The sequence below is a fragment of the Arvicola amphibius genome, chromosome 1 (assembly GCF_903992535.2).
Source record: "Arvicola amphibius chromosome 1, mArvAmp1.2, whole genome shotgun sequence".
NCBI classification, from domain to species: Eukaryota; Metazoa; Chordata; class Mammalia; order Rodentia; family Cricetidae; genus Arvicola; species Arvicola amphibius.
In genome coordinates this window covers 150,332,769-150,620,430 of record NC_052047.1, presented here as the reverse complement: position 1 = coordinate 150,620,430, position 287,662 = coordinate 150,332,769, and the positions used below count along the sequence as shown (strand labels likewise).

Below are 287,662 nucleotides of genomic sequence, written 5' to 3'. Positions count from 1 at the left end.
CCTAAGTATCCTGCAGTCTCTGGAAACAGCACTGCGAGCTGGGGACCAAGTATCCAAATCTAGTTCTGTAGGGGATGTTTCAGATTCAAACCCCACAGAGAGCAGCCCAGACCCTTCTCCAAGCTCCACAGTTGCCATGGAGATGCCCTGTGCTATGCCCTGTGATCTCTTGGAATCCTTGGAATTAGGGTCCAACCTTGCTTTGGCATCATGACTGGTCCAGCGCCTTCCATGGTGTCTGTGAGTCATGGGCTCTGGGACCTCCTTCCTTGGAGGACCTGGGAGCTCTGTCTGTCTCTAGTTCTGAGATCATTTCCTCCCCTCTGCTCTCAGGGTTATCCTCACCCTTCCATACCTTTCTGGACAAGCTCTCTATGATATACATTTGGGTTTTTATAGACAGGAGTTCTGAGGAGACTTAGCTTTGGACCTATGATTGTGGCCCCTGAGAGATAGGAAGGTTGACACCTGGGGAAACCAGACGGGCAGCTTCACCTGGCTTCATTTGGTGACTCCAGAGAGTGTATAGAGCATCCCTCACGGGACACCTAGAAACTCCAACGTTGACCTCAGCCCCAAGGTCAGGCCTGGGGACTTGGGTCATGTATTCTTTCCTGCCACTCCTGACCTGGTATTTCTCTTGATGGGTGACAGTGTTACTCTTGTGGGTGTCTTAGGGCTCCTACCACCCTGATGAAACACCATGACCGAAAGCAACTTGAGGAGAAAAGGGTTTATTTGCTAACACATCTGGAGTCCCCATCCATGGAGGGAAGTCAAGGCAGGAACTCAACCAGGCGGGAACCTGAGGTGGGAGCTGATGTGGAAGCCGTGCAGGGGTGCTGCTTACTGGCTTGCTCCTCATGGCTTGCTCAGCCTGCTTTCTTATAGACCCAGGACCACCAGTCCAGGAGCAGGCCAACCCACAAGGACTGGGTCTCTCCCAGCAGTGAGTAATGAAGAAAATGTCCTACAGGCCTGGCTACCGACGGATCTTATGGAGGCCTTTTCTCCACTGGGGTTCTGTCCTTCTAGATGACCCTAGCTTATGTGACGTTGGCATAAAACTATCCAGTACAGCGGGTTTGTTGGTTTGTTTTGTTTTGTTTCTTTCTCTCTCTCTCTTTTTTCTTTTCTTTTTTTGAGACAGGGTTTCTCTGTGTAGTCCTGGCTGTCCTGGAACTCTCTCTGTAGACCAGGCTGGCCTCAAATTCAGAGATCTGCCTGCCTCTGCCTCCCAAGTGCTGGGATTAAAGGTGTGTGCCGCCACCACCCAGCTAGCACAGTGGGTTTCTGGAGCAGCCACAGCCACCTTTGTTGGGGCCCCCACCTGCTCCGTGCCGCCTAGTGAAGTGTCTCAGATGTGCCTTTCCCTTACCCCTGGGCTCCTCCTGCCAGCAGGAGCCACTGACCTCTGCTGGCTGACCTTTCTGCTAGGTTTAACTCTACCCCTAGTAAACTAGCATCAAAGGGGTCTTGTGACCTCATTTCATAGACACAAAAGACAGTACTCTGCTCCTGCACTCTGCCAAGTCCTTCCTTCTTTACAGGGTTCTCCTGTATCCTGTTTTGGCCTTGAATTTGCCACAGAGTTGAGAATGACCTTGAATTCCTGATTCTCCTGTCTCTAGCTCCCAAGTGCTGGGATTACAATGTCTGTTACCATGCCTGGTTCATATGGCACTGGGAATTGACCCCAGGGCCTCATACACGCCAGGCAAACACTCTACCAATTGAAACACATTGCAACTCCCAGCTGGTGGTTTCTGAACTTGAAGCAAGATCAAAGCCTGGTCTTGAAATTTCTCATCCTCTTCCCAGCTGCTGTGGAACCCTGACCCTGACCTTGGCTGACTGTTAAAGATTTTTGTATTTTGATCTTGAAGGGAACACCTGCTTAGACTCGGAGTCTCTGTCTCCCCCGTGCCGTATGTTCTCAGCAGTTCTGGCAAGAAACATCTTGGGGCACCACACCCACAATGTCTGAGCTAGTTTTGGGGGGAGATAAAAAGCTTGCCTTTCCAAACTTTCTGTATGCAGCTGCTGGTCTGAAAACCCCAAACCCTCCATTTAGGCTCTGTTGACATTGGTGCAAGGTGATTGTGTTGTGTGGGGATGAGCTGGGCATTGGAGGGTGTTCACAAGCACCTCTGGCTTATCCCCATGTCCTCCTGAGAAGTGACAAGCAGTCCAAATACTGACACACAGCACATTTATTGGTTTATTGATTGATTGTGTGTGTGTGTGTGTGGTGTGCCATAGTGGATGTGTGGAAGCCTCTCCTGTCACGTGGGTCTCGGCTCTAACTCTGGTGGTCAGGCTTGGCAGCTGGCACCTTTTCCTAATGAATCATCGCACCAGCTCCAGCCTGGTACCTTTTTCTGTCACGTTTGTTTACATTCTCACAGAGATATGCTCCCATAGTCACACACAGCTGACATTTTTCTTAAGAATAGTTTTACACTATGAAGTGAGCATTTCTTCTATTTCCCCCATTTTTATAATTGGTGTGTGTGTGTGTGTGTGTGTGTGTGCGTGTGCATGTGTGTGTTCTTGCTACAATGCATGTGGAGGTCAGAGGACAATGTGTGAGAGTTGTTTTTTTTTTCCTTTCACTAGGTGAGTTCTAGGAATCGAACTTGGGTCAACAGGCTTGGAGGCAAGTGCTTGTATGTGAGAGCCAAAGTTATGTTTTAAGTTTTAATTGCCATGCCTAAGAGATCCATTAAACAAAAATGTAACCCTTGCCCAAGGACAGAAAGCTCCTGAAATGCTGGAGGCTGTTGTTCAAATAAGATAACAAGCCACGTGTTTTCACTCCCCTAAACAAGGTAGTTTGACTCAACTGCACCAGATGTCTGTGATCACGTGTGGGCAGGAGACACAGGGGCAGAGAGTATGTCAGGATATATTCCTGTCCCTGATTGGACCTGGTGGGAAATACAATTGCCTTATGGAATTGCCTTTTTAAGCCCCTGCAAAATGTGATTTGTCATCATTTTTTAGGAACCTGGGAACAGCCCTGGCCAGAGTCCCTCATCTTGGCCAGTATTTGATTAAAGCTTGCTTCACGTTTGGCTCAAAGACTGTGGCAGTGGTCTTACTCTTGACGGTGGCATGAACATTTGCCCGCTGAGCCATCTTCTCGGGACTTGTTTTTATTTATTTTTAGAAGATTTATTTATTTTTATATGCATGAGTGTTTTGCCTGCATGTTTGTTTGTTTGTTTGTTTATTTTTGTGCACCACTTGTGTGACTAGTGCCCACAGAGGCCAGAGAGAATATCAGATCTCATAGGACTGGAGTTACAGATTGTTTGAGCAACCACATAAATGCTGGGAATTGAACCTTGGTCTTTTGAAAGAGCAGTGTTCTTAACCACTGAGCCACCTCTCTAGCTCCTTGATTTTTATTTATTTTTTGGGGGGTGGAGACAGGATAACAGGTAGCTGAGGCTGTTCTTGAACTCCTGACCCTCTTACCTCCATCTCCTGAGCATTGGGATTCCTGGCATGTGACACCACCCAGCTATAAATACAGTTTCATAGCTACTCTTTTTCACCTGATGACACACCGCTAATTAGCTCAGCAATGAACTCTGCTGGCAGAGGGGAGAAGCAGGTTTTCTTCGCAGACTGTGGGAAGTGATGCCTGGAGTCACTGGGTGGCTCCAGTCCAGGCACAATCCTCAGCACAAGCAGGTGTGTCAAGGACCAGGGCGCTCTCAGTCTTGCTTCTCAGCACCCTGACTCAGCTGGAAGGGAGATAAGCCCACTGCCCATGTGATTTGAGCTTTGGGGAGCTGGTCAGGGATGCAAATGCTCCCTGGACCCTATCCTTTCATCTTTCTGCCACAGGCTCTGGGGTTCACTCAAGAGACCCACAGCTTGAACAAAGGGCTAGAAGGTGACGCTCCAGTCTTGTCCAGGACTGTCATCTCCTGCTTCTGTCAACAGCTTCTTCCCAGGCAGCAACGACGAAGCTAGTTCCCTAGTGCCTTTGGGAGATGTGGGCTTCTGCCGCCCCCATTTTCCCCGAAGCGCTCCTCTCTCCCTCATGGCTTGTCACCTGAGCCAGGAATCAGCCACTGTCTCCCACTTCTCTGAGTGGGACCTATTTTGGGAGGTGGAGAATGTCTCTGGAAGTTGTAAGGATGGCCAGGAAGGTCTCTACAGTAGCCCCCCTCAACATCCTCCCCTCCCTCCTCCTGCCTTGGCTACTCAACCACCAAAGGGTCTAGGTGGGACTCACTGGCTTCAGAGAGGCTTGGGTTGACCTAGAGCAGTGGTTCTCAATCTGTGGGTTGTGACACCTTTTGTGGGGAGAATGACCCTTCCATCACCAGAAAACACAGATTTTTTTTTAAAATTATGATTTATAGCAAAATTGCAGTTATGAAGTAGTAATGAAAATAATTTTATGGTTGGGGATCACCACAACATGAGAAACTAAAGGGTTGTAGCATTAGGAAGGTGAGGACCACTGACCTAGGCCCAGTGTGGTTTCTGTTTTCCGTCCTGCAGAATATTTAGCGCAGACGTGTGTCTCTACTGCTGTGTGCTGGAGTAGGTGGGATCAGCCCCTGGGGACCCTTGCAAAAAAGCTTTCTCCAAGGTGTCGTGCTGGGAGCTGGAAATCAGCCATTTGGTCGCATTCAAACTACACGTGCCATGCACACCTCAAGCGACCGTATCAGAGCTACCTTCCCTCCAGAGAATAGCCAGAACACTGGCTCAGCCCTCGTCCCTCCCAATGACTGAGTGGGAGGGTCCAGGAGAGTTGGTGGCTACCCTATGTCCAGAGTGGTCTGAGGATTCAATGAGCTGATGCCTTAGGAGACAGAGGGGACGGATGGAAAGAGTGTGGGTGGCACTGGTGTGGTGGCTCACACTTGTAATCCCAGAGCTCTAGAGTTGGAGGCAGGAGGATTTTAAGGCTGTTCTCAATTATATAGCAAAACTGAGGCCAGTTTGGGGTTATGTGAAACTGTGTGTGTGTGTGGTGTCTTTTTGTTTGTTTGCAAGCCTGTTTGTTTTTGAGGCTCTTAGGCTTGTGCCAGTTCTCCTGCCTCAGCCTCATGATGCTGGAATGAGTAGCTAAGAGCTAAGAGTGTAGCCTTGGTCACGGTGACCACTTTTGCCTCACCTCCCTGTGTTTGGTTGTACATCCCATTTTCTCGAGAGCATCCTAGATGATACAGGCCGGCAGCCGGCGTGGGATATCAGAAGCTGGCATGGTACACAGTTCAGGTCGGGACCTTCCATCCCCTGCCTGTGATCGTGGAATCATGGGAGCTTTATCACTGAGAGAAGTTCTCAAGTTTGTGAGTGTTGCTGGTAGTCCTTCCTTCCCCACCCCTTCCTTCCATGGTACCAGCTTGCAAGGAAGCTGCTATTTCTGGCTCAATCAGGAAGCTGAGGGCTCAGCCACCACCACCCCAGATGCTGGCCCAGACACTAACCGTGCTGCATGCAGGTGTCATTGCAGCCACTTTCCCATGTGCTCTACAGCTGTACTGCACCGACCCACTCCTGCAGATGCTCAATGCTGCAGCTTAACCTTGTTTAAACTTGCAATTCTTTCTTGCCAGGATGAATATATTAAAATGTTACTATATCCAGAATGGATATATTGAAACAGACTTGTATTTATTTTGCATAGGCAGGTGAATATGCACCACGGCATGTGTGTGGAGGTCAGGAGAGCCCTTTGGGGAGTCAGTTCTCTCCTGTTATGGTGGTCTTGAGGATCGAACTCAGGTCGTCAGGCTTGGTTGCAGGAGCCTTTACCCACTAAGCCATGTTGCTGGTCCCAGAATAAATATTAAGCATACTCAACTCCTGATGTATTCCTCAGCCCTTCTGCCTGCCCACACCACCCCAAGAGGAAAAACTTGGGGACAGTTTCACTTCCCCTTTCTTGTCCCCTTGCCACTCAGCATCCACTCCCGGAATCCTGCAGTGTAACCATGCACCAACCTCATCCCTGCACTGTGGCTGGGTCTTGCCCTCCCCGCCTTAAGCTCTTTTCTGTCTTCTGTTTGGGTCTGATCTTGAACTTGTAAATGTTTTCTGCTCTGTTTCCTTTCGGAATCTGCTGCTCTCTAACTCGTTACCCCCACCTCCACCCCGCCACCCCTCCCCCACGGCTTCCTTCCAAGGATGAAAATGAGCAGAGGAGATGCAGCCCCTCCAGGGCCAGGCGCTTTGCTCCCAAGCTCTGCAGACTAGTCTCACCCAGGCCTTGCTGCCCAGCCAGCCCAAGGCTACGTGTGTTCTCTCTTTGTACTCTTCCTTCCCTGCCTGGGGCTTGTAAGATCCCCAGACTCTCGCTGTTCTTCTGAGCCAGTATTTCTTTTGTGTGCGCACTCCAGGGGTTGCAGGGTGAGTAAAGACACTCTCTGCTTTTTATGTGAGTACTAGGGATTCGAACTCATGCTTGTGCAGCAAGCACTTTACCCACAGATCCATCTTCCCAACCTCCACTCTAGAGATTCTTAAGTTCTCCCTCATACTGTCTGTTCTCCCTCGTTCATCTCTCCCTTTAGATGCTGAGGGCAGACCCAGCCTTGAGTCTCTGCTGAAGTTCCCCCTTGTCTCAGGTCTTGTTCTCTATTTCCCCTTCTAAGTGCAGTTTTTTTTTAGAGTAGGCTCCATCTCTTCACTTCCTCTGTAGAACTTAGAATTCTGGAATGTGTGTTTGAGTTCCCCAAAGCCTTTCTGTGGACTGTGTGTGTCCCCCATCAGAGAAGCCTCTGTCCTCACACTAAGAGCAGGGGGCCCTGGTCTCCTGGATTGTGGCCTTTCTTTGTCTGAGCAGTGACGAGAATCCCATGGTTAGTTTAGTCTATAGCCGGAAGAAGACAAGGGCTGGTGGCATCCTGCCTGGCCAGACTGGGGACCCTTCACAGAGACAACCTGGGAGGCTACTTTGCACGCTTAGATGTGACAGAGGGAGCAGCAGATAGCTTCAGGACAAAGCTTCACAAACTCCAGAGAGGGCCTGACAGCCCCCACCTCCCCTCACACTCCCCTTACCCCAGTAGTACTTTCTCTTTGAGACCACCAGCTTCCAAATAAATAGCACGGAGACTGCTTATTCATTGTGAAAGCTTGGCCTTTAGCTTAGTCTTGCCCCACAGCTCTTATACCTTAAATTAACCCATTTATATTCATCTACATTCTGCCATGTGGCATTACCTCTCTACCACCTTGTACCTCCTGTTTCTTTTCCATGTCTCCTGGCGGCTCCCTCTCAAGCTTAGATTCATCCACCTCTTCTTTTCTGTCCTCAAATCTTGCCTGTACCTCCTGCCTAGCTATTGACCATTCACCTCTTTATTAAACCAATCACAGCGATATATCTTCACAGAGTGTACAAATACCCACAACATATTTTTTCCCACAACAAGATATATTGCTGTGCTTGGTTTAATAGAGAGCTGAACAGCCACTAGCTAGGCAGGAGGTATAGGCGGTGCTTGGGGCAAAGGGAGGAAGAAGAAGGAGACAATCGAGGCACAGAGGAGTCACCAAACTGAGACATGGGGTCTGACATACAGAATGAAAGAAAGGTTAAAAGCCACATGATAAAGCATAGCTTAATAAAATTAATAAAAAGCAGGTTAATTTAAGTTATGAACTAGTGGAACAAGCCTAAGCTAAGGCCAGGCCTTCATAATTAGTAACAAGCCCCCATGTCATTATATGTGAGCTGACGGCCCAAAGAAAAATCCGACTACACCCCCCAATGCCCATGTCAAATGTGGACACATTGGTACAAAAAATGCTTTGATGACAGCCATGAAAGTCCTTACTCTCAGAGAGTGAGAATCAAATGACTCCTCTGTGTGGGAGGAAGAGACTGGATGGGACCTAGTGGCCAGGCAGGCTCAGCACTCGCTTAATTAGACTCATTTTCTTCCCTATGCCATGGCTAAATGACATTTCCCAACTTCCCCTGCAGCTGTGCGGGTTATGTGATCACAGGACCTGATCTGACCAATCAGATATGAGCAGAAACAGGTGCCGCTCCCACAGCTTTCCCAGGGTGGTGGAGCTCCAAGATGGAAGGAGCTGGGCCTGCCGGGCCTGAGATGGAACGTCTCAGGCAGTATAATAAGCAGGACACCTATGTTGGACTTGCATGAGCCAGGGACAACCTTGGGTTAAGCTATAGAGATCTGGGTGTGTTCGTTTTAGCACAGACCCACTCTTCCTGGAGTGCCCTCCCCCACCTCACCTTTCTCCTCTTCCTCTCCCCTCCCTTCCCAAACCCTCACTGTTACTCCCCCACCCCCAGGTCACTGGCCGGATTGCAGTCTGGGCCAAGGCCTGTGCAAAGGGTTGATATCTAAACAGTGTCAGGGTTCTCTGCTGGCAAGGAAGAAGGTGGGAGTTGATTTGGGACAGCATCCACCAACAGCTGCTATGTTAGTGTTGCTACCTCCACAGACTTTGACTGATGCATCTTGCTGGCCCTGATCTTAGATTCTTATGTGGCAAATGGAGTGCCATTTCATTGTTCTGTCTGCTCAGATATGTTTAGAAAGAACTTCCACGTACAAGATTATAAGAATAATCACAGGCCAGCAAGACGGCTTATTCGGTAAAGACACCAGCCTCCATGCCCAGTGACCGGACTCTGGTCCCTGGGACCCACATAGTAGGAGGGCACAGATTCCTAAGTGTTTTCTGGTTTCCACGTGTACTGAGGAAGGCATTGGGATCCCTGGAGCTGGAGTTACAGGCAGCTACTGAACTCAGGTCTTCTGAAAGAGCAGTATGTGCTCTTAACTGCTGAGCTATCTCTACAGCCCCAGGTTAGTCTGATATTCAATATGGAGTCCAGGCTGACCTTGATGTCCTGGCAATCCTGTTTCAGACTTCTGTGAGTGGTAGGATTGCAGGCGTGTGCCACCACATTTGCCTTCCACTTACCTTAAAAAAATTAAAGTTATTGTTCAGCTTAAATATTTCTCCTTAAATAATTTACTTACTTTTAAAAAAATATAAACAGGGTCTCACTACTTAGCCCTGGCCTGGGAACTTACATTTACAGAGATCTGCCTGCCTCAGGCTCAGAGTGCTGGGATTGAGGAAGTGCTCCTTACACTCAGCTCCTTGAGTAACTTCAACTCTCCTTCAGTATCTGCGGAGGATCGCCCTCCTCACAAAAGAGACCAGAATCTGCAGATGCTTATTTGCATAAAATGGCATGATATTTGCATATAACCTAGGTGCATCCTCTCTTATCGTTTAAATTGGCACTAGATTTCTGCTAAGACCCAAGACAATGCAAATGCTATGTAAATAGGGAATAATGGCCCAAAGAAGTCTGTTCGTATTTAGTACAGATGCCATATTCTTTAAAAAATAGTTTAGATGAAACGTTTGCTGAATCCATGGGTTTGGGGCTCACAGATACAAAGGGTTGATTGACTTGCAACTGATGTGCTTCTTCTTCTGCTGCTGCTGTACTGCTGCTGTGCTGTGCTGTGCTGCTGCTGTGCTGTGCTGTGCTGCTGTGCTGTGCTGCTGTGCTGTGCTGTGCTGCTGTGCTGTGCTATGCTGTGCTGTGCTATGCTGTGCTGTGCTGCTGCTGTGCTCTGCTGTGCTATGCTATGCTATGCTGTGCTGTGCTGTTGTGCTGCTGTGCTGCTGTGCTGTGCTGCTGTGCTGTGCTGCTGTGCTGTGCTGCTGTGCTGTGCTGCTGTGCTGTGCTATGCTGTGCTATGCTGTGCTATGCTATGCTGTGCTGTGCTATGCTGTGCTGTGCTGTGCTGTTGTGCTGTGTTGCTGTGCTGTGCTGTGCTGCTGTGCTGTGCTGTGCTGTACTGTGCTATGCTGTGCTGTGCTGTGCTGTGCTATGCTGTGCTATGCTATGCTGTGCTGTGCTATGCTGTGCTGTGCTGCTGTACTGTACTGTGCTATGCTGTGTTGCTGTGCTGTGCTATGCTGTGCTGTGCTGTGCTGCTGCTGTGCTGGCCGACACCTGTAAGTCCAGCATGTGAGAGGTGAAGGGAGGAGGATGAAGAACTTGGGGCTGGCCTTGGCTATCTGAGACCTTGGCTGAAAACAAATAAAACCCCCAAACAAAGACTTTAAACATGACTCCCAAAGTTAAGATAAAAATAATTTAGTGTTCTGGCTCCTTTCGATTTTAAACCATCCCCCCACCCCCAAGATGGAATCTACATAACCCATCCTCGCCTTGAACCAACTCACTTCCTCGCTAAGGATGACCTTGAACTTCCTTTGTTATTGTTGTTTTTCAAGACAGGGTTTCTTTGTAGGTAGCCTTGACCATCCTGGAACTTACACTGTAGACCAGGCTGGCCTCGAACTTACAGTTCCGCCTGCTTCTGCTTCTGGAGTGCTGGAATTAAGGTGAGTGAATACCGCCCCCCCCCCCCGCCTACCTTGAACTTCTGATCCTCTACCTTCCTCTCCCAAAGGCTGAGATCACAGACCAGTGTCACCGTGCCCAATTCACCTTCAGTTTGTTTATTCATTTATTTATTTGTTTTTAAAAAATATTTATTTATTTATTATGTATACAATACTCTGTCTGTGTGTATGTCTACAGGCCAGAAGCGGGCACCAGACCTCATTACAGATGGCTGTGAGCCACCATGTGGTTGCCGGGAATTGAACTCAGGACCTTTGGAAGAGCAGGCAATGTTCTTAACCACTGAGCCATCTCTCCAGCCCCTATTTATTTGTTTTTGAGATGGTTTTATTATATAGACCAGGCTGGCCTTGAACTCCAGATACTAGGATTAAAAGGTGTGCACGACCCTGCCAAGTTTTGTGTGTGTGTGTGTGTGTGTATGTGTGCGCACGCTTGTGTACATGCATGTGCACATGTGGAGGTCAGAGTTCATTTTGGAGGAGCTGATTCTCTACTTCTACCATAGGGGTCCCGAGGGTCAAAACTCAGGTCATCAAGCTCTGAGCCTGAGACCCCCCACCATGTTTTCAGCTTTTTAATAGCCATTCCCCCCTTTTTATCTTTTAAGCCTCTATTCGTCAATTTGGGGGTTCTTGCTATCTATTCTGGTGTCCAGTTTAGCTGGGTCTCCTCCCCTGCCGCCCTGGGGAAGGAGGGAGATTTCCATCACCATGTGGCTGGCGGTGCTCTTGGAACTTGTAGGTACCTCCATGTCCATCCATGGCTGTTGTCACAAAGCATGTGTGGAAGAACCAGTGGCTTCTATTTCCCTGAGTCTGGGTTCCACTGGCTGTGACCTGGGTGTTGCTGACCTCAATTCTCTGTTTCTCATTGTTCTTGTAACTTGTAAAACATCACCAACTTTTTCTTTTCTTTGATATTTTTTATGTTTATTTTGTGTGTGTGTGTTTGTGTGGTGCACACCACAGCACATGCCTGGTGTGCAGAGGGCCACCTGTACAATCGCTCTCTGCTTCTGCCACGTGCATCCCTGGAATCAAACTTGGGTCATTGGGCTTCGAGGCAGGTGCTGAGCCATCTTGCTGGCTCAGTGACCAACTTTTTCTCTGAAGGGCTAGACAGAAACTATTTAAGGGTTTGTCAGTTATGACGGTCTCTGTAGTAGTTGCTCAGCTGAGCTATGGAAGTGAGAAAGCCACCGAAGAGAGGGCATCAGGGGATCAGGGGAGCCCTTGCAGGCTGTTTACAGACCCTGAGTGCAGGCTTGATGGGGCTCCCTTGTCACAGGGGATAAGGTGGTCTTCTGTTCCAAGGTGCTCAGTGCCCCAAGTTCCCAACTGCATTTTAACTTGAAGAATACAAAAAAGAGATGAAACCCCAAAGCCTAGCTAGTTCGGACACCATCATGCTTTTGGGGAAGTGTAGATATCGAGAAGTGAAAGTCTTGGTGTTCACTTTTCTGTCCCCTTAACAAGCCTCCCTGAGCAGATGGTGCAGCTTCCTCCCACCTTCCCAGAAGCCGAGGGTAAGAGCCCTGGGAAATGGCATCCCCAGCCAGGCAGCGCCTCCATCCTGCTCTGCAGGGGTGTCTGCACAGGGGAAGGTCAGAGCTCTGATGTCTGTTCCTCCACTAGTTGACTCAGCAGCCTCTGGGATCCCTGAATGGCTGAGAGGGTAGATAGACACGCCATAGGTCAGTGCGGTCCAAAAAGGGTGTTGTTGATGGTAACATCGAAGACAGCCATGAGACAGCCATGACTCTTTTCTGCAAACCTCCTTACTGTTTTTCTTGTAATAAGGCAGACAGCACCAAATGGATTTTAAAAACATTTTTATTTATCTGGCGTGAGTATGTGTGTACATGTGACTGCCCATGCTACAGCATGTATGGTGGTCTGTGTGTCTGTACACGTGTCTGCCCATGCTACAGCATGTATGGTGGTCTGAAGACAGCTTGCAGAGCCCCCAGGATTGAATTCACTGGTTGTCAGTCTCTGTGGCACTTTGAGCCATCTTATGGGTCCCCAGCTGGGTTTTACATGACTCCTAGTAGTGATCCCAGCACTTAGAAGGTGGAGGCAGGAGGACCAAGAGGCGTTCAAGGCCAGCCATGGCTAAGTGAGACCCTGCCTCAAAATAAGTCAACCAATCAACCAAGCAAAACCAGATTTAAATGCTCCTGAAGAGAGAGAAGGGGGCAGAGACTGACCATAGTGCCCTGGATGACGTGCCTGTCCCTCTCATGGTAGGCAGAGGCATACAAGGCAGGGCTCCAGGCACCCCCAAGGGAGCTCCTTTGGTTCCTCTTCATTTGATTCCTCTCCTCGGCAGTCCAGCACCTTGCCCATCCTCTGGGACGTGTAGGGCGGGCTGGGGGTGCGGGAGCCACAATCTTGGCTCTCCCATCCCTTCTAGTGACTTGCCCTTTCACCCACTAGATGGCGCTCTCGGCCACTTGGTTCCTGGCTCTGGGCTCCCAGTGCATTTCTGACTGGGGTGGGAGCAGGAGCAGTGCTTAGTGGAGGATAAATGTGGGCAGGAGGGATAGCTGGGCTCAGATGCAGCTATGCCGGGGTCGCAGGGGAAACTCACGCTTGCTTCTGTCTGGTGTAAGCTTTAAGGAAACACTGTGGCCTCAAACCCATTGGCCCATGACCTCCTCATAAGGGTGGCCTGTGACCGGTAAAGGTTTTGTTTTTTGTTTTCCCCAGGAAGGCAGAAGGGTATCAACACTAAGAGGCATCTCTCAAAACTTGATTTGTGCCTCCTGTTACTTGGGGACATGTTGGATGGGTGACTGACACGCACCAGAGACGGTGGAATGGTGATTGATCAGTGGAGAAGCCTGAGGCAGCAGAGGAGACAGCTGTGCTCTGGGACATACGTGCTCTGTCTGGCAGTTTCTAATGGCATCCCGACCAGATCTCCCTTCTGTGGAGAAGGGCCCTCCACTGAGGGAGCCGCCATGTCTGGCAGGCTCTCGACATAGCACCACATTCCTTCTGTCTTGGTCTTTTTCTCTCGCGGATAACACGATTCTACAGGCTGTGTAAGCTATCAAGAAAAGAGGTTAATTTTGGCTCATGGTGCTGGACCAAGGTCAAGAGGCCGCATCTATGATGTTCTTGTTGGCAGAGTCCCGAGGAAGCACAGGGCATCGCATGGCAAGAGGCAGGGTGCTCCTGAGATCTGGCCAGCTGGCTTTCATAACAGAGCCACTTTGGATATAACCCATTAACTCGTCAGCCCATTAATCACGGTGGATTAATCCACTTGGGAGGGCAGAGCCCTGCATCTCGTAATCTCTCATCACGGGGATTAAACTTTAACACTGTTCTTGAAAGCGATAATCTGTAGGGTTCACTGAGCCCCTCCCTTCCCTGTCCTTTGTCCTCGCCCTCTGGGGACTTTTTCGGACCAGCCATCCTCTAGCAAACCTGATCCCAGGCTCTGCTCCCACGCCAACAAAGGTAAGGGTAAACGGAATCCGTTGTGTGGCACTTGCTGTGCAGCCCCGGATAGAGGGACATCTGTTCACATGGGACCCTTCTCAGCTGCTGGGTCCTGGGAAGGGACCTGACTGTAGGAGGACACTTCCTGGTGACAAGTGACGAGGGGTTCATGGCTGGCGGTCCCTGGCATAGGATGGCAGAACAGCTGCTCAAACTACCACTTGTAGTTTGTAGACAAAATTCAGGTGACCAGAGATATCATAACTTTAAGGCAGTTTCCTGCTGTTTGAGAGCTACAGGGAAGAGGATGGGGGTTTACAGAGGTACAGCGTAGAGAGGGAGGGTTGAGCATCACCGACAGGGTCTGAAGGGTGTGTGGGGGGGTTACAGAGGTGCAGCATAGAGAGGGAGGGTTGAGCATCACCAACAGGGCCTAAAGGGTAGGGGTGTTACAGAGGTGCAGCATTGAGAGGGAGAGTTGAGCATCACCGACAGGGTCTGAAGGGTAGGGGGGGTTACAGAGGTGCAGCGTAGAGAGGGAGGGTTGAGCATCACCGACAGGGTCTGAAGGGTTCTTGGCACAGCTGAAGCAAACTCTCCTTGTTCACAGCAGAGGGCAGGTGGTGTGCATGGTGCAGGACCTCAGGATGGAAGAGAAGCTGAATGCCCAGCCTACAGCGGTCTCCTGTATCAGTCCGCCTGCAGCTTTGGTGATGGAATACCCGAGGAGGGCTAACATTTATCAGGAGGAGTCCCAAAGGCTGAGAGCCCAGAGATCATAGTGCAGGCACAGGTGAGGGCCCCCCTTGGCCATACCACCTCAAGGAAGGCAGCAGACAGATATAGTCAGGGCTGAGTGATCGCATCCCCAACAGAGCCAAGTGCCAGCTTTTACAGTTCTCTCAAGAATTACCAGTGGATTTCAGGCAGTTATCTTCATCCTAACTGCACCTCCCCAGAGGTCTAAGGATCTTCCACTAGGTTGTGCGTGCGTGCGTGTGTGTGTGTGTGTTTGTGTGTGTCTTGCATGCGCATGTGGAGCTCGGGCTAGAGGTGAGTTTAATCCCTGGCACCACAGAATGGAAGGAGAGAACTGACTTCCACAAGCTCTCCTCTGACCTCCATAAGAGGCTCTAGCACCAATGCTTACACATGTGCGTGTGCATGCGCACACACATACACACAATTTAAAATGAGAAAGAAAGGAAGGAAGAAAGGGATAAGTTGAAGGCTCATCAGGTGCCCTGCAAAGGAAAGCAATAGCTCCTTGCCCAGCTTTCAAACCTGAACTTGCTCTTCCTCTCAGAGCCCATCAGCTGAGAAGGGTCCCACGAGGATGGGTGTCCCTCCGTGCACAGCACAGACGGGCTGCGCATCTAGTACCACACACAGTGGAGCTTGAACAGAGATGAACTGGCTCCTGGTTCTCTGGCAAGTCTAAAGTTGGGTGTTCCCAGGGAGGGTTACTTTTGAGCACTGTGAGGGAGAGTCTTCTCTGGGGCTCTCTTCTCTCTGCTGGTAGTTCCCTGGCTATCTTCTGTATCCCTTGAATGGTCAATGCATTGCTGTGATCTCCACCTTCATTCTCCCATGATGATCTCTGTGCACCCGTCTGTCTCTGTCCAAATGTTGGCTTTGCATCAGGCATAGTTGTGTTGGATTAGAGACAGCCTCATTCTACATGGTCAGCTCCCAAGACTCTTTGAGAATCAAATCCCAGTCACAGATCCCGGGAGTCAGCCCTTCAACATCTCGGGGAGACACATTCACCCCGAGGAACAGCATCTCATGGCTTCTAGCAAGCACGCGGTGGGAAAAGCCCGATCAGTTCAGATGCTGTGCGGAGGTGGAATAGGAGGGCAAGGGGTCACATCTGTGAGTGGTAAAGGGGAGACAGAGCAGGAGTGGGCTGGGGACACTTTCAGGTGCAAGAGGATATGAAAGGAAGATGGGAGAAGCCTCCCCCTGCAGCGCTGACGTAGGCTCCGGATGCCCAGCAGGGGGCGCTAGAGCAAAGACTCTGTGTCTTGGTTACTTTTGATCATGATACCATGATCAGAGCAACCTACAGAAGAAAACATTTAGTGTAAGGAGTTCCAGATTAGAGTCCATGACCACTATGACAGTGAACATGACTGCAGACAGTCATGACGTTGAAGCAGTAGCCAAGAGTTTGCATTCTGGTCCACAACAAGCACAGGGCAGAGAGAGCTCTAACTGGGAAAGCTGTGGGCTTTTCTGATCATTTGTTTTTTCAAGCAGAGTTTCTCTGTGTAACAGTCCTGGCTGTCATGGAACACTCTTTGTAGACCAGGCTGGCCTCGAACTCACTGAGATCTGCCTGTCTCTGCCTCCCAAGTGCTGGGATTAAAGACGTGTGGGCTTTTTGAACCTCAATATGTACCCCGGACCTGGGGACCAAGCATTCAGACACAGGAGCCTATGAGGGCCATTTCATTCAAACTATCACACTGTTTTCAAAGTTCCATCTAAGATGAAAATGCCAGCCCCCTTGTTACACTGTGAGTTATCTTTCTCTGTGGAGGGCGTGGCCTTGGCCCAGAGGCTGCCACCTCACCATGGAGATTGCCAGCTCACTGCCTCTGCCTCCCAGTGCTGGGATTAAAGGCATGAACCACCACCATCTGGCTAATTAACTTTTGAGATAGAGGCTCAATGTGTAGCCCTGGCTCTCCGGGAATGTGCTATTTAAATCAGGCTGGCCTTGAACTCACACAGATCTTCCTGCCTCTGCTTCCCAAGTGCTGATATTAAGGGCTTTTGGCACCACACCTAAGCCTGTCATTTGTTTTGACAATTTATGATTTTTCTTATGCGGGGCTGGGGATGGAACTCAGGGTCCCCCAAGTTCCACTTGCAGCCCTTGCAGCATCTTGTGCTAAATGTAGGCACATTTATTGATATTTCTTCCCTGACTGCACACTTTTCACCTGCTCTCCTAATTTGCTTTTTGTTGCTGTGACTAAACACAGACCAAAAACAAAGTGAGGAGAAAAGGGTTTATTTGGCTTGCAGGTTATATAGTCTGCTATCAAGGGAAGCCAAGGCAGGAAGTGGAGGCAGGAACTGAAGCAGGACCCATGGAGGCCTGCTACTTACTGGCTTGCTCCCTTTGGCTTATCTGGTTAATTTTCCTATCAGACCCACCTGGCCAGCATTAATCATCAATCAAAGCAATGCCCCATAGGCCAATCTGATTGAGGCAATTCCTCAACTGAGATTCCTTCTTCCTAGGTATGGCTAGGTTTGTGTACTAACCAGCACCCATGTAAGAAGCTCTTTTGTACAGAATACGACCAAGTTCTCCTCTGTTTCCTGCTGGTCTTTAGAAGTTGGCTTTTTTTCTTTGAAACTTCCACACATTGTGTGTGTGTGTACATGTGTGTGCTGTGCCAGTGTGTGTCCACTCGTGTTGTTGTCTTTGGTGTGGTTTTCCAGGAGCAGCTCCCAAGGCTGGATTTAGGTGTTAGCAGTAAGAGGGTCAGAGGAGGAAGTCATAGGAAGGGCAGGTTGATGGGCTGGTCCTGAGGTGGATAACTGGGACTCAGCTAGAGGGCTCCACAAGAACGGTGTAGGATACATTTCACAGTCCTTCCTCCAGAGGGGCCTGGCCATGTTAATCTTACCCATCACTTCCTGGACATCCTTCTGGGACACTAACCCCCTGGTTCTTGGAGCTGCTGTTTCCTGGGGATGAGTGGAGTCCTTAGGCCTCAAGAGTGTCCAGGAGAAACCAGTGGGTGGATACACTGTACATGCAGGGTCTGGGATCGGAAACAGAGTGGTCTGGGCTCCCCTGTGTTACAACCACATAAAGCTGAAACCTAGATGGGACCAGCCTAGATGTTCTTCAGTGGATGAACGGATAATGAAAATGAGGTGCACAGACACAAAATAGATTATTCAGCTGTGAAGAAAAATGAAACCATGGAATTTACAGAAAAATAGACTCACCTGGAAAGTACAATGTTAAATGAGATGATCCAAATTTAGGAAGATGAAACCACATGTTCTCCTTCAAATATGGGTCCTGGCCTGTAATGTCTGTCTGTCTGTCTGTCTGTCTGTAAACAGGTATAACTAGAGGCAAACCCTTCTGAACCTTAAAATCCTGAAAAGAGAACAAAAGGGGATATTCGGTGATGAGGTGGGATGGGAGGTGGGATAAAGGATGCATGGGACATGAAAGATGGAAAGAGCCTGGGGTGAGGAGGGAGCAATGGAGGAAAGGAGGGTAGCAAGAAGGGAGGGTAGATGGCAGAAGGAGAATCACAAACACACATGGTTTGAAAATGCCATAATAGCATCTAGCACTTTACATGCTGATGAAGAAAAAAGGAAGGAAATGAGAAAGCTCACTGGGTGGTGGTGCACACCTTTAAATCCAGCAGAAGCAGGTGGATCTCTGTGAGTTTGAGACCAGCCTGGTCTACATAACGATTTTCAGGCCAGCCAAGACTGTATAGTGAGACCCTGTTTTCAAAAAAGAGAACATTTTATTTGTTTGTTTGTTTTATTTTGTCCCAAATGAGCACTCTGATGACCCAGCAAAATTATTTTATCTGCTCATTTTATTTTCGATTTTATTTAATTAAGTGGCTGGATTTAGTATTCTGGGTCTACTTGTCTCTCTTTGCAATGCTGTCCGTTTTTCTGCCAGCAAGAGGCTTGCAAAATTCCTGGTTGGGAAGCTCTGCCTCCCTTGACTTGTTCTTTGAGATGGCCTTGGCTTCTCTTAGCCTTGATTTTTCCATTTGCATCTTAGGATTCTTTTCTCCAGGCCCCAGTTGGAACTTGACTGCAATTGCATTAACTTTATGGGTTAATTTAGAAACGATTGATGTGTTTATGGCATTGAGCCTTTCAAGCCATGAGCTGCTATATATCTCTGTTTATTCACGATGTCTGTGTTCTGCAGTTGTATTTTGTAATGTTCTTCCTAAAGGTCTTACACAGCTAGTTTTTACTGCTACTATGGTATTTGCTTTGTTTGTGTTTCCTAATTGGTTATTGCCAGGCACGGGAACATTATGAACTATTTCCTGTGTACGTTTGTCTTGGATCCAGGAGTCCTACTGAACTTTTATTAGTTTTCAAGGTTTCTTGAAACTCACGGACTTTCTATGCCAACAATCATAACATCAGCAAGGAATCACAGTGTGTTGGCCCCCCACCCATTGTTATGCTACTTTTTTTCTTGTCTTATTGAATTGGCAATGACCTCAAGCTGAATGCTGAATAATGGACCAAGACCTGGCTCTTCTTTTCCCTGAACTGTAATGACAATAATTTAAATATCTTAACATTGACTATAATATCTGAAGGCCCAAGGGATGGTTCAGTGGGTAAACACGTGTGTTGGTCTCACAGAGGACTCACATGTTAGCTCCCAACTGTCTGTGACTCCAGCTCCAGGGCATCCAAAGCCCTGGTCTGGACTCTGAGGACACTTGCACTCACACCTGCACAGCATATATACATAACCAGAGGTAAACAGTTCTCAGGTTATTTTACCTGCTATGAGGGTTTCTGTGTACCCTCCGGTGATGGGCACTGGCCTCACAGCCTATGTAAGCCTCTACGACCATCTACTGTTAGAGCCTGTGGCGAGTGTTTAATAGATACTTTTAGAAATTCAAGTAGTTCTGCTTTCAGTTTTTGTCGTAAATAAACATTACATTAAATTTTTAAAATTATTTTTATTTTATATAGTGTACCACATGCATACCTGGTGCCCTCAGAGGCCAGAAGATGGCATCTCATCTCTAGGAACTGGAGTTACAGACAGTTGTGAGCTGCCATGTTGGTCCTGGGAACTTAACCCAGGTCCTCTGGAAGAGCAGCCAGTGCTTTTAACTGCTGAGCCACCTCTCCAGCCCCCACACACATTACTACACATTGCAAGTTTTCCTCACCTACGGAGACAGATATTTTCTGCCTCCCCACCTCTCTCCCAGTCCCACGATGCATCTCAGGCTGGCCTCAAACTCACGATCCTCCTGCCTCAGTCTCCCAAGTGCATCTCTAACTCTTCTGAAACGCCTTTCTAAGATCTGTGCTTTCGGGCCTGGGCTAATCTCAGCCTGGCTCTGCTGTACATGTCTTAAAAGCTCATCATACTGAATTTATTTTGCTCATATTTTACTTAAGATCCCGAATCTATGTTTAAAAGTAGAATTGTTTGTAATTTTATTTTCGTGTGCCGTCTCCATCCAGCTGGCAAACTAGTCATGCCTCCCTCCTAAAATAAGTGAAATCTGTCTTTTATGTTATTTTAAAATGCGTGCAGTTCTAGGGTTTAGCATTCCTCACCATAAGCTCCTACACAGTCTTGTCTAATGGCTTTCACATGTCCATAGGCCCACTCCTCTGTTCCCACTGCTTATGTCTTTGTTTCTGCTTTGGTTGGACTTGCTGGAAGTTTCTTTATTTTATTTAGTCTTTAAGGAATAGGCATTTGATCATTTGGTTGTTGGGGTTTCAGGGAGCCCAATACATGCTATTTTTTTAATTACAGGATTTGTATATGATTTGAGCATTAAGACAATAGGATCAGTGAGGTGACTCAGCAGCTGTGTTAACCAGGGTGCTCTAGAGGAACAGAACTTACAGAATGAACACACACACAGACACACACACACACACACACACACACAAACACACACACACAAACATATGATGACACGCTGTGGTCCATCTGGTCCAAAAATGGCTGTCTACCAAGGGAAGGGTCAAGAATACAGGAGTTGTTCTATCTACAAAGTTGTTTATCTCAGCTGGTCTTCAGTGTATGTCAGAATCCTGAAGAAGTAGGCTCTAATGCCAGCGAAGGGATGGGCTTGACAGCGAGAATGAACGCAAGCTGGCAAAGAGAGCAAGCTTCCTTCTTCCATGTCCTCTCTATAGACTGCCAGCAGCAGGCATGGTCCAGGTTAAAGGTGGGTCTTCCTGCCTCAAAAGTTCTGCATCAAAAGTGGGTCTTCCTTGTCCCTGCTCCTCATCAGCTGCAGCACTCAGGAAAGTGGCCCCTACAACTCACCCGGGCAGTGCTGGAGAGCTCACCCTGGTGGTGAAGACGGGGAGGGCTGGCGGGCTGACCAACCCTGCAGCTGCCCAAGCCCAGAACCAGGCTTAATGTGCAGGCCCACCTCAACATCCACCCTGTCTGTGATAGGCTGGAGCACAGGGTGGGGGGGGGTGATTGGGGTTTTGCAGACTCAGGGCTGCAGGAAGGATCTCCGTGATGCAGGACAGCAACGAGATGTCAAGGAAGAGTCCCAGTGAGGGCCCAGTGTCAATGGTGTGACAGAGACCAGAGACCTTGAACCAGACCTATGATTTTTGGCGATGAATACCTGCATATAAAAATGTATGGATACAGGGGTTACTGTGTGACTCACTGTGGCATACTGCAGCTTCCATGATGAGATCCCCCCTTTTCTCTCTTAAATTTTATTTTATTTTTTTATTGTGTGTGTGGGGGGGGGGGAGGGTAGATGGGTGGACTCAGGAGGTATGATGTGAAAGACACAAAGAATAAATAAAGTTTAAGAAAGTGTGTCTTCCCACTTCAATGATTTAATTAAGAAAAGGAAATCCTTCACAGACATACTAAACTAGTTGGATTTTAGTTAATTCCAGATGTAGTCAAGTTGACAACCAAGAATAGCCATCACAGAGGTAAAGGCACATGCTACTCCTCCTGACAACTTAAGTTTGGAACCCACACGCTGAAAGGAGTGACTTCTACAAGTTGACCTCTGACCTCCACACATGCACCAGAGCAGGGCAACTGTCACTCACTCCTGTCCTTTGGAGACCATGCTATCATGTGTGGTTTACTTTGTAGTGGAGAGTGACAGGGGACATGTTCTTGGGTGGGGTCAGGGAAGGGAACAGGCAGCCAGCAGGACTGCAAACTTGGTTCCTCTGTCCAATGAGAGATCCACTCCTGCCCCTTCAGATCCTTGGTGGCCTGATGTGGAAGAGAATCCTGGCGAAAACAGCCCATCCAACACTAAATACCTCTGTACTTTAAAACCCTCGTTTAATTAATAATTATTCTAAAAGGTATTTATTTATTTTTAGGTGTGTGTGTGTGTGTGTGTGTGTGTGTGTAACATGTGTGCAGCTGTCTGCAGGGGCCAGAAGAGGTCAATGGATCCCCTGGAGCTGGAGTTATGCTGGTCATGAGCCCCCCCAACATGGGTGCCTTGAAATCAAACTCTGTTCCTCTGTAAGTGCAGCCAGCACTCTTAACCACAGAGCCATCTCTCCTATTGTTAGTTCTTCTTGTTAAAAGGACTTCCTTTAATATTATTTCTTCATCTTTATTTTTTTCCAGGTTTTTGGTTCAACGCTACAGTCTGTTTCTAGCCCCCTTTTCTTAATATAATCGAGTTAAGGGTGTGAATTTAGAACTCTGTCCCCAAGCACTGGAACTGCATCCCACCGGTTTTGAAAGTGGTATTTAGGAAGATGTGTAGTTCTAAATATTTTGTCATTTATTTGCAGGTTCCTTTATGATCACTCGCTATTTAAGGCAGATTTCTCTGCTCTAAATGAGTGGGGTTAAAATTAAGATAAAAGCCGCTGTGGCTTTCTAGTCTCGCTGTCACGCTGCACCCCCGTTTGCTCCAAGGTGGGTCCCTCCATGCTTCTGGGTATTTTCCTGGTCATCCAAATGGTCAGTTCGTCCATCTCCACAAGTGCTTGAAAACAGCATGCACTGTCTGTGCATCGGCCAAGAGTTCCGCCCAGTCTAACTCAAGCTTGCGAACTGTCGTCCAGATGGATGCAGATCTTCTTATAGCTCGGAACTTGACCCTGGAAACCAGGTGTGCACAGTAGTCTGGTCATTCCAGTTCTGGGGAAACTGAGGCAGGAGGATTGAGAGTCTGAGGTCAGCTTGGACTGTGCAGGTAGAGCTTTTCTCTACCCCCACTCTAGGCTGAGTGGGAAAGAACCTGCCTAGCATTCTTGAGGTCCCATGTTCAATCCTTAAGGGAGAAATCTGTAGATATGTGTATCTCTCTATAGGTATATGTATATACTCATACAACTTTTACATATATACACACATACACACATTTGCATATATGATTGCACACACACAAATTTATAATATGTATATATCCACATACTTACATATATATGTACATATATGCAAAATACACACAAGTATTTCTATATGCCAGTCTGTGAATATATATATGCATGCTGCTTGCTAGACACAGGCAGATCTAGCATGATGTGAGAACAGTACACACTGTTGTCTTGTCTATTTGTCGGGCTGAACACTTTCTGCCGTAGGTTCTCATTTCTGTATCACCGGACCAGACTTGGGCTGGTGTTTAGTAGTGTGTCAGGCATGGGGCTGCATCCAGGATTCATTCTTTTTTCTTAGTAGCAGACCCCAAGCGAGCGTATTCTCAGTGAAAACACCTAGCTAAAGACCACCTTCAACAGCCTCCCTGTGGCAGGGTGTGTCCCATGACTGTCGCTACTCTCTGGTTGGCGAAGAAGGGGTTGGGGTGGTGGATTGAGTGGAGGGGCAGGGGCGTTTTCTCTCTTTTCCCCTTTGTTACCTAGAATGTAGATTTGGTGGCTGGAACTTCAACAGACATCGTGGGGGCATGATTGCCTTGAGGAAGCTACAGAGTTCTGGGATAAAACTGTCTTGACTTCCTGGATGACCATCACCCGCCATGGCCCTCATCCACATGTCTTATGCGGGACAACTCTGAGCTCCTGCCTTGGCCTCCCAAGGGCTGGATTGACAGTAGGCATCACCACACCTGCTTTGCCCTAAGCTTAGCAGACATCTCCCTGTGATCTGTCTGAATAAACACATGTAGGGACCTGCCTGGGGTTCTCTGTGTAATGTGAAGTGGGCATTAATAGCTGGTCGTGGATGTCACTGTGAACTCAGGAAGAAATGACCAGGGCTGGCAAGCACACCTGGGTGTGGAGAGGCAAAGTGCCTGGATGGAGAAACAGGCATAAAGATGGCAGGGGCCGAAGTCTTCAGTCTTGCTGACATCCCCTGCCATTGCGTGAGACCCGCTCTTCCAGCCCTGACATCCTCTGCCATTGCAGTGAGACCCGCTCCTCCAGCCCTGACATCCCCTGCCATTGCAGTGAGACCCGCTCCTCCAGCCCTGACATCCCCTGCCATTGCGTGAGACCCGCTCCTCCAGCCCTGACATCCCCTGCCATTGCGTGAGACCAGCTCCTCCAGCCCTTGGTCAGAACCCTAGTGAGTCACTGTCCAGCATCGCACTGAGATGGCTGAGGTGACTGGCTGACTAGATTGGGAACCTGATCCTCTAGCTCTCTGTGAGCATGCTGACGGCACTTCTGAGCTCCCTGGACCCTACAGGGTAAGCCAGTCAATACATCTGGTCCCTCTAAAGAACCCTGCCTACCACAGTGTCCGTTTCCTTCCAAAGGAACTGCACCCCTTTTCATGTTATTTTTTTAATTGCATTTATTTATTCATCTCTCTGTGTGTATGCACATTGTTAGAAATAAGATAATAACAAATTTAAGAGACTAGAGGAAGCACAGTATTTTTAAGATTTTATTTGATTATTTTACTATATATATCTATATCTATATCTATCTATCTATCTATATATATATATATATATATATATGGATATTTTGCCTGCAAACATCTGTGTACCACAGACATGCAGTGTCCGCAGAAGCCAGAAGAGGGCATCAGATTCCCTGGAGCTGGAGTTACTGAAGGCTGTGAACCACCTTGTGGGTACTGGACACAGAACCTGGGTCTTCTAGAGAGCAAGTGCTCTCAGCGGCTGAGCCATCACACAGCCCTTCAACATACAATTCTGCAGACAGGGACACCAGCACAGAAAAAAGGCGGATGTGGTTGACTGGTGTGGCTTCACACAGCCCCAGATCATGAGAAATTCCCGCCCTCTTCTCACCCAAAGCCTGGCGCTTGCCCCCTCCCAAATCCCCAGCTCATTGGTTTAAGACCCAAAGCCTTTTCTAACAAATGCTCTGGGCGTAGGCTACCTCCTTCCTTCCTGATCATGAGCTCTGTTGCACAGCAGAATGGCGTCCTGTACTTTTCGCCTTCAGAGTTCTGAGACAAGCAGGTGCTGGGGGCAGGGCCCAGAGCCTCCTGCTCACCTGCACTCTGATGGGCTCTTAGAACACCTCGCACTGACAATGCTCCACAACCATCCACTCCTTCCCACATGAGGTGAGAGGACAGTTTGTGGAGTCCGTTCTCTCCTACCGTGTGGGGCCTGGGGATCAAACTCAGGTGGGCAGCTTTGGTGGCGAGCACCCTGACCCGCTGAGCCCTCTCGCTGTCCCACTCTGAGCGCCAAGGTCAAGAAGCTGTCTGCGGTCCTCAGCACTGGCCGCGGCACACCGCCAGTTCCCTGGGGCCCTGACGCTTGGCCTCACGGTGACAGCTGTGTGGGAGGCGGTTGCTGGGTCAGGAGTCTGTGCTGCCTTCCTTTCTGCCCTGCGGTCCTCAGCCCTGTGCTTCCCGCTGACACTTGCCAGGAACAGCCTCTGTGATGGGTGAACATCCCTCTACTGCAGCCGTCCTTTGGATGATGGGCTCAAGGACCCCATGGGTACCAGAAGCTGCAGATGCTCAAGTCCATTATAGAGAATGGAGTAATATTTGATTCAGGGGAGTTTTTAGTTGATAGATTTTTGTGAGTTCTATCCCCGTGACTCATTCATGAGCTTCCATGAAGAGGCATGGAGGGGAGGAAGCATTCATCTGAGAGCCCAGAGCTATCTGAAAGTCGGATTTCTCCCTACGTGCACACATGAGTCTATCTGTAAAAACAAAGATGGCTCCAGTTGTCTGGAAATGCTCTCTCTGGGCTGTGTGAACAAAAGACATACGGGCTCAGAGGGGAGATTGCCTGCCTAGTATTTCTGGGTCTGAGGTTGTATCCCCATCACCATATACATGCACACACACTTGTGCACGCGCGCACACACATAGCACACAACACATACACCACACACACATCACACTCACTACATACTATCCCACACAATCCAACAAACACTCACCACATATACACACGTGACACCACACACACTACACACCACACACACAAACCACACACACACTCAGAACACACGCATACACACCACACACACGCACATTCCACACCCTCCCACATGGAGTCCCTATGAACTTTCATAATAAAAACAAAACAAGAACTAGACATTGATTCTGAGTCATAGATCTCACTAAAGGAAGCAGTCGATACACATTGTAAAAGGAAAATCGGAACCTCTAATTTGACTGGGAAATTCGAATCCGTTTTTGTTTGCTCTGGGCACTAATAATTTGATTGAAAGACAGACTTCAGACCTGGAGTTTGGGTCCAACCCAGAGCCCAGCTGTTGCTAGGGCTCTAATGAGCAGGCTGCCTGTGATGTCTGCTTGTGGCAGGGCTGGCTTCAGTGGTTCTAGGGGAGACCTTGGCACAGAGATGCAGTTGCAAGAGCCTCCCAACGGGCTGATTGCCTCAGGTGGAGGAGACCTAGCGCTCGGACACGTGACTCCACAGCACCGCTGAAGGGGAAAAAGCTGAAGCTCATTGACCATTGAGTCCGGGGAGGAGGGCTCAGGCTTAGGAATGCTGAGGGGGACATCTCCCAGGGGGACACCAGCTTTGTGGCTGGCAAGATTTTAATTAGATTCCAAGGGCTCTGGTTTAAGCCTGGAGATCTTAGGTTTGAACAATCAATGAGCTCAATCCAAGCATGGAGAGGACGGGATGGCCTGACAGCCCTGGGTCACCATCCTGCACACATTCATTTGGTTTGAGCCTGGGGCACCAGTCTGTGTGGAGGACCTGAGGGGCTGGCTCTACATTCGGCGTGTCATGCCAGACCTAAGCTGAGCAGCCGCAGACAAACCAGGTTCTCTCTCCAGGGTGGGGACAGCAGCCCCCGGGTGACTGGAAAGGAAAGCCCAGCAAGCCAGCGGGGGGCATCAGAAAGTGTCCCTTTGCAGCTCCCGTGCATTTGTTCATTTATTTTTGGTATTAGCAGTGACTTTTTTTTTACTTTAAAGAATTTTTGAGATTATATTAGAATATAACGTCTTCTTCTTTCCTTTCCACCTCACCCCCACCCTGCTCTCTTTCAGATTCACGTCCTCTTTTCTTTATCAATTGTTATTGCAGGCATGTATGTATATACATATATATTTCTGACTATAGCCTGCTTGGTGTGTGTGTGTGTGTGTGTGTGTGTGTGTGTGTGTGTTCAGGGCTGATTATCTGGTATTGGATAACCAATGCGCTCTTCTTAGGACCCTCAGCTGCCTACTTTGCCTAGGCTGGGGTCCTCACAGGCTTTCTTCTGTCCAGTTTGGCAGGTCTGCTGGTGTCGGCATTGTTCAGCTCACGTTTGGGAAGCATGCTGGTGAGACTCTATGGCTGTGTCTTCTGACTTTATTAGGAGACACAATCTCACAACAAACTCCCTGACTCTGGCTTTTAAATGTCCCAGCCCCTCTTCCATAATGTCCCCTGAGCCTTAGGTGCCTGAGGCTTTTGTCAATGTATCTGTTGGGGCTGGGCTCTAGAACTCTGCGCTGTGTTTAGTTGATGCGTTCAATCCAGGGCAGCTTGAATATGTTCTCTGTCTCAGAGGCCAGAAGAGTGAAACAAATTTAAGCGTCAGCAGGACCCTGCCAGCTTTGTCACTGCATGGGATCTTTGGTTCCTTGGTTTGGATCTTTGGTTCCTTCTATCTCTGCTGCTCCATCACAAGATTTGAATCCTGTCTGCGTCTTCCCTCCATGCACACCTGTGCTCAAATGTCCCTTCATTCTCTTACTCTCCTCCTCTCCCCCTCCTCCTCTTCCCCTCCTCCTCTCCCCCTCCTCCTCTTCCCCTCCTCCTCTCGCCCTCCTCCCCTCCTCCTCTCTCCCTCCTCCCCTCCTCCTCTCCCCCTCCTCCTCTTCCCCTCCTCCTCTCGCCCTCCTCCCCTCCTCCTCTCTCCCTCCTCCCCTCCTCCTCTCCCCTCCTCCTCTTCCCCTCTTCCTCTTCCCCTCTTCCTCTCCCCCTCTTCCTCTCCCCCTCTTCCTCTTCCCCTCCTCCTCTCTCCCTCTTCCCCTCCTCCTCTCTCCCTCCTCCCCTCCTCCTCTCCCCCTCTTCCTCTCCCCTCTTCCTCTCCCCCTCTTCCTCTCCCCCTCCTCCTCTCCCCTCCTCCTCTCGCCCTCCTCTTCTCCTCCTCTCCCCCTCCTCTTTCCCTCCTCCCTTTTCTTTTGTTTGCACGTGGATATATAACTGCCTCAGTACTTCATCTGATAGACTCTTCTTTCCTTATTGAATTATTTCTGTACCTTCGCACAGCAACAGCTGAGCCTATGCACAGATCTATTTCTGGATTCTCTCTTGTGCTCCAGGGACATGCCTAAAGCCTTATGTTTGTTTCACCTGTTGGTCACTACTATGTAAAGTAAGCTTCATCAAAATGTAGGGGTGTAGAAAACTTAAATGACAGACATTTTCCAAATTCATTCTTTTTCTTTAAAAAAAAGATTTATTATGTATACAGTATTCTGCCTGCATGTCTGCCTGCATGCCAGAAGGCGGCACCAGATCTCATTACAGATGCTGGTGAGCCACCATGTGGTTGCCGGGAATTGAACTCAGGACCTCTGGAAGAACAGTCAGCGCTCCTAACTATTGAGCCATCTCTCCAGCCCAAATTTATTCTTTTTCAACATTGGTTTTTGTTAATTCTTTGATCTTTGTATTTCTATAAAACGTTAAAAGATATTTATTTTCTTTTTATTTATGAGCATATGTGTGTGCAGGAGCACAGAGGAGCCAGAAGAGGGCGCTAGATCCCCTGGTGATGCAGCTAACAGGTGGTTGTGAACTGCAACACTGGGTGTCAGGTACCAAACTTGGGTTCTTTGCAAGAACAGTGCATGCTCTTAATCTCGCAGCCGTCTCTCTAGCCGCCTCCAGAAAACTGAGAATGAGTTTGTACATTTTTACACAAAAGCCTACCAGGCTTTTAACTGAGATTTATACTAAACCGAATCTCAATTTTAGTAGAATAATTAGGTATCTTAAGGAGACTGTCTATGAACATGGCACATTGTTGCAGTGTACAAATCCGGCTATCATGGTGAAAACAGCACCTATTGATAAGACGTAGTGGAATGAGCAACTACGTATGTGTCGTGAAGGACAAAATCGAGGGAAGAGCTAGAAGGCACGATGCCCGTGAGTCCCCCTGCTGTGAACAAGATGGATCCCAGGGCTCAGAGTCTTGCAGGGGTCATTTGATATTACCTCCCTGTAGAGTTGCTAATCAGCTGAACACTTCTACTCTGGCTGGGATTGCGATGATTATAGTGGCTGATGTGAAGTAAGCTCGTGCGTCCACATTTAACCCTACCGTGAACATGTGAGGAGCCCGTACAGTAAAGCCTAGAAAGCCGGCTGACTTCATGGCTCACACCATGCCGATATAACCAAATGGCTCTTTTTTACCTGAGCAGTAGGTGACAACGTGTGAAGCCAGGGAAATAAGGATATACACTTCTGGGTGGCCAAAGAATCAGAACAGACGTTGATAAAGGATTGGGTCGCCACCACCAGCTGGGTAAAGAAGGTGGTGTCTAAGTTTCGGTCTGTGAGGAGCATAGTGACACCTGCAGCTAACAGTGGAAGGGACAGAAGGAGGACGGCAGGAATTAGGACGGATCAAACAAATGGGGGAGTTTTGATATTTAATATTTGATATCATGCTAGGGCTGGTGGTTTCATATTGATAATTGTTGTGATGAAGTTAACTGCCTCTAAGATAGAAATACACCTAGGTGTGAGAAAATAGGTCTAGTGATACTCCCCTGTGTGCTGGATTACCGGCCTTCAACCTGCCCCTGCTCAAGCTTCTACTATCGATGATGCTGGCAAGAGAAGAAATGGAGATAGGAGTAGAAGCTTACGTTATTTATTCATGGGAATGCTGTATCAGGGGCTCCAATTACCAGTGGAACTAATCAGTTTCCGAAACCACCAATTATCATTGGCATTGCTATGAAGATTGTGACGAATGTGTGGGCTGTTAGAACCACACTATGGATTTGACCGTTGCCTAGTAGGGCTCCAGGGTGTCTCCAGGTTACATTTTCTTTAATTTTTTTCTGGAGGTGCTTTCAGTTTTCTGGTCACTTTGATAGATTTTGTTAACTTTATCCCTAAGAACTTCACGTTCATTTTAAGAAATATTTTTATTTTGCCAGGCATGGTGCCACATGCCTTTAATCCCAGAACACGGGAGGCAGAGGCAGGCAGATCTCTTTGAGTTCAAGGTCAGCCTACTCTACACAGCAAACTCCAGGACAGCCAAGGCTACACAAAGAAATCCTGTCTTGAAAAATAAAACCAGCCAACCAAGTAAACAAACAAAACCAGAAAATGTATTTTATTCTTAGTCGTGTGTGTGTGTGTGTGTGTGTGTGTGTGTGTGTGCACTTGGATGCAGAGCCAACAGAGGCCAGAAGAGGGTGTCAGATCTCCTGGAGCTGGAGTTACAGGGTTTGGCGTATGTTTGAAAGAACAGTCTATAAAGTCAGCTCTGGATTCTGTCTTAGGAAGCAGGGTGCCCAGGCTGGGGCTCCGTGACCACCCACTGCACGGGGCAGGAGATTGTGAGCACAGGGGTGAGGCTGCGTCCCTGAGGCCTGTTGGAATCCCAGCTCCCCTACCTGCCAATTGGGAGCTTTAGGGTGAACCCAACTCCTTGTGGCTGTTTTCTCAGCTGTGCAATGCAGATAGAACCAACGCAGCAGCCCCAAGGTGGCAACAGCAGCACAAGAAACGACAGAACCTGTTGCAACCTTAAGGTTATTTCTGTCCCTTGGCTTGGATTTCTTCAGCCTCCCAACTGTGTGTGAGCACCTTTGTGTATTCTGAGGTATATGCACGTGTTCTGATGTCCACACGTGTGTGTGTGTGTGTGTGCGCGCGCGCGCGCCTTGCAGGCTAGAAACCCACCTTGGGTGTTGTTCCTTCAGAGCCCTCCACCCGGGGTTTTGAGACAGGGTCTCTCCCTGGCCTTTGGGTCAACAAACAGGCTAAGCAGGATTACCAGCTATGCCCAGGAGTGTGAATGTCTCTGGCATTGGCATTAAAGCGCTTCCCACCATACCCATGTGTTTATAGTGTGCTGGGGGCTTGGGGGGGGAGCTGTCTGTCTCAGGTCCCTGACATTGCAAGACAAGCATCTATTGAGTCATCTCCTCAGCCCCATAGCTCTGGTTATTTCCATAATATACTCTTCAGAGGAAACAGAATACAGAAGCAAGAAGAAAAATTCACTCAAAATCCCCTCATCCAAAGGATCCTATTAGCATGACTTAGGGTCACTCATCAGTTGTGCCCTCCCTGGAAGCCACACACACATTTGGGTATAGCGCCTGCACTATGAGACAAGTACGCGAGCCGGGAACTAGGCTGGAGATTTAAAAATACACACACACACAGACAGGCACGGGGACACGGGTCATTCTTGACACAAGAATGCCAACTTTATTGTGCTCCAGGGAAGCTTATATAGGGATCTTTAACTGATAGCCACGCCCCAGCTCCTGGGATTTCCAGCTGTAAAACCCACCAGAATTCACTCCTCTGCCATCAGGAACTCATGAGGCCCTCGTGCTTAGAGCAGCTGCAGGCACAGGAAAACAAGTTGTTTCACTCCAGCAGGCAAAGGGTCTGAGGCAGGCAAAGAAAGCCAAGGGGCCAGGGGTCTGCAGTCCCCAACAACTCCCCCTCTTCTATATAATTAGACCAGGCCTGTCTTGGTTGCAGAAGCACAAATTCACCATCTTACCCGTCATAAAGAACACTTGCCTCAGCATGCAAGGCCTCTGTCTTAGGAGCCTGTCACAATCAACCTGTCTTACCCGTCTCTGGCTCACTGGTCTTTCTGTAGCCTGCTAACCCATACTGCTGCTCTCGGAGGAAGCCCACTTTCTTGGGCAAATAGCGATTTACATCACTGCTGCCTCTGATGCCTGTTGTAGAGGCAGAGCAACAGAAACCCTCCAGCTACAGGAGTTCCTAGGGCCAGCTGTTCAGCAAGCCTGGGCCGTATGGGAGTGGCTGGATTGGCATGTGCATGGCACAAATATAATGAAAGGAAAGGGAGCAGCCAACCGCATATTCGACTGTTCTTATAAAAGGAGGGCTATAGGTCACACTGAAAAATGCCCTGGCGAAAATTAGATAGGGCATTCTGGATCTCTAAGGCAGTGGTCATCTGTCTGGCTGGTGGCAATTCCGCTTGTCTCGGAGGCTGCAGCGGTGATAAGGTAACAGTAGCAGCCACCACAGCCGTGGCGATCTCCAAGTCTCGGCTGGGACTGCTCAGCACCAGTTGACTCCCTGGAACAGGCACCAAGCCCGGAACCCGGGCCACTGTGGCAGTCATCTCAGTAGCCCAATAGCTGTTCAAACGACAACACTTGAGAACAGTTAAGGGCAGAATCATTCAAGGTATGATTAGCCGCAGACAGCCGCATGAGAAGCCCTATTTTGGTTCTGGTTTTCCATCTTGCTGTGCTATTAAACAAGGTAGAATCCTGCACAAGTCAAGGGCCCAAAATTTAAACAGGCATGAAGTCCACAGAGATACCTCTGTGAAGGTAGACACTACACCACATTGGGCTGGATTCTGGAAACGAAATTCCTGAGAATCCTTGTTAACATTCCTGCAAAGCGATTGCGGTCCCCATCACCATAATGAACAATGTGCTCTGGTCACACATCACGGTACCGGGCCAACACGCAACACGAGAAGAAAAATTCACCAAAAATAAAACACAAACTGCCAGGTAGCTTCCACATACCAAAAACATTATTGTGTCTCCAGTCAATGGGAATGGCTGGCTGTTCCGGAGCCCAGAAGTAGAAGCAAAGCACAGACTATCCAGGCCCTACCGGCATCACCACCGGCGGCTTCCTGACGTTCCTCCTCCACAAAACTCTCAGTAGATCCCACAGATTCTTCATCCTGAATTTCCGCAAAAGTTTTGGCTAAATTGTTTAACTGCTCCTTCACCTTCCCATTGTCGCTGAGAAGTGCATCTCTGACTAAACGCCAAAGCGAAAATATTTCCACAGGAAGTTCTGGCCCTCGCTCTTTCAAAGCTTTGAAGTTCAGCTTTTACCTGCCCCAAGTCAGGAATATTAAAACCCCCTGCCTGTGAAAACCAGGGACTAAATTCTAAAACTGCCTTAATAAACTCTTGTGCCATCTCAGTTGTAATTCCGGAGCCCTGTTTCTCTAAAAGAACCATCAACTGACCGGTCATTACCTGAACGGAACCTACCGGCACCCATCTTCAGTCCACCCTCACCATCAATCTCTTACTCGCTTGCTGGCCAGCCTTCTGAGGCCGATCTCTCAGCGTCTCCCCAGTTCCTGCTCTCGCTGGGCGTCTCCACCTGTAAGGCACAGCATTTGCGCTATGCGCTATGGTACTAGGTTGGAGATTTAAAGACACACGCACACAGACGAAGACACGGGTCTTTCCTGACACAAGAATGCCAACTTTATTGTGCTCCAGAGAAACTTATATAGGGATTCTTAACTGATAGCCACGGATTTCCAGCTGTAAAACCCACCAGAGTTCACTCTCCTGCCATCAGGAACTCATGAGGGTCTCGTGCTCAGAGCACCTGCAGGCACAGGAAAACAAGTTGTTTACTCCAGCAGGCAAAGGGTTTGAGGCAGGCAAAGAAAGTCAAGGGGCAAGGGTTCTGCAGCTCCCAGCATTTGGGTCTTTTGTTTGTTTGTTTATTTGTTTGTTTTTTAAGGACAGGTTTCTCTGTATAACAGCTATGGCTGTCCTGGAACTCACTCTGTAATCCAGGCTGGCCTCGAACTCACAGAGATCCACCTACTACTGCCTTCTGAGCGCTGGGATTAAAGGTGTGCACCGGGTTTACATTTGGGTCTTAAAGCATAGCTACTCACGCAATTGAAGGATTCCATTTACAGAAACCGCAATCCAGTTCCTCGTGCAAATGAAGGATTGCGACCTGCACGACTCACAAGCCTTCAGCAGGGCCATCAGATGAACGGTTCCTTCATGCTGCGTGAAATGGCAGGGTCAGTTAGAGTTCACAGAGGCTTGTCTGGCTTCGGGAACTGTTTTCCAAGGCCAGGACAAGCCAGCTGGAGTGTGCTTTGAGCTGCAGGTGTAGCAGTTTTCTACAGCTGCTGGAGTGGCCTCAGAGTAAGGGTAGTGTCCAAAACAGCCCAGCAGCATGGGACTGTCTGCCAGTTATCAATGTAAGGGCTTCTTGGCTGACAGTTCCCACCTCAGGGCTACCAGGCATCAGTCAGGGAAGGGTCTGTCACATAGGACACTCTCTAGAGTATTACTGAGACCCATATAGAATTAGCAATTTTCAGGCTTCAGAGTAATTCAGACAGAGGAGAAGAGCACTGGCTGCTTTTCTGGAGCACCCAGCTTCAATTCCCAGCATCCATATGAAGGCTCACAACCATCTGTAACTCCAGTTTCCAGGAATGACCTCTTCTGGCCTCCATGGGCACTACGTGTTTATGGTGCACAGACGTACAAAGAGACAGAACATCCATACATAGGAAATGATAAAGAATTAACAGTATTTTATAGTCTTTTTAAAAAAATTATTTATGTATGTGCATTCTGCATGCCAGAGAGGGCATCAGATCCTATTATAGATGGTTGTATCCACTATGTGGGTGCTGGGAATTGAACTCAGGACCTCTGGAAGAGCAGCAGTGCTCTCAACCAGTGAGCCACCTTTCCAGCCCCTATTTTATAGTCTTTTACAGCACTTGGTGGTGTTTAACTTCTATTCCCTTCTGTGTTAGCAGTACTGGATGCTGGCTTGTTGTTATTGCTTTATTTCAACTAAAAACAAATTTCAAATTACTTTAAAATATTTTTATTACGTGTGTGTCTGTGTGCGCCACACCATGCATGTGGCTGTCAGGATTGTTTTCAGGAGTTGATTTTCTCCTTCCTCCTTGCTGACATAGGTTCTTGTACTGGGTGGTTTTGTGTGTCAACTTGACACAAACTACAGAGTCATACAGGAAGGAGCCTCAGCTGAGAAAATGCCTCCCTGAGATCCAGCTGTAAAGCATTTTCTCATTTAGTGATTAATGGGGAAGGGCCCAGCCCATGGTGGGTGGTGTCATTCCCTGGCTGCTCTAAAAGAAGGCTGAGCAAGCCATGGGAAGCAAGGCAGTAAACAAACCCATGGCCTGTGCATCAGCTCCTGCCTCTGTGGTCCTGTTGGAGTTCCTGCCCTGACTCCCTTCTGTGATAACAGCAATGCTGAAGTATAAGTTAAACTCTTTTCTCCCCAACTTGCTTTGGTCATGGTGTTTTCGTTACAGCAATAGAAACCCTAAGAAGTTCTGTTGTTTCTGCAAGGCTGCTACACTAGGCTACTGCCTGCACCAGGAAGCTCCTATCTCCTGTCTCCATCCCCTCGCCTCTCCTCTGGAGACCAGGAGTATGAATGCAAACCCCTGCCACAGGCTCTGTATGGGGATTGAATTCTTGTCAGGCTTATGTGGAAACAATGACACCTGTGGATTTATCTCACTGGCTCCTTATAAATTATTTAAATTTAACGTGTGTGTGTCTCTGTGTGTGTGACCCACTGAGTTTAATTGCATGAACATAGATGGGAGGTTTCTTAGGGGAGTATGGTTAGCCCCCTTGTGGCTAAAACACTGGAGGGAATGATCCCTCCTCTCTGCAGCAACCATTAACCACTAATTGTTGGGGGAATATTACTTTAAGGCGTCTTACACATGTTTATGCTCTGGAACATTTGTTTAACAATGTGAAGATTTGTTGCTTTTGTTTATGCTGCGTTTGCTTAACTCTGAGAAGCTGTGATCCTTTGCCTGTCCGGAACACCTGATGGTCTAATAAAGAGCTGAATAGCCAATAACGAGGCAGGAGAAAGGATAGGCAGGGCTGGCAGAGAGAATAAATAGAAGGAGAAATCTGGGAGGAGAGAACAAGGAGAGGAAAAGGTCAGGGGCCAGGCACCCAACCACCCAGCCCCCCAGCCCCCCGCCAGCCACCGAGTAAGAGTGAAAGTAAGCTATACAGAAGTAAGAAAAGGGAAAAGCCCAGAGGCAAAAGATAGTTGGGATAATTTAAGTTAAGAAAAGCTGGCTAGAAACAAGCCAAGCTAAGGCCGGGCATTCCTAACAAAGAATAAGCCTCCTTGTGTGATTTGGGAGCTGGGTGGTGGCCCCTGAAAAAGTCAAGAGAGTAAAACTTTGCAGCAACTACTAATGGGTCTTCTGAGCTGCTGTTTGGGTTTGGTTTTCATCTAGCCATAACAGAGAACATTCTAGTTACCAAAACTCTCCACAGTAGTTCTTCATCAGAACGAGAACATGAAGGACTGAGGCCAGGATTCCAGGGACTCTGTGGGCAAACAGGGAGGGCTTCTCGAGTCAGGGCTCACAAAAAACAGAGTACTTTGGAGACGGGGCCACGGATCTGATATGTTTCATATTGGCCTTGCTTTGAGGAATTAGAGCAGATTCCCAGGAGGAAGGAAACGAGAGCCACGTGGACAAAGAAAGCCCTGTCGCATTCACCCTCCACCCCAACAGCAGTGAAGGTGGAATGAGAACCCAGCTGGTGGGCCCTCTCTGCACTGAACTAGGGAGTGGTGACCCCGGAGTGACTGGGAACCCACGCCCATGCTTTGCTCTTGAGCGGGGATGAGCACAGGTGCCAGGGTGAACTTTTCTTTTCTTTTTTATTGCTTTTCTCATCAGAGAAAATCAAAGCATGAGACCTGGGATCGAAGGTCACCTTTATGAAGAAAAGCTTAGCCCAAAGGGAAGGGGAATTGAGGAGTGAGTACTGTCTCAGTCAGCCTTTGCCCAGCCTGTGGTGTGCCTGCGGCAACCTGCTCGTACTTCCTACTCCTGAGCGAGTGAGGTCCAGGGCATGTGTGTGTGTGTGTGTGTGTGTGTGTGTGTGTGTGTGTGTATATATATATATATAGTGTGTGCGTGTGTGCGCGCGTGTGTGTGTTAAGTGGATACATGCATGTGTGTGAAGCTAGCCTTCCTCAAGCACTCTTCACCTTATATCTTGAGGCTGGGTTCTCACTGAGCGCTGAGCTCACCAGTTCAAGCTAGTCTAGCTAACCAGCCTGCTCCGGGGATCCCCTGTCTCTGCCTGGGATTGCAGGTGGCTGCTGGCAACTCATGTGGATTATTTTGGGGATCCAAATTCCAGTTTTTTCAAAGCAAGTGCCTTGCCCACAGTGCTGTCTCAGTAACCCCCCCATAGGTGTGTGTACAATGCTGTCTCAGTACCCCCCTGTAGGTGTGTGTGTATGAGAGAGGGAGGGAGGGAGGGAGGGAAAGGGAGAGAGAGAGAGAGAGAGAGAGAGAGAGAGAGAGAGAGAGAGAGAGAGAGAGAGAGAGAGAGAGACTTGGTGACCTTATTGTTCACACCTTTAATCCCAGCACTCAGCACTCAGGAGGCAGAGACAGGCAGAACTCTGTGAGTTAGGAGCCAACCTGATCTACAGAGCAACTTCCAGTATAGCCAAGGCAGTTACACAGGGAAAACCCATCTCTTAACAAACAAAAAGACAATATTTTCCCACGTTTTCTTCAGCATGTAAAAATAACACTGCACCAAGTCACTAGTTGAATGGCCTCTCTATGGCAACTAGCAGTCTACTCAGATGCTAGCATCCCTCCCGGTAGGGGTGGGTGGGTCCTGTGATCCCAGGGTCCAACAAAGCAAAGGGGATCCACACACTTACCAGGGGAACAGACTTGGGCATGCAAATCAAGACGCACTGCAGGGGCCAGAGAGATGGCTCAGTAGTTAAGGATAACGGCTGCTCTTCCAGAGGACCAGGGTTCAGTTTCTAACACCCACATGACAGGTTGCAGCTGTCTGGGACTCTAGTTCATGCAGGCAAAACACCAAAGCACATTTTAAAAAAAAGACTCACTGTAGGTGAAGTATTTGCCACACCAATATGGCTTGGTTCCCAGAACCTACTCTAAAAAGCTGCAGGGTTTATAATTCCAGCACTGGGGCGACGAGGCAGGAGGATCCTGTGCAAGTGTTACAGCTCAGGAGGGAAAGGTATCCTGACTCCGGAAGTGAAACCTAATGCCTGGGTGTGGTGGGGAATTAGCAATCCTGCTGCTTTCTGAGAAAGCTGTTACTGCTGAGCTCTGCTCTGTTCCCAAGGGAACGTCCTAGCAGAGCTATCTATTTCTTCTTCTCAGCTCCAGCCCAAGATGTTACTTCTGCTTTAATCTGCTAAAGGGGAAACCCCTGCAGAAACGTAGCAATCTCCTCTGGCTCCAGCAAAGTTACTTTTCCTGCTCCACTCCCAAGGGAGTTTCCCAGCAGATGTAACTGTTTCTTCTGCTCAGCCCTACTAAGCAAGCGTCTCAGCAAAGGTTCTGCTCTGCCCCAGCAAAAGATCTTCGCTCAAAACTTTTTTAAAAAAGAGATTTATTTGGGAAGAAGGAGTCCAGGAGAGTGACTACCTCTGCCAGAGTTGGAAAGGACAGCCAACAACGGAACAGGCTGAAGGCTTCTTAGGGGCAGAGTTTTCCCAGGGAGAAGACTTTCTGCTCAGGGATTGGTTAGTTTTCCCGCTCAGGGATTGGTTGATTTAGTTGGTCAGGGGCAGAGTTGGCTCTGGTTTCAGGGCCAGGGTGGGTTTCTTTGGCTGACCCTTTCCATACACTGGCCAGCCAGCAAGGCTTCTTGGGGGAGCCTTAGGTCCCAGTGTGAGGCCCTGTCTCCAAAAGGTGAACTGTCCTTGAGAAGGGCATCTGTTGTTGACCTCTGACCTTTGACTCACATGTACACCTATAAGCATACTCACACAAAAATCTTCAAGGCAACAATGGTAGCACATGTAGTGAGAGCTGCGGGCAGGGCTGCTTTTCATCCTGCCCGGCTCCCAGCCACCGGCTAGCTTATGCCCCGAAATAACAACACACAAACTGTATTCTTTTAAATACTGCCTGGCTCATTAGTTTCAGCCTCTTTCTCATATCTTGACTAACCCATATCTAATAATCTTTGTAACACCACGAGTAGTGTCTTACCGGGAAAGATTCAGCACATCTGACCTGGTGGCTGGCTTCATGGCATCTGGCATCTCTCTGAGGAGAGGCACGGCGGTCTGACTAACTTAGGAGAGGCGTGGCATCTGACTGATCCTTCTACCTCAAGCACAAGCTTGTAATCCGTCACAAGGGAGGCTAAGGCAGGGGCGGGTACCTCAAGTCTGTGGCCAGTGACATATGTTACTGGTCTGCTTTGTAGTCAAGAATGGGAACGAGTTCTGTGAATACACAAGGGCTTCTTCTATTCTAGGTTTGCTGGGGAGCGGGGTCAGGTGAAGAAGTCCTTGTCACCCAACTGTGAGAAGTGGAGCTCAGACACCCCAGCCCCACCCCAGGTCAGAGCAGAGCAACGGTGGTGGCCACCTACGATCCTAGCACTCAGGAGGCGGGGACAGGCTCCTCAGAGCATGCTTGGGATCTAGACGACTTGAATCAGTAGCTCTGGGTTCAGTAGAGCTCTTGTCTCCATATGAAGGTACAGCATGATGATGGAGGACACCTGACATCAACGTGGGCCCCCACAGTGGGCACACACATGTGCATGCATACCTACACACACATGTTTGCTCTCACCTGTGTGAACATGTACACACACAGCACGTGTCGTAGGCTTATTGTTGCTGTTATGAAACACTGTGACCAAAGAAACTTAGGGAGGAAAGGGCTTATTTTGGTTACACTTCCATAGGACAGTTCATCACTGGAGGAAGTCAGCACAGGAATCCAAACAGGGCAGGATCCTGGAGGCAGGAGCTGATGCAGAGGCCACAAAGGGGTGTTGCTTACTGGGTTGTTTTCATGGCTTTGTTCAGTCCGCTTACTTAGAGAACTGAGGACCCAGTAACCTAGGGCTGGTGCCACCCACCAAGGGCTGGGTCCTCCCCCATCAATCACTAATTAAGAAAATGCCTTACAGCTGGATCTTACGGAGCCATGTCTTAGTGTGTCTGTCGCTGTGAAGAGACACCACAACCACAGCAGCCCTTATAAAGGAAACATTTAACTGGGTTGACTCACTTACAGTTCAGAGGTTCAGTGCGTTATCATCATGACAGGGAGCATGGTGGCATGCAGACAGACATGGTGCTGGAGAAGTAGCTGCTCTATGTTGATCTGCAGACAACAGGAAGTAGACTGTGACACGGGGAGTAGCTTGAGCATAGGAGACCTCAAAGCCCTCCCCAACAGTGACACACTGCCTCCAACAAGGCCACGCCTCTTAATAGTGCTACCTCCTTTGAGAGTGATTTTCTTTCAAACCACCACAAGGCATTTTCTCAATTGAGGGTCCCTCCTTTCAGATAGCTTTGATGTGTCAGGTTGACATAAGACCAGCCAGCACAACATGTACACATGCAGAAAATAAAGTCTAGATTTATTCTATTGAATATAAAGATTTAAATTGCATTTTGTTGTACATATCAGAAATGCTTAGACCAGAGTGGTTTTTGACTTGGCAGATATTTGTATGTAACAATGAGGTATTTTGGGAATGTGCAGAATCCTTCTAAATGGGGAATTTATGTGTGTTATAATTTATATGTGTATCATACATATACAAACTGAAGGTAATTTTCTAGAATACTCCATACAGTTTTTAATTTTTTATTTCTTCTTTGACAATTTTGTGCATGTATATAATATATCTTGGTTTTATCCATCCCCCAAGTACTCTGCCCTGGGTCAGTGCTGCCCGCTAGAATGCTGACTTACCTTGCTGATCACGTGAAGGTCCTGGGCAGGCGAATTCATGAGTTCAAGGGCTGAGTCACATCCAGAAGACAGCATTTTACAGCACCCCCATCCTCCACCCACTGGAGTGCTCTTTGGGGGTGAGATCGCTACAGCTGTCTTAATTTAGGACTGAGTCCTCAACATGTATTCTCAGTTGTTGACCAGTTGTCTCACACTAACAGCCGCCCACTATAAAGAGAAGCGTTCCTGACCAAGCCTGAGAGCAGCACTAAACACAGATATTGGAAAGACAGTTTGACATGCACTTAGCAGAACTGGAGCAGACTCTTCACAAGCATCTGTGACCTCCTGAGCCGTGGGCTTTTGACCAAGTTTGCAGTACCAGGCTCAACTTCCCTCCTGTAGAGAAGGCTTCAGATTGAGCCAGCAAGCTCCTCTCACCTTCACTCCACCATGGCTCTGGCGGACCCTTCTTTCCTGGCAGTATTGCAGCACGCAGATCCAGGGTTAAGGAATACTATGGATGGTTTTCCTTCCCAGTAGTCCAAATAATTTTTTGCATGGAATAGTTTCATGATGTGGAAGTTTCTACTTATGAAAACTTCTGTGCTGAAGGTTTTGGAATTTTGAGTGTTTTGGGTTTCAGATTAGGAGTGGCCAAGCTGTGCTGGCTTTTCTCCTATACTTGCTTTACATGTATATGAGTATGTGTATATGAATGATTAATGTATATAAGTACACACTCATATATGCATGGTCTGTTTGAGGCATGGTCTCACCATTTAGCCCCAGCTGGCCTGGAACTCATTATGTGGACCAGGTTAGTCTCAAACTCACAGAGATCCACCTGCCTCTACTTTTTGCATGCCAGAATATAAAGGTTGCACCCCCACCTGATCTTTGTATTTATTTTGCAGCTAGCAAGGCCTAAGTTTCACTCGTTGCAACAACTAGGGGCCTTGGGATGCTTAATCTGCAGCTGAGCCATCTAACAACGTGTGCTGTTGTCTGGTCCTTGTTGTGTATCTTTGCTTTTCCCTTCAGTGCTCTGAGGATGGGCTTAGATCGTGTTAGACACATGCTCTGCCACTCAGCTATACCCCAATGGCCTATCATGCTTGACCCTTAAAATTAAATATTAATAGAGGTTTTGGGGAGGATAAAGTGTGAGTCCTTGAGTCTGGATCCCTAACACCCAGGTCACACATCTGAAGTGTTAGTGTGTGCCCGTAACCCCAGGTCTCACATCTGAAATGTTAGCGTGTGCTTGTAACCTCGGGTCACACATCTGAGGTGTTAGTGTGTGCCTGTAACCCCAGGTCACACATCTGAAGTGTTAGTATGTACCTGTAACCCCAGTTTTGGGTGTGGGAAGAAGAGATAGGACAATCCAAGGGTTTTGCTAGCTAGTCATGCTAGTTGAAATGGTGGTGAAGTTCAGACAGAGAGCCAGTCTTAAAAAGTAAAGATGGAGAGTAACAGGAGAAGATATCCAGCTGTCAACTGCTGGCCTCCACTTGCTCCCATACAGGTGAGTGTGCCAGTATGCGTGCACGCGTACACGGACACACACATACACACGTCACATATGCCCTATATACACACACATCACACATATACCACCCCTCTCCACATCACACACACACCACATATGTTGTGGAATATTTCTTTGTACCGTGTGAAGATATGTCACTGTGACTGGTTTAATAAGCTGAACGGCCAATAACTAGGCAGGATTTCCAGGGCAGAGAGGATTCTGGGAAGGAGAAGGGCAGAGATGCAGAGTTACCAGCCAGAAAGCAGGATGAGAAGTACAGAGTAAAGATAACTGAGCACATAAAAGAGCATAGACTAAAAGGTAGGGATTAATTTAAGTTGTAAGAGCTAGTTAGGAACAAGCCTAAGCTAAAACCGAGCTTTTACAATTAATACATCTCTGTGTTGTTTTTTGTGAGCTGGTGGCCCAAAGGAAAATCCATTTATATGCACACACACACACACACACACACACAGACATCACACATACACCACATATCACATATAATACACACATCGCAATACACCACACACATACACCACACACACATATACCACATACCACACATACACTACACACACATACACCACACACATACACACATCACACATAGCAACACACACCACACATATACATCACAAATGATACCACACTCATCACACATACACCATACACAAACACACATCACAGACACCACACACACACGTGTACATACATGCACAGATGCATTATTATCAAGGTATTGTAGTTACTTGTCTCACTGCTCTGATAAACACGTGACAGAAACAACCTAAGGAAGGAAGGTTTTCTTTGACTCAGGGTCTCAGGGAACAATGTCCTTCATGATGGGGAGGCACGTGGGAGAGGCAGCCAGCTGGTCACGTGACATCCACAGTCAGGAAGCAGAGAGACAAATGCTGGTGCTCAGCTCAGCCTGGAATGCTGCTTCCCTCATTTAGAGTGGGCCTCCCCTCCCCCGTTACCTGACTCTAGGAGTCGCTCCCCCCCACCGCCCTGCCATGCACAGACACGCCTGGGTTTGTTTCTACGGTGCTTCTAAATCCCATCGAGGTGACAGTCAAGAGTAGCCTTCACCTGGGCACAGTGATGTGCTCCTGTCTTCCCGGCTTGTGGAAGCTAGAGGTGGAAGGATTGGTTCAGACTATCCTGTCAGCCTGGGCTAAAGACCCTGTCTCAAAACCAAACTAGCAAACAGTCACAGATTAGAAATGATTGCTGTTTCACAGGCAATCTTTAGACTTGCCAACATTTTTACTAACTTGTCTCCTCGTGGTTTCTCTTAAACTCACCCTCTTAAGTGCCATGTTTTTAGCTGCGCACCACTGTGCTTAGCTTTCTTTTGACTTCCTTACTGCTAAAGTTAGTTCTGAAACGATTTCACTATCAAAATTCTAAGACAAATATAAGCAGATTTTTTTTTCTTGTGAAAAGCCTTTGGGAAAACATTTCTGGTTGAACGACTCATTATCTCAGATAATTTAGAGCTTATTTCCCACCAACAAGACACCCTGCTACAGATGCAAGGTAACTCTGGAATCAGGAACTCCCAGCCTGTCTCGCACACGCTGCTACAGCATCATCACAGAATCCACTCAGGCTTGGGTATTTCCCAGTAGCATCCTTTAAAAAGGTTTTATTTGTTTGTTTGAGACAGGTACGTGCCACCCTCCATGTCTGGTTTGGGGTGCTAGGGGTCAAACCTAGGACTCTCTCCATGCCAGGCAAGCGCTCCACCAAGTACACTATATTCCCATCCTCCTCCTTTTTGAGACAAAGTCTTATGTAGCCCAGGGTATCCCCCAGCTCTTTATGTATCTGAGGATGGCTTTGAACTCCTGATCCTGCAGCCTCCACCAAGAACTAGAATCACAGTCATATATCACCTACATGATTTTCAATAATGTCACTCAAAGTGACAGACTCCAGCTGAGGGAGTCACACACATCTGTCCTGTCTTTTTCGGCTCCTCCTGCCTCTGACAGTTTGTCTGTCTTTCCTTGACTTTCATGACTTGAGACTTTCCCAGTGTAGTGAATGGTTTTGTGCTGTCTGTTTCCTTCAGGAAGGCTGAGGTGCTGTGTAGGGCAGGAACATCCCAGCAGCTCTGCTGGATGCCCTTTGACAGGGACACTGTGGGGCTTGCTGTGTGCCTGGCACTGTGACACAGTGCTTTGACTAGGACCTTGCTGGCTGCCTCGGGTGGCACTGTCAGGCTTCTTGCTAAGTTCCTCTTCTTTGTTGTGATTGTTGAGTGTTTGGAGAGGCCACGCGAGCAGCCTTCCCTGTTGCAGGATCTGCTGGTGTCTGGGCTCACTTTACAATAACCGATGGTTGACAATTTCATTTTGTTTTGCTTTGAGATAGGAGTTCAATATGTAGACCAGGCTGGCCTTGAAGCATAGAGATCCACCTGCCTCTGCCTCTTGAGTGCTGGGGTTAAAGTTGTGTGCCACCATGTCTGACTGAGATGATAATATTCTTTTCTTTTTACATATTTGCTTATTTTTATCTCGTGCGTGTGGGTGTTTTGCCTGCATGCAATGTCCAAAGATGCCAGAGAGGGTGCCAGGTCTCTCTGGAAATGGAAGCACAGTGCACAGACAAGAAGTTCCTAGCATACCATGGGAGTACTAGGAACCGAACCTGGGTCCTTCTCAAGAGCATTGGGGGCTGTAACCACCGAGCCATCTCTGCAGCTCCATCAAATGCTATTTTTTCTAATTCCATGATTTCTCCCTGTATTTTACTTTCAAAACCTTTTCTTCTCGTTCATTCATTCATTTATATCTCTGGACTTCCCCCTCCTCCATGTGTGTACTGATGATTAGACTAGGCTAGCTGGTCAGTAGTCTCCAGGGATGCCCCTGTCTCTACCTCCCTGATGTGGGGCAGCAAGCTTGTATCACAATACTTAGCTTCTCATTCTGAGCCTCCTACCAGTGTGGCAGGGACCTCACTGACTAAGTCAACCCAGTCTTATTTATTTATTTATTTATTTTGTTTTTAATGAGACCAGGCTAGCCTAAAGCTCTCCAAGTAGCCCAGGCTGGCCTTGAACTCCTGGCCATCTTCCTGCCTCAACCTCCACCGTGCTAGAATAACAGGTGTGAGTTCTGAGATATATTTTTAAATCTCACTATAACTACCTATCAGTAATAAAGACTTTCTTTCTTCCTTTCCCTTCTCCTTCCTTCCTTTCTTTCTCTCTCTCTCTTTTTTTCTTTCTTTCTTTCTTGCTTCCTCTCTGTCCTTCTCTCTTTCTCTCTTTTGGAAAGTGTAGAGGTGCTGAGGACCCAGCACAGGACCTTATACATGCTTCACGATTTTCCAACTGGGTTACCAGATCTCAGTAAAAATCAGAGCAAACTATAATCCATCATCCACAAATAAATAATTTAAAATAAACTGATGCTATGTTTTAGGTGCTTTGTGGCTATAAACAGGACCTTATAATAAGATTTATTTTGGAATTATTAGACTTGAACTTTTTTTCTCTTTTGAGATAAAGCCTTGCTGGCCTAGAATTTGCTATGTAGACCAGGCTGGATTTACGCTTGTGGCAATTCTCCTGCCTCTTCCTCCTGGGTAGCTGGTACCACCGTGCTTGGCTGGATTTTAACATTTTAAATATTTAAAATCTAATGATTTTGATTGTATTTATTTATTATGTGTATGCGTGTGGTGGGGCACCGTGTACCACAATGTGCAAATACATACCAGAGGACAATTCTGGGGTGCCAGCTCTCTCCTTCCACCGTGTGAGTCCCAGAGAATCAAACTCAGGCCCTCAGGGTGAGCAGCAAGCGTCTCTACCCACTGAGCCATCTTGCCCACCCTATGATGATTTTAAATTCTGCTGTTGAGCTGGGATTGGTGGTTTCTAGCTGTAATCCCACTACTTGGCAGACTGAGGCAGGAGAATTACTTTGACTTCCAAGCCAACTTGGGCTATAGAGTGAGACCATGCTACAGAACCCCTAAAATGATAAATGGATAGACAGACCAACTGCCGTGTGGCTTCTCCCTGGGGAGACATGAACAAGTGTCTGTTCTTCTCAGACAGGGAAATGGTGACAGACTGGAGTGATTGCATCCATATCTAGTTTAGTGAATACGTGAGTTTATTGGGCTTTACCAGCAGTGACGTCCATGAGGAATTACTTATGTGAGCATGGCTGACTCAGAAGCAGCTGTATCACCAAAAAGCCCACCCTAGCCTACGCAACGACTCCTGGAAAAAATACATCCCTCAAGTTCGGCTCATTGCAGGACTCCCACTAGCCCCACGGCAAAGCCCCCTCCCCGGAAGCTGCTGCTTGCTCTATGCTCTCAGGAAGGTATCTCCAGGGTCTTGTGCGTTTCCACGCTTTGTGAGCTCAGTCTCACCCTCCCTCCAGGAGGGAGCAGCGTTTCAGCCTTCCTACAGCATCAGCAAGCTGCATTAGAGGCTCCTGGGTTGTGTGGGGCCACCCTAACCAGTGTGAAATGCCAGTCACATGTCCCCATCCACTCTGAGGACACAAGCCCATGAAGTGGGTGAACTTGTCCCTGGCATAGGCTCTGGGCTGATCTGCCATGGTGAAGGCTGCTGGCCTTGCTATCTGTGGGTTTTTTTCTTCTTTTTTACAAAGTCACTGCTCCATGCAAAGGAGGTCACTGCCTTGAACTAAATGCCTTCATTGGCTTTTTCCTCAAAGGAAACATTAGCAATGGCTCCCGCAGGGCCCCGAGTCTCCAGCTTACTGCAGAGGAGAGTGCAGAGAAAGCCAAGAAGGTCCTGAAGACAGGCAGGAGGGGCCACCGCCCCACTTTCCCTGGATGGTAGATCAGGACATACTTTTTAAACTTTTTTTCTCTTTCTTTCTTTTTTTCTTAAGAACAATTTTATTAGACTTTATAAGAAACACAGGAGAAACTCAGGGCAAGCTGTAATCTTGACAGCTGTCCACAAGACAGCTTTGATCCCTTGTTCACAGCACGTTCCAGAAATGGGCCTGAATGTCCCATAAAGGTCAGCTGACACAGTATGGTCCTCTGAGGATGTAGACCCTGGGAATGAGGGTGTGTGTGGGGGGGGCAAGGGGGGAGACAGGGAACAAGGACCAAAATAGACACATCTATGAACAATGACAGGGAAGAACAGGTGCATGCTAGGAGGGTATGTGACCATTAGAACTGCTAAAGGGAGCTTGGAGGCACCTGGGCAGTTCCTGCTCCCTTCAGCATGGGGTCTCAGGAACACAGGGTGAGGGCATTGGGATCCTGGCTGTCTTTGCCACACGTTGGCACTACACAAACCCCCAGAGGGCAGACTAGAGCTCCAGGCTCAGAAAGAGGAAAACTTGGGATCACAGTTGGAAGTAGGCTGGAGCTCAGCGGGTGGGGTGCTGGCCTGACGGGAGAGAAGCCTGGGTTCAGCACCACACACACCGGGGTTGTGTTGTGTGCTAGGGATCCCAGCACCCAAGAGGCAGAGGCTGGAGCATCAGGAATGCACGCGCAGTACCATACTGCCTGCGGTTTCAGGGCTGCATGGACCATCCTCCTGCATCAGTGCCAATGGAAACTGTGTAGTGACGCAGGGGTGTGTGTGATTAGGGGTTCACATGATTGTGGAGGCCAAGAAGTGCTACAACCCACCTTTTGCAAGTCACAGAACTGGAAAAGCTGGCTGCCTGGTCGAGTTCAAGTTTAAAGGCCTCAGAACCGGATTGCATCAGGCGTCAGTCTGGAGGGGAGGGATTGGCTGGTACAAGCCCCAAAGAATCTGGGATTCTGATGCCTTTTGTTCTGTCTGTCCCTCAGCCAGCTGGATGGTGCTACCCAGATTGTATGAAGGCATATTTTCCCCGCTGTTGCTCAGAGGTGAGGGCTGAGCCCACCTGGGAACACCGTCATGGACATAGCAAGAAATAGTGCTGCATCGACCCTCTGCCTGTCCCTCAGTCCAGCCACAGTGACACCTACAATCAACCACTACCGCATGCACATCTGCCTAGTATCCTGCCTACCTGTCATCTCTGTTTTCCATCTATCAATCACCTATGTATCTATTATCAAATCATCTGTAAGTTTCCTTCTATTAATTATGATCTGTCAATCAATTAATCAATCATATATCTATCTTCCAACCACTCATCTATCTTATCTATTTTATGTCTCCAAAAGTAATTTATAACTGTTTATCTAATTTATCTTCTATATATTTACCTATCCGTCTATGATAGGTCTGTCATCTGCCAACCAATCATCTACTTATTTATTATTTTTATTTTATATTCTTTGACAGTTTCTGTTTAGCTGTCATCTCTTAACCATATACATTTATCATCTATCTATCTATCTATCTATCTATCTATCTATCTATCTATCTATCATGTTTACCTACTTATTATCTCTATTTGTCTATATAAAGAGATGATATCTTAAGGATAAGGTATTGTCTCATGTCATTAGGGAACCTTAGTCATTTCTGTGTCCACTGAGGATTCGGGGAAGCCAGTGGGATGTGTCCAAGCCGGCTGGCTGGAGTTGGCAGGCTGCGGTAATCTAACTTGGATTAAGGCTGCAGTGATGTTCTCACACATCTGTGCAGTTGGTGATTGGGAAGCCCTTCAGGTCTTTCTGACTGTTCAGGAGGACTTAGTAAAGTGGTTCCTGGAGCCCAAAAGAGCAGCAGAGGTTACACACCAGCCATCGATTATCACCGTCCATCCCTGAGGTGGGCAAACCCCTGAAGAGTGCAAGGCTGGTCCTGTTTAGTAGAAGACTCCTGCAGTAAGAAGCTGCTAGGCTGCTTATTTGTCCCGGCCTCCCAAAACCAAAATAACCACACAGAAACTGTTAATTAAATCACTGCTTGGCCCATTAGCTCTAACTTAAAGGGAAAATGGTGTGGGAGGTCCTTGCTACTACCTTGTTATAACTACCTCGTTACTACCTTATTACTACCTTGTTATGACCACCTTGTTACTACCTTGCTAGAATATCTTGTTATGACCACCTTGTTACTACCTTGCTAGAATATCTTGTTATGACCACCTTGTTACTACCTTGCTAGAATATCTTGTTATAACCACCTTGTTACTACCTTGCTAGAATATCTTGTTATGACCACCTTGTTACTACCTTGCTAGAATATCTTGTTATGACCACCTTGTTACTACCTTGCTAGAATATCTTGTTATGACCACCTTGTTACTACCTTGCTAGAATATCTCGTTATGACCACCTTGTTACTACCTTGCTAGAATATCTTGTTATGACCACCTTGTTACTAGCCATGTCTTTGTTCCATGAGGTTGTTATGACCAACTTGTTATGTTTATATTCTCCTTGCCTCTTTGCTTGCCATATCTCCCACTTGGAAACCCCCTACTCCTGAGCTATAAAAATCTATCTTCCCTGTGGCCAATACTGATCTCTTAAATCCTGCCATTAGGGAAAGACAGCCTGTGTATACAAAAACAAACAAACAAACAAACAAAACAACAAAAAACCTGGCTTTAATTAATTGCTCACTTTAATTAATTTGGCCATGACTCGGATCCATGATCTTTCTCCTCACATCTGTGGGATTAAAATGATAATTATTATTGATCAGGACATTGGTGTCACCTAGGATCGGACTCTGGGTAAATCTGTGAGGGATTTCCTAGATTCAGTTAATGGAGGTGGGAGGACCCACCCTGACTGTGGGTGGCACCATCCCACAGGCTGGGGTCCCAAACAATAAAGAGGAGAAGGAGGGCTGAGCACCAGCGTTCCTCTGTCTCCTGACTGCAGATGTGATGTGAGAGTCACCCCACTTTCTCTGCCAGAGTGCCCTTCCTCCCTCCCTCCTCTGCTTCCTCCTCTTACCACCTTGGTCAGGCATTGTTCACACTGAGAAAGCTAACACAGGCTACAACTCTCCTCCACTCTTGTTATGCCCCACATTCCCGTGGCTCCCAGAATTCCCCAGGCTCCGACCTGCCCTAAGACCTTGTCTTGGGAACACTCTACCTCGGTCCTCGGTAGCTCAGGCACCACTTCCTGTAGGCAGCTTCCGTCTCCCTGACACCTCAAGGCCCACATCTAGCTGCCTTTGTGCTTCTGGTGGCAATGGCCACAGTCACCAGTTTAGACCAAAGCAGGTGATTTTGTTCCCAGAGCCCCAATCTCATGCCTCTGGAGGGGGGGGGTCTGGCAGAAAATGGAGCTCTGTTGGTGTCTGACCCTGTCTTGCATTGCCACACCCTTGGCCTAGGCTGGCCTCAGCCTCCCCCACCCTCAGTAGAACTCAGTCACTCCAGCGCTCTTGCCCTTTCTTTCCCCTTCTCCGTCCTTCTCTGTCTCACCGTGTTTCCATCCCAAGTCAGCACAGAAGCCGCGTGCGTGACTCAGGCAGGCTGTCCTGAGTGCCCAGTGCTGACCGCCATCCTCTGTCCTCGCCATCCCCATCCTTCCCCACATGTCTGCTCTCCCCCTCCAGGGTCTCTACTCTTTGGGTAGACCACTGCTCTGTGTGGATGCTACCTGCCCAGGCTGCATCTGCCCTTTGAGATGCTCTCTGGCCAATCTGCCTTGTGCTTCTGATTCCCTGAGGCAGCAGCTGAGGTCAGTCCCCTCTTACTGCTCAAAGTGGTGCAGCCCTCTCCGAGTGTGTGTGTGTGTGTGTGTGTGTGTGTGTGAGCGCACATGCACGTGACTGTCTGTCTGTCTGTCTGTCTGATTGATTACCCCAGAGTAGGAACAGCACTTATTGCCTGGGGCCTGAACTCAGAGTCAGGAACAAATATAAAATCCTCCATCCAGCTCTTCTGGGTCAACTCGACCTGAACAGTAGCTCCTGGAAGCCTCTGGGGCGTGGTGTGTGTGTGTGTGTGGGTGTGGGTGTGTGAGTGTGTGTGTATTGTTATTTTTTTTATCAGCGTTTTATCTAATATATTCTGAAGTTTTTAATAATTCTAGAAATGTTCAGTACATGTAAAGGAGTCAATTAAAACAGCCAAAACTCACCCACATTTGTACCTTTCAAAGTTCAGGGTTTTGTTTTGAGGCTGCAGTGATGTAACACTGAACAGACGGGAGAGCCATGTTAAATCTCAGCATTAGCGTATCCACACAGCTGCACTGCCACCGCCACCATCCTGGTGTTCCGCCATCCCCTGTGGGACAGTCCTTGCTAGATAGCAACAGCGCCACCTTCCCTTCAGTCCCTAGAAAATGCTGCCTCCCTCCCTCCTCCCTCCTTCCCTTCCTCCACCTTCCCTCCTTCCCTCCCTCCACCCTTCTTCTTTCCCTCCTTCCACCCTCCCTCCTTCCTCCTTCCCTCCCTCCTTCCTCCTTCCCTTCCTCCACCCTTTCTCCACCCTCCCTCCTTCCCTCCCTCCACCCTCCCTCCTTCCCTTCCTCCACCCTTTCTCCACCCTCCCTCCACCCTCCCTCCTTCCCTCCCTCTGCCCTCTCTCCTTCCTCCTTCCCTTTCTTTCATCTCTTTTTAGAAAATCATTTCCTTATTGGTTGACAATTGGTCCTGTCCATAACGCACTGCGGTCACTCTTGCCCCCATGACCCCCTCACTCCTCCCATCCCTCTGAGCCTCATTCCCACCAAGCCCCCATGTGTTGTTTTCTTGGTTTAGTGACTCACTAAATTCAACTGGAGCTGCTGGCATGGGTACAGGCAGGGGTAACTTACTGGCCATGCTGCCGGAGAGGATGACTCCTGTCTGCTGTTGTGTGTTGACAAGCATCTGCTACCGTGTCTGGTGTTTTATGTGGGTTCTGGGAATTGAACTCAGGCTCTTGTGCTTGTGGGGCAAGCACTTTACCCACTGAGCTATCTCCCAGCCCCAGGGTGTTGCTTTTTAATGAAATATTTTCTTTCAAATTTTTTCTATTAGCTGGGTCTGGTGGCGCACACCTTTAATCCCAGCACTAGGGAGGCAGAGGCAGGTGGATCTCTGTGAGTTTGAAGCCAGTATAGTCTACAGAGCAAATTCCAGGACAGCCAAGACTGTTAGCAAAGAGAAACCCTGTCTCAAAAAAAAAAACAGACAAAAAATCTTTCTAGTATAATTTTATTTTATGTGTATGCATCTTTTGCTTGCATGCATGACTGTGCATCATGTGCATTTAGTGCACATGAAAGCCAGAAGACGGTGTTGCATTCCCTGGAACTGGAGCCACCATTTGGGTGCTGAGAACTGAACCCAGGTCATCTGAAAAGGTAGCAAGTTCTTGTAACACACGGGCCATCTCCCCCAACCCTCCTCTTTCTAGGGTTTCTCTGTGCAGCCCTGGCTGACCTGGAACTTGCTTATATAGACCAGGCTGACCTTGAACTCATTGAGATCCACTTGCTGCTGCCTCCCTAGTGCTGGGATTAAAGCCATGTACAGCCATACCCAACAAATTAAAAAAATATTTTCAGCATGAAAAAGGTAGTATCAATCACAATGAATCCAATCACAATCTGTGCTGCTGTCCTAGAATGTTAAAGAGATCTCAATGTTTGATGTATTCAGTCGTGGGGTGTGTGTGTGTGTAAACAGTCTCACTGTGCGACCCAGGCTGTTCTGGAACTGCTGATCCTTCTGCCTCAGCCTCTCCAGGGCCGGAATTACAAATGTGTCACCATACTCAACAGCAATATGCGTTTTCCGCCTTGTTCTTGAGAACAACTGACATTCATCCAGAGGCTGATGTCCTCATGCTCTCCTCTCAGGAAGTCACAGGTGGCCTTGGCACTCAGAGGAGTGTGACCTCCTGCGAGAGTGTTTTGGCTGCTGCGTGGGTTTCTGGTCCTCAGTTCTGTTGCAGAGAGCCCAGGGGTGCATTAGGCTGCAGAGAAGAGCCAAGCTACGTGTCATAGCCATCTGCTTTCCTGAAGTCCTCGGACCTGGGCGGCGGCGGGGGTGGGGGAGGTTCTAAGGGATTCATTGCTTTATGTCACTGTAATCACAAACCTGGTAGGAACACTCAGGGAGGAACGGTTGCTTGGACTCCTGACTGTAGGACTTTTAGTGCATGTGTCTGAGAAGGTACAGAGATGGTCACAACAGTGGGACCACGAGGCAGCAGCTGTTAGCATCATGTGGATCAGGAAAGCAGAGAGAATGTCCTGGAACCCGGAGTCAGGCTCTTACCTTCAAAGGCTCTCCTGCTAGCCCCTCTGTCTAGAGGTTCCACAGCCCCCAAATGCCATGAAGTATCCAAATGTAAGGCTTGTTGAGGGGGGAGGATTTCACCTTCCTATCAAAACACCCTGGCTGTCCGTAAAGCATAGGATCATCTCCCATCCCTGAGACGTGGGGCCCCGCTAAGCTATTTCCCCGTTGCCCACTCAGAGCTAGAGTTTTGGCTTCCTGCTCCTGCCAGCCTAGACTGTCCCATCCATTTGCTAATATTGGACTCTGCAGAATTATATGCATCAAACTGGAAAAAAATATTTGCCTAATAGCATGAAGTGTTTTCTTGCCTGTGTGCTCTGACAGCACGAAGTGTTTCAGAGAAGACGAGGCGAATTTCTTTGAAATTAGGATATTCAAAGTAACTACTCATCTCAGGCCTTTTGATAATGCTTTAAGGAATCTGTTTTGCCCATAAAATCCCATTCCGGCTGCACACACTATTCTGTTGACATTTATTCCTGTCTTTAGATGGCGGCTTCATTCCCTTTACCTTCTGCAATTCAGACATCAAAATGTTTAAGTCCCTGGGAAATTGTTCTTGTAATAATGTAAAGTGAAAGTCCTTGCTAACGCGTGCTTTTTAGAGCAAGAGTAAATTTTCAATTTTGCATGAAAGCAGCCTTTTCCCTGAGATTCTTGTCTGTACGGTAAACCACAGGGTCCTCATAACCCCCGTTCCCCACCCCATCTCTACCCCCACCTTGAGTGTCTGAGCCGGTCTCAGTTGCCCTGTGTGTTTCCATGATGGAGAACGGCTGTCCCCAGGGCCTCAGCTGGATTGTGACAAAGCTCTTCTCCAGGCTGTCTCCAACTGTGGGACCCCTCTTTAGAAGACACAGAGTTGCTGACTGCAGCCCATTCCCCCACCAGGAGTCATACAGAAAATGTTGACCATCCAACTTCCCCTATCAGTTGAATAATACTTCAAAAAGCCTCTGCAGTTAGCGAAGGGACAGCAGATGTCTGAAGGACGTAACCAGGGGGGCTGTTGCTATCCCCCTTAGATACTCATAGGCTATCAGGAGCTAACAGCTGAGCTTTGCCTCACCTTTAGCCAATTATGATATAGGATAAGTAATTTTGTACTTTGAAACTGTAATCTTGTGACTGTTCTGTGGTTTTTGTCTTTATAAATCCCTTACTATAGTAGATGGGGTCCTTCTCCCTCCATCTGCTGTGTCAGACTGTGAGGCAGAGGACCCGTGCTAGCCCGTACTTAATCAATGAAACCTTGCTTTTGCATTCGGAGATGAAACCTTGCTTTTGCATTTGGAAGTGTGTCTCCGCGGTGGTCTTCTTGGGGGTTCTAGGACTCAGGCACAACATGTATCAGTCACGTCTCCTGTTGCTGAGACAAAACACTGAACAGAAGCAGTTTAAGGAAGGAAGGATGTTTGTACACAGTTCACTGTGGTGGGGAGGGCATGCAGCAGCTGGTTATACTGAGTCTGTGGTCAGGAGGGGGGTAGGGAGGGAGGGGGGCTGGTGCTCAGCTCCCCTGCCCTCATTCAGAGTTTTCTCGCTTGCTAAACCTCTCCTAGATGATTCTTAACCCAGCCAAGCTGAGAGGGAAAACGGCCTCCATGCAACAGCATCCTACCGCACGGCTGAACGGCAGCTGAACAACCAGGTCCCTTGTGCTGGATACTTCACTGTTTATAGTTTTTAAAATTTACAAACAATGTATTATGAAACACTTCCTTGTGTGTAATTCTACATCCCGGCAAGCGCAGCAGACCGGGGGCTACAGAGTTAAGTGTGTGGGCCTGGATTTTCACAGCCACCCGGAGTCTTCTGATGTGGGAAATTTGTACAGTGTGTGAAGATGTGTCTCTGTGATTGGTTTAACAACGAGCTGAATGGCCAATAGCTGGGCAGAAAGAGGTTAGGCGGGACTTCCAGGGACAGAGAGGACTCCAGGAAGAAGGCAGAGTCACTAGTCAGATGGAGAGGAAGCAGGATGGGGAGAAAGGTTACTGAGCCACGTGAAAGGATGTAGATGAAAGAAATGGGTTAATTTCAGATATAAGAACAGGTTAGGAGCTGGGCGATGGTGGCGCACGCCTTTAATCCCAGCACTCGGGAGGCAGAGGCAGGCGGATCTCTGTGAGTTTGAGACCAGCTTGGTCTACAAGAGCTAGTTCCCGGACAGGCTCCAAAGCCACAGAGAAACCCTGTCTCGGAAAAAAAAAAAAAAAAAAAAAAGAACAGGTTAGGAACAAGCCTAAGCTAATTAGGGCCGAGCTTTCATAACTAGCAAGTCTCCATGCCATTATTTGAGAGCTGGCCTGTGGGACAGAGAAAGACCCGTCACAACAGTCCATTCAGGCTGTCCCAACTGAAACTTCCCACAACATGGAGGGAGATGGCCCCGTTCTGGTGGAAGCTCCACCCGTCTCTGGCACCCATAGACCCAAAGAGTCTGGAATGATTAGGCAGAAGCCCCACCTCTCTCTCTCCCCAGACCCTTCCCCCTCAGAAAGTCTGCCAAGAGTTAGCCCCACCCCAGGGCTGCTCAAGACCATGCCTACTGGCTATTAAAGACCAGTCCATAGATCTGCCCTGTGTGCCCTCCTGTTCTGTCCCCTGCCTTCTTGAGGACCACATAGGGGTGCTCTACTTTGCATTGCCCTGTTTATTAAATATAGATTTATTAATTCAATCTGGCTAAGCTTATTGCATCAGCAGCAAAGGAATCCAGCTAGTGGGGATCCATACTTAACAGGTCCACTGCTCAGTACTCAGGAAGGTTTGGTTTTCAGTTGACCTAGCCAGGAATAATTGGGTAATTTCTATTATTGTGAGTAGAATTTTATATGTGTGTGAAAAAATATATATATATAGATATAGATATATAGTTATTTATACAGCGATTGGGGTATTTTTTAAAAGAAATTTATTTTATTTTTATTTTATTTTCAATTTACATGTATATGTTTGGATATGTACCCATATATCCAAACAAATACATGTAACTTCTAGTGCAAGTGCTGGAAGAGGCCAGAAGAGGGCGCTGGATCCCCTGGAGCTGGCAAGCCACCCAGCATGGGTGCTGGGCACTGAACTCAGGTCCTCTACAAGAGCAGTACATAATCTTAACCACTGAGCCATCTCTCCAACTGTCAGATTTGAGTTTTTCAGTGTTATTCAGCAACAAAAGGACACAGTGTTCCTTAGAGAAGTGGAGGGTCTGGGTCCAGGGCAGGAAAAGATGAGCCTAGAGCTTCTCATAGCATCAGAAGTAAGGACAAAACAAGCTCACAGTAGACCAAAGTCACAGGTCACAGGACCAACAGGAGCGCTTCCCATGGCCTGAAGTAGGACATTCTGGACAGGAAAATAAATAATGTAGTGCTGGATTACAGCCCAAAGGATAAAATACATATACATGAGTTTACAGGGGTGTAAATAAATCATTGCACAGATGAATAAATGGGGCAGAGGGACTTCTGCCCATAGAAGAATTCAAAAAGTCTATGCAAGTGTTTTGCCTTCTGCAAGGGAAAACACTTGCATAGACTTTTTGAATTCCTTGCTGGTCTCAAACTCACAGAGAGCTGCCTCTGCCTCCCAAGGGCTGGGATGAAAATCTTGCGCCACCATGCCTGACAAAGATTTATTTCAAATTGTGTGTATGTGTGTGATGTGTGCATGTGTGTGGTGTGGAAAATCCTTCAGTATATGTCTTGATTTTATTGGTTAATGAATAAAGAAACTGCCTTGGCCTGTGATGGACAGAGTAGAGCAAGGTGGGGAAAACTAAACTGAATGCTGGGAGAAAGAAGGCAGAGTCAGGAGATGCCATGGAGCCACCAGAGGGGAAAGATGTGAGCTGCCAGCTGGAACCTTGCTGGTAGGCCACGAGCCTCATGGTAAAATATAAAATAATGGAAATGGGTTAATTCTAGATGGAAGAGCTAGCTAACAATATGCTTAAGCTATTGGCCAAGCAGTGGTTTAAATAATATAGTTTCTGAATGGTTATTTTGAATCTGAGCAGCCAAGAATGAACAAGTGGCCTCCTACAACATGTGTGTGTGATGTGTGTGTATGTGTGCATGTGTGTGATATGTGTATGCATGTGTGTATGTGTGTGCGATGTGTGCACGGTGTGTGCATGTATGTGTGTGCACATGTGTGTGTTGTGTGCATGGTGTGTGCATGTACATGTGTGCATGTGTGTTATATGTGCATGTATGTGATGTATGCATGAATGCATTGTGTGTATGTGTGTGTGTGCGCATGCATGTGTGTGTGTAAAGTACAGAAGTTGGTTCTTTTCTCACTTCCCTGCAGGCCCAGGTAGTGAACTCAGGGCATCATGCTCGGCGTCTAGCACCTTTACTTGCGGACTCATTTCACAGGCCCCTACACAGAGTCTTAGATAATGCTCTTGTTTTCATTTGGGGGAATTTTATGAAATCTTATCTAGGCGTGTTTGTGTCTATGTATGTGGTACATGAGTGTTCTTATAGGCGTGTGTATGTACACGTGTGTGAGCTAGCATGTGGAGGTCAGACATTGATACCAGCTGTCTTCCTCAGCTGCCTCCCTCCTTGGTTCTTCAGGAGTCTCACTGAGCCTGCGGCTCACCCACCCACCAGGCCGGCTTGCTGGGCCTTCTGCCTGAGTGCTGAGGTTCTGAGTCCAGGTCTCCTTGCTTGTGTGGCAGGCTCTAAAGAGCCATCTCTCCAGCCTGTTATAGGATTTTTTTAAAAAGCTTTTTTGGTTATGTTTGAAGTCTGTTTCTTGCTCATTGATCTAATTTCCCCTTTGTTCTTTAAGCAGCATGAATGGTTCGTTTAAAATGCTACACACATAGGACTCAGCAGAGGGGCAGGGGCGGCTCAAGATCCCCTGCCAGGGTGTGGAATACTGCGTCCTAGGGAGATGCCCCTCATCCACAAATGGCTCCCGTTAGATTCAATCCTCTGCTTCTCAGCCTGGCCCAGCAGCACACAGAAAACACTTCATGACTAGTGTGCCCAGTTGCTGTTGGCATCAATGAACCAACAACCAGATCCTCTATGTGGAGTACCTCTCCTCGAGGCACAAAAGCAGGCTTCCAGTTGGCTGTGCTGAGACTTGGTCAGTCTGTGATCTCTGTCAGAGTTTGAATGTAAAATGCCTGCCCCCAGCTCAGGTTTGAGCTCTTGGTCCTCAGCTAGTGACGCCATCTTGAGAGGTTGGGAAACCTTTGAATGTGTGACCCTGGCTGGTCTTAGGCCTGTAGAGATGGGGCTAGAGGACTCCCTGCTGCCAGGCTGGGTCTCTTGGGTTCAAGTATGCAACGTACCTGACCATCTCAAGATGCCACGTCAGGGAAGTGATCTGCTCCCAAAGCCATGTCCTCTGTGCCACCTCTGCAGCCCTCACCAGCTGAAAACACTGAGCCCAACCAAATCCTTCCCACCGAGATTTTCTACAAGGGAAGAGCTCTGGGAGGCAGAGGCCTTGACCCCACTCCCCACAAGCTTTGTTTCCATTTCTACTGTGGCTCTTTGTCCAAATGATGGGGTTTTGATTCCACAGCCCCCCTGTGCTCATTGTTCCCACTCAGACTTCGGCTTCGGTTTTGTTTTTTCCTGACACTTCTTTCTTACAAGCCTCCTGTCCCTTGCTCAAGATTTTTTTTTTTTTTTTTTTTTTTTTTTTTTTGTTCCCCCTTTGGGACAGAAGTCTCTCTGTGCATCAAGACCAGACTGGCCTCGAACTCACAGAGATCGCTTGCCTCTGTCTTCTGAGTGCTGGGATGCCTAGCTCTGCTGGCGGTAGCTTTTCTAAAATGTTTACTGTTTGGGGAAGCTTTTGTTTGAGTTGTTACTATATTCAGGATGTAGAGTTCTCCACTGAGCTGGCCCCAGAAATCTTCTTGCTTTCTTTGGTTCTAATTTCTCTCAGGAAAGAACCTACTTTTGCAGAACTGTGGGCTAGCCTGCGTCCAACAGCTCAGTGTCTCTCACCTCTCCTAGCCCTAAGGGCTTTGGAGGTTTCGTATCTTGGGGGAGGATGTGAATCCATTCAGGTCATGGGGTTGTGTTCCCCTGGTACGGTGGAATCCATCCTGGTTGGGCAGGAGGGCTGCTGTGCCAACCCTCAGTCTGCTTTGGATTGTGCTTTCATTTATTTCTTCAGTTTATAAATATTTAGCTCTCCTCTAGTTTTTTGCTATTTTTCTCCCTTAATACATTTTTAATAGATATCCCCTTTAATATAATTTCTCCTTTATGTCATGTGTGGTATGAGGCAGGGCTCTAAACTTCCTCTTCATGTTGCCAGTGAATTGTCCTGGCATGCCTGCCCTTGCTCCACGGTCTGTGATGTGCCCATTAGTTCTGTGTGTGTGATTCCATTCCTTCTACCTGCTGTCTGTGAATGGCATCAGGTGCGTGTTCTGCTGCAAGGCGCAGGAAAGACCCAGCTGGTAATGCTTTAGGCAGACGAGGCCTTCTGTGTCATGCGGATATAAGCCCATGCAGACCACTTCCAACATGGGCTCTGTTACCTCAGGAGGTCTGATGTGAAATGTGCCCCATAGGCTCAGGTGTTTGAATGCTTGGTCCCCAGCTGGTGGTGCTGTTTGGGAGTTAGGAAACCTTTGGGAGGTGGAGCCTTGCAGGAGGACATGAGTCACTGGGGCTGAGCTTTGAGGTTTCCTGATTGTGGGTGCAATGTGATCAACTGGCCTACTGCTCCTGCCTCCATGCCTTCCCTGCCTGCTGCCACATCTTCCCGCCATGATGGATTGTATCCCTCTGGAAACATCAGCCAGAAGAAGCCCTTTTCCCCTTAAGTTGATGCTGTCAGCATATTTTATCACAGCCAAGAGAAAGCACTAAGACACTTGGCATTGACACCAGGGTCCACCCACTGTCTTTGTCATGTCTGTCACTCCTTGGGTACATAGGACCAGTACAGAATCAGGCTTCATCTCCATCCTTGGACTGGGAAGATGGGGTTGCTGGAGGTGGCTAGCTATGTCTGCCCGTGGCTATGCAGAAGCCCCTGGTGGCTTGAGAATGGTACCGTTGCAGTCTTATGAGGATATTTTCAGGGACACAGGAAAGGAGAAGCAGACATAACTAGACCTCCTCCAGGGACCCACTGTCTTAGTGTGGCGCTAACGCCTAGCCTTCTCCAGCAGGGTTGAATGATGTGTCTAAGCCAGTCCTCTCACCCAGTCCCACAGAGGGATGCAGCTAGGCAGGCGGATGTGGCGGTGACTTAGGCTGCAGAGCCCTTGCTAGCTGCTGGTGAGCAGCTGCCTCTGCCATTGGCGTGTTTGCCCTCTATTACTGCGATCACAAATGACCATAAATGTGGCCAAAACGCAGCACAAATGTGTTCAGCGGCTCTCTCTGGAGTGGGTCCCACCGAATGAAAGTCAAGGTGGCACCTCTGGCTCTTCCTGGAGGTGGCCAGAGAGTGTGCTTCTTACTGCTCTGGCTTCTGGAGAGTCCCCCTCATCTACAGAGTCAACCGGACGGCACCTTAGAGCTCTTTGTCTGTAGGTAGTATTTTTCTTATAAGATCACTGTAATGATATCAACCCCTAAAAGCCAAGCTCATCTCCTAGGGCAAGACCTTGATTTTATGCCACAAAGTGCAAAGGAAGATCCCATGTATCCTCCACGTCTTTATGTGTGTGTAAGTGTTCAAAGGAAGACCCCATGTATCCTCCACGTCTTTGTGTGTGTGTGTGTGTGTGTGTGTCCATGTAGCACAGGTGCATGTGCATGTGGAGGTCAGAGACAACCTCAGGTGTCATCCTCAGGAGCTGTCCACCTTATTTGTCGAAGCATGGTCTCTCAGTGAGCTGGAGTTCACCAACTAAGCAAGGTAGACTATCAAGCCCCGGGATCCCAGGATCTGCCTGTCTCTGACTCCCTGGTGCTAGGGTGACAAGCGTCTGCCACCATGCCTGGCTTTCTACGTGGGTTCTGGGGCTCACACTCAGCTCTTTGTGCTTGCTTAGCAAGCACTTGCAAACACCCACCCGCCCTGCCCCTCTGAAAAGTCCTTCTGCACCAAGGTCACATGCACAGGTATTTCTCTTTGACCCTAGTTGGGGGCAGTAGCTGCTCCTTTTCTTAGATTTATTTGTTTTGCCTGTGTATGTCTATGCACACCATGTATGTGCCTGGTGCTCTCAGAGACCAAAGAGGCCATCAACTCCTCTGAAGCTGGAGTTACAGACGGTCGTGAGCCGCCATGTGGGTGCTAGGGACTGAACACTGGTTCTCTGTAAGAACAAAAAGCACTTTAAACCACAGCGCCATCTCTCCGGCTTCCAGCAGCTGGATCGTTAGAAGGGAGGAAGGGTTATGGGGACAGAACTGAGAGCCTTTTAGAAAGACCAGAGTCCTTGGGAGCAGGGACAGCTGCGTGTTAACTCTGCTGCAGACTATACCTGGGGCTCAAGTAAGCTCCTGTCTGAAATCTACCCAGGCCACTGTGAGGATACAGCTGCTCTCGCCTCCCTGCTGCTCCCCTGGGTTCTGACAGGGCTGTCCTCAGTTCCCAGGGCCTCCTCTCTCCTCCTCCCTACACTAAGCAGTAGACTCTACTGTGCCAGGACGATCCAGATCTAAGAACACAGGCCGACAGCACCAGATCTACGAAACACAGAAGGTACAGAACTGACCTGGGAGAGAGGAATCCAAAGGGGGCGTTCCTCTGTGAGGAAAGCTGGGGGACCCCCAAGGTGCTGCTCAGTCTTCTGACCTCAGTCTGAGGGTGCAAACGTATAGAAACTCAAGCATCAAACCCCCACCGTTTGAACACTTTGTACATTGTCATAGAAAAGAGAGAGGAGTGGGGGAGAGGAACCCCACAGTCTATGCTTCCTAGAGCACATTTCTCACGCAGCAGGAAAACTTAAACATTTTGCTCACTCCTCCCCCATGCGTGTCTCCTGTCCCTCGTCCCTCGTCAAACAGAAGCTGGGATGGGACACCTGCCTGTGATTGCCGTGGGCGTAGACGGGGCAGAGGCCATGAGGCTAGGGATGGGGTCTGTGGAGGATGGAAGGAGAGATGCACAGAGTTGGGAGGGACTTGAGGAACAGGGAGAACACTGCCTCAACCCAGCAGCTTCAGACAGGAGGGCGGCAAGGTGGACCCTGGAGACCCACCCACGAGCCCTGCTCTGGCCAGTGTCTGGAAAGGAGGGTTAGATAGATCCTAGTGGCCAGGGGTGAGGGAGGGTCACCCAGCTGTCCTACTTTAGATGTCCAGGCTGGAGGCGAAGCGTCTGCCAAGAGCCAGGGGCACCATTGACTGGACCTCAGATTACAGTTACTTGGCCAAGTACCAACCACTCACCGCTTGCAAGCCAATTGCAAGAAGAGAGTTGGTGGGAAGGAATTTATTTACATAGTCTCTTGGAGGGCTCAGGAAACAAAGGGTGTGTGTGCGTGTGTGTGTGTGTGTGTGTGTGTGTGTGTGCATGTGCCATAGCATGTATGTGGACAACTTTCAGGAGTTTGGTCTCTTGTTCCACCATGTGGATCTGTTAATAAACTTGAAAGCAATAGCCTGTGTCCCAAGTCAGGTTTGGTCACTTAAATAATAAGCCAATTAAAATAATCAGATTCACCAGCTGGTGGTGGTGCAGGCTTTAAACCCCAGCACTCAGAAGGCAGAAGCAGTTGGATCTTTGTGAGTTCGAGGCCAGCCTGGTCTAGAGTTAGTTCCAGGACAGCCAGGACTACACAGAGAAACTCTGTCTCAAAAAACTAAACTTAAAAAGAGAAAAGAAAAATCAGATTAATAGTGGAAAGACGAAAAAGATTTATTCAATGTGGCCACTTTGGGAAGAGGGACAGAAATTAGTGAGTGCCCCATGCCCATTGGGGTTCTGAAATGAGGTTACAGATCAAAGTGAGGGCACTGCCCACTGGCTCATCATATCCTGGCCTCCGCTCTCATCCTGTAAGGGGAACTGAGGAACTGTCAGAACTGGAGGAGATCTCTTTCAGGAGACAGGTTCCCCCTTCCTGGCTGGTGCGCTGTGGTTCTCCCAGTCTGAGACTCCTGGGGAAATCCCTGCTTCCCTGGGGTCCCACTGTTTCAACAGTCTGATAGCTTGGGCTTCTCTGAAGAGTGTCTTCTTATCCTCCAGGCCGGTCGCAGGTCCCAGGACAGAACCTGAGCCGTGAGACTTGGCAACAAGAGCTTTTGCCAGCTGAGCCATCTTGCCACCCCACCAAGGGCTTTTACAGGGAAAGAGAAGCCACAGTGCAGATGGCTGCACTGGGTAGGGTGCTCAAAGTCGGGGCGTGCTTCTCCTCGTTCCTTCTTTTCTCAAGCATCACAATAGATCCCCACCTCCTGGGCCTGGCTCCTGGAGCTCTTTTTAGACAGGCGGGTTATTTTTCTTGAAGTTAGAAGTCACAGCAATTTTCCTGCTTTGTGATAGAAGATACACAAGACTCAGACCAAGGAGGGGCGCTCCAAGGCTCCTCAGCAGCTCTCCGTTCTGATGTGGCAGCTTACATTTCAACCATTTAGGAAGCCTTCTCTTTGGACGCCAGGCCAGATGTAAAGAGGATACAAATGGGTGGGGAAGGGGACCACAGCCTTCAGGAAGGATAAAGGGAGCTACACTGTAAAGCCTGGTCACCATGACACTGACCCGGGGTTAGATACAGCCTGGAGACAGCGTGGCCAAGCTGCAGGAAGACTGCTCGGTGGCCCAGTTCCAAAGGTTGGCAGAGCCCAGGGGAGACCATGTTAGTGTCATTGAGGTAGATGGGAGTCCAGAGGCACCTGCTGCAATTTCTCAGTTCTTGTGCCCAGAATGAAGCACTGGCCTGGGAACATATGAACAATGATCGAAACAGAGGAGCTTTATCAAGAACGAGACAGAACGAGACAGACACTCCTGAGCACAGAAGCCAGCGAGAACTGGAAAGGTGGAAGTGCAAAGGCCCTGGGCTCTTGAGATAATTCAAGGTGAGCAACAGGCCCCAAGACCAATGTGATGAAAGGCGGGGCTTTGAGACCTCTGGAGCGGGGAGAGGCTAAGGGCTGAGTTCAGTCATCTGGCCCAAGTACCAATCCAATCAATCAGGTATGCATCGTGGAACCACCACAGGCACTGTGAACACCTGAGCTCAGGGAAGCTCACTGGGTGGAGAATACTGGAGTATTCTGGGAAGGTGAGGTGTTCTCTTGTTGTTTGAGTTGTTGGGGTGAGAGCCTGGGCCCTGGCAGCCCTAACAAGCTCGTTTGACAACCATACTCAATGGGTCAGTTGAAGAGACAAGTCATAGTGAAACGCTGGGAAAGATGTCCTCAGTGTGACCCACTGGGAAGAACGAGAAATTAAGAGGCATGGTGGCTGTCACCCTAGGCATCTTCAGGGTCCTTTACAATGAGACTCTCATTGTAAATACAGCACCACGAACGTTGTTGGGGTTACTCGTGTCTAACTTAGCTTCATTAAGTCAGAGAGTCACTAAGGTGAGGTCCTCAGACAACCTCTGTATAGAGCACAGCCTGGCTGAAGCCCTGAAGACCTGCAGATAGAAATGCTTCTAAGCCGGGCGGTGGTGGCGCACGCCTTTAATCCCAGCACTCGGGAGGCAGAGGCAGGCGGATCTCTGTGAGTTCGAGACCAGCCTGGTCTACAAGAGCTAGTTCCAGGACAGGCTCCAAAGCTACAGAGAAACCCTGTCTCGAAAAACCAAAAAAAAAAAAAAAGAAATGCTTCTAGAAGGATGCCACTCGGCTCCTGCCTGTCTGACCCTTATGGTAGGCAAGAACGGCTGCTTCAGAATGACTTATGTCTTCTTTCCCCTATAGACGTATTTCTTTAACTGTGTGTGCGTATGTATGAAAGTGCCACCAAAGACCAGAGGCATTGGATTCCCTGGATCTGGAGTCACATGCAGTTGTTAGCTGCCTGATGTCAGTGCTGGGTGCTGAACTTGGGTCCTCTGCAAAAGCAGCAAGTGCTCTTAACTTCTGAGCCATCTCTCCAGACCCTTTTTATATTTAAAAAAGTTGTCTTTGGGCTTAGGAGGTGACTTGGGAAGTGAGGCACTTGTTGCACAAGCATAAATATCTGGGTTCTTTTCCCAGCACCATGTAAAAAGGTGGACATAGCAATGTATGCCTGTAACCCCAGTGCTGGAGAGATGGAGAGAGGGGCTGTCACCGGAGTTTATTGACAAACTAGCTATTGAAAAACTAGCAAGCTACAAGTTCAATGAGAGGCCCTGTCTTAAAAAAAGTAAGGGGGAGCAACTGAATAAAACACCATTGTTATTCTCTCTCCCCAAGCCACATGTGCATTGCACACACGCACACACACTCACATGCACATACTTGAACATACACACATTTGTACACACACACACTCACACACAAAAATCATCTTTTCTTTCTCTGAAGATGCAAAACATCCCCATTACCTACATGTTCATTACTCACGTCTGTTACACACATGGCCTAGCTTGTGTTCACTTGTTATTTTCCCATGTCAATAATATAGATTAAAGGATTTCCCTGAGCTGAGTGTGAGCTGGACAAGTGCATTGTGGAAGCTGAGAGGTCAGAGGACTCACCCAAATTCACAGCTTGTTATAAGTGAGGTGGTTAGGGATGCTCTGACCTTGCAGCTGGCACTGGTAGTCACGGCAACCTGTTGAGAACTGTATTATTTTGGCACTGCTGGGGCCAGGTACCTGACAAGAAGCAGTTTAAGGGAGAAATGATTGTCTGGGCCCCAGGTTTGGAAGGATGCCATCCATCATGGTGAGAAAGGCACAAAGGCGGAAGCCATTGCTTCCATGGTGGCAAGAGCACCCCGTGGCTTGCTCATGTCTGGGTGGATCAGAAAACAGAGACCTCAGACCACACTGAGGCTGGGCTACACCCGTAATGCCTGTCCACTCAGAAAGACCTCCAGTGAGACCTTCTTCCTGAAAGCAGCGTCAGTAAATAGGGACCAAACGCCTGAACCTGTAGAGACTCCCATGGCATCTGATGCTCACCCCAGGGTGCTTGTGACTAACTGGACACATACCACGTGGTGTTGAAGCACAGTTTTCAGAAATCCCTTTCAAACGGACAGAAAAAAGCATTTGAGAACGAAACCTGAAGGCCAGAGAAATGGTTCTTCAGGAAAAGGGACTTGGCTGCCAAGCCTGATGACTAAGATCAGTTCCCCAGGGATCACACAGTAGGGGGAGAAAACTGATCCCAGAAAGGTAAACTCTCACCTCCACATGCTTGCTGTGGCATCTGTAAAGTGCACATGCACACACACACACACACACACACACACACACACACACTAAATAAATGATTCATAAAAAGAAAGAAATCTTGGGGATGGAGAAACGACTCAGTAATGAAGAACACCTGCAGAGGCCCAGAGTTCAGTTCCCAGCACCTATGTTGGGCAGCTCACAACTGCCTATAACCCCAGCTCCAGGGGATCCAACGCCCTCTTCTGGACTCTGCTGGCAACTGCACCCACACATGCACACACCTCCTTCACACATACACACATACTTTTAAAAAAATCTTTTAAAACTAAATAAAATGAAGAGATCTCAGATTTAATTTGGGAGCAATTTTAATTGCAGGGAAATTTAGAACTGAGCCCAGAGTGATGCAGCAGATCAAAATCGACAATGTCTGCTTTCATGCCGTGTTCAGAAGCACAGGTCTCTGGTTTCGAAAGCTCGGGTCTCTGGTTTCAGAAGCTTGGGTCTCTGGTAAACTGGAGAACTTTCAGAGGCTCTGGGAGCTTAGTGTATGTGAGTTTACACCACACTCATGCTCTGTTTTAAATAAGCCCTTGAGTCATTGATTTCTATCTGTGATTGCGAGTTGAAATCTTACTAAGTTGGTAAACAGCTTTTGAATATTTAAAAATCATCATAATTGTACATTTAATGTATCTGAATTATCAGAATCAGGTAAGGACCAAGGAAAACTCGTTAGTCAGATAATTGAAAAACTTAGAAAATGGAATATAATAAATTTTGATTGCAGCTTAAAATGTTTAAAGGAGTTTAATTAACTAAGTAACTAAATGGCACAAACATTAATCAAAGCTCGCCTTAAACAAGATGGTTAAAGTTGGCTGCATCTATTCATAGATCAGGATTTTGAAGTTGCCTCTGAAAGCTCAGATGACGGGAAGGGGATGAGGTGCGGTAGTTAATGGGAATAAAGTTTCCATTACACAGAAACTGAGGGCTGGAGATTTACTGCTCAGAAATCAGACCTAGAGAATAAAACTGTAGTGTACAGGGTGGGGGTGTGGCTCTGCAAGGCTGTGGCCCAGCATCAGGAAACCAAGAAAGAGAGAAAGCAACTGTTTGCTAAGAGGAAAGCTCTTCCGCTAAGAGGGCAGAGCGTGTGTGAACAGTTCTCAAAATAATAAGTAGGAGAAAAAATTTCAAGGAGAGCCAAATCTTTAAAAGCAATTTTAAAAAATCCCCAATGTTTTCTGGAAAGCCTTTCTTCTCCTTGAAAGCTGTCCTCCAGCATCAAGAGTCTGCCAAGCACCCTCGAAGCTGGGCCCGAAGGAGGCTGGGCACAGGCACATTCTCCTGCATCTCCCTCATGCTTCAGGTTTCTTCCGCAGAGGCTGAGCGGGTACCTAGATTTCCTTGAGACCTCCAGGGACTCGCCCCAGGCTGAGCTCTCAGTTAGGTTCATAGGGAGACTAGCCTGTAGCCAGTACCTGAGAGGGAAGCATCCTTTGTCCCTTGTCCCAAGTGTGGGAGTGTCACATGGGTCTGCTGGGCTTTGTTCTCTGGTGACTACCTCAGCTGCATCCCTGGGGCAGGGGCGGAGACTACTGGCATGAGCCTCTGAGTGGCAGAGACAGGACAGTCTTTTCCTTTGCCCTCCTCTCCCATCATTGACACCCTGGTAGGCTCCCTTGCAGCCTGGGCCAGGCCGGCATGACTATTGTCACCTGTCACTCCTGGTTGGCTTCATAGTGGTACTGCCGCTTGCCGCTCCCTCTCGGACTGTGCCCTTGGCATGGCGGGGAATTGCCGTGTAGCTCTGTGATGTCTTAGGTGAGCTAGGCGAGGGAGGCAGACATTTTATAAGCCGCAGACATGCCATGTGTGTTAGTTACTTTTACTGTGGCAGTAAGAAGTGACTGAGAGAGGAAGGATTTCTTTGGTTTAGGTTAAAGAGACACGGCCCATCACGGCAGGGAAAGCATGGTAGCTGGTACAGATCCAGGCCCTGGCAGCAGGAGCTTGCTCCCATGTAGCTGGGTCAGGAAGCAGAAAGTCCGGCTGTAACCCTGAAGGCCAAGTTAGTCTCCCTGGGACCCACTTCCTCCAGCTAAGCCCCACCCCCGAAGGATCCACACTGACCAGAACAGCATCACTATCTGGCAAACCAAGAGTTTAAACAAGCGAGCCTGTGACTGGACCATTCACATTCAGAGTGCAACACCAGAGACACGGCTGAGGTTTGCCACCAACCTGCATATCTGCAGACCGCTTTCCACTGAGAGGTCTCCCAGAATGCAGTGGGAAACAATCCGTAGGAGCTTTTGAAACGGGATCAGGGCTGGGCATTTATGTATTTTTAAGATCATTCTTTTAGTCTTCCATTTCTTCCTTTGTATGTTCGTGGGGTGCGTGGCATGACTACAGATAGGCTCACATGTAGAGCTCAGAGGGGACACTGGGTCTTTCTCTGTTATTCTCCACTTTAATGCCTTGAGACAGGGTCTTTTGCTGGCCTGTATGCTCACCATTTTGGATAAGTTGGTGGGCTCCCAGGATCCTCCTGGCTCTGTCTTCCATTGCTGTGGTTACAGGCAAGTGCAGGTGCAGCCATATGGGGTCATTACATGGTAATGGAGACCCATGAGCCATCCCGCTAATCCTGTGATCCTTGAATATTTAAGGGCTTAGTTCCAAGACACCCCTACATACCCAAATCCCTGGCTGGCCCAGGACCTGTGTACAGGCATGGTCTTTGCAAGTAACCCAGCTGTGACCTCCAATACTGTGTTATGCTGCTTCCATAGTGGTCAGCTTAAGAAACCAGATGGAAGCTGGGGAGGTGACTCAGTGGTTAAAAGTGCATACAGCTATAGCAAAGACCCGAGTTCAGTTCCCAGCACCCACACCACTGGTTCACCTTGGCCTGCAATGGGGTTCACTGGCACTGCACTCAAAAGCACAAACCCACCCTCCCCCACAACACACATATATACATAATTAAAGTTTCTTTAAGTGATAAGAAAAGTAGTCTGTATGTGTTCAATACAAACACATGTTTTTCTTCTGGATATTAGGAACCTGTGGGCACTGAGAGCTGACCGCGCTTGATGCCGTAGAATAGGAATCGGGGCTTATATAAACAATAAACAGTATGATTGGGAGGCTTTGAAATCTTTACATATAAAGACATTGGGTAAAGAGGGTTTCACACCATTGACTATCTGCCATATGCACAGGCAATGGTAGATGTTTTGGGAATTGAAAGAGTACACAGCGTACACTGGACTAAGAGGTCAGAAGTGGCCGCTTTGAGCGACAGCAGAAAGAAGACTTGTAACTCATAGCACAGCCGTATACAGAGCTCAGTAAGCAAACAGCCTGCAGCTGAGAGAGACAGGCAGAAGCAGGCACAAATGGGAGCCAAAAAAGACTGCTAAGCATGAAGGCAGATGCTACCCATGACAAGGGCTGCATGGTCACAGCACACAGAGATCCAGCCTTCAGCACGAGGTTGGCCCAAGTTAGGAGCTCTGTCGATGAGGGCGGGGGCCAGCAAGAGACATCAGCTCACACCCTCCGAGGAGGCACTCACCTTCTGAACTAACTGTAAGTGCATTCCTCTGTGGAAAAGTGCAGTGAGTGGCTGGAAGGGACCAGCAGGTCCAATCATCCGACCTCCAGTAGCCCTGGGATATACTGTGGGGAGAAATGGCCAAAGGCCGTTCCATTGATGTAAGAAAAGAGGGGAGCTGGGCATGTGGGTCAGTTGGTAGAGTGCTTGTCTAGCGTGCTTGAAGCCCTGGGGTCTGTCTCCAGCACCAAATAAACCAGGCTTGGCGGCCAACACCTATGATCCCAGCACTGAAGCAGCTGGGTCAGAAGTTCGAGTTCATCATCAGCCACGTAGCCTTAGCTACATGAGATCAAGCCAAAACACCCACTCCCACCAGCTCTCTGCATCTGATCTGCCATGAATCCTGGGAAATACTGTTAGCAGAAACGGGCAGGGGTTGGCAAGATGGCTCGATGGGTAAAGGCACCTACTGTCAAGCTTCATGACCTGAGTTCAATCTCCAGAACTCACACGGTGGAAATATAGGGCCAATTCCCTCAGGTTGCCCCCTAGCCTCTACATGGGCGCTGTGGTACATGCTCACAAACAAATGTAATTAAATGAATTATACAATAATAAATTATACATAATAATATAGACTGCTCCAGAAATAATTTTAAAATCCAAGAAATGATCAGGGGCTAATGGTGATTTAAGATAAGAAAGTGGGCTGAGGCATAACTCAGTGGCGCGGCACTTACCCAGCAGGCGTGGCTGGGTCCCAGCTGCAGTGGGAGGAAGGAGGAGGAAATAGCACATAGAAATGTAGATGGAATTCTAGCTGCTCTTAATAATAAAAACCCAGAGTCAGATTTAGGGGTTAATGGTGAAGATCAGAGAAGCAGGGCAGCCAGCCACTACAGAGGTCTGCATCCTCAGCTTTGTCCTCCGACTGCAGGGGTGGTCCTGTCCTCAGACTGCATCCTCAGACTCCATCCTCTGACCTCAGGGGTGATCCTCAGACTGCAACTGTCTCCAGCAAACCTCAGACTGCTCTGTGCTCTTGTCACCTCCCACCTTAGATTCCTCTCTCCGCCCAGCCACATCACTCCTGTCTCTGCTTCCCTAGTGCTGGGACTGAAGGTGTATGAGTCTCGAATACTGGGATTAAAGGTGTGAGCCGCCACTGCCTGGTCTCTGGTGACTTAGCTCTGCACTCTGATCTTCAGATAAGCTTTATTTGTTAAAATACAAACAAAATATCATTAAATTTTCTCTTTTGGTCTAAAATAAAAAAGAAGGTTATAACTAATGTAAGAAAAACTATATGCAATAAGTAAAATAACTATATATAATATCTAGACAGTAAATACACTGACAATGTCTAGTCCATTTTTATCTGACAAATTCAGAGAAAATACTCTATTATCTATCCCATCTTGGTGAGTTCAAAGACTTGTACCCAATTCACTTTCTATTCTAACTTGCATTACCAATTCAAAATTATCTTTTTATGTCTCTCAACTTTATATACTTTACATTTCTTCAGTGAATATCTTTTAAGAGTCTGGTAAACAAAGAAAACTATAACTATCTAGTCCTCAACTCCTTCAGAGACCAGAGAAGGAAATAACATTAACTGAGTAAGCAGGAAATGTGAGCAAGTAACTTCCAAAAAATGTGAGAAATGACAGAAATAAGCTGGCTGCCTGGACAACCACCCAAGGTTCTTCTGCAACACTGAGGCATCCATCTTCAGCCTAAAGGCCTAGAGGCTTTGCAGTCACTCTCTTTTGTGCCCTCTTGTCCAATTAGGACAGCATGCTGTCAGCAGTCAAGGCAAGGGCACTTCCTTGCCCAGTGGCTTACTTTTGCCACAAAGAAAGTAAACTCCGGCGGAGTTTCTTTGATGCCCATCATCTTCTCTGAAGTAGATTGGTGCTGCCAGGAGCAGACATGTCTCATTGTCATTTAAAAAAAAGAGCCTATGTTATTAAAACATCTTAAATGTCATATTCTATAGATCTCGGAAGTGTTTGAAGATGACCTGTCTATCTAAAATATATCTCTGTTTGACCTTGAAAACATACCTAATGTGACTACAAATTCGATTGTAATAGCTGATTAACTACTAACCTGTGGCGGCCGCACTTACATTCGCCATTACAAGATGGCGCCGAGGGCTAAAGTAAACAAGTATGTGGCGCGAACTTTTCGCGCCACATCTGCCTGGCAACAGGTTTCCACCAATCCTTTTCTGCCACGTCACCTAATCAGTAGACACGCCCCGTCCTCCTCTATATAAGCCGCCACCCAGCCCGGCTCGGGGCCCCCTGCTTCCAGCTCTCCCTCAACCAAGCAGCGCTTCATTAAAGTGTGATCAGAGAAGAATCCTGTGTCGGTGGTGATCTTTCCCTGCTGGTCAGGGTTCGCTCGCCGCAGCTGGTGCCGAAACCCGGGAACTTCGGCGGACACACGCGGGGGGTCGAAGAGGATTCAGAACTCTACACACGAAGCGGTCGGCGCCGGTAAGTATCCTCAGGTATGCTTCTTGGAGGAATTAGTCCTTTGTGGTTTGCACTAGCAGTGGTTGTTTTTGCTGTAGTGGTTTATGCCTTTTGCATTTTTATCCGTTGTCATAGACCAGGAGAGGAGTGTCTCTGCTGTAACATCTAAAGTGAAAGTAAATCCGTAGCAGATAAGGCGATTTTTCTGCCCTTTTGTAAGCCTCTTGTAGAAAAGTGAGCAAAGATGGGCAACGATCAGTCTGTCTCCAGTGTATGCGATTTCGTAGATCCCATACAGCGGTTACTACAGGAGAGAGGATTGAAAATCTCGAAATCCACCATAAAGGTGATTGTCGGGGATATTGATCGCTCGGCTCCGTGGTTTGCGGTGTCTGGGGATCTAAATCTGCATTGCTGGAGAAAGCTAGGCAAAGATTTGGAGGCAGCAAAGGAACAGGGGCAATTAAAGAAGGGGACTTATCCTTTTTGGAGATTAGTACACTCCTGTTTAAAAGACGGAAAAAATGTAGAGGAGTTAAGAGAAGGAAGGAAAATGTTGGCAAGACACCAGGACAGCCTTTCAGAAGCAGGTTCAAAGACAGAGGAGGATACAGAAGAAAAGTGCACGGTAATAAGGAACAAAAAAGGAGAAAAGAAAGATATAAAAGAAAAAGAGGATCCTAAGATAAATAAACCTTCAGCACCTCCCCTATATCCGGTGCTGGATGAATTCGCAGCCTTGCGGCTGGCTGAAGAGGAGCTGGTAGAGGCAGAGGAGGAGAGCTTAGAGGAGGAAGATGCACGTTATGAGGAGGAGAGATATGGGCCAGCTCTAAAAGTGCCCACTAGAGAGTTTCCCCCTCCTTACGTGCAGCCCAGGAGTAGCTGCCATTTCATCGACAGGGGCACTCTTGCGCAGTTAGCTGTGCATTATCCACCTTCAGTGGTGGTATTTCCTGTTTTTGAGGATCAAAATCAACAAAGATATCATGAGCCAGTCCCTTATAAAGAGTTAAAAGATTTAGTGGAAGCGGCAAAGACTTATGGAGCTAATGCGCAGTATACCCGCACATTACTGACTCGGTTGACCACCAGAGCTATGACACCAACAGATTGGTGGGAAATTGCTAGAGCATGCCTTTCTACAGGTCAATATCTAGATTATAGATCTATAGTGGTAGAAGCTGCTCACACTCAGGCTCGAGTAAATGCGCAAACGCCAAATCGAGCTCCCTGGAATGCAGACATGTTATTAGGGCAAGGGCAATGGACGGCTAATCAAACAGCCTATCCAGTGGAGGTTTATCAACAGATTAATGAAATTTACACAAGAGCATGGAAAATGATACCAAAAAGAGGTGAAGTGACGGGCAACCTTACTAAAATTATTCAAGGCCCTACTGAACCTTTTTCGGAGTTTGTGGCTCGCATGATGGAAGCTGCAGGAAAAGTTTTCGGTGAGGCGGAAGAAGCTATGCCTCTGGTTCAGCAGTTAGTGTTTGAACAGGCTACTAAAGAATGTAAGAGAGCCATCATGCCGTGGAAAAATAAAGGACTGGATGCTTGGCTTAAGGCCTGCCGAGAGATAGGCGGCCCTCTAACTAATGCTGGCCTAGCGGCTGCTATGCTAGCAGTCTCCAGGGGGCAGGGAAGATCAGGTACCTGCTTTAATTGCGGGAAGCCGGGGCATGTACGAAAAAATTGCCCCCAAGGCACACATAAAAAGAGCCAAGGTCAGAGACAGCCGGGCACATGCCCGCGGTGCAAAAAGGGAAAACACTGGGCAAATGAGTGTCGATCCGTAAAGGATATCAATGGACAGCCCATACCTAATGCAACATCAGCCATGTCAAAAAACGGGCAGAAGGGCCCACTACCCCAGGGCCCGAGAATTTATGGGGCAATTCAGGAGCCAAACATGAGACCACCCCAGTCATCAGAAGGGCCACCACAGGCTCCGCAGGGTTGGACCTCCGTGCCACCACCGGATTGGTACTGACTCAGAGTATGGGTGTTCAAGCTATAGACACAGATATGTCAGGACCTCTAGAGGAAGGAACAGTGGGATTAGTTTTAGGAAGATCCTCTAGTACTCTTAGAGGGTTATTAGTGCTACCTGGAGTGATCGACCCTGACTACAAAGGCATTATTAAGGTAATGTGTCATTCTCCGTTTGGCATCATTTCGATTGCACCCGGAGATCGTATTGCACAATTGTTAATTCTTCGATCAGACCATGAAAAATTTCCCTCTTATGAGAAAGAGAGGGGCAAGCGAGGGTTCGGCTCCTCTGGGGTTGAACTAGCATGCTTGTCTATAGGACTTGATGATCGCCCCATGTGTACCCTAGAAATAGAAGGAAAGCTCTTTACGGGCCTATTGGATACCGGAGCGGACAGAAGTGTGATGCGTAAACAGGATTGGCCGAAGAGGTGGCCGTTACAGACGGCTGCACAAACCTTACAGGGTCTAGGATACAAAAATACTCCAGATATGAGTGCTAAGCAATTGCATTGGAGGATGGAACACAGTCAAGGCACTTTTCAGCCTTTTGTCATAGACCTTCCTTTAAATTTATGGGGAAGGGATGTACAACAACAATTAAAATTGATAATTACCAATGATTATTCTCAAGTGAGTAAAGATGTCATGAAGGCACAAGGCTTTGTACCAGGAAAAGGGCTGGGGGCTCGCCTTCAAGGACGAAGTGATCCCGTGTTGCCCACTCCCAAATCTGATCGGAAGGGCTTGGGTTTTTCCTAGGGGCCACTGATGATGCGTTACGCATCCCCTGGGGCACAGATACACCCGTTTGGGTGCCTCAGTGGCCCCTGTCTATAGAAAAGCTCCAGGCCGCACACATATTAGTTAAAGAACAACTTCAGCTTGGTCATATTGAACCTTCTGTGTCTCCTTGGAATTCTCCTATTTTCATCATAAAAAAGAAGTCAGGAAAATGGAGGCTGCTGCATGACCTTAGAGCAGTTAATGCACAAATGCAACTCATGGGATCTGTCCAAAGAGGGTTGCCTCTTTTAAGTGCTTTACCAAGAGATTGGCCTGTTTTTGCCATAGATGTTAAGGATTGCTTCTTTTCTATACCCTTGCATGTTTTAGATAAACATCGTTTTGCATTTACTGTTCCCTCTATAAATCACGAACAGCCTGATGAACGCTATCAATGGAAGGTCTTACCACAGGGTATGGCCAACAGTCCCACCATGTGCCAGCTATACGTGGATCAGGCGTTACAACCAGTGAGACGTAGTTTTCCAAAAGTTAGGCTGATCCATTACATGGATGATATCCTATTGGCAGCAAAACAAGAGCATATGCTAGAACGGGCATTAGTTGCCCTGGAGGCATCCTTAAAACAAAAGGGGCTGATTATTGCCGCCGATAAGATTCAAAAGACAAGTATTATAGAGTTTTTAGGAGCCCGTGTTACCCCAAAACAGATTTTTCCACAAAAAATTTGCATTCGCACATCACATTTACGCACTTTAAATGATTTTCAAAAATTGCTCGGAGATATAAATTGGCTGAGAGGATATCTCCCCATTACCCGTGAAGCTTTGCAGCCGTTGTTCTCAATATTAGAAGGAAATCCTGATGTAACGTCACCTAGAGAGCTTACACCCAAGGGAAAAGAAGCATTAAAGATAGTGGAAAAGGCCATAGAACAAGCGCAGGTTCTTCGGTTTGATCCAGAACAACCATTATTGCTTTGCATTCTGCGCACTGTTGGTCATCCTACTGGAGTATTGTGGCAGACAGGCCCGATTTGGTGGATACATGGTCATACACTTGGTTCGCGCACGTTAAGCTATTATCCTGATTTAGTGGCACAACAGGCATTATTGGGAGTGAGGTTCAGCTTGACCTCCTTTGGCAAAATGCCAGAGAAGTTAATATTGCCCTATACCAAAGATCAAATTGAGGTTTTGACAGGGACTACGGATGATTGGGCCGTATTGATTTCCTCATATTCAGGCGTTATTGATAATCATTATCCGTCTGATAAATTGCTGTCCTTTATGGCACAGAATGTTGTATATTTTCCAAAGATTACCAGTGCTTCTCCTTTGAATAATGGCTTGACTATTTTTACTGATGGGTCCAAAACTGGAATTGGAGCCTATATGGTATATGGCTCCCCGCCTGTTACTCTGAAATTTCGCTCTGGAGCACCCCAAGTCGTGGAGTGTCAAGTAGTGTTGGAGGTCTTTAAGGCCTTTCCCCATCAGCCTTTTAATTTGTATTCTGATTCATGCTATGTAGTTAATGCTGTAAAACATCTGGAAGTGGCTGCATATGTTAAACCTAGTAGCATGGTTGCATCTTTGTTATTACAAATTCAGAATTGTATAATTCAACGTGCTAAACCATTTTTTATCGGTCATATTAGAGCTCATTCCGGTCTTCCTGGACCTATGACTGAAGCTAATGATATGGTTGATAGGGCTACCAGGGAAATGGCTTTAGTTGCCCTGGATCCTATGCAATCGGCTGAACAATTTCATAGAAAGTTTCATGTGCCTGCAAATACCCTTCGCCTTAAGTTTAATATTACTCGCGACCAAGCGCGTGAGATAGTTAAACAATGTTCCTCCTGTGTGATCTTTCATCATCCGCCTCATATTGGGGTTAATCCACGTGGGTTAAAGCCACTTACCCTTTGGCAGATGGATGTTACTCATGTTTCAGAATTTGGTAAACAAAAATATTTGCATGTTTCCGTGGACACTTGTTCAGGTGTTATACATGCCACCCCGTTATGTGGTGAAAAGGTCCTTAACGTAAGGACCCATTGCCTAGAAGCCTGGGCTGCTTGGGGCAAGCCTTATTCTTTAAAAACTGATAATGGCCCGGCATATGCCTCTAAAAGTTTTCAACAGTTCTGCTCTATTTTCGAAATTAATCATACTACTGGTTTGCCCTATAATCCACAAGGACAAGGCATCGTGGAAAGGGCTAACCGCACCATTAAGGAATTGCTTCAAAAACAAAAAGGGGGAATAGCCGAGGGCGCATCCCCGCGAGATAGAATATCTCTCGCTCTCTTTACATTTAATTTTTTGACCTTGGATTCCAATGGCTGTTCAGCCGCGGAAAGACATATGGACCACAGACACAGAAATACAGAATTAGTAAAATGGAAGGATGTAATTGATAACAAATGGTATGGACCGGACCCTGTGATACAGAGGTCCAGGGGAGCTGTTTGTGTCTTTCCTCAGAATCGGCCAGATCCGGTGTGGATCCCTACCAGACTGACAAGGATCGTGACAACACTGGAACAGCCTGACGAAGAGCAAGGAGATGTTGCTGCTCCTGATCCTGTTGGTGAACCTGCCGGTTCCAGTTGAATCTGAAGAATCTTATTTCTGGGCTGTGGCCCGTACATGGCCCATTCCAATTCCTGTTCACAATGAGTCCACAATATTGCCACAATTTTTTGTTGATAGTTGCCAATTGAACTTAGTTTGCAAAAAGGTGGATGCTCAGGAACAGAAATTTAATCAAACTGTAGTGCCCCTAGCAGGAACTTTATGTTTTACCACAAATCAGAGCACTTCTATCTCAGACTGCATCTTGCTAGATGCTATGAATCTTACTGTAGCTAGAGATCCATTTTTAGAAGATACCCCTAATTTTTTGAGAAAGGCCATTAGCGTAGCCCTGCCTCAGGTCAGATCTGGAGCTAAATCTGGATCTGGCTCCTATTTCGGTTCCAATGATACTGTTAATGTTACCACTTATGGGATCAGTTGCAACCTTACAACGCCCAATTGGGTACAGGTTAGCAAGGTTAATAATAGTGATTCACAGGTTGGCAATAGTAATCATACTAGTAATAATATTTTTTCTTGGTCTGTCCCTAGATGCTCTGGTAATGATTTGAGCTATCCCCCTGAATTTGTGGATTGCAGAGGACGATATGATAAGTTTTACAATAATTCTGGATGGGTTCTTAGGAATCTTAACCATTTTAAGGTTAAAAGAAAACTTATGATAAAGGTTGGATCACCCTTTACACCATGGATACTTATGAATTCCAGAGGAGCTATAACTGAGTTGTCTCCATTTGCTACATTTGTTCGCTCTGGAATAATTATGTTAAATAATTATACAGGGATTATGAATCACACTTCTAAAGAAATTAATATAACTAGTGTAGAGAAAAAACATAATACTACTCTACGGCAAACCAGAGTTTGCCTGGATCCTCCCTTTGTCTGGCTTTTGTTTAATACTACAGGGAGTTCAAATAATACTGCAGTTGATTGCAAGAAGGATAATTGCTCTCTGTCACAATGTTGGAATTTCTACCATTCAGGTGCGATTGTTATGCGCATCCCTACCTTTGTGTTTTTGCCTGTAAAAGCCAATCCTAAGAACTTCCCATTAGCCACCCTGGTTCGCCGGAAAAGGGATTTTGGCATTACAGCAACTATTGTGACGGCTATTGCAGTGTCTGCTGCTGCAGCTGTTACTGCAGGAGTAGCTATGGCCAATCAAGTTCAGACAGTTACTTTTATCAATTCCGTGGTTCAAAAAACCTCGGACGCTATGTATATACAAGAAAAGATTAACCATCAATTAATGTCAGGTATTTTATTGTTAAATAAGAGAGTTGATTTGGTGGAAAGAAATATGTTAAAAATGTTTGATATAGTTACCTTTGGTTGTGTAGATCGTACTAAGCATTTGTGTGTTACCCCCTATACTGCTACCCTTAATGAATCCCGAGCGATTTCTCAATATCTAAATGGCAATTGGACAAGGGAATTGGAACAATTGCAAGCAAATTTTAGTTTGAAGATTTTGGCTTTGAATCAAACCCAGGCGACTATGGTTTCGCTGGGGGAATTTACAGATTGGCTGGTAGATACCTTTTCATATATTAAGGAATGGGCAGGGGTTGGCGTGCTAGGATTAATATTAACTTCGGGAGTGATATTGGCGTTGTTTCTGATTCTAAGGCTGATTCGGGTAAGGAAACGGGAAAAGGTGGCCATTGCTCGTGCCCTCGCAGCCTTGGAGGCCGGTAACTCCCCCCAAGCTTGGATCAGCATCTTACAGGACTCCTGACCCTAATCCCTGCTTTTGCACCCGAAGGCCATTGAGCCATTGCACTCGGAAAGAGGGATCGATGAGGTTCCCCTGAATCTGGGGATGTGTTGTCCTGGACAGGAGGTTTTGCACCTAAGAGTGCACTGAGTAGATCCACTCAGGAGATCATGACCTTATGCATATGGGTAGTCCCGCTTATTTTTCCCATCCCTGAGAAAAACGGGACATGTCTACATTTTCAGGGTAAGGTCCTCTGACCTCAGCCTTGACTGTCTTTTAAATTTCATAAAATTAAAAGGGGGGAACTGTGGCGGCCGCACTTACATTCGCCATTACAAGATGGCGCCGAGGGCTAAAGTAAACAAGTATGTGGCGCGAACTTTTCGCGCCACATCTGCCTGGCAACAGGTTTCCACCAATCCTTTTCTGCCACGTCACCTAATCAGTAGACACGCCCCGTCCTCCTCTATATAAGCCGCCACCCAGCCCGGCTCGGGGCCCCCTGCTTCCAGCTCTCCCTCAACCAAGCAGCGCTTCATTAAAGTGTGATCAGAGAAGAATCCTGTGTCGGTGGTGATCTTTCCCTGCTGGTCAGGGTTCGCTCGCCGCACTAACCTGCATTTTCTTATTATCCTAAATAATTTTTAAATAATAACTTTTGTATCACAAGTAATAAAAACACAGAGACAGATTTTGGGGTTCAACCTGAAGATCAGAAAAGCAAAGCATCCAGTCCCTGGCTCTTACCTCTACCTCAGTCTGAAATGGTGATTCTGCTTCCAGAAATTCTCAGGATGAGACTGAGCTGAGAGCTGTCTCCTCCCATCTTATATTCCTCTCTGGTGCTGGGATTAAAGGCCTGCATCACCTCTGCCCAGCCTCTGTGACTAACTAATGTGGCTACTGGGATTAAAGGTGCCTGTCTCTATGACTGACCAGTGTGGCTGTTTTGCTCTCTGATCTTCAGACAAGCTTTATTTATTAAAACACAAATAATATACCACTATAAATTTTCAAGGACTAGAAATTTGCATTACATTTTAAATGAGCTGTATAGGTACAATACCTTGAACAAGAGTAGAAATGTATGTACAGTATGTTCTAACAAAATTATCCTCAAATTTGTATTAATATACAAAATTTGTATACAATATAGGCACATTTATCTTTTTGCTCCATTTTGGGTTTTGAGACAAGGTCTCATTATGTATCTCTAGTTGGTCTGGGCTTCCCTATGTAGACCAGGCTGGCCTCAAACTCATAGAGACCATCCTGCCAAGTGCTGGGATTAAAGGTGTGTGCCACCATGCCCAGCTTCATATGCACCTTTAGACAAGTCTTTGTAAAGCAGGGTGCAGGCAGGGACAGTCTCCTCTTGGGACAGCATCCTGGCAGAGGATCTAGGAGAAGCCCCACAAAGACCCTGAGAGCCTGTCTCAGTGAGCCCTCTAAGCTCTCCAGACTCAATTTCTTTGTTGAGAACAAACGTCACTGTTTCCATAAGGACAGAGGTTGCTGGATGCCAGGTTAATTAAGTCAATCCCCACTCACCACTTACTGTTCCTTCTTGGGGTCTTGGGGGTCCAGGCTCCTTTCTCTGAGCCTCATACATGTCCTCTGCAGGAACCCCCCAGAACCCAGGGAAGGGCTCCCTTTCTGTACTTCAGTTCTCAATGCTGACGATGACAAGAGAGTTTTGACTCGGGCTGTTCCCTGCCGCGGCTCTGCCGTATGCTGCTTTATTCAAAGGGTGAAATCAGTGCAGCAGGGTCTCAAGCCTCGAGCCTACCTCAGGGATCCCCAAAGCATGGGCTTCCTCAGGAGCTGCTGCCTTTGTGTTCTCCGCCCCAGTGGGGGAACTGCTGGCTGCCCTTCATCTGTCCTCCTGGCCCAGGAGGCTCTGCAGGAATTCAGGCCTCAGCATGGAGCTGGACAGGGCTGGCAAGGTGGTTCTTGCCCCTGAGGGGAGTACAGATCTGAATGCAGCTTCAGAAGAGACTTCCTTGGTTCTCCCTGAATTGCCCCCATAGAAGAGCAAGCCACACACAGTTCCCCACAATCGCAGACACTCATGTCTCCGGTTGCCCCCTCCACAGAGAGCCTGGAACCTGACAAGGCAGCAACAGAGAGCTCAGCCTGCCATCACAAGTTAACTCCCACTTAATGGTTTCTCTTCTCAGTGGAGCCTCCGGCAGGCAGGACTTCTGGTTTCTTTGCCCCAGAGGGAGAAAGGCTGAGGGAGGATGGGAAGGTAGGTCCAGGAAGGAAGGAGGCCAAGGGAGGGAGGTCCAGGGAAGTCCTGGGATGGAAGCCCCCCACCCCACCCCACCTCAGTCCCCCAGGAGATTGAGGAAAGGGGGCTGGAGTTTTAACTGCCCTCTAGGCGGCAGGCAGGAGGGAGACTGGTTCATAAACAGATCAATCAGCAGTAGAGACAGCCCCATGCAGAGCCTTGGGGGACAGGCTTTGAATCTCAGCTGGACACCATTACTCCCAAGGGCTCTCCAGCAGAGGTAGAGCTGTTGGAGACCCCGGACAAAGGCTGAAGTTTGAAATGCACTTGCTCTCTGCTGGTGTCTAAGCCATCTCTCCTGTGTCACTTCAGAGCAAGGGTGGTAGTGGGCTCTGGGAGATGCCAGAGCTTGGGAAGGAAACTTCAAAGAGGCTGTGAGTGGGGCTGGCTCTGGGTTACTGGGAAGAGCACGCTGCTGTGTTTGTATCTCTATCACTTATCTTTCCAGCGACTCACTCAATCACCCATTCATTCATTCATACTCACTCACTCATTCATTCATTCATACTCACTCATTCATTCATTCATACTCACTCATTCATTCATTCATACTCACTCATTCACAAATGCTTGTTAATTCCTTACGAAGATGTATCTGGTACACTCGGCCTAATAAAAAGGCTGATAACCATCTCCTGCTCTAACCATCTCCAGCTTCAACACACACACACATGTACATATGCACATACATAACACACATGCATACACACACAAACTGTAGACAGAAGTTTCTGTCCCCTCTGGTCCTGCAGCTATTCAGTCCCAAATAAACACACAGAGGCTTATATTAATTACAAACTGTTTGGCTTATTATTAACTACCTCTTACAACTTAAATTAACCCATAATTCTTTTCTATGTTTAGCCACATGGATTAGTACCTTTTCTTAGTAAGGCATTCTCATCTTGCTTCCCCCGTGTCTGGCTTACAAATGACCCTCCGCCTTTCCTCTTCCCAGAATTCTCCTAGTCGGGTTATTCTACTTATACTTCCTGCCTAGCTACTGGGAAATCAACATTTTATTAAACCAATACGAATGACAAATCCTTGCAGTGTACAAGAGCATTCTTTCACAGGAATAAACAGGCACACATGTATACATATATGTGCAAACATACACATATGTGTACATGCCCATATACACAACTACACATGCACACATACATGTACACGTTGGCATGTGTGTACACGCATGCATATACATACACATACAAATAAGCACACACATGTACAGTATGTATGCATATATACATATACACATATGCATATGTACCTATGCATACACACAGCATGAACATGCACAAAAAAGGAATACACACATAAACATACATGCATGAACACATATACAAACATGCACACATATGCATCCAAACAAGAACACATAAATATGAACAAATATATACATTTGTGCATATGCATACACATATGTATATGCATACACACAAACAAGCACATATGCATGCACAAGGCAACTATAGATATGGGCACATATATATACCCATGCACACATGACACATATACATATATACTGCATACACATGGACAAATTCACATCCTTGTAATGTACATACACATGCACAGCTTACTCAAGCCCACAGATAGGCAGAGAAAATTATTTTGCTTAAACTAACCAAAATAACAAAATAGACTTAAAACATAAAAAGCTAAAGAAAAATATGAAAATATAGTCCAAGGGTGTCTGTGCACAAGCAGCGCAGCCAATGTTTTATAACTTTTGAAAAATTAACCTTTCCTAAGTTCCGCTTTTTCAGCAGCTGTTTTGAGCACTCTGCTGAACAGGGCTGAGACTGCTGTCTGTGTTGTCTGGGATTGCAAGGCTGGGACAGACAGACAGACCATGGGTCAGAGGTCTGTGTGCTGGTTCATGAGCGCTTGAGACTGAGACTCGCCAGGAAGCAAGGGACACCAGGTGGACAGGGAGCAGCCCAGCTCAGTGTGAACCCCTAGCCCCATGGCAGTGCCCGGGGGCCCTTGGGTCGACAGCAGGGGCTGTGCTGTGAGACATCAGCCTAGGGAAGGACACTGGGGAAGGAAGGACACTGCTGCCTCAGGACCTGGCATCTGTTCCCTCCTCAGCCAGAAGCTGAATGAATGAATGAATGAATGAATGAATGAATGAAGAGTGAGTGAGAAGGACAGGCTTCAGGAAGGACAGGCTTCAGCGCAAGCACTCTGTTCGCTTCCAGGGAAGAGGACGGTGGAGGACTTCATGTACCAAGATGGCTGCTACTCCAGGCTAGCACCCAGAGCCCCCAAATCCTGGTTGCAGCAGAGGTGGGTGGAGTGATCTCACTGAGTGTCTTTCCCTTTCTGAGCCCAGGTGTAGGAGACGGGGTGAGCCTGATCCTGCAGACAGAGGGCTCCTCGTGTCAAGAAGCCCCAGCAGAGATTAGCTTTATCCAAAACCCTTATACCACACACAGGGAGTTTGTTGACATTTTCACTATTGAGAAAACAAGCAAAGACCAAGCAGATGGGAGCTAGTTGGGTCTGTTTATTCATAATCTGTTACAGCCACAGAGTGGCCTCCCTGGAGCATGCACACTGGGCAGAGACTCAAAGGCAGGAGGGGCAGAGGGATCTCTGCGGTGGGAAGGGAATGCCGGGGACAGCACCGTGGGGGCTGCTGGTCTGGATGGGTAGTGGACATGTGTGTTTGATCAGAGGAGATATGCTTAGTCTAGCACAGAGATTCTCAACCTGTGGGTTGTGGCCACACCTCTGTCTCCAAAAATATTTAGATTACGATTCCTAACAGTAGCAAAATTACAGTTATGAAGTAGCAACAAAAGTAATTTTATGGTTGGGGGTCACCACAACATGAGGAACTGTAATAAAGGATTGCGGCATTAGGAAGGCTGAGGATCATTAGCCTATCTGGTCCAAAATTAGGGAGGAGAGGAGTTAGGTCAACGCAGTCACCAGCCTGATCCTGACAGGGTGGGGCTGGTGGAGGCAGAGGCTCTTGTTTGTCCCCCAGGCTTGCTGGCCTCAGGCTCTTCCAAGTCCCCTGGTCCTGTCCAGTCTGGCCTTTGTGTGTATTTTTGCAGTCACCATCCAGCCTGCCCTGGGCTTGCCATGTGTGTGCATGCAGCTCTTCTCTCTCTCCTCAGGTGGGTGGCTCTGGAAGTGTCTCCCAGGCAGGTCCCCAGCCTTCCAGCTGTGCCTCTGTTGGCCTCCTGCTTCTCCTGTTGCTACGACCTGCTGCTGTTTGGACTTTGATGGCAGATTTCACAGAGGCCTGGCACTGGACCTGCTGCCTCTGTAACATGGAGGACAGAGCCACCAAGCCAGTGCCATCACCTTGTCAGACCCCCACACTTCCCACCATGACAACCATTTGCCACTGTCAGCTGATGGACCGTGTTGGAGTCTGATCCTAGCTGGGTTATTAAAAAAAAGAAAAAAGTTTTTTTTTTTTTTCGAGACAGGGTTTCTCTGCAGCTTTAGAGCCTGTCCTGGAGCTAGCTCTTGTAGACCAGGCTGGTCTTGAACTCACAGAGATCCGCCTGCCTCTGCCTCCCGAGTGCTGGGATTAAAGGCGTGCGCCACCACCGCCCGGCAAAAACGATTTTTAATATGTGTGTGTGTGTGTATCATTTCTTTGTGTGTCTGTGTACATTGTGCAGTGCCACAGAGGCCGGAGGGGTCAGACCTTCTGGAGCTGGAGTAACAGGCAGTTGTGAGCCACTGGATGTGGGTGCTGATAACTGAATTTGGGTCCTCTGCAAGGGCAGCATCATCTCTCCAGCCTGTGTGTGTGCACGCCTGCGCAGACCCGTGCCTGGGCTTCTTTGCAGGCAGCTGCCGTGCTCTGGGGTGCAGTGAGGCTCTCCTGCCGGGAGGGGGGGGGCTGGACAAGGAGTGAGGCCAGTGGGCTACGCCAGTGAGGGACTCTGAGATGCCAATTGGTCTCAGATTGTGCTATGGGTCCCATCAGAACCCTGATCCCTTGGTCCATCTGTGCCTGTGGTGACCAGGCCTTCATCTGCCTACTGCGGTCACCTGGGGAATCTTAGGACTTTGTCCTCTGGTGTCCCAGGGACACTGTGGGGGGCACACCATCGTGGAGGGGGGCACACCATTATGGAGAGCCCTGGATGCCTGGGAACAAGATAAACTCACAGCTCTGATGCCTGAAATCCTGTCCTCAGACCAGGGGAGCTAGTCCTTGGCTGGTGTCAAGGATCCAGGGGGAGCTGGCAGCATGAAATGTGGCTGTCACTGTCCTCCCAAGCCGAGTTAGGGGAGTTCTGGTCACTGATGCAGGAAACAGGCACAGCCAAGCTCCTCTCCAGGATGGGGCCCTCTAGAATTTTTTTATTTTCTTTTTGGAACAGTAGTAGGGGAGTAAGGCAGACACAGATGCTTGGGGCAAGGTCGGAGCACCAGAGGGATCTGGAGCAATTCCTCCAGCACTGCCATCAGGGTGCCTCCTCCCTCCTCCTGGATTCCAGCACCTTCCTCTGCACCCCCTTGAACACAGAGGACAAGGACAGACAGACATGGCCCCAGATGGAGAAAGGGATACTGAGAGGAACCATAAGGACACAGTTCTTGTGTCAAGCCTAGGGGAAGGGATCCCCGATGGGCACAGGGAAAGCCTGGAAGCACTGAGGACACTTGGGAGTCCTGGTGCCAGTTTCCAGAGAGCTCTGGCCAGCCCAGACCCTAGGCTGCAGGTCCAAGCTCTAGGGAGGAGTGTGTGCTTTCTCTGTCTGTCCTTCCAGAAGAGGACTGTGGACATGCTACAAGAGCAGAATGTCATCAAATGAACCCGGTGTTTGTCTTCTTTGGGACCCAATAGAGCCCAAATTTCAAATCCCACCCGCAGAAGCTGGGATGATGGCAGCACTTCCTGTGAAAGACCAAGGGCCTGAGTTTGATCCGCAGAATCCACATCCGGGCCAAGCTATGGCTGGTGGCCCACACTTACGTTAGAGTAAGGGAAGAGGGGACAAGAGGGTCCTTGGTGTTCGCTGGCCAGCTGACCTCATCTACTGGAGAGCCCAGGTCCCAGTAAGAGATTCTGTTTTGTTTTTGTTTTCTAATGATGAGATTGGAGAGATGAGAAAGGTGGGTAAAGTGTTTGCACAGAAGCACCAGAAAATGAGCTTGAACCCCAGGACCTGCGTAAACCTGTGTGTGGTGACATCTGTAACCCAGGGTCACATAGAGCCGTGTGTGGTGGTGACATCTGTAACCCAGGGTCACATAGAGCTGTGTGTGTGGTGACACCTGTAACCCAGGGTCACATAGAGCCATGTGTGGTGGTGACATCTGTAACCCAGGGTCACATAGAGCCATGTGTGGTGGTGACATCTGTAACCCATGGTCTCCTATGCTGACATGGAAGGCAGAGACAGGACGACCTCCAGAAGCTCATGACCTGGTTTGGCTTACACAGCAGTGACCACAAAGAGACCAATCTCAAACAAGGCATCTGACTTGTTATCTTCTGACCTACTCTTGCATGCTGTGGCACACACATGCCCCCCATTCATTCACATAGCACACGCACACACACACGCACACACGTGCATGCGCACACGCATACGTACATGCACACACACACACACACACACACCACAGCAAGGGACAGTGAGATGCCTCAGTGGGTAAAGGGGTTCGCCGACAAACCTAACAGCCTGAGTTCAATCCCCAGGACTCACAGAATGGAAGGAGAGAAATGGCTTCACAAACTGTCATTTGACAGCCCCCGCCCCACATATATGTTATGACATGCACACACGCATCCTCTCATGTACACACAAGACAGAACAAAAGCTAAAGTGGACAGTGACTGAAGAAGGACACTTGAGGTTGACTTCTGGCTGACACATACATGTGCACACACTGGCATGTTTCATCATGAGAATATATACCCACATAAATACACATACATACACTTATGTACACAGACAAATCCTGCCCTAAGGCCCCTTGGACCATGCATCTCTAAAAACAGTCCTGAAGGAGAGTCAATGGCCTGAGCTTTCAGCTTCTCTCTCTGGCCACCTCCTGTCTCTGCCAGCAGCTGCGTCCCCAGCCTGTGCCTTTCGTAGCTGGGTCCTTCTGCCTACACATTGGCCCTGGCCCTAGGCCTTAGGGGCCAAGGAAACGTGATGTGCTGCTAAATCAATCAGGTTAGGGATGAGCGAGGCTGTCTAAAAACATGAACTATCTAGTGTGTCAGGAAGCTTCCTGCAGGCCCTGATGACAGAGTGGGCCTCGTCAGTGTCACCCAGACAGGGTGTGACAGGGCCTGAGGCAGCAGCCAGATGCACCTCAGCGACGGAAGGAACACGGAGGCGCAGCAGCGCTGGCCCCATCCCGTGTCAGTCCTCATCTGAAGACTTCTGCCCCTGGTGCTCAGGTCTGCAGACCCCAGAGTCACGCTGACACTGCCTGCCCTCCCTTCACTGCTGTCTTCTTGGATTCGTCCAGCTTCTCAAGAGCACAGGTCATTGTGTTTCTCACGCTCCGTGCTCGCCCTTTTCTATTTTAAGCGGATGTAGTGGTTGGCGGTCACCCTGTACCAAGCCGGTCTGTGGGCACGCTGCCAGTTCCCCAACAGCTCAGATGGCCATTTGCGTTTCTTCGCCACAAATGATTTTAAATTACAGTATATATAGTCTTATTTCTTGAGATGGGGTCTAGACCAAGCTGGCCTCGAACTCACTACGTAGTTGGGGGCAACAGTAAAGAAAGCTCGCCAGGGCGCAGGCAGCATGGGTGCATTCACTTGGCCTGGCTTTTGTCTGAGGCTGTGATGTGACCAGCTGCTCAGGCTGCCATCTCCACAACAGTGGGTGTAACCTGAATTGTGAGACAAAAGCAACTCTTCTTCCCCTAAGTTACTTCTTGTCAGAGTATATTTGTCACAGGAAAACAAATAAAACAGGGACAGAGGCCAGCTTGACTGTATAGACCCCATCTCAGTATGCACACACACACACACACACATGCATGCAACCATACACACATAAATACACTTATACATATATACATACATGCACACATACATGCACAATGCATACATTCATATGCTCACAATACACACAATACATTCATACATGCATACTGTCACGAGTGCACACGCTTGCACACATGCATTGCTCCATCCTCAGGTGCCGTCCCACTCTTTGCTGTACATACTGCCTGACCACTCAGGGTACATCATGGATTTGGCTGCAGACTGTGTCTCTCCGACACAAAGTCCCCTCCTCCCAGCTGGGGAGGCAGCTCAGGGCACAATCGGGCTCAGGTGGCTCGAGGTTAGGAGAATTTATCCCTCTCCAAGAAAGTTATTGTTTTGTTTTTCTTTATGAATTTTCTTTCAGTGCTGGAAATCAAAACAAACCTGGGGCCTCAGGCATTCAGAAGGTATTTCAGAGTAGACAGAGGTGAGGGACAGCTGTGACCCTGCAGAAGGTTCTAGGTCAGTGCTTCTCATAATTCCCTGGGCATGGAGACATCTCAGGGTCTTGGTAAGGACAGATGCTGCTCAGGCAAGGTTGGGTGGGGCCTGAGACTCTTTCTTCGGGTGATAGCACCTGGATTGTCTTAGACCAACAGTGGCCCACTCCATCCTGATGGGGCCCAGAAGAGCAAGCTGTCCTGGAGACCTTGTCCTAACTCTAGGTCCATAGGTGGTTTGCAGACCAGTCTAGCTTGCAGGCTCCTCGTGACCAGGGCTGAAGACCCATGCAGGGAAGAGGCCTGCTGTGGCTTTGCCTAGACAGGACACCACATATCAGCATGTGACTTGACAGGAAAAAAATTCTCTAGAAATTCAGGCTGGCTCTGCTCCCACATGGCTACTGAGCTGGATGAGGTTCTGGTGTGATGTACACAAGTATCCCCCTCCGCTGGGCAGAGTTTTTCTTTCCTTTCTTTTTACTCCCCCTGCCGTGTGTGTGTGTGTGTGTGTGTGTGTGTGTGTGTGCATACACAATATGGTGTTGTGTGTGTCTGTCAGTGTGTGTGCATGTGGAGGCCAGAGGTAGCTACTCAGTGTCATCCTAGATTGCTCTCTGCCTTAGTCTTTGAGGCAGGATCTCTCACTGAACTTGGGACGTTCCCATTTAGTTGATTTGGTGGAGCAGCGAGCCCCAGGGCTCCATCTACCTGTGCTTCCTCAGCATTTGGGCTGCAGAGGCCCCAGCCTTGCTTAGCTTTTCCGTCTGTGCTGGGCCCAGGCTTGCACAGCAAGCACGTCACACACACTGAGCCACTTCTCCAGTACACGCCCCAGATTTTGAAGTCTATGGTGGGTTCCTCATAAGCCCCAAGTGAGACTCTTAAGTGGAGTACAGAGGCGTGGCCAGGAACCCATAGCTCTTTCCTAGGACTGGATGAGTCAGCAGTGTTGGAGGGTTACTCCCACAGGGTCATTCTGGGTCAATGCAAAAACTCCTCCACTCCACTGCCCCGTCACACGTGGCTGCCCATGATGTTGGCGAGGGGCTGAGGCTGGTGTGGATATCCACTAACCTGAGTATCCTAACCTGCAAGTTTCCCTGTTGAGAGCCAGCAGGTGCTAACTCGTGCACTTACTGGTTAACCCAGCGTGTAACCAGGGCGCACTTGCCCCGCATTGCTGGAGGCCAGGGGAACAAGAGAGGTGCTGGAGTTCTGGCTGGACACTATGAAACCTATCCTGGAGTCTTTGACGAGGTCTGGTGTTCCTGTCCCTTTGTCTCATTATCACATCTCAGCTTTGCCCCGTTAACGATTTTCAATGTCCGTGCCCAGTTCAGGCTCAATACTGGACCTGCCCAAGTCTCTAACTGGTTTTCGTCTTTCTTATGTAAACCCATCCCCACTGCCCTTCATCCACTAGTGCTCAGACCCTCTTCCCCGTCTCGCCATCCCAGCCTCAGGACCATTGCGCACACTCTCGTCGTCATCCTGGAATAAGCATCCTCCGTTCCTTTCTGCCCTGCGCCTTCAGCTCTGTTCTTCACGGTCTGCACAGCACGCCGGGTTCCGCTAACACTGTGGGATCAGAGTACACTGTAACAACTTTTACAGACTTTCCGTACAGGGTGGACCTCAGTGCTGATTCCCTTCAGGTCCTCAGCACCCCACATGGCGCCTGACACCTGGGAGATGGCTAACATACCACGCCGAAATGAAAATGAACCACAGCCTTCAGGACCGAGTCTCAAGACGTGGTGAGATATTTACTAGAAAATAACTTTAAGGAAAAAAAACTGGAACAAGAGTGTGAGATGAGGCCAGGTGTGGTACAATATTTGTCCAGAAAAATCTTCATGAATTTTCAAACATACACATAAACTTCAAAAGTTATTGAACATGGATGGGTGTGGTGACGCACACCTTTAATTCCAGCACTTGAGAGGCAGAGGCAGGTGAATCTCTGAGTTCGAGGCCAGCCTGGTCTACAAAATGAGTTCCAGGCTAATCAGGGCAACACAGTGAGACTCTGTCTTAAAAAAAATTGATAAAGGGACAGTAAGTTCACACGTCCAAGACCAGAAAATCTAACTATACAGTAAGAAGGGTCTCTCCTGTCCCACCCCCTTCCAAGCCGTTCCCACCTACACACCCACAGGAAACGGTTTCTGTTTCTTCTGTATCTCTCCAGATTTCTTCTAAAATGCAAGCCAGGTTAAACACACATCCTTATCTTATTCCCTTGGCCTTGCCTTTCCACACTGACAGGAGACTATGCCATAGAAGTCTACTGGATGGGTTGACTCAGCTGGTCTCCACTTCCAGACTCAGGGGTGTGTCCAACTCTGATATTGCTTCTGCCCGAGACAAGCCGTTCTGCATGTGTCCTATCTGGAGTGTGTGCTGCCACCTGAGTCAGGTGATGGCCAGAAGGGTGCTTGCTCCATGGAAGGTACCTGAGCAAGATGAGACCACATCTCTCCCCAGGGCTATGTTGCAGTGAGCTGTTGTCTCACTTGTGGACTGCCCCGTGTCACGGTGAGGCCATGGCACTTTTATTTTGCATTTCTTCGGAGTGAGACTGAGCAGCTAATGCCAAAGACGAGCTGCGTCTTTTCTGCGACTCTCCTGTTCTGTTTTCTGCTAGGACAGACCCGGCTTCTCACACCTATGCGCGCTTTGTAAACTAGGAAAGTGGCCTCTGTCTATGATATGGGTCACAAATACAGGTTTTCCCCAATTTGTCTTTTGATTTTTACATCAAGCTCTTCCTGATGTTTATTTTTAACATGTAGAATTATTTCATAATTTGAATTTCTCAGTTGTATTCTTTGTTGGCTTTGAGATTTATGAATTATAATTAAAAAGAAGAGAAAGGAATTCTCTGACGGCTTTTCTCAAGCCAGTGGTGGTTGGGTGTAGCTCATGCCTGCTCAGTTCTGCAGGGTGACAGTGTAGCTATCCTTCTGGGGCAGGGCCATATTCTGAGGTGGATGGGAGCAAACATCCATCTGATCACTGCAGACAGGGACCCAAAGCAGACCAAAGCAGATACCACCAAATCCCGATTGGTGAGCCAATGGGTTTAATTTGGGGTCACTTACAGAAATGTGGGAGAGGGGTCACCTACAGGAGCAGAAATGACTCAAAGACAGCTGCATCACTAAAGCCCACCCCAGCATGGGTGACTGTAGGTGGTTTTTTTTTTTTTTTTTTTTTTTTACTCTTTGGGGGCCCACCACACAGCTCTCAGACAAATACACGGAAACTTAGTCTTACTTATGAATGCCCGGCCTTATCTTGACTTGTTTCTAGCCAGCTTTTCTAACTTAAATTATCCCATTTCTCCAAAGAAGGCCCAAAGAGAGATGCATGGATTCCCTGGAAAGGGGAAACAGAAGAGATGTCCTGAGTAAACTGGGGGCAGGATGGGAAAATGGGAGGATGGGGACTTGAGGGAGCAGGTAGGGCGGGGTGGGGCAGGCTGGGCTGGGGAGGTGGGTTAAGGGTGGGATAGAGAGGGAGAGTAATGAAAGAGACATCTTGATGGGGCGGGAAGCATTTCAGGGTTAGGAGGAAACCTGGTGCCAGGGAAACTCCCAGGAATCCACAAGGATGACACAGCTAAGACTCCTAGCGATAGTGGAGAGGGGGCCTGAACTGGCTTCCCTGTAATCAGATTGGTGACTGCTCTAATTGTCGTCAGAGGGCCTTTATCCACTAACTGATGGAAGCAGATGCAGAGATCCACAGCCACACACAGGGCCAAGCTCCGGGAGTCCTCCTAAAGGAAGGGAGAAGGGATTGTATGAGTGGGGGTGGGGGTCAAGGCCATGAAGGGGGAACCCACAGAGACTGTTGACCTGAGCTCATGGGAGCACATGGACTCTGTACCAACAGTTAGGGAGCCTGCATGAAACCGACCCAGGCCCTCTGTGTGTATGTGACAGTTGTGTAGCATGTTCTGTTTGTAAGGCTCCTAGCAGTGAGATCAGGACCTGTCCCTGGCACTCAGCTGGCTTTGGGGAACCTGTTCCCAAGGCTGGATTACCTTGCCCAGCCTTGATGCAGGAGGAGCTCGGTCCTACCTCAACTTGATGTGCCAGGCTTTGTTCAAGCTCATGGGAAGCCCGGTCCTTTCTGAATGGAGTCAGAGGAGGAGAGCATGGGGGGGCAGGTTAAGGGGAGTGTGTGGGGGGGAATGGGAGGAGGAAAGGGAAACTGCATTTGGCATGTAAAATAAATAAAAATGTTAATAAAATAAAATTTAAAAAATTATCCCATTTCTCTTTAACTACGTTTTGTCTCTGGGCTTTTTGTCTTTCTTTATTCTATATGCCTTTCTTTCCTTCTTACTCGATGGCTGACTGACTGTGTGACTGGCCCCTGGCATCCTCCTCTTCTGTTCTTGCTCCTTACTTTCCTCCCTAGATCTCTCCTCCTGTTTATCCTCTCTGCCTGGCAGCCCCTCCCACCCTCTCTCCTGCCTTGCTATTGGTTGTTCACATTTTATCAGACCAATCAGGTGTTTAAGACAGACAAAGTAACACAATGTTACAAAGTTAACCAAATGCAACATAGCTTTGCATCATTTAACAAATATTCCACAGCAGAAAAGAATGTAACCCATTTTAAAACTAATATTCCACAATAGGGGACAGTTCATGGAAGCTGGGAACCTGCAGCTCCCCGCACAATTCACAGGCAGCACCAGCGTTTGGAGAATGCTTGTCTAGACAGCTCAGCTACTCTCCCAGAGTTGTCTGGTTTCCATTTCTTCCAGGTAGCTTGAGTGTTCTGTCTCTCAGCAGTCTATATGCTCTCAGGGAGAGAGGGGTCTAGTGAATCTGGTCAGTTTCAGGGACTTCCTGAAGCCTGTTAATTGCTTACTTCCTGAACGTAATGCATTTCTCTCCAAAACGGAAGTTATCTCGGAGGTGCTTACTGAGGTTTAACACAGAGGTACCTGTGAATGTGCTGAGATGTGTAGTGGGTTTTTCAATGGCAGGTCAAGCTCCCATGGGGGACCTGATATCCATCTCCTAGTGGGTTTGCTCCTGCATGCCTGTTTCATGTGGAAGGTTCCTGCCATCTAAGCTGGGTTGCTGTTTGTGTCTTTCTTTCTAGACAGTCTTTGTCAGGTTTGTTATAAAAATTATGATCATGTCATGAGAAAAAAAATCTTACACTCTGCCTCAGTTTACCCAAGGGAGGGCTTACTTTCCTTCTGCCTGCCTGTACCTAGATCATATAGCCTCTGGGCTTGGATCTAGCCAGTCTTGTCCTTGATGCTGAAGTGGGCTGAGAAACAAGGCTGCCAATGGTTGGGGACCAGTGTGGAGAGGGTAGGAGAGGGCATGAGCTGACTCCGCCATTCCAGTGGTCAGCTTCCAGCCAGAGTCCCCTCCAGAACTTGATCCCTTCAGACGGACACAGCTATGATGGTTGGTTCCAGTTGTTCTTTGTCCTGTGTGTCCCTTTGAGCTCTGGCAGGTGGATGAATCATAACATCTGGCCATAATAGATTGGGCTCTCCCATTGGCCCATCACAGGGTCAGCTGGCCCTTCTCAGAGGAACAGACAAGGCTTAGTTTAGGCATCTTAGTTTCGATTGCTACAATGAAACACTATGACCAAAAAGCAAAGGGAGGGGAGGGGAAGGAAAGGGTCTGTTAGGCTTATGCTTCCACCTAAGGAAGTCAAGGCTCAAACAGGACAGGAACCTGGAGGCAGGAGATGATGCAGAGGCCATGGAGGGTGCTGTTCACTGGCTTGCTCCACATGGTTTGCTCAGCCTGCTTTCTTACAGAACCCAGGACCACAAGCCCAGGAATGGTGCCACTCACAATGGGCTGGGCCCTCTCCCATCAATGGATAATTGAAAAACTGCTCTACAACTGACTCTTAGGGAGGCATTTTCTCAATTGAGGGTCCTTCCTCTCAGTTAACTCTAGCTTGTATCGAGTTGACACAAAACTGTCCAGCACAGCAGGTTTCTCTTCAGCACATCTGGCTGGCTGACTTACATCCACAGCCCAGGTCTTCAACACATCTGGCTGGCTGACTTACATCCACAGTCCAGGTCTTCAGCACATCTGGCTGGCTGACTTACATGCACAGCCCAGGTCTTCAGCACATCTGGCTGGCTGACTTACATCCACAGCCCAGGTCTTCAGCACATCTGGCTGGCTGACTTACATCCACAGCCCAGGTCTTCAGCACATCTGGCTGGCTGACTTACATCCACAGCCCAGGTCTTCAGCACATCTGGTTGGCTGACTTACATTCACAGCCCAGGTCTTAGTGTCACAGAGTTTGCTGCCGCCAATCCCTCATCTGTGACTCTTAGGTCACTTTGGGAATAACAAATTGCATTCAAGTCTCTCACACGGGCTGGGATGGGGTCCTGACTCAAGCCAGGTTGTCCTGTACTCTGTGATGTGTGACAGCTGGTTCAAGACAGCCTCATGCTGACCCTAGATGATCAGGGCCAGATCCCGCCCAAGCTGACATCTAGGTGGGTAACCCATGGAACAGCAGGGCTCAGAGCAATTCAGTATCTTGTCAATCTCAACAGCTGATGCCATGGGGAGGCGACCAACCTGACCGCAGGACAACCCCCACTTCCTCCAGACCACACTCTCACCCACCCACCCCCCTCACCTAGCATCTACCGTCTGCTGGCTGGCTCCTTTTGTGTGGCCACAGACAAACGGAAAAGACCCCAGGCCGAAAGCTGGATATGGCAGGGCTCTGAAATGTGTTCTTGTCTTTTGTCTTGCTCCTGAAGCAAGAACCTGAGCTTCACACCCAGAAAACACGGAAAACGTCAAGTGTGGTACAGCACATGTGTGATCCTAGCACCAGGGAGGCAGAGACAGGAGCATTCTGGGACTCGCTGGCTGCCAGGATGGTTCCAGGTCCAGAGAGAGACTCTTTCTCAAGGGAAAAAGGTGGAGAATGATGAAGCACAACACTCAACATCCCAGTCTGGCCCCTGTGCACATGTGCACACACACATGCACACAGGCACGCACACACACAGGAACACATGCACACAGGCATGCACACACACAGGCATGCACACATACATGCACGCACACACACACATGCACACAGGCATGCACACACACACAGGCATGCACACACACATGCACGGAAGGATAGAGCTACTCTAGGGTATGGCTCAATGGTAGAGCACTTGCCCAGTGTACATGAGGTACAGTCTTTCATCCTTTACACCCCCCCCCCCAAAAAAGCAAAAGGATTGAGTATTGAGTAAGGAATGTCCTTCTTCCATTTTTCCTTAAAAATAAATAAAGGACAAATATGTGAGTTCTGGGAGGTTGAAAAAGATGAGATGTAAGACACAAAAGATACAGCCACCTGCTGCTGGCCATGAGCTGGAGAGGATGCGAGGAGCACATCCAGGAGGACTCCTGTGTTCCAGGGGTCTCTGGAGCGATGCTTTCAAGGAGGAAGGTGAGAAAGGAAGAACCAAGGCCTGCCCTTACTGGAGCCTATCAGTGCCTCTGCCCAGGGGTCTGGGGCTGCGAAGATAAAGACACTTGTAGACACTGTCCCTGTGACTTCCTGCCAGGTGTCTTCACAAGGGTGCCATGGGAAACAAAGCAAAGTAGAAGGCCAACATGTGAGATCCTGCAGAGTCCCGAGCCTACTTCCGAGGAGCCCAGCTTCTGACAGACTGCAGGGGTAAGGCAAGCAAGGGTCCCCATAACTCCAGATGGGTTTGACTTGCAATTACAGCTTCAGCTGGCAAAGACCAAGGAAGATCAGGCAGAAAGACACATGGTGGTGTCTGCAGTGGTGCTGATGAGGATCACAGCCATGAATGCGGCAGTGATGGTGACAATAATGAAGGTGGTGGCGGCGATGATAGTGATAGTGATTGTGATGGGGTCATGGCGACGGTGATGATGAAGACGATGACTGTGTTGGTGACGGTGATGATGAAGACGGTGACTGTGTTGGTAATGGTGACGGTGATGATGAAGACAGTGACTGTGCTGGTGATGGTGATGATGAAGACGGTGACTGTGTTGGTGACGGTGATGATGAAGACGGTGACTGTGCTGGTAATGGTGACGGTGATGATGAAGACGGTGACTGTGTTGGTAATGGTGATAGTGGTAACAGTGATGGTGGTGGAGATGATGGCGGAGATGGTGATGGCAGTGAGGGCGGTGGAAGCAAATGTTTGTCCATTATCTCCTGTAATCTTACCACTTTAAGTGGAAGACCACATCTTGGAGCCAAGAAAGGAATTGGTAAGGTCATCTGGCAGCCAGACTAGCCTTTGGTTTCCTTCATGGGAACCCTTGACCGGGATACTGAACCCAACAGCAATCCTGGTTCTGTGAGGAACAGGTGTTCACTTCATCCAAAGGAGTTTAGTGAGGCTCCCAAGACAGCGGCCATCATCTAAGACTGCCTGCCTTTCTTCCCAAGGGCCTTCTTCTCACTGACCTATTCATCCTTGCTGAGTGAGCCTGGGGTCATAAGGCACCAAACAGGGCAAGATCAGCCTGGTGCTTGGAAGTGCTGCAGTTCTAGGTATGACCACTAGGTGGCAGAGCAGCCGCTCCAGGCCCTGCCCCCAGCAGACCTAGAAAAGCAGAAAATACAAATTAAAAATTCCTTGGCCAGGACATGGAAATCAGCTGGAGATTCCGAGAGCCTTCTGGTAAATCCGGGAGGTTTGACCTTCTGCTAGCAAATCCTGAAGGAGTCCGTGACAGGCAAAGGGCAGGGAAGAGTTGGAAGGGAAATAAATCCCCTCCCCCGTGCTTTGGCTTTCTGCCTCCTGGAACCCAGAGACTCTCCGCACAGCAGAATCCCCAGAGGCAGGGGCAGGCAGGGCAGGCGAGAGTCCAGCCCGTGGTCTTTGATGTGTGCTCAGTTGGCAGACACTGCTGTTTCACAGATAAAAATCAGAGGGACAGGGCGGAGGCCATGTCTCAATGTTAAGGCCAGGGTACCACACCTGTGTTGGGCGGGGCCTATCACTCTCCCACCACCTCCCATGGGTTCCTCTGGCCTGGTTACCCCATCTCTCTGGATCTGCTATTGCAGACAGTACAATGAGTTCCCATGCTGAGGCAGAGTAAGGGCTACATAGCTCCCCAAGCCCTCTAAGGAGGTTCCTGGAAACTCAGGATCCTTACCCATGCACGATTCTCTGTAAAACCCACTCAGTTCACTCTGGCACCCAGATGAGTGATTTGGGGCTGACTGAGATTCTGACCCATATCCCTTATTCCGGACCAGCTAGGGGCCACTCAGGCACTGCCCATGGGGCATCGCGGAGACTAGGTTTTGATGTGTGGTTTGAATTTGAGCCTGGCTGCCTGACTTTGGTCAAGTTGCCTGCCCTCACTGAGCCGTGTTCTCTTGTTAGAAAGAGTTCACACCCATTTCTGTCTCGGGCCTGTGAGATGTGGATGAGGGCACAAGGAGGTGAACCTGGGGGCAGAGGACAGCTGTCACCCTCAGCTGAGAAGCCCCACTAGCTTCAGGCTGCCTTCATCCTGATGGGGAACTTTGGGTGACCAAAGAGGTGGTGAAGTTCCACACATGTACAACACTTAGGCTCTTGAGTGACTTCAGAGAGACTCTGAGAAATGGCAGCTGTGGGCTCCACCCTGAAGGTTCCAGGCTGGTAAGGAGCCTCAGAACAGAAGAGCTCTGAACAGTGGCTAGGTGAGGGAAGGCTCTAGACCAAGGGCCTGAGTGTAATCCCTGGGGCTCACATGACAGAGAGGAGAAACAACCCAGAAGGTTGTCCTCTGACCTACTAACACTTTTGCACACACATGCACATGCCCCCAGATAAATAAGTAAATAACCAGCAACTGCCAGCATCAGTTACTGAACTGTCTGGGTTTGAGTAAGGTCAATGGTTTTCTGATCGGACATCCCTATGCCAAGAATTTGAAAGGCTCTAAAGTCCTGAGTGAGAAGAGTGGAGCCCAGGCTGAGGTTGTACATTGACTGCCCCCAGGTAAGCAGTGGCAGCAGCCTGTCCTTCCGTGACTGTAACTCAGTAACAGCTTTGCCCTGGAGGTTGGAAAAATCTGTTTGACTTTTTCCTCTTGATTCCAGAGAGGGCTCAGGCCTCCCTGTCCTGACCATCCAGGCAGCTTGGCCCAGTGAGTCCTCTACCTGATGTCCCCTCTACAGTGCTGGGACATCCCAGTGACCACTCCTGGAAACAGGACAAGGAGACATTTATCCTCCCACCCTACCCCCGACTCCACCAACAGAGCAAGGAGGAGCTTGGGAGCACTTGGCATCCGTGAGGACTAGCGAGGACTAGCAGGTCTCAGCACTCCCCAACGGTTAGGATCAGCTCCAGCCATGGCATTCGAGGAGCTTCTGGTCAGGGCTGGGGGTGCGGGCCTCTTCCAGGTCCTGCAGATATGCACCTTGCTCCTCTCCGCCGTCTTGATACCTTTTCACATGATTCTGGAGAATTTCTCGGCTGCTGTCCCTGACCACCGCTGCTGGACCCCTGTGCTGGACAACAGCTCTGAGGTGCCCGCCAACCTGACCCGCGAGGCCCTCCTGGCCATCTCCATCCCACCCGGCCCCGACCTGCAGCCTCACCGGTGCCGCCGCTTCCGCCACCCACAGTGGCAGTTCCTGGACCCCAATGCCACAGCTGCCAACGGGAGTGAGGCTGCCACAGAGCCATGTGTGGACGGTTGGGTCTATGACCACAGCACCTTCACAGCCACAGTTGTGACCAGGGTAAGGATCCCCAGTGCTGGCCTGCACAACTTGCCTCCTCCCAAGCTTTGCACAAAAAAACAAAATGTTGAAATGCTATACAGGGCTGGGGAGGTGGCTAAGCTGGTGAAGTGCTTGCTGAAGACCCAAGTTCAAACCCCCAGAACCCGTATAGAAAGGGGTGGGCATGGGCAGTGCTGAGGAAGAGACAGGAAGATGCCTGGGGCTTACTGGCTAGCTTGTCCAGCTGAATCGGTGAACTCCTGCTTCTGTAAGAGACCCTGTCTCAAACTATAAAGGGAAGAGTGATTGAGAAAGATGCCTAGTGTCAACTTCAACAGCACACCACACGCATGCACACACCAACACAGAAAACCATTATCCAGTTATCCAATATGGGAAGGCAGATTTGACCTCTCCACAGGTAGAAAAACCATCGGTCTTGCTGTGGGGGAAAGAGATGGGTCCCTACTCAAGATAAAGGGGCAGTCAAGCTGGAGCCTGGGAGGGTCCGAGGGCAGAAAATGGCAGTCATGGAAGAGGCTGTCTAAACCAACCTAACAGGATTCTCACTGAGCTGGAGTGGGATGTTCTTGCTGAGCAGTCTCAGCAGAGATCTTTAACAAAATTGGAGTGTACAAGAACACAGATGGATCTAGGAATAGTTTGCTCAAGTGGAGAATGTGTGTGTGTACATATGTGTCCATGATTAGGTATACATATATATGCATGTATGTGTGTATGGAAGCTGGAGGTCAACCTTGGAACATTCTTTAGAAGCCATGCAGTGTGTGTGCGTGTGTGTGTGTGTGTGTGTGTGTGTGTGTATGTGTGTGTGTAGGTGTGTAGGTATCTATACACTCCTGCAAAGTCCAAAGGTGTCAGGTGTCTCCTGTCACTCTGTCTACCCCTTTGAGGCAGGGTCTCTCTCTGAACCTGGTCTCACATTTTCTCAGCTACGCCAGAAGTGAGCAAACCCTGGAATCCTCCTGCCTCTGTTTCCCTCAGAGCTGGGTTTACAGGCACGAGGCAGATGCCTGGCTTAGAACATGGTTGAGTATCTGAACTCTGGTCCTCACGAATGCACACAAGGGGCTCTTATCTGAGCCACTTCTCCAGTCTCCAACTTGTTTTGTGAGATAGGATCTCCCTGTCTTGGGATAGCAGGCTCCCAGACTTGCCTGGCCAGAGAGTCCTCCTGTCTTCCCCCACCCAGTGTCGGGGTTACAAGCGGGCACCACCATGCCCAGTTGTTTATGTGGGTTCTGGAGACTGAGGGCACATACACCTCTATGCTTCTGAGGCAAGCATTCTCTTACAGAACTCTCTCTCCAGACTCCTTCCCTCAAGCGGAGAATTTTATCCTCTGGCAGTACTGCTAATGGCTTATGGTGACCCAGGTTCAGATGCAGGCTTGGGTTTCAGGGCAGACAGGAGCTCGGGTCTGACCCATTCACACCATCAGCATTTAGAATAGCGAGGCTGGCTCAGCAGACTCTCTCCTGTCTTGTCACCTTTTGGTGACATGCACTGTTCCACAGGCTGGCCTTCTAGACATGTCCTCACATAGTCCTGCATGCTGGGTCCTGTCCCTATCCCTATGGAACAAATGAAGCTATCAGAGGCAAGGCAGGTTGTGTTCAATAACTCAGCTTCCAGTGCCGGGGTCCTTGTGGGGAATAGGCCTCGAGGCTGTAGGCTGACTAGACAGAAGGCCCTCAACTCAGCCCTCCACCAGTCACCCCTTCCGCGTACCACGGAAACTGTCAGGCTTCTCTCTCTCTCTCTTTTTTTTTGGGGGGGGGGGGTTTCGAGACAGGGTTTCTCTGTGGCTTTGGAGCCTGTCCTGGAACTAGCTCTTGTAGACCAGGCTGGTCTCGAACTCACAGAGATCCTCCTGCCTCTGCCTCCCGAGTGCTGGGATTAAAGGCATGCGCCACCACCACCCGGCTAGGCTTCTCTCTCTTCCAGTGGGACCTGGTGTGCAGCTCCCAGAGCCTGAAGCCCCTGGGCCAGTCCATCTTCATGGCTGGGATCCTGGCAGGAGCCTTTGTCTGGGGCTTTCTCTCCTACAGGTGAGTAGATCCTCTCCTCCTAGCTCCCCCAGGAAGGAATAACTCCCTGGGAGCAGAAGGCATGAAGGCATTAGGCAAACTTCAGTGTTCCCAACCAGAGGAGTTTCCTCCCAGGTCACCCATGTGTTGTCTCTGAAGCACAGAAGACTCAGACCTGGGTGCCTGATGCCAAAGCCGTACTCTTGACTACAAGTTTGCACTGACCCTGAGCAAGATACTGCCACTTCAATAACAAAGCCTTCCATGTTTCCAGAAGTTTCTAGAAGCTCTGAGCTTCTAGAAGCTTCTAGAACTCAAGAGCTAGCCACACATGGCTCCCTTTGTCAGACCTTGAACAGGCATCACCTGCCCCGTGTAGAGTCCCCAGGGACATCCCTGTGTGTTCATCTTCACAGGCTGGGGCGGAAGCCAATGCTGAGCTGGTGCTACCTGCAAGTGGCTGTGGCTGGTACTGGCGCCATCTTGGCTCCCAGCTTCTTCATCTACTGTGGCCTTCGGTTCCTGAGTGCCTTTGGGCTGGCTGGCACTCTACTGGCCCAGTCTACACTGAGTAGGTACCCTGGAGTCCTTTGCTCTTTCTCCTGCCCTGGAGCAGGAGGGGCCTGAACCTCACTCCGTGTCTCTGCATCACCTTTCAGTGGCTGAGTGGACCACAACCCGCAGGAGGGCTGTTACCATGGCGATCTTGGGCTGCAGTTACAGCACAGGCCAGATGGCCTTGGCAGGCCTGGCCTATGCCTTGCGGGACTGGCGAAACCTCCAGCTGGCTGTGTCCGTCCCCTTCTTGGCCACATTCCTGCTGTCCTGGTCAGTACATTCGGGTCTCTTTTCATGGGGGCCCTGTTGGGGGAGTGAGTCTCTCTGTCTCACCATCTAACTGGCCACATCCTGCTGGGAACCACAGGAAGACAATGGCACTCACCATTTGGGGTCCCTGGGTAACTGCTTTGGCCATAAGTCTCTTTCCTGCCAAGTGGGGACCACACAGCATTAACATGAGAGAGGACATTACCAACACTTAAAACCAGGAGATTCTTTTTTTAATTGTTTTTATTGAGCTATATATTTTTCTCTGCCCCCTCTCTTCCACTCCTTTCCCCTTCTACCCTCTCTCATGGTCCCCATGCTCCCAATTTACTCAGGAGATCTTGTCTTCTTCTACTTCCCATGTACATTAGATCCATGTCTCTCTTAGGGTCCTCTTTGTTCTCTAGGTTTTCTGGGATTGTGGTTTGTAGACTGTTTTTTTGTTTTGTTTGTTTTGCTTTATGTCTAAAAGCCACTTATGAGTGAGTACATATGATATTTGTTTTTCTGGGTCTGGGTTACCTCATTCGATATGATGTTTTCTAGCTCCATCCATTTGCTTGCAAATTTCAAGATGTCATTATTTTTTTCTGCTGTGTAGTACTCCATTGTATAAATGTACCACATTTTCCTTATCTATTCTTTGGTTGAGGGGCATTTAGGTTGTTTTCAAGTTCTGGCTATGACAAATAATGCTGCTATAGTTGAGCACATGTCTTTGTGGCACGTTTGATCATCCTTTGGGTATATATCCAAAAGTAGTATTGCTGGGTCTTAAGGTAGGTTGTTTCCTAATTTTCTGAGAAATCGCCATACTGAAATCCAAAGCAGCTGTACCAGTTTGCACTCCCACCAGCAATGGAGGAGTGTTCCCTTTTCCCCATATTCTCTCCAGCATAAGTTGTCATCAGTGTTTTTGATCTTGGCCATTCTTACAGGTATAAGATGTTAAAACCAGGAGATTCTTAAAAACAGACACAAGTCATGCTGCTGTCTTTTCTTGGAAAAAGAGAAGATCCTGGGTCCCACAGGCAGGGATGGAGCAGTAGCCTCTGTCCTCTGGGCTGAGGCTGATCCCATACTCCTTACATGCCAGCCTGACCCTCACAGGGCACTTGGCATCCAAGTCTGCAAGGGCCAATGTTGGAGATGAGCCTGCCAGTGTCACTGTTACTTTTAGAGCCCTGCAAACATCAGGAAATCCTTGCTTGGGTGGGGGCCATGGGGACGGACAGGAAAACCAATAATGAATGTCACCATAGTTCTCTGGAGCCTGCATGCTGGAACCAGTCAGCCCAGGCCCCAGTCAGACCACTGTATGGCTTAGTCCATGCCTCAGGCCAGATGTGGTTCCAGGCAAGGAAGACAAACCAGTAACCAAACCAGACATAGCCATCCACAGCACAATGCTTCCAATCTGCAACTAGCCCTGATAGACCAAGAGGAAGACTGTGGCATGGTTATGATACATAGTTACAGGAGCCTGGTCCCTACCAAGTGTGGTCAGTGACACTAGAGGCGTGGTCACACATTTACAGATAAACTGCCTCAAACCAGCCAAACCCAGTGTCTTTGACCAGACAGCAGCCCTTAAGGTTGGGGACAAGCGACTAGCTTTATAGACTCATTTAGCTCTGCCTTAAGGGTATTAACAGTATTATAAAAAAAAAGCAAGCAAACAAACAAAAGATCAAAGAAGACAGAATAAAACAGCACCAAGTGGCTGTGTATATGTGAGTCAAGCTTCCTTCCTTCCTTCCTTCCTTCCTTCCTTTCTTCCTTCCTTTTTTTTTTTTTTTTGTTTTTCGAGACAGGGTTTCTTTGTAGCTTTGGAGCCTGTCCTGGAACTAGCTCTTATAGACCAGGTTGACCTCGAACTCACAGAGATCCACCTGCCTCTGCCTCCCAAGTGCTGGGATTAAAGGCATGCGCCACCACCGTCCAGCCAAGCTTTCTTTTAGATTTATTTATTTACTTCCTTGGGGAGGGGATGCATGTAGGTCACTGTGTGTGTGGTCTGGGAACAACTTGCCAACATTAGTTCTCTCCTCTCATTGTGTGACTCCCAGAAACTCAACCAGGTTGCCGGGCTTGGCAGCAAGTACCTTTACCCAGCATCCCACCATCCCAGGTGGCCTTTCTAGCACAGAGATAACCTCAGAATTGCTGGAGAGGCAGCTTCTGTATCCACGTAACCTGTCCATAGACTGATGTCAAGAAAGGCCAGGTGGGGGTGGCCTAGACTAGAAGAGGGAGGAGTCTGGGGGCGCAGCTAAATTCCAAACTGTCCAGTTCAGCTTAACAGGACAGCTATGAAGTACCTTCCTGCTCCCCTGCTACATCATGCTGAGGGCTCCGCTGCCTACCATCCCCTCCCACACAACTCAGGAGTACCCATGGTGCTCCAGGACAGCAAAGTCCTAGCCAAATATCTGCTTCTGTGATAGGTGGCTGCCAGAATCTGCCCGATGGCTGATTACTACAGGCCAACCAGAGAAAGCACTTGGGGAACTCCAGAAGGTAGCCCGGATAAATGGCCACAAGGAAGCCAAGGAGACACTGACCATAGAGGTGAGAGGCTGTTACTTCTCACTCAGGAAAATACGTCCACTAGGGTGTCACTCCCAGCTGCCATTGACCACTGCACCACCATCTCCATCAAGTTTACCAAGAACATCGCACAACCCCCTCAGCACACACCACTCCACGAATATTGCCGCTGTCGTGGATGAAAACAGGATCACTATCAACACCTTCAGCAGCAGCATTAGAACCACCACAGCCCATCTCTACAACCACCTCCTCTACCACAGTGGAGCGCCTCTTCACCACAACCAACACTATCCCTAATATTACCATCAGTATCGCTACAAAACAGTATCAACATACCATCCACACTTCCGCTGTCTTTATCACCACTGCCACCATCAGCAGCACCATCAGCACCATCATCTCTACCATCCCCACCATGCTCACCATCTCGGTCATCCCCACCCTCCCCACCCTCCCCACCCTCCCCATCCTCCCCATCATCATCCCCATCCTCACCATCTCTACCATCCCCACTGTGTCCATCAGCCCCACCATCATCACATCCCCAACATCACTACCATCATTGCTATTTCCGCCATCATGGCCATGCCCACCAAGCCCTCTGTCCCCACGACTCTGACTCTTACCGTCGGCACCATCACCAGCCATACCCCCACCACCACTGCCAATAATAACAATACCACCATTATCATCTCTCTCTCACCCGTGACCTAAACCTGTGTCTCACACACCTGCCTCATGGAACTGTGATGTATCCAGGGAAGTAAGGTTGTTATTTGAAGCTAGCTATTTTTAGGAAGTATGTGGAGGATATTCTGCAGAGGATAGAGGACACAGAGCTCTGTGGGGATACCAAGGTACAAGAGGACTGAATGAGCCCTCTGGGAACAGTGAGGGGCCAGTTTGGCCAGGGTCGGCATGCCATGGTGCCAGTCATTAGGGCTGTAGAGCATGACAAGCCACACGTGACTATTCCTCTACCCAGGTCAGTAAGCCAGGCCTGCAGAAGAAGCCACAGAGGCCAGAGGGGACCTCTGCGGCCCTGCCCACTCCCAGGTCCAGAGGCCTAAGCTAGGCTAAGTCCTTGCTCTTGTCCAGTTGAGCACTACTACCCGGCACAGCACAGGTCCATCACTCCAACACCCACTCCTGCTTTCTCCCCTTTCTGAGGTGCTGAAATCCTGCATGGCTGGGGAGGTAACCGAGACTCGGGGATCTGTGCTGGACCTGTTCCGTGTGCCTATGCTCGCCCAAAGAACCTGTGTCATGGTGGTGGTGAAGTATGACCTACTGGGTACCTCTCTCCGAGGCATAGCTGGGGCATGAGGGTGGTGTCCAGGAAACCCAGCCCCCTCAGGTCTCTCAGCGGCATCTAAGAGACTAGAGTCCTAGCAGGCTGGATTGAGACAGGAGAGAAGCTGGTCTGGGCATGGGTGTAGTGGAAGCCAGCTGAGAGGCACAGCCGGAATGGCAGTCCCTGCAGGAGACCAGGGCCAGGCTCCCCTGGAGATGGACCATAGTGGAAGAGGATGCTGTTTTCCATCCTTAGCAGACCCCAGAGGGCGACAAGTGCTGTGTCCCCTTACAGCTCCCATTTCACAGATGGGACAAGGAGGTCCCAGATGGCTGCATAGTTGCTTGTGGGAGACTGCACTTGAACCCTAATCAAGCAGCTTCCTGTTCCCACTATCACCCACCACGCCTTGCACATAGAGGCTCTGCCTTGAGCAGCACTAGGGGTCAGCAAGTGTCCCCTGTAAGCAAATTTAGGTGGCACGACATCCAAAGAGCACCTGAAAAAGGAAGGTCGCCCTTGATTGGAATTTGGTCTCCAATAAAACTAAAGTTGAAGCTGGGAGTGAGTCTTGGCGGGTGCAGCGCCTGTCCGTCAAGCAGGAAGCCCTAGGGTTGATTCCCAGCGCCACACAAAAACCGGATGTGACAGGTTAGCCCATCTCAAACCCTAATGAGGAAGATGTTTGTTTTACACTATAGTTAGCCACATACAGGTGATAACTATAGATAATAAATCTCCGGACAAAGAATGCAATCAAATGCTTTTTTGATAATCTTTCATTTTTAGGGTTTTGTTTTGTTGTCTCCCCCCCCCCCCACTTCTTGATAAATTAGAAGGAAGCCAACATTCAGACCTCACCCCCTTCCCCACTCTAAAAAAACCTTTCAAGTCTTCCTGGCTCTCCAGAGGCCACTGAGCATCTTTTGTTATTCAAATCAGAGGCTTTGAAATGCTAACCCCATCGTTACCCACAACTCCCCGCGGTTCCTGTGGAAGGCTCTAGGTCAGTCAGCGCCCACACAAGCCTGAAAAGCTGGACCCTCAGCCACACCAAGCTTTGCCTCTGCAGCTGTATCCTTCCCCATTCTCCACCCTCCTACACACACACCGCTGTCAGCATCTACTGGGCAAAGCCACTGGGGGCTTTGATGGGGCTTACGTGGTGAGGAACAGTTTCACCTTGTAGCCACTGCTAAACTCAAGTTCTTTGGGAGGTCCTCTCCCTGTAGATCTGCCCTGGGATCTATCCCCAGCTGAGGGGCGTGCTCCCTGAAACAGGGCCATAAAACTTTCTGAGGGTCCCTCTGCTGGGACCATTGCTGTCACCTTTGGGGGGACGAAGCCAGTGAGAGAGGATGCTGCAGGCTGGGGTCACTCCTTGGTACATGCTCCTGACTCTGGCTCTGCCCGCAGCTTCTCCCTAATGTTGTCCTACTATGGCCTGGTCCTGGACCTGCAAAGCCTGGGCAGGAACATCTTCCTCTTGCAGACCCTCTTTGGCGCTGTGGACTTCCTGGGCCGCGCCACAACCGTCCTATTGCTCAGATTCCTGGGCCGCCGTGTGACGCTGGTGGGCTTCCTGGCCCTGGCGGGGTCCTGCATATTAGGCAATGTGCTGGTGCCACAAGGTGAGACAAGAGGCTGAGCAGGGAGGCGTGTCACCCAGCCACACCACTCCCTTCTGACTCCTCTCCTTTCCCTCCGCCTGAGCCACAGCCACAGCACCTCAGTTCTGCCTGGGCTGTGACCGTCACAAAGCCCCTGACCATTTCTCTGAGGAGGAAACTGGGGTTCAGAGAAGCAGTAGCCTGAATTAGTGACAGTCAGGGCTTGGACCTGAGCGGGCAGGAAGGGCGCATGTGCATGTGTGTGTGTGTGTGTGCATGCGTGTGTGTGTGTGTGTTTTCAGACATGCTTTTGTGCGGGTGTTTCTTCTTGTCACTTGTTCTGGCTTCAGTTGTTTTGAGACAGGATTTCAAGTAGGTGAGGCTTGCCTCAGACTCCCCACGTGTTGGCAATTCCAGCATCACCTACCCAGCCCCGGGGTCCTATGGCAGCACATGCATTGTCAGTATCCAGGCAAATACCTAGCTAGTCCCAGGGTCCTACGGCCCAGTCGTACACGAAGATGTAATCCATGCGCATGCGCTGCGTGGTTGCTTAAATCTACACGCTGCACTAAGGCTCCTTTAAAAACGAACTCCACCCGTTCCTCCCGCTCTCAACACCACTTGTCTTTCTGAGGGACGTCTCCACGACCCCCCCTTTCAGTCCTTATCTATAAACTTCCAAGTGGGTTTGTTGCACATTGTGGTTTGTTCTCCTGCTGCTAAACTACAACACCCTGTAGCCTTGGGTGGTCCTCCTGTCCTACCTCCCTGCCACTGCGAGCACAGGCGGTGACAGGCACTGTATCTAACTGAGCCCGCTCCACGGCCTCTAGAAGACCTTTTCCTGTCTCAGAGGCAGGTGTGTTGAGACAACCACAAGACTTTTTCTTTTTTCTCCCTGGGACTGAGGATGGCCAGGGAAGTGACGGGCCACCGAGGCTTACCTCCGGCCCCTGTAAGACTGGGTAGACAGTACAGGAAGACAAAGCCCAAGGCAGACTCACAGGGAGTAAGCCGGCCTTGGCTTCCAGCTAGGGGTGATAAGAAGGTTGTAGGCACCTGGGCACCCCAAGGCCCTGCGCAGGCAATACTGTGTATCTGCCCCAGGCTTGGCCACCTCAGCACACCTGTCTTCCTGCCCTGGCCCATGGCCAGGTCCCTCATCCCGCACTGTGTCCTCACCTGGTGCTTGGTAGCCCGGCACTGCATTGGCTCTGCCGAGGACTGCCTGCCTCGACCTCACGGTCCCGTTGCACCTGCAGACCTGCAGACCCTGCGTGTGGCCCTGGCTGTCCTGGGGAAAGGGTGTTTTGGGATCTGCTTGACTTCTCTGGCTGTGTACACGACAGAGCTCTTCCCGACACCGCTGAGGTAAGGTGCTGCTTGGGATCTCAGGTGTGGGTGTGGTCAGAGAGCCAGGGAAGGACCCCCCCAGAGGTTCAATAAGGAGGGCTGGCAGGACCCCTTAAAGCCTCAAGGATACCCAGGCTGGAGGTTTGGTTTGGTGTTTCGAGACCAACTCTCACTATGTAGGCCAAGCTGGCCTCAGATTCATAGAAATTCTCCTGTCTCAGCTTTCTGACCGCCGGGATTACAGGCATACAACACTAATGCATTTTGACAGTGTCTGTTGGCTCTCCTCCTGTAATATGGAGACTCAGAGCGGGGATCTGAGTGGCCTAGCAGACGCTGAGGCTGCCCCCACATGCCCAGAGATACAGAGGATGCTAAGGGCCCTAGAGAGTTACCTTGAAGACCCATGGGGGAAACCAAGGTGGGTTTCATGGAGGAGGTGGTTGTTTCCGGAGCTGAGACAGTGACTCCTGTATCCAGCTGTCCCACTCCTGGATGCCTGGGCCCAGCCGTACCACCCTCCAGCCCAGCGGCAGCTGCAGCTGTATCTGAGCCTTCTCTCCTCCACAGAATGACAGCAGATGGCTTCCTGCAGTCTGTGGGCCGCCTAGGGGCTATAGCAGGCCCCTTGATTAAGATGACCGGCCAGGTCCTGCCCCTGATGCCACCACTCACCTATGGAGCTTTGCCCATTGCCTCTAGCCTGGTCCTCCTGCTCTCCCTCCCAGAGACCAAGGGAATTCCACTCCCAGACACGATCCGGGACTTGGAGGGCAGGTGAGTGTCACCTGGGCTAGGTCAGGTTTTCCTTGGGCTGGGGAGAAAGTCAGATGGAAGCTGTTTCCAGGGCTTGTGCTCCTGAAACCCCTGAAGATCTGTCACTGCCTTGTGACGGTGGTGATCATTCCCATCTACAGAATGAGTAAGACTCAGAGAAACAAGGGTACAGGCCCAAGGTCCCCTAGGGAGGTGGTGACTATAGCTGAGGCAGGAAATGGTGTGGACGAGGGCACAGACTGAATTCCCGCCTGTGTGGAGACGATGCATAGCCTCTCTTGCCAAAACTGGCACAGGAAGACATCGACAGCCTCTGATGTCCTAGCTCCACATTCCCTTCAATTCCTGGCTCAAAGGGGGGAGAACTTTCTTTGGTAGAACTCCAGGCACCCGTCCTGACATCTGACATGACACTATGGAGCAGGGAAGGGGGTGAGAATTCCCAACTGCTTCATAACCAGCGCCTCCGTCACTTCTGCTTCCTCGGATGTAGAATGGGGGCAAGAGGGAAAACAGAACAAGGCCTGGGGAGACAACTCAATGGGTGGAGTGCTTACCTTGTAAGCCTGAAGACCTAAAGGTGTGGGAGGAAGAAAAGAGATGTGGTGAGATACCCTTCTAGTCCCAGCACCAGGAGGTGGACATGAGCACATCCTGAGACTCCCTGCCAGCAGGACAATGAGAGGCCCTGAGCACATCAACACCGTGACACACGCCTTTAGTCCAGGGATTAAAGAGGCAAGTGGATCTCTGAGTTCCTGCCGGGCAGAGAGACAGAGAGAGAGAGAGACAGAGAGAGAGAGAGAGAGAGAGAGAGAGAGAGAGAGAGAGAGAGAGGGGAGAGAGGAGAATTCCCGTCAGGCTGGCTTTGAACTTCCAGCAGTCCTCCTGCCTTAGCCTCTTAGCTGCTGGGGTCACAGACTTTCATCACACGCTCGATTTAACTTACTGTTTTCTTTAAGTCCCTCCCGTGTGCGCCTGCTGGGTTTCAGATACAGTTCTAGGCATGCGGCTTACAGGGCCTAATCAAACCAAGCTGTCAAAGTGCTCCTACTCCCCGACCTGCTGTTTCCCGCGTGTCAGTGTTTGCCCTCTGGATTATTCCAGGTCACCCACAGCCAAAGGTAGCCAACAAGAGGTGGTCATTATGAAAAGCACCTGGTTCTAGAAATGTCACCATTGGAGCCATTGGCTGGCTGAAACCTCCTGGGAAGGAGTGGACTCTTCGGTCTGAAGCGCATCGATGACCAGGACTCGCCTTGGCAGGGCGGGCAACATGGCTGCCTCCTGTAGCTAGGGGCCTCACTCCAGTTCTCCCCTTCCTAGATGTATTCTCCGTCCTGCACAACCTGGATGTCTCTCCACACCTTTACTCAGCACCCTCGCTCGAGATTAGGGCTGCAGACTCCCCATCACGTCCTCAGCTGTGAACCGGAGGAAGCCACTTCCCTCCCAAGGCTTGGTCTGGGGCCAGCTGATCTTAGTCCAGTCACCGGGATGCTGCCGGCTGCCTTGTGTGGGCACGTAGGTTGTGTGCTATCTCGAGGCACTCCACAGAGGAAGCCTGTGGGAGCTGGGATCCAGCCCAGGTTTGTCCTGGCCCAGCCACCTGCCCTACAGGTGCGGTGACTATTACAAGAAAGGGGCCCAGTTTAACCACTTCCTGTTGCTCATTGGTGAGGGAGAGATCTCTGCCCCCAGTTTACATGTGGCCCAAACACCGGACATACAAGACCAATGGCCGTTTAATTCACCATAGTCACATTCCAGAGAGGCCACCACACAGGGCCACAAGGGGGCTGCACCCAGTGTGAGCTCTGAAGTACCATGTGACTCCTGGCTTCTGTGGAAGAGGAGACTAGCTTGCTTGTTGATGGACAGGGAACCATTTTGGTGTCTAAGGACTGTGCCACCAATGGGGCCATGTTAATCTGGGTGACCACTGGGGACATGACGACATTCAGCCAAGGATCATGCTTGGGTCTGTTGCACAATTAATAAAAGCTATGAGACTGATATTAGGGTTCAACCTGAAGACCCGAAACAAAGCAACCGGTCACTGGCTCTTACTTCAACCTTAGTCTGAATGGTGATCGTACCTCCAGGAATCTCAGAATGAGACTGTGTCTAAGATCCGTCTCCTCCTGTTTTATAATCCTCTCTAGGGCTGGGATTAAAGGCATGGACCACTGGGATTAAAGGTATGCACCACCCAGTTTCTAGGGCAACTAGTGTGGCCACTGGGATTAAAGGTGTGTGTTAATATTACCTGGTCTGTAAGACTGACCAGTGGGGCTGTTTTACTGTCAGATCTTCAGGCAGGCTGTATTTATTAAAATACAATTGAAATGCCACTACATGGGTCCATGCATCTGGACAGCCACTTGAGACTATGTCGGTGTCCGAGGGTCTTCCATACTGATTGGGGTGGCCTGTGTTGCCATCAAGCAGGGCCATGGTGACATTTAGGCACGGGCTGTTGCTGAGGGCCCCATCTGGGTCTCTGTTCCTGCTGCTGCTGGGGTCTGAGATAATGTTCATGGCCTGTGTTACCATAGGAACCACAACCTGGGATAACTCGCCCTGCCCCTCACTGTACACTGCAACAGAGGAGCTGACCCTGGCCCCCACCCGGGATAGATGGCCCCGATAGAGAGCTGGCTCTGCCCCTTGCCTGAGGGGGGTGGTCCCAGTGACCTGGACTGGCCAGACCCATATCCTGGGCCTTGAGTTGCCCACCCTACCATCTACCTCATCTATGACCTGCTGGAGTCACGAAGGGACTGGTCCTGAGGAATAATAGCCACAGGATCTCCATGACTCAGGGCAAAGGCGGGGTGTCTGGGAGGAGTTTCAGGGAGAACCCAGTGATGATGGATTGTGTATCAGAGGCCAGAGGCTTTGAATTGAAATCAACATTTTGTGGACAGGGCTGATCGGATAAAATGGTGTATGGCATGACACCCTCAGTTCCTGATGGCACTAGGATGAATGGAGAAGTGTTGGAAAGGCAGAGGAGCAAGGTAGATTGTTTTTAATTAATTTGGGGAGGTTCTTTTGGGTGTTTGCTGCAGAGGTGAGGGGCAGATATGGAGGCTGAGAGGTAAGTGAGATTGGGGTGCATGATGTGAAATTTCCAAAAAATTAACAAGCAGCTATGTTTTAAAAGATATTGTCCCAGATGGCTATTATTTTTAAATAAAATTTAAGATTTTTACAATTAAAACAAAAAAAAGTCAGGTGGGCAGGGGATGGCACATGCCTTTAATCCCAGCACTCGGGAGGCAGAGGTAGACGGATCTCTGTGAGTTGGAGGCCAGCCTGTTCTACAAGAGCTAGTTCCAGGACAGCTAGGACTGTTACACAGAGACACCCTGTCTCGAGAAACAAACAAGAGCTACACTTGATCCCTCAGTATGCAGGGGACCCCTCTCATACACTAGTCTGTTTCATTTCCTCAAAGCTCCCAAATCCATCTATTTCCCCTTGGTTCTGGATACTGCTCAGAATATAAACTGGTCTCTGGCATCCACATTGTGCAACACACACACCACTTATGAAACACAGTTCAAGTGAGCATGATGGCACACATTTGTAATTCCAGCCTCTAGGGTGCTGAGTCGGGAGGATTACTACAAGACACAGTCCAGTCTGAGATACATAGCTTCAGGCTGGCCTGGACTAGACTGAGAGCTGGGGATGGAGATGGGGGAAGGGTAGAAGAAGAGACAGAATTCAAACCCAATTCTCTTTGTTTAAAATCTTCCCATGGTTCACAAAAATATCATACTCTGAGCTGGCAAGATGACTCAGCAGGTAAAGGACCCACAGGTGGGGAGAAGGAAAGAACTAACTCCACAAGTTGTTGGAGTCACACACACACACCACAGTGTGCATGACTACACACACACACACCACAGTGTGCATGACTACACACACACACCACAGTGTGCATGACTACACACACACACACACCACAGTGTGCATGACTACACACACACACCACAGTGTGCATGACTACACACACCACAGTATGCATGACTATATACACACACACCACAGTGTGTATGACTATAGACACACACACACAAATAAATTTGAGAATGATCATACATCCTTTGCCCCACAACATCTCTGCCCCTATCAGTTCCCAGCCTTATTTATCATATAATACATTTTAAAGAATTCAAGTCTTCTAAAGAATGTTTGGGAGCCATCCTGGAGTTAATTAGAAACAAGTAGAATTCAGTGTTGGAGGAGAAGTTTGGTGTTGGAGGAAAAGCCACGTGTTGGTTCCTGGCTGCTCAGCTAGCTTAGACCCAAGATAATCACACAGAAACTGTATTAATTAAATTACTGCTTGGCTCATTAGCTCTAGCTAATAAGGCTAACTCTTACCTATTAATTTAACCCATTTCTATTAATCTGTGTATTGTCATGTAGCTGTGGCTTACCAGCTAAAGTTCCCAGCTTCTGTCTCAGGCAGTGGATCCATGGCTTCTCTCTGACTCTGCCCTTCTCTCCCAGCATTCAGCTTAGTCTTCCCCACCTACCTAAGTTCTGCCCTAGCAACAGGCCCAAAGCAGCTTCTTTATTCATTAACCAATAAAAGCAACACATAGACAGATGGACCTCCCACACCATTTCCCCTTCTCTGTTTAAATAAAAAAGGAGGGTTTTTAACTTTAACATAGTAAAATTCCTAATAACAAAACAGGTATCAAGCAAGAATTACAGTTACAATATTTATATCCACTTTATCATTTATCATAACTAAGGAAAACTATAACTATAAATTCTTCAACTCCATTAAAGACTCCAGAAGGATATATTACCTAAGTAAACAGGAAGTGCATTGCAAGCATCTTCCAAAATTCTAGAATTGACAGAGACATCTCACTACCTGGACAGTCACCCAAAGTTCTTCTGTACCGTTGGGGCATCCATCTTCAGCCTACAGGCCCATACTATCCAGCATACTTTTCCACGAAGCAGGAAATTTCAAAGACAGTTCCACCTATATTAGCAGTTTGTCAGTCACTTTCTTCTGTGTCCTGCAGAATGTCTGGCAGACTCTTTCATAAAGCAGGAACTCCGAAGGATTGTCTCACCTTTAGGCAAGTTCAGTAGTCATTTCTCTGTGGGTCCTGCATGTCCAGTTAAGCAGTCCATGCAGGAACAGTTTCTTGCCCAAATGGCTAAGCAACTCCATAAGGAGCCTCTTCGATGCCCATCTTCCTCTTAAAGTAGCTTGTGCTGCCAGGAGCAGATGTGTCTCATTGTTATGAGAAGTTCTAAGTTATTAAAACATTTTAAGTGTCATATTCTGAAGGTCTCTGAAAGATTCAAAGAATACCTATCTAACTGAAATATATCTCTATACATCTAGAAAGCCTAACTAACATGACTTACAAACTAGATTATAAATGACTTTCTACTGCATTATATTTTTAAATGAGCTGCACAAACACAATACCTTAATCAAGAGTAGAAATACATATAACAAAATTGACCTTAAATTTAAATCAATAAACCAAGATCCATACCAATGCAAATTATTCATATTTATATCATAACCCCTTTTAAATGTAAAGAATCATTTATAAATAATATTTGGGAATATGGGCATCATTTCTCCAAACTTCTTCCTGCTGTTTATTGGGCATAGTAATTTTGGGGGGTGATTACAGTGACCTTCAGGGGATCTTGTTCCATCAAACCACACAAGTATGGAAGCAATCCACAGGTTCTCATACTCTGTGGAAACAAGAGAAGAACCTCTTTTCCAAAGCAACATATCCTTAGACCCAAATTTGGAAGTCATGATACCTTTATAAAATGCATGCTGGTTTATCTTAGCAGCCCATACAATGAAATGTCTCTCTGTACTTAGCTCCTCACAGTCAAAAAAGTTCAAAGAAAGCACAATAATATACATAATCCAGACTCTCTGTGTATAGTCTATCTTTACGTGGCTTATTTTTCTTTATTCCTTTTAATTTATGACTATCTATACTCTGTCTCTTTAAAGACTTTTTAAAATGGTTTACTTCTTTTCTAACTCTCTATATTCCTTTTCTTCTCTCCCAAGTCTATGTGCATTTATACAACATTGTGACCCATTTAGAGTTCTTTTATGCCTGAATCTGTTCTTATTGTGTTATCTGTAGTTCTTTACTGTCTTGAAGAGATTTTAAAATGGTAAGCAGCTTGGTTGCAGCTGCTCTAGATGCTGGCTCCGCCTGACTCCACTTTTAAAATGGTGGAGGTATCATTACTGCCAGCTCTGGGGCCGCCAGGTAGAAGCCATGCTCAGTGCTTTAACTCTAAGAATGAGTGTGCAGCACATAAACCCTTTTTAACTGAATAATAGCTAAATCTGCCATACAGAGCACTGCACAGCCTGGAAATATCTCTGTGTGTGGTGGTGGGAATCTGCTGTGCTCTCCTGCCTGTGCACACCTAGTAGACCTGATCCCACTGCCTGCCTAGGTGGGGAGCATTGAGCTGTGGGCATAGTCTCAGCTACTTTCCTCCTGACCCCAAGTGGGCACATGAACACCCGGGCCCACAAATGCCATTCAAATGCTCCATAGCCGGAGTTCACACTGGCAGCTGTGTTTCAAAAAGGCGCAGCTTTTTTCCTGCGAATGCTGAATCATGAAGACCTCTCTTAAAGGAGCCATGCCTCTGCTTGCTTCTAGCAAATAGAGCCCACCAAGAAAATGCCACTACCAAACCATGATTAACTCTGTTCTTTTGTGTTGAGGATTCCTTTTTAAGCTTTCTCAGGTTTTTATATGGATGTAGTTATCCACATTGGTGCGCTGCTTTAGGCCTGTTGATAGGGCAGAACTTAGATAGGCGGGGAAGACTAAGCTTAACGCTGGGAGAAAGAAGGGCAGAGTCAGAGAGAAGCCATGGATCTGCTGCCAGAGTCAGACACATTGAAACTTTAGCCAGTAAGCCACAGCCACGTGGCGATACTCAGATTAATGGAGATGGGTTAAATTAATGTGTAAGAATTAGCCAATAAGAAGCTAGAGCTATGGGTCAAGCAGCGATTAATTAATACAGTTTCTGTGTGATTATTTCAGGTCTAAGCTAGCCGGGTGGCCAGGAACCAACAAATGGCCCTTCCTTCAACAGTTCAGGTCCCACATGACAAACCAGACATCCTGTGCACACCTATGACCCCAGCTCCAAAGGAAATGGAGTCAGAAGGATGGCTGGGCTTGCTGGCTTCCAGTCTGGCCAAGAAAACATGAGCCCTAGGTTCAGGGAAACAGCTCGCCTCAAAGGAACAGGCAGAGGGTGACAGAGGACACCTGATAGCCCCTTCTTATTTACACATACACACACACGCACACATACACACAGGGCTACACATCTGCATATAGATACACCAGAAATAAATCTCATTTAAAAAAATATCAGTAACAAAAAGATATCTAGAAAAAAAAATTTAAAAAAAGATATCTAGATTCTAGTTATAGTGACACATGCCCTTAATTCCAGCACACAGAGGACTGGGGTAGGTGGATCTCTGTAAGTTCAAGTCCAGCCTCAACTACACAGCAAATTCCAAGCCATCAGGACTATATAGTGAGACCCTGTCAGAAAGAAAGAATGAAAAAAAAAAGTTAGAACAAGTATAAATGAATTTAACTAGAAGTAACCAAAACAAAGGAAATAACAAAGAAAATCAATAAAACCTGAAGTCTATCCTTTGGAATGATGCACAAAATTATAAACCTCTAGCTATACAAACAGTGGTGAACATTGACAATGTAGCAAATAAGAGATAAAGCAACAATACAAACCCTGCAGACAGCAAAGAGGTTATAGACTGCTATGATCTTTCTTTCTTTCTCATCATTTTTTGAGACAGGGTCTTACTATGTATCCCTGGCTGTCCTGGAACTCATTCTGTAAACCATACTGGCCTTGAACTCAAAGAAATCTGCCTGCTTCAGCTTTCTGAGTGCTGGGATTAAAGGCGTAAACCACCACCACCCAGCAACTAATAAGTTTCTTAAAAAACAAAAAACCAGAAATGTCCAAATCAAAACAACTCTGAGATTCCATCTTACATCTGTAAGAATGGCCAAGATCAAAAACACTGAAAACAACTTATATTGGAGAGAATATGGGGTAAAGAGAACACTTCTCCATTGTTGGTTGGAGAGCAAACTGGTACAGCTGTTTTGGATATCAGCATGGTGATTTCTCAGAAAATTAGGGAACAACCTACCTCAAGACCCAGCAATACCACTTTGGGGTATATATCCAAAGAATGCTCAATCGTGCCACAAGGACATGTGCTCAACTTTGTCATAGCCAGAACCTGAAAACAACCTAAATGCCCCTTGACCAAAGAATGGATAAGGAAAATGTGGTACATTTACACAATGGAGTACTACACAGAAGAAAAAATAATATCTTGAAATTTGCAGGCAAATGAGTAGATCTAGGAAACATCATATTGAGTGAGGTAACCCAGACCCAGAAAGACAAATATTGTATGTACTCACCTCACTCATAAGTGGCTTTTAGATATAAAGTAAAGAAAAATCAGCCTACAATTCACAATGCCAGAGAACCTAGATAACAAAGAGGACCCCAAGGGAGACATACATAGATCTAATGTACATGGGAAGTAAAAAATACAAAATCTCTTGAGTAAATTGGGAGCATGGAGACCATGGGAGAAGGTAGAAGGGGAGGGAAGAGGAGGAAGGGGAGCAGAGAAAAATACTTAGCTCAATAAAAACAATTTTAAAAAAACCGAACAGAAATGTCACTTGAGATGCTAAGACAAGGAGAGGTAAGACATGACGGTGGAGTGCTTGCTAGTGTGTGCAAGGCCTGGGACTCTGTCTTTAACACCAATAAGGAAAGAAAGATGTAAAAAACGATGGGGTTGAGAGACAGCTCAGGGGTTAAGAGCACTGGCTGCCTTTCCAGAGGACTTAGGTTCAGTTCCCAGCACCCATGTGGCAGCTCACAATCATCCCTACCTAACTCCAGTTCCAGGGGATCCAGCACCCTCTTCTGGCCTCAATAGGCACCAAGCACACGCACGCTACATATACATACATGCAGGCAAATCAGTTATAAAAATAAATACTTTTAAAAGAAGGGGCTGGAGAGATGACTCCATGGCTGAAGCACTGGCTGCTCTTGCAGAGGACCTGGGTTCAGGCAGCTCACAGTTATCTACAACTCCAGAGGATCTGAAGTTCTTTTCTGGCTTCCACAGGCATCACGCATGCACAGGATACACACACATATATGCAGGCCAATATGCAGGCACATAAAAAAGTAAACAAATAAATAACAAAAAAAATGACAAAACTTCTCCTGGGGAGATGCCACACACATCTACTTCCCCTAGTAAGGGGACCCACAACAGACCAAAGTACAGATACCACCAAAGTCCAACTTGGGGTTACTTACAAGAGTATAATGAGTGGGTACTTACAGGAATAGAAATTACTCAAAGATAGCTGCATCAAGGCCCACTCCAGCATGGGTGACTGCCGATATCTCGGTGGAGACCTCCAATTGCCGTGCACCGCGCCCCCGTATCTGCGTTCGGTGTGCTTTTACCCAGTTACCGAGCTTCAGGCAAGGGGGCTGGAGGTTAAAATAAACACAGACACACACACACAATGACACGGGTCATCCTTAAATTTCCCAAGAATGCCCCCTTTATTGTGTTCAGGGGCAGATTATATAGAGATAGCCATGCCCCAGCCAAACCCACCAGAAACTACTCTCCTGCCATCAGGAACTCCTGAAGGTCTCGTGCTCAGAGCAGCTGTAGGTACTCAGATCAGGGGATTACAAGAAATTCAGGATCTGGGGTCTCACTGCTACCAACAGGTGACAGCCCACAAAAGCTAGGAAACCTGGGGCTCACTGAGCAGCCTGCAAGCAGCACCACGGGCTGGAGAGTTGTCTGCACCTCTTCCAGGCAGCTCGGCAGGTTTCCGCTTCTTCCAAGCAGTTGGTCTGATCTCAGTCTTGGTAACTTTTCTCCCAGAGAGTCATTCTGGTGGCTGAGCTTCTCTTCCTCTGGGAGGGACTCTCACCTTTAAATGTTTACTCTGGCAGGGAGGAACTCAGTGAATTTGATCCGTTCAAGGAACTTCCTGAAGCTATTTTGAGTTGTTTACCATCCAGATTAAGGAGTTTCCCAGCCAGGAGGAGGGAATGTTTCAATCTTGGAGGAAACAGCTACATAACAGAGATAGAAAAAGAAGGGAGGAAGGGAGGGAGAGGCAGAGAGGATGAATGGAGGAAAGGGGGGGGATGCTAATTTTATTAGCCTTGAGTCTATTAATGAAGTTTAACTTATGGTTAATTCCTCCTCACAGAGAAAATGCCAGGTTCAAATGGCTTCACTTGTAACTTTTGTCAAACACTTCAGCACACAAAAAAACCAGCAAAACACAGCACCAATTCTAAACAAACTTTCAGAAAGCTGAATACAGATAATTTTCCCTCAAGTTAGTCTATCAGCAAACCCAGCCAAGAACATTGGTGGAAAATTGGTGTCCTTGATGAACACAGACCTCAACTCTCTTTTCTGTGGTGTGGAAGATAAGCAGCCTCATGGATGCCAGATGCCAGCAAGTACTTTACTCTGAGCGGCTTCTGCAGCCTATGACCAAAACACAAACCAGAACAACTTAAACGTTAACAGCTGAGTCGATTAATAATAACACATTGTAAAAAGGGACCCGCAACCAAATGAACTCCTTTCCAGGGTTGAACGAACATTTGAAAATCAGATTAACAAATTAAATCATTAACCAACTTAAAACAAAAGGTTCAAGCTTGGCCTGGTAGTAGTGTGAGACCCAGGCCTCAGCAGAATTGTGGCCATAGCACAAAGACCTGAGCAGGAGGCAGCCCATCCAGTAGGTGAGCTGGGACTGACCCTGACCTCCCTTTGACTTTAACCCTGGCCACAGGAACCATGAACTCCTCACCCCACAAGGAGGGGCCAATCAGAAACAAGCAACACCTCATCCTACTGAGAGAAACCAATCAGGGTCATACAACACCTCACCCCACAGGGAAAGGCCAATCAGAAACAAGCAACACCTCATCCCACTGAGAGAAACCAATCAGGGTCATACAACACCTCACCCCACAGGGAAAGGCCAATCAGAAATGGACAAACAATTCCAGGTGTCCTCATATTAAGACTACAATGTTGCAGCTTCCCTAGACTCAGAACAGCCAATCAGCTCAGTCCATATACCCCTAGCCAGGGTTCGACCAATTCCAACCCCTGCCCCATGCTGCTCATAGTCTCTCCTGCTCTGCTCCTGCTCCTGCTTTCGCTGTAGCTGCTGCTGCTTCAGACGGACAGAGAGGCCTGAGTTAACTCACAATAAAAGACTCTTTGCTTTTGCATCAGATTCCATCTCTTGGTGGTATTTTGGGGTTCTGAACTTGGGGTATAACAGTTTGTACCGTGATCCTGAAATGTTTCTGCACCCTGATAAACCTTAAGGCCAACACAATAATCCAAATCAGACCAAATCAAATTGAATTAGAAAAAGCCCAGGTTTAATGGATACCAATGTTTCTGGATGGTTTTCTAGTCCCCCAGAGAGGAGCAGGGAAAGGAAGACCAAAAAACCATGTGTTTGTTCTTGGGGGGGGGGGAGTTTAAATACCCTTTGGGAGTGGTCTTGAGCATCTGTGGGGAGGGGTCATCACTTGGTGAGCTTTGGTGGTGGAGTCTGGACTGAGGTAACTCCCAGGAGAGGGCTTAGGATGAAACTTCCACCCGAACATTCCAGACTCTTTGTGTATAGGGGCACTGGCTCAAGTCTGGCTACTTTCTGAAGGCATGGGGTGATATAGGGGAAGGGAGAGATGGGAGTTGGTGGGCCCACGCTCAGCAGGAGGTGTGGCTGGAGGGGCATCCAGTTAACTGCCATCATGGAGTCCTCAGGCATCTGTTCCTTAAGGGAGATGAGAAGACAGGTTGCTAGGAGAAAAAAATTGATTGTTATTATCGGCCGTATAAATGGGGCTAGCCATGGGGAGGGTGATTAGCGGCCAGAAAGAATGGGACAGAGAAGTGCCCTGGGGTGCAGGAGAGGCGAGGGCAAATGAGTGAGACACAAGAGCAGGTGTGCCCTTTAAAACCAGATTTTGGTTGTTGGGTAGGTGCCCATTTGAGCCTGGAGAGGAGGTGCCAATGGTGGAGCCCCAGGAGCTGGTGCAGGTGCTGGTGTCCTCTGGGGGCCCTCTGTAAGTTGGTCTTGGCCCAGGCAGGAGGACTGAACCTGCAAAATAAGCTCAAAAATGGGTGGGATCAAAATAGGCTCTGGAGACTGTTTTTACCAGACCAGATTTCTCGACACAGAAGTAGAATTTTCCCAGGAACCTTCAGGTATCTGTTTACATCTTGGTGTCATAGCAAAAGGCTATGGCTTTAGGTTAAAAGGCACAAACATTTTAGAAGACAATTAGAGGAAATTGGAAACTCTGAACCTCTGAAGATTCATCTGAAACCTGTTAATATTGAACCACGAAGCCTGTGAAAGAGGCAGACCTGTCTATATTTTTAGCAGGAAATTTAACTAATGTAGTGAGCTACCAGTGCCCTAAGTCACCAAATGCCATCAGACAGATCTGAGAGGGATAAGTAAATGGGCAGAAGTGAGGCAGCTTCTCCAGCTACCCAGGAAACCCCAAGTCTCTCCATGGTCTCTAGCGAGTCCCAGCTACCCAGGAAACCCCAAGTCTCTCCATGGTCTCTAGCGAGTCCCAGCTACCCAGGAAACCCCAAGTCTCTCCATGGTCTCTAGCGAGTCCCAGCTACCCAGGAAACCCCAAGTCTCTCCATGGTCTCTAGCGAGTCCCAGCTACCCAGGAAACCCCAAGTCTCTCCATGGTCTCTAGCGAGTCCCAGCTACCCAGGAAACCCCAAGTCTCTCCATGGTCTCTAGCGAGTCCCAGCTACCCAGGAAACCCCAAGTCTCTCCATGGTCTCTAGCGAGTCCCAGCTACCCAGGAAACCCCAAGTCTCTCCATGGTCTCTATTGAGTCCCAGCTACCCAGGAAACCCCAAGTCTCTCCATGGTCTCTATTGAGTCCCAGCTACCCAGGAAACCCCAAGTCTCTCCATGGTCTCTATTGAGTCCCAGCTACCCAGGAAACCCCAAGTCTCTCCATGGTCTCTATTGAGTCCCAGCTACCCAGGAAACCCCAAGTCTCTCCATGGTCTCTATTGAGTTCCAGCTACCCAGGAAACCCCAAGTCTCTCCATGGTCTCTATTGAGTTCCAGCTACCCAGGAAACCCCAAGTCTCTCCATGGTCTCTATTGAGTTCCAGCTACCCAGGAAACCCCAAGTCTCTCCATGGTCTCTAGCGAGTCCCAGCTACCCAGGAAACCCCAAGTCTCTCCATGGTCTCTAGCGAGTCCCAGCTACCCAGGAAACCCCAAGTCTCTCCATGGTCTCTAGCGAGTCCCAGCTACCCAGGAAACCCCAAGTCTCTCCATGGTCTCTAGCGAGTCCCAGCTACCCAGGAAACCCCAAGTCTCTCCATGGTCTCTATTGAGTTCCAGCTACCCAGGAAACCCCAAGTCTCTCCACGGTCTCTAGCGAGTTCCAGCTACCCAGGAAACCCCAACTCTCTCACTGCTGGCTCTGCAGCAATCAGAGCCACAGCTGACTTTTCCTCTGTTCCCCCAGCTCTCTGTATGAATCTGTGATTTTCCTATTGCAGCATCTCTACAGCATCCTCCAGCTGCCGTCCAACCTAAGCCCCACAGGTGGCTGGGCCCCAAATACTGCCTGAGTTAGCCATCACTACCAGCTGACTCCACTCGTATCCTCACTTCCCACCACAAGTGTTTCTTCTGCATGTCCCTCTGTATCTGCTTTTCAGGCAGCTAGCTCCCTCTCCCTGGACCCCCTCCTTGGGCCACTGCCACATCAGGTTAGCCACCTTGACATCTGCTTGGACTTTTACTGCTGCTGCCACCACCACACATTCTCAGCACCTAGCTACACACAAAAGCCGCAGCTGCCCTCAGCCAGGCTGTGCACTGCCTACTTTCTTTTCCTGTCTGTGCTGCACACCCCCAGCCAGCCTCACACTGTGCTGTTGTCATCAGCAGATCTGGTGAGACATGGGGAACTCTTAAGGGAGGGAATTGGGTTTTTTTTTTTTTTTTAAAAAAAAGATTTTCCCTATGTTAAGAATAAGGAACAATATTACTATACAGGGAGGTAAGTCTCTATATGGTTTAAGTATGTGACAATTAAATGAAGGGATAATCAACTTAGCAGGGGTTGACGTAATGCCAATTATAATCATTATCATTTTGGCAATTCATGTTTTATCCTTTAAAAAGTTGTTTGATATCAGTGCCAAATGCAAAATGTTGACTAAGATAAAATTCTTAGATAGACCTACTAATGAAATCAAGACAAATATTCACACATAGAAGAGTTTAGAACAGAACCTACTGCACCATTGCATTATGAAACTGAAGAGGAATGACCCAAAGTTATTAGAAAACCAACCTTAATTTATCCAGTTACCATTCAAGAATGGCCACTAGATGATATGCACCTCTAAGGTTATTCAGAAGTTAACTGGGATCCTATAAGAATGTTAGATTTGAAGAGAGCTAAGGAAGCAATAGTTTTATATGGTATGCATTCACCTTTTGTAAAAAAGCAGATGTTAAATTCATGGTCCACATGAACGGAATTATTCTACAAGACTGGAAAGATTTAGATATGGCAATGTTGGGAGCTGACCCCAACATTTACAATGGAAAACATGGTGAGAGAGAAAGATGGGGTCATGAAACAATGAAGTAGAGCTACAGGAATGAAAATCTCCCAAGATCACTGTCTTAGTGAAGGTCAGTAACACTGACTTGCAAACACAATTTACATTTGATGATCAACCTTGTCCCAGCTTTGAATGCTTGGGACAAGGTTGAAGAATCAGAGGACTGAGTCATTTCCTAAATTTATACAAGGTCCAAAAGAAGCTTTCACTTATATTTTTTTACAAAGGTTGATTTCAGCTATAAATAGAATAGAATGATATCAGATCTAGAAGCTAGATAAATATTAATTGAATCTTTGGCCTTTGAAAATGCTAATTCAGAATGTAAAAGGTAATTAGGCCTTTAAAGGCAAAATCATCACCAGTAGATGAATGAATTAGAAATACAGCTGATACTGATTCTCACATTTATGATGATACTTGGATAGAAGTGACTTCTAAAACATTTAAGAAAAATCAAAAGGTTAAATGTTTTAATTGTAGCAAACCAGGTCATCTGAAAGGAGATTGTAAATGAGTCATTTTAGGAACAATGTTCTTTCTAGAGATAATCTAAACAGAAGGCCACAGTCTTTTGGAATATGCAGAAGGTGCGGCAAAGGCAGGCATTGGACTAATGAATGCAGATCAACGCGGGACAGGCAAGGTAATTCTTTGCCATCAGGAAATGCCTTACAAGGCCTCTTGAAGGCCTCTGTGTCAAATTTGGCTCAATCATTCCCTGTCAGCATGGAAACTCCTCCAAAGAACAACTAAAAGACTTAATGCCTGTTGCAAAAAAAAAAAAAATACAGCTCTGGATGTCAGAACAACTTCATTTGATAAAGCAAAATTTTCAGGAGAGACCATAAAATAAGTATTTTGACAAAGTTCTATGAATGATCAAATACAAAAGTTAAAAAACTACAAGTAAATGGCTTTGAAATTGGAGGATTGGTAGTACAGAGGCAGATGCCACAATAACTGTACAAAATCTTGGCATCCAAATTGGAAGTGTAAAGGGCCAGAAGGGCAGAGAGGAAATTATTTTAAGGTGTGCTGCTTTTGTTTATGCTGCATTTGTTAAACTCTGTGACGCTGTGATTCTTTACCTGTCTAAAACACCTGCTGGTCTAATAAAGAGCTGCATGGCCAACAGAAAAAGCAGGAGCAAGAATAGACAGGGCTGGTGGACGGAGAGTATAAATAGGAGAAACAAGGAAGAGGAGAAGTAAGAGAACAAGGAGAGGAGGACATCGGGCCAGCTACCCAGTCAGCCATGGAGTCAGAGTGAAAGTAAGATATACAGAAGTAAGAAAAGAAAAAAGTCCAGAGGCAAAAGGTAGTTGGATTAATTTAAGAAAAGCTGGCAAGAAACAAGCCAAGCTAAGGCTGGAAGAGTATAAGAAAGACTCCATGGGTGATTTATTTGGGAGCTGGTGGTGGGCCCCTCAAAAGAGCCCAAAAGCCAAGAGTAAAATAGACAACATATTGGCAGTCCAACGTGGGACCTATATTTGCATGTAGGGCCTGAGAAAGTTGAAGAAACCTGAAAAAAAAAAGTATATGGCTCCCATAGAGTTTCTGCCTGCTGGTGAGCCCTTGAGCAGACAGTACATTAAGTAGGAAGAAAAAAGAAGTAAAACTGCCTGCCACCACACAAGCATCATTATTCTAAGGCTCTAGGAAGGTTGAGTGCAGTTGCTGGTCACACACCTCTGACCTGGCTGCAAGCTTTAGGCTTGGATTTCATGACCCCAACCTGAGAGTGGGCGGAGCCAACCTATAGAGCAGGTAGAGCATCAGGTGTAGCTTACCAGTCTAAAGTTTGCTTAGTCATAAAGACTAAAGATACACAGTAAAAGAGTTCCAGACAGAGAAAACCTCTAAATAGGTTCCAGTATGTTTTACAATAGTATATGTTTTATGTGTGTAGGCTTAAGAAAGAAAAGAAAATGGGTATATATAGTTACAGAAAAAAAATAGATTAAAAATAAAAAAAGTCTTTAAAGAGACCGTAAGAGCAAAAGAAAAAGCCATGTAAAGATGTGAAGCGCACAGGGAGTCTGGACCCTATATAGTATTATGTTGATTTTGATTTTTTTTGATTGCTGAAAAGCAAAGCACAGCTGCTAAGAGACCTGGAATTGAAAGAGGGACTGTGGGAATAAACCAGCCCATATAGTTTAGGATGCCTTAACTTGAAAAAAGTGTTTAAAATGTATTTGTAAAATGGAAATCAAAAATGCTTTGGAGAAGCAGTTTTACCTTTGTTTCCACAAGAATCAAGAGGCTGTGGATTCGTTCCAGGTTGATATGGATTTGGTTTGATCAGAGGAGACCTCCTGAAACTTGACAGGTGGCATCTATCAACAAAGGTTATAACTGGTCTTCCCAGAACTTAGTCATTATGTCAAAAATTTTCTAAGGGACTCGGGGATTTTTTTTTAACCCACAGTGTGTAAGGCCCCAAAACGTGAACCTATTCCACCTTGTCTGAAAGTCAGAGAGTTTGAGCTTATTCAAAGTTGTAGACAACAACTGTGTTTATACACCCTGACCTAGGGTGTGGTTACTTGGTGTTTTGGACACTAAAATGACCAATAGAGGCAGATCCACTCAACCCTGACCAAAGGTCAGAGAATCCAAGCATACTTCTGCTCTTCCTTTTGAAATAAGAGATTTGACCTAGGGAGTGACTACCTTCAGGATAGTTGGTCAAGGGTGACTTCGCTGCCTGAACAACAGAATGCATTTCTCATGAATTAATGGCTTTATGTCTCAGAGTATTGAAGCAAGTAATTGTTCTAGTTGTCCTTTGTATCATGTTAAAGCAGTCTTTTATCTTCTTCCCCTCACCTTTTGTATTGGGGTATAAAAGTGTATGGAAAACTGACACAGGTGTACTCAGGGCTCAGTATGCAAGAGGCACCAAGTGGCCCTCAGATACTGTCCTGTGTCTCTGTGATTCTTTCTTATCTCTGTTCCTCCTACTTAACTTTTCTAATTCTCACACCCCTGTTCTGGAACAAATGAACCTAGGATTGCTGCAGAAATCACCCCAAAAGGTGGCTCATGACACTGCAGACAGCAGGAAGCAGTATGGAGAGGACTGCACTCACATTCCAAAAAGAAAGGGGTGTGCGCGGCCTTTGGTTACCTTGTGGGTCATGGATGTTTGCTATAATTTTGGAGAATATAGGATAAAAAAAGGAACTATTGATCTCAGGTATTTTGATATATGGGTACAAATTCAAAGACACTTGTTCCACTGCATGTGTGTTTTTACTCTTGTTTAAAGGACTTTTGTATATTGGTACAAATTTAGGGTTATTTTTGTTACAGCATATTGTATGTTTCTGCTCTTGTTTAAGGTATTGTACATAGGCAGTTCATTTTAAAATGTAGTATCAAATTCTAGTTTTTGATAGCTATTATTATGAACTATTTGAGATAATCAAGAAATACAGGTCAGTAGTCATCTGTAACAACCAAATCTGTAGATATGATAGGAATGCTTTCCAGATCATATAGAGACATATTTTAGGTACAGAGATGGCCTTCAAATCTGTCAAAGACCTACAGAATATGGCATTTTAAATGTTCTGTCAATTTAGGGATTTTCATGACAATGACACACATCTGCTCCTGGTAGCACCAATTTACTTCAGAGATGATGGGCATTGAAGAAACTTCTATGGAGTTTGTTTCCAATGTGGCAGATCTAGTCATTTGGGTAAGAAGCTTCTCTTGCCTGGACTTCTTGACAGAATGTTGTATAAACTGGACATGCAGGACCCACAGGAATATGACCACTAAACTTTACCAAAGCAAGGTGGGATGGTCATCCAAGGTTTCTGCTTCACAGAATAAACTGCCAAACATTCTTCAGGAATCAAAGGAAAGTGACTGACAAATTGCCAATATAGGTGGGACAGTCTTTCAAATTTCCTGCTTCATTGAAAAGTCTTCCAGATACTAGGGACGTTTAGGCTGAAGACAGATACCCCAATGTAACGAAGGAACTTTGGGTGACTGTCTAGAGAGTCAGATGTCTCTGACATTTCTAGAGGTTTTGGAAGTCATTCGCAATGACTTTTTGTTTACTTAAATAATATTATATTCTTCTGGTGTTTTTGATGGAGTTGAAGACAAGATAGTTATAGCTGCAGTTTTCCTTAAATAAGATAGAACGTAAGTTAGGTATAAAACTTTTGATTTACTAAAATAGGATAGATTATGGAGTATTTTCTTTAAATTTAGCAAACACATGAATTGGAATTCAGTACACTGTGAATGTAATCTTTATTTGAAAATTGTTCTTATTGTGTACAGTCTTACTATGCTAAAATAAAAACTATTCATTTTTGTTAGGAAAGGAAAAGAGGGGAAATGTTGGGAAATGTTATTTTAAGGTGTGTTGCTTTTGTTTATCCTGCATTTGTTTAACTCTGTGAAGCTGTGATTCTTTGCCTGTCTAAAACACCTGATGGTCTAATAAAGATCTGAATGGCCAACAGTGAGGCCAGAGTAAGGATAGGTGGGGCTGATAAGCAGAGAGGATAAATACAAGAGGAAACAAGGAAGAGGAGGAGCAACAAGAGAACAAGGGAAGGAAGATGTCATTGGCCACCACCCAGTAACCCAGCCAGCCATAGAGTAAGAGTGAAAGGAAGATATACAGAAGTAAGAAAAAGAAAAAGTCGGGAGGAAAAGGTAGTTGGAATAATTTAAGAAAATCTGGCAAGAAACAAGCCAAGTTAAGACTGGGAGACTATAAGAAAGAATAAGATTCTATGGGTGATTTATTTGGGAGCTGGGTGGTAGGCCCCTCAAAAATCCAAAAGAGTAAAACATCACACAATAGGACATAATTGGTTACAGCAATGGAAAACCCAGATTAACATTCCTCCAATATCAGAAACAAACCATAAATTAATGTATGCTTCTGAGAAAAATATTAAAAGGCATTATCAAGAATGGTCACCAACCATTCAGATTGTACATAAGCAGGGAACAACAACTGCTAATCTTTCAAAGGCACAAACTGTCCTAGCTTTAAAATGGTTAACTGACAAACCTGTCTGGGTGGAACAATAATAACCTTTGGCATCAGAAAAATTACAGGCACTAGAACATCTGGTACAGAAGCAGCTAAGTGCTCAACATAGTGAAGGATTGACCAGCCCTTGGAATTCTCCTGTATTTGTCTTTAAAAAGAAATCTGGAAAATGGAGAGCTGTAACAGATCTAAGAGCTATTAATAATGTCATTTGACTGATGGGCTCTTTATAGCCTGAAATTCCCTTGCCTTATCTATTATCTAAAGGATGGTCTACTATCGTGATTGATTTAAAAGACTGATTTTTTTTAACTATATCTTTACAAGAACAGGATGGAGAAAAAATTGCTTTCACAGTGCCTACTTATAATAATTCCCAGGCTGTTAAAAAAATTAGTGGAAAATTCTTTCACAACAGTTGTTAAACAACCCTACCTGTATCAATATTTTATTTAACAGCCATTGGTAATAATTTATTAACAGTTCCCTCAATTTATAATTTACCATTATATAGATGATGTCTATTAGAAGATTCAGTTGCAGATATCTAAGAGAAAATATTTGAAGAAGTAAAGAAAAATTTTGCCTTGTAGAGGATTACAAATTGTTTCTGAAAAAAATACAAAGAGATTCCTTTATATCCTTGGATATAAGATAAGTTAACAAAAATTCAACCACAGAAAGTACAAATCAGGAGAGATCAATTACAAACTCAATAATTTTCAAAAATGCTGGGAGATATTAACTGGCTACAGCCCACAACTAGAATGACAGCTCAAAAGTAATTTATTTCAAAGCTTACAAGGTGATAAGGACTTAAATAGTCCAAGAAATTTATCAGCTGAGGCTGGGAGAGGATTGACTCTGGTAGAAAAAAATTATAGGATGCACATGTGGATCACTTGGATCCAGAGCTTGATTTATTCTGGTTATTTTACCTTCCACAATTCTCCTACAGGAAATCTTATGCAGAGAGAAGATAATATCTTAGAATGGATATTTTATCACACAGAGTAAAAAAATTAAAGACCTATGTGAAAATGTTTCTGAACTGATTCTGACAGGAAAACTGAGACTTTGTCAATTAACAGGGATAGACCCAGCAGAAACTGTGGTGCCTTTTGCTAGTACTGAAATTTCCTCATTCTGGGCAGAAAACAAACATTGGCAAACAGTTTGCAGTAATTTTGGGGTAGGGATTAGCAACAAATATCCCAAAAGCAAGAGACTTCAATTTGTAAAGAGAACTAATTGGATCATTGTATGGGAAACTCCAAGTTCTGGAGTCCCTATATTCTGTACTGATGCAAATAATCAGGAAAGACAGGTTATAAGTCAGGAAATTTAAATAAAGTGGCTCAAAACCCTTATAACTCTGCTCAAAATCAGAATTACATGCTGTTCTCAAGGTATTAGTAGATTTTCCCAAACCTTTTAGTTACTGACTCTCAATATGAAGAAAGAGTTGTTTTACATACTGAAACCACTGAAATTATTCTAGATGATGCATAACTAACTTTGCTATTTATTTAGTTACAGAAAATAATCAGAAATAGAAATCATTCCTTGGATATGACACATATCATATTCCATATAGGTCTACCATGCCCTCTATTTCAAGGTAAGGAAGAAACTGATCAGTTACTGGTATTAAATGTACTAGAACCTTCAGAATTTCATAAGAAACACCATACTAATAGCAAGGGTTTGAAAAAGATTTTTCTATCACCTGGCAACAAGTCAATGAAATTATAAAGAAATATCCTACTTAGTCTTTGTTTAACCAAACTCTACTACCTGCAGGAAATAACTCAAAGGGAACTCAAAGAAATGAAATTTGGCAAATGGATGTGTTTTATTTTGCAGAGTTTAGAAAATTAAAATATGTACACCATACCATAGGTACATATTCAAGATATCAATGGGAAACTGCTTGAGTTCTGAAAAGGCAGATTCTGTAATTAGACATTTATTAGAAGTCATGGCCATCATGGGGTATCTGTGCAAATTAAGACTGACAGTGCTCCAGCATATGTCTCTAGTAAAATGAAACAACTTTTTTGCATATTAAAACATAAAGCATATTACAGGTATACCATACAGTCTAAAAGGCAATCAATTATAGAAAGATCTAATTGCACTTTAAAAGAGATGCTTAATAAATATAAATGGGTAATAAAGACCCTAGATATAAAAGTTACCGTGATTCATTGACTTTAACTTTTTAAACTCTAATGAGAAAGGAATGACAGGTATGGAGAGACATTGGAGAGTAGGGAAAACTGCTGAATTAAATCAATCTATGTACTTTAAGGATGTGTTGACCTCAGAATGGAAACCAGGATACGTGTTATGTTGGGAAAGAGGTTTTATTTTTGCTTCCACAGGAGAAGAAAAGCTATGGATACCATCAAAATTGATTTGATTAGATTAGAATTGATTTGAGCAGGAGAGACCTCGATTATAAAAGATTAGTTCATCAAACAGTGTGGCCATTCAATCTACACTAACTTATAAGACTACCAAGTGCCTTACATTTGATATAACCTGCCAAAAGGAGAAATTCCCCAAACTTGGGGTTTGGGCAGGGTTTTATTTTTGTCTTTCCAGGATAATGAAGGCATCCAGCTTAGGAACCTGAAGACCACTGGACAAATGAAACATCTGAATTAAAAGCATGAATCATCCAGAGAAAATGTTCCAAGAATAAATTTGCCTAATGATATAGCACATTTCCAACAAGATAAAATTTCATAAATCTTCCCAAACGTTTGTTTATGCTGTTCTCTACAGACATGTAGGACAAATGGTCTTTTGGTAGTCCAAGTTCATTTTAAAATTAAATCTGACTTTGGAGTTGGAGCATGGATCTCTCTTTTCCTAAACGCAAGCATGCTTGTTAAAGGAAAATCCAAAATCTGTCTCATGTCAGAAGAGCCAACTGGTATGGAACAGAAGGAAAACCAAAATTAAGGGATTATTTTACTGCCATTAATTCTTTGGTTTTATTTTGACTCTTTAAAAACTTTTCTTAAGGTATAAATATTATCTCAAAATTTATAAGATTAATATCTATATATGTGTGTATGTGTATACTTTTTGTCATGATATTAATGGTACTCACTAATTCTAGAAAAAGGCTTGTCTAGTTTCCTGTAAATGATTTCAGGCTTGAGTCTGAATCAGGTAACTAGGAATTAAGTTTGTATGCCCCCATGTACTTAACAAATTGTGGTCCTTTAACCTCTTTGAAATCTGCTGCATGTTACATTCAAAATGTATAAGTTTTCTGCAGTGAACTGTGACCATTCCCAACAACGACCTTTGAATTCTCCAAAAGGATGATGGGGCCCCACAGCAACAATTCTACTAAGCTGACAAACACCACCCAAAGACTAAAAACTGCTCAGGACAATTTCAAGGTGACTGGCTTTGAACTGAGGTGTTCTGACCTCATGCACGACTCCAGATAAGCTCTATGCTTTCCTATTACACAGAGACTGGCAACAAATAATACAGCTAGCTTTCCTAGTACTTGATCATTTTCTCAGTTTTCTCAGGGTCCCCTCGAGATGCCATTGCCTGTCTCTGACAGTAGAAAGCAGTCCAGAGAACACAACACCCACATTCCCAAGAAGTGATCGTGGGTTTGTTTTTTAGCCGTTTTTGAGTTGTTTTATTGAGCTATATATTTTCTCTGCTCCCCTTTCTTCCACTCCCTCCCCTTCTACCTTCTCCCATTACCCCTATGCTCCCAATTTACTCCTATGTAGATCCATGTATGTCTCTCTTAGGGTCCTCTTTGTTGTCTAGGTTCTCTGGGGTTACAGACTATAAGTTTTTCTTTGTTTTATGTCTAGAAGCCACTTATGAGTGAACACATATTATATTTGTCTTTCTGGGTCTGGGTTACCTCACTTAGTATGGTTTTTATTTATCCATTTGCCTTCAAATTTCAAGATGTCATTATTTTTCCTGCTGTGTAGTACTCCATTGTGTAAATGTACCACATTTTCTTTATCCATTCTTCGGTTGAGAAGCATCTAGGTTGTTTCCAGGTTCTGGCTATGACAAATAATGCTGCTATGAACATAGTTGAGTACATATTTTTTGTGATATGATTGAGCATCCTTTGGGTATATACCCAACAGCGGTATTGCTGGGTCTTGAGGCAGATTGTTTCCTAATTTTCTGAGAAATTGCCATACTGAAATCTAAAGTGGATGTACCAGTTTGCACTCCCACCGGCAATGAAGGTGCTCACCCCACATCCTCTCCAGTCTAATTTGTCATCAGTCTTTTTAATCTTGGCCATTCTGACAGGTATAAGATGGAATCTCAGAGTTGTTTTGATTTGCATTTCTCTGATGGCTAAGAATGTTGAGCATTTCCTTAAGTATCTTTCTGTCATTTGAAATTCATCCGTTGAGAGTTATCTTTTCAGGTCTGCACCCCATTTTTTATTGGATTATTTGTTCTTTGATGTCAAGTTTCTTGAGTTTTTGTATATTTTGGAGATCAGCCCTCTGTTCAATGTGGGGTTGGTAAAGATCTTTCCCAACCTGTAGGCTGCTGTTCTGTCTTGTTGACTGCGTCCTTTGCTTCACAGAAGCGTCTCAGTTTCAGGAGGTCCCATTTATTCATTGTTGCCATGGTAATCTGATACAACACATAGGGTTATTCTAATATTTTTGTATCTGTTGAGGTTTGCTTTGATACTGAGTATGTGATCAATTTTTGAGAAAATTCCATGAGATGCTGAGAAGAAGATATATTCTTTTATGTTTGAATGGAATGTTCTATAGATGACTGTTAGGTTCATTTGAGTCATAACATCCGTTAGTTCCCTTATTTCTCTATTAAGTTTCTGTCTGGCAGACCTGTCCAGTGCTGAGAGCTGGGCTTAGTATGTGATTTAAGCTTAAGTAATGTTTCTTTTACATATGAAGGAACACTTGTATTGGGGGCATAGATGTTTAGAATTGAGATTTCTTCCTCTTGATGGATTTTTCCTGAGACAAATATGAAATGTCCTTCCTTTTCTCATTAGATTGATTTTAGTTTGAAGTCTATTTTCTTATATATTAGGACAGCTATACCAGATTGTGTCTTAGATTCATTTTATTGGAAAATCTTTTCCCAACCCTTTACTCTGAGGTGATGTCTGTCTTTGAGGTTGAGGTGTGTTTCTTGTATGCAGCAGAAGAATGGATTCTGTTTTTTGTATCCAATCTGTTAGCCTGTGTCTTTTTATAGGTGCCTTGAGTCCATTTATATTAAGGTATATTAATGACCAGTGATTGCTAGTTCCTGTCATTTTAGTCTTTGTTGTTGGTGATGTTATTGTGAGTGTTTTTCCCTTCTTTGGTATTTAATGCTGTGAAATTATCTATTGTCTGTTTTTGGGGGGTGTAGCTGACTTTCTTGGGTTGGACTTTTCCTTTTAGGACTTTGTGGAGAGCTGGGTTTGTGTTTAAATCTGGTTCTGTAGTGGAATACCTTGTTTTCTCTGTCTATGGTAGTTGAAAGTTTTGTTAGATATATGATCTCTTAATGTCTGCATAATGCTTGACCAGGACCTTCTGGCTTTCATTGTTTCCATTGAGAAGTCAGTTATAATTCTTGTAGGTCTGCCTATATACGTTACTTGGCCTTTATCCTTTGCAGCTCTTAATATTCTCTCCTTATTCTGTATGTTTAGTGTTTTGATTATTATATGGTTAGGGGACCTTTTTTTTTTTTTTTTGGTCCAGTCTATTTAGTGTTCTGTAAGCTTCTTGTACCTTCATAGGCATATCCTTCCTTAGGTTGGGAAAGTTTTCTTCTTGTGATTTTGTTGAATATATTTTCTGTGCCTTTGAGTTGAGCCTCTCCTCCTTCTTCTATCCCTATTCTTCTTAGGTTTGGTCTTTTCATGGTGTCCCATATTTCCTGACTATTTTGTGTAAGCTTTTGTTATATCTAACATTTTCTTTGGCTGGTAAATCTGTTTCCTCTATTGTATTTTCAGCGCCTGAAATTGTCTCTTCCATCTCTTGTATTCTGTTGTTTATGCTTGCGTTTGTGCTCCCTGATTGTTTATTAATGTTGTCCATCTCCAGTGCTCCCTTAGTTTGTGCTTTCTTTATTGTCTCTATTTCGGTTTTTGAGTCTTGAATTATTTCTTTTACCTGTTGTTGAGTGTGTTCTTACCTTGTTGTCTACCCATCTTTTCCTCCAGTTGGTGCCGTTGGGGCTGCGTCTCTGTGGTCTCTCCTCCAGGTGCCAGTGGATCCAAGACTTAGATGGTCACTCCTCATGGTGGAGTCAGGGCCACAGTTTCGGTCACTCTAGAGGTGGCTCAGCTATCCTGAAGGTCTGCTTGCCCTGGCTCCAGCAGAGGGTGGGTGGGCCTTCTTTCCTGCAGGCTCCGGCTGAGGGCTGGCAGGCGGAGGATGGGTGTTTTTTGTCATTCAGTGAGTTATGGATATTTGTTACAAGTTGTTATTGGTATGGGTCAGGAAAAAAGCTGAACAAAGAAGATTATATTCAGGGAACTCATTCTGAAAAAAAAAGAGGGGATATAAAAATGATAGGATAAAGGGGTAGATTATTGAATCTATTTTTAAACTAAAAAAGCAACTACTAGTCTTAAATATTTTGCACTAATATTGATTTTTGTATATTGATACAAATTTAAGGTTATTTTTGTTAGGACATACTGAACATATATTTCTACTTTTATACCTATGCAGCTCATTTAACAATGTAATGTAAATTTCTAGTCCTTGAAAGTTATTACAAACTATTTATGATAATAAAGAAATTCAGGTTACTAGTTACCTATAACAATCAAACTTGTAGTCATGTTAGGTGTGTTTTCAATGCCAAACAGAGAAATATTTTAGATAGGTGGTCTTCAAACACTTCAGAGAGCTTCAGAATATGTCATTTAAAATGTTATAATAACATAAGGCTTTTTATGACAATGAGACACTTTGCTCCTGGCAGCACCAATCTACTTCAGAGAAGATGATGGGCATTCAAGAGCCTCCATATGAAGTTTGCTTTCTTTGTGGCAAACTGGGAAATAAACTGCTAGTGTCTCGACTGCTGCATTGTACTGACCAAATTGGACAAGCAGGACACAAAAGAAAGCAACTGCTGAACTTTGCCAAGACAAGATGGCTAGTCCTCCAAAACTCCTGCTTCACAGAAAAATCCTGTGCCAAGAAGGATGCCCCAACATCGCAGAGGAAGCTTGGGTGACTGTCTAGACAGCCAGCTGTCTCTTTCTTGTCTATAGTTTTGGAAGTTGTTTGTTCTGCACTTCCTGTTTACTCAGGTAATATTATATCCTTCTCCAGTCTCTGATTGAGTTGAAGACTAGATAGTTATAGTTACAGTTTTCCTTGCTACCAAATTCATAAGAGAAATTCACAGGTATGAAATATATAAGGTTGAGAGACATAAAGCTTCAATTGTTTATCTAAGAAAAGGTTTGAGGTCTGAAAAAATAGTTTGGGGTTGGTAATACAAGTTAAGATAGAGAGTGAATTAGGTACAAGGCTTTAAACTCACCAAGATAAGATAAATAATGAAATATTTTCTCTGAATTTGTCAAATGCAATTGTGAATTACATCATGAATGTAATTCTTACCTGATAATTGTTCTTATTTAATATAGTTTTTCTGTGTCAGAGTTAAAACCTTCCCTTTCTATTTAGAAAAAAATGGGAGCCGGGCTGTGGTGGCACATGCCTTTAATCCCAGCACTCGGGAGGCAGAGGCAGGAGGATCTTTGTGAGTTCGAGACCAGCCTGGTCTACAAGAGCTAGCTCCAGGACAGGCTCTAAAGCTGCAGAGAAACCCTGTCTCGAAAAACCAAAAAAAAAAACAAAAAATGGGGAAGTGTTGTGTAAATTTTGATTAAATTCTGATGCTCCCAAGACTGCCAATAAAGTTTGTTTTGAATAAGAGGGAGGAACTAGCCACTAGTTGACCAGAATTAACCATAGAGGTTTTAGAGGACTGAAGATAGAGAGACACAGGAAGTAGTAGGGCGGGGCTTAGAGAGGGTCTCTGCCCTCTTGGATCAAGGAGGGGGGGTCACTGGTGGTTTCTTTGCTGTTTCTCTGATCATTACACCAATATCTGACTGCCGAGTTTTTATTGATAAAGAATAATTAGATAAACACTTCAGAAAACCATGTGGTGACGCACACCTGCAGTCCCAGCAACCCAGAGGTCAAGGCAAAAAGATGACCACAGGTTCGAAATTAGCCTGGGTGTCTAGCTGTCTCTACGCAGCTGTGATAAGACATCCTGACAGAATGCAGCTTGGAGGGGAAAGGGATTCATTGGACTTGCTAATCCAGGTCACTGTGACACACACCTTCAATCCCGACACTCAGGAGACAGGTGCAGGAAGATCTCTGTTAGTTCAAGGCCAGCCTAACCTACAGACTGAGATCTTGGACAGCCAAGGCTACACAGAAAAATAAAAAATTCAAAAAACAAAATAACAACAATACCACCAAAAAAGTCCAAAACAACGATTCCAGGTCACTGTGAAAAGACCTCAAAGTCGGCACAAGACAACTCAAGACCAAGTTTTCAGCACAATATTTGCCCCAGAGGAGAAAAAAAAGGCAGAGAACAAATAAAAGACAAAAACAAGAGACAGAGGACAAGGGAGAAGGGAAGAGAAACAAGGAGGAGGGGAAGAAACAAGGGGGATATTTGCCCTGGAGGGACAAAGGACTGCTCTGGATAGAGATCTGTAGGCAAATGGCAGTTTATAAAGGAAAGAGGGAAACCCTGCGTTTACATGAGGTGTTTACTTTTGATTGGGTGTGTTAATTAGAGCAGCCAAAGGAGGCTTTTGATTGCTGGACTTGCATACTCTGATAGCTGGACCTTAGTAGTCAGCCTCGGGAGGAGGAAGTAGCCAAATAAGAGAATAAACCTTGGGGGCAGCTTTAGGGATATAATGGTTTCTAGCAGAGGAGAAGAAAAAGGGTAAAAGGGCACATCCTGTCTGCAATGTTTGCGACACTTGGGGCCTGCTAGAGCCCTTCACACAGTCTGTTACTGAGGAGAAGTCATGGCAGAAACTCAAGCAGCTAAGCATACTCCATCCACGATCAAGAGCAGAATGGGAACAAAGTATCCATGTTCCCTGCTTCCGTTCAGCTAGTGTTCTTTACATACAGTTCAGGGCTGGCCAGAGACATGGTATCTCAGCATTCAGGGCAGGTCTTCCTACAACAATCACAAATTAAAGACAATGCACCCCAGACATGTCCACAAACCAAGCCAATCTAGACAATTTCTCAGTAAGACTCTCAGGTGAGTCTAGGTTGTGTGTAGTTGACAGTTAAAAGTAACCAGCTCCCTGGGCGGTGATGACGCACACCTTTGATCTCCAGCACTCAGGAGGCAGAGACAGGTGGATCCCTGAGTTTGAGGCCATCCTGGTCTACAGGGCAAGTTCCGGGACAGCCAAGGCTACATGGAGAAACCCAGTCTCAAAAACAACAAGAAGTAACCAGCTCACTGGGCTAGCTCAAAATTAAGTTACTGAAATAACTGAGATTGGCAGAGCTGCCGAATTCAAGTTTGATATCTGCAATTCAACTGTATTTCTGGGAACTAGTAACCTACAGAAGTGAATATGCTAATGCAAAAGCCACTTAACAGTGGCATGGGGAGACGCGATACCCAGGAACAAATCAATGAAGGAAGGGCAGCTCGTGAATGCCGCTAGGAGGACCAAAGGCACAAACTCGGGAGGAAACAAACACTGGCCATTTGGCCTGTGTTCAGGATTGGGAAGCTCGATATTATTAAAACGCCAGTTCTCTACAGTTTGGGTCTCAGATTCGATGTAACCTCCATGTCAGCATCCTCCTTTGAATCAACAGACAAGCACAGTCAGAAGTGGAGGCGCCTAATTCCAGGATGGAGGAGAGGCAGGAAGATGAGGAGTTCAAAGTTATCCTTGGCTACATAGCAATTTCCAGAGTACCTGGGCTTCATGAGACCCTGTCTCAGAGAAACATACCAACAAAACCATGACAAGCACAGGCAAGCTAATGTTGACACAAAAACACAAAGAACAGAATTAGCTCAGACAAGTCCGCAAAGAGAAGAGCAAAGGACTGGGCTGTGTCTCGGTGATAGAGCACTTGTTACACCGCCCTGGACAGACATCTGTGCCGACCCACCAGCATCAGGGAAGAGGAGGCAGAAAGAATGCAAGAGCCTGAGGACGGGGAGGAGATATGACATGTTGACTTCTGGACATGATGTAGTTCTCAAACGCATGAACCCAGAGCGACTGTGATCACCAGCAGCAGAGATGGAGACGGACGGGAGACTCTCTCGGCACACTGAGGACTGTTGACAGTAGACAGTTGCTGGGGGAAAATTCATCCTTTATAAATGATGTGGCTACTGGCCCTACCCCCATGCAAATATGAGCAGCACTAACTGGACTTGCTGGGATATAAAAAAGAAAAAAAGATAGGAGGTAGGAGGTGGGAGGTACATTGCAGGGAGACCTGGGGAAGTTGAAGGGGGAAATCAGGAGTATATACGATCATCTTTTATCTCGAAAAATATGAAAGACATACTTTAGAAAGTCTGATATTAGGCTTTTAAAAAATACGTATTTTGCGGGGGGGGGGAGGGGAGGGAGACAGAGTTTCACTATGTAGTCTTAGTTAGCCTGGGATCACTGTGTAAACCAGGCTGCCCTCAAACCCACAGAGATTTTTCTACTTGCCTCTGCCTCCAGGGTGCTGTGATTAAAGGTCTGCACTATCACATCTGCTTGCTTTCCTTTTTCTTTTTTTTTAAAATTACCTAACTCCTCGCGGCTCTTTGCAGTTTCAGGTACACATCAGGGTAGGCTTATCTGGGACAAGCACTCCTGGGAAGGAAGACGAGTAAGAGAAAACGGCAACAGAGTGTGGCGTGCCTGTCATCTTTGCCACTCGGGAGGCTGGGGCAAGAGAATCACAAGTTCAAGGCCTGCCTGGGCTACATGCAAAGCCCAGTGCAGAACAAGACAGTAAGATAGAAGAGACCGCAAGACTGCGGAGTGACTGGGATGGGGAAATTCAGCATCAACGCACCACGGGGCCTGCCACTCTCTCCTGTGCATTCAGCAGGAGGAAAGGAAACGTGGGACAGTGAATGTTAATATATACAAGTTTATAGCAACTTTATTTGTAATTACCAAGAGCTGGAAGCAACCAAAACACCACTCAGCAGATGAACAGATGATCACAAGCCTGACAGATGGTAAAGTTAAAGGCGCTTGCTGTTCAAGCCCGGCAAATGGAAAGGTGGAAGGAGAGAACTGGAGCCGCAAAGCTGTGCTCCAACATCCACATAGACCCATGCACACACACATGCACACACGCACATGCACACACACATCTACACATGTGAATACACACACGCACAAATAAATATATTAATAAGTAAACCAGATGTAAGTTCTAGGCCAGCCAGGGCTTCTTAGTGACTCTTCCCCTGCCCTAAGCTCTGAAGCAAACACTATAATTATAGTTAAAAATCAATGGATTGAGAGTGTGGCTCAGTGGAAGAGAATCTACCTGCCTGGTGTACATAAAGTCCAAGCCCAATTCAGTACAGCAAAAAAATTCAGTTAAATCAAATAAGTATCAACAGAGTCACACTGAGTTGTAGGAATGGAGCCGTTTCAGCACTGCCAACCACATGTTCCCAGGCATGTGCCACTGACCAAATTGGCCATCACTCCAAACACTCATAATTTTCTCATTCAATACACCTTGGTCCCGTACACTTCAACACATGCAGCTTGGTAACATTCATGTGAGATTCTGAGGTCTCTATGATTTACATCTCAGATCAATCACTATAGGTGGATGTTTCTTTCCCAGCTGCCAGTTTCCAATAACCAACACGGAGACTTAATATGAATTACAAATGCTCGACCAATAGCTCAGGCTTATTACTAGCTAACTCTTACATTTAAATTAACCCATATTTCTTATCTACCATGTGACTCATGGCTTGTTACCTCATTTTCTACACATCCTGCTTTCTCTGCATCCACTGCAAACTCTCTAGACTCTGCCCTTCTTTATCCCAGCATCCTTAGTTTGGTCATTCCACCTATACTTCCTGCCCAGCTACTTGCCAATCACCATTTTATTAAACCAAATCAAGTGACAAATCTTTACAGTAAACAAGAGGATTATTCCACAGCAAATCACAGTGGGTATATCTGTTCTCATCAGGGGTTATAACATGGGAGACTGTGGATGGGGACATGGGGAAGAGCTGTATGTATACGTTGGAGAAAGGAGTACAGACACAGGGACTAAAGGGCCGGATGGGATGGCAGACAGTATGAGTTGTTTCCTGAGACTTCAAGGGAGGGATGAAAGCAGGGAGCAAGAGAGAAGGGGCTAAGGGATCAAAAGCATGGAGAGGGAGCGATGGGGAAATAATGAGACTGAAGGGCTGAGGAGGGTTAGGTTGGGTCTGGCCATGAACTTGCAGTGAATTCTCTCACCTTTGTCTATGTCCCACCAATGCTGGCTCTGAGTGTGTGTGTGTGTGTGTGTGTGTGTGTGTGTGTGTGTTTATGTGTGTGTGTGTGTGTGTTTTGCAGGGACAGAACCCACAGCCTTCTGCACACTAGGCAGATGTTGTATAAATGAGCTGCCCTGCCTTACCACTGTACATGGGTTGTTTTTCCACATCTGGGTGCTTGGGGCAAGGACTCAGAGAACTAGATGTCCTGAGTGATGACTGTGGTACTCTGGAATAACTGACCAATAGGATCCCAAAACCAGGCACAGGGGATCATAGGTGGTGGTGATCTTTCCAGCTGTGACAGCTCAGGGTCCCAAAACAGGATGTAGAGATAGTTGGGAGTCCATGAGACAGGAAGTGAAGAACAGCAAGTCATGTGGCCAAGTAGCCAGGTCAGCTCTGTCTCCCAGGAATTGCTGGCCTGGAGAATATATGCAGTAGACAGTTCCTCTTCCCTCCAGTGAACTTAACACATTTTCTTTTTGAAGAATGATTTATTATATTTTATTTGATCTGTTTGAATATCTGTGAGCCACATGTATGCAATGCCCACAGAGGCCCACAGAGGCCCAAAGAGGGCATTAGACCCTCTGGAACTGGAGGTACAGATGGGTGAGTTACAGTGTGAGTGTTGAGAACTAACTCAGGTCCTCTGGAGGAACAGCCAGGACTCTTAACCACTGCGCATCTCTCCAGCTGCCCTGCTGATGCATGTCTTTGCATCTTATAGGGAGCCTTAAAGTAAACTGGATTCTGGGTAAAAATGGACTTCTGAAAAGAATACGCCCCTTTCTCAGCAATGCCCACCCTGAAGAAAGACACCAGGGAGGAGATACCAGAGAGGAAAGAAATAGTCCATGTCTGCCAAGGTCAGTGTCCTAGCTGTACACATAGCCTGTTCTCTTTCTAAAGAGCATGCTCCTACTTCCTTGCTCGCTCTAATCAAACCATGACATCTTGGTCTGCTACTGTGTCCTGTCTGAATACATCTCCTTTGAGAACACAAGAATCTAGACTGCTGTGGCAACCGAAACCAGATGAAACTGGCAACCAATCCATAACAACCTTAGTAAGGGTCCCCAAGACACTAGACAGATACCACTTTGCCCATCATCCTTGGGGGTCCTTAGTGCATATCTGCACCACTGTGCATACATTCACAGGTATATGATAAGGATATCTGCCATCCACTGATCTTTCCAGGGCCTATACCCTGTCTGATCACAAGAAAAACATTAGGAAAGCCCAAACAAAAAAAAAAGCCCAAAAATATTTCCCAAAGCTGTCAAAGTCACACACACACATACACACACACACACACACACACACACACACACACACACACAAATGAGACAGACAGAAATTAAGGTTGGAGAAATGGCTCAGGGGATTGGAGCATGCACTGATCTTCCAGAAGACCAGAAATCAATTCCCACCACCACATCAGGGAGTTCACAACTACCTGTAACTCCAGCTCCAGGGGATCTAACACCCCTAGTTCCTGTGGGCTCCTGCACTCACTTACATTCATACCCACGTACAAACATACATATAATTTCTAGAAGAAGAGGAAGAGGAAGAAGAAGAAAGATAAAAGGAAGGGAAGAACAAACAAAAGAAAGTGGTGTGGGATTCCCCTCTGTATGCTGTGAATATGTTTTATTACTATTGGTTAATAAAAAAGTTGTTTTGGCCTATGGCAGGCAAAATAAAGCTAGGCAGGAAATCCAAACAGAGATATATAGAGAGAGTAGGCAGAGTCAAAGAGACACCACATAGCTGCTGAAGGAGACAGATACCAGAACCTTACCAGTAGGCCACATCCTCATGGTGATACATTGATTAATAGAAATGGGTGAAATTGAGATATAAGAGCTAGTTAGAGATATGCCTGAGCCATCGGCCAAACAGTATTGTAGTTAATAGAGCTTCTGTGTGATTATTTGGGTCTGGGTGGCTGGGAAATGAATATGCAGTCTCAGTTTACAAATGGTGCCAACATGGGCCAACTACATCCACATAAAACCTGAGAGGGCTTGGGAAGGAATTCTAGACACAAAAGAACAGAGTTAAGCACAATTTTTTGGTAGCAGCATTTTCTCAGGTGGGCTCTGTTTGTTTAAGAGATGGCTTCCTGACTCAGTGTTAGCAGCAAAAACTGCCTGGCTCCTTTAAGAGCCAGCTTCTTGGTTCATGCTGGCAACATGGATGGCTCTGGATTTTTCAGGAGGTCTGTTTAAATGGGGTTTGTGAGCAGAATGCTATAAGTTGCTTAATGGCAACTTAAAAAATAGACCCACTGTGTCCCTGGAATTGGGGCCGTGAGCATGGCTTGCAGAGCTGGCGGTGAACAGACCTCCACCATGTTGGACTGGGTGGAGCCAAAAGGCAAAGCAGCCTTAGTCCTAGCCACGCCCGCTTAGCATTTTAAGAAGCGCTTCTGATCAGAAAAGGATTGCAGATTATGCAATAAAGACAGGTTCAGACAAAAAAGAAGATCTCTAAATGGGTCACAGTATTGGATAAATGTATGTGGGTTTAAGAGAGAGAGAAGAAAGAGACAGCCATAGATTAAAGGGGTAAAAATAATAAAATAAATATTAAAATGTAATAAAGTAAAAAAATAAGGCACATAAAGATGGAATATACACAGAGAATCTGGATTATGCATATTATTGTGTTTTCTTTGATTTTTTTTACTGTGAATGAGTTAATTACAGAGAGACATTTCATTGTACAGGCTGCTAAACTAAACCAACATATATATTTTAAAGGTATCTTGACTTCAAAATTTGAGTCTAAGGATGTTTCTTTGGAAAAGAAGTTCTGCTTTTGTTTCCACAGAAGATAAAAACCTGTGGATTCCTTCCAGACTAATGTAGTTTGATGAAACAAAACCCCACAAAAGGTCTCCATGAACCCTAAAAATACTTCACCTAATAAATAGCAGAAAACAGTTTGGAGAAAACTACACCTAAATTCCCAAAATGGTTGTTTATGAATGTTTGTTTTCATTTAAAGGGGGTTGATTATAAATGGTTAAATGGTTACAGTCAATCTCTTTCTAAAACAGTGGGGGGAGATATGATATGAAGATGAATACTTTGGCTTGGTATTGATCTTGGTCTATTGATACAAATTTAAGGTCGATTTTTTTATACTGTATATATGCATTTCTGCTCTTGTTTAAGGTATTGTGTTTGTGCAGCTCATTTAAGAAATACAGATTAAGCCGGGCGGTGGTGGCGCACGCCTTTAATCCCAGCACTCGGGAGGCAGAGGCAGGTGGATCTCTGAGTTCGAGGCCAGCCTGGTCTACAAGAGCTAGTTCCAGGACAGGCTCTAGAAACTACAGGGAAACCCTGTCTCGAAAAAAAAAAAAAGAAAGAAATACAGATTAATAGATAGTCACCTATAATAGTCAAACTAATAGTCATGTTAAGTTTTCTAGATATACAGAGACATATTTCAGTTAAATAATCTTCAACACTTCAAAGACCTACAGAAAATGACATTTAAAAGATTTTAAGAACTTAGACTTTTCTCATCAATGAGACATGTCTGCTTCTGGCAGCATCAAGTACTTCAGAGAGGTTGATGGCATTGAAGAAACTCGTTATGGAACTTGCCTTCAGTGTGACAAGGTTAACCATTTGGGCAAGAAACAAGCCTGGACTGCTTGAAAGTATGTTGTATGAACTGAACATTCAGGACCCACAGAAACATGACTGCTGAACTTGTCAAAAGACAGTGAGACAGTCCTTCAGGGTTCCTGCTTCATGAAAGAATCTGTCAGACATTCTGCAGGACACAGAAAAAAGTGACTGACAAACTGTCAACACAGGTAAAAACAGTCTTTCAAATTTCCTGCTTCATGGAAAAGTCTGCAAGATATTATGGGCCAGTAGGCTGAAGATGGATGCCCCAACACTACAGGAGAACTTTGGGTGACTGTCCAGGCTGTGAAATGTTTCTGTAAATTCTAGAGTTTTGGAAGTTGCTTACAATGAACTTTCTGTTTACTTAGGTAATATTATAGCCTTCTGGGGTCTTTGATGGAGTTGAAGGCTAGATATTTATAATTATAGTTTTCTTTAGTTATAATAAAAGATAATTTGGTTACCAAGCTTTAGACTCACAAAGATAAAATAGATGATAGAATATTTTCTTTAATTTTGCCAGATATAAATAGACTACATATTATAACTATAACTCTTGCTTAATACCTGTTGTTATATGTAATTTTACTATGTTGGAATTAAAACTTTTTTTTATTTAGACAGAAAAGGGGAGATGATACGGGTTTTCCCTCTGTATTCTGTGAATATGTTTTATTACCATTGGTTAATAAAGAAGTTACTTTGGCCTATGGCAGGGCAGAATAAAGCTAGGCAGGAAATTCAGAGATACATGAGAGAGTAGGCAGAGTCAAAGAGACACCACATAGCTGCCAAAGGAGACAGACACCAAAACCTTACTGGTAGGCCACAGCCTCGTGGTGATACATTGATTAATAGAAGGGGGTTAAATTAAGATGTAAGAGCTAGTTAGAAAATGCCTGAGCCATTGGCCAAACAGTATTGTAATTAATAGAGTTTCTGTGTGATTGTTCTCTCTGGGTGGCTGGGAAATGAATGTGCAGTATCCGCTTAAAAGAAAGAGAGAAAAGGGAAGGAAGGGAAGAAGAGAAGGAAGAAGGGAAGATATATAGTCAGAAAATCATCTCAGGCCAGAGGAGGAGAGATGGTGAAGAAACAACTCGTTGGGTAAACAGGCAGTCTAAGTAAAAGGTAACTTTTAATAGCTGCCTTCAGAGGGCAGTGCAAGGCTCACTGCAGTGGGCGATGCAGGGGTTGACCTTAAGGGGACAGTACAGGGATTTCTTGAACAGTTCATGGCTAGCCTGCAAGAGGCAGGGCAGGACTCACATGCAGAAGGCCCACCAGGGCTGGGCCTGGAGGGGCAGTACTGGGCTCACCTGCAGGGGGCAGTGCATAGCTCACTGGTGCAATTGAAGGCATTAGCAACTCTGGTCCGTTCAGCTGTTGCTGTGGAGCTCACGAGCCCAGAGAATTCTTTTTAACTTAGAAAAGACAGCTTTTATGTGAAATCTCCCAGTGTTCAACACTGACTGGGTTTTTTCAATCATAACCTGTGGACCACATCAAACAGACCTCAGGGGCCAAGTCACACAGCTCAGCCTGGCAGCTCAGTCACGTGACCAGCTCAGGCCAGAACATCAAGTCCAGCCACCAGCCACAAGCTTCACAGCGCCTTCTCACGGGGCTCCTAGAGCCGGGGACAGCAACAGGACCCTCCCAACATCAGCTGTGCCCTGGCGACCTTCATTAGTCACCTTTTAACTTCCGGAATGACCCACACTGAACTCTCAAGCTTCCCTGGGCCTTGGGCTGTCCTGTCTGGGTCAATGGCACTGAGTTCTGCTTGGCTGTGTAAGCTGGACACCTAAGGGTTATTCATTGTCCAGCCCTCCTTTTCTCATACCCACTTTATCTATCCACCCTGAAGCTGGAGTTTCAGGGCAACGGCCTTGACTCTAGCAACCCAAATAAGCTAGTTTTGGCCCCTTGCCCCAAACACGATTAAAGGGACAAAGAAATGGTATAAAGCAGACAAAGGAGACACAGTCACTGGCCTCTGGGATGATAAACAGATAACGGGTCCAGTGACCCCCAACTTTACCGTGGGGTGCTGGTATGAGAAGTATACATTATTAAGCAATCCTGGTCAAGATTTGGCCCCATCATTAATACAACAGGTCCTGCAAGGTGGTCCTTAAGTTGTTACAGGGAAGACGTCAGCAGCTGAGGGTGCAGACTGTTCCTGCAGAGGACCTGAGTTCAATTCTCAGCACCCATGTCACGTGATCACAACTTCCTGTGACTCCAGCTCCATGGAATCTAAAGCTTTAGAGCCTCTGCAGGCAGGCACGCACACATGCACACACACACACACACACACACACAGAGAGAGAGAGAGAGAGAGAGAGAGAGAGAGAGAGAGAGAGAGAGAGAGTAAAATAAACCATTGTTTTAAAAATCCTTTTGTTTGTTTGAGTTTGTTGTTAGTGGTGGGTTTGTTTGTTTGTTTGTTTGGTTTGGATTTTGGTTGTTATTTTTTGTTTATTTGTTTTTGTTTTTTTGAGACAGGGTTTCTCTGTGTAGTCCTGGATGTCCTGGAACTTGCTTTACAGATCAGGCTGGTCTCAAACTCACAGAGATTCTTCTGCCTCCACCTCCCAGGTGCTGGGATCAAAGGTGAGTGCCACCACTGGCCTGCTTATTGTTGTTTTTTAAGAAGAAATTGTTATATATGTTAATCACCCTAGAGGGCCAAATTGGGTTGCTACAAGATGACCTGCCCTATGGTATAGCTTCCACATGACAGATAACTGTTCTCATCCTGGGGGTGGTCTGTTCTTCCTTTAGGTCTTGCTCTTATTGGTTGGGCCAAGTGAATAGAGTTGATGCTTTTTAGCAAAAGCAGTTTCTACATGTCCCATACAGGATTCTGTCCTAAGTCCTTATGAGACCCCTCAGGGTTCTGTATGGACAACTCTGAGTCTACACAGGTCCCCATCCCTCCCCCACCACCCTGCCAATTTTGTACAACCTCACACAATGGTCTTGTGGATAGACCCTTCCCAGCCCCACAGGCCCTCCTACCTCTGCCTGCCTGCTCCCTCCATGCCGGCCCTTACCCTGATAGACTCTGTCTTCGTGTCAGAAGCAGGTGGATGACCCTATACTTGAAGCCCTCTACCCCCATCTCCCAAGACACACAGCTGGTACATTCATCCCCCAGACTGCCCAGAGCTCTGTGCCAAGGCCCAATACAAGCTATCCTGCTCATGTGTGTGTGCGTGTGCATGTATGTATGTATTATGTGTTTGTTTACTTATTATGTCTGTATGAGACATGGCCTCTTGCACCCCGAGCTGGCTCTGAACTCTCTGTAGCACAGATGATCTTGAACTGCTGATTCTCCTTTCATCTCCCTGCTGCTGGGATGACAGGCGCACACCGCAGGATCAATCCCAGGCTCTCCTGCTAAGCAAGCACTCCACCAACTGAGCCACAGCCCAAGCCCCTCAAGCTATCTTTTTAGTAACCAGCAGAGAGAATAGTGGATGGGACCAGCAGACAGATGAATGGATAAATGAATGGAAGAGAAAGAGGGAGGAAGGGAGGGAGGGAGAGAGAGAGGGGGAAGGGAGAGGGGGGGGGGGGGAGAGAGGAGAATGAAGAAGTCTAAGGTCCATTTGGCTGCCCAGCCACAGCCTCACCCTCTCTGATTCCATCTGCTCAAAGCTCTGCCCCTTGTGTCCTTCCAGTGTGTGGGGGTGGGTGAGTGGTGAGTGGTGCAGGCATGTTGTGCACCTGTGTGTACACATGTATGGGCATGTGCATGTGTGGGTGTAGAAAGAGGCTATCTTCAGGATGAAGACCCATCCAGGAGTGACAGAGAGGCAGCATCACAGAGCATAGGCTGAGATATCTCTGCAGGAGACAGGACATGGCACGTTCCAGCTCATCCCCAAACCCTCTTTTAAATTCTACCGAAAAGGCATGCTTGGAAGTGGGCCAATTGTGTTTAGTTCTCAGGAGCCCAGTTTCCCCAGCATCTGCCTCACAGGTGTCCTCAATAGACAAAATCAGGAGGTCTCTTTTAGAGCCACCAAGCACACATTAGCCATATGTGAAAAGATGACTCACATTCGACCCAGATTCTCACCTGCCTCGCTCTGTGGCGAACAGCATGGGCTCCGCTTGGCTTCCAAACCCTGACCTGACTCTGGGCCAGCCACAGCTCCCAAGACCCTGACGCGACTCTGAGCCAGCCACAGCTCCCCAGACCCTGACCTGACTCTGGGCCAGCCACAGCTCCCCGGGAGCACTTCTCAAGTTCAACCCCAGAGGCTCCCACAAGTTATCTACAAGCCACCTTGTCAAAACAATTAAAACTAATGATGACAATAACCATGCTAATAATCCTAGCAACAGCATGAACAATGTGCTCACTGCATGCCGGGGATGTGTGTAAGTTATTGACACAAACTCAACCCTCACCAGAGCCTCACAAGAGTAGAACTATCATCAGTGCTCCAGGGGAGGACTCTGAGATGCAGAGAGGGTAACTGACTTCTCCAAGGGATGAGCAGAGCAGGCACTGAAAGCCGCCAGCCCTCACTGGCTCCAGAGAACCTGTGAGCTCTGTTGAAACCACGGCCAGGGCTCAATTCTTAGTAGGTGTGAAGTCTCGGTCCACAAAATGCAAGAAGAACGACCCCGATTAAACCCCAGGTTGGTGTCCTGCCAGCCAAACACCGCCACTTTGTTTCCTGGTGAGATGAGGTTACCTGCCAAAATCTACTTATTTGCACACACACACACACACACACCACCCCCACCACTGCCAATCTGGTCCTGGTACCTTCTTAAAAACCATTCCCCCGAAGAGATATTCCTAGCTCCCACTCCCCAACCCTCCCAACAAGCACATATGTGTGCTCTGCAGTTAAAGGTGGGATCCCCAGGACACGCTGAGAACCTGGAGAGAGCCGCAGGGGAGGATGCCACAGTGGATGGGGCAGTATTCTCTCCTAGCCACGTCCAAACAGACCAGCTGGTCACAGCGTGGGCAGGACCCTCGTCAGAACAAGCCGGTGCGAAGTTCAACCTGTTTAAGCAGCCCTTGTCTTGACAGCCTCGTTCCTATGGCTGGTTAACATCTTGCGTTGAATTTTAACATGAAATATCTTTTTGACATAGCAAGGAGAGCAAAGTCCCTTTGGAGCAGAGAGGCCAGACTTACAGGAGCCGCTGGGCACATGAAAGGAAGAGCATGGAGCCAGTCGCTCGCTAGGCGCTCTCCTTGACCTACTTAGGGCAGATTTGTTTAGTGAGCCACAGGCGCCATCCCTGGTAGCAGGGAGCTAGGGAGTAGGGCAGAAGGGGCTGAAAGGGGCACTCCCATGGGGGGGGGGCAGTTAAACCACAGTACACTAGCCCTCAAGTCCAGCTGCCTATCTAACTGATGCCAAGCCGGCAGCCTCGGCCACCCCAGCCACTTTCCCTAGCATGCAACCTCCAGGTGGGCAGTAAGACGTCCAGGTTGCTGGCCATTGCCTGAGCCCAGGGGCCAGCAGCGAAAATGCTCTTGAGTGCTCTACAATCCTGCCAGAATCACAAGAAACGTCCTGGGACCCTGTGTCTTTTGGGTGCTAGCAGGCAGGCAGGGTGCAGGGAGAAAGCACTGTGGGGGTGACCCTGGAAGACAGCTTAGGAGAGAGGCTACTTTTGTCTAAGAAAGCCTACTAGGGACCTACATGCATACAAATTTGGTCTAGAGACTGAACGGGCCAAGTGTGTAGTGTGCGGAAACAAAGGCAGCCCTTTCCAGCCACCAAGGCACTCCTTGAGAAGGTGGAGGCGCAGGAGAAATGGACCCTGGAGCTTAGGGAGAGAGGACAGTGATGAGCTACAGGAAAGCAGGCAGAAGCTGGGATAGAGTGGTTGCCTGTGTGCAGTTCCGCAGCTCCCCATGGCTCTGCCACAGGCAGCAGATGGCCTGGCTTCACTGCTCTGCCTCGGGATCACCTCCACAAATACGTGTGTAGGGATGGTCTGCCTGTTCAGGAATAATGTCAGAAGGATTAAAACGGCGGGCTCAGAATAGTGGCCAATACATACTCAAGAGTCAAAGGCCACTACCGCCATCATCACGACCATTTCCTTCACCACGGTCCTTACCACCATCACCATTATCATCAATATCCCCGTTATCAACGTCACCTTCCCCACCATCATCACCATCATCCCCACCATCACCAACTCCACATCATCCCCACAGTCATCGCTATCATCACCATCCCCGACACCAACACCAGCCTCACGACCACCATCTCCACCATGACCATCACCATCCCCAACACTGCTGTCATCACCGTGTCACCATCACCACATTTCCCTCACCATCACTCGAGCTACCATCCCCCGCCACTACTAATCCTCCCATCACTATTATCACCACCTCCTTCACCAACACTACCATCACCAGCAGAGCAGCCACCATCATTGCCATCCTCACTGGGACTGCCACCACCATTACTGTCATCTCCATCACTGACACGGAAGGTAGCAGGTCTTGGGGGCGCTGTAGGTAATTTTAAGGTGATCCTGAGGTCATGTCCAGAACACATGCAGTAGCAATCAGGAGTGGAGCTAGGAAGGGTGATGACCCAGATTCCCAGAACATCCATTTAGAGCGAGCAATACCCAGGAGTGCCATGCTTCAGAGGGGCTGGAGGAATTGTCTAGGTGACGCATGGGCTGAGACCTCACGTCTCCTCACTTAGATACTGAACATCTGGAGCAGGGAGAACTAGAAAGCAGGCCTTCCCCTTCTCTAGACACCCTGGGCTTTTTAAAGGCAGGCTGGCCTTTAGTTTGCCTGGGGCACTGTTAGAAAAATAGTGGCTGGGACCCAACCCTCATGACAACAGAAACCCGTGACCTGAATCAGGGTCCCTACTTGGGGCAAACATTGACAGGCGCTTCTCCCCTACACATGGGTATAGTAGAGTCCCAGGGAATAGATGAGGACATGACTGGTTCTGGTAAGGGACAGTAAGAAACAGAGATGGGGCATTATGCGTGTGCAGAAAGGAGTCAATGCCCAATGGGTCAAGACCAGGCAGCAGAGGGAGGGAAAAGGCTCCCAAGGGCTACAGCTTTTTCTCTGAAGCCATGGAGAGAGCTCTGCTCAGGGCTGGGCTACAGACTAGCTGGTAGAGTGCTTGCCTCGTGTGCATGACACCCTAGGTTCAGTTCCCAGTGCAGCATAAAACCAGGTCTGGTGGCACATGCCTGCAATCCCAGAGCTTGTGCGGTGGAAGCAGGAGTATGGGGAACTAAGGCCACCATCAGTTATATACAGTGACTTCCAAAGTACGGACTACATGAGACCCTGTCTCAGAGCACACACTAAAAGGTCCACTCAAAGGGGACAAGCAACAGGTTGGTAAGTCCCTCCTAAGAGACTGTTCTAGGAGTCAAGTGAGCCGAGCAGGGGTTCTGATCCTGCAGTGAGGATTTCTTCACTTCTCAAGAACCCAATGACAGGCAGGGTGGTGGTGGCGCACGCCTTTAATCCCAACACTTTGGAGGCAGAGGCAGGCAGATCTCTGTAAGTTCGAGGCCAACCTGGTCTACAAGAGCTAGTGCCAGGACAGGCTCCAAAGCTACAGAGAAACCCTGTCTCGAAAACAAAACAAAACAAAACAAAATAAACAAACAAAAGAACCCAAAGACAGATTTTCTGGAACTCTGGCAGCACCTACACAGCACCCACCTCAGGCTATCACCTTCTCCCGCAGCCTCCTGGATTTACTACTCTTGCCCTGGCCCCAGGGCTTTGCTGAGTCACCCGTAGTCAGCTCTCCCAGTCAGGTCTGCCCTGACAGAGGCAGCTGCCATCACTGCGGGATATGGGGGACTAGGAGGAGAGAGAGAGAGAGACAGAGACACAGAGAGAGACAGAGACAGAGAGAGAGAGAGAGAGAAACAGAGAGAGAAAGAGGGGGAGAGAGAGAGAGAGAGAGAGAGAGAGAGAGAGAGAGAGAGAGAGAGAGAGAGAGAGAGAGAGAGAGAGAGAGAGAGGGAGTCCTAGGAAGGGAGGAAGGGTGGTAAGGAAGGAAGGAAAACCCACAGCACGACCAGGCCAGTGCCCCCGGACCAACTGGACCAAGAAAAGACTAATGGCAAAGAATAGCCAGAAGCGGTTTAGAAAACACACATGACCGTCTGATGCTGCCCAAGGCAACAGGGACATGAAGGACTTTAGCCACTCAGTCTTCTGACATCTCTTTTGGTCTAATCTTCAACCTTCCTTTCCCCATCCTGCACGTACATCCCAGTTAAAACTGAACCAACAACTGCTGCCTCCATTCCTTCTGACCTGAGCCCCAACCTCCTCTTTCCACTCCTGTATACATCCTGGAATCACAGAAGCCCTGTCCCTCTTCAACAGGCTTCTTTCAACTCCAAGGACCAGGGACAAAAGGAACCCCCTCCCAGTTGCTGCCAAATACTCACTCTTGCTGGGTGATGTTTTACTCTTTTGTCTTTTGGGGGCTCCACCACCCAGCTCCCAAATAAATCACACACAGGGGCTTATTCTTTGTTATGAATGCCCGGCCTTAGCTTGACTTGTTCCTTGCCAGCTTTTCTTATCTTAAATTATCCCAACTACCTTTGACCTCTGGGCTTTTATCTTTCTCTATTTCTTTATACCTTACTTCTTTCTCTGTGACTGACTGGGTGGCTGGGTGGCTGTCCCTGATGTCTTCCTCTCCTTGTTCTCTTGCTCTTCTTCTTTCTCATTTCTCCTTCTATTCATACTCTCTGCCTGCCAGCCCCGCCTGTCCTTGCTCCTGCCTCACTACCGACTGTTCAGCTCTTTATTAGACCAACAGGTGTTTTAGACAGGCAAAGAATCACAGCTTCACAGAGTTAAACAAATGCAGCATAAACAAAAGCAACACACCTTTTAAAAATCCCCCAACATTCTCCCTTTTTTTCTTTTTAAACAAAAATGAAAAGTTTTCACTTTAACCTAGTAAGACTACACAAAAGGGACAGCTATTAAGTAGATGACAATCACAGTGTACTAAATCCCAACTCATTTCTGTCTGGCAATTTTAAAGAAAATACTCCATAATCCATCTATCCTATCTTAGTAAATCTAAAATTTTATACCCAACTTACTTTCTATCTTAGCTAAGGAAAACTGCAACTATAACTATCTAGTGTTTAACTCCATCAAAGGCAAAGAAGGATATAATATTATTTAAGTAAACAAATAGTACATTGCAAATGACCTCCAAAAACTTTAAAAATGACAGACATCTGACCACCTGAACAGTCTTTCTTTGCGATGTTGGGGCTCCATCTTTAGCCTACAGGTCCACAGTATCTGGTAGACACTTCTATAAAGCAGAAATTTTGAAGGACAGTCTGCTTTGTTTTGGCAAAGTTCAACACTTCTTTGTGTGTGTGTGTGTGTGTGTGTGTGTGTGTGTGTGTGTGTGTACTAGATAATGTCTGACAGTTTCTGCTGTGAAGCAGGAACCCTGAATGACCACCCCACCTTGTTTTGGCAAAGTTTGCACCAGTCACTTTCCTGTGGGTAACACATGTCCAGTCTGCACAACACATAGTCATCAGGCAAAGACAAGAGCAGTTTCTTTACTCAGTGGCTAACCTTGCCACAATGAAAGCAAACTCCATAAGAAGTTTCTTCAATGCCCATATCTTCTCTGAAGTAAATTGGTGCTTCCAGGAGCAGATGTGTCATTATCATGAAAAACTTAACAAAACATGTTGAATGCTATATTCTATAGGTCTTTGAAGTATTTGAAGACCATCTGTCTAAAACATATCTCTATATGATCTGGAAAACATACTTAGCATATCTACAAATTCAATTGTTATAGATGACTAACTTCTGACCTGTGTTTCTTGATTATCCTGAATAGTTCATAATAATAGCTTTCAAAAACTAGAATTTTACCTTACATTTTTTAAATGAACTGCATAGGTAATACCTTAAACAAAAGGAAAAAACATTACACAATACGTTGTAACAAATACCCTTAAATTTGTATCAATATACAAAATCCTTTAACCAAGAATAGAAACATAAATACAGCTTGTTGTAACAAAATTACCTTAAATTTGTATCAATATACAAAAGTCCTTTAAACAAGAGCAAAAACATATATACAGTGTAGCAAAATTGAATTTAAATATGTATCAATATATCAAAATTCATGCCAATACAAAATATCTGAGGTTGATAGTTGTCTTTTTATCCCATATTCCTATATCCCCCTAAATATAACATTCATGACCCACAGCTAACCAAAGACCACCCACACTCCCTTTTCTCTTGAGATGTGGATGTTGTGTTCTGCTGAATGTGTGTGAAGTATTTTTAGGGTTCCAGAGAGAAAATCTGAGATTACAGCCAAGTCCTGGTAAGACCAGTTATAACCCTTGTTGGTAAGTATTACCTGTCAAGTTTCAGGAGGTCTCCCCTGATCAAGCCAGATCCAAATCAACCTGGAATGAATCCACATCCTCTTGATTTCCTGTGGTAACAAAAGCAAAACCGCTTCTCCAAAGCATCACTGATTTCCATGTATTTTGACAAATACATTTTTTACTTTTTAAAAGTTAAGCCATTCTTAAAATATCTGGGCTGGTTTATTATTCCCACAGTCCCTCTTTCAATCCCAGGTCTCTCGGCAGCTGTCCTTTGCTTTCCAGCAATCAAAAAATTCAAAGTCAACATAATACTATATGGGATCCAGACTCCCTGTGTGTTCCCCTCTTTACGTAGCTTTGTCTTTTATATTACTCTTACTCCTCTTTATTTTTTTAATTCTTTATTTCTTCCTATAACTGCCTATACCCATTTTCTTTCTTTCTTAAGCCTACACACACACACACACACACACACACACACACATTGTAAAGCACATTGGAACCTGTTTAGTGGTTTTTCCTTGTGGGCCTTTTTTTTTTTTTTTTTTTTTTTTTTTTTTTTTTTTTTTGGTTTTTCGAGACAGGGTTTCCCTGTAGTTTCTAGAGTCTCTCCTGGAACTAGCTCTTGTAGACCAGGCTGGCCTCGAACTCAGAGATCCGCCTGCCTCTGCCTCCCGAGTGCTGGGATTAAAGGCGTACGCCACCACCACCCTGCTCGTGTGGGCCTCTTTTAGTGCGTATCTTTTAGCCTTTTTTGGCTGCATGAGCAAACTTTAGACTGTTAAGCTACACCTGGATCCTCCACATGCCCTGTAGCTGACTCCACTCACTCTTGGATCCGGTCATGAAAACCAAGCCCAAAGTTTGCACCCTGGTTGGAGGTTCATGACCAAAAACTTCATTAAACCTTTCTAACTGTGGAAGCCGGTACCTGCATTGCCATAAATGGTTCTTACTTAGCTGGATGTTTCTAGTTTCTATTTATCACTGCTGGCTGAACAGCCATGACTCTTAAAGAAACCCTATCCTTTTTCCTTCCTTCCTTCCTTCCTTCCTTCCTTCCTTCCTTCCTTCCTCCCTCCCTCCCTCCCTCCCTCCCTCCCTCCCTCTCTCTCTCTCTCTCTCTCTCTTTCTTTCTTTCTTTCTTTCTTTGTTCAGGTTCCTTAGGTTCTAGATAAATATTCGAGCCCCACACTGGGTGCCTAAATGTAGTGTGATGCTTTACCCTTTTGCCTTTTTGGGGGGCCCACTACCCAGCTCCCAAATAAATCACACACAGAGGCTTATTCTTAGTTATGAATGCCTGATCTTAGCTTAGCTTGTTTCTTGCCAGCTTTTTTTTTTAATCTTAAATTATCCTGACTATCTTTTTGCCTCTAGGCTTTTATCTTTCTCTATTTCTGTATACCTTTCTTTACTTCTTTCTCCATGATTTATGGTGTGACTTGCTGGGTGGATGGCCCCTGATGTCCTCATTTTCTTGTTCTCTTGCTCCTCCTCTTCCTCGTTTCTCCTTCTATTCATACTCTCTGCCTGCCAGCCAAGCCTATCCTTGCTTCTGCCTTGCTATTGGCTGTTCAGCTTTTTATTAGGCCATCAGGTGTTTTAGACAGAATCACAGCTTCACAGAGTTCAACAAATACAGCATAAACAAAAGTAACACACCTTAAAATAATATTCCCCAACACACTCTCCCAGGCTTTCTTTGGTCACTGGTCAAGCCCTCCATGACCAGTGCTAATTCAAAAGGTAGAACCAGGCTGGAGAGGACCCTGGGCCCACTTACAAAATCACAGGCCTTGAAGGGACAGCAGGTGAATCCCCCAAGGCACTCATCTCTTTTGTACTCAAACTTGCAATGTCCCCATTCCCCACTGCCTGCCTCTTATGTCACCTTGTCTTCCCAATACCCCATGATAAAGGGCCATTCCTTGGGGCCCCAGGAGCACCTCACTTCTGCAGCTGGGCCGCGCCCTCCAGTGGACTCTAGGGCCTACCCCTTTGGGGCTCAAGGAACCTGGCTACAACAAATGCCCCCACATCTACCAGTCATCAAGGTCCCGATTTCTAACTAGGGATTTCCATTGGCACATGAGCCAACTATCCTGTCTTCTCACAAACAAAGCACTGATGACGTATTAGCCCTAGAGCAGTGGCAGCTTACTGTCCACAGCCCCTCCATCTTGTCTCCTAGTGTAGAGCTGGAACCAAGTCTCTACCTACCCATACCTCTCACCACCGAACAGAAGGCAGAATTACTGTGTGTCACCTTCAACTCTAGCTAATAAAGGGCAAATCAGGTAGATTCACTGTACCTTCTTTCCCCCTATGGTTGACACATGAGCCCAGTGACTTCAGCAAACAATCGCAGGGCCACAAGCAGGAAGAGGCTACATTCCCTGCGAGGACAGTCATCCACGAATCTGTAGCAACCACCTGGGACTTTACACAATTAAGAGAGAAACTTATAGACTGAATAGATGGCTCAGCAGTTGAGAGCATGTACTGTTCTTTCAGGGGACTGGAGTTCCCCACATCCACATCCAACTGCCTGTAACTTCAGTTCTAGGTGTTCTGCACCTCTTCTGGCCTCTGTCAGCACCTGCATACACACATGCGTGCACACATACACACACTACCGCCCATATATACGCACAGGAAAAATGTTTTTATTTTCAAAGAGGTTCCGTGTCAGTAATGATAGTGTAACCTATCCCAGCACTCGAGAGGTGGGGGCATCAAGACCAGGAGTTCAAGGCCATCCCTGGCTACCTAGAGCGCTCAAGTGCTACATGAGAACTTGTCTCACAAACACAGAGTGCTGGGGCTACAGCCCAGCTGGCAGAGTGCTTGCTTGCCTAGCATGCTTGAAACCCTGGGTTCAATGCCCGGCAATGCATAAACCAGCAAAGGTGATGCCTGCCTATAAACTCGGCACTCAGCAGGTGGAGCTAGGCTTGAGACCAACCTGGGCTAACGAGACCTTATTTTGGAAAGAGAACAAGGAAGACTTTGAGAATCATCTTAGGGACTGATTGTTAGATCAGTGGATGGCTGATTCATGCCATTTCCCATTTTCCAGCCTCTTGTTGGACACTCCTGGAATGGGTTGCCTGTATGTCCTGATCCCACTTCTGTCTTCCAGTCTTCATGTGACCCCTGCACCTGGATGGATTTCACCCCACCCTTTGCAGCAATCCCTTGGGACACAGTCATCAGGGAAGTCCACATGACAAGGTCCAGTCCCCAAGTCCTCCCCTGTCTTCAGCATTAATATCCACCCTGCTTCAGGTACTGGGCTAGATTTCATTGCTGACCATTCCTGTCCTCACACCCTCTTGCTGGTATACGGTTCCACGAATGGTGAAGGGCTTGACCTCCAACGTCCCTCTTTCTATAAAAGGTCTCTGACTGAGTGAGCTCAGTTGGCTTATGACTCCACATGCTATTTGTTCCCAAGTCACTCCATAGTGCCACCACCTGAATGGCTCAGGAATATGCTGAGCTCAACCCAGTCAGAGCTGGGGACAGTCACTTCACTCCGACCTTCCCTTCCCAGGGGCTCTTCACCTTTATGACTGACCCCATCACACACCACCTGACCACAGTTTTTCCTCTTCCACTCCCAGAACTAACTTGAAACAAAGCCACTAGGTAAGCCTAGTGCCCTCAGGTAGGTAAACCTGGTGCCCTCAGGTAGTTAAGACTGGTGCCCTCAGGTAGGTAAGCCTGGTGCCCTCAGGTAGGTAAGACTGGTGCCCTCAGGTAGGTAAGCCTGGTGCCCACAGGTAGGTAAGCCTGGTGCCCTCAGGTAGGTAAGCCTGGTGCCCACAGGTAGGTAAGCCTGGTGCCCTCAGGTAGGTAAGCCTGGTGCCCTCAGGCTTCTCTCTTGCCTTTCTCTTTCTGTTGCCATGGTCGCTCCCATGGCTTCCTGGGGGACATTGCCTCCACACATTCTCCTTGATTGGGTTGTTCTCCACCCAACAGCAGTCGAGCCAAGCTGGAGAGGTGCCCCATGGGCTAGTGCTTACTGCTCCCCTAGAGGACCAGGGCTCCTGGCGCTTGGTGCAGGATTTAGTGTGAGGTTTTGCAGTGTGGTGGCAGGTGGAGGGGACAAAGCAGAGGCAAAGAGAGAAATCCTTGGAATTAGCTCAGCTTAGAGACCTGTGAGACTGGAAGCTGAGGAGCCGGGGTGTGAACTGTGAGTCCATACAGACTGCGGGCCATGTGACAATGGGCAAAAAACTGATCCTAAGACAAGGAGACCTGGGGAAGAAACAAAGTTTAGAACACTTGTCTTGAAAGGGCATGCAGTAATGTCAAAAGGGCTTATTGAGGCTCAGTACAGGGAATTAGTGAAGGAGAGCAGAAGCAGTGGCAGCCTCAGGAGACTAGTGAGGTTCATAGATTGGGTGGCATGAGACACACAAATCCCCAAGTATAGGACACCACTCGAGCTAGGATCATGCCACCCCTGAGACTGAAAAGCCAAGCCCACCCTCTCCTGGCTTAAATCACAACACAGTTATAATGTCCCTGAAGGAAGGTAGGAGCACTGAGAGCTGACAGCCCCCAACACCCTTAGTGGCAGGACTGGGTCCCAGGTCCCACACCTGACAGAGGCCACGACCATGAAGCAGGTGGAGGGGGAAGGCGGGCCTTTCACTTGCAATGTAGTCACCTGGTTAAACTTTGAAGGAATGGTTACTAAACTCTCTCCTATTAAACGGCTCCCAGTCACACTTTAATTCTGGTCAGAGTGACTTCTGCCCCCTCCCTCCTTGCTTCCCAAATATTTTTTCAGGGAGCTAGGGTCTGCTGTTTCTCTGCGAGGTTCCCAATGGCCTCCAGATTACAGCAGGGGAGTCCAGGTCTCAGGGTGAGCCATTCCTAGTAACAGCCAGCAGGCAGATACCAAAGTCTGCTCTGACTCAGTGGCACAGCTACCCTGGCAGGCACCTGAGGAGATGGGTGTGGGCAGAACCGTGGGGGAAGGAGGCTCATCAGACTGACCCTGCTGTCCTGAGCTAGTCTCCGTGAAGTGCTGGCACCCTGGAGAAACCCATGGCGTTTCCTGAACTCCTGGACCAAGTAGGAGGCCTGGGCAGGTTCCAGGTCCTTCAAATTGTGGCTCTGGTGACCCCCATCCTGTGGGTCACCAGCCAGAACATGCTGGAGAACTTCTCAGCTGCCGTGCCCCGCCACCGGTGCTGGGTGCCTCTGCTGGACAACAGCACTGCCCAGGCAAGTGTCTCTGGGGACTTTGGGCCCAATGCCCTCCTGACCATCTCCATCCCGCCTGGCCCTGCTCTGCAACCCCATCAGTGCCGTCGCTTCCGCCAACCGCAGTGGCATCTTATGGAGCCCAACACCACAGCCACCAACTGGAGTGATGCAGACACCGAGCCGTGTGGGGATGGCTGGGTCTACGATCACAGTACCTTCACGTCCACAATCGTGACCACGGTAACAGCACTCGGGAGGTCAAACTCACAGTCACAGTTGGCTTGACGCAATTGTTCTGGTTTTACAAAGAATACACCCCCCCAGGCTTTCTCACTGGGGGCCAACCATGACTTACTTACAGGGGACTGGACAGTAGGAGTCCACCTGCAAGGTTAGACTTAGTTGATCATGCCTGTGACCCCAGTGCTCAGGAGGCAGGAGGATAATCGTGAGTTTGAGGGCCAGCCTGAGCTACACAGTGAGTTATGTCTACACAGACTGGCACCCCTGTTTCTGTATCACCCAATGGTTTCACCCATAGCGGAGCCTTGGCTGTGACTCCAGGTCACTCAGTCAGAGGAACCTGTTGGCTGTCTCAAGGCTGAGCAATGGCCTCTCCTGAGAGGTGTGGCAGGCTGGGGAGATAAATCAGCAAACTGCTTGCCTGAAGGCATGAAGACCTGAGTTCAGCTCTCCAGCCCCCATGGAAAAGCTGAGCCCAGTGGTGACATGACTATAATTCCAGCTCTAGAGAGGCAGAAACAGTGGGGCTCCCCAGGGCTTACTAGACAGCCAGCCTCATCTAATCAGTGAACCTCAGGTTCAGTGAGAGACCGTGTCACAAAAATAAGGTGACAGCTCCAGAGATTGAACTCTGACCTTCACAAGAACTATACCATGTACACACATGCACATTCTCTCTCTCCCTCCCTCTCTCTCTCTCTCTCTCTCTCTCTCTCTCTCTCTCACACACACACACACACACACACACACACACACACACACACACACACACCAAGAAAAGGAGGAAGAAAAGAAGGAAAAAAAGGAGTCAGACAGGGCTGGAGAGATGGCTCAGTGGTTAAGAGCATTGCCTGCTCTTCCAAAGGTCCTGAGTTCAATTCCCAGCAACCACGTGGTGGCTCACAACCATCTGAAATGAGATCTGATGCCCTCTTCTGGCCTGCAGGCAGACCCACAAGACAGAATATTGTATACATAATAAATAAATGAATATTAAAAAAAAAAAGGAGTCAGACAGCCCAAGCCTATGGAGAGTGGCAGCTGCCCCAGCAAGCAGGAAGAAGGAAGGACCCTGAGAGAGGAGAGGCAATGTGTGTGTGTGTGTGTGTGTGTGTGTGTGTGTGTGTGTGCACGTGCATGAGTGTGAATGTGCGTATGCAAGAGGAAGCAAGCCTCCAGGGAAGGTGGAGGGTTCTCAGCAAGAGCCATGGCTCAGGAGAGAGAGGATAAAGCTAGAGGGGTCTTGACCCAGTAGTTAAGGTGACAGGATACTCCTTAAGAAACCAAGTTACTAAACCTGTGGGTGCCTCATGAGCCGCCCACACCCAGCTCCCTTCTCCTTTGCCCCCTCTGCCGAGAATGCCCTCCTCTTGATGTCAGCTCTGGCCCTCTTTTCCTCCAGTGGGACCTGGTGTGTGATTCCCAGGCCCTGAGACCCATGGCCCAGTCCATCTACTTGGCTGGAATCCTGGTAGGAGCTGCAGTGTGCGGCCATGCCTCCGACAGGTGAGTGTGCCCAACTGGTCCAGGCAGGCTCTCCTGAATGGACCTGGCATTCTCTCTAAACCTCAGGTTCGCACCGTTTCTCTCCAAATAGTCATTCCTAAAGTCTGTTCTGCCTCACACCAGCCTTTAGCCAGTGCTCAGGTGCTGCTGCCAAACCTGCCTTGACCCTCCTCATGCTCACAGCCCTCCCATTGGTAGAGAATGTGCGTCTGGCCCACGTCTGGCTTTGTGCCTTCCTCATCTCAGGGGGCAAGAACAAGACGGTTCTTTGTGGCCGCTCTTCGTTGCTGGCCAATGGCATGCCTCCCCATGTGCTCCACAGGTTCGGGCGCAGGAGGGTGCTGACCTGGAGCTATCTTCAGGCGGCTGTGTCCGGCACAACAGCTGCCTTCGTCCCCATCTTCCCCCTCTACTGCCTGTTCCGCTTCCTGGTGGCCTTTGCAGTGGCAGGTGTCATGATGAACACAGCCAGTCTCTGTATGTCCCCAGTTGGGGCTGGGTTGGGAAGGCTGTATGCAGGCCCTAGGATTGATCCCCTTCCTTGCACCTTGCAGTGACAGAGTGGACATCAGCCCAGGCCCGCCCCTTGATGATGACGTTGAACGCCTTGGGCTTCAGTTTCGGGCACATCCTGACAGGCTCTGTGGCCTACGGTGTGCGCAGCTGGAGGATGCTGCAGCTGGCTGTCTCTGCCCCCTTCTTCCTCTACTTTGTATATTCATGGTGGGTGCCGCTGCCTCCTCCTTGAAAGAGGCTCTGCCCACTCTCGTGGGGGCGGTCATTGTGGGAGACTCCCCTTTTTCTGCAGACAGAGGGCTTAGGAGCTCTGGAGGTCAAGACCACCTGGGCTTGAAGGGAGCCACTGGAGCCTGTGGTGCTTACCCCAGCTGCACAAGCCCAGACGCCCCTGCTCCTACTCACCCTCAACAAACCAGGTGCCATCCTTCTGTGACCCAGCAGCAAACTGGGGTCACGGTCCATGCTCCCTCCTCAAGGGATCTTGCTAGTCAGTAACTCCTGCCCCTTTCATAGTCTGCAGACCCCAAACTTCTGCCTCAACTTGCCTCATCCCCACCCCTACTCCCAACTACACCATCCCCAGTGCCACCTGACTCCTAGCTCCAGCCTCGTCTCCAACTACCTGCATGACCCCTCCTCAACCCTGACCCCTTCTCACCACGACCAATCCTCACCCCTGACCCCTCATCACCCCTGACCCCTCCTCACCCTGAACCCTCATCACCCCTAACCCCTCCTCACCACTAACCCTTCCTCACCCCTGACCCCTTCTCACCCTGACCCCTCCTCACACTGACCCCTCATCATTCCTGACCCCTCTTCACTCCTGACCCCTCCTCACTTCAACCCCTCCTCACCCTGACCCCTCATCACCAAACACCTCCTTACCCCTGACCCCTCTTCACCCCGACCCCTCCTCAACCCTGAATCCTCCTCACCACTGACCCCTCCTCACCCCAACCCCTTCTTACCCCTAACCCCTCCTCACTCCGACCCCTCCTCACCATGACCCCCCCTCACCCTGAATCCCCCTCACCCCTTCCCCTCCTCATCCCTGACCCCTCCTCACCCTGACCCCTCCTCACCCCTGACCCCTCCTCACCCCTGAATCCCCCTCACCCCTTCCCCTCCTCACCCTGACCCCTCTCACCCCGACCCCTCCTCACTCCTGACCCTTCCTCACCCTGACCCCTCCTCACCCCTGACTCTTCCTACCTACTTCCCCAGTGGGACTAGAAAGCCTCTCCCGAGTCACTGTCCAGGTCACCCAAGGCCAACAGATCACTGAGAATCATGTCCTCTACTTGTACTTGGCATTCCCTTCCCTCCCTTGTCCTTCAAATCCCGGGGGTTGGGGCTCAGGGTCCTAGTGGACATAAAACAGATGGCTCCTCCCAGCTGCTGCTCAAAGGGGGCAGCATGTCCTTCTGGGTGCAGAAGGGGTCTTTGGTGATCAGAAGCCTGGAGGGAGGAGCAATGCTGTGTGGTACTCACTACCAAAGGCCTGGAGGCTGAGCAGTTCAGTACAGCAAGTAAGTGGGCAGGGAACGGGGGCGCTGTGTTTGGTGAGAGAGGGGGTAGCCTGTGCTGGATGCTGAGACGGTGAGAAGCGAGTTGGTGTCCAGCAGCCATATCCGGACACAGAGACACAGACAGGGCCAGGAAAGCCAAGCACAATGGGATCAAGAGTCCAGGGATTGGGGCTCACAGAAGAGCACACAGAAGGGCTGGGTGATGCTGGAGACACTGGCGCCAGCCTGAGCCCTGGGCAGGGACTGAGGAAGCAGGAAGACAATACAACTTGGGGTTGACGGCAGAAGGGAACATGTGTGACAAGGGAAGATGCCACAATGGTGAGGCACCCTGGTAGCCACTGCGGTTCTGTAGCCATTGGAGTCCTTATCCCACGCAGGCCTGGTTCATGGGCAAGGCTGAGGAGGGGTCATGTGACAAGGAGGTGGGAAGGAACAAGGAAGTCCCTCCCTATCCAGCAGCCTTCTCCGGGGCCTAGAGAACATGGGGCCACCAAACTCAGAGAGGAAGGAGACAGGGAGGCCACCTGCTGGTATAGGCAGTGATCTAGGTGGCCTGGCTACACATGCCACTGCTACCACATTGTCCTTATGGCCTCCACTGACCTCAGTTGCCCTGAGATGGGAGTGTACAATTCCCTGAAGCCACTCAGGCAGAGGGGACAGAAGGACAGGGAGGGAAGGTGATACAATGGGGGCCACAATCAGTGGTCCCCCCACACCTGTCCACTTCAGGTGGCTTCCAGAATCAGCACGCTGGCTCCTTACGGTGGGCAAGCTGGACCAGGGCCTGCAGGAACTACAGAGGGTAGCTGCTATGAACAGGAAGAAGGCAGAGGGAGACACATTGACCATAGAGGTAAGTTAGGCTGGGCCTTTCCTTGACCCTGTCCCCTGTCCCTCAGATCCTCTCCTGGCCTTGCACAGGAGCTCCCGTGGAGTCAGTGAGGGCCCTGGCTCTTGAAGGAGGGTCCCTGGAGAGGGCCTATGGACACCTGGTGCTAATAGCCTCCACTCCCACAGGTCTTGCGGTCAGCCATGCAGGAGGAAGCGAGTGGAGGCCAAACTCGTGCCAGGCTAGGCACCCTACTCCACACGCCTGGGCTGCGCCTCCGAACCTTCATCTCCATGCTGTGCTGGTAGATGCCCTTCTACCCAAGACTACCAGCCGTGGGGAAGCCTGGTCAGGACAGCGACCAGGCAGCAGGGATGGGCCACTGGTAGAGACGGCTCTAGGATGACCTTTAGCTCAAGGACCTTGCTATCTATATAGTCAGGCTCCCAGAGGAGACAAGCAAGGCCGTGTGGGCTGATGGACAAGGATTGCAGGCTCAGGTCCCTGTAAGAGATTGAATGGAGAGGAACGGTGACGCTGGGAAAGCTGGAGAGGCGAATCAGACAGGCCGGTCCATCTTGTTTAGAGGCATCCAACATGCACGGCCCATTGCCCCACCTGGCAAAGACCAAATCCACAGAGACTGTAGGAAGGGACTGTCCCGTGGACTCAAGAGCCAATGAGATAGCAACCCAAATGGACTGCCAAGTAGAGAGAGGAGGAAATACCCAGATTCTCTCCTTGGCTACTCCCTGGGTACCACCAGCCCTTCTCTCCCGGTGCCTAAGGTGGGCCTGGACAAGGCCTATGGGGCAAGCAGAAGAACAGCCACCCCAGGCTGACTCACTGACCCTCACTTCTAGGTTTGCTTTTGGCTTCACCTTCTACGGCCTGGCCCTCAACCTGCAGGCCTTAGGAAGCAATATCTTCCTGCTCCAAGTGCTCATCGGGGCTGTGGACCTCCCAGTGAAGATAGGCAGCCTGCTTCTGCTCGACCGCCTGGGCCGACGTCTCTGCCAGGCCAGCTCCCTGGTGCTGCCAGGACTCAGCATCCTGGCCAACATACTGGTGCCCCACGGTGAGCTGCAGCTCAGCTGCGGGTGAGCAAGAGAAAACAAAACTGTGCATGCTAGCTGAGGCTCTCCTGCCTCCCCTGAGTGGGGGCGGGGAGCATGGAAACAGAATAGACGGTGAGAGACCACAGCAGAGGACACTTAGAAGAGAGGCTGTTGGGGTACAGAGGAGAGTGGCAGGGGTCGAACAGTGACAGACGGCAGAATTGTAGGGCCGTCAGGAAAGCTAACCCAGACTCAGTAATAGATTAGGGAGGGAGAGGAAGGGATGCAAGGAAGATCCCTGGGGTCTGGTTCTGAGGAGCTAGAAAGTGGGTAGACTGGGGACACTGGAAGAAAGACTCGGTGACATTTGACAGACATAGGACAGGGAACAGTCCAGGGAATACAGGATGCCAGATTCTGCTGATACCACCACTGTTCACAGAGATGGGGATCCTTCGTTCGTCCCTGGCTGTGCTGGGTCTGGGGTCCCTGGGGGCTGCCTTCACCTGTGCCACCATCTTGAGCAGTGAACTCTTCCCCACTGTGCTCAGGTGAGGCTGTCATTGGCTCAAGGAAAGAGCATTATAGCTAGAGGGGTCCCCATGGGTTTCCCTTCCACATGGTCTCAGGGCTCCCCAGTTAAGCCTCCACACTGCCTGGCCCACTGGGCCTCCCTGAACCTAGTGGAGTTGGGCCTGGTCAAAGGCCAAGGCCCAGGGTAGGAAAAGTGTGACTCAGGCAAATGTGCCCCCACAGGATGACAGCAGTGGGCCTGGGCCAGGTAGCAGCCCGAGGGGGAGCCATCCTAGGCCCTCTGGTGCCACTGCTCGGTGTCTATGGCCCCTGGCTGCCCCTGCTGGTGTACGGCATGGTGTCAGTGCTAAGTGGCCTAGCTGCCCTGCTGCTGCCTGAGACCAAGAACTTGCCACTGCCTGATACCATTCAAGACATCCAGAAACAGTGAGTAGACCAGCTGGGGACCAACTCTTCATTCCCTCCCTTCCTCCATCCCTCCCCCAGGCTGACAGGTAGACTTTATCCCTCTCCCTTCACCCACCAGGTGGAGGAACAAATGGCCCAGCCACCCTCAGGTCTTCCTTGAAAGAGACAGCGAGGTTGTAGGGGGAGAGAGTGCTAGCAAGTGAGCTGGCTTTTGTCGGGGAGGGGTCCTGGGGTGTGGTAGGTTTTGCTGGGGCCACTAAAGCCATGGGTGATTGACAAGGCAATCACCCACCACCCACCCAATCCTGATACACTCAGGAAGCTCAGACCTGAGCCCCACGCAGGATGTCCAGTCATCAGCGTGAACATGGACCAAGGGTCAGGGGTCACTCTGCTCCTTAGTCGCACTTCCCTGTCTGTCCTGAACAGGTCAGTGAAGAAGGTGACACATGACACAGCAGGCCAGTCCATCCTGAGGTCTACATGGCTGTAGCCTCCTGGAGAGTCTGGTTGAACTGGAGGAGGACCACAATGGCAGCGATGAGACGGGAGAAGCAATGGGCAGAGCTGGCAATGGCGGGTGAAGGCGCTGCCTCCAAGCCGAACCATAGGAACTCCATTCCTGGAACCCACATGGTGGGAGGAAAACTGACTCCACACAGCTGTCTTCTGACTTCCACGCGGACAAAAGTCCCTCCCATCAATGATACACACAAATAAATAATTTATATATATAGAGAGAGAGAAAGCAGGTGAATGAAAAGGAGGAAAAAGAAAGAGAAGAGGAAGAGGGAGCAGGACAAAGGGGTGGAGGGAAGAGGAGGAGGAAAAGACCGTCTTCTATCCCCTGCAAACAGCCACGGGGAGCAAAGAGCCCCATTTCCAGGGGTCCCTTCAGAGGGCTGCCTTTCGGGGCCTCCCTCTAACAGATGGGGCAAAGGGCAGTCTAAATGAAGGAAGGCTCCCCAAACACTACCGTTACCCTGACTCCCCCCCGAGTCTGCACACCAGAGAGAGGCCAAGACCACAGGACACAACCTTGCTGCCCACTACTCCGACTGCCCCAGGACTCAGAACTGATCATCCTCTTCTTTAGCTCAGCAAGAGCAAAAAGTCTCAGCTTCTGTGTCACCGAGGCACTTGGTCAGCTGGCCTCTCTCCAGTCTCTCCCCACTCCTGTCACATGCATGTGACTGCCCAGGTCTTCTTCCTGTTTCCCCATCTAACACTCTCCTAAGCCTTCCAGACCCACACAGGGGCCTTCCTTCCAGGGCTCAGGGGCAGCTCATGACTCTGGTGTCATTGTGCCTGTGGTCAGGGCTACACATCTGCCTCTTCCCACCCTCTAGCAGGTCGGTTCCCTGAGGGTCTCTGGTCCTACCTCCTCACTCACACATAGAGCCTGCTGGAGGGCTCCCATGGAGGGCTGGCTAAAGATAAAATCAAATGAATGGCAGCCCCTCCTGGGCCCCTGAGGCCCTGCAGGGGAGGAGAAAGGCCTTCTCACATAGATTCCCAAGGCTAGCTCTCCTGTGCCAGGTGTGGGGCCTGTCGCCAGTCCCTTTCCCAGTCCGCAGCAGAGCTCTCTGCATCTTGCCGTCTGCTGTCCTTTCTCACAGATGAGACAACTAAGGCTGGAGAAACAGCCCATAGCACACAGCCAGGAGGAGGCAGATCAGAGCACGAGTCCCTTGTCTGTGTGTCTCCTGAGCCCTGCTCTGGCCACAGTGCCATCTAGCACAGAGAAAGACAGGGATACATGCAACAGGACCTCTGTCCCTCTTAGAATCAGCCAGGAGGACTCTGAGTTCTGCTGAGCCTGCTCACAGGAGAAGCCATGCAGTGTCCCAGAGACAGTGTGCCGCTCAGGCGGTCAGTAGCTGGCCCACCAGCTGCACCACCCGTGGCACACGTACACTGTCTCTGCATCCACCTGTGTGCTGCCCTCAGGTAGCTCAATAAAAAGGCTGCAACATGCACCCGTGTGCACAAACATGCCCAGAAGGGTGGATGGGAAACAGAAGACAGTCCTTGCCCTACATGCTGATCCTGCAGGATTTGCTCCTCGGCTGTGGCTTGAGTCTCTGAGAGACTATGTCCTCTGGCCATTCTCCTCCTCCTCCTCCTTCTTCTCTCTCTCTCTCTCTCTCTCTCTCTCTCTCTCTCTCTCTCTCTCTCTCTCTCACACACACACACACACACACACACACACACACACACACACTTTCTAGTGATACTCCCCAGACAGAAGGTAGAGGTAAGATTTCTGGTTCCACAAGCAGGCAGAGTTGTTCCTCCATCGTACTCAGAATGGCCACCCTGGTCTACCCAGGGGGCCGAGAATTTTCAGGACAAAGGGTTCTGTCGCTCTGGTGAATGACAGCATCACTGCATCTGAAGTCACCTGACAAACGCTGAGGATGAACTTGGGTTGTTGCCCATACCCATTTGGACTATGCCCTTTTTTAATGCCTACTGTGGGGGTCTCTAACCTCAAAGCTGCTGGGATTCCAACAGAAAAGCCCAGAGAACCTTTTGGAAAGGTAAACTGAGTCATTAGCGACATCCAAAACTCTTTAGAAAACCAAGCCCTTGAGTGACAGGTCTTGGCCTGATGCTGAGAGGCAGATGGAGCCCCAGTTACATGGCAACCAGCACTAATGAAGCCTTCCTTTCAACCCCAGAATACATTGGCCTCAGTCAGGGTCACTGTAACAATTGCTGGAGTAAGAGCGAAGCCACTCCTTCCCTTCTTGTCACAAAGGACCTCCTGCTGTCTGTTTTCTGTAGCTAACAATGAGGTGAAGAACAGGAGTCTAAACCTGGGCTTTGAGCAGAGAACAGTAGTAACACACTGCCCCAGGGGTGAGGCATGACCAGCTGGGGACAGGACACCCTGGCAGCATTGCCCTATGTCCAAGCCTCCCCAGACTCCCACAGATGAGTCAGTGATCATCCCAGGCTCCCAGACTTGCTGCACGGAGGACAAGCAGGACTGGAAGCCAGTAGGTCCAGGGGGCCAAGGAGAGGCCAAGCTCACAGAGAGCCACACCTGGACTCAGGAGCTGGAGATGGCATACATGCTACAAGTGGGAAGCAGAGCCAGGCAAAGTCAACAGCACCGAGAAACTAGCTAGCCACTGCCACCCTGGCCACCAGAAGGGACTGTGCCATGTGAGTGGCTGCTACATACCTACCATCTGAGAAGTCAAGGTCATGCAACCCCAGTCAGATGCCAATCCCCTTAACACCACACACAAGCCCCAGGTTGTCCCCCACCTCAGCCCAACAGGGACTTAATGTGAGACACAGAATAGTTGTCCAACAGCCCGATGTGGTATTCAACTCGAAGTTGGAAAGTCTGGGAAACCGGGCCAGCGAAATGGCTCAGTGATTGTGCAGTGGGCAAAGCCACTTGTCACCAAGCCTGAAACCTGAATTCCATCTTCAGGACCCACGGAGTGGAAGCGGAGAACTGCTCCCTGTAAGATGACCTCTAAGGTCATACATCTTCTCATACTAAACACACAAATAATCAAAGAAAACTTACCGACAATCAGGGGCACCCACTGAGGCCCTGACCAGGCTCAGATCCAGCACCTAACAACACACATCCCAGAACAAACTACACAGGACTGGTGGAATTTGGAAAGTTTTTGTTTTCTTTTTCCCACACATTTCCGGGTTTGGGGTGTTTTCCAAGACTCAGACACATTTGTTAACAAAGAGAAAAAAACTGGGGGAGCAGGGAGCCCATGGGCGGAGAAGTGACCCCAGCCATCCGCAGACACAGCCTCGCTCCCTCCCTTCCCTACACCTGCAGCTAGCCGATGCTACAAACCGCAGCTCTGGTACCTCGATTATTTGTTTTTAATATATATCTGCATTTGCCTTTCCCCTCCCCCCGCCCCCCCCACCCCGCTCCTCCAGTGGCTTCCCAGAAATGCACGTTGCCCGGCAGCGACACACACAACAGGCCTTGGCCAGGCCCAAGCCCTATGCCTGGGTGACTTCAGGCAGGAGCTTCTCCTTTTGAGGGGACTTGGGGCACTAGGAGAATGAACCCCACTGCCCGGACCCAGCCACCCAAGTTGGGCTGCTCTGGTCTCACCCTCCCACCCTCCTCCCAGCGTCTCTGGAAACCCAAAGGGAGAGAAGCAGAGAAAACGAAAGTTTAAAAAAAAAAAAGAAGAAAGAAAGAAAAGGAAGGAAGGAAAAAAGATAAAAAAGAAAAGAGGAGGGGATGAGAAGGAGGGTAGGGACAGGAAACAGCAAGCCTAAACCAGGACAGAAGGGCTGGGAAGGAGAAGGAAGGCCAGAGGAACAGGGAGAAAGGAAAAACTCCGAGAGAAATAAACAAACGGCGCAGTGGACACTTTACAAAAACCCCAGCCTTCCTTCCCGCCCAGCCCCACCAAAATAAAACTACCCCCCTTAAAAAAATAAATCAACCCAGGGCTGTGAGCACGTGCCCTGCCTTGACGGTGCAGAGCTGAGAAGGACAGCCAGCCCCAGAGCTGAAGTGCGGTGCCGTGGGCAGTGGGAGGGAAGGGGATGAGCACATAGTTATATTCCTTTTCTTTTTTGCGTTTCCTCTTCATGGGAGAAGCCTGAGGCAGCCGGGGAGAGGGTCTCCAGGTCCCCCTGCAGGGAGAGGGCCGCACCCTCCTCCCGGGCCCTCCCGGGAAGAGCAGTTGGCAGTGGGGCGCGGTGCCTGGATTGGGTGCTCAGACGTAATACTCCTTGTCTTTGTTCTTCTTGGCCTTGCTGGGCGTCTTGGGGGCAGCAGGGGCCTTCTCCTTCACCACCGCCCCATTGCTCTGGGCCGAGTTACTGATGTAATTTCGACTCTGGTCCACTTGGTAGGAGCCCTCGTCGCGGTTGCGGTACTTGTACATGGCATAGAGAAGGATGAGGATGCAGAGCGCCGCCGCCGCCACGATGCCCACCACCATGCCCGTGGTGCTGCTGGATTCGCGGATCACCTCCACCGCGCCCGGGGGGCCGCGTTCCCCCGGCCCCGTAGGGTTGGCTGTGGGCAAACGGGGGGAAACCGGGGGCTGAGGGTCACGCCGGGGCGCAGGGGAGGCGGTCGCCGCGGCTCGAAGGCCGTGGGGACCCCGGGCCCCAGGGGTGGGTTCTCCAGCAGTGGCTGCAGCGGGTCTCGGTGGTTCATTTTGCCCGCAGGCAGGTTGGGGGCTGGGGCGGAGGGCGCAAGTAGCACCCCGGGGGCGCCCGTGGCCCCATCTGTCCTGAGGTTGGGTCGGGGCACAGGCTTGCGGGGCGACAGGAGGGTGGTGCGGTCCGTGACCAAGGGGAAAGTGGTGTAAAAGTCCTCGTCGTCCGTGGGGGGAGGCTGGGAGTCAAAAACCTCCCCAGAAGCGAAGCCCGAGGCCTCCACGGGCTCTTCGCAGTCGCTGTCATCGCGCTCAGCCTGGCACGGGCCCCCCGAGGACGGGCGGCGTGCGGCGGGCGGGGGCAGGGTGTCTTGGGTGGCACCCACGCCCGTGAGAAAGGGGGTAGAAGGTAGGGGGCGGGGGCACGAAGGGGGACCGGGTGGCCACGGGAGGGGGGTCTAAGGAGTCCTCCGTGATAATGGGCAATATTAACTCTCCTCCTAGAAGAAGAAAGAAGAAGAGAGAAGAGAGGGCGTCAGCGAGGGGCCGGGGCGCGGGCGGCCGGCACAGAGAGAGAAACAACAGCCTCACACCCAAATCGGTTCAATCGGCTTTGGCGGAGACTAGCGCGGGCCGGGCCCGCCCGCCAGCCGGCCAGCGCCTGCGCTTTAAGCGGGCTGCGGCTCGGATGCCCTGGGCACCCCACGCGCGGGCTCTGTGCTCTGGATTTTGGTCTTTTTGTTTCGTCTTAAGAAACCAAACGGAACAGAAAGGAAAGGAAATGAAAAGAACGTAATTTTTTTTCTACTGGTTTAAGGCTTTAAAAACATACAACAGCAGCATTTAAACAAACCTAACAACAATATCTTTTAGGGTTTTTTTCTATATATTTCTTTTTGCTTTTTTTTGCTTTTGTTTTTAAAAAAGAAGATAGCATACCACGGAATTCAGGCAACTTACATCAACAAATAGGCCGTGTGATTTTAGCATGAAGAAAAAAATTACAAACAGAGCTGTGTAAGCGGGTTCTCCCGGAAAAAAAATAAGAAAAAACAACTTTTCCGTACAACGTTTTCTGTCTATCTGTTTGGCATCTCCCTCCCTGATTTACTTTCTGGACAGCCTGCTTCCTCCAGAAAACTCGCTCTCCTCCCTCTCTAGAGCCCTCTTCCCCCTCACTAAACACACGGCTGAAAACTCGCACAGTTGCAGGCTGGGGCTGGGGAAGTGGTACCACTCAGTGCCATCGTGGGAAAAGGAAGGGTCAGTAGAGGGGGCATGCAAGGAGGGAGGGTGGCAGGCCTGTGTGGGTGAGTTCTTGGGGAGGGGGCTGGCTATGGGCAGGGCCTTGGAGCTAATTTCCGTGGGCCATGGAGAGAAGACTTTGGATGGGAACGCATGTGTGGGACAGTAGGCAGGGAGGAGGATCAGGCACACTGAAGCTGGGGGTTGTTCCATAGGGTTTCGGGAGGTGGTGTGAGCTCAGAAGAAACATGGAGGTGGGGGGGGGGGGACTGGGAGTGGGAGGGGCGAGCATCACATGATGTCTGAGCTAAACCTAATGCTTCACTTTCTTCACCCTCCACCTCTGACCCCCACTGGACTTCCCCCCACCCCCTCCCCAGAACCCCCATGGACCGCCAGAACCTGGCCAGGTTATGACTGCCTCTGGCCCTCTTATTATTGTTAAAACAATAATAAAACAACCGAAAGAAGAAGAAAGCAAAAAAAATAAAAGAAATACATACACAGCCATCTGGGAGGGGCACACTGGCTAAAATAGGGCCCAGGGTAACTAGTGGGGAAGGTCTGGTGGTGGGAGTGGGTAAGTCTTCCCTTTAAGTCTGAAAACTCAAGTACCCTGGACAGAAACTTGCAATTCCCATCAGCTCCCCATGGGCGGGAACTATGGCTTCCACTAGCCCTTCAGGGGGCATAAACTACAACTCCCATCCGTCTCTGGGTCAATAACTACAACTCCCATCAGCCTCCTGCGCCTCTTCACTAACCAAAGTGCTGCAAGCTTCTGACCCTCTGGTAGACAGAAGAGATGGGTCAGCGCTAGGCTGGAAGGAGGGCTCAAACTCTGGCTTTGAAGATTGCCTCTGGGCTTCTTGGGAATGGAGTTGAAGATTTCCTCTCTGGCTTTACCTCTGGCTCAACCTACACCCCATCCCTACCTGAGTACTTTACTTGGTGTCTCCACCCACAATCCTCTGTGCTAATCATGCCAGGGCTTCCACTAACAGATCCTGCGGCCAGAGGTGTCTCTGCTCTGCCTACCCCAGCCTTCAGGCTGACTCCACTTCTCATTCCCTCTGCTGGCCCTTCACCAGCAGCCCCAATCAATCTCACAGAGGCCACAGCCAAACCGTGTCACCGAGGCAGAAAGCTTGCCCAGATTCCCAAGCTGCACTTCCCTTCAGGCTCCTGTAGTTGGAAGTCTAAAGCTGCAGAGCTCCTAGGTCTCCACAAGACTGAGCCATAATGAAACGTGGATCCAGGAGGATGCTGCAAGCAGCTGGACGTGAGCTCCGCTGGTGGGACGCCAGGACCCTCATGCATGCCAGTCAAATCAATCTGGCTCTACCACTAAGTCACCCCAGCCCTCAACCCCAGCTTCTAGTGAATGGGAACACTGAGGCCTGGAGAGAGCGGAGCTTCCAAGTAAGGAGGATGAACAAATTAACTGGTCCCTTCTGTGACTTCCAGGGCTAGGAAGGGGACCAAAAAAGCCTGGACCATCACTCCCACACCTCCAAGGGGCTGGCAAGGTTGCTCACCTGAGAACCCAGCCTGAAGGCTACATGAGCATCAACTGAATTGCTATGTAACTATAGACAAGTCCCACCCCTACTGGGGCCCAGTCCTCAGGGAAAGCTAGAGGTATTGCCATGCATGGTGGCATGTGCTTGTGATTCCGGCATTCCGGAGGTGGAGGCAGGAAGATCAGGGGTTCGAGGTCACCTTCAAGAACGTGGCAAGTTCTGGGCAGCCAGATCCAGGTCAAGCCTAGCAAACATTCTGTCTGTCTCCCACCTCTATCAGCTCTGCCTTCTACCTTTTCCATCGTAGTCTGAGCCACTAGGGGCTGGGGGAATCCGGGTCAAAACTTACCCTGGCCTGGCTTAAGATCCTCAACCAGCTGGCCATCACTGGAGACCCAGTGAAATGCCAGTCCTGTGCGAGGGACATGTCCTTCCCCAAAGCGCTGACCATCAGACTGATCAAGGCCTGACCTGTGGGTCCTTGCAGTCTATGCAGGAACTTAGTGCAAACCCTCCATTCCCATGTTCCTCCCATTCCCAGAGTCTGCATCTCTGCACAAGGGCAAATTCAGCGCACAGAAAGCTCCTGGCCCTTCAAGTAGTGACGTCATGGGCCTGATCACAGCAGGCTCTCCTCCCTGCGTGAATCCTCAGCTCATCCGGGCCCTCTCTGCTCACACTACCTGCTGTCTCCTGACCTTTGCCTTCTATTAGAACAGGCTCCCCTACGGATAGCTCACACATGCTCAGAATCCAGCCCATGCCTCGCCTTCCAGGCTGACTCCAGTAGACAGCCTCTGCTCCTGGAGGCTCAGGTTTGACATGCTGCCAGGGAAGGCCCAAAGGCCTGGGGTCCCATCTGTCAAACTCACTAGCAGCCAGCAGCAAGCCTGGCACGGAGCTGAGGTCCTTCTGCTCTTTGAGGGGAAGTGAATGACAAGTCCCCTGGCAGTCCCTCTGAGATGAATCGGGTACATGGGAAGCAGGGAGTGCCTTTTACATGCTGAGCTGAGCTTTACAGATAACCTCCTGCTCCGCCATCTTGGGCAACAGGCACAGCTGAAAGCTAGGCATGCCGCTGCTTCCTCCCTGCCCTCAGGTCTGGTTTCCACCCTCAGCCTGGCCTTCCATCTTCCCAGCAGGAGACCTGAGTTACCAGTGCCCTCAGGAACTCCAGGGTCAAACCTTTCCTTAGCATGGCTTCTGATCCTCAATGATTGGCCATTGCTAGGAACACAGGGAAGGGTCATTACTCCTCCCTAGAGTGCAGCTCATTAGAATGGCCAGGACACAGATCTTGGCTCTTTACCAACTTGTTGCCTCCTACTGGATGAGGGCCTGGACCACACATCTCCTGCCCAGCCTGTGGCACTCCCACAGCCACTTACCCCCAACTCACTAGTCCTTGGGACACACGGGCTTTCTAGCTCTCCCTCCTCCAGGCCCCACAGCCTCCCCTGGCTCAGTCTCCATTCCCTTGGGACTCTCCCAGCTTTTCTCTCCCCGTGGTTTGTGGCCATATCTCCCATGATTCCACCAGTGCTCTTTGCAAAGCAGCGTCTTTCTCCAACACTACTTCCATGTGTGCGGTACCCTCACACAAACCTTCTCCAAAGCAACAGGCCACAGAGACCCTCGTACAGCTTTCCCACATGGTCCTCATGAAACCTGGCCAGATCATGAGGCACTGGAGTCAATGTATGGGCTTCCCTGGGGCACTGGTCCCAGAGAGATCAAGAAAGCTCACCCTGGGGAGGAATCAAGGTCTGAGCGAGGGAGGATGCCTCACAGGCTTCTCACAGGGATGGTCCCACTGCTGGCCCTACACTGAGCTTTGGAGCGAGGAGAACACTCGCGGTGACTCATGATGCTGTGGGTCCTGTGATCAGCCCTGCATCACTGGGAGACCAACAGAAGACTGTGGCTCCTGCAGCCATCAGACGGACAAAGATGGCAGGCAGCCTCTAGCCCCCCTCACTTCTGGCAGCTGCAGCAGTGCATGCTTATCAGAGCTGCAACCCACTGGCCCTCTGCTCTTCTTATCCCAAGGAAATGAATTTCTACGCGCACTGAGCCCACTTGCTAGAGAATTCCATTCTGATGGGACACCAGCAGCCATTCCCAGGAGCCTCTTCTAGCCCAGCGCTCCCCCTTTACAGGCTTTTACACAAGTAAGCCCAGACCTTTCGGCCACAAAGGCACAGGAGCCTGAAATCTACCCATAAAGCTCTGTGCAGTGGGCTCATACCTGTTAATTCCATTACTCGGGAGGCTGAGGCAGGAGGATCACCATGAGTCCATGAGTTTGAGGCCAGCCTGGGCTACAATGTGGAACCCTGTCTAAAAAAAAATCTACCTATGAACCCCCAATTTCTAGCCAGTCAAGATATGTCTACCCCCACCTTAGAATCTGGATCTGAGGTTCAGGATGTCCCAGGCTAAGACTTCTGGTGGCTGAGACCCCATCTACCAGTGCTGAGGGCCTTGCCCAAGCTATTGAGGAGCAACGACAGCATTTCAGTGGATTAGGCGAAAGGCAGCCCCCCGCCCATATAGATACAGCTCTGTAGGTCCATGACTTGGCAAGTCACATGGCCACAATATTGAGAAAAGCCACTCTCCTCTGGGTGGACACCAGCCCACATCAGGGCCCAGGATACACTGCCAAGCAAGCAGAGCACTGGCTAGATTCCGTCCCTACTCACCTGTTTTAGCAGAGAAGTATGCCACTGTGGGCTGTAGCCTGAAGGATGATATCCCTCCGCACCTGCAACGCCAGCATGGCAAGGGCAGGGCCAGAGTGGCTTCAGGGTCAGAAGAGTATGAGCTACTTGATGGGAGGGTAATGGACACGTGTATGTGAGCACACACTCTCAGATGCATACCCCCTACAAAGATGCGCATGCGGTTCTACATCCACGAGCATAAACTCCTAAGCACATCAACCTTCATGGATCGGAGACACCTGTGTGTGTGTGAGTGTGTGTGAGCAGATGTGTGCATGTGAGTGGATCTCTGTGTCTGCTGCCTATAAGCTTGAGGCATGGGTTTTGTGTACACACCATGTGGATGTGTCTCTCGAATATGCAAGCAAAACGCCGTGACTCTGAGCACAAGCAGTTTACTACCCCATAAAAAATAAATATATTCCTTCTGAACCTTGACATATAGACTACATTTCCCAGCATCCCTAGCTACTGAGAATGTCCCAATTGCTAAGTATTAGGACCTGTCCAGTTCTTTGTCCCTAACAGTCTTCGATGTTCCATCCTCCACACTAGGTGCCACAGATGGAGGGAATGTGGGTTCCTAGTGTGCCTTCTGGGCCGAGCCCAGGGAGGGTATACCTGCGTGAGAAAGTTCTCTTCCATTAACCACTAAGATTAAGGGCTTATCTGTTATAGGGACAAATATTACCTTATATACAGACTTTTGGCCCCTGAAATGAAATGTCATGGTAACAAAATGCCATGGCATTCAAGTGGACAATTCAAGGAAAGAAAGGAGGCAGGAAAGATAAAAGACCCACAAGCCACTGAGGCAGATTTGGTACAATGTTGCTTGTACCAATCTGCCAGGGCTGAGGTGCTAAAGTATGAGGACAGGGCCCAGGGTTGCCAGCTCTAACGCTCCTCTTCTGGCAACATGTTACCATATAAACTTAAACAAGAATTGGCTATCCCTGCAGGCACGGAGGGAAGGAAGGCGCCAATCTTCGACATGTGATTCCTGCAGAGGTCAGAAGAGCCATTGCTCCCAGTCCCACACAGGAGTAAAGACGGAAAGGGTCTCAGGGGTCGATGAGAGAGACCTTCTCAAGGAGAGAGGGTCTTTTCTGCCCAGAGTAGGAGTGGTCTCCCACCTACCATTTAAAGTGTCCTCAAGGACAGTCATGGCACTATGACGAAGGTAGGAGCAGAGAAACAAGAGAAGACATGGGGGTGGATAAATTAGGGCTGTGGTGGTGGGCTGCCGTGACTAAGCCTCGAAGCCACCAGAGATGTGCAAGCTAGTGTGGGATGTGTCTGCACTACACACAGCCAAGGAGAACATCTCTCCCCAAACCCGTGAAAGGCCATGGAGGATAAGGATGGGGACATTCTGCCTGGCAGAGCAGCAGCCGAAAAGCCTGCCGGCCCAGCAAAGCATGGATTTCCTCTCCTGTGCTGAGGCATGTGTGCTGTGTGCATGAATATGGACCCTGGCACCACCAGTGCTGCCCAGCTTCATTAGCCTTACCTCCTTTTGGAGGTGGCAGTGGGCAAGGTCCCGCTATATACTCCAGTTGACCTTGAATTTACAATCCTGTTGCTAAACTTACAGGTGCTCACCATGACACCCAACCTCTTTTCTTTTGTGAATGAGCTTGTGTTATAGGGGCTACCTCTGCAGAATCACTGTACTTTAGGGGTGTGTTTGGAAGAAGTGGGATAAATATTCACTTCAGTTCATAGTCTAGAGACCAGAGGAGGCAGGTCTGGGTGGATCAGAGAAAGTCACCATCCCCTACGGACAAGCTCTTGGCGTAAGACTTTTGTCATTCTTGGAATGGCAGAGTAGGGGACATTCTGAGACAGAACGTAACATGAAATAGATTCTTGGTGACCAGACAGGCTAGATTTAGGCAAAGCATTCTCTAGCTGGTCCTCAAACTTGTATGAGCTTCTACATAGGAGCACAATAAGGTGGTGGCTTCCTGGCCATCTCAGAAGCTCAGCTGTGGCTCCAGGACTGAGCTACAGGTTTGGAACGCAATATGGGCTGGAATAGCCTCTCCGGGCCCAGCCCATGGAAACCTCCGGCTTCCGAGCCCTTGCTCATTCCTGCACCTTGAAGAAGCCATGAGTTAAAGATGACACGGACACAAGATGGAAGGAGATGAGGCCCTGAGTCATTACTAGAACAAGCTCCCATCAGTCAGAAGCATTGTTCACAACTCCGGGAAAGAGACTGCAGGTCTCTGTTAAACCTCAGAGGTTGTGGGGTGTCCATTATACCAGCTAGTGCCACTCTGGAAGCTTCTAGGAATCCGGACACGTGCTTCTGTGTAACCTGTGGGATGAGGCCTGCATGTCCCTCTGAGGGTCTCGTTCCTGGGTGGGGTGGCACTAAGGAGAGGTGTGTGTAGGGTAAAGGCTGACACTAGTGTCCATCTGTCGCATGTGAACCTGTATGCATAGGAAGTCTGTTTTCCACTCTCCTAGGCACACGCTCCTAAGCTACGAACTGGGTGACCCTGGGCATGTAGGTGTGTCTTGTGCATCTGAATGGCTGTGTACACACCCCTGGGAAGGAACACACAGCAGACACTGGGTCTGAGTATGCAGATGCCATACAGGTCTGCAGATAAGTGTGTGCTCATCTGTGTGCTGCTACATGCGCACCACTGAGCACACAGATACACCTGTGTCTGGAGCATTTGTGTGGGCCATTTCAGGCCCGTGTGTGTGCATGTGTGTGTGTGCATGTGTGTGTGTATGCCCCTTTTGGGGTCTGAGTGAATATGGACATACTTCTGTATGTCCAACATGTGTGTCTCTGTGGAGTATACACATGTACATATCTGTGAGACTGAGTGTGTGTGTACATATGCCTCACAGAGTCTCATTCTAAATGTGTGTGTATGTGCATGTATGGATGTGCTTCTCAAGGTCCCCTCTCTTGAGGACAGTGTGGGGGTGCAGGTCTATGAAGATAAACAAATGTATACATATGCATATCTGGGATCTGAGTACTGACGTCCCCTCTGACAACACAAACCCATGCTCTTTTGGTCTTAGTACATATTCATACCTTCTGTGGGGGACACATATGTAGGTCCATGAGTACCTCCCTCCACGGATGGACATTTGCATTTTGCTGAGTACATGTGGACAGAAATATGACACCTGTGCACACAGACATGAGGGGCACTTCTGTGGAAGAGACATGTGTGTGCATGCTTCCATGAGTGTGCTCCATGCCTAACCACGAATGCTGTATCTGTGGTTAGGAAATACGTGAACATCTGGAGTCCGAACGTGTATGTAGGACCGTGGTCTGTACACATACATGAACGAGTGTTACACAGGTGGCTCAGTCCACAGATAAATGCCTTTGTGAGCTGAGCATAGATGTACAGCATGAGTTCAAGACATGTTACAAGGCATGTACTCTGAGAGTCAGGTGAGCATGCACACAGGTCTGAACCACACAGTGCATTCCCCCGAGTGCATGATGTATGAGGTTTGCTGCCTCAGAGCATGTCTATGCATGGACAGATGTGAGCAGGTGAGAGCTGCCTCTGTGGGTCTCCGCGTGTGGTTTCCACACAGCCCTGAGTTGTGGGTGCCTTCGTACAGCTGCGCACGTGCGGGTGTGACTCTCTGTGGGAGGGGCTGAGCAGGCCAGCAGCTGGGAGGCACCTCTGGGTGTTCAGGAAGCCTACACATACACATGAGACACTCAGTGCCTCTGGTACACAGCATGCTTCAGGCGACTGTGTACAATCTATAACAGCTTTGTTTTCTCTGGACTTCTCAAGGCTGTACCTGGGTTTCAGGGCATCTATCTGGTGCATGTACATGACCTCTTTGGATCAAGCATCTATGTGCCTCTGTTGATCTGGGTGTAAATGGGTTGCACTTTACATGGTGTGTGTGTGTGTGTGGTGTTGTGTGTGTGTGTGTGTGTGGAGGGCAATATGTGATCTTCCAGGATATGTGTGTGATTGTGTTATATGAGTGTACGTGTGTGTGTTCCCTGGCCAGAGCACATGTGTGTGCATATGGATTTATGCCTCTGTGGATATAAGTCTTTGTGTTCTTCCTGTTTCAGGGGTACAAAGTCCACAGTTCTGCCAGGGGCCAGGCTGGAAATATAATGTATACGCCAGGACAGCTGGGCCAGCAAGCGTGGTATGCCACATTACCAACTGTGGGTGTGTGTCCTTTCTTAAAAGAAACTCCCACTAGGGAAAATTCTAACAATACTCGGTGTGACTGAACCTCCAGCCTTGAGAGAATAATGTACTAGATGACAGGCTCATTAAGCAGGAGAGAGAACAGGACTCGGAGTCTGTGGAGGGGCTGGAGTGAAGGGAAGGGATGGGGAGAGGTGGACAGGCCAAACAGGGATGGTCCCATGGTCCATATGCCCACCCAGGGATGAAATCCGGAAGCAGGGAGGCGAGACACCCTAGGGTCAGACCCTGGGCAGCCTTTCACTAGCCAGCCCCTGGTGCTTCTGCGAAGCTTCCTTATCCTGGAGCCCTAAAGTGGACTCTGATTGGGGAGGCCAGGACGAGAGGGGCAGTGAAACATGGTCCAGGCCAGCCAGGGCACCCAAAAGGCATCCTGATCCCCTGCCTGGCTTCCCATGGGGAGATGAGGACAGTAGGCATTTCAGAGCTATGAATTATTATGATGTAGGTGAGTGCCCTTGGTATGCCGATGACCACTCAGCCCTGCTGCCATCAGGGCTTCTTTTCAAAGCTGGCCACATACCAGCCCTCCCCACTCCCAGTCTCCAGTCCTCCTTCGCCTCCATTACCTTCCCCTCACATGGTGGCTCTTTTTACAGAAGAATGGCGCAGCGGTCAGTGATTTCTGGGAGTCCTGACTTGGGGCAGATGAACCCTTCAGGGCCACCATTCCCTCTTATTCTAACAAAGCCTGAAATAGTTTCAGGACACCAGAGAGCACACTGTAGGAGCCCAAGCTCCTAGATAGATCCTGGCTGGGACATCAGACCCTCCCGGTACGGCCCCGGCCAGCCATGTTGTGTGTGTGTGTGTGTGTGGTGTGTGTGTGCGGCGCGCATGTGTGGTGCATAGTTGAGGGGTAGAGCAGAAATCTATCATCCACAGAGCTTGTGTCCCAGAGGAAAGGTGAGGCTGCATCCCTTCCCCATGGCATTCCCTACCCTAGAATTCTCACAGATGTCATTCCTTGCAACAATTTAACGGCAAAGCCGGCTGTAGTGAATCCCAGTCACTGTCCATGGGCTTTGATGGGTAAGACAGTGCTGGGCGGTGCTGTGGACAGGCCTCATGCCCAAGGGTCTGCAGTGTTAGAGGAGGAGGGGTGGCTCCTAGAAGAGGGGCCTCCTGCAGAGAGAGCATCTGCTCCCAGACACAAGCCCTGACTGTGGACAGAGATGCTTTCCTGCCCAGAAGTGGCACTTCCCACCAGGTTGCCCCTTGTGCAGACCACAGAAAAAACCACACTCAGCTCTGCAACTGCTGAGAACGAGAGGGATAACAGGGAAGGGCATCAGCACTGTAGTATGGAGGGTCTCCACTCCTGGTCTGTGACCAGGACCCCAAGGCTCCCTGTCTATGACTGTTTCCAATCTACCCACACTCTAACTGGGTGGCAGCCTGGCCCTCGGCTTCAGTGGTCTCTTCTGGAGCTGATAGGCCCTCCACATACCTCCTGACCCCAGGTCGGATTCACAGCCTCCTTCATTCCTGCATGCACCTATCCCAGCCTTGCTGAAACTTCTAGCCCAAGGTACAACCATGGCCAGGTAATGTAGAGAACTCTCTGGGAAGCCAAGCATGAGATATGGGTGTCCCCTCTACTCCCAAGGGCTCATCCAGGCCTGTAGCCAAGCCTGTGCTCCCCAATGGGAAGCTCCCACCAGCCACATTCAGTCAGGTCCAGTCTTTGCTCTCAGCCCCCAGTGCCCATCCCCCACTGTTCGGCCACTGCCAACCTGCCCAACAACCACCTGGCCACCTGACTCTCATACTCTCAGTTCAGCATGCAAAGCGCCCCCACCCCCCAACTTGCTCAGCTCCGCTCTGTAGCTGTAGCCTTGGTCCTATGTCACCACAGCTCAGGAAGCCCTTCCCACAGCTTGTTCTCCTACAGCCACCTCAGCTAGGATCTCCCCAGGGGGACTGTACGTCCTGGGACCTGATACAGAGGGTTCCATGGAACAACGCACACCTTGGGCCTGACAACCTGGGAACCCTTTTCCAAGAACACCAGGTAAGTCCCTGAGGTTGAGCAGGAGGTCAAGGGAGCACCAACAGAGACCTCAATGAATGGCCAAGAGAGCGCCAATCTTCAGGGCTGATGGGAGTTGTAGTTCTGGACCTAAAGGCTGGTGGGAATTTGTAGTTTCCTCACCTCCCATTCCAGAACTAATGGGAGTTGCAGTTCCTCATGTTTTCTACAACCACATATCCCTCTTTTCTCCCAATTCCTCTTGGCTCTCCACCCCTAGGAGCCCAGCTAAAGACTTCACTATCCCCAAGGATGGGACACCAAAAGGCACCTTGTTAGAGGGCATGTGAGGGACCTGGGGTCTTCTGAGTTACAAAGGGACTGCAGGAGAGAGCTAAAGCCTGCAGCACACCCTGGGCTGGGGCCAGGTGGCAGACAGTCGCCCCCCCTCCCCAGCAGCGTCGCAGGGGCCCGGGGCGGGGGAGGGGGGAAAGGCACTCACCAGTACTAGGCTCACACTCCTCCAGGTCCTCGTCATCGCTTGGACACTCAGCCGAGGCCACCAGGAGGGTCATCTGTGTTCTGTGGGGATAAGGGGAGGAATAGGGAAACAGAGGGTTCCAGTGGGTGAGCAGATCTCACAGCTGCTTCCCAGGGTGGGGGGCAGCACAGAAAAGAAACCCAAAGCCAGCCCAGTCCTCTCATCATTTGTGACTTGGCCCATGCTAAAAGATACTAAACAGCCAGCCTTAGGTTCCCCATGGCTCTCAAGGATCAGACATGTGTTGAGTCCTTTACACTGGGGAGGCGGGGGATGGGATGCCACACTTGGGCTGCACGGTGGCATACCTGGGTCCAGGGTGCTTGGGGCAGGGCCATGGTGGAAGGAAGAGGCCCAGGCACAGAGATGGGGATCAGGGACTGTAGCGGTTCCCCATCTCCAGCTTCCCCATCCCATCACTTCTCATCTTTCCCAACCCCCTTCCACAGAGAGAACCAGGCTCTGCACAATAATTAGGGCTATGGTTGCCATGGACAACAGGAGTCGACTTTGTCAGCATTTTCTCTCCTCCTGATTGCAAAGAAAGAAGATCCCTGAGATGAGTGAGCCGGAGGGGGAGGGGAAGCTCAGGGGGGTTAGGAAAGAGAGCCACAGAGGGAGACCCCAAAGTCCAAGGAGGAAGGGAGGCTGGGAGACTAGAGCCAGGGTGGAGGCTCAAGAACCCAGGGTGAGAAAGCCCCATCCTATGCTCCCTAGGTTCCACTTTAGACCAACAGCCCTTGCCCAAGGACAAGTCATGGACTCTTATTCCCTGCTGCGTCCTTGCCCCCTTTCTTTCCCCACCGGCACCCAGTATCTTCTCTGGGGCTATCCACTCTCTTCCCACACGGCTGGTCTGCCAACCCTCTTCTATTAAGATCAGATGTGATTTGGAAGGCCTGGATGGGCGGGGTAGCCAGTCCAGGGGAGCCTAGGCCTTCCTCTTAGGGCTCCCCACTCTCTAGAGAAAAGCCCCTGGGCATTCAGATCCCCCAGCTCTCTGGGCACCGAAGACAGAGGAGCCTTTTAGAGTGTCCTCTCTCTCTAGCCAGCCCAGGCCCAGGATCTCTACAAGACAGACTGGGAAGAAGGAAGAGCTTGGAACCCAGCATCCTAACCCTGGGGGAAGCTGAAGACAGACTGGAATGGGGGAGAATGTCCCTCATGGACACCCCAAGATTCTTCTGGGCCTGCAGGCTCAACAGCCAAAGCAGTGACAGTTGGGGAAGGGAAACAGAAGCACTGTGGAGCTGAGGTGGCCCAGCTAGGTCACTGTGACAGGTTCAAGCCCTCCATAACCAGTACTCAGCACAGGCATTGGTGACAGTTAGGGAACCTAGCTGCTGGGCAGTCCCACACACCCAGAAAACCAGACCTGGCTGCTGCTCAGAGCCTTGTGCCCTTGGTGTGGCCCCCTCTAGATTCCAACCAGATCCTGGGAGCTCCTGAACTGCCAGATGGCTGTGTGTGTAGATAAGGCACAAGGAACTCTACACGGCCATTCAGAGCACACTCCAGGGAGGAGGAGAGAGGCCTAGCCAGTTGAGGTGCTTGGTTCTTGCTCCAAGTCATGTGAGAAGATATGTGAAGGCCAAGAACTTAGTCCTTGGCCTGTGTCACCCAGAGAGACTCCATCATAGGCAGAGGCTGCTCCTAGCCTCTACCAGCCTCTGCCCTGGGAGACTGCATGTCACCACTCCAGTTTGTCAATCTCGGCCCAAGATGCCACCATCCAACTCCAGTTGGCCCACTAAGCTCTGGAATGGTCACCCTCTTCTTCTATTCCCTCCATCTGCATGCAGATTTCCCTTCGCAGGCTAGGATGTGTAGGCTTTCTCCAATCAACTTCCCTCAATTCTGGACCCCCTAGAAACAGTGGTCACCCCTGTATGGCCAATATCGCTGATTACCTGTGAGGGCCTCCTTCTCCTAAACCATCACCATGACAAGAAGGTCAGAAGGAGCTGTCTCCAGAACCATCCCACTTCCAAAGCCCCTTGAACCTTCCCAGGCCCAGAAGGAGTCTCACCTGGGTGGTGCTGTCCCTCATTGTGGGGGGAGCGGCCCCGGCGAGTGGTGTGGTGGCCATGGTGGTGGTGGTCTCCATGAATGGTGGTGGCCATGTCAGCCAGCAGGGTGGTGGCAGTGGTCTCTGCACTGAGCAGCACAGACGGCCCCCTCCTACTAGGCGTAAGTGGCCTTCGGTCCGCACGTTGGGGTCGCTCTCGGCAGCCAGCGCCAGTACCTTGAGCCCATTGTAGTAGAGGGCCAGGACACCTGGCCCTGGAAGGGGCGGCCCTGATCCCGGCCCCCATCTTGATGGCAGCCTGGCTGTTGAAGATGGTCATCTGGCGTCCTGGGTTGAGGATGGGGTGGGAGGAGCAGACAGAGGAGAGGCAGGCAGTCCAGGTAGGCCAGGAAGGGATGGGAGAGTGGAGAGAGCAAGGGGAGGAGGTGGAAGCCAGGAGGAAGCCAGCACGTGGATGGGGGAGGAATGAAGAAGAGGCAGACAACCAAGGGAAAGTCCTTGTTAACCAGAGCCCCTAGCCTGGTCACGTGGGACCCTCACAGGAGAGGGTCGCCAGGACACACATGGGCTGGGAAAGGGAGCCTGGTCACCCCTGTTCCCACCAATGCACATGACTCTCTATCTGCATCTGCCCCCCTTTCTGATCCCTCCCCGGGGCTAGCAGCCCTTTTCCTTATCCTTTAGTTCCACCCCGGCTTCTCTCTCTGCTCTCCCCAAACATCCCTCCCAATGTCCAGCCCCAAGCCATGGTGTCCTCCAAGCAGAAGACCATGGCAGCCGAGACAGAGACAGGAGGGAGTCCTGCCAGGCCAAGGTAGAGTTGGTAAGTGTGAGCAGAGAGGAAGCAACAAGATGGGGAACAGAGAGTGTGGGTCTGCTCCGGGCTGGTTCACCCATAAGCGCCCTGTGATGGCTGGGTTAGGCTGTCTAGCCTCTCCTGCCCAGCCACTGCCCTGGGGCAAGCCCTAGGAGCACAGCCCTTCCCCCAGTATGGATGTACAAGCCCAGAAAAGGAAAATGTTAAAGGGACCTTGCTTGGCTTGCTGACAGCCAATATAACTGCTCCAGCTTCAACCTGGCCTTGCACTTGGCGGTGTTATATGCCTCTGAATGGCCCCTGCAGGGAGCTTGGCTGCTTGCTTTGGTTTTAGTGAACCTGGGGGGTCAGTTTAACCCTCTGAGTTTGTTGTTTTGGTTTTTTTTTTTTTTTTAGAAAAGATATTATTTTTAAGTTTAGATTTAACTTTTGTTTTGATGTTATTGGGGAGGGGGCAGATGGAGTACGGCTGTGCCCCACTCTCCCACGGACCTTCAGCTGCTTTCATTTAAGGCCTACCTTAAACCTTGTTAGCCTCAGGTTAGTGCCTCGTTAGAGATCTGTTTAGAGTTAGAAATCTGTGAGCCCTGCCCCCCAAACCTGGGCTGAGACAGTCCAACGTGTGACCCATACTCTCTCTAGAAACAGGCTCTCCAGGACTCCCAAACGTCTGTCCAACGGAGGATGTGTCATTAGTGTCTCCACAGCCCCCTTACTCAGACTCTCCTCCCCCAGCACCCTCCTCCTCCCAGGCTCAAGCAAAGATGCCCCCGTCCAACAGCCATGCTTCCTTACATATGGTGGAGTCCAGCCCACACAGGCAGAAGGCTGCTGCCTAAGAATTCTAATGAGAACAAAGGGAGAAGGGTCCTAAGGGCCAGATGAATTCTCCGTTAGTGAATGCCTTCCCAGAAAGTCTTCTCAGAGCCTTTACAAACTAATCTCCACATGGACTTCTGGAAGTTGAACCAGCTGGGCTGCAGGTCTCTTTACTACCAGGCACCCCCTGGGTCTGCTGCTCCAGATGTTCCGGAAGTGGAAAGTGGAACCATTCCATAAACATTTATTGAGCCCCTACTGTATCCAGCAACTGACAAGAAAATATCCCCTCCAAGGCCGTGCAAGCCTGGCCTGGAACAGCCTTTGCCTTCTTCTCACGGTGCAGATGGAGTGGGCTGAGCCAAGACCAAGGAGGGAGCTAGGCTCACAGGGTCAATACTGGGCCAAAGATCACACTAAGAGTGAGCTCCTCCTTCTAGAGGAGTAAACTAAACATAGACTTAAAGAGGAGGTATGGTGGCCACTAGTGAGGACCAAGGAGCTCCTCCCTTCTCCAGGGCCCCCCAAGTCATCTTCTCTAACAGGCTCTCCCTACCTACCTGGGGGTGGGGGGTACCACAGTTGTTCCAGCCTCAGCCCAGGCTCCTCCCTTGGCCTTTCTGATTTTAGGAGGGGAGGGTGGGTAAAGGAGAGGAGGCCAGGGCCTCTGCCCCCACCTGTCATGAATGCCTCAAAGGGTTAAAGTTCGCCCCGCTGGAGAGAGCAGCCCAGTGTGGGGGGCTGCGGTTTTGGCCATGTCTGCTGCAGTCCCTTTAACTTTTGTGTCCTGCTGTGGGTTTATCACATCTGGTTATCAGCGTGTTTAGGCCCCATGGGTTCAGGGGCTGGAATTTACTTTGGGGAATTTTATTGGGGAAAGTCCCATGGACATTTAGAGCACAGTTATCAGCTGGTTAAGTGGTGGTTTAGTACTTCTGCTCCCCACTAGAGTTTAGCCTTAGAGGTACAGAGCTCGCCCCTCCTCCAACGGGAATAACATTGCTATGCCCTTGGCCCCCAACTTCCCCTGGTGACAAGAAGCCTTCCCTCTCACATAGCAGTATCTCACTTGCCACTAAAGGGCCTCTTAGGGACCCACTCTGTCTTCCTCATCAGGCAAGCGGCAGAAATGTCAAAGAATCCCTAAGAGAGCACCGCGCCTTCCCTTTCTCCCATCAGACTGCACTACTTCTAAGGGGCCTGAGATCAGGGCCTTAGAGGCTCCAGCTCTTCCTTTCCCCTCAGTATCGCCTGCTGAGCCCTCCTTCACTGGCTCCGCCCTCCTTGCTTCCCAAACCCTTCCCACCTTTAGGTGCCCGGTGGCCCTTTACTAAATCCCTTAGGTGAAATTGGCCAGAGGGACCCGGCTTTCTAGCCTGTGTCCCCTCCTGCTGCCGATGTCATAGCTCAGCACGTGCCGAGGGCACCGCCATCTTTCAAGGGTCAGTCTAGGAGGACGCCAGGCTGTCTCTTTCCTATTCCCAAACCACCTCTCAGCACCAGAGCGCAGGGGGCGGAAGGGAGCATCCTGCCCGGACAACAGTCCCTTCCCTTGGGGAGGGGCACGACAAAGGAGCGGAGGGGCGGGGGAGAGAGCTCTGCACCTCTAAGATAGTGTTTTTAAAGTTAGTTAGTTAGTTAATTAGTTAATTAATCTGGTTAATTACCTTTGTCGAGCAGCCACTCATCTACTACTCGACCAAGCCGGTAGGGGATTCTCTGTCTAGCAATCGCCAGGCGCTCGTTATCAAAGTTTCCTTGGAAAAGTTTAGAAAGACAGTAGGTTTCTCAGGCAGCGCAGTCCAAAGGCTTGAGGAAATTAATTATGCAGTTCTCAGGAGACCCCAGCAAGCAGCCACATCCAACAGGAAGGAGGGAGGCAGGGACAGAATGCTGGGCCCCTCCTCTCCCAGGGGCCCCCTCCCTAGGCTCCACCAGAGCCGGCCCCACCCTTGGGGGCGAGAGTAACCCAAAGGAGAGGGAAAACCAAGAAAAGGGAAAGGAAGCAGAAAGGAAAAGAAAAAAAAGAACAAACAAACAAAGAAAACCCCCCACCGCAGCTGGAAGGTCAGAGGTTAAACAGGTTTATCTAGTCAAGCTGTTGAGGCTGAGCCCACTTCCTTCACCACCCCAAAGATGGGTGGTGGGGTGGGGGCAGGGCGTTTAGCAGGTTTAAGTTAGGGGGTGGTCCAGCTGGTTACTGCGTTTACAGGGTGGTTTAGACGTGGGAGGGGTGGGTTAAGCAGGGTTTATGCAGCATTTAAGGGGGTGTCCGGCACACTCATTTCACTGAGCCTTAAACCACTTTTCAAAGTCATTGCCAGCTCCCATTATCTCCTGGACTCAACTCCCAGCTGCCCCATCACTGGTCCCCACCTCCTTCCACACCCCTGGCCAACCATACCCTTCCTCCTTGGTCTCTGTCCCCTACCCTAGACCTCCTCCTTTTCTCCCTGCAAGCTGCCTCTGCCTCCTCACCTGGTCCTGGATCCCTGCACTCCTGGCTGCTGCTACAAAGCAGGGCTGGGGTGCCCACAGGCAATGAGGTGAAAGACCATGCAGAGAGGGGGAGCTAGGTGCTTGAACTCTCTCCTGCTCTCACCTGCCACCTGCACCAGCTACATCCTGGACCAGCACCTTCAGGAACACCTTCGCAAATTCGCCCGCTGGGGTTCATGTGTGCATGGGTGCAATCGCTAGGTTCTCTACAGATTCAGGACCTCACTGCTGGTATCCACTGAGCCTCACCCAGACTGAACCCCCCCATTTCTCCACAGCCCTCTCATCCCATCTCCTGTTGCTCTCCTTGGCCATCACCTGTTCCCTGCTCTGCCCTGGCCTTTACCCTGCTGTCTTCTTCATCTCAGTCCCGCTTCAATATGGTCAGGCTCAGTGCAAAGCCAGGCTCTGCACCTCTCCATCCTCTGACCCCAGCCTTGGCCCCATTTCTCTCCCTCATCTGCAGGCCCTGCCAGCTCCTCAGCCTTTCTCCTTCAAACTCCTTCCCCCAGTTTTAGCTCCGCCCTTCTCCATCCTTGGCTCCCCATCTGGATACCCACCTGTTCTTTCCACTCTCGAGCTCCTACCCCTGAGACAGGAAAGGAGAGAGAGAGAGACAGAGAGAGACAGAGAGACAGAGACAGACAGAGAGAGAAACAGAGAGAGAGACAGAGAGACAGAGTGTGTGTGTGTGTGTGTGTGTGTGTGTGTGTGTACATGCACACCTATGTGGAAGGGGCTTGTCAATGTGCCTTTCGGTATTTCTCCGTGAACCTACCACAACGGACAGGGACATGATTTCCTTTGAAAATATTGCCACTCCATTTATTTAAACCACTCATGTTGAGGCAGAGGCATTCCTCCTGTCTGCACCACATGGCTACACTACCTCACTAGAAGCCCAGGCAGGCCTATACCTGCTTATGAATAGCTCTCTGGACCATCTCTGCTTATGCTCACTTGTGCATGCAGGATGCACCCTTAAGAGCTTTGGGGCGATGAGACCCTGCCTTCCCTATAGACTCAGAGAGGTGACATGACTTGGCCTGGGTCATGGAATCTATCAATAGAGGTCCAGTATTAGATCTCAGGTTCCACTGAGTCAGAACCCAGAGGCTGTGGGAGGTCAGGTATAGTGGTGCACACCTTTAATCCCAGCACTCTAAAGACAGACACAAGTGGGTCTCTGTGAGTTCGAGGCCAGCATGGTCTACATAGCAAATTCTAGGCCAGCCAGGGCTACAGAGTGAGACTCTATCTCAAACAAACAAGATAGGTGTGGGACCATGCTCAGTGCTGTAGTGGCCTCTGTAATTATTCAGAAGCTACCTTCACAGTGCACACAGGCAGCAACCAAACCCTCAAGAGACCCAGATTTAGCTGGTAGTGGTGACACACCCCTTTAATCCCAGCACTCAGGAGGCACTCTGTAAGTTCAGAGCCAGTCTGATCTATATAGTGAGTTCCAGAACCCCCAGGGCTATGTAGAGAGCACCTGTTCCCATCCCCCAAAAAGATTAAAAGATAGCTAGATTTGCAAAAAAGGGATGCCAGACAGCCTTTCCCTGTCCCTATCCAGGGGTTCTGGCAGAGGATAGCAGATATCATGGCTTCCTCCTAGGCTCTGGCCTGCTGAGGTGATCCTCTGGGCATAAGGCCTGACTGGGCATGGTGAATTCTTCATGCCCTGTCCAGCACAGGCCAATGTCTTCACTATTACAAAGGACTGTACCTGATCCCCTGAGACAGAGAGAACTCTGATGCCCTGGGCTGTCAAGGTCTGCTGTGGCTAGGAGAACAGGGGACACAGACAGGCTTGTATAGGAGAGTTAGCATGTCAGACCCCACAAACACCCAAGGTTTGGGGGTAGACGAGCATCCCTCTACAGAACTGTTTTCTTGCGGATCCATGGCATCTTCTGAATGTCTGAGGTCATCTGAATATCAGGCTGACCTACAAGTATGTCAGCCTCTGTTTGCTAGGAGGATGTGGGAAGTTCTTATCTCAAGAGACTGTGAGTCCTGAGCCTGTCTGTACTGGCTTCTGTGTCTTAGCATGAGCGAGCCTGAGGGTTTGTCCTGCTCATGTCTGTCACTCTGGAGAGGAGTAATGGAGGTCACAGGTGGTCATCCTGCTACTCAGTGGGGTCCTGTGTGACAGGCAGCAGGCATGCACAGCTCTGAGTCCCTGGCCTTCTCCCTGCAGTGTTCCTCCCTCCCTCCCTCTTGGTCTGCCTCTTGCAGGGCTCTGTCCACCTCCTCTCTCACTAGCTGAGTCTGTGTCAGCATCTCCGCATCTCTCTGCATCAATCCTGGAGCTGCCTCTATCTCTGCAGATGTCTCTGTGACTATTTCCAGAACCCTCCATCACTCCTTCTCTGGCTTCCTCTCACCCTAAGGCTCCCTCCTGTGCTTCCAACCCCCACCCCATGGCCTTATCCTCCTCCCTCCCCTGGGTTCCTAAGACCTTGATTTGTCCTTGACCACAACTGTGGCCCTAGGAACTAAGTCTCTCTGTGTCTTCATCTCTGGGTTCCCAGGCCAGGCACAGACCCTGGCATCTTCCATGTTGCCTGTGATGGCTAGGAAGGTGTCTGACCCTCCTTTGAACTCTGTCTTTTCTCTCTCCCTTCCACCGTGACCCCTTACTGCCTGAAACACTGGTATCCTGTCTCTCAGCATCTCTTCTCTCCAGCATCTCCAGAGGTTGACTTTGGGTCTTTGTCTGGTTCTGTTTTGAAGAGTAGTTTGCCTCCTGACAAGATGTGTTTATTTAACTTGTGAATCTCTCTCCTAGACTTCTGCATGGGTCTCACCGTTTCCACGCTGGCCCTCTTTTCTAAATCCACCTTTCCTCGATGGAATCAGACATCCCCTAGTTCTGCCCTCCTTCGTCTTCTCTGCCCATTCCCAAACTGGATTCTGACCTTGCAACCTCACCCAAATAATATCCTCCCCCAAATCACCAGCTTACCTCTGGACCCTCATAGCTCTTTTTTCTTAGCCACACCACCACCTGGGTTCCACCCAATCGTTTCCATAGCCACGCCCCTTCCCCCCCCCCCAAAGCCTTGCCACTTAGCCATCCCACAGCATTCCACTCAGAGGCTGCCAGACCCCACCCGATCCCACCTGGTTGCCGCAGTATCTCTGCTGTGGATCTGTGCCACCTACCTGCTGGGTACCGTTCGTTGACTGGCCAGCTGTCCACCTGCAGGGTGGCATTGCCACCACTTCGAGTAAATCGCACCACGTGATATTTGCCGTCACTCACGATGGCGTTGGGCTCATCAATGGTAATGTCGTCCGTGCCCACATTAAAAATCACCCCAACAGTGCCCTGGTCCTGGGGACGGGGAGGGAGAGGTCAGCAATGGGGAGGAGGCCAATATCTATTCCTGTACAGCTCTACTGAGGTTCCCAAAGCCCTCTCTCACCAGCCTTCCACGAGTTTTCTAAAGCACCTCCTCAGGTCTCAACTGCCCAGGGCAGTGGGCAGGTTTTCCCTCTAGCATATGTAGGCTGTTGAGCATCCTGGAAGCTTATCAGTTGTGGACCACTCCCTAGGGCTGCAGAACCAGTCATGGAGCCCTTTCCACTCCCCAGGGAACCAGTCATGGAGCCCTTTCCACAAGGCCCCTGTCTCTTGCCCTCAGGCTCATCCAGAATATTTGGAGATGTTTCCTGGGCACCTATGCTATGCAAGGGCCCCTAGAGTCCACATGGGGACGACAAGGAGGTGGGGGCCTCCCTAAGACATCACAATAGGAGGGTTCACAGCCTCGGAGGCCAGGATAAACCCCCAGACTCCAGTCTGGTCCCAAGACTGACCTCTGACCTCAGCAGCTATGGAATCAGGGGTAGCCTGGACTCTGGAAGTGGGTGAGGGACAAGGGAAGAAAAGAGTCAAAGAGCTATGCCAGCTTTATGAAAGGAGGGTCTCGGGGTATTGGGGTGGGACTGGGGGATTGAGGGAGCAGGCAGAAGACAGATAAAAACTAAGGCCTGCAGAAAGGAAGCAAAGAGCCCGCAACCTCAGGAGCCAGACCCACAGGAAATGCTGAAGAGGCCACCTGGGGTCCAACCCACAATAATTTGGCCAGTGGTGCTGAAGTGCGAGCAGGGGTTTTGCTGAGTCCACAAAAGCACACACAGTAGCCCTGAGGGGACTTGCAGAGTCACATTTTACCCGGGAAGAAACTAAGGCTGGACTTAAGGACTGTCTCAGTCTCAGCTCACAAGAGAGGACCCAGCATCTGAATCCCAGCTGACCCGCCTCCAAAACCCTTGCTCTTGTCTCTAGCCTACTAGTCTGGAAGACACTCACTCAGAGCTGAGGGGTGGAGCATGAGAGATGCTAAGGCTATCCTGCCTTCAGGTCCACGGTGTCTCACCACACCAGTGGAAGGCCCACTAAGCCCTAATCTAATTCCCCTATACCTCTCAGCAGCCATTATGAACACAGCAAGAATCACCTCCTGACCCTCCTCCCACAGGGCAGACACAGGCTCCTTTGGGCCCCTGGATCACTCTCGGGGACCCAGTCTAGTATAGGAACACAGTGAAAGACCCCATTCCAGCCTGAGCAAGAAAACCCTTTGGTTGTCAGCTACATCTAAAGAGAGCTGAAAGCCTGGGGGTGCGGGTAGGGAAGGCGCAGCCAGGTGAGGGTTGGGCTGAGGGGTGGGACAGAGTTGAAGACCAGGGTATGCAGCTATGGTCCCCATGGCTGTCTATTTCCCACTTGTGGGGTTCAGTTCTCCCCATCCTAAGATCGGTAACAAGCCACAGACACCTGTATGCACACACATGTGCACACACACTGTCATCCACCTCCAAGGAGGTTAAAGTAAGGAAACTGAGGCGGCCTTACCTAACAGCCTTAGCAAGCCCCGCCCATGCACCGCCCACAGGCCGACAACATCCCCAGGGAAACGGAATCATCATCTGCTCCCCACACAGGCAAGGGAACAGCCAAGCCTCCTGGTTACTATTGTTAGGAATGATACCACCCAGAATAGTATCAGCCCCTTGGATGTCTCTGAGGGTTCCTCCCCCTCACGAGGCCCTGCCTGGGCAGTGACAATGGTCAAGGGCGCTGGCAGACTGGGAGCTGGACTAGCAGAGGGCTGGCTAGAGGAGCTGGAAGGCAGGACACCTGGGTTTCCTAGGAGGCAGCCAAGCTTGGAGCTGTGCACTCCAGGGGAGAGGCAGCTCCCCAGAGCTGCTTCCGATGTGAAGTCAGTTGTCACTTCTGTTAAAGTCATTAATTCCTAATTCCCCAATTACCTCATTAGGCGGCGGTGGGGAGAACGCGGCCGCTCCTACAGCAAATAATTATGGGAGTCAAAATTAATTTGGCAAAGTGGAGCGACGCTTTATTAGAAACGTCAAATTGCTTTTCTCTTATTTTGCTGCCGCCTCCCCACTCTCTGAGAACTGCTAACGACGCTGTGGTGGGAGCTGATGTGTCACTGGGGGAGGAGGGGGCTTGGGGCTGCCCCCAAGGGGCTCGGAGCCCATCTGGTACCCAACTCCCCCTCACTGCCAGCCTCTCCTGGGACCTCCACCCTTCTCAGCATCCTCCCCCATCCTCTGCAGCACCTAGGCCTAGCTGCCTCCCTCACAGCTCTGCACCAGGGGAGGCTTGAGGGAAAGAAGAAGGACATCTCACCTCACAGACTTCCTGCCCTTCCTGCTCTGGGAGGATGCATCATCCCCTAACCCCGCAAGCCCAGACTCACACACACTGCCCAGGTGGCTAGTCGCAGGTGACCAGGACGCTGCAGGTCCCCTAAGTGCAGTGAGCACATTACACATATGACCTAATTAAGCCTCTGCCCTCTGGGTGCCCCACACACCTGGGGAAACTGAGGCTCAGAGAGCTGCAGGGACTTGCATAGACACAGAGCAAAGAAAGAGAGTGTACTGGGGTTCAGACTCATGCCATCAACTCCAAAGCCACACATTCCCTCACAGACTGGAAGAGAGAGGACTAGCTCAAAAAGACAACTCAAGGAAACAAGGTGGCACCACACAGACAGGCTACTGAGGTCACAGCAAACTCCACTCCCTGAAGAACAGTAAATGCATAGCCACATTCTGCCAGGGACCACCGACCCTGGGAGACCCTGGTCACCTCGACTCACAGCCTCTCTCCCATCACAACAGCTACATACCCACCATGGCCCTGCTGCCCACAGTTCCACACAGAACTCGAGGCCTCTTCCCAACCCTGGCTCCGTCTCACTCCCTACGCTTTCCTCCACGCCCTTCCCTCCTGGGAACCTCGCCTGTCACTTGCCATGCCACCAGCCATGCTTGCTTACAGGATGCCTTCCCCTGGGTCTTCTCCCTTCACAGCCCAGCGTTGGAGGAGGGGTGCAGACCTCAACAGGAGAGCTGTTGTGTGAGAGGGGCCAGGAGCCCCACCCTTACTCAGGTGAGGAACAAGCCTCCTCCTCTGTTTTTCTCTGCCCTCTTAAGTCTTCCCAGGGCTCCCCAACTGGCACACAGAGCCTAGTCAGCCTGTCCTACCCTCAAAGCCAGCAAGTGGGATGCAAACAGGAAGGTGAGGGAGAAAGGAGCCCAGTACAGAGATGGAGGCTGAAGTCAGGGTCTGGGACTTAAGACCTTGGGGGAGGAAGGGGCAGGGGAGAGGTTAAACTCAGAAATGAAATCTGACAAGGTCAAAGGTCACAGGAAAGGTATAAGGCAGGCCAGAGGTCACAGGGAAGGGTGTGGTACAGGGCCAGAGGTCACAGGGGAGTGGGACAGGATCAGAGGTCACAGGGAAGGGTATGGGGTGGGGTCAGAGGTCACAGGGAAGGGTATGGGGTGGGGTCAGAGGTCACAGGGAAGGGTGTGGAGCAGGGCCAGAGGTCACGGAGAAGGGTGTGGGACAGGGTCAGAGGTCACAGAGAAAGGTATGGGACAGGGCCAGAGGACACAGAGAAGGGTATAAGGCAGGGCCAGAGGACACAGGGAAGGGTATAAGGCAGGGCCAGAGGACACAGGGAAGGGTATGGGGTGACATCAGAAGTCACAGGGTAGGGTGTGAAACAGGGTCAGAGGTCACAGGGAAGGGTATGGGGCAGGGTCAGAGGTCACGGGGAGAGGTGTAAGGTACACAGAGTAAGAAAGGAAAAGGGATAAACTGACTATAGACTAATGGGATGTGGGGCTCAGCTGGGAGATCAGTGAGGAAGGAACATGAGCAGAATCTGTGGGAAAGACCTGGTCAAGGGTCTGCTGGGAATGCAAAGGTCATGGAACAGAGGTCACAGGTACGGTAAAGGCAGGGGCGGGATTCCAAGTCAAGACGAAAAAGGCACAGATGGCCGCTGTGGGACAAAGAGGTGTGAAGGAGGAGAGGGACAGGCTGGGGTACAGTGAGCAGAAGCAGCCCAGAGACACCCTAAAGATGAGCACATTTCTGCGGTTTACAGTAGTAGGTGTCTGGGGAGCTCACAGGCACCTTGGATGGCTGGGAGACACAGCTGGTGTCATCAGATGGGTGACTCTTGAGTGGCCAGGAAGGGACTGAGTCTCAAAAGAACTTCAAGAAATGGGTAAGTAGGGCCCTAAGTGCTCCCCATGAGGAACAGATATGAAGTGGCATCAACAGCGGAGCTGGGTGGCAGGGTGAGGGGCTGGGCCCAGGTCCTTACAATGTGCAGCTGCAGGTAGTCCCCAAGGCCGGAGGCGCTGTCCACCTCGCACCAGTACGGCACTCCGCTGGTGGGTGCTGAAGCCCACAGCCAGGCGGTCCATCCTCGTGCTGGGCCGGTCATTGGGGGGCCATGTGTAGGTGATGAGCGCTCCCCCCTTCCCAAAGATGTATGTGGTCCCAGCTGCAGAGAGAAGGAAATGGAGAAGAAAAGTCAGTGGGTTCCTGTGGTTGGATGGGGCCAGACCCTGAGGATACCAGGGTTAGGGCACAAGGCTTCAGCGATGAAGCCCACGGGAGCCACCAACCCTGTAATTCCGGATGCTCTAGTGAGAACCTACGCACGTACACGCACACAGACAGACGTAGCTGCCTCATCAGGAAGCCTAGCTTTAATTACAGCAATAGAGGTAACACAGAGTGTGACCAGAGAAAGGCTTCAAAAAGACCCAGACAGCAGCCCTGGGCAGGAAGGACCTGGGGTCTGCTTTTGACCAGCTCAACTTCTCCCAAGTGCTTCTTTGGGACCAGAGCCAAGCAGCAGAGGCAAGAGGGAGCCTCAAGTGATGGCGGGAAGATGAGCAGGGCTGTGGGCAGCTGTGACTCATGCTCATCTCTGGCACCTTGCCAACACCAGCCCCTCTGTCCTCTCCCAGCCCCCTGGGAATCTTCCTGGTTTGTCCAGGGATCCTTGTTTCCACCCTCAGGCAAGGGTACCTGGGTGCCAAAGCCCAAAGGCCTGGAATCCTGCCCAGAAAGGAGGAGGCAAACATGGGGGGATGGGGAGAGTTGACAGCCAGAGGAGGAAGGAGGCAGAGAGACAGATGGACAGAGAAGGACAGAGAGGGATGTAGGTGAGAGAAGCAGGAGAGTGGGAGCCTGAGATGTAGGCTCCCTCTCCCAGCCCTCCCCCACCCCACCCTCTCTCTTCTCCCTCTCCTCTTCGCCATCCGGCTGCCGGGGGCGGGTGTGAGGTCCCTAACGATCTCAGCCCCAAAATAAACCCCATTAGTCGCCATGTTCCCTCCTGCGGCTGACTGAGCTCCCTGGGGGTGGAGGTGGGAGTGGGAGGGGGGCTGGTCACCCAGTTTCCGGGAAGGGAGCCTTGTCTGGGGGCCTGGAGGACTAGACTCTTGGACCTGCAGGAAGGGAAGGGGAGAGGCTCAACTTGCATTCTTTAGGACATAAACAGAGCAGATGAGATTCATAAAATGCTTGATTAAATCATTAGCTACTAATGACTCCTCTCAAGGTACTTCTTGGGGTGCAGAAAGGGGTTCAAGGGAAGACTTAGCCAGAGAGAAAAGAGATGCAGAGGGGGCCTGAGGGCAGAAGCTGGGGCAGACCAGTAGAGAACCCAGAGGTGGAGAACTCTGGTCTAGGGGAAGCAAGGACCAGGGGTCCCTCACCCAGTAGCCCCCTTATAGTCCAGGCAGTCAGATGGAAGGAGGGATCCATCCTGGGAACTCTAGGTCCCCATAGGAGCAGGGACTTCTGCGTGCCTTGGAGAGGGTGCTCACCAAGTGTGGAAGGCTGGGAAGGAAAGGGAAAGGAAGGGCACCAGAGGTGGTGCCAGAGTGGAGAAGGGACCCATCCCTGTCGCTCCCCAGACCACCTACCTTGTCTTCTACCTCCCTGATAGAGAAGAAAATGAGAAGGGACCCCAAGAGAAGGGCAGACAGGGAAAACCCACAAGGATGTCTAAAATGGTCATCTTTTTGCAGACTGTAGTTTGGAAAGCACCCCAGCAGACAGCGGGAAACCAGCTCTGCCCCTGCAAGCTGAGGTGTCCCTCCCCCCCCTACCTCAGGCCCTGGAGGCACAGTGGGGAAGGTTGGGCCTTCGGATGAGTTCCAAGTTTAGAGTAGGGAGCCGGTTCCAGCGAAGGGTGTACAGTGAACATCAACTCTACACTCAGTGCAGGTTACCTGCCTGCCTAGGAAGGACTGGGCCTGGAGGCCAGAACCAAACAGCTATGCCTCAGCCAATACAGTCTCCCAGCTCCCAACACTGCAGCACTCCAGAAAATCGGCTGTTTCCATGACAACCATAAAACCCAGGGTCCTCCCTCTACCCTCCACTCACAAGCTACACGTAGAATTTAGGGGGTAGGGTTGGGGGAGCAGAGATGGTGACCTTCCTCTACACACTCCCTGACCCCTGGGCTCCAGGGTCTCTCTTAGTCCTCTCACACCAGGGAAGGAACACCAGACTCACACATTTGCGTGGGGTCTGCCCCCAAACCTGCCAGGTCTAAGGAGGCGGCCCTTCCTGCGGGTTTTCCCGCTGGATGCCACACAGCACGCTCATCACCATGGATAGCGCCTCGCCAGAGACGAGAGCACCCGAACAACTCAAACCAGGTGCCTGGTTAGACATGGAAGCCGGAGAGGTCTGGGATGAGTGCCCACAACCCAAGTCCCAGGCCTTACAATCAGACACAGCTCCAAGTATCGCATACCTAGACCTACACCAGCGCACGGGAGGCGACGCACCCAACTGCACACAAAGCCCCAGACAGGAGAGGCAGACCCCATCACAGGAGTCGCGGCAGGGGGGGGGGGGGAGAAACATGGCGATAAACGCACAAAGACAGGCCTCCGCGAGCGGCCAAGGGCAGGGGCTGGCGAAGTGCGGATGGGCGCCTGCGCCCCAGTCCTCCCATTCCCCAGCCCCGGCCTCCCCCAGGATTTATGATCCAGCTGTTCTCACACTGCAGACAGTTTACTGTGCTGGGCGGACCTGTTAAAGCCGAAGGGCGTTTATTATACTGTGGGGGGAGCCAGGTTGGAGAGACACTTCTCGGACAGAAGAGGGGAAGGATGAATGGTTTATTGGGCTGGGGCTGCAGTAATTACCCCGGGGAGACATTTCTCTCTCTAGCACCACGGATTCCGCACGGGCGGGGACAGAGGGCTTGGCTTAAGGAGGAGGTCGGGTGCAGGAGGCGGGGCTTCTGCCAAGTCCCGCCCCTCCGGCCACGCTCGGGAGGCGCTTCCCGCAGCTCAGCCAGGCAAGCCAACTGTCCCTGGCCTGCCGCGGACTCCACCAAGAAGGCAAGGCAGCCTTAGTGGCCAGGACAACACTCCAAGTCCATAACTCTTGACAGCATCCAGAAAGGATCTGAGAAGCAAAGGGGCCTAAAGCAAGCCCCAGTGTTGCCCAAGGCTGGTGTAGACCAGTTGTTCTTTTGCACGCTGGGAAATAGGGAGCCCACTGTACATAGCATGCTGACCAGTCCCACATCGCTGAGGCCCACGGCAAAAGAGTTTCTAATCAGACATAATATGCCACGGGCCCAAGATTAGCACCTTCTGCCCACATCCAACACAGTTTCCTCAATGCCTCCTAGATCCTGAAACTCAGAGTCATAAAATACTGGAAATGATCATTAGTCAACACCCCCCCCACACACACACACACCAGAGTCTAGAGAGAAAATAGCCAGCCAACCATTAACAATGGTTAGGGAACCCAGACTCATAAGTCATCCCAGGTAAAAACCACCCATGCAGTCATGCCCCAGGGCCAAAAGCACATGTGCAGCTGCTATGCCTGTCAGTGCCCCAGTAGCAACAGAAGCTATAACAAAAGGCTTCTGGGAGATCTAGAATGGTCAGATGATCCTGTAGAACCCAGAAAAGCCTGCATCTTAGGTGCCTTTTATCATGAACAAATCTTCCAGGAGGACCACTACAGTCAGGGGGTGGGGCTGCACAGGTCCAGACCCCTGAACTCAACTCTATGGGTTTTTTGTTTGTTTTTTGTTTGTTTGTTTGGGGTTTTTTGTTTTTTGTTTGTTTGTCTTTTGTTTGTGTTTTTTTTTTCAAGAGACAGAGTTTCTCTATATAGCTTTGGAGCCTGTCTTAGAACTAGCTCTTGTAGATCAGGCTGGCCTTGAAACTCACAGAGATCCACCTGTCTCTGCCTCCTGCCTGTCTCTGCCTCCCGATTGCTGGGATTAAAGGCTTGCACCACCACCACCCAGCTTCAACTCTCTGTTTATCTGCATACCTCCTCAACTCCTAACGTCATTCCTGGCCATACACTGTTCAGTCAGTTCCAAGTTGACATACCCATCCCCAGAATCAACACACATGATAGTGCCCAGAATCAACACACGATAGTGCCCAGAATCAATACACATGATAGCCCCCATAATCAACACACATGATAGTGCCCAGAATCAACACACATAATAGTCCCCAGAATCAACACACATGATAGTGCCCAGAATCAACACACATGATAGTGTCCAGAATCAATACACATGATAGCCCCCATAATCAACACACATGATAGTGCCCAGAATCAATACACATGATAGTCCCCAGAATCAACACAAATGATAGCCCCCTTTGTGCTGGAAGCTACTGACTCAGAAATGAGCTGGGGTTGGGTCTTCTTTGACCCGCTCCTGGGGGAGCTAGGAAGGAACTGAGAGAGCATCCAGGATTCAGAAACCAGGACTGGGATAAAGGGATCCATGGCCAGAAAGGTGTCATCTCCATCTGTTTTGGTCACCCCAGACCCCACAGGGACACCAGTGCAGAAGTGTCAATAGTGTTTGGCAGGTGGGTTGGAATATTATGCAACAAGAGTGGTTGGGGGATGGGAAGAAAAGTGGGGAAGCAGTGAGGAAGGAGGAAAGGCAAGAGGAGCCTCAGTAGAGAAGCATGAAGAGAGGTGTCCTCACACTGAGGGACCTTGGAGCAGAAGGGAACATGGCTGGCCTCCAACCCGGGGAGGAGACCCCAGGGAAGCTGGTTCTCTCATCTCCCCCAGAGTTCAGGTGAGCAGAGATGGGGTAGGTCATGACAGCTTGCTTCCTCCTCTCCTGGCTTTCCTTAGCCCCTTCCTTCCTCCCTGAATCTTTCCCAGTGCCCCCTACCTCCCAGTAGGTAGTCCCGTGTCCCAGGCTGCCCTCCATCCCATCCTCTACTCCCTTCTACCCTGAGAAGACATCCCTAAGGCAATGTTCATGCAACACAATATAGTTCTGTCAGATCCCCATTAGCTAAGCCTATGTCCCTGCAGCATCAGGGGCTGTGAGGAGGACCTTCCGTGAGACCTAGGACGGTAGAGGGATAACACATCCTGCACAATTCAGGAAAGCCTGCATCCCTGTTCCTCCCTCTGCCTGGCTCCTGCTGATCCCCAGCTCCTGGGCCCTCCTCCCCACCTGCCCATCATCCCTCTCACCCTCCTCTTTCATGTCTACTCCTCTTCCCCACACAGAGCGCCCCTCCAGTGCACCTGGCACCCTTTCCTGTCTCACTCTTTATGCCTCACATCACTGCCTAGAATGACCACGAGAGTCTGAGAGTCTCTGGAAGCAGCACTGAGCCTGAGGACAGTCAGAAGATAACAGTGAGGAGGACAGGGGGCTAAGGAGGAGGGCAAGAGAGATCCTGAGGAGGCAGAGCTGAGATCAGGAGCAGGGTATGGGGTGAAGATGTGGGAGAAAAACTGGGGAGTACTTCATGTGGCAGGGATGGCAGCTGAGACGGAGATTAGAGAGGGGGACACTGTAAAGGAACACAGGTCACAGGTACAGTCTGAAGAGACTGCTCCTGGGGAGTGGATGAACATAGTAGTGGCATGGGGGGGGGGTGGACCGAAAGACCGGATATGACATGGGACACTGAGATCAGGAAGCTTCTTGCAGGCACAATACAACTGTGGGAAAACAGAGAGGGTGCAGAAATAGGAGGCAGTGAGGGGCATGGACAACAATGTGGCTGTAGAGAATGACGGAGGAAAATGGAGCTGACCGGGAACAGTGATGGGCCGTCAGAAATGAGGAGTGATGCGGGTGGATGGGGGGACATACGAAGACAGGAGGCCACACTGCACAGGGAACTGAGCAAATGTGGCAGGTGCATGGGAGGAGCAGAGTGCCCAGGCGACAGCTACAGAGACAGAGTCGTGTCCAGCAGTGGCAGTTATTAGACTTCAGACGGGGCGAAGGGTTGGAGGGCTGAAAGGGGAGCCCAAGATGAACAGTGTGGAGATGGGGGCTAACAGGCACAGAATGGAAGGAAGAGGGGGACAGAAATGGAGGAAGGGGATTAGCTGAAGAACAAGGTGCAGAGAGCTGGGAGCTGGGGTGCAGGACAGAGTGGGGAAGTGATGAACAGCTGGGATGGGAGGTGACAGGGTCTCTGGAATGAAGGCGAGAGAGACGGAAACAATAGCCATGGAACTGCTGTGGATGAGACATGTGGCAGGTGTGGCAGGAAACGGGGCACCCAGCACAGATGTTGTGGGGTGCAATAAGGGAAAGTGACAGGTACACAGAGTCTGAGGGACAGAGACGGGAGGTGACAGTACAGAGCTGGGGAGAGAAGGCCTACTGGGAATCCTGGGGGCTCGGATAGGAAGGGATGAAGGTCTGAGCACGGGAGAGTCTGGGAATGAGAAGCGATGAGAGCCAGCCTGGACAGTGATGGGCTCTGTTTTAGGAGGAAGGGGAGGGCTTGGAGACTGAAGGTTATGAGGGACTGGGGTAGCAGTGAAAAGTGTGAGCGATTACAGGCGCTCACACAGGAGGTGAGAGCGCAGAGGGACTAGGCTGGGGGTGACAGGCTGAGGGTCACAAGCAGAAGCAGAGCAAAGATGAGGAATAAGGGTAAGTAGGCACCAAGGGTGGGGGGTAAAGAGGAGTACAGATGGTGGGGCCTTAGACGGAGGGAATTGTTCCAGAGATGGTGGAAGGCCAGTAATGGATGGGAAAAGGGAAGGCTGCCAGGCAGAGGTGGAAGGAAGGAGGTAACAGCCATGGGAAGGTGAGGGTGAGGTAAGACAGGCATGAACACAGCAGGGATGGAGGTGATAGGGAAGAGAGATTCAAGGAGGGCGCACAGAAAGGATGAAAGGACAGGCCGGCGATGGGGCTCCGGGAGGGAGAGGAAGAGGCTAACAAAGCACATGGGGAGAAGGAGGTACAGGGGATGCTTGGAAGCAGTGAGGAAGACAGGGATGCGGGTGAGCAGGAAGAATGGAGAGATGGAGGTGAGGGTGGGGCTGGCACGATTGGAGCTGGAGATGGGAGGTGAAGGGGCCCCACCGCAAAGCCCAGATCCGGGAGCGCACACTCGGGGTGCGGCCCTGGGGCTCCCGGGGCCTGGGCGATGTACCCGAGACCCCCAAGCCAGTCCTCTGGCATCTGGGCGCCACTTACCGTGCCCGCTGCGGGTGAGGAAGGGCATGCGGTTGATGGCGATGGGCACGGTGCCGTGCTTGCTGTGGAAGTGGTGGACGTGGTGGGTGGTGCTGAGGCTGGATGAGACCCGGGCCCCCTCGGTCGCCCCCAGCAGCAGCAACAGCCCCAGTAGAAATGACAGCAACGGTGGCGGTGGCGGCGGCGGCGGCAGGGGCCCGGCCAGGGCGGGGGGGCGGCGCGGGCACCCCCCCTGCCCGCTTCCCCCGGGGGGCATCTCGGCCCGGGGGCGGCCACCTCACAGCCCCATGGCCGGGGGCGGGGACGCGGGGCTGCGCGGCCCCGCGAAGCCCCCCTCCGGCTGCTAGCTCCGGGAGGGGGGTAGGGGTGAAGCGAAGGAAAACCAGATCCGGAGCCTCAGTCCGGAGCCAAGCAAATCAACTGGATCCCGCCGGGGAATCCGGGGTGCGCGCAGCGGGAAGGCCAAGGTCCGGGGCGCCTGGGTCCATCGCAGGCGGCTAGGGGTCCCCCCTCAGGCTGGGGCCGGGCCGGCGCAGAGGACCGTCAGCGACCAGCGGGTGGGGGCATGGTGCTGGGGAGGGGATGGTAGGGAAATCCTGCAGAAAAACCCAGCGGGGCGGGAGATGGGGTGCGCAGAAGGAACGGAGGCCCGGCTCCCCGGAAAGCGCAAGCACCGCGGAACCGACCCGGCGCCTCTGCCGCCCGACGGAGGCCAGGAAAGGAAGGAGGGAGCGGCCAGGGGAGGGGGGCGGGAGGAGGGGGAGGGAAGCAAATCCGGGTGATGGGGGGTGAGGGGAAAGGAGAGGAGGGGAGAGAAGAGGGGAGCGGGGCCAAGCAGAGGAAAGGCGCGAGCCTGCGAGATTCCGGCGGAGAGATGGAGGAGGCAGCGGAGTGTTGCTGCAGAGGCTGAGAGGGCTAGAAGGGAGAGGGAGGGAGGGACGGAGAAAGGGAGGGAGGGACAGAGGGAAGGAAGGGAGGGGAGGGGAAACGCAGGAGGAGGGGGGGCAGGGCGTAGGGACCCGAGCGGCTCCCGATCTGCGGGCGGCGCTGGGCAGCTCCACTGCGTGGCACCTGGCTAGCCCGCTCGGCGCTCGCCTCTCCAATGCACGCGCCCCACCCCTCCCCCGCGCTCGGGAGCGCGCTTTCCACCATCACCATCACCACCATCGCCGCCCCCCTCCTGGAGAAGGGGCCCTGCTGAATAATTGAACAGGACTGAGGCTTGCAAGAGAAGCAGCTATCTTCCTTCTCCCTTCCCCCTCCCCTTTCCCCCCATCTGGACGAGCCCCAAAAGTGCTTGCTGGTCCAGCAAGCAGAGATGTGGCCACAGCGCTCTTAAACACCTTTTGGAACACATGTGCACGCTGGGTTGTGGACAGGCTTGGGTATGAATACACCCACACATCCCTATAAGCACCAGTGTGCCGAGAGCCACACAGCTCAGACACATATGTGCATGTGTGTGATCAGAATCTGGCATACCAAATGCTTACAGAGGCATATGTGCCCACACACATACATGCTTGATTATAGGCAATGAATGGCCAACATACACTCCCAACCTCCTTGGAACTCACCCTCTGAGACAGTCATCCATACTCCTAGAAACAACCTATCCAAAGCCCCAAAGGCACTGGATAGTCACACACACACACACACACACACACACACACACACACCTGCCTGTCAAGGTGTTTGCCTATCCCTGCACAAGGCCCTCCTCCTTTCCTCCAAAGCCCCCTCCTCTCCTCCCGACTTCTCCTCCTCCCTCAGTCTCAGTCCCTAGCTCCCCAGGGTTCTCCAGGACAGTAGTCCGGAAGGACAAAACCTTGTGGGTCCATTTACATCCAGCTGAAGAAACCATTTCTCTCTTGGGAGGCATCCTTACACCCTACACTGGGATCTGCTCTCCAAACTTGGGGGTGGGTTAGAAAGTGTTTGTCACGGCCCCAGAGATACATACAGATAAAATCCCTTCCTCTCATTGGGATGCAGCCTTCGCACTCACATCATTCTGCTTGGACAAGGGAGAGGGTGCAGTGCAGGAAGCAGAGGAGGAAGAGGGGAGGAGGCACAGGGGACCAGGACTGAGGAGTGGGACAGGTGAGCAGAAAGGGAAGGTGAATAGAAGAGGAGGGGGAGGGGAGAGGGGCTCCTACTATTGATTCTAGATTCCATTTTGGTGCAAAATTGTCATGGTGATCCCTGAGCTCATGGGTGCAGGACAAGCCTGGTTGGGGTCTAATGTCTAGAATTCCAGCACTTTGTTGGGCTGGTGCAGAAAAACTGCCACAAGCTGGAGTCCAGCCTGGGGTACATATTGAGACTCTGTTTCTGAGATAGAAAGACAGGGAGGGAGGGAAGGAGGGAAGGAGGGAAGGAGGGAAGGAGGGAAGGAAGGAAGGAGGAGGAAGGACGGGAGGGATCAGGACAGCACCTCTACCGCTGCAGCCATTCCCCCCAGTTTATTAGATGGGGGGCAGCGACCCACATACACCATGCCCTTCAAAAGTGGAGACCAGCTCTTGGGCTACCCAAGAGGAGTTTTCAAGTGATGGCTTAGCCACACAAAGGAAGAGAGAGAGTGGGGTGGGGTCCCCAATGTCCCTCCCATCCTTGAGCCCCTGGCTCTGGAGCACAGACTGACACAGCTCCAAGCAGGCAGAAAATTTATGGCCCCAGAGGGAGAGAGGGAGGAGCTGGTGGTGGTGGCCAGAGGAGAGGAAGGGAAACCGCCTAGAGGCCGATCAATATTGGTGAGTGGGAACTGGAGAGAGTGATACTGGGGTGTGAGGGGAGACAGAGACACAGAGGGGAAGAGAGAAGAGAGAGACAGAGGTGTGCAAGAGATCAATAGAGGTTGCAGAGATGAGGAGAGATGGAGAAGCAGCCACGGTGAGAGACAGCCTGGGAAAGGCAGGAGGCTGCCTCCGACAGCAGGAGCCCAGGGCTCTGGTGTGCACATTCCCTCCTTCCTCCATCCAACAGTCCTGATTCCTCTCTCTACTTGCTTCTCCAGCTGATCTTTCTGCTGCTGCTCTGACACAGTTGACTCTTGAGAGCTTCCCCAAGCCCCACAAACCCCTCATGATGCAAATGGAAGAACCAAGGTAAAAGGTGGGAAGAGGCTGTCCTGAAGGTCAGGCCTCTCTTCTTCCTAGTCTCCCTCCATTGAGACAGCTCCAAACACCCTCAGAGGGCCAGTTCTTCCCTGCCACCTTGTCCACCCTCCCCAACTCTCTTCACACATAGCCAATGTCTTTACTTGTTTCTGTGTGACAGTGTGCAGCTGTACAGGGCTCCCCTATGGGCGAAACCCCAGAGGAGAGGCCCTGGAGGAAAGGGGGCATGATTGACACTCCTCCACCCAGTTTCTTGCTCCCCCTTATAGTAGGAGAGACCTCAGAGGAGCTCCAGCTAGCACTGGCTCCTTCAGAACAACACTAAGCCCTTTGGGGGCTCCAGACTTCACCCACCTTTTTCTTTAGCTCCACAGCTTTGCACAGACTGTGCCACCAGACACAGCTGGGTGCTTGGAATGATGGCACTTCCCAGGCTGAGGCCGGGCCCACCAGCCTAAAACGTAGAGAGCTCTCTCCTCCCACCCCAAAGATGGACCAATTCTCTAGACACACATCCTGCCTCCAGCTCTCGGCCCCTTCCTGAAGCACAATAGTGAACGTGAACAGTCATACTTAGACCAGATTGCCTATATCCTAAGCAAGAAAAACCAACATGGGTATCACCACCATTCCCAGAATCCCGAGTGCAGCAGGAGTAACCATCATAGTCAAGGGATCCCAGGTTCTAGTGAAGCTCAACCCCTGACCCCGCCCCCGCCCCCCGGGACTGGAGGCTTGGTGTAGGATCAAATGGGATGGTTTTGCCTTTGCAGGTGGCACGGGACTGCCAGTGGGGAGGGTTACAGTGAGCAGGTCTATGTCGACTAAGGCCAAGCAGAACACACAGCAGGGCTGAGGTGGTCCTGAGCTGGCTGGGAGGTTTAGGGAAGCACAGAGCACAGCAGGTCAGATGAACCGCCTGGGAGACAAAGCTGGGATGGCTGACCACACCCAGGGACAAAGCTGGGATGGCTGACCACACCTGAGAATAAGTAAATGAGAGGGGGAGAGGGGCTGGACATTTTATCAAAGGACAAGCCCACGGCCACCCAAGAGCCTCATCCCCTGGAATGACTCAGGGCTCCATCAGATGATGCAGGTCCAGACGAGAGGTGAGAGGACAGGCAGGAGGTCTCACCTAGGACTGCTGGAACTACCTCCAGGCATTTCCAGGCCCTGGGTTGGCTCACTTGCACTTTGTGTTTGAAGAGCAGGGAAGCTTTATCCTCTCATGTGTGCATGGGGCGGGGGGGTGGTCTCTTCTGATGTCACTTTGCTTTGCTGCCCACCCATCCCCAATCATCAGAAAGGTCAAAGCCTCCGCACCCCCCACTATACCCCCATGTCTGGCCCAGCTGTCCTCCCTCTGCCAAGCTGTAACCAGCTGATGGCCACCAACCACTGGGGACTAGAAAATGCTGCCAAAGCTGCTATCTCTGGGGAGGGGCCTCACCAATATGCAAGCTAGCAAGGGAGGACACTAGGGACTGACCTTGTGGCTCAAAGGGACAACCTGCAGCTGGGATTCTTGAGTTAGGGAGAGAAAGAGAGAATAGAGAGCCTGTGTCTAAGAAAATCCGATGATGTGCCGTCTCAGAACCAGGACAGGCCACCTGTCGATAGATGGCTCTAGAGACTCAGGCAGTAGTGAGGGGCAGCAGCCACTAGCAAGCCCCTGTGGGCTCTGTGGGATGGAGCAGAAGGAATCAAAATCCCTCTCTCCTTCCTCCCAGGCGGGTCCTGTGGCTGGGGACAGGGATGGGAACTCCCAGGGCCCAGCCCTGCGGGCACTCACGGTCATTGCAGACAGGGCCTCCATAGGAAGTCATGGTACAGTCACAGGTAAAGCCATCCCACTGCTGCAGACAGACGCCCTGGTTGGCACAAGACTCTTCGGTGCAGGTGGTACTGGGGCCTGGGAAGGAGCACGAAGGAGAAATGCCCTGGGCTCAGCCAACGTCCCCAGGGGCTGCAGAAGTTCCACAGCCAGGCAGAGAGTCTCTGTCCTTGGTCCACCAAACTAGAATGGCCAGATACCGAACACGGTGCTGGGACGGGATAGGAACAGGGACATTCAAAGACTGCTAGGTTTGGGACTAGAGGCCAGGGCTGAAGACAACAGGGAGAGTGTGTGACTTGGCCCTTCCCTGTCCTCTTTGTCCCAGAGTTCCTGGGACAGGCTTCTGCAATCCTGAGAAGCCCTGGGGCTCCACCACTCTGGCACATACTCACCATCACAGCCTCTCTCCACCTGCCCGATGCGGTGCAGGGCATCAGCAATGAGGTCTGGGAGGCGCCCGTTGAGGTCCACAGAGGCCAGGCAGCCCTGAAAGCCATCCCGAGAGGCCACCAGCTTGGGCAGGTTGCTGAACATATTCTTGCTCAGGCCACCGATGTACAACTCCCCTGCAAAGGGAGTGCTGTCAACACCCTGCTATCCTGAACTTTATTCCCCTTCCGGGATGCTGGCATCCCACCGTGGGGTCCTACCAGACATCTGGAAGGCTCCCGGTATCCCTAACAAATACAACAACCTGCAGACTCTCCACCTTCCCTTCCCTCTGCCATCTGTCTGCTCCCCTCTCTCAGGAGCTCAGATGCCTGCGGCAGTGGGGGTGGGGGCAGCTGGAGGGACCCACTCCATGCTCTCTCCCACACATAGGATTCCAGTTCCGTCCTGTAATCAGGGCCTTTCATGGATGCGCAGCCCTACATCACTTCCACCCCCGCTCCCCCATCCCAAAGACTGTTTCCCAGAACCGCAGCCTTTCCCCACTCAGCGGCCTTCACCCCTCTGAAATCCTCCTGACGACTGGGCTCTGGGAAGAAGTCTTCCCCGGGGATGCCTAACGTCCCACATGGACTCTAAGGGAAGTCCTGACCAGTGTCTAGCTTGGCTTCAGCAGCCCTGGGCATCCTATCCGAAGACTCGTCCCTGGGTCGACTGCCACTTCCGATTCTCTGTACCACATCGCCCTCTCCTGGGAGCAAGGAGAATTTGCAGCACTGTCGTGCAAGCTAGTGGATCTGGGGATTCAGGAGGTAAATTCATTGGTCTCTGAAGATCTTCCCTAAGTTTTGACAGTCCAGGTTACATGGACACACATGGGACCCTGTGGGGCTAAGGGATGCTGTAGGCATGTGCAAGAAGGCAGCATGGATCCCAGCTGGCTCTGGAACTGCTGCAGGCCTCATGTCTCCTGTTCCATTGCCCAGTCTGCTGTCTCCCTTTCCCCTTCTCTCTTCTCCTCTTCCTCTCAGCCTCCTACTCTGACGGCTGGCAATGGCTACTTCAATGACTACCATAGAGTCATTGGAGAAGGTGGGACCCCGGTGAGAAACAGCCTTCCCAGTGTTCCATCTGAGACAGCTGCAGAGCCCAGTGAGACCCAGGTGAGAAACATCAGTCAGACACAGTAGAGAACAGGAAAGAGGGTTGGGGAAGAGGAAAGAGAAACAGCCTTGACCCCTCACGGGGGGGGGGTGATCTTGCTGGAGAAGGGGAGCTGGGCTAAGTCTGGCCTTCTCCAGAGGCTCCAGCCCCACCTTTAAGATCCAGATTTCGGGCACCATTGGAGTGCTGCGTGACAGTGCGGGAGTCAATCTTCAGCGTGTGCACGTTGCCTGGGTCCCTGGACACCACCACATTGTGCCACTGGTTGTCATTGACCGGTTTGTCTGAGTTTCCCTTCATCAAGGACGGGCCGTTCCCCAGGTCAAACACGTAGTGGATGTACCTGCCCCACAACAGGGAGGAAACACTAGATCAGGTGGGGACCGCTGAGATGCCAGGAAGAATGCGCTACTGCTGGCGGGGGATCTGGGGACCTGGGAAGGAGAAATGGAGGAAGAGATGCCACAGGAAGGAACATAAACAGTGCCATTAAAAGGCTGTGGCATGAAGTCTTGTCCCTGGAGGATGAGGGCGGGGAGGGGGGGGGTCACAGAAGCACTTGCTCTTGGGACCTAAGAGGACCAAACAGGAGGGGGGTTTGAGTGATTCAGTAGGGGTCACCCGAAAGCAGAGTCAGAGCTGCTTGAAGGGTGCAGTCTTTCAGGGCAAGAGGACTGGGCTCACTTCTGCCATAGAGAAGGCAGTGGGCAGAGAAGAGATGTAACCGGGAACCCAGGCAAGGAAGCATCTGAGGAGCCAGCAGCCTGGCATCAGGGTTCAGTTTCTCCATCTTGGCTGAGGAAGAGCCCTCCCAGCTGATGACTAGGGATGTGAGTCTTGCCCTTAGATCTAGGTGCCTTGAAGATTCCCAATGGTCAGGGGAGCTGTATCTGAGCCAGCAAGGGGACATCACCACAACGCCCAGCCCCTCACCCCTTGACCAGCTCGATGACAATGAAGTCATTGCCGTTGCCTGAGTTGAACAGCAGAAGCCCATCGGGGGCTGTGGTCTTGAACTGGAAGAAGAGGTGCATGGAGGCGTAAGCCTGCAGCGTAGCCAAAGCCAGGTAGCTGCTACGACTCTTGAAGGTGACAGGATCAGCCACGATGGCACGCAGACCAAAACGAGCATTAAGCTCACAGTAGGTGATGTCCCCGTCTTTGCATTGGTCCATGTAGGGCTGACCATTGAACACCAGCCCACTCAGGTGCCCGATGAAGTTGGAGGGCACCACAGAGATGAACCGCCGCTCTGTCATGATGCCCGTCTCAATGTTGTGGAACTCCAGCCGAGTGTGGGCTCCCGCCATCTGTCCTGTTCAGGACAGAAGACCAATATGAGGGAGAGAAACTCAGTGCACAAACAAGGAGTCACCTCTGGGATTGGGCCTTGTGTTCCCAGAAGCATCATCTCCTTGACACGGAACCACAGCAAGCAACATCAGTAGATGTCCGGGGCCAGTGCTAATGTCCCACCACGCCGGGAGAAGCTGCAGGAGTCCGTGGAAGGCCAATAAACTTCCCCAAAGAGTCTGCATGTAGGAAGCTGAAATGGTCCCTGGGGTCCAGACCCATAACAATTACTTCCCTAGGAGTAACAACCCAGCCAGAGGTTAGAAACCAAGCACAGGTCACTAGAAATAAGTGTGCCACCCTGGGTCGGGGCCACCTACCCTCCACGGTCACGTTGTCCACAGACAGCTGCAGGCTCTTGCCACGCCGCACCACCCTCACTGTGTGCCACTCATTGTCGTTCAGCTTGTGCCCCGCAAAGAGTGTCTCGGGGCCTTTACCTGCAGCACCAAGGGGGGAGTGAGCGTGGCTGGCACATGGTCACAGACAAGGAGCCCACCTGCACATGTGCACATTCCAGCTCACGTCAACGTGTATGCCCCTCCCCTCACACCTGGAGTGCATGCAGGGAGATCTTATCCACCTGGGGTCACAAACCCAGTCCCGTCATTTTGTACGACTGCAAAGGATGCCAGTTGTGTAGACTATGACACCAATGGTGGCGCTGGCCACAGACACGCCTTCCCCTGGTCTCCTGAGGACCTACAGTGTGTAACGCTAGCAGCTGGGTTCTCAGCCCTAACACTTTCCAATGGAGGGGCGCCCACACCCCCACATCCCCGCATGCACAAGCCAGCTTGGCCCCACTGTCACTTCGCTGCAAGCTCCTGTTTAACTCCGCGCCCTGGAACTGCTCTCCCCTACTCAGCACTCAGAGAGCCTGCAAAGCCACAGCCAGGTTCTGGTCCTTGGAAACTGACCACGTATTGACGGTGAGGTTGTCAATAAACGTACACATCTCTCAGATGCTGCTGGACTTTGTAGCACCTCCGAGCTACCCCTGGGTCCCTAGGGCTCAGTCTGCCTGGGGCTCAGGGTGCTGGCATTAAAAGGCCTCAGGTGCGTGCACACACTGTGCCACAACCACATAAAACAAGGGGCAATGAGCACACGAACTCTCTGCTTGCAACTTCCATAATCTGACTGCAAGGCACAGTGTGCAGAGACTCTCTGAGACTGAGCACCTAGATCAGGGCAGAGAGACCCAGACCTATGCTGACCTTCTGATTCCCTGCTCACAGCCCTCACTGGCAACTCTTGAGTGTCAGGAACCTTGTATACTTGGGCAGTAAAGACTAGGCTTTGAGGCTCCTGGCATGCCCAAATCATCTTTCCCATGTACCTCGCCTGCCCCCTTGTGGTCACTGATGGAGATGCATCATTGTGTCTCCAGGCTTTGTGTAATCTTGCAGCAGATGCCACCCAGCTCCAGATTTCTGCCTCCTGCTGCTGACTTGGGAGACAAGGTGTCCTGGCCCTCCCTTTCCCAAAATCCATAAGCATCCTCACCAACTACCTCTCCCTGATTCTGCTTCGTTGTATCCATCCTGCCTCCATAATTCCCCTTCTCAACCCCATGCCTGCTCCCCTCCCCACACACCTGGCCTCACAAACCAGTAATGAAACTATCCCCCCACTCATCCCTTTCTCCCTAAATCCCAATGCCCAGTGTCCCAGACCCTTTGGGTCTCTGCAGAAGAAGAGGGAAGCCACTTACTAGGTGCGCAGCCGACGCGCAGGCAGTCTGGGGGGGCCATGGGGTGGGCAGAGGGGGAGGGAGAAAAAAAGGCAAAACAAGGTTTTTTGGTTTTTTTTTTTTTACATCCTTCACAGGGAGGGGTTTCTGCAGGCGGGGGGTTCCCTCCAGGGCCACTTTCTGGGGACCACGCGTGCCCAGGTGCCCTTTCCCCTTCCTCAGTTGGACCCTTGTCCTTCCTGCCCCCAAGAGGGCTTTAACTCTCCCCAAAGTCAAGAGGTAGGGCAGTCAGGTGGTAGGAAGAGGGCTTGTGTGCCCCTTTTGAGAGGCCCAGGCCTCTCATGTCTGAGGGAGACGGGCACCTCGGGAATCCCAGCCGTACAGGGGCTTGCCAGGGGATGAGGGCTTGGCCGACCCCACATCTACCCAATCCCTGGGACAGAGATGGGTAGGGCAGGCCAGGGTCCCTGCATCCCCTGCTCTGGGATGACACCCTGCTTAGAGCTCAGGTGTGACAAGTCACTCCTCAATCTCTAAGCTCAAAAGAGGGGTCTGCCCCAGAGCCCTCTTCCTAAAGGCCATAGACCTCCCAAAGCCCCAGTGGCTGGCACCACCCCTACAGGAACCTTCCTTCCATCTACCCCCTGCCCTGGGGGCACCGAGCTTCCACTAGGGGTCAACGTACTCCTCCACCCCGAAGAACAAGTGTTTTGTCGGTTTCCTTAAGGAGGAGTCAAGGCCTCAGAGAGGGATGCCAAGATCTGCAAAATGTGACTTCTAGGCCCAGTGCAAGTCACTGGCGAGCAAGGTCCTCAATCCTACCCTTGGCCTGGCATTGCTGTCCCCAGTTTCAAGTCTGGAAAGGTCTCTTATGGTTAGAAAACCCAGGTTTACACAAAGCTGTGGTGATATTTTGTTTGTAATCTAACAAATAAAGCGTGACAGAAAATCAGAGTGCAAAGCTAGTCACTAGTTAGCCATAGAGGCCAGGCAGTGGTGGCATACACCTTAAATCGCAGAACTCAGAAGGCAGAGACAGACTGATCTCTGTGAGTTCAAAGCCACCCTGGGCTGCACAGGCTTGATCCAGTCTCAAAGAGAAACAAAGCCAGGCAGTGATGGCTCACACCTTAAATCCCAGCACTAGGAAAGTGGAGACAGGAGGGATACAGCTGGCCACAGAGAGGTGGCAGGAGACAGGAGCCCAGCCTATTCAGTCTGAGGATTCATGGAGACAGGATTTTGCCCCCTTTGGTCTGAGGACTCAATAGAGGTTTAAAAAAAATCTGTCTAGTGGCTGGCTCCTTCTCCTCTCTGATCTTTCAGCATTTACCCCAATATCTGACTTTGGGTTTTTATTATTAAGATTAATTAGTATTTGTGCTACACAGAGCCAACATCCCAGGCCCCCAAGAGCCCTGGGTCACTTGAAGTTCTAGTGTGCCCTTAGTGGGCACTGGCCAGGCTGGAGTGACGGGACTGTCTAGGGCTATGAGTCAGGGGAGCTAGGTCCTCACCTCAGTCCTAAACAGACTCACTGTGTGACTTCAGGCAGATCTCTCGAAGCCTGGCCTTCCCTTCCTCAGTGCTGAGAGTCTGGGGCAGGCTGAGGGCATGTCCCTGGCCTTCCAGGGGACAATCTCTAACCCTAGTTAAGAGTGATGCCCTGGCCTCCTGTGGGTTCTCCATGAACAAGTTCTGCCCAGGTGCCCGACAGCCCAGGATGCAGCTGCATCCCTTGGGCCAGGGAAGGTTTCTGCAGTGGTGGTAAACAGCCCCCCCGTGGCTCTGCAGGTCATGAGCCCCTCAGGCAGTACAGCTGAGCTCCACACGCGTTGTCAACCACAGCAGAGTGGGAGGAGCAGCAGGGACCCTGAGCCACAGCCTGGGCACCAAGGGACAGAGACAAGAGGAAGTGAGGGGTCACAGTGAGGGGAAGGAGGCTGAGTAAGGACGGAGAGAGAAGAGGAAGAACCAGGAACAGAGGGAGGGTCAGGATTGGAGGGGAGGGTGCCAGGCCCTGGTTTCAGGTCCCAGGGGCTCTCTCCAAGCCAGCAGAGTCTTCACCGATGAAGGGTCCAAAAAAGAAAAAAGAGGGCTGGAAGGGCAGGTCAGTCTCCTATAAAGGAACAGGGCCAAGCAAAACGCTTGACTTTCCCATCCCAAGGAGAGGATATACCAGGAGTGTCAGGGTGTCCATCTGTCCAGAGAAGAGGTGACAATTCAGCCTACCCTGCAGTGATTCCCCTCAGAAGCCCCCTTGAAGATGGGTATCCAGGGAGGCCAGGCCCCTCCCCAAAGAAAGCAGGGAGAGCGGGCTGGAGAAAGCAGCTCTTCCATACACATTCCCCAAAATGCTGTTCAGAGAGTGATAACCAGTAACCCATTAGTCAGCTGCCAGTGCTCCAGGAGCAGAGAATGGATGGGTACACGGATGCCAGAACCAAGATCAGGGTGACGGCGTGAACATGGATGGGATGGGGTGGATGGGGAGAAAACTGCCCACCGAGAACGAAATGAATGGAAAGAACACAGTCCCCTGGCTTGGTCTAACTCACTTCTGGGGCTGGGAAGTGGCATGAAGACATCCAGCCCCCAGCTCCATGCAAGGAATTTCAAAAACCGCAGCCTTTCCTCACAAGAGGTTTGCACAGAGCAGTATCACTTGGCCCTGGTGTCTTCTCCCCTCAGGCTCCCAGCCCCTGGGTAGGAAGGCGTGGGCTCTTCCATGGCCCCAGGAGTTAAAGGGCTCTGGGGTGTCATGTGTTTTCCTGCTGACTTAAAATATGAGCAGAGCTCAAGAGGGCAAAGCCAGTGAGAACTTAGGAGCAAGGGGAAATCTGAGAAGGCCAGGAGGGCACTAGGGAAGAAGAGCCCAGTGGTCAGAGTGTCCATGTCAGAGGAAGGCCCCTTCTACCAGGGCCTGCTCTGGTACCTTTGCTCTTTCTTCAAGACCACCTCTGAGTGTCTATGCCCGGCAGACTGAACTGTGTGACTGACTGACTGCCTCTGAACTTCTGGCCTCTCTCTCTACAGACCACAAATCAGAGACCAAACCTCTAGTTCCTTAGCAGCAAGACCAGCCCAGAACTTTGACCTCGCTGCTGTTCCTGTCTAGAGCCCAGCAGGCCCTGGGTGGGTCACAGGATGGGAATAAAGAATTCAGAGCTAGTCTGTACTGGTGATGCCATGTAGAAGCAAGCCTTGCACCTGGCTCCAACTTGGGTTCTTCTCCCAGCCTGAAGTGCCACACTGGAGTAGATCTGGAGGCCAAACCGAGCTCACCCTCAGGTGTCCATCCCTTGGAAACCGTCTACCTTGATTTTTGAGACAGTCTCTCACTGTGATCTGGAGTTTACCAGCCAGGCTAGGCTAGCTGGCCAGTAAGCTCCAAGGATCTTCCTGTCTCTGCTTCCCCTTCTGGAGATTAAATTCGGTCCTTACGCTTGCAAGGCAAGCATTTTACCCACCAAGCTGATGCCTCGGGCGCTTGGGGGAAGATTCTTAGCCCTGTTTTTAACAGGAAAAGAGCAGGCTTGGGGAGGGAAATTAACTTACCCAGCAACGAAAGATTCCAGGGTTGGACCCTGGGTCTTCTGACCCCCATCCCAGAGCTCTCCAAAGATTCCAGGGTTGGATCCTGGTCTTCTGGCCCCCAGGCCAGAGCTCTCCAAAGATTCCAGGGTTGGACCCTGGTCTTCTGACCCCCAGCCCAGAACTCTCCATCTCAGTTCCAGGCTGGGCAGCTGGACAGAGACCGCTACGTCTCTAGTGCCTACACATAGGCAACAAACCTCTCGTTCCTTAGCAGTGAGTTGGGCCCAGAACGATGATCTCGCTGCTGCTGCCTGTCTGGAGCCCAGCAGGCCCTAGGTGGTCACAGGATGGGGAATATAGAATTCGGGGCTGGGCTGGACTGGGGACACTATGTGCAAGTCATGGCACCTGGCCCCATCTTGGGTCCCCCGCCCAAGCTGAGGTGCCACACTGGAGTGTCTTTGGTGCTTACACACCTCTGTGTGCTCAAGAGGAATCTGCAGACAGATGTGTCTGCACCAAGTGTTTGGTCTCAGCTTTGGCTGCTAGAGATTAGCTCTCAGCACCCGTGTTTCTGTAGATGGGGACAGGGCGCAGGCTGGTGGTGTCATCAGTCTGGGACATTCAGTCTAGATCTCTCTGGATCTTGTTCTGACTTCTGAGATTCATGAGACACAGACAGAAAGGTAAGCCTGTAGGAAAAAGGTTAAATCCCAAGGGTTAGGTCCCAAGGGCCCACCAAGACAAGATTTGCTGACCAAGGATGTCATCTCTCATCTAAAGAAACTCCAGCTTCTTCCCAGAGAATCAAGAACAGTCCAAGGAAATCAGAGCATCTGTCTTCTTTCTGAGGATGAAGACCACAGGCTTCCCCTGCTTGGTCCCACCAAACAGAGCAAAGGCAAGCACTTAGCCATGTGAGACCACATGCATGTAACCAGTCCAGGGAGACTGAAGGAGGCAGAATGACACATGGGGCCCTGGACAGGACCTCCCCTCTAGAACAGCGCCAAGGGAATAGCTCTGGGGAAAGGGCTGTTGTGTTTCCGGTCACGTAGGTCAGAACAGGGCTGTAGGTACTGCCTCAAACCAGCGTGAGACCCTGGTAACTCTCCAGACTTCCAGCCATCCTTGACCTGAGAGTCAAGGTGAGCAATGAGGTGTCAACACAAGTATCTAAACAAGGCCTCCAAAGTCCACAATCTACCCCAAAGATGCTTCAGAGAGCAAGGTTAAGATGAGAATCCGTGTAGGTGTCAAAGCTCTGATGTTCTAGAGAGTCCCCCTTCTCCCCATTACCAGAACTCATGGTGCTCTGATTAGACTTAGGGCATTGAAGGCTTCTACAGGGCTGTCCTTGGGTGTGGCACTTCCACAGTATGCAGTGGACAGCTGCGCCAGCAGCCCGAACACCGTAGGGCCTCTTCGCTCAGGGTGCCCTGCACTGTAGTTTGTGAGGTGGCCTCCTCGCTCTGGATCCTGACCTGGCAAATAGCTGGTCCTCATAAGACGTCCCTCAGAAACCAGCCAAACGAGTAACTCTGCCTTCTCCCTCCACCGTGACCACAAACACCAAGGCCCGTGATAATCTAACAGATAACCTGAGCATGCTCTCTGTGCCCCAAGGAGCAACAGGGATGTGTAGACCCTGTTCTCACCCATGGGCAAGAGCAGAGACAGTGAGTAGTCTGGTGGAAAGAGCCAGCAAGCTGAAAACCCCCACCCAAAACTCTACACTTCCTGTGGCCTGGGTTTGACACAGGCACCTCCCCAGCCATTACACCTTTAATCTTAGCACTCAGGAGGCAGAGCAGGTGGATCTCTGTGAGTTTGAGGCTGGCCTGGTCTACAGTGCCTGCCTGGTGAGCTGGTGTCTTCCCAGAACACCAAGGGGACCTACATGGGACATAAACTGCACGACAAGTGTGAGGTAGCATGTTCTTGTGTCCAGAGTGCACACAGGAACCTGCACACTGCATCCCAGAGACAGTATGATCTAAGCAGAGCGGCTAAGTGTGGCTGTCTGCCAGGCCAGCTGTTTGCTGTCCTCATATCTGCCACTGGGCTGAGCTGAGCGCGGGATTGTACCTAGCAGGTGTCAACAAGTAATTCTGTAATGAAGAAGCCCGTGAATGAGCAAGACAAGAATGAGTGTGTGCCATCTTGTGCGTGCAGGACAGATGCCACCAACACTCCATAGAAGTGACTTGAGGGGACAGTTATCACACTCAGATGCATCCTAACAGGTGTATGTGGCTGTGTTCTGGGTCTGAACAGAGACACAGCCCTCAGAGGCTCAGATTCAGGTTGCTGCTACCTATTTGCAAACTGCTAGGGTCACCTCTGGCTGGTGCCACCACCAGCTTCTCCAGACAGAGGGGAGTGTAGGTCAGAGGCAGGCTGGGGAGAGGCCAGCAGAGGACTGGGGTGGTTACCGAGGTTGACGGTGAGCTTCGCCTGCCCCCCGTCCAGCTCGAGGCGCAGTGTGTCAGCTGACTCCCTGGAGGTGGTGGCCATCATGAGTCCATAGGCCCTCTGGGACATGAAACGCAGGGACACATCCTCAGCCTCCGTGTGCATGGCATTGGGCAGCATGATCTTCATGTACATGGAGCCATCATAACTTAGGACAGTGGCCTCTGCCCCGGGGGTGGAGAACAGAGGCCAAAGAAACGGGGAAAAAATGGAAAGGGAAGAGAGAGAGAAAACAAGAGTCATTACCGGGAGAGAAGTCTGGGCTGGCCTGAGGGGTGCTCTGAAGAGGGGTGCAGCACAATGATGGAAAGTGGGTTCCTTCGGACTCAGGACATACGAGACCAAGCCCAGCCTCACCTCTCTCACAGACCCGACCCAGAAAGCCGGTCCCGACGCAGTCACAGACGAACCGGTTCCAGCCTTCTCGACAGACGCCTCCATTTCGACAGGGGGCTGACGCACACTGCTTCAGCGTCTCCCGAGAGCAGAAGGGGGCAACACCTGCAGCCCCCTGGGCCTCTGCCAGGCCCCGGAGATCTCGACTCCGTCCATCTATGAAGAGGTCTCGAACACAGCCCACATAGCCAGCCCGCAGAGCAGCTGTCCACACCTCAGGAGGCAGCGGCAGGTCCACCCGGCCACCCTCAGGAAGGCCGCCCAGGTATAGCTCACTCTCCAGGTCCAGGACCTCGCTCTCTCCTGTAGCCAAGAATGGCGTGCTGCGGCTGTTCACGGAGATGGAGCCTGGGGACCAACGGAGAGTGAGCCTCAGTGGGGAGGGAAGTCGAGTCAGTTTCACTACTGAGGCCCCCTCCATCCTGCACCCAGTGGGCTCAGGAGCATGACCCTTGTCCCTGGGGTCTGGCCTCACTTACCCTCTGTGCAAACTACCTAACTGTAGTCCTCAAGCCCAGGAGCTTGAGAGCCAGTCCCAGACCCCACCCAGCCACAGTGGGCTGTAGACCTCTGTCCAGATCCTTCTCACCACCTACAAGAGACCTCCAAACTATCCACGCGGCACATACATCCAAACTCCTGTGGCCTAACCAGGTCAGATCGCTCAGACCAGAGATCCTGGAGGAGACTGTGATAATTGAATCTCCGTGTGTGTAGGGGAGGGTTGTAAGACAGAGACTTGTTTATGTAGCCCTAGCTACCCTGGAGCTCCTTCTATAGACCAGATTCCTATATATAGAATAGAACTTAGGAAATCTTCGTGCTTCCGCCTACAGAGGGTTGAATTACAGATGTGTGTCACTATGTCTAGCAACCCCATGTGTGTGTGTGTGTGTGTGTGTGTGTGTGCTTATTCATTTGTTCTGGTTCAGGATTTTATTTGGTTTTGACTTTTTAATCAGGGTATCATGCAGTCCAGAATGACTTTATGTCACCAAAGACGACCTTGAACCTCTGATCCGCCTGACTCAACTCCCAAGTGCTGCAATCATAGGCATGTACCATTGTGCCCAGCTTGTTAATACTTGCTAAAGATTTTTTTCTTGACATAGGATCTTACTATATAACTCTGGTTGGCCTAGAACTCACTATGTAGACTAGGGCAGCCTTAACCTTACAGATATCTACCTGTCTCTTCCCCCTCCTTCTAGTGCTAGGATGCCTGCTCTGAAGATTTGTTTTAAATTATGCATGCATGTGTATGACTGTGTGAGAGTATGTTCCTGTGAGTTCAGGTACACACAGAAGCCAGCAAGGATCATCAGGTCTCCAGGAACTGGAGGTATAGGCAATTGTGAGTGAGCCAGCCAATTGGGGGGAGGGGGCATGCCAGGAAACAAACTTGGATCTTCTACAAGAGCAGTACACACTCTTAACCACTGATCAATCTCTGTGTGTGTGTGTGTGTGTGTGTGTGTGTGTGGTGTGGTATCTGTGTGGTGTGTGTGTATGGTATGTGTGTAGTATGTGTGTGTCTGTGGTGTGTGTGTGGTATATGTGATGTGTGTGTGGTATGTGTGTGAGTATATGATGTGTGTGTGGTGTGTGTGTGTGTGTGAGTATATGATGTGTGTGTGGTGTATGTGTGAATGTGTGTGTGGTATGTGTGTGGTGTGTGTGTGGTGTGTGTGTGGTGTGTATGTGGTTTGTGTGTGGTGTGTGTGGTATGTACATGTATGTGTGTGGTATGTGTGTGAGTATATGGTGTGTGTGTATATGTGTGTGTGATATGATTACTGTGTAGCACTGGCTGCTTGTAACTTGCTCTGTAGACAAAGCTGGCCTTGAACTCACTGAGCTCCACCTACCTCTATCTCCTGAATGCTAGGATTAAAGGCAAGCGCCACTAAGCCTGAAAGCCCTGTATTTTTTTTATCCCGTGTTTTCCTTTTCAAGGACAAACTCTGAAAAGAAAGGAGGAAGGGGTCAGGGCAGCAGTGGCACCAGGTATGGCAGTTCACACCTATGATCCCAATACTCAGGAGGCAGAGGCAGGATGACTGCCACGTGTTTGAGGATGGCTACACAGTGCCATCCTGTGTAAAAAAAATAAAAGCAAAGCTCCTAGCAAGGTTTAGGAGTGATAAGGAGCCACTGGGCCTCTTAGACATGAGTACAGTGGGCATCTTGAAAGGGAGGGGGTGGAGGAGAAGTCAGATATGAGCAGAGTCGAAGGAACTCGAGGAGCAAAGTCGAAGCCTTCTTTGCAGATGCAGCTCCTACTAGAAGCCAGTCCCTTCTTCAACACCCTACCCATCTCCCGGGCTCCCTTGTAAAGTCTTCACCCCCCCCATAGGGTTTCTCTGTGTAACAGCTCTAGCTGTCCTAGGACTCACTCTGTAGACCAGGCTGGCCTCGAACTCACAGAGAACCACCTGCCTCTGCCTCCCAAGTGCTGGGCTTAAAGGTGTGTGCACTACCATGCCAGGCTTCTTATAAAGTCTTTTGTTTTTAAGATTTATTTACTTTTATCTTGTGTATATGTGTGTGCCTGCATGTGTGTAGGGACGTGAGCCGCCATGTGTGTGTCTGCATGTGTGTGGGGATGTGAGCCACCATGTGTGTGCCTGTATGTGTGTAGGGATGTGAGCCGCCATGTGCTGGGGACCCGGAAAACCCAGGTCTTCTGCTAAAACAAAACATGCCATTCATTGCTGAGCCACCTCCCCAGCTCCAAGTCACTGCTGTTTAAGGAATTATTTATTATTTATTATGCATGTGTACATGTGTGCACCTGCCTACAGAGGCAGAAGAAGGTGTGGGATCCCCTGGATCTGGAGTTACAAGTGGTTGTGAGCCTTCTGGTGTGGTCTGGGAACTGAGCTCTCATCCTCTGAAAGAGCAGCAGGTTGACTCTCTCCAGCCCCTAAAGCTTGTGTGTGTGTGTGGTGAGGTGTATGTGTGTGTTGTGATGTGTGTTGTGATATATGTGTATGTTGTATGTGTGTGTTGTGATGAATGTGTGTGCTGTGATGTGTGTGTATGTTGTGTGTGTTGTGATGTATGTGTGTTGTGATGTATGTGTTTTATGTGTTGTGATATATGTGTGTTGTGATGGCTGTGTGCGCTGTGATGTATATGCATGTGTTGTGTGTGCATTGTGATGTATGTGTGTGTGCTGTGTGTGTGATGTGATGTGTATGTGATGTGGAGGACAGAGAATGATATTCAGGAGTCAGTTCTCCCCTTCTACTGAGGAACCTGGGGAACAAACTCGGGCCATCAGACCTGAGCAGTAAAAGCTTCTACCTGCTGAACCCTAACAGGATCGCCCAGAATCAGCAGAGCCTCCTGTAACCCATGCTTTGTCTGCTGGAATCTCAGCAAGAACTGAACGTGAGGAGAAGAGGGCAGGAAAGAAAGGCTAAGAAGAGAGGTGTTCAGCAGAGCAGACAGCTCTGGAGAGGAGACTGGTGTGTGCTCTGGCCTCTGCTCCAGTCACTCCAAATACAAAACACGAGCATAATACTGACTCATTCATTGACGGAAGAACAGACAAACTGGATGTGAGCACGGCTCTGGGATGTTACTCAGAATTCAGAAGAAGGGAGTCTGACTCACACTACAATACTGGTGAACCCCAAAAGACACTGTACCCATTGAAACAGCCAGACACGAGAAGACACAAGTCGGATACGGTGGTACATCCCAGCACTCTGGAGGCTAAGGTAGCAGGATCTTGATTCAAAGTCAGCCTGGGATAGATAAAGCCCCTGGGTCGGAAGGAAGAAAGGTAGATAGGCAAAAGAAGGGAGCTGGGGAGATGGCTCAGTGCTTAATGTGCTTGCTCCTCATGTATGAGGCCCAGAGTTCAAATCCCCAGAAACCCACATAAATGCCAAGTGGGTGTGGTGGCCCACCTGTAATTTCAGCCTTGGAAGGCAGAGGCATGGGATCCCCAGAGCAAGCTGGCTGGACATATTTGTGAGCTTAGGGTTTGATTGAGAGACCCTACTTCATTAAAGAAGATAGATGATTCCTGACATCAGCCTTGGATCTCCACAGGCATGTGCACCCACATACACGTGCCCCAATACACATGCAAGCATGGACATAAACACGTAAAAATGGAAAAGAGGAGGAAAGAGAAATACCATGTGACTTCATTAATCTAAAGTCTCAGAGTCATCAGATTCCAACAGATAGATGGTGGCCAGAGGCAGGAGAGGGGGGAGGAGAGCTTATGTTTAACAGAGACGATTTCAGCTTGGGAAGATGAAAAATCTGCACCTGGATGGTGGTGAGGGCTGCGCAGCAACATGAGTGGAATCAATGTCCCAATCACGATTAACGATTAGGACTGTGATATGCAATTTACCAGTGTCAGAAACAAACTAAAAAGAACCAAAAGTGAGACAACCGGGGAACAGATGAGCGTAGGAGGCACTTGCGAGGCAAGGTTGACAGCCCACGCTGGATCCCGTGAACACACATAAAGATGTGGTTGCTTGTGACCAAGGTCGCAGCACTTCTATGGTGCGATGAGGGGTGGAGACAGTCACCCAGATGCCAGCTCGCCTGGGTATGCTGGGAGGCAGCAGAAACAAGAGAGAACCTTTCTCAACAAGGTGTAAGGCCAGAACCAGCTCCCCAAAATGTCCCCTGACCTCCGCACACATGCTGTGGCACAAAGACACAATTAGAAAACATATAAAAACAGGAAAAAGGAGTCTGGGGTGTGTCTCAGCAGGAGCAGGCCCTGGGTTCGATGCCAACCCTGGGGTGTGGGGACGCAGCAGGCCCTGGGTTCAATGCCAACCCTTGGGTATGGGGACACAGGAAAACGGGGGACAGTCTAAGCTGTTTTTAGGCAGCTTCCCCAAGCTCCTGGATAGCTGTCCAGCCCGAGGATGACTGCCCACCTGTGGGGACCACTAGAGGCTGTCAGTGAAGAGCCACCGCCACTGTCATGAGGGCAGAGCAGGGGCTAGCGTCCTCTCTCACGGCTTTCTCTGGTGAGGGAAGAGGAATGGGGAGCAAGGCCTCACTTCTGGGAGCCCAGCAGTCCCCTCCTCTCTGTGAGCAGACGCGGTCACTCCACCTGACTCTCAGGTCAGCAGTGGTGACAGCTGCAGGAATGTGAAAATTTAGCTGACGTTGATAAGCTCTTAAATTAGATAATGTGTCAGGCCTCATTTGTCTCAATTCTCTTACTTAGGTTCAACGAGATGGAGACGAGCACACCAGAATTAGCAGACAACCAACAAGCGCCTGACCAGGAGAGGGAGGCTGAACAGGAAGGACGGAGGAGAGGGCACTACAACAACAGAATCTTTGAAGCGTGGTCCACAGCCACACCACTCAGCATACATCCTGCGCCATTCGGCCCCAGAAGCTAAGCAGAGTCAGGCCTGGCTAGGTACAGCCCAGCCAGCTGTCCCCTTGATCTGGGACTCTCGTGGCCAGGCAGGTATGGTGGCCTAGTCACTGCGTCTCTGACGGCCAGAATGAGGTGAATAGTCTGTCAGCCACAGTTAGTTCTCAGAGAACCAGGCAGCTGCAGTGTTCTCAGGCTCTGCATTCATCCAACCCAACATGGATGGAAATATTTAAGGGAAGAACTGTCTGAACTAAACACATACGGAGACTGCTGTTCTTATTCATCAAACAACATAACGAAGACCATCACAAAACTACTATGTAACTATTATATAGCATTTATATTTTCTCTCTCTCCCTCTCTTTCTCTCTCCAGCCAAGGCTAGCCCCAAATTCCTTACACAGTTGAGGGTACCCTTGAACTCTTGATCTTCCTGCCTCTACCTCCTCAGTACTGGGATTGTGGGCAAGCACCACCATGCCTGGTTAATGGGGCGCTGGGGATGGAACCCAGGCTTCACGAATGGTAGGCAAGCACTCCAGCAGCTGAGCCCCAGGGTCTACCTTCTATCAGGTATGTTGAGGACTTGAGAGAACACATAAGTTACCCAGAAGGACATGTACAGGTGATATGCAATGCTACACCACCTTTTGTACCGAGTTGGAGCATAGTGGATCCTGATGTCTTTGGGGGTCCTAGGAGCAATCCTCTCAGACAGTGGGGGATAGCTGTTTCCTGATAAGCTAAAGAAATAAGGCTCTGGATAAAAAAGGAGCCATGGCCGGAAAGCTACTTTCTTTGTTTTGTTTTGACTATGCAGCCCTGGCTGGTCTGGATCTCACTATATAGTTCAAACTGGCCTCAAACTTACGACGCTCCTGCCTTTGTCTCCTGAGTGCTGGGATTGCAGGTATGAGTCACCACTCCTGGCTTTGAGAGTTATTTCCTTCAAGACATGGAACATCTCTGTTAGGTGCTATGCTAGTGTTTTTAGATGTGCTCTTTCCCATCTACAACGACCCTTGGGTAATTGTTCCTTTAAGAAATAAGGAAGAGCCGGGCGGTGGTGGCGCATGCCTTTAATCCCAGCACTTGGGAGGCAGAGGCAGGTGGATCTCTGTGAGTTCGAGGCCAGCCTGGTCTACAAGAGCTAGTTCCAGGACAGGCTCCAAAGCTACAGAGAAACCCTGTCTCGAAAAACCAAAAAAAAAAAAGAAATAAGGAAGAGTGGCCCTGTGCCTTCTGCCAGCTCAGGGCAGTGACGGAAGGTTCAAAGGACTGGGAGAGGAGACTAGGAGCAGGAAATGAAAGCTTGAGAGGCTGGGCAGGTATAAAAGAGTGACCAAGGGAAGGGAGGGAGGGACCAGAGGCCTCCTGACCTTTGCGTCCATCCCTCTGGAAGTCCACGTGGCACCATTCGCCGTCATTGACCTTGCGGCTGGAAGCCCGCAGCTTGATGCCCCCAGAGCCCATGTCCAGCAGAAGATAGAGGTAACCGTCCAACAGCTCCATGGCAAAGTAGTCAGCCCTCTGGGCAGAGCTGTGGCTGCCTACCCCGACCCCAGCCCGCCGGCCCTGGCTGAAGAGCAGCAACCCATTGGGCTCAGTGGTTCGGAAGTCCAAGGAGATGGAGCCAGTGCGCTTGGCGCTCCAGCGGGGCAGTGCGACAAAGGCCTCAGGACTCTCAAAGGTCACAGGGTCCAGGGCAGCCACATCCTCACAACGAAAAGACAAATCCCCCTGCAGCTTCATCTTCGGGTCCCCTTCCTTAGCCAGGCGGGACAGCTCCAGCTTGAAGTCGTTGTTCTTGTAGACCACCTGGAAAGACGAGAGGAGTCTGGGTAAAGAAGCAGAAGCAGCCTTGGGTCTGGCTAAGGGCCCTCTCTCCCTAGCAGCCATGGGCTGTCACCCATGCTCATGGCTCCACACTCAGAGCCATCAGTCCACAAGGCCCAGGCTCCTGTTCTCGAGTTACACCTTCTTCTTGCTGCCTGTCCTGTCTTCCAGCCCCACGCTGGCCAAGCAGCTTCTTCTGTGAGTTCCTGGGTCCAACTCAACGGTCACTCACAGTGAAAAGGGGGGCAACTGTTGCTACTGTCTATTGCTGTTTTCTGAGACAAGGTCTCAAGTGGCTCAAGATGACTTCAAACTCACTGCCTCGCTGAGGATGACCTCGAATTTGTCTTCCTGCCTCTACCTCCCATGTGTGGGGACTATAGATGTGCACCGTGCTCAGCCGATGCGGTTCTGAGAGAGTGCATGGACCTGATGGTGCCAGGCAGGTGCCCTGTCAGCTGAGCTGCCGTCTGTCCCAGTCCCTGCTGGCTGTCTTCCAGTGGACAGTAACATTCTCCCGTGTTCTGCCAAAGACCAAAGTAGAAACCAACCTTTTGTCTACAGATCAGGCAACTCATGAGGTCAAGTGACTTGGTCAAGACAACAGAGCCATGAGTGAAAGACACGTGACTGAGGTTAGGCTTAGCCTCAGGCTTCGTGCCCACCAGCCTCCCCTGAGCACCACAGCTCTGAAGGTCCTCAGAGACGAAGGGAGTTCTGAGGCCAAAAGAAACAAAAAGTTTGACCCCTCTGGACTTGTGTAAATGGCTTTAGGCTTCAATGGAGGGTTACAATCCCACCGTGGACTCACAAGGAATAGAAGTCAGGGGTAGCTGGCCAGGTCAGACTAAGTCCCATGGCAGACTGGTCAACTGTAGCCCTGCTAAGCCCCTACTCACGTCCTTGAGGCAGCCCATGAAGTTGTTGCTGACAGGTGAGCCAGGCAGGTCGGCTGTGTTGGGGCTGCCCCCAATGTAGAAGAAGTCATCAGAGCCCAGCATGGTGTAATCCTCCTGTGTGTAGCCTGTGGTGGTCAGGATGCCGTCCACCGAGATGGTCACCTGCCCAGCCCAAGGGGAGGAGAGACAGGAGACAACCGACATCAACACCCTGGGACAAGCCACAGGCGGGCAAGGGAGGAACCAGGGGGCAGTGGGGGAGGGGACCCCCATTTTTATGTCTGCTTGTCTTGGAGGCGGAACAGTGGGGGTGGAAGTGGGAAGGAGAAAGAGGAAGCAGCACAGATTTGATGGTTTCAGTGTAGGCTTAGGCCTGCCCTGCATGACCCATGGCCCATGGCCCAGCCTGCAGTGGGACCCTGAGGGTGGCACAGAGCGCTCGCCATGATGGGCTCAAGAAGCGATTCCAGGGAGGAGGCCTCAGAGAGGGCCCCACTGTGAGATGTGGGGCAAAGCAAGCTACACCCTCAGCAGAGAACTGTGGGCACGCATGAGCTCCGGGCCTCTTTCTAAGGAAGAGCCCTTCCTTCCCCTTCCTACCTGTCCTTTCCTGGGTAGCAATGCTGAGACTCATTTGCAGCCCTTCTGTCTGGGCACTGTGCTCTTGCAGCCTCAGCTGGAGAGGCAGCTGAGACAGTAGAGAGGAAAAAGGTCCAGGTATGCCTGCAAGTCTCAGGACAGGAATTGGCTGATATCTGTCAGGGCTGGCTCCTACCTCTGCCACTCAAGTCCTATGGTACCCTGATATTTTGGGTCATTTTTTTAGAAAAACTTAAACTAGTCTAAAACTTAGGTTTAAAAAAACATAACCTAGTCTATAAAACCTAAACTGGCCTTGAACTTGTGGTAATCCTCATGCCTCATCCTCTCGTGTGTTGAGATATCACACCTAGGTGAGTCACTGTCTTTCTTTCAAAGAAGAAAGTGGCCCTATACTATTTCCCAGCTCACAACCTCATCCTTCTCTTGTTGTGCTACCCCTAAGAACAATGAAGCCAGGGTGAACCTAAGGAAACACCATCCCCAAGGTGGAAATTCATCCAGAAAGCAAGATGTCAAAAGCAGGGCTGAGGCTGGTGTTTGAAGAGGTCCTGGTCACTGGGATGGGGAAGGCAGCTCTGATTCCCCTACTCAGCAAACGTTCACCTGGTCTCTGAAGAGTTAAGTGCCCCAGAGGAGCAGTAGGAGGCTTCACCCACTGCAAGGTTGAAGGAGAGGAGCCAATAGCAGTGGTAATACAAGCCTCTCTCTAGGAGACTGTGGCTGAGTCAAGGGGCCACTAAGGACCTGGCCTTTGTCAGCCCCATCCCGCACTTCCATAGGCTGCAGCTTAGAGCCCTTCTTGTTCCCCAAATATGGTTCTAAAGTACCCCTTTTATAGGTAAGGTATTGGAGTAAGGACCTGCCAGTCACAGGCTGTGATGTCCCCTGCTCCGATCTGTAGCACAGGCCACCTTCCAGCTGCTGGTCTTCAGTATTCTGTTGTTGGGAGGATGGGGTGGAAATCCTAAGATGGGGAACCCAAAAGCCCCCCTCGTGCTTGGTTGGTACCTCGTGGTGAAGAGGTGGGGGCTAAGCAGAGAGCAGACTTAAGAAGCTACCTCCTGGGAACCATCAAACCTTGTGCTAGAAGAGCTGGGTCAAGGACAGGAGGAGACAGGTGTTTGGGGAGGGGGCAGTCTGAATACTTTTGATTCTTGTTTGAGGGGGGATTGGTCATGATCATTTATTTCTTCTCCCCCTCCACCTTGTCCTGAAGCTAAGAAATGGGGTTTGGGTAGAAAGGGGAGGGGTCAGAGAGGTTAGTCACAAAAAACCATGCAAACGAGGTTAGAGATTAGACTGGGTAGAGGGGAACCGGAGAGAGGAAGAAGGGATTCAGAATAAAGGGGTAGGGGTAGTCAGGGAAGGTGAGGCAGGTGAGGGGGGTCTCCCTAGTGCAATGACTGCACTCATTCTCTTCCTCCATGTCCCCTGCTGCTGTCCTAAAAGACTGAACTGGGCGGCCAATCAGTTCCTGCGCCCAAGTGGGCTCAACCCAATCAGGCTGCCAGCAAACATCTGGCGTGGCCATGTCCCGGGAACTCCACTAACCTCAGCACAGACCAGAAGGTCCGCACGAAGTTGTCTTGTGAGTTAGTGCAGGGCTCTCCAGCTAAAACCTACTCCCCGGAGCCTATGACTTTGGTGAGAGAGCCTCACGTGAGTGATCAGTGACCGTGCTCAGTGGCACTCATCACTCCTCCCTCCCCTCCTGGCCCCAAAGCACCTTCAGAAGCTCCATCCTTGGCCTCTGAAACCAGGGCACCATCCTGCAATCTCCCTCATGCTCTGGGCGCTCTTCATCCCACCGTGTTTGCCAAGACCAAGGTTGCTCTTTCTTGGCCCTATCTGAGTTAGAAGGATCTGACTTGGAGCAGACTGCGGAGGCCCAAAACATCCCCCCTGAATCCCTTTCCAGGCTGGAAGTAAATCTCAGCTTGCCTGGTGGCTACATTCAGATCAATCATGGAGGGGGCGCTGTTGGGAAAGGATGACCTTAATCTCCCTCTCCTGACCTGTAGGGCTGGGGAAAGGCTAGCAGGAGATAGGGAACATAGGGAGGTCTGCTGAGAAGGGGATCAGCCAGGTGGGTGGGGAGAAGTTGAGGGAGAGTAGAGGAAAAGGCGGTGGGTGAAGGTAGAGGGGGTAGAGGGAGTGGAGGAAGGTGTCTGGGTAAGGCAGGAAGGGGAGTGACTTAAGATTAGTAAAACCCAACTGTTCCCTCAGACAAATCAGTCCAGACACAAAAATGGCAGGTTCGTTAGTAAAAGCAGGAAACAGGGGAATAATTCCCCTGCCCCCCTCCACCCCAGGGGTTCTTGATACCCCTGCCCCCCAATCCCCCCCATGAAGCTTCTGGAAGGGGTGGGGCCAGCAGGGGAGGAGGGGAGGAAGGGAGCACGTGCCACACAGAACAGCCACTGCAGCTGGGACCCATGCAGGTTAGAAGAGCAGGGTGGGGACCAGGTACTGCCCGGGCAGGCCAGAGAAAAGCAGCCAGCAGGTGAGAAGGCAAACAGGGCAGAGGAGATAGGGGATAGGGGAGAGCAGAGATGGAGGCGAGAGAGCCGTGGAGTGCAGGAAGAAGCTTCCTTCCACTGAAGAGGAGAGAGGAGCAACCACGGGGTCAGAGATGTAAATTTAGGGGCTGATGGAATAAGAACCGTCAGACCTGAGTTCCTCATCACACGTTCCTCTGCCATTCACCAAAGACAATCAGCTTGCACACCTCTGCACACACAACACATCCTAGAAGGCTCTGGGGGGAAGGTCTTGACTGCTCCTCTCCATGCAGCACTGGGGACCACAGCTAGGTCCCCAAGACACAGCAGAGGATCCACACTGACCCCCTAGAGGCGGTGGGTTCTGAGGAAGCCTAGGGGAGTGAGTGGAGTGTTTGCCCAGAAGATGCGCCTACTCCCAGAACCACACCCACTCTCCAGGAGCAGGGAATATGGCTAGAGGAGGCTCAAGAGTCTTGTGACCTGAATGGAGCGACCATCCCTTCCTCTCCTCAGCTCAGTGCAAGAAGGCTGGGTGGGATGGGAATCCAAGTCCTAGCCACAAACATACCCACATGGAGCAAATACTCCATAGCTACTGTGCCCCGGGAAAAGGGAGCTCTCATGCCAGCACCAGGAGCCATCCCCGGCCTAGAATGATCGCAGCTCACAGCACCATTAACGTACGTTTACTCGGAAGAGTTAGATGGACGGCAGATACTTCAACTTGTGGGCAGCTGAATGGACTTCCTTGAGCCCAGGGACAATACGGGTAACACTGCCCCGACAGGCTTTTTGTCTCCACTTAGGCTGCTAGTATCTCTTTTTAAGGCTAATTTATTTCATGTGTTTCTCCTGCATGTGTGTCTGTGCACCGTGAGTGCAGTGCTGGTGGGTGCAGAGAGGGCATGGGGAACTGGAGTGTCGGGGTTGTGAGCTGCTGCTCGGGTGGGGTGCAGAGAGGGCATCGGGGAACTGGAGTGTCAGGGTTGTGAGCTGCTGCTTGGGTGGGGTGCAGAGAGGGCATCGGGGAACTGGAGTGTCGGGGGGTTGTGAGCTGCTGCTTGGGTGCCTGGACTTGAACCTGAAACCTCTGGGGGAGCAGCCAATGATCTTTTTAAAAAAAAGATTTACTTATTTATTTTATGTATATGACAGCTCTATCAACTTTATGCCAGAAGAGGACATCAGATCCCACTATAGATGATGGTAGTGAGCCACCATGTGGTTGTTGGGAATTGAACTCAGGACCTTTGGAAGAGCAGCCAATGCTTTTACCCACTGAGCCATTGCTCGAGCATTTTCTGTCTCCTGTTAGACCACATTGCTGTCATCACATACTCCAAGGGTGCACAGGCTATGGTTAAGAACAATTAGTTCACAAAAAAAAAGTTTCCAGCAGCCCTGTAGGGTGATACAGGACAGAAGCAGGTCTGGGAGCAGGGAGATGAACTCAGCTGAGGGCTGAGCTGGATTCATGTTCTGTGCCAGACACAGGCAGTACTCGCGGCCATCCCACGAGGGCTGAACTCTGGATTTCAGGGATTTTAGGAGGGAAAGACCTCAAATCAGAAATCTCCATTCTCCTTTGTCATTTGCTGTTTTCCAGAACAATTTTACCTTTCTGATAAAAAAAAATTCTGCTAAAACAATTTTGCCTTTGTTCTCTTTTCTTCTTTCTTTTTTTTCTTATTTGTTTGTTTGGCTTTGTTTTTGTTTTGTTTTGGTTTTGGTGTTGGGTTTTTTTTGCGTTGTTTTGTTTTTGCTTTCGTTTTTTTTGAGACAGGGTTTCTTTTCTCTGTGTAGCCCTGGCTGTTCTGGAATTTTCTTAGTAGACCAGACTGGTCTTGAACTCAGATATCAGGCCCCTACCTATCAAGTGCTTCTGAGTGCAGGGATTAAAGGGATGAGCCCACCACACAAGGCTCCAACTTTCATTGTTAGAAAAGGGTGAACAAAAACAAAAACAAAAAAAATCAAATCAATCAATAAATAAAAAGCGAAGTGATGGTGGCGCACGCCTTTAATCCCAGCACTCAGGAGGCAGAGGCAGGCGGATCTCTGTGAGTTCGAGGCCAGCCTGGTCTACAGAGTGTGTTCCAGGACAGGCACCAAAGCTACACAGAGAAACCCTGTCTCAGAAAAAAAAATTAAATAAATACAAGGGGTGAACAACTTTGGGCCCTCCCATCTCTTTCCAGCTCACTAAGCATCCATTAGTTAAGTGAAAATGATAAACTCCTCTGTAGTATAAAGGGAGGCTCTTTCTCTGGGCCCCAGCTTCCCCATCTGCTAACTGGGAACAAGCTCAACCTCCTGCCTAGAGTCCAGGCATCAACAGATGTAAATGAAACTCAAGATGTAGACCAGGGAGATATCTGGAGGAGGCTCGGCCAATAAAGGTGCTTGCTGCGAAGGCCACCTATAACCTGAGCTTTATCCCAGACCTACATGGTGGAAAAAGAGAACCAACTCATGTTACTTGGCCTCTGACCTACACACACACACACACACACACACACACACACACACACACACACACACACCATGACATGCTTCACTACACATATAAATAGATTAAATACATAAAATTGTAAAAAGAAAAAAGGGAGAAAGAGAGAGAGAAAGCCAGGCATTGTCTTTAATTCCAGTGCTTGGGAGGCAGCACCAGGAGGATCTCTGTGAGTTCAAAACTAGCCTTGTCCTCACCGTGAGTTCCAGGCCAGCCAGAGCTATATAGAAAACCCTGTCTCAGAAAAAGTGAGTGGGGGAGGTTGGAGAAATGACTCAGTAGTTACAAATATTTGTTGCTCTTGTAGAGGACAGGGTTCAGTTCCCAGCACCCACATGGAAGCTCACAACTATCTATAACTCTAGTTCCAGGATATTCAACGTCCTCTCCTGGCTTCCTGGGATCACCAAACACGCAAATGGTGGACACACATACATGCCGGCAAAACACCTACACACACAAAATGAAAATTAAGCTTCTTAATGTAAAAAAATTGCTATTTTGAGGCCCTACTGTATGCACGAACAATGTTAGCTTCACAAGGCAGATTTCGTCAGCCTGATCGTGCTCGACCAACAGAGGTGACTGGGCGAGCCTTCTGTCTTTCCACTCCCTCACAAAGAGAAACACTCGGAGCCTACGCGTTCTAATGAGTGGGTTAGAAAAATAAACACAAAACTACACGAAACCCATCTGAGGGGTGCCCTGCAAATCAGAACTTGTTGAGCCCCATTCTTTGACTTCAGTCTGGGCCTAAAAGGTCCAGTCCCTAACAGAGGTTTGCAGGGGTTTCTAAGGCCTTGCAAGACTCATCCCATGTTTGTGCTGATGGTTCAGGGGGTGTGGACCTTGCAGCCTCAGAATTTAGCAGGTTCTTTCTTTATTAGCCCTGAAATTGGGCAGGGTTGGTGGCTTCTTGACCGTCTGAAGTAAGCCATTCTTCTTTCCTCCTTCACTTCCCTGAAGCATCCTGAGGTTTCATGAAGTTATTTTGAGACTGGTTCCTAACAAGGGGTTGTAATAGGATCTCCACTGGGACCAGAGATGCCTATCCCTCCGGGTCTGCTACAGGAAGGGAGCCACTTTTCACATAACATCCCTGCCCTGGTAACAGAGGGAATTGGCCAGCACTTTATTAAGCTTAATGAAATTATAATTCCTTTCCAGAGCACAGAACTTGAGTTGCCTTGATTGATCTTCTCACAGACTTGTGGTACAAGCTGGGCATATACACCATTAGTCTGCTGGGAGCTTAGGGAATTGCCTGGGCCCATGTGGTCAGAATTGCACCATGGAGACTACAAAGAAGGTTGGTTGGGCCCTAATCCTAGGGTGATATCCCTCCTGGTACTTGGGTAGATCACCTGAGTTGATCTTGGCTCCCTGTCCCCAGAGTCACAGGTTGGCCATCCAGAGAAGCTCTACAGAGAAAGTTCTTTTTTTTTTAAATTCCACTTTTAAAAATTACATTTATATGTCATGTATGTAAATATATATGTACATGCATATACACATGAATGTATGGGTCAGGGATGAACTTGGAGGAGTCAGTTCTCTCTCCACCACGTGGGTTCTGGGAATCGAACTCAGGTTATCAGACTTAATGGCAAACATCTTTGCCAGGTGAGTCCTCTCATCATCTAGTAAAGAAAGCACTTAACTCCAGCTCCTGGCGGGTTCTCAAGGACAGCAGAGCAGATAACAGCTAACTCACAGAAGCAGCAGCTGGAGAAACCTGCCGGTGAAGAGCTAGGGCAGACCTCAGAGCAAGCTCCATTGGAACCCTGGGAATCTAGGGAGATCTTGGCTGGGAAGGCACTGGCCATGGACACTAGTCTATGTGGGTGAAGGAAAACACACACATCGCACAAGTATAGAAGTGTTGGCAAAGGTTCCTTGTGGCTTCAGAGGTGAAGCCTTCTGAGGGGCATAAAGGGCCTTTCAGGCTAGGCACTTCAGCGTTGATACCTCCCTGCTCCCTAGCCTTCCAGCTGGGCAGACCTGGTAGGCTGGGCAAACCAGGCAGCTGCCCCAAGCCCCTCCCACCCCATGAGAACAGACACATCCATCTGCAGGGTCCCCAGCCTGGTGTTCAATCACTCTGCATTATTAATAGGCAATGACTAACCGGCTGCTGTGGAGCCGGAATTGGGCAGGCATGAGGGAATCCCAGGGGATCTCACACTGCAGGGCCTGAGGGCACACTCTCTGAGGCAGGCAGGAGAAGGAGGATGGGGCCTTCCCAACTCTTTCTCTGCCTCACTGCCTGTCTGTGCACTGCACCTGCACTGAAGAACCAGCCCCGCCAGCCAGCCTCCATACAGAATCCTCACCAGAGCCCATCCAAGCCTGCAGCCCCCGTTCCCACCAGCACTTCCACATGCAAAGAACCAGCAATCTCCCAAACACACAGCACGGCTTCCCACTAACACCCCTAAATATCACACCAACATTTACACACAGTCACACCCACACACCAACACACACCAGCTGCCTTTACACTGACACCCACAACAGCATTCACCAGGATGGAGACCAACCCAAACACAGGAGCTTGGCAAGGACAAGGACAGCTGCCCCCATCCTATCTCTTCTGAGACTCCTCCTTCTCATGCCCTCAACAGGGAAGGAAACCAAGCCCTGTCAGAGGCCATGCAGGAGAGGCAAGGGACACAGGGGATGGGACTGGAGGGGAAGGAAGACAGTGTGGAACACAGTGTTAGTCAGAGCAGCAGAGCAGTGGGGGATTTGGACGCTATCCCTGGTGGGGGGAAAGACCACTCATGCCATGCAAAATGTGAGGGAAACAGAGCTGGGAATCCTCAAGGCTGGGAAGTAGGGGGCAACAGTCAGCATGAGGCAGCCCCTAAATTGCTATGAATCGGTGACTTGAAGGAGGTCCCAAGGCCACCCCCTCATGGGGACATGCCCAGCTGGCTGCCATTGGAGACGGCATCCCCAGCCCTCTTCCCAGCTTGAGGAGCCCCTGTCTGGAGCTGACGGTGAGCATAGCGTAGCGTGTCATGGGATGGTGTTTTCCATGGATTTTCAGGAGACCAAGAAAGAAACCAAATCAAAGAGAAAAAAAAAACTAAATATAAACAAAAACCAAGGAGCAAGGGAAAGAACAGAAGAAAGTAATCAAAATAAGCTCAGCATCGGGCTGGTCTAACCAGAGCTGATGAAATGGGGTCTGCCCCAGATTTCTCAGGCCAAGAACCTGTCAGGAGGCAGGAGTACAGGGCAGGGCCCCGCCAAATGCCTGAATTTCCATTTGTCTTTTGGGCTTGATTTTGGATCAAAAGAAAAGAAAAGGGAAGAGGGGAAACTAAAGGATAAGGAGTAAAACTTAAAGGTTGTCTGGGACACACAAAAAGAAAAAACGAAAAAGAAAGAGAAAGAAAAGCAATTGGAAGAGCAAAAACCAAATGAGGAGAGAGAAACAAAAGTGGGAGAATCGAACAGTTAAAAAACCCACGGCAAACCAAACGGTAAGACAATTAGAGTGATATCTACCAGATAATGCAGTTTGTTTACCATAGCGTGTCCAATCCCTGCGTGCTTCACCGGAGAGGGGGAAGGGATGGGGTGTCAAAAAAAAGAAAGAAAGAAAGAAAAAGGAAAGAAAAAGAAACAAGGACGACAAAAGAACAGAACGAAAAAGAAAAGAAAAAAATAAAATGACCAACTGTGAAACTCCAGGAAGGAGGAGATACAGCCATATGTATTTGCTTGTTTGGTTGTTCAAACCCTCCCACCACAGGTTCAGTAGAAGTGTTTAAAGAAAACTTATAATGGGAGGAAGAAAGCACACACACAAAATCAAACCCCTTCTTCTCCCAACGCCTCCCCAGCCCCACCTCTGGATTCCTCTTCCCCTCATGCCCTCCCGAAGGACATCTGCAGAGAAGGGGAACAGTTAGAGACCTTGGTTAGTAAAGAAGGAACAACAACAACAAAAGAGGAAACTGGACCAAGAAAGCAGAGACTTAAAGATGGCCAACATTCCGCGGATGAGACAGAAAGTTAGTTCGGTTTTTCATTCATACCTGGCCCCACCTGTCCCTGCCTATCCCTCGGTCCCTTGGGTTATAAGCGTGTTAGTAACACACACAGAGTTGGCAACGGGGGGGAGAGGGGTTTCCAACAGGAGAGGGGGAGGGAGGGTTAAGAAGCAGACCCAGGATGCAGGATTAGTAGTCCTGAGATGTTAGGGAGTTAAGGGAGGGAGAAGGGGGCACAGGGTGAGAAGGGGTGGGCACTGACTCAGGAGTGGACGGATGGCTTTGTTGGCTGACTGGTCACCCAGATGGCTTTCCAGAGAACTGGCTGAGGAGTGGGATGGTGCTGGCCAACTGGCTGACCAGTGGCCATGTCGTGTTAATGAGTTAACTGGTTGGTGACAGGCCAGCTGGCTGGCAGGCTAGGAGAAGGGTGGGCAACGCCCCTAGAGAATCACAGGGCTGGCAAGGACAAGAGGCGATTTCTTTCGAAGGCCAAAGACAGCCTGTGAGGGGACATGGGTATCTGCTTTTCCTGGGGATGGAAGATGGGCAAATAGATTCAGGGATCCTTGGGAGAGAGGGGTTCCCCCTCCATTGTTTCCTGGAGAACTGAAGAGAGTGAGCCACCATCACAGCGGGCTTGGGGAGGGGACGCTAGCCCTCCTCAGGCTGTAGAGGGCTCATGTCCACACTATCCCAAACCTTCCTCCCTTTCCTCCCTCCTCCCCTGTTGCACCCCTAGCTGACCCCTCCTGCCTGCCCACTTTGACTTGCCCAGGGGCTCTGCTAACCCCTTCCCAAAGGCCCCCCCCAGGCTCTTCAGTCACCCTCCCTGTTCTCTTGTTTTTCTATGAGCAACTAAGCATCCCTTCAACACCCTGGAACAGGTAAAAGTCTCCCAGGAAGCGGGCTCTTTCCAAGGTCACCCATAGCCCCTGAACCTCCACTTCTCACAACCAGTCAGAAATTCACTCCCCCTCTGCCTGTAGAAAAAGGCACACAGAGGCCCCAGTACCTCAGCTCTGAACCAAACACCACACTCTTTGACCTTATCTCTAAATAGCATACCTCTATGTACTCCTAACTCCATTTCTTCCTCCTATTGCAGAATCACCTGGTCTCTGGAGAGGACCGAGCCCGCTGTGCTGAGGGATGGAGGGACACAGTTGCCTGATACCCACCAAACACTACGCTGCAAACCTGAGACTGTGGTGGGAGGAGCGGTGTTCTGGGGAAAGCAGTATTCTGTTGGCTAAAGAGCTCTTGTACCCAGTGCACACAAGAGGAATTGATTAAGCCAACTAATAAGGGACTCATATAATCAAAAGTAACAGAAGTCAATATTAAGATGCTGGAAGTGCTGAGTAGCCAATATTAATTACTAGCTATGGGGAATCAGTTTACAGAGCAAGAGGGGAGTCTAGTCCCCAGTACAACATTAGGTGATAGCCTGAGACAAGAGGGTCCGTACTGCCAGCTGGCAGGACTGTTATGAAATGAAGAGGACCAGCTAGTTAGAGCAACGCACAGTCAACCTCAGAGCAGCCAGGCTGATGGCACCCCAAAAGATTTGTCTGATATGGTTCAGCAGTTGAACAAAGCTGGGGAAAGAACACTACAAGGAAAAATCCAAGGACAGTTTTGACTTGTTATAGAAAATGAAGCAGTGTATTTGTTGGGGTGGGGATGAGGGGGGGGGAGCCAGTCTTCCCAAAGGAAGCTCCATTGCCAATGGGCCAAATAGACAGTTAAAGCCAGGACAGTGGGAGAAGGATGTGAGTTCAAACCCCAGGCCTTCTACTAATTTGTCAAGAGATCCAGACTCCCCCAAGAAACAGCAAGGTTGAGACAGGTGGGACCAGAGCCCGTAGCCCTAGGAGTGGAGGATGCAGACCGTCATGGTGATCAGGAGGTTCCAACAGAGCTTCCGTCGGAGGCTTTTCCTGCAGTACAGTGGCCCATGGAAAAAGGCCCAGATCTAGAGAGCTCATACTTCTAGACAGCAAATAAACCCTAATACTTTGTCTGCTTCTAGAACCCGGAAGCCCAAGCATGGCAATGGGCAAGAATGAAAAGAGCGTCCCAGCCAGAGGGGAGCCAGTCATGAAAGCAAGAGAACTTACCATGGGTAAACGGCTTTGGAGAAAACTATACCCCACCCCTACCTTGAACTCTGAGTGCAGCCCCAGCCCCCTAAAGACCCCAAGAGGAGGACTGCAGATGCGAAACTTCAGAAGTCCGGGCTGAGGACAGCCTGTGAGCGTGCGCAAGCACGCAGCTCAGGACAAAGGAATGGTCGTGAGATTTGGGGCTGTCTAAGAAAGTCAGAAGCCCAGGAGACTTCAGCCTCCTGTGCATGTTTCACAGATAACAAGCCACCAGTCACCTGCAGAGGCAAAGAAATGAAGTGGCTTCAAATCAGATTTCAAGTTCCATGGCCTCCTAACTCCTAACCCAGGCAGGTTCAAACAAGCCTATTTTCTGAGGGGGGGGGGTTAGTTTTCTCATCAGTGAAATGGGAGTCATAGCTCCCATCCACAGAATTGTCATAAGAACTCTGTAAGGCCACGTGTGTTTGCATGCCTTTAATCCCACCCAGCACCTGGGAGGTGGATCTCTGAGAGTGTGAGGCCAGTCTGAACTACATAGCAAGTTCAATGCCAACCAAAGCTACATAATGAGACACTGTCAAACAGATGCGCGCACACACTCCAGATGAGAAGCAAAAGACAAATGAGGTCCTTGAACATGGAGAAATATTCCAGTGCAGTCTGACAGACACAGACAGCGTGGCCCTGAACAGGGCAGGGCAAGCTACGCTACTCTTATGAAGCCAATCAGAGCCTCTTTAAAGAAGATAAAGGGTACCTCAGCATTTTGTTTGTTGGTTTGAAACAGAGACTCCGTACATAGCCCAGGCTAGTCTTCTACCTCAGCCTCCAGATTTTGGGAATTACAGATGTGCCCCACCATACCCAGTGACAGTGCTCATATGAAGAACTTGGATATGCTCTTTGGACATGGGTCCTCATTTCCAAAATCTGATCAATTGGGTTTAAGAAGGAGACTAAAAGGTATTTAACTCAGCGATGGAGTGTCCCACTATCATGCACAAGGACCCAGGTTCTAGCCTCACAGTGAAAAAAAAAGAAAAAGCTTCTTGAAGAAAACCAGATGAACCAGGGAGAGAACTTAGAAAAACAACTAAATAGGACCAACAGCTGCTGGTTTTAAACCCTCAATTTGCTTAAAATCTGGAATTAGAGGAAAAGAACAGACATGAGTGTTAACGCACACGCAGGATGCGATGAAAGGCCCAGAATACAATTCTCAGGAACCTGACGTGCAAAGACAAGAGCTGGCTATGGGGTGGGCCGAGGAAGCTTTATGAAGAAGGTGCCATTTCAGTTGAAAAACTGGGAGGGAGAAGAAGCTCAGTTAATGGTCACGGCAGCAGTGAGCCCTTCAGTGCCCACATCGTGCCAAGCAGTGTGCTGAGCATGGAAAGACATCTTCTACATCCAGTCGGTCATCAGCAGTCCCTTTCCACTTTGCCTATGGGGAACTGGAGCTTGGGAGTTGTATATCTTGCTAATAGCTGTCTGACTCAAACCCCAGCTCTTAGACTTGGCCAGCAGAGAGTGAACGGGTGGTCTCCTTGGGAGAGTCGTGGGAAGGAAGAGACAAGCAAGGAAAGTCAGTGTAGCAAGGCCCAGAACGCTGCAAATCTAGGATCTAAGACAGGTTGTGTGCTGGGAGAGGTGGAGGCAAGGGAACAGACTCCAGCGGTCTGAGTGGGAGGGGACATCATCCATGGAGGACCGCACCCTTGAGCGCTCAATACTTAAAGACACCATCCTTCAGGAATCTTTCATCTTGGTGTCACAGCATCCAGTGCACTCTAAGAATCCCAGCCCTGAGGACTCTATCCTGGGAGATGCCTTCCTTGAAGACTCCATTCCTCAGGACTCCATCCTTGAAGACTCCATCTTCGAGGACCCCCATCCCAAGCATTCCATCCTACAGGGCCCATTTTGAGGACTCCATCTCTGATGACTGCATCCTTGAAGGCTCCATGCTGGAGGGTCCTGTCCAGGGCCACCACATCCTTACAGACCCTACAGCCTTGAGGAATTCATCCTTGAAGAACTCATTCCTGGAGCCCAGAGGAGATTCTGAAAGTGTCTGTACTGAGAAAAGGCATCATCTGAGCGAGCAAGAGAAACACCATGTGATGATATTTTACTAGCCAGCTTCTCCTTCAAGCTTGGTGTTGGCTAAAGATAAATGGTTTTGCATATTCTTATATGGCCATGGGAAATACATAGGGGTACGAAAGGTAAGTCTAGGATTAAAAGTAGACCTCAGGGAACCCTCAGTGGTAGTCAATTGATCCTGCCAAGATCCCCGGAGGACTGTCTATCATAATAGCCTTAAGAGCTGAGTTTGAAAGGAGACAGGAAGAACATGTTGTGTCAGTCAGGATCCCCCCAGACTCAACTGCTATGTTCCAAGACATGTTCTAGGAATGACCACCTACACCAGACGTGTTTGGAGCTGGCCTTTGACCCACCCCCATAGCGAACCGGTTAGTTTGGGATAAATTCCTTCCAGGAAGCTTCTCCCAGCCACTCCAGTCACACAGAGAATAACAGAGAGGCTGCAGCACTCTGGACACTGGCCACCTGCCCTGTTATTTCTGTCTCCTTTATACCCCACACGATGTTAAAGATGGAACCCATGGCCTTGATGCATGACAGATCAGGGTCTGTCACTGGGCTACACCCCCCCCCCATCCTGATGTCATTGTTTATATTACATCCCTGGCCTACTTCCCACCTACAAAACTTGAGGGAGGTAGAGCACTGGTAAAAGCCACTTCACCCTCTACCACCCTTGTGTTTACACCAGGAGTCTTCAAATTCTAGGATGTCATCTAGACTCTCTACACACTTGGATGAACAGGGAATCTCCCCAGAGGCACCGCTGGCGTTTGAGGTCAGATGACTCCTTGTTGCGGGGCTGTATTACAAACTGTAGTGATAGCTCAAATTCTGGCCTCTACCCACTAGATGCCAGTAGCACCCCATGAGTTATGATGACCCAGAAAGCTTCCAGACATTGGCAGAGTGTGAATGAAGAGACACTGTTGGAGCAACAAGAACAAAGAAGTTTCTCTTGAAACTCTCAGAAAACAGGCAGACAAAGGGTTTGGCAAGGCATGGGCCCTGCTTGAGGGCAACAACTCCAGAGCATGGCCTTGGAGCTAAGCCAAGAAGAATTCCCCAAATATAGTTCTGTACCTCACGCCCATTGGTTCTAGAGTAAAAGAAATTCCCCAGGAGCCCTTTGGAAAGAGGGTTCTCCATCTTTAAGTGGACACTCTCTGTGGCCCATCGTCCCGCACTTTTGGACTCATCCTTGAAGACTCCATCCTTGAAGACTCCATCTTCGAGGACCCCCATCCCAAGCATTCCATCCTACAGGGCCCATTTTGAGGACTCCATCTCTGATGACTGCATCCTTGAAGGCTCCATGCTGGAAGGAATTTATCTCTGAGCCATCTCGTAGAACATCCAGTAGAAGAGAATTTCCATCTGTCATCAACTTACACCCATGATGCTACACTTTTGAGAAAGAGATGAACACAGGTCACACTCTACACTTATGTGCTGAGGTCATGTGTCAGTCACGGCATCCATGAGAGTGGCTCAGCAGAACCACGGACCTCTCCTTCCTTTTTGGAAATTCCCCAATTCGCATCATTGCTTCTGTGGTCCACTGGGCATGTGGACTGCCTTATTCTGATCATTTTTTTAAATTAGTTCATTTATATATTTCATCTACTTTTGCACGTGTGTGGTGTGAATGTCTGTGTGTATATGTGTGTTCGCATGTGTGGGCATGAGTGCACATGACACATGTATGAATTCATGTGGAGACCTGAAGCTGCCACTGGATGTCACTGGACAGCTTCCTTAACCACTCTTCCTTTGTTAAACAGAGCCTCTCCATTAGCCCAGAGCTTGCCCATTCCCGATAGTCTAGCTAGTCAGAGTGCCCTAGGGACCCCTCTGTCTATTTCCCAAGTGCTGGGATTTCAGGTGTCCACCGTGATTGCCCAGCTTTTCCAAGGGTTTTGGGGACCTGAACTCTGGTCCTCACACTTGTGTGACTAGTATTTTTTTCCACTGAGCCCTCTCCCCAGCCCCTGCTCTGTTTATTTGGAACAATTCCATCCTGTCCCAGGAGCTGCAAGGACAGGGCGCACATCCTTCTCCACTCTGTATCCAGCTCACCATGGTTTTTTGGCCAAATGGCATGTGAAGATTTGTGGGCTTGCAGTGACTCGCAGAAGATAGCGACAGCAAGGAAGGGAGCAAAAGGCACGTAAGACAGCTTCCCCCTTAAGGCAGATTTCCCCACAAAAGGTGCATGGCATGGGAAAATCACAGAGGCACTGCATACACCCGATTGCTCTGGAGGGGATAACATGCCAGGCGGTGCTCTGACTGGGGAATGGTGTGACAGGACACAGGGTGGGAGTGTGCATGGAGAAGTCACTCCACAAACATGTCACTCTACAGAGCACGGAGAGAGGGGCACTGAGAAAAGGCACATCCACATAGGACAGGAACAGGAGGCTGCAGGCTTCCAGAAAGAGCAGTACATTAGTCAGGACATTGTCGAGACAAAGGGAGAGGTGTCAGGGGAGGGACTCTCCATCAGATTATCCCCTAGTGATGTCAAATGAGGAGCAGGTACGAGGAATAGATGGTCAGCAGGAATCTTGAGCACCATTGAGAGGCTTCCAGTGGAAGAAAGGAGTAGAGGAGATGAACAACAACAGAAAGTTAGCCACCACAGGACACATGAAGTCCAAAGAATTTACTCGCAAGAGACCAGCCATGAAACCCTGGGATGCAACCTCCACAGCCAGGATTACTTGGTGTTCTTGGTTGCATTTAGCCATGGAAAGATGAAGCTGCAAGAGCTTGCTGTCCGCTAGCTACAAGGCTGGGGACCCAAGAGAATGAAGAACTGGGGTCCCCGGAGTAAGTCAGCAGAGAAGCCATTGTGGAGAAATGGAGACAGGAGTCCCCAGGGAACGTTCAGGAGCCTCACCTACTAGTGAAGAGAGGTCAGTGTGGTTGGACATGGGGACTTCCTAGGGCTGGAAACTACCCACAAGGCTCCTGTCTAGCACAGTCTGGCCAGAGAGACACCTTATCATCAGAAGCCACTGTGGATGAACCCTGAGAGCGGTGAAGAGGAGTGGCCACTCTTAAGAGGACATCTGAAATACAGGGAACGATGCAGAGAAGGGTGTCATCCTACATGGCACGGGCTGACCCCCAAAACCTCCTTGAGCCCCCTCTGCAGGCTGGCTCAGCCAGCAGAAGGTAAACACGGACGTGAAGGAAGGCCTGGCTTTGTCACACAGGAAGAAAAGCAAATACCCCGTGAGCAGCAGGGCCAGGCGCCCTCCCTGGTTCTGACTCTTAGCCACTTGCTGCCTCCTTCTCAGCTATCCCTGTCCTGGGAAAGCCCCCTGCAGGGGAGACCATATTCTGCCCCACCTGTACCTCTGTTTTTCCTCAGTGTCCTGCTGCCCACCCTACAGGACCCCTTTCCCACCCCAAAACACACTAGCCTCATCCAGGCTCCAGTTTCCTCCTCCCAAGTCCGCAGGACCCTCCTGCCCATCACCCGATCCCTGAGCACCACACCTTGAAACCCTAGCTGCTCCTACCAATCTGAGCCCAGCCCTACTCCTGGCCTCAGGCTTCTGCCCAGGAACAGCTCTAGAGCCTCCTTCTACTTCAGCTCCCTAACTGATAAGGTCTCGGAAGCCTGTCACACAGCCAAGGCCACAACTCAGGTTCACACAGCCCCGAACTCTGTTCTCCAAACCTCACCTCACTTCCCAGTCCTGCTTTCTCCCCCCCAACCCAAGGCATCGCTGTGTCCTCTACGTATGACCTGCCCCAGATACAGCTGACCCCTGACCTTCTTCTTGCTCCCCCTACCTGGCGCAGGTTTCGGGTAACCCGGACGTCGTGCCAGGCGTTGTCGTTGAACTTGCCATTGACGGGTTCCACAAGGGCCTCGAAGGCACCCGAGCCTAAGTTGATGACCAGCCAGACAGCCCCGGACTTGAGGGACAGGTTGACGTAGTCGGCCGACTTGCCCGTGTGCAGCATCAGCCCGTTGCGCTGCAGGGTGCGGAAGGCCAGTGTGATCTCGTCAGTGCTGCTCTGGATCGGGTTGTGTGACAGGTCGTAGCAGAAGAACTCATTGCCCTTGAAGGTTGCCACAAATTCCTCCTTGCCTGGACGCCATGTTTTGGGAAAACGGGAGAAGGCTGAGTGCATGGGGTACACCAGAGGCTCCCCCTTCACCTCCAGCAACCCAAGCACGGGTCCTGGACACTGGAGTCCTGTGGTCCCAACTCTAAACTTAGGCCCTCTTCCCCTCCTACATCCTGTCAACCCAGACCCTGCTGTCTCTGCTACCAAAAGTCAGCTTCCCCCAGGTCCATTTCCAAAGCAGGAGGCTGCTAAGTGGCTCTCACACTGACAGCTGACAATTAAGCTGCCACAGGGCCAGACAAAGCTACAGGCCTCACCGTCTCCACTCTAGCAATGCTCTCAACCCCTGCCACCCTGGAACAAAGGCACGTGGGGGAGACGCAAGAGACCAACCGCCTGCCTTCTCCCTGGGAGTGCCTCCTGAGCAGCCTACCTCTCCACTTGCCTCTTCTTTGGTAACAGCTATTCTCAGTACCCAGGGACAGGGGCAATTTCAGGACTGTCCCTAAGTGATGGGACCAGTAGGTCTGCCTAGCCCTGCACAGATGAGAAGAGTGGGAAGCCATGGAGTAGAGAGGGACAGGGACATGACACATGGGAAGGCAATGCAAGTGACAGGGCTATCCACCAGGTGACAGGCCATTCTGCAGCATTCCCGTGGGTGTTCACCGTGCCAGCCCTCCCTCCTCTCCCAGCTTCCTCCTCCAACCTAAGAAACCTCACAGTACCAGGTAAATAACCCATAGATGCCAAGGGAGTACATGGGAGGGCCTGGCTCTCATGTGTGTATGCTTATGGATGTGCATTACCTGTGTGCATATGTGCGTGTGTTTATGTATCTGAACATATAGACACAGCATCCAGTCTTTGTGTGTGCGTATAACACCCAGCTGGTGTGTGTGTGTGTGTGTGTGTGTGTGTGTGTGTGTGTGTGTGTGTACATGGACACAGCACCCAGCCCAAGATCCTTTCCCCTGCCCCTCTTTGGGAGGAAGCCATGACTCCTAGAAGAGCCATGGGGATTGCTGGCAGTCTGCAAGTGAGTGACAAGCAAAAGTACCATGACTGGAAGCAGAGAGTTGGGGTCCAGTCCCTCAACTTCACACACCAGAGCACAAGCACGGGGCAGAGAACCCGATTCCAAATCAAGAGAGACAAGAAGTCCTGCACCCAGGCAGTGACTTCTGTCTCTCTGTCAGCAAATACTGATCCTGCTTCCTCCCTGGGTGGATAAGAGGCGAACAGGACTGTATCGTGAGGGTCTTTAGGCAGAGGCTGAACTATCTGAGCTTTTCCTGAGATGTTCTCAAGGCTCAGGGAAGCGTAGGAACGATGTGATGGGCACAGAGGGCCACTACAAGGCACCCACCCTCCCCTAGAGGCAGGGCTGAGCTGCAGTTCTGTGTAGGAAAGTGAGGGTCTCTCATTGCAGATTCTACAGAACTCTTCTCCAGCCTACACAGCCTGCTTCTCTCCCTCCAGGCAGGCTGCCCACACTTGGCCCCCACTGCATCCGGATGCCAAGGCACCAGCTGCTGCCCCAGTGCCTGGCATAGCCCTCACTGCAGCTGGCAAGGTCTTGTGTCCTGAGGCCACAGGACAGCAAGCTGAGGGGGGGTAGGGCATGGGCTACATAGGGACAATCTGAATCCCTCCCTCTGTCTATTTAGGGGACCAGAAACAAAGGTGAGGCAGCCAGCAAAGACAAAGATGTGTTTAATGGTGATGTGGGGAGCCCAGCATGGAAGGGGACAAAGATGGACCAGCAGCGGGTCAGAAGAGAAATGGAGACAGGGCTGTGAGGGAAAGAGAGGTCACATGGAACCTTATCGATAAAGAACAGGAGGGAGCCCTGAGGGGACAGGTAAGGAGGAGGGCCAGCCAGCATAGAAAGGGGACAGGGACCTCTAGGGAACTAAAGCCACAGCTTTCTGGGGCTTTATTGTTTCCATAGCAACCAGGCCTGCTGCTCAGACACTGACAGAGCCAGGGGGCTCAAGGACCAGAAAAGGGAATGCATTTGACCTTGGTTTTACCACCCAGACTGTTAGCCCCACCCAGAAGTCAGACCTGTCCTCCCACTCCTTCACCTTCACTGCGGTCAAAGCAAATAACATTGCAGAGATCCAGACTGCAGGAAGAAGGCAGCCACCTGAAAAAGTGATTGGGACGAAACAAAAGAAGTCAGAAAAAAAAGAGAGAGGCAGGGCTGAGGCTGGACCATGGCTGCCAAGGCCAAGAGCAGAAATGAGGCCATTCCTGGACTCCTCAGGTGGACCCAGGAGAGGAGGCAAAGCCATCTATGCTGCTAGGCTGAGCTGCCTAGACCCCAGGCTTCTCGGCACTGGGCTATCCAAGGGAGCCTGAAGGCTTTTAAGGAGAGGGGTGAGAGGCAGGTGGGCATGCGCAGCAAGAAAATTGAAGAAGAGAGAGCAAGAGAATGAGGGACACAGGAGAGCCTTAATGGAGCAGGGGTGAGCCCTCAAGTGCCCTGATGGGGGCGGCACTTCAAAGATCAGAATGTATAGTATAGCTCCTGAGCACTAGCTGGACCCGGGATGCTCAGGTCCTGTAGCGCCAGGGGGCGCTTTGCTCCACCAGCCATGCAAGCCACGGCCAAGAACTACAACTCCCATCAGCATGTGAGAAATGACAACCCTTAAGGGCTCCTAGCGTGGAAAGGGAGTCATTGCTAACACTTGTTTGCTTCTCCATCAGGGAGTCTGTGGCCTCACAAATGTTCCAACAAAGCTGAACGTAGCCGGAACTGCCTGGGTTTCCAAGTGCCATGAAAGGGAGGGACACAGCTGCCCCCTTTGCAGACCCAGCTCTAAGTCCTCTGGGACGATCTCCAGCCCCCTCTGACTCCTTCTGGCTCTGGGGAACCACGGCTGTGTGTTCTGCTCATTTGGCACTTACTGCCTAGTAACACCTTGTGCAGGTCCTTGGGGAGGAAATGTGATGTGAGAAAGACCTGGGCACTGGCGCTGGCTCTGCCAACCAGCTCTGTGACCTTGGCCAAGTTACAGCCGCTCTAAGCCCAGCTTTCTCCTCTGGAGCCAGTCTACCTCCCAGGTTGCCGCAGGAATGACGATGGACAGGTTAGGACACAATTCAGCCCCAAATGACTCTGCCCCTGGATATGACTTTGTGAAGGTGCACATGCTCACCCCTCCGTGGAGGAATAAGTAAATTAACTCCTCTGAACAAGGTCTGCGGTTTCTAGCCACTTACACTTACATGGTTTATTGGGGTTATTTGTTAGGCCATCAGAGACCCCTGGAAACAGTGACCATTCGCTCATTTAAAGTAATTGCAAGCCAGGTGTGCACACCTTTAATCCCAACACTCAGAAGGCAGAAGCTGATGTGTTCCTGTGAGTTCAAGACCAACCTGGTCTACATAGTGAGTTCCAGGTCAGCCAAAACTACAGTGAGACCCTATCAAAATTAATTAAATTAAATTAATGTGCTGAGCTCATGCCTACATATATGCCAAGAGCTGTGCAGAGCATGGAAAGAGACAATGAAAACCCCGTCCTCGAGTTCTGGAGTTCAGAACCACAAGGCCAGCAAGCAGATAGAGTGACAGTTAGGATGTGGTACGACTGAATCCAAGGAGGTGCAGAAGTGCCCAGGCTGGCCCAGAAGTTCAGGGAGACTGCCAGCAAGGAGAGCATGGCTGCTTTTTCCAAGAACTGGGAGCGAGGTTGGGATGGTACAAGCCCTGGGGGGCACTAGTTGGAGGATGGAGGTGACGGTGTGAGGTTCTGGCCTGACCGCGGAGCTTTGAGAGTTGTCAGAGTGGCCTGCACATTTCTCAGCAAAGGGTCCTAAAAGAAGCAGCCTCTGGCCAGAAAGGTAGGCTGGGATCCCGTGCTCTGAGACACTAAGCGGCCTGCCCATGCTGGTGTCTGGGGCTTTCACCGGTGCCTGTTTCCCCAGCTATAAAATGTAAAGCAATGGTGCCCACCACTAAATTTCACCAAGGCTTACCGGGACAATATAGGTGACACGAGGATCACAGATGTTGCCAGTTTTCCCCCGGGCAAGATACCTAGCAGGCTTCTAGACTATGATGGTACCCTGCCACCTGTCACCCTGAAATAGCAACACTTTCTAGAGATGGGCCTGACCACTCATGGAAAAGGGCATCTGTGTTCTGGTAGGTCATCGGGTTGGCTGGACTTTGGGAAACAGATGGAGGCTGGGGCTCTTCACCACTGTAAAGTGGAATTCCACTACTGTGGAACGGTGCCCTGGGAATGGCGGTGGGGTGCAGGCCCGCTGCCGGCCCGGAGAAAAGGCACAGGGAGGTGCCATACACCTGTGAAGACGCTTCTCCTCCCAGAATGCAGTTAGTCTACAGTAGGGCAAGGGCTGGACTGTCCTGGGGACCATGGGATCACTGACCTTTCGTCGGCTGGTGCACATCGCCGGCTCCTCCTCTCCCGGCCCCCCCCTCGGAGAACAGTAAGGGACCCTACTGGAGAAGCAGAAATATGGGGGACTCAGGCATAGGGGCTTCGCAGCCAGTCCCATCCCAGTTCTTGAGGTGATGGAAGGCTCGTCTCCAGGACCAAGGTCTGCTTGCAATACGGCAGGTGAGACGGAGTTTCTCTGGGGACTTCCCTGGCCTTCAAGATCTCTTGAGGAGCCATTGTGACAATCCAAATCCAAGGTTCACCAGCCCACATACCCTATCAGGCCTCTGACCATCAATTTTCTAGCCTTTGGCCAAGGTGAGGAGACTAAGTGGGGGGGAAAGGGCAGTCCTGTGGACCATGGTCCTGAAGCACCTGTATCCAAAACTTCCTCTTCACCCTGTGGGACCACATCCTTAGGGGCTTCACGTTCACTCCCTCTACTGTGCATCTTCTGCTCACATCAGCCTTCTGCTAGGTTAGATGAAATATTCTGAATCAACCTGCTTTTGCCTGACATGGACACCTGTGGTCCAGAAGCCACCACAATTCAGGGACCCAAGCCCCCCGACCACCTGTACCTCTTCGGTCCCCACAGTGGCTGCTCTGACAGTCTCCACTTGGAACTAACGGGGCTTCATCAGGTTTGCCCTCCACCAACATTCACAGAAGGGCTGTGCTCACCAGGAGCTCCTGGCAGAGGTAGGGCTCCCCAGAGATGCAGGACTCTCTTACTGAGAAATCATTGCTAAGCCTTATTACCCCTATTCCTCACCACACAGGGCCCAGTTCTGCTCTACAGGCACAGGTTGCCAGGGTGCTGGGGCTCCAGACTAAGCTTAAGCTTCACCACATGCTTGCCAGTGAACAGGTGCTTCTCTTGTGCCTGGTTCCCAGGCAACCAACCCTATTGCTAGAAGCATAGGATGAGGAGAATTCAGGGATAGACGGGAAAGTTTCTTTCTGGGTTCTTCCTCCAAGTCCAGTCCCCAATCTCCAGAACTAAAATCAGACTAATCATCTGAGCTGCAGAACCTTTCTAGATGAGGGGAAGCAATCTCTAGACTCCTTCTAGAAAACATCATCAGTGTCTAAGGTGAGTCACAGCCAGCACTTCCCCAACCAAGAATTTAGAAGTAAGAAGGACATGATTCAGCCAGAACCCTCCTTCTAATCCACTGTGTGGGACTTCCTCCTTCTTACTTCTGGCCATAACTTCCAAACCTGCATAAAATCCCAGGCCCTTATTTCTCAGACCTAAATCCATCCCAAATTTCAGATCTCAGTGAGATCTCTCTTACATCCTGGATATGGTCCCACCATCCCTTCGCTCATAGTGTTAAACACTCAACCCTGTCTTTCGTATAGGTAACAGCAGCGCCCAGGGTGCTCATAGAGGTGGATAACTGGGAGGTCAGGGAGGCCAGAGCTGGAGGGGATCAGTCAAAACTACTATGTTCTCTTTAGGTTGCTTAATGCCAGGTTTCTCTACCCCTGCAGTGCTGAGACTGGATCCCAGGGCCTTGTGGATGCTGAGACAGCAACAATCTACTACAGAACTCCATGAGACTGGATCCCAGGGCCGTGTGGATGCCTGAGACAAGCAACAATCTATTACAGAACTCCAACACTGGGTTTGGACTGGTAGGAGGGGGACTTAGCCAAGGGTAGGCTCAAGCTAAACAACAAGTCTCAGCCATGCCACCTAGTAGGGCTAATCATAGCCACTAGTAGGGACTATATAATTACAACAGCCAGTCTGCTTGTCTCTGGATATACTGTCATCTATCCGATAGAAATAAGAGATATTCAAAAGATAAACGGAGGTAAAGGCAGAGGGTGGGGGCGTCGTGGAAAGGGAAAGTCCTGCACCCCCAGCCCCCACGTCTTCTATTTTCAACCCATTCTAGGGACAGGGATTAAATGGAGTGTCTTCCACAGCAGCGAGGGAAAGAGACTGTGGCTGCCTCAAATAGTTTTTGCAACCCAGGCCTTTTTTTTATTTGCATTCATAGAAAGAGAAGAGCGATCAAAATGAATGGGGGAAAAAAATCAAACACCCACCATGAGAAAAAAAAAAGCAAGATATACCACCAGGAAAAATGGAAAGGAAAAAATAAAAAGAGACTGGAGACAACGGCAGGAAAGTATACATCTCGACATCAGAAACCAAGGTGAGATGAGGGTGGACAGTGGACCCAGGGGAAGGGGAGGAGGGGAGGGAGAGGACCAGCCCCACCCCCACCAGGCACCCCCATACAAATAAAGAAATGGCAGAGGAAGAGGGGAGGAAGGGAAGGAGAAGGCAGGAAGGGTGAAGGAGAAGGAGGGAAGGGAAGGGAACAGAAAAGCCAGGCACAGTTTGGGGCAATCCAGTCCAATCCAAACCAAACCAAAACTTCAAACCATACCTTCGCTGTTTAACGTCAGGTGAGCCGGACCTTGGAAAGGGGAAGGGAGAGAAAGAGAGAAAGAAAGAAGAAGAAAAAAAGAAAGAAAGAGGAAAAGAAAACAAAGAAAACACGAGTCATCAAAATCAGCCAGAGAGAAGGGAGGGAAGTTGTTGCTGCCACAATTTAAAAACCCTTTTTAACTTGTGACAGACATCGGGGGAGAGCCCCCAGCCCAGCAGCTGAGGGAAGGGGCCCGATGCAGAAACAAAGGGGAGAGGGAAGGGAAAGGGGAGAAAGAAAGATCAGGACGTCAGAGGGTGAGGGGTGTGAGCCAGAGGAGACAAGGCAGGGAGTTGCTACAGGGAAGGAGAGAAATTTTTGGTTTCTTTTTTTTTTTCTTTTTGCCGGGGAAAAAAAAGGAAAAGGAGGAGAAGCATGGCACTGGGAGAGCTGCTTTTTCCTTTTTCTTTTTTTTCTTTTTTCTTTTTTTTTTCTTCCAGGAGGTGGAAAGAAAAAAAAAACGGTCAACGAGAAAAAAACGATTCAGATGGAGGAGAAAATAAAACACAACACAAAACTCAAAGTCACCTGGAGAAAAAGAGTGTGTCCTGTTAGAGAGGGGCTGAGTGGGCGAGGGCTCTCCAACCACCCCACCCTCATCCTTGGGTCCCTGTGACCTTAGGGAAAAGCACAAAGTGTAAGGAATGTGGATGGGCCTTAAAGGAAACCTCCCACTGACTTAGAAAGGCATCCTCTCCATCCTTCCAGCTGCCCAACCCAGCCTCATGTACAGATAGCAGGGTCCAAGAGAAAACCAGGGATCTGGGGAACCAAGGAAGCTGGAGGAAGGAAAATGAGTCCAATGGAATCTCTGGATGAATACGGTAGAGGTACTCTTTCACAATCTGGGAATCTGGGAATGGTGTGCCTTCGGACAACAAGGTTCCAAAAGGGACAGCCAAGACCCCTGGGCAGAAGGTCAAGCTCTCTGAAGCCCAACCAACCCCAAGCCTAAAAGATTGTAGCAGGTCCCCTTGCCCTGGCCAGGCCCTTGCTGAGCTGATCCAAAAACAGACTGAGGACAATTTAGGCCAGTGGGCAAGCCCTGAAAACCCTACTCTGAGATAACTTATTCTCCTTAGCCTAAGTCAGTCCGGCCTGAGCCAGACTAGGACCCCAGACCTCAGAGAGATTGACACCAGCAGACAAGCTACAAAGTGATTCCCTGAGATGACCAACTAACCCTACCAAACCCCAGCTCCCCGACCACAACCCTACCTTCCTGCTGTGGGGTCTGGTCATCAGGGTAGGGGCCGGGGAGCATCTCTGCTGTCAAGAAAACCATCCCAGCTCCTGTGGCAGGAATGCTGGGCCCTAGGATGGAAACTGTAGCCATTATAAATTCATGAAGGCTAAGGAGCCACAAGCCTCTCTGGAGCAGAGATACCCCATGCCCAGAGAGCAGTGGGGAGGCTAAGGATCCTGGGGAGCTCAGAGCCTCCCCCTCTATCTCAGTGTCTCATTCATTTCTTCTTCACCTCTAGGTCTGAGGCTAGCTTGAGGGAGGAAGCCACAGCAACTGGGGGAGCATCAGGACAAAACAGTCTCAGGAGGACACAGGATTTATTCAAAACACTGGTGGGGGCTTCAGCGTTTAGGCTGCCCTTGCCTCCAGATAGCACGCTACACTTGCTACTCATTCTTCCTGACAAAATTCCAGCACCTTCTAAAGCTCAGGCCCCGGCTCTGAAACCCTTGCTCCCCACTTGCCCTGTCAGCAACAGCCCTTGCCCAGAGAGCCCACTCAAGAAATCCAGGCTTCTGCTGCCCTTGGTCCAGAGTCAAAGACCCCATGGATCTATACTTCCTTCCCCTCTGCCCCCACTCACCACTCAACCCCTTAGGCCTGAACTGCCTGCTTGGGGAAAGTCACACATCTACCCTCAGGACCCTTCTGCTGCCCAGCTCTTCTGCCAGCCTCATAGCATGCGGCACTCTCCCTCTGTCACCAAGGCAACCAGCTGCTCAGCCTCCCTCAGGCGTGGACAGCACCAGCCATCTTGGTAGAGGGGAGACCCATTCCCTTCCTGTCTACCACCTGGACCTCAGCCATTGGAGACTAGATGACCAAGAGAATCCCTCCCTACAGACTACCTCCTCTCCCACCCCAATCTACAGCTTACTCCTTGTCCTGGCTGCAGTACCCCTGGGGGGGTTCTCTCTCATGTCTACCTGTGGCATCTGCTCCTCTTCCCACTCCTCCCACAAGCTGGCAGTGACGGATGACACTGCCAAAGGTCCTTCCTAGGGTACTCAATTTGGCTAATCAGGGTCTCCTCTCCCGTTGGTAAGAGATTAGGAAGAAAGAGACAGTACTTGGGGTGCTACAGAACAGGATGCCTGAGTTCCTAGAGGAATCCAGGCCTCGGGCCCAGCATCCCAGCATCACGGACAGAGAGAGAAGGGGAGGCACAGAGGACCCCTAAGAGATCTGAAGAGGGCCCTCACGGCTAAGGAGGAAGCCCCTACCTCCAACCCACGTCCTCACCTGCAGTCTTGTACCCAGACCCCAGGACAACAGTCGTGAAAAAGAAAAAGACAGCAAGATTAAGAGACACAGACAGACAGACATACAGAGGAACAAACAAAGAAATCATATTCTTGCCTATGTACACACACACAACATTCTACACATGCCCTGTACTGTTGCTAACATTCAGGCCCACATATAAACCAGCAGGTGACCAGGACACCTCACCACGGATCTCATTGTCCCCAAAGCCGAGCTGCTCTTCTTGTCCTCATTGCCCCTTTCCTCTCCCTGCTCCAAGTCACTTCTCTGCAGCCCCCTGCTCTTCTCTCAGCCTGGGCCTGCCCTCTCTGCTCCTCTCCCTGTCTCTATGCTTCCTCCTTCCTCCTCCCAAGCGTCTTCTATCCCCTTTCTCCTCTCTTCCTCCCTCCATCTCTCCTTTTGTTCCAGAGGAGACATGACATCAAGAGCAAGTGAAAGTCAGACCTACACTAAATCTTATCTCCAGGCCTCAGAAGGCTGCGTCCACTCAGAGGTGCAGGCGCCCTCCTCCTCCTTTACACACAACAGAGGTAAACAGTGGCACACAGAGATGCAAACATAGATGCAGACGCACAAAGCCCCAGATGCTCCTCCAGAGACTCAGGGACACATGCCACTCCGTGGACAAAACAACAAGCCAACGCCCAGCACACCACACAGACAGCCAAGGCACATGAGTGTGCACACACAGACACACAGACAGCCAAGGCACATGAGTGTGCACACACAGACACACAGATGCAGACACAGGGGCTGGTCTGCTCGGACCAGGGCACCTGAGCAGCCCCAAACAGAAAAAACAAAAACAAAACAGAGCGACAAGGCAAGCCATGGACACCAAGGAAAATGGCTTCCATCCACATCCAGACCTAGAACCCTCCTTGCCTGTCCTTCTCAGGCGCCCATATCCTTGGTGTCTCTGTGCTCCTCCCAGAAAGGCCAACCCAGGGATTTCAGAGTGCCGCCTACCCACTGTCTTCCCAGAACACGGGGACTGTGGAGCAGTGGTGATCAGGGTTCAGGCCTTCCCCTCGTCATAATCGCTTTGCCCGTTTCACTGCAAAGACCTGTAAGATCAGCTGCAGTCCAGTCTCTCAGTGTGGGCCTCCCTACCCCCAATCTTATCCACCCCAGAGAAGGAAAAGAAGCAGAAGGAAAAGCAAAGCTAGAGGGAAAGCTTCCAAGAATGCTAGAACCCAGAGCATCTGGAAAGGTCAGGGACAGAGAGAGGTCCGCAGACAGACCCCTGGAGAAAACGAGGCAAAGAGAAAAACCAGAGAGCGAGGCAATCAGAACAGAAGGCGGGGAGAGAATGCAGAGATCCAACAGAAGCCCACTCCCACCCTTGCCCTGGGACTGGGTTGAACAAAGAAGCTTCCCTCTTCCTCCCAGCCACGGGCAGCTTTAGCAGAGCAGAGGAGCTGCCCTGCTCACACACCCCAACCATGGACAGACCCTACCCTGCCTGTACTCTTGACCACATTCCCACTGGCCTGAGTCCTGCAGCAGAAGCACGAATTCTCTCCAGCACAGGCTCCAGGCCAACAGCCAACCCTGCCACTAGCTACTCCCATCTATACATAGCCATTATATGCTTGGTTGGTTCTTTTCTTTTCTCGGTTTTCTCTGTGTAGCCCTGGCTGCCCTAGAACTCACTATGTAGACCAGGCTGCCCTTGAACTCACAGAGATCCGCCCGCTCCTCTCTTGCCTCTCAAGATGCTGAGGATTAAAGGTGTATGCTACCACACCTGGATCATCCCATTAAATGCTTTTGGACAAAACAGTGTCTACCTTCTCACTTCTGGACACTTCCAACACTACTAGCCGACTCATCACCTCTTCCCAGAGACCCTCTCCCCTTCCCCACAAGGAAGAAGGCTGGGAGCAGCATAGAGAAACGTGGGCAAGGAGAAGATCTGCCTTCTACCCAGGAGCTTCCTGTCAATGAACAAAGCAGCCTAAGAAGAGGCAGTCCAGTGAAGAAGACTCCAGACAGCCTCCCTGAGGTCCCCTCAAACACAAGTAGGCAGGGGTTGTGGCATGGCCATCAGCACCCCTTCATATAGACCCTTTGGGGAGATGTGCATTAACCTAACGATCAAGGAGGCTCCACTCACCTTCCATAGGGTGTTCCTCTATAGTCAGCCAAGTTCAGAGAAGGGGAGCATGGAGAGAAGAGAAAAGAGACTTGTTAGCAAATATACCATGGACAGTTGCTTTAAGGACCAAGGGGTTCCAGGTCCCCAAGCCCACCAAGGCCCTGACATGAATAACACAACCTAGAAACTCAGTAGCTCAAGGAACAGCTTTGCTGGGGACTGAGCAATGACCACACTGTCCCCTGAATGAGTCCCCCAAAGTCAGCCAGTCTGGAAAAACTGAGAGGGCCTTCTGCCTTTGGCACTGGATCCTGCTAGACCAGGAAACTGAGGCCCAGAGCAGGGGCATGACGCTGCAGATCACAAAGAAATGGGAAGCAGGGTGGTAAGCAAAGCAGTGAGCAGCCAGGCTTCCCGACTCCCCTGTGACAGGCTCCTCCCCTTGCATTCATGCCTCGGCAGCTCAAGGCAGCCTCAGAGACAGATGGGGACGTGCTCACCACACCAGAGACTGTCTTACTGGGCTCGCCCGAGGCACACTGTACGCTCAGTGACACACTGAACACACATAAGCCACCACACGGCCCACTCTCGCATTTAGCTCTGACTTTAGCTCACGCCTAAAGCGCTCGAGCACCTGACCACCTACGGCTCCCTACCCTCCCAAAAGGCATCCTTGCAGTTAGAATGTGGCTCGGGCCAGGCCCCTGGGTCTGATCCAAGAAAACATGATTCTGCCCCAAACTGCCTATCTGAGTCAACCCAATCTCTCTGCTACTTGACTACAGATGGCAGCGTGGATTGCATCCTTGCCCAAGCCCTTCTGACCCTTGCTCTGCCTCTATGATCAGGGAAATGTCTTCATTCTTTGTTTGCCTTTTGTATTTGTTTTCCTATCTGAGTGTTTCACAGTCTTATTCCGATTCCGTAGTCCAAACTGACCTGGAACTTAGTGTGCAACACAACTAGCCTCAAACTCAGGACTATCTTCCTGCCTCCTTAGTGCTGGGATTATAGCCATGCATGACCACGTTCATTTTTAAGCACTGCTGGGGATCAAATTCAAAGTCTTATGCACGCTAAACAAGCATTCTACCAACTGAGCTACATCCTCAACTCCAGAATGTTTGCTTATTTGTTTGTTTGCTTGTTTATTTCAAAATATTGGATAAGCCAGATTGGTCTCAAAGTCATTATGTAGCCAAGGCTGGCCCTAATGTCTTGGTCCTTCTGCTTCTATCTCCCAAATGAGTCAAAATGCCCTCTAAAGGATAAAGCAAAGGGCCTCTAATGGATGGTTGATGGAGGAATCTCATTGGTTAATAAAGAAACTGCCTTGGCTTTTTGATAGGGCAGGATTTAGATAGGTGGAGTAGACAGAACAGAATGCTGGGAAGAAGGGAAGTTAGTCAGACGCCATGCCTCTCCTCTCTGAGAAAGACGCCATGGAGCCAGCGGCCAAGTCATACATGCTGAATCTTTCCCGGTAAGATACCACCTTGTGGTCCTACACACATTACTAAATATGGGTTAAAGCAAGATGTGAGAATTAACTAATAAGAGGCTGAAACTAATGGGCCAGGCAGTGTTTAAATGAAAACACTTTGTGTGTTGTTATTTCGGGGCATAAGCTAGCCAGGCGGCCGGGAGCTGGGCGGCAGGAACACAGCCCGCTGCCCATCACTACAGATAGTCACCTTAAGTTCAGTCAAATTCAGAGGACCACACTGGGAATCCCTAGATCAGTACATGTCCCATGGGCTGTCAGCCTCACCTATTAGGGTCTGATCTGGACCTGACCTTGGGACACACCTGATGGGTAAAGAGGGAAGGTGAATGGGAGCAGTCCCCTCAGCTAAGCCACAGCTCCTCAAGCAGGCTTTGTAAGAGGACTAAGATGCTCCCAGTCTTAAACATCTGTCACACATTCACTGAGAGGCTGCTAGATGAAGCCACAAGGCAGAAGAGAGACACTGCCCCCAATCTACAAACACACAAAGGATTCTGATACAGACATGAATGCACACACATGTGCATGTGCTCTCTCCTCCCTCCTATGAGACACACTCTGTGGGATTTGTTTCATGCGTTCTCAGGGAGAGGCATTATACCGCAAAAACAAGTACGTTATTTATCCTACGTCATACCACCCCTGTGATACCAACACCAGCATCTGCACAGCAACCTAATACATGTTATTATTGATACATTCACCCACCAGCCCTGCACACAACCAGTGAACACGGCTGCCTGGCTACCTATCCATCTCGTTTTTTATCCACCCACGCCCACTAGCCTCCATGTTACAAATACGCTCTGCAACACACACCAGAGAGGCTTTTGCCTGACAGCTACATCCTGAAGCTGTAGAGACCACAGTTTTCCTAAAGCTCCTGAGTCTCATCACAGCAATGAGGGAGCTGTCCAGTTAAAGAGAACCCTTGGGCTCTCCAAGAACAGTTGCTGCTAGAACTCTTTGATCCTAGCAATGCCCAAGGCCCTGGCCAATCCCATGCTACCAACACCTGCACAAAAGAATCATTTTAATTTCTAGATAATTCCACATAGCAGATATTTTTTTTAAAAAAAAAATGTTTCCAGAAGCCGGGCGGTGGTGGCGCACAGCCTTTAATCCCAGCACTCGGGAGGCAGAGGCAGGTGGATCTCTGTGAGTTCGAGACCAGCCTGGTCTACAAGAGCTAGCTCCAGGACAGGCTCTAAGCTGCAGAGAAACCCTGTCCTCGAAAAAAAAAACCAAAAAAAAAAAAAAAAAAAAGAGTGCTTACTGATCTTAAAGAAGGCTCAGGTTTGGTTCCCAGCATCCACATGGTGGGGGCTCACAACCATATAACTACAGATTCAGGGGATCTGATGCCCTTCTCTGACCTCTGCTGGCATTGCAGCACATGGTACCGATACCTGTCCTCAGGCCACACACACATACACATAAAATAAGTATCTTTTAAATAACTAATTTTTTAACGTATGCTCAGAAACATGAAGCCAGCACTTCCTGAAAGACAGAAGACGTGTCTCATTGTCTGCTCTGTGCTGTCATGCATGCTTCACCTGCCAATCCAGGCCCCTCCAGGTCTACCTTCCTGCCCCTCAGCCACCTGTTCTCCCTCACCCATAGCTCACCTTCATCACCTCAGGACAGAGGCCCTCTTTCTGACCTACAATTCTTGATCTCTAAAATGTGTCCCAAGATGCCATCTAACCTAGGGCCAGGCCCACTGCCAGCCCTCCAGAGTCACACTGCTCGTCTGCCTGGCTGTAAGCCATGTGCTAGCCTGTACATTCTCCCCTCTCGCTGAGGAGGAGACACATCTGACCACCGCTGTCCCATTAGCCACTTGCCAATCAGGACCACCCACACCCCTTTCTCTCACAGGCTTCTTGCTCTCAGCCTGTCTGAGACGGCTGCAGAACCCTTTCCCCCCATGACCTCTGCCTGTCTTTATTGAGCAGACACACCCAGAAAAGCAGTCCTCTCCCTTTTTCAGATCAGTTGCCAGGACCTATGGGCTTCACCCTCTAAAACCTACCATGCCCCATCAGTGCAGCCCAGGTGAGCCCCATCTGTTCTGCTGGGAGCTTGACTAGGCCTCTGTGATAATCTCCCTTCAATGAGTCCTTTTCACCCTACAGTTTATATCCACCACCCCACCTAAGTGCCTCAACCACATCTCCAGCCCTTTTACAGTGTGTATCTATTTGCTGCAGTATATAGCTACTGATGTATAGCTATATATGCATGTATATATATGCATATCTATCTTATCTATCTACTGCAGTGTGTATGTACCACAGTATATATCTGTATATCTACTGCATGTATATCTATCTTATCTATCTACTGCAGTATGTATCTACTGCGGTGCATATCTCCTGCAGTGTGTATCTAGTGCATGCTATATCTTTTGCAGGTATGTGGCTCCTTGCTGAGCTTCACCAGGAAGGTCTGCTCTTCTCAGGTAACTCACTTCCAATTTGATCTCGCCCCCTTCAGTCTCCTGGCCTACCAGTCTCCAGCCACACCCATTCCCCTAATAGAGCCACATTCTAACTACTATTCCCAAACACACACTTACATGTCACACACACACAAAACACACACACACTCACACATGCACACAGCTATCTAAGAAAACACACACACAACATACACACACACACACTCACACATGCACCAATGGTTTCTCTCAAGACCCACATCAATACCTGTAAATTCTGAATACAGGAGAGCAACAGTTCCCCTCTTCTGGACCAGCTCTGCCATGCATATTGTTTGCCCTTGTTAAAGCTACATTGTAACTGTAATTTCAAGTTAGCTTCCTGATGGGACTGCCAAACTGTGCAAGAGACAAAACAATGTCTCATTCATCCCTCTACTTCTAGCTGCTTGCTCAGCTCCTGGTTTAGAAAAGACCTTGCTATGTTTGTTGAGTGAATAATATAATAACCCTTCTTGTGTTCTAAGAACTAAAGTAGGCCTGGTTCCTGTTGTGTGCTGTTTCCTGCACCCACCACCACTATTATAAACCTCGAATACAAATGACTCTTCTTTTCTGTTAGAGAGGAGGAAACCAAGTGTCCAAAAGCAGAGGCAAGGCTGCCTCCACAGCTCATGCCCACAACTAAAAGGACCAGAGTTCAGATTCCCAGGACCCACAAAAAAGCCAAGTGAGCGTGGTGGCCTACCTATAATCATAGAACACAGGAGGAGATAGAGACAGAGAATCCCCAGGGCAAACTGACTAGCCAGGCTATCCAAAATAGCGAGCTTCTAGTTCAGTGAGAGACTCAGTATATAAGGTAGAGAGCAACTGAGAAAGACACCCAAGATCAACATGTACACATACATATACATGTGCGCACATTAATATGCAAACATGAATACCACACACACATGTACACAGGGGGAAAAGCGGGAGCAACTTATCCAAGGTCACACTGTTGGTGACAGACAATCAAATTTGAATCTAGAGAACAAGCAAAATGGTTGAGTAGGTAAAGGTGCATGTCATGCAAGCCTGCAACCTGAGTCCCATCCCTGAAACCTATACAAAGATGAGAGGAGAGAGTTAACTACATATGGTCATTCTCTGATCTCCATGAGCAACGTGACAGGCATATTCCCCCAGCATACATCATGAACACACACACACACACACAAATAATAATAATAATAAAATTTAATCTTAGAAGCTGAAAGATGGCTCAGCAGTTAAAAGTGCTTATTTCTCTTCTGGAGACCTGAGTTCAGTTCCCAGCTCCCACCTGGCACTCACAACTGGGTGTTACTCCAGTTCCAGGGGCCTGATACCCTCTTCTAGCCTCTGAGATTACCAGGCCTACATAGACATACACACAGGCCTACATAGACATACATACAGGCAAAACACTCATACACATAAAATAAAAATAAATACATGTTTAAAAGTTTTAAATCCGGCTGGAGAGATGGTTCAGAGGTTAAGAGCACTGGCTATTCTTCCAGAGGTCCTGAGTTCAATTCCCAGCAACCACATGGTGGCTCTCTACCATCTGTAATGAGATCTGGTGGGTGTCCTCTTCTGGCGTGCGGGCATGCATGTGGGCAGGACACTGTATATATAATAAATAAATAAATCTTTTAAAAAAGTTTAGTAAATCATCCTGAAATGTCATCTTGTCTGGTGTTTTCCTTGTGGGAAGATGATTAAATTCAATGTAAATCTCTTTTTTAAAAAAAGTTTTTAAATCAATAAATTGTTTAAAGATTTAATCCAAGGCTAGGCATGGTGGCACATGCCTTTAATTCCAACACTGAGGAGGCAGAGACAGACAACTCCCCATGAGTTTGAGGCCAGGGTTGTCTACATAGTGAGTTCTACGACAGACAGGGTTATGTAGAGAAAGCCTGTCTCAACAAAAACAAAAACAAAATTTAATCTAAATCTCTCTAGTTTTAAAATCTCCAGTGGGGCCTGAGGACATGGCTTAGTTGGTCAGATACTTGTCTGGCTTCGGTCCCCAGCACTGCATAACTGGGCATGGTGGGGCATCCCAACCCTCAGAAGGTGGAGGCAGGAGGATAAGAAGTTCAAGGTCATGCTCATCTATATGCTGTATGTGATTATATATCTGTATAAATTACAAAACAAAGCCAGACCCCATCTCTTCCTTCTCCCAGCCTCACTCAGACCCAATACAGGATGGAAACATCGCGAGAGGTACATTCTTAGCCTAAAAGTCAAAACTGCTAGAAGCTTCCAGAATGCTAATCTACATTGTACTTTATTTCCCACGAAACACAGTCAATCTAGTTGCCTCACCAAGCAGGAGACATCAGTTCTCTTATATTCCCCACACTCACCCTAACGGGAAAGCCTCACACACTCCTTTCTTCATCGTGGCAACTCCCTCTGGCTCAGTCGTCCTTCAAGGTCTAGCCTAGCGCCACCTCCTCCTTGAAGCCTCCTGGCCACTGGGGTAAACAACCACAGTAAACCTATTGATCACTGGGAAGGGTAGCTAGAACACCGGTTCCCCAGGTTCACACAGATAGTCAGGGACAGGGTTCAAAGCTGCCAGTCTAAGCAACCACTCTGTTGTCTTTCCCTGGGAACACCTAGCTCAGCTCCGCACCATTCCCCAGAGAGGTTCATCCCTTCCGCCTTACATCTCCTTAACCCCTGGAAGCATCAGGACCACAGACCCTAGAAGCTGATGATGACAGGGGAATGTCACGTTTCTGACCTAATCCCAACTTGCACCTACTTGATGACCCGGCAGAGGACGAGATGGTGTCAGGGATCGTGCGTGTCTTATCTAACACCAACTCAGAATTCCAGCAGATTTGTTATGAGGACAGCAATGAAGATGGGGAAAGAGCGAGGCAGGGGAGCTATAAGCAATCGAAACCATGCTCTGAGGCCCCGAAAGTCCAACAGTGCAAAAGGGCCACATTTGGGAAGAAGCCACGTGAGCCCAGCTGGAGAGATATCTGAGGTAACTCACGACTCCCTGAGTCCTCAGGGGAAAGCATAGGGAGGCGGAGAGGTGTGGTAAGATTTCCCATGGAAATCTTCTCAGCCTTGGTGAGTTGCGTGCTTCAATATGATATCCTGGCTCTCCATGAGAAGTTCCTTCCCAGGATCTCAGAACATAGGTTTTCCTGCTTTTGTGTCCCATGGACCCCTCTCTAAGACAGCTCAGCAGACCCAAAATTATGTATGCCCTCCACATGCCTGGCTTGGGGAAGAAGCTATGGCCCTGGGATCTGAAGTAGTTACTGGTCTCTGGGGAAACATTGCCCCTAAAAAGCTCCAAAACACATGGGGCTGGAGAGATGGCTCAGCAATTAAGAGCGCTGGCTGTTCTTCCAGAGACTCAGGTTCAGTTCCCACATAGTGGCTCACAATCATCCATAGCTCCAGTCACAGGGACTCCTACACGCTCCTCTGGCCTTCATGAATGCTGTGCCAGGGTGGTACACAGACATACATGCAAATAAAACACCTATACACAGCCTAACATGGTGGCACATGCTGTTAGTCCCAGCACTCTATGAGTTCAAGGCCAGCTTGGTCTACATAGTGAGTTCTAAGACAGCCAGGGCTGCTTCCCAGAGAAACCCTGTCTCGAAAAAATAGAAAGGAAGGAAGGGAGAAAGGAAGGGAGGAAGGAAGGAAGGAAGGAAGGAAGGAAGGAAGGAAGGAAGGAAGGAAGGAAGGAAGGAAAGAAAGAAAGAAAGAAAGAAAGAAAGAAAGAAAGAAAGAAAGAAAGAAAACTTGTTCTCCAAGTCTTCCTTTCCCACCTCAACCCAAAGGCAGCATCTCTCGGCGGCTCTGGCCTCAGTACCAGCTGCCTACCACTGCAGCTACCCCAGTGGCCACCACAGCTGTTGTCACCCTTCTTGGCTCCTCCAAAACAAGCAAAGTTCAGGGCAGGAGGCATCTCAGTCGGTAAAGTGCTTGTCTCATAAACCAAGAGACTTGGGTTCAGTTCCCCAGAACTCGGGTAAAGGTGTAGGTGTAGCAGGATACCTTTGTGACCTCGGCACTTGGGGTGGGACAGAGATGAGCAGATCTCTGGAGCACGCTAGCCAGCTAGCCTAGTCTAATCAGCAAATTCTAGAGCAGAGCGAGACTGCTTCAAAGAATAGCGAGGCAGACGGCACTTGAGGAATGACACTAGAGGACGTTCTGTGGCCCACATGCATACATGTGCACATGCGCTCACATATGAGCACACAGACACAAAGACAAATAAATACGATTAAACTCTCTTGTTTAAACTGTCCTCCAGCTAACTTCTCTACCATCTAGCTGCTGGACAGAATCCCTCAGCACTTCGCCCCTGCTTCCTAAATGCAGTTCTTATCTTCACATACCTGATCAAAAGCCTTTGTGTGACTATTTGCAGGACACCCTAGTCCACATCCACTGAGTGTCATATGAGTGATTTAAGCCAGATGCCCAGGGCCTGGCCCCAGCTTCTCCTGCCATGAACTCTCTTCTTTGCCCCTCTACAGATGGAAGCCACATTTACTTCCTTCCACACCTCATCCACAGTTGCCCTTCTGCCTGGCTTAGCCTCCCTGAGCTTACTAATCAACGTTCTAACCAGTCCTAAATAACATTTCTCCACCCTATTTCCAGTCCTCTGAACTATAAACCCTTCCCTTCCTTAAGACCCCAGTGGACTTTATTTATAGGAACGACAAGGAGGAATTTAGTTCACAGTAGAACACTTGCCTAGTGTGTGCTAGGCCCTGGGTTCACTCCCCAATACTGATAAAATACAAATTCTTAAAACTCTACTCCCAGCCGGGCGGTGGAGGCACACACCTTTTTAATCCCAGTAGTCGGGAGACAGAGGCAGGGGGATCTCTATGAGTTTGAGGCCAGCCTGATCTACAGAGTGAGTTCCAGGACTGGCTCCAAAGCTACAGAGAAAAAAACAAACAAACAAAAAATTCCCACTAATTATGTGCCACATGGCCAATCAATCAATCAATCAATCAATAAAAATATTGTAAATCTATTTAGAGCCTGTCCCTATGAGCTTTAAAAAAAGTACAGGAGGGGCTGGAGAGATGGCTCAGAGATTAAGAGCACTGGCTGCTCTTCCAGAGGTCCTGAGTTCAATTCCCAGCAACCACATGGTGGCTCACAACCATCTGTACTGAGATCTGGCACCCTCCTCTGGTGTGCAGGCATACATCGAGGCAGAATGTTGTATACATAATAAATCTAAAAAAAAAAAAAGTACAGGATCCAGACTATGCTGCCTACAAGAGACAGATTTTACTCAGTGTGTGTGTGCATGCTCATGTGCCACAGTTCTGGATCTGAACTCGGGTCATCAAGTGTGAGGACAAGCACCTTTACCTGTGGGGGCCATCTTACCAGCAGTGTTTTTGTTTTCTAACATTGGCTCTCACTATGCTACCCAGGCTGGCCAGGAACCTGTTAGGTAGCATAAGTTGGCTTCAAATGTGTAGTGTTTCTCCTGCCATGCACCTCTCCCCCCCGACAAATGCTGGTAAAAACCATCTTCCCTGGACATCAATCTATTGTTTAATCACTACACTGCTATGCCTCCCATATCTCTAGGCAGGTGCCCACACTATGTATTGTACTTGGGGTTTTATTTATCGCTCTTGGAGGTTGAATGTTCTTTAAAAATATCTATCTGTTTTTATTTATGTGCATATGTATGCATGAGTTTATGTGCTCCAAATGTGTGCAAGTGTTCATGGATGCCAGAAGCACTGCATCCCCTAGAATTGGAGTTACAGGGGGTTGTGAGCTGCCTAATGTGGGTGCTGGGAACCAAACCTGGGTCCTCTGTGAGAACAAGTGTTCTCCGCTGAGTCACCTCTCCAGTCCCAGGCTGAGTATTCTTTCTTATCTGAAACGTTTGGTACTGGAAGTGTTTCAAATATTGGATTTTTTAAATTCTAGAATGCTAAATATATATATGAACTATCTTGGGGATAGGACCTAAGTCTAAATGAGATACTCTCTTGTTTTACATGTCCTATGCGTATAGCTAGCAGTGATCTAATACAGTGTTTTCATTGCACCCATTTTTTTACTCTTCAGTCCATCAAATGAGGTTGGTGTGGAAGATTCCTCTTGTGATGTCCTGACAGTACCCATCAACATCTCAGTTTTTAGAGCACTTGGGACTTGAGGTTTCTGGACTGAAGATGCTCGGCCTGTACTTGCTGAGCATTCTCTCCGTGCCACATGCCACTCTCTGGACTTCATATGAACTAACTGGGGCTGTTGCAGTGACTCTTTGATGCAGATTCCGTTGTTACACCACCTCACAGACAGACAGATGTCGCCTCTCTTAACCACTCACTGGACTGACTTCTTATCTACTTCCTCAACTGAACTTTCGACTTCCTGGAGCAGACGGCTCATCTTCCTCACGTCCTGACTTCCCCCACAGGCCCCAGCACACTACAAAGGGGGCCTTGACCACCCATGTTGAACTTAAACGCCAGCAAACCAAGGACACGGAGTGTTCATCTCTCCGCAGGCACACACACTGGACAGTCCTTTCTTTGTTTCCTGAGTGAGGTGCACGCCTGATTCCATCTGGGGGTCTCCCACGCCTACCCGTATACCCCTTCTTCCTTGATCACTTTTCTGGCCCCTCTCCACACACATAGGTGACGTGAGGAAGTACAGATGGGGGAACCTTGGCAAAAATCCCATCTTCTCTACCCTAACTTAGTCACACAGTCAGCAGCAGGGACACAGATGCTCAGCCACTCTTCCTTAGCTCTGTCAGCAATTACATGTGGCCAGATACCCCAGAGAAATCAAGCGTCAAATATTCTGCCATATGGGTTCTCATGTTGGTGGGAAAGCCCAGACCCCAGGAAATTACAGAGGAGATTCCAAAAGATCCACAAATCCATATGTATAGCAAACATCTCAAGGCAAATTGGTACATCTTGCCTATAAAGCTAAAACTATTTTTCCTAATGTATATTTTATTAACCACAATGGTGAATACAACATCAAAGTCATCTAAAAGCTTTTCTGAATTCATGAGAGCTTTGAGTCATTTGTTTTCCCAATAAACACATATAAAAATAATAACCAACTCTTTGGAAGGTTGTACTGTGAATTACTGACTTTTAAAAATGTCCTTGATTTCAGAAAAAGTTGGGAACCACTCAAAGCAGGTAATAATGAAGTTATGTAGCTTCCAAAGGAGTCGAAGGAGTCCCAGAGACTGTTCAGAGATCGACCAGGACCCGGTCTCTTCAGTCTTCCTGTCCTCACCTCAGTAACTAGCAGTAGGAGCCATGTTCTTCCTCCTTGAGTGGGTAAGAATGTACTAGAAAGACCAGAAAAAAAATGGCTTGGTGGATAAAGGTGACCTGAGTTCAATCCCTGGGACCTAAATGGTGGAAGGAGAGAACCAACTTGTGCAGGCTTTGCGCTGACCTCCACAGGCGTGCTGTGGCAGGGGTGCCCACATGCACAATAAATAAGAGGAATTTTTTCATTAGAATGTAGGTTTTGGGAGATGGTTCGGTGGCTACAAGTATTTACTGTAGTGACATTTCATTTTTATTTTATAAATAAAGCGTACCTAAAGATCAGAGAGTAAAACAGTCCCACTGGTCAGGCCTTACAGACCAGGCAGTGTAGCGCACACCTTTAATCCCAGTAGCCACACTAGTTTGCCATAGAAACTGGGTGGTGCATGCCTTTAATCCGAGCCCTAGAGAGGATTATAAAACGGGAGGAGACAGCTCTTATTCAGTCTCATTCTGAGATCCTGGAGACAGGATCGCCATTTCAGACTGAGGTAGAGGTAAGAGCCAGTGGCTGACTATTTTGCTTTCGTGACCTTCAGGTTGAACCCCGATATCTGACTTTGAGTTTTTGTTAATCATACTACAATTTACTGTTCTTCCAGAAGGCCCAGGTTTGGTTCCCAGCCTCACTCCCAACCTTCTGTTCCTCCAGCTCTAGGGGATCTGACATACTGCTTGGCCCCCAGGGCACCAGGCATGTACATGGTGCACATACATACATGCAGGCACTCACAGATACACACATGTGAGCTAATGGTGCTTGCCACCCAAGCCTGATGATCTGAATTTGATCTGCAGGGACCCATGGGAAAGTAGCAAAGGAGAGGACCAACTACATGGAGTCGTCCTCTGACCTCTACATATGTGCTGTGGTTTGTGTGCACCTGCACAGATACACACACTAATGATATATAAAATTTTAATTTAAAATAAAAGAAGCAGATTCTGCTAGATGTTGTTTCTGACACCCCTGGGGGTGTCTTGGAGGAGAGCCTGACAAGATGGCACACACCTACAATCCTAGCACTTGGGAGACTGGAGTGGGAACTCTTCATGAGTTCGAGGCCAGCCTGGGCTACACAGCAAGAGTGTCTCAAACACAGAGAGACACACACATGAACATGGACCCAGGAATGTGTTATAAGAAACCAACGGGCACTGCTTATTACAAAAAGCTGATTAAAGCCAGACAGTGCGGCACATGCCTTAATCCCAGCCCTCAGAAGGCAGAAGCAGATGGATCTCTGTGAGTTTGAGGCCAGCCTGGTCTACAGCGTGAGTTCTACACAGAGAAACCCTGTCTCGGGGCTGGGGGGAACTGCTAAGGGACTCAGGAACAAACACAAGGAAAATAAATAAGACAGGGAGGTGGAGAGAGCAGGAGAGGGGGTCGGGGAAGGGGGCTCTTGCCGCACCTGTCAGCTTCAGGTGCAATCAGTATCGTCCACCCCATGACTCCCACTACTCAGTTCCTAAAACACACACATACGCGTTTTCAACAACACATATGGCTTCACTCTCTCACACACTCACCATATCTCTCCATTCATTTCCCAAGTCTAATCAAACACCCACTAGCTGCCGAGTACTATATTAGATGCAGAGAACACAGACACATCCTGCCCTTTCTCAGACAAAGCGCCTCTATCTCAGCAGATCACACACAGAGATACCAACACACCATATTCACCCAGGACCCCTGCCTCTGCCAGCTGTCACATACAGTGGGTCGGGGGCACACAGCCACCTCTCTCTGTTCAGCTGACCCAAACCTTTGTTTGACTCTAGCACACCCACTCAATAAACACCCCTGTCCCACACAAGAACACATCTGAGACATCACACAGCCCACTTTCAGAACACACACTTAGGTCCAGGGAAGCCAGAGACTGTATTGATAAAGATCCCTCTGACTTCAATTCTCATATGCCTAGGCTTAATTCTACTACAGGGGGACCATATAGCAGGCACTATAACCTCTCCATAGCTCAAATGTTCCCTCCCTTAAACTAGAAAAATAGTCCATCCTGTTCCCTTAGGAAGGCTGAAGGGGGGCCGAGAGGGGTCAGTCATAGGAACTGGAGAATAAAGTTAAGGTTCTGGAAATTTCTCATAAGTTCCAAATGTCTTATTGAGGTCTCTCAGTGAAACACACACATACAGGAACCCACACGTGGGCACAAACCCTCCCAGCTGTGTTCCAGTCACTCTGCTAAGCAATGGTCTCCGATCAGTAAGAACAACGCAAACAGACCATTCACACATATGCACCCAAACACACTGGCAGACTGCAGGCCTGAACACAGTTTCACAGTTTAGGGGAGCGCCTGAGCTCCTTGGAGAAAAGGCGAGAAGGTGTCATGTTAATACACTCTGTTCCTAAAGATGGATCCCAGAACAATCCAACAAAACAATCCAAAAACCCTTTCTTAGGTTTTCTGTTTGCTTGCTTTCTTGTTTTGTTTTGAGACAGAGTCTCAGGTAGTCCAGGCTGTCAGCAGACTCACTATGGGAGCTGCCTTAAGCTCCTGGTCTTCCTGCATCCACTTCTCAAATGCTGGGATTCTGCCTGTTCATTCTCACACCTGGCTCCTTTCTAGTTGTCTACCATAGCTACAAATACACAGTCGAAACGCTGAAGAAGATCTCCCATACACAGGGCTACGTCTGCAGACTTGGCTCCTCTGGAGGCTGACCACACGCAAACAGCTTTGGGGACACCATCCCCAGAGCCACACTAGTTCATATACACAGGCTTCCTCAAAGACTCCACCTCCTTGAAGATGCACACGCATGTACACAACACACACACACATGCACACACACAAGTTGCAAAGCAGCCCTCAAGCAAGTAGAGACAAAAACAAATACTACTGAACACACCTGCTGGGCAATGAGCTGCCACCCCCCAAATCGATGGAGAAAAATCTTTCCTCTGACCACTCAGTCACATCAAAACAAACGCACTCCTTCCTCCTTCCTCTAAAGCACAGCCTAGCTGCCCTCTATCCAACAGCCTTTCTTTCCCCAGTCAATAAGCTCGGCCAGACACATCTCTCTTACAAACTGGGGTGATGGCAGAGTGCCCAACATCTTCCTTCCAAGGCCCATTCCAAATTCTGTCTCACCTCCTAGCCTTATCTAGCCCAATAATCTCCATCCCAACCCCAAGCTGGAAAGGGCTTCCGTGTAGGAAACATAAGTCTCGCCAACCAGTCTCGCACCTGGGAAAGACTGCCTGCCATTCTGGCCCAACTGCCAAATGGTCAACTTTTAGTCAGGAACCTCTTACACAACCCTGGAGATCCTGTGACGACAGAAAAGATAACACTATTCCCGTCCTCTTGGCCTCTTAGGTCACATCATCGCTGTCCCATCTCCCTTTCCGCCCTCTGGTGTAGGTCCTCATGCGGATTTCCGTCCGGATCTCACAGATCAGTCCTTATCATAAGACAGTGGCCAAGCAAAACCCCAGCCTCTCAGAGGCCCTGCCCACTCTCTCCCACTGCACGCCAAAGGTGGGCCACCAACCCCGCCTAAAACCACACAAGGCCCCACCGGAGTTACAGGTCCCCACATGGTGTCTCACAGGCCCTCCTACATGCACGGCCGGCGCATGCCCCACCCACAAGACCTCACCATCCATTCACATGACCCGGGTCACCAGCAAATACTGGACCCCAAGCACAGGTCGCTTGAGCGCTCACCCTGGCCACGCCCGGGCCACGCCCAAACCACTCTAGAACTGCACCGGCCCTCGCGCACTTGCGCCGGCTCCCGAGGACCTAAAACGGGCGCTCTTCCTCGGTTTTCCCGCCCCAACACGGCCCAGCAGGCCTCCCGGTCCGCCCACCCCTCCATCTCGCTCCGGCGCTGGGACTCACCTTCACTGCAGAACTTGCCGCCGAAGCCAGTATGGCTGCAGTCGCAGCCCACCTCGCCGGGGGCTAGCACGGTACAGAGGCCACCGTTGGCGCAGGGATTGCGCGCAGGAGCGCACAGGGGGTCGGCAGCCGCGCCGCGCAGACCCTGGCTGCCCAGCAGAGCCGGTGGCCGCTCGCCCAGCTTCAGGTTGGCCAGGAGGCCGCGGAAAGGTGGCTCGTACTTGACGGTGCTGAGCGTGAGCGCAGATAGGCGCACGTCGGGTGGGATACCACCCACGAACAGGTCGCTGGCCACCTGCATCTCGCGCCGCTTGGAGCGCACCTCGGCGGCGCGGGCCTCGCCGTCCACCGCCAGGGCCGGTGCGCCGCGCGTCGCGGGTCAGCAGCACCATGTTGCCAGCGGTCGTCAGCCACCGGCGTGTCCAGCTGCAGCGTGGCGGGCTCGGCGCAAGATAGCGTGAAGCGCAGCCGCAGGCGCCCGTCCACCAGCAGTAGCTCCAGGAAGTCACAGTCGCCGCCGTCGTCCAGGTAGAGAAGCAGCGCGCGCGTGGCGTTTAGTGCGCAGGCTGAAGCTGAGCTTCGCCACTGCTCGCCGCGCCCCGCCCAGCGCGCGTAACGAGCCCCACTGCCCGGGGCCGCCGCCGAACTCCAAGCCACGGACGCCCGCCGCCAGCGCCAGCAGCAAAGCAGCGACAGCTGAGGTGCGGTCGCCACCGACTCCGAGCGCCATGCCTCCGGCGCCCCGACGCCGCCCGGCCCCGGCCCCGCTCAGGCTTCAGAGCCGCGGACGCATGGGGCGGGGGAGGGGGCCGGCGCCCCTCGCGCGGAGCGGGGCTCCCTCGCCGACTCACAGTGCCATGGACCCAGCCGCCGGGGTTTCACGTGCCCAAGTCCCCGGAAGGCAACGGCGGCGGCGGCGGTGGTGGAGCCCCTCCCCGCGGCGGGCTCGGATGGAAGGTGGGGGAGGGGACGCCTGCGGGGAAACAGAGAGGAAAGGTTAATCGAGGGTTCAGAGTCAATGGGGTGTTGTTGGTGTCTGGCTCCCCATCTCAACTAGCGGGTGACCACCTGTTTCCTTTAGCACTTTTACGTGTTTTTTTTGTTTGGTTGGTTTTTTTTTTTTTGGAAACCGTCTCATCTAGCACCTGGCTGTCCCCCTACCCCCACCCCAATTCCTTATGTAGCAGAAAATGACCTGGAATTCCTGAGATCCCTCCCGCCTCCGCCTCCTCTCTCAAGTGCTGGATTATTACTACAGGTCTGATACACCATGGCCAGCCCCTTGAGGTCTTCAGCTGGCCTTGACCTGCAGAAGTTCTCCAAAGAAAGAGATACCACAACACTTGAAAGTTCTGGGGTGCCACCAGTTGGACTGAGTGCTCACTGTGTCATTATTGGTTTGAGGTGTGGACCGGCGAAGAATGACACCATTGAGTCTTTATGAAATCCAGTGGAAGCAGCCCTAACCCTCTAAGGGCCAGGACCAAGGCCAGTTCCCGGACGGGGTGGGGGCTAAGGAGCTGTCCTCCAGAAGTTAAACCCTAGCCACCTCTCTGAGCCGCCTAACCTCTGGGCCTGGCTCCCACTTTCAGCCAGGGATAAGTCTCTCTCATCAGCTCTTGATGTTGGATAATGAAGTTGCTAAATAATTCATTGGGATTAATTAAATGCCAATTCGTCAATGGTACCACAGGGTTACCAGACTGGGAAGGGGCAAGGGAGAGAAGCCAGCCAGGACCCAGGTATCCTCAACCCAAGCCCTATCCATCCATCCGTGAGCATAGACAATCCACTTCTGTGCCTCTGTTTCCCCCTAACACACCAAGACATTTAACAGACTCCCAACCTTACTTGGTGGCCATTGTCAAACGTTAAGTTTCCACTTGCCCAGGTCGTCTTGAATAAGGACAAATCACCCTCAACCTCTCTCCAGGTCCACGTCCCTCAGTCTCAGGACTGGTCCCAGTACCTGGGTTCTCTTCAACAGTCAGTTTGTCCAGGGCCCCCCACCCAAGGCTGGGGGGGAGCTACCGGGAGGCAGGCAGGCTCATTTGCATAAAATTGCCTTTCTGAAATGATTACCCTTGTAACGGGCTGTCAGAGAGCATTTATACCCCACGACAGGGAGGGGAATTTGCATCTCGTTAAACTCCAAGTCGTAATTATTTATATCCAACACCCTCCTGAATATTGCATTGATTTTATTTTGGGGAGGGAGGGTGGGAAGGAGGGAGAGAAAGAGGTGATGAGAAGCCTGGGAAAGAAGCAGGGAGGGGCCAGAGTTTCAGAGGAGCTGGGGACAGGTGAAGAGGAGAAAGAGGAAGCAGAGGAGCCCGTGAACAGTGGTGGAAATAGAAGACTAATGGAGGAGAGGGGGCTGGTGGAAAGAAGAAAAGAAATAGAAGGTTGAGAAAATCAAATTCCAAATTCAAATGGCATTTATCAAAGCCCAGGATCCAGGGCATTTTTACAAATGTTGTTTTACTTAATCAGTCAAAGAGTTCCATTATTCCTATTCACCCCTGGGGAGACTCATACAGAGGAGCCTAGAGACTTGGCCAAGGTCACCCAGACAGCCAACAATATGCTAGGTTTCAAATCCAAGCCCGTCCAACTCCAGCGTGCCCACGACAAGGCAAAGAGCAGGACAGCCACAGGCCAGCTCCCAAACGGGAGAAGAGTGGCTTGGGGGCTGGAGGGGGGGTGGGAAGTAGAGAGCTACAGGGGAGGAAGCTGAGACAGAAAGAAGCAGCTAGGGCTGCACTAAGGAGCCACAGTGCCCAGAGTGACAGGAGGCAGGGAGGCTGGGGTGCCCCATGTCCAGAAGAAAGACGGCAGAGCGGCTCTGAAAGCCCAGCAGTGGCTAGGGAAACATCTGGAATACGGTTGTGTAGTCAGTGTCCCCTTTCCATCCTCCCCTGCTTCTGGCTGCTGCCTACCTGAGTCCTACAGGCTCCATGATGGGGTGGTGGAGGAGACCAAAGTGTCCTGCCCCAGCACCCCCAAGGGTTATCCCTTCCCAGTCAGAGAGAAGATGGCCAGACCCACAGCCCCCATTTTTCCTGCAAACACTGCCAGTTATATATAGCGTGCCACTGCTTCTCCTCATTGGGTAATGGAGATAATTAGCATGCGCGGGCTAATTAGCCAATCAAATTAAATGCAGCACCTGCCTCCCGGCCTGATTGACGCCCTCAACCCCCCACACAACACATGCACCCCCAGCCCAGGGCAGGGGCAAGAGACCCTGAAGCTAGAGAATCAAAAAGTCAAAGCTCCCCTTCTCCAAAGGGGCAGACAGAGACCCCCCAGCAGAAGCCCAGCCCTGGTGCCAAAAGACTGACCATTCCTCCCCCCTCTCCTCCCCCCCCCCCCCCCGTCCTCCTCCAGGGTCTTAGCCACTCAGTCTCAGTCTGGCCCCGCCTTGCTTCCGTCTGCCTCTTTCCTAGCCCCCACCCCCCACCTCCAGACACTATTTTGGGGAGAGAATTAATTAGCTATTGATTTCCACTGGTGGAGGGAATGAGACTGTGTGTTGCTGTCCACTCACAGACCCCCAGCTTGGGGGAGGGGTGTCTTTCCTCTGCCCCACCCCCACCCCACCCACCCCTGTCATGCTCACAACCCTGAGTCCCAGCCCTCTAGGGAAGCAGCAAAGGAGGAAGCCTAAGGAAGGTATCTGTTCTGTCTGTCCAGTCAAGAAGTTGAAGGATGGGGGGGGGGGAGATTCCAGAGGCTCCCAGGCAGAGGCCTGGGTCTTGAGATCCAGAGACAGATTATCTGATTGGGGATGAGGGTCCAGAGTTGTTGAGAGTTCAGAAAGGGGTGGCTCCAGTTAGCCTGGGAGTAGAGGGAGAATAGAGAACCAGCCAGGTGCAAGTGCCTGTCTGCAGGCAGCTGTTGGGGGCAGAGGCTGGGTTTGTGCAGGACCTCTGGGGAGGGTGAGGACAGGGTCTGCCTATAGACCCTAGATGCTCATTGCTCATTCTCCTCAGAGCTGTGCAGCAGAGACCTCCTGACTCTTGCACCAGGGGTCAGCCAAAGGGAGCCCAGCCCTCCTGGTGTCCCCTCTCTGGGGACCCTGGGTCCCTTGGGGCAGCTTCAGGCTTGCAAAGAGGCAGAAACAAGCCCCAAGGGAGCTAAGCAGACACCCTGGGTCCTTTCCACTCCACCCCATTCCACAGTGCCTAGGACACCTGCTGCTCTTGGCTACTCCCTGCAGCCTCTCTTTCCAAAGGGACCTGGCTTCTGCTGGCTTCCCCTTCCAAACATCTCTGTTCCTAGTGTACAGAGGTTCCTGGCTGTGGCGGTCTTCCTCAGGCCTCAGCAGAAACCCCAGGCTCCAGAAATCGGTTCCATTGCCTTGTACAACTACATCCAGATAAAGGTTTAACGGAGACGTGCAAGGCAAGGCCCCTCTTCTGGGCTTTGTACCCACAGTATCCAGGCACTGACAACCCCCCCCAGACCCATGCCATTGCTCCAATGCAGGGACATGGCCGAAGTAGCCCCCAGGAGCTCCTGCCTACTTCCGGATGTCAACACAGTGCATCCTGCCAGTTCCTTCTGGCCATAGGCCACTGCTCCTCTGGGGAGCTGACCTTTCCCATGGCATCACAAGATTCAGCACCCCCTACCCACAGACAGACTCAGGCAGTGTGGTGTGATGGCAGGCGGAGCTGGAGTGGGGTGAGTCGGGCATCCTTGGGCGCTCTGTCTACTCTCTCCTAATGACAACATTCCCTGGTCTTCGTGAGCCACAGAACCTCTCCATCTTCTCACAGTCAGGCCTGTGCCACTGTGGTATGTGATCTGCAATTGCTGGGCTCCCCACTCTGTAAGGTTCTAGGTTGGACCCTTGAGGTACCACCCTATGCCTCTCCCTGACCCTAAGAAGCAGTGTCGTCGCCCATGCTCATGAACAGACAATGAATGGGAAGGAAGAATCTCTGGCACAGAGGTAAAGAAAGGGTCTACTGGTCCCAAACACAATGGCATCCTTCAATCTTGCATTGCCCACAGGCCACCAGGCGGTGTCTGAGGCCCCAAGCCCACCTGCCTTTATTCTGACCTTCACAGTGGACAGACTCCAAACCCACCTCAAGACTAAACCATTTGTGGGGTTCTTTCCATCTTTTCCCTAAACTGAGTTGTGGAGAAGAGCAGAGACTAGGCTGGAAAGATGGCTCAGCAATTAAGAGAGGAGCACTGGTGTTGACCAGACTAGGGCAGAGTTCAAGAGCCTCTTTTTCTGAATGCCCCCCCCGGACCTGTCCATCCTGACCAGCTAGACTTTCCTGCCTGGGTTCCATAATTCCCAGAACAGTCTGAACAACACGGATGCCAATTCCATGCCCATACCTTCCAGCAGCCTCTCCCAGCATCCATTCAACTGGCTCTCTGACAGTCCCCACATACATGCATACACAATGCACACACACACACACATGCACGCACGCGTGCGCACACCACACCTCCAGCCTTGAGAATGCCAGCCTCTCTCTGGCTCTCCTCTCCTCATGCCAGCTGGGAGTGAGACAGCAGGGGCCTCCCCCAGGCACCAGGGAGGAATATCTGGGTTTACACACATTCTGGTGGCCCCAGAAGGCAGCCCGCGGACAGGTGGGAGAAGTGCGTGTTTTGAGGGGGGAGAATTTGGATCAAGCCCTAAAGAAATCTGCCTGCGGTCCAAGCCACGCAACAGTGGAGTAGGCTGCCTTGGAGGGGGCAGGGAGTGAGTTCCCTGTCTGTGGAGGTGTACAAGCTGAGGACGGATGACTGCTATTCAGAGACACTGGGGCGTAGGAAGGGGGGTGGCTCTTGAGTCATAACAAAGGACATCAGACTGTGTGGCCCAAGGTTTCCTTGGGGTCATGATGGTTTCTAAGGACAAGATTTCCCCCACTAAATCCCCAGGCAGAACTGACAGGCTGGACAGGCTACAAACAATCCCTGCCCCTCTTCTACTCTCCTTCTAGTCCTGATGACCTAGTGAAGACAAGGGAGGACCCAGACAGATACACATCCGAGCCATGGCCTAAAAGCCAGGCTTGGGTATGTATGGCTAGCGCTCATGAACCTAGCTTCCAGTGCCAGTTATTCCTCTATCAACCTGTGTGACCTCTGGTGAGTTACTTAACAGCTTTGGGCTCCCATTCCCATCAGAATACGTGACCACGGTCAGAGTTCACTCGCCTCTTCTCTAAATACTCCTGCTGGCCCGCCAAGCTAACCAGCTGGACTCTCCTGTCTGAGCTCCATAATTCCCGGGAACAGTCTGAGCAAAAAAAGGGAGGCCAATTCCATGTGTTGGAAATCTCGTCAGCATCAGAACATGTGTAAGAGTGCAGCCTCGCTGAGGCTTCTGCGGTGTGGGAAAGTGTGTGCTGTGTTAGTGATTCTTTCTAGAACCTCTCAGCCCTCTACAACTTCAGTGCTGCACGGATCTGGCATTTACTTTAATCCTTGCCAGGGCCTTACAAGAACTCCCTTGACCAGGGGATAAGCAACGTAGATCTTAGTGAGGTTCCCTTTCACAAGAGATGGGGCCACACAGGGTGACACCACTCCTAAGTGACAGGGTTGGAACGCTCTCCAGTTTGATTCTCTCTCACCTCTGGGTCCTTCTCCATTCTTCTAAGTAGCTGTCTTGCCTAGGAAAGTGGGGGAAAGGATAAAGAGACCTGAGGACGGGGAACATGGAGTGCCAGCACTTAGTGTGCTCGTATGTCCCCTAAGGTGGTCTCTATGTGCCTGGAGAAAAAACAGCAAGAGCCAGAGGACAAGAGTGGCAGCTGGAGGTGTGTGCGTGAGGAGGCTACTGCCAAGTGAATGGGGCTGTGGAAAGGATGGGCTGGGAACCGAGATGCAATGGGATAACTTGATAGATGGGGGCCTGAAACAACAAGCAGGTTCGGAAGCTTGGCATGATGTGGGAGGGGGTGAACACAGAGACCATCCTGTGGCCATGCACGGCTGGGGCACACAGACCTGGGAGAGTGCACTCAGTGATGCGGAGGGGGCAGATGGTTTCCAGGGGCGGCCTCATGCATAAGCCGGCAGTGGCTGGCATGCTCTTGGAGGTGTCTGACAGGTGTGTGTGGACATGTGTAGGGAAGTTAACGATAGAAAAAAATACCTGCTGCTGGGCCAACGGATGGCTCATCGGGTAAGGGTTGCTGTTGCCAAGCCTGACTATCCAAGCTGCAAGATCCTCAGCGTCTACATGGTGGGAGGAGAAAACCGACCCCCACAAGCTGTGCTCTGACCCCGGCATATGCACCATGATGCACATAACACACAAAATGAATAATATCAAAAAATATTTAAACACAGCTGGGTGGTGGTGGCACACGCCTTTAATCCCAGCACTCAGGGGACAGAGGCAGGTGGATCTCTGTGAGTTTGAGGGCCAGCCTGGTCTACAAGAGCTAGTTCCAGGACAGGTTCCAAAGCTACAGAGAAACCCTGTCTTGAAAAAAAATTAAAACACCTATAAAAAATATTAAAACAGCTGGCTGAGGGCTTTCCATGTGTCTGACAAATACGCCAGATGAAAAGGTTCAAAGCACACAGTAGGGTGCTCACTAAATAACGTTGCTGCTACTATGATTATAACCATCATAATCCTCATCATCCAATCCCTGAGCCACCCCCCTGACATCAGTATGGAAACAACCCATTTACAAATAAAGGAAACTGAGGGTTGATGGTAGACATGGCACAGTCCATGCTGCCTTACCCTCATCCACCATGTTGAATGGTGGCAGGAGCAGGAAACAGCTTTAAAAAATGACAGTAAGGTGTGCATTGCTGAATGAATGCCCAGCAAGTCCACAGGCCTGTCGGTACAAAAGAAGCTGGGAACAGAACTGCACCAACAGATGGAGCCACAAGGGGTGGGTGGTGTGTGAGGACACACTTCTGGGAGTCCCCGTGGGGGGCTGAGCAGGAGCTGGAATTGAAGGGGTGGACACTGTGTCAGGCAGCAGAAGCCGTTTGGGATACAAATGCCAGGGCAGAACTCAAGGTTCTGCAGAAGGCCAGGTGTGGCTGAGGGGCGAAACCGGCCTGGGGTGACTGTGGTCGTGATCAGTTGGGAGTAGACCTAGGGTTTAAGGCTTTCTGTAAATACAAAGAGAAGACTGTGACAAGAATTGGCTGAGAGTTATAGACAGGGTACAGGTCAAGGCATAAAGGATGAAATCGAACAGCCTGTGCGCTAATGTTGCCACACACACAGACTTGGAGCAAAATGTTTAAGACTCAGACTAGCACCACCGGTGTATGTGATGTGGCAGGCAGAGGCTGATGTGTCTGGAAGGTGTGCAGGCGTGGGCATGTGTACCCAGAAGAGAAGGCAGGCCATGAGGCAAGAGGACTTGAGACGTCTGTGAGCCTGAGTTAATGAACGGTGATGAAGTTGTGTGTCTCTGAGAGTAAGGGCTGCAGTGCTTTGTCAGGGAACTGGGAGCATTTAGGGGGCTCTGTATGTGTCATGTGCTGAAGTCGGGGCTCCTTGAGGAGGTCTCTGAGGCAGGCGGGAGGTGGCAGTCTCTCTGGGCGGGGAACTGTGGGTGATGTGCTGCTTGGGGAGTTGTATACGCAGGTGTGAGTGTCTGTGTAGGTGTGTGTCTGGGTGGGTGTCACCCAGCGAGTGGATCCGTGTCAGGATGTCTGTGCACTGGCAACGGTGGACAGAACGGAGAGCTGAGCTTGAGAGGACATGGAGGTCCCGATGGCTAACTCCAGTGCCCAGCCCTTCATTTCAGGAGTCTGGCAGTCGGAGGATTCAGCCCAGGCCATGAAGCAACTCCCCAGCAGTCACTGCCAGCTGATCAGTCCCGCCCACCCCTGTGCGGCTGAGAATGGAATGTGTGTGAGCACACTTCCCTTCCACCCGACCCTTCTCCCTGGCTATAGAAGGGTGACCCCAGCTCTAATGTCTCTATCCCTGAGCCATCCCAGGTTGGGGTTGGGAGCTGGGGATCCAAGTAGCTGAAACACCCACAAAGCAGAAGGCCCTACATGTAGTTAACTGACTAGCTGATTGCCCCCCCTCTTTTTTCCCTGCTCTCTTCTCTTTTTCTTTTTCTAGCAAAAGACAGAGGATGTAAAACCCTCCCCCAGAAGGAACGCCCAGACACTGGGAAGGTGGACAAGAGGGAGGGGCAGGAATGACTGAAAGGTCCTTGCCTACCCCACCCACCCACAATATGTGCAAAAACGAGGGTGCATGAAAGCCGGAAGTAGTCAAAGGGGTTGGAGACCCAAGACCCACCCCCTCAGATTTACTTGAGCCTTATAGAGCTGGACAGGATCCCTTTCACTGGGAAACACCAAGAAACAGCCCCTCCCAGCCTTGCTGGTTCACTAAGGACCTAGATGCCTCTAGTAGGACTAAAGAGAGGGTGACAGCAGCGGCAACGGTAACAGCCCTACAACCCTGCAAAGCCAATTTTACCTCCAGAGCCCACCCAGAGTCCTTGGATTCATGCTCCATTGCAAAGAACCTAGGGCAGACTGCTCCTTCCTCTGGGGAAGAAGGCTGGGACAAGAGAAATAGTCCCCACCTCTTTGGGGTGGGGGAGTAAGCCCAGGACCCAGCAGCTTTCTCTCCCCCTCCAGCACTCTGTGACCAGAGCCCTACCGCTGCCCCCAAGTACATCCTTACTCAAGTAGAGCCCCCTACTACTGGTTTCCCTCTCTGTCACCCCCAGCCTTCCCCAACAAGCCTCTCTCCTCTCCCTCAGGCCCCCCATCTTGTCCAGCTCTTCCCCCATCATAGACTCATCTATGCCTAGAGCATCTTGGCATCTTCCCCTCTGCTCCCTCCTGATAACCTCCTCTCCCCTTGGCTCCCATCCCCCCAGTAGAGCCTTTTCTTCGGTGATTACCCCCAGAACCTCCGCTCCACTTCAGTCCTCTCTCCAGTCGGCCTCCTCTCCCTCGAAGAGCCAGTGTTTTCTCCCCTGCAGACCCTTCAGGCCACAACAGCTCGCAGCTCTCTGACCCATCATCTGCTTCCAGCTGCAGGAAGTAGCATACTACTAGGGACACCCCCCCCCATTTCAGACCCCTTCTCACAACCGTATGGATGCCCTCTTCACATCCCATCCCTTCCCCTAACGACCCTCCGTCACTCCCCTCCATTCGCCCCAGCTCAGGCCAATGCCCCTTCCACAGGGAGTCCCCCAATCTCCCCCAGTGGCTTCGCCTCCTAGCTGTCACCCAGCCAGCCCTCTCTGCTCGGCGCCCCGCCCCCAAATCCGTCCTTTCTGCATCCGCCGCCCCCTCCGACCCGCTCCCCTCCCCGATTGGCTCTCGCCCCCCCAGCCCGGCTCCGCCGCAGCCCCCCCCTCCCATACCTGGTTCTGGGGGCGCCAGGAGCTGAAGGGTGGGGATCAGAGCCTCGAGACCGCTTGGTCTCCAGCAGGTGACAGATACGAGGCCAGCGGTATCGGCCGCCTCTCACGCCTCTCGGTCCCCGCCGCGTCCCCGCCCGCCCCGCCGCGGTGCCGCTTCCGAGGAAGATGCTCTGAGAGTCAGTGCGGCTGCCTCCGCCGCCGCATCCCTGCAACACCGACTGACGGCAGCATCAGGCACCAGGGCCCGCCCCCAAGGCACGCGCATTGGATCACGCAGAGCTGACGGACAGCGGCGCGGCCAATGCGAAGATGCAGAAGCCGCCAGGTCCCGGCGGCTCCAGCTGGCCCACCGCCCTCCCCCTGCGCGAAACCTGGCGTCCCGGCCCCCAGGGCATCCGAGCCCTTCCGCGCCTCTCAGGATAATTTTGCCCAGGACGTCCAGGCCTCCTAACCCAGCAGGTGCTCTCCCCAGCTCCAGTTGGTCTTGGGAATCCTGGAGCTCTAGCCCCCTCTCCTCTTGGTTGGGTCTTTGGATCCCACACCCACCCGCCCCTGCCGGCTGGTCCCGAAAACAGTGCCCAGGGCCGGGACAAACCAAACGAGAAGACTGAACCCCTACTTGGGGCACCGAGAGAGCAAGACCTGAGCGGGGCCTGGGTCACAGCGCCCTCTGCTGGCTGCGTCTGGGGGCTGGCCTGGACTACCTGGAGCCAAGGAAGGGGCCGCCGACTGACTAGTGGCTTTTTTCAGTCACTCGCAAAGACCCTAATCGTCACTGTCCCAGCATCTTCTAGCCGGGAGCCTCCGGAACTGAACAGCTAGGGGACTAGGTTGAGCTAAGGACTCAGCTGGTCGGGGAGGAAAATGCTGAGCTAGAGACAGAATAGACCTAAGGGTTTGTGGTTTCCCAGCCCAGACTCCTGGGAATCCCAGAGTTTGGAGCTAGCTCCCCCCCCACCCCCCCCCGT

At 49.9% G+C, this 287,662-nt stretch overlaps 3 protein-coding genes across 3 annotated transcripts; 2 read left to right on the top strand and 1 right to left on the bottom strand.

Moving 5' to 3' along the window:
* The first annotated feature begins 99,988 nt into the window (after window positions 1-99,988).
* LOC119802158 (solute carrier family 22 member 11) lies at window positions 99,989-148,374 on the top strand. Its single transcript, XM_042054423.1, has 12 exons — window positions 99,989-100,381; window positions 102,332-102,435; window positions 102,831-102,985; window positions 103,074-103,242; window positions 105,690-105,813; window positions 106,966-107,075; window positions 108,506-108,720; window positions 109,965-110,073; window positions 110,626-110,832; window positions 123,028-123,085; window positions 124,757-124,993; window positions 148,096-148,374. The coding sequence occupies exons 1-12, from the start codon at window positions 99,989-99,991 to the stop codon at window positions 148,372-148,374; spliced, it is 2,160 nt and encodes a 719-aa protein (XP_041910357.1).
* A 14,050-nt stretch (window positions 148,375-162,424) lies between these two features.
* LOC119803154 (solute carrier family 22 member 12) lies at window positions 162,425-169,714 on the top strand. Its single transcript, XM_038314360.1, has 10 exons — window positions 162,425-162,826; window positions 164,232-164,335; window positions 164,658-164,812; window positions 164,890-165,058; window positions 167,122-167,245; window positions 167,410-167,525; window positions 168,085-168,299; window positions 168,722-168,830; window positions 169,036-169,239; window positions 169,651-169,714. The coding sequence occupies exons 1-10, from the start codon at window positions 162,425-162,427 to the stop codon at window positions 169,712-169,714; spliced, it is 1,662 nt and encodes a 553-aa protein (XP_038170288.1).
* A 4,234-nt stretch (window positions 169,715-173,948) lies between these two features.
* On the bottom strand, window positions 173,949-276,734 carry Nrxn2 (neurexin 2). Its single transcript, XM_038327354.1, is given in 31 exon segments — window positions 173,949-174,269; window positions 174,272-174,739; window positions 174,741-174,838; window positions 186,542-186,608; window positions 186,610-186,621; window positions 188,610-188,687; window positions 188,689-188,759; window positions 188,762-188,849; window positions 188,852-188,895; window positions 188,898-188,936; window positions 191,913-192,002; window positions 195,919-196,090; window positions 200,415-200,459; window positions 200,461-200,597; window positions 212,514-212,633; window positions 212,951-213,124; window positions 214,265-214,455; window positions 215,046-215,427; window positions 215,786-215,905; window positions 217,183-217,209; window positions 223,134-223,337; window positions 223,531-223,917; window positions 230,329-230,767; window positions 231,685-231,846; window positions 240,817-240,861; window positions 249,335-249,636; window positions 254,029-254,098; window positions 256,446-256,480; window positions 261,124-261,141; window positions 276,328-276,685; window positions 276,687-276,734. Coding segments are annotated over 31 exon segments (4,797 nt in total). The 5' UTR covers window positions 276,720-276,734.
* Between the last annotated feature and the right edge of the window lie 10,928 nt (window positions 276,735-287,662).

What these genes read in the sequence shown, in the direction of transcription:
- LOC119802158 (XM_042054423.1), top strand. Translation starts at nt 99,989, where the DNA reads ATGGCATTCGAGGAGCTTCTGGTCAGGGCTGGGGGTGCGGGCCTCTTC. An exon ending in TGTGTCATGGTGGTGGTGAA is followed by an intron (nt 107,076 to 108,505) that starts GTATGACCTACT and finishes CTCTGCCCGCAG; the next exon opens with CTTCTCCCTAATGTTGTCCT. An exon ending in CTCTTCCCGACACCGCTGAG is followed by an intron (nt 110,074 to 110,625) that starts GTAAGGTGCTGC and finishes TCTCCTCCACAG; the next exon opens with AATGACAGCAGATGGCTTCC.
- LOC119803154 (XM_038314360.1), top strand. Translation starts at nt 162,425, where the DNA reads ATGGCGTTTCCTGAACTCCTGGACCAAGTAGGAGGCCTGGGCAGGTTC. An exon ending in TTCATCTCCATGCTGTGCTG is followed by an intron (nt 167,526 to 168,084) that starts GTAGATGCCCTT and finishes CCTCACTTCTAG; the next exon opens with GTTTGCTTTTGGCTTCACCT. An exon ending in ATTCAAGACATCCAGAAACA is followed by an intron (nt 169,240 to 169,650) that starts GTGAGTAGACCA and finishes TGTCCTGAACAG; the next exon opens with GTCAGTGAAGAAGGTGACAC.